The following is a 252,571-nucleotide window of genomic DNA, read 5'->3' on the forward strand; positions in this document are numbered from 1 at the left end:
TAATCAAGGGAACCAAGATTATAGCGGTAATCAAAAGAATGTAATCCAGGGACAAAGACCAGACATGGAAACAGACATACACAACAAAGAACATACAGTAACTAAAATCATACATACAAAGTAACAAAAGTAAATGAGCAACTCGGACTCCACTAAAAACTGGGGGCATGGACCAGGTGCACCGGTAGGGTAAGCGTCCTCTGCTTTTCTAGAAACACCCGCCGAGTTGCTCATAAAAAAGTCAAGTCCGAGGTAGACAAACGAGGAAAGGAAAACTATGACCCGTTGAATAAATCAGTTTTCATGGTGCTGATGGATACACCATAACGATCCACGAGTTCATGATGACGACCATAAAAATTCTGTAGTGATGACTTCAATCTTGTAGCAACATAACCCTGTTCCAAAAGCCTATTTGTTAGAGTTCTAGCGCGATACAAAAAGTGTCGACCATTTTACAACCGTTTAATAATATCTCCATTGCAGACAGTGCGTAAAGACAATAATTCAAATGGTAGGCGAATAGTGATGGACTTAAGTTTTCCGCAAAATGTATCGATTAATGCAGGAATTTCAAAAGACACTTATTTAGGCGAACCATATCATTTAGTTTACCCATCAGTAGATGATTTGTCTAAATTAATTCATAAGAAAGGACAAGGCTGCTTCATGTACAAGTTAGATTTAAGTAGGGCATACAGACAGATCCCAGTGGATCCGCATGATTTTATACTTTTAGGCCTTAGGTGGAATAATGAATTTTATATAGACACTAGATTGCCCTTCGATCTCTCGTTCGCAACAATGGCATGTCAACGAACAACAAATGCAGTTGCTTTCATTTTTAATAGCGACAATAATGAACTAATTAATTATTTGGATGATTTCGCTTCCGCTGAAGTAAAGGAATCTGAAGCGTATAAAGCATTTTCAGAACTGAGAGCTTTGTTAAAGAAGCTCGGCATACAGGAATCAGAGGACAAGGCTAAGGAGCCAAATCAAGTTTTGACATGTTTAGGTGTTTTGTTTTACTCAGTTACAATGACAACTGAAGTTACAACAGAACGCTTGATTTCGATTAAACAAGAATTGTCCGTTTAGCTCTGGAAATACTCTGCAACTAAACGTGAAATTCAGAGTGTGATAGGCAAGTTGCAGTTTGTTGCTAAATGTGTAAAAACTGGCAGTCTTTATAGCCAGGATGTTAGATATTTTAAGACAAATTCCAAATAATAGAATCACTGTGAAATTGGACAAACTTTTAAAATGGATGTTAAATGGTGGAAACAATTTTTAGACATTTATAACGGTGTTTCACTTTTAAGCGAGCCATATTTTTCCGCACCGGGGAAATATTTCAGACCTACGCTTGTTTAAATTCCTGTGGCGGAGTAAGCGGCAGATTCTGCTTCTGGAAACAATTTCCATCGTTTATTTTGGAACAAAATTTAGACATTAATTTCTTAGAGTTATTGACTATTATAGTTGCTGCCAAATTATGCGGCCATAATTGGTCGGGAAAGCGGGTACTTGTGCAGTGTGACAATATGGTTTTCACTAATGTGATTAATAATGGACCTTGTAGATCTTCATTCTTAAATCAATGCGCTAGAGAACTTTTATTTATTGCTGCGAAATATGATTTTGATATTAGAGCCAGTCACATCAGCAAGGGCCACCAGCCAAAGGGGTGACATAGGTTGAGGGTTGATACCATATGTGATACAGATTTTGACATATTCAGTATATAATGTAAATGTGATATATATATTCCTCTTAAAAAATATGCTTTATATTTACTGTAATGTAACACATGTATTGGTAATTTTCAATATGTCTCCCTTTTTTTCTTCTTTAAGTGTATAACATGGATTTAAAGTAGTTTCCTATGTTTTCCACATAATAAAAACTGAAATGAAAAATGCTTGAAAATCTACTTGAAACCTGTATTATTAGGCTGATGCCAGAGAATATGAAGCCAGTGTTGCCATAACAGTAGTACCGGTATGTTCAACATGGGCAAGAAGATAATTCACTGTAAAACTCAGTACTTTCCATTCATCTCTGACTTGTTTGTCAAAATTGTTGTTCTATTTAATGATTTTATATTTTGTTGTCTGAAGTATTGCTTTTTCACTATAAGCATACTGGATTTCACATGTACAATTTGTATGGATGATAAACTCATAAAAGTGAGGCAAAACTAATACAGCAAGCTATTTAGTGTTATAACCAGCCTTAGTGTAGATACTAGAAAATATGTCTGTTGGAATGTTATGGATTAGCCTTGTAAATGTAATATATAAAACAGTGTGTCATGTTATTACTAGAAAATATGTCTGTTGGAACGTTATGGATTAGCCTTGTAAATGTAATATATAAAACAGTGTGTCATGTTATTACTAGAAAATATGTCTGTTGGAACGTTATGGATTAGCCTTGTAAATGTAATATATAAAACAGTGTGTCATGTTATTACTAGAAAATATGTCTGTTGGAACGTTATGGATTAGCCTTGTAAATGTAATATATAATACAGTGTGTCATGTTATTTCTTTATTTTTAATGGAGTGATAATTAGCCTTGTGATTTTATTATTTTTTGTACAGAGAGCTATATTAGTGTGGATTCCCTATTTCTTTGTTATTTAGTCAACATACTATCTTACACTATGCTTACATGTGTGATAAAAGAGAAAATTTTTTTTGCAGGATTGTCAAAAGAATACGCAGTAAACAGCTCCTATAAATTACACGGAGATCTAGATGCAAAGAATATGCTGCTTTTGATGATCTTTTCAGACCAGATTATGTAACAAGACGTGACCTGTTTAAAGATACACTAGTGGATTTCAGTTGTTATTGATGGCTCATACTTAATTAAAGAGAGAGAGAAAAAAAATTATATGTGTGGTGATTGTTATACCTTTTGATATGCTATTCAAATTGTTTTGTTGTAGATATTACATAAACGGTAATGCTTCTGTTCGAAGAATTAAGAAATAATACGCATTAAACAAATTGTTTGTTTCAATTTCTTGTGAAATGTTCTTGTAATTGTTATTTTTTCAAAACTCATGATATGGTTTCATGGATTTTTTTAAAACAGTATAAATACAATCAAAATGTGATATTTAAAAAAAAAGATGAGTAATATCTCATCAAAATTATCTCCCCTTTGCTTAATGCAACAAAATTACCTCCCTTGGTCAAAACAAATTTATCTAAAGAGATCAAATGTTATTTGTTATTTTGAAATTATAGAAAAAATATATTTCCTATGAGGAAAAGTTAATCCTCCCATGGGAAAACACTTCTCATGGGGAATGTATATTTCCCATAGGAAATGTGTGATTTTTCCATGGGAACTCTAAATTTTCCCATGGGAAGAGTAATTTTCCCATTTGAAATCTGACTTAAATCCTCAGTAACTTTTATCTTGGTAGTTTTTTCATCTCTTTGCATGCCATATATGCTTAGGCTACTAAAGTACTACATGATCAAGAAAAAAAATCCTACTACACTTTTCTTTAAGCATGTCAAATTTGCCTTTTCGAAATGGCAAATTTGTCCCGCAGAGAGTTTTTGTATTAGATAGAATTAAATCCTTGTTATGACTTAACTAACCCTTTGCCTTATGGAACAATTTAAGATCTAAAACTTTTATTTCTAGTAAAACTAAACATATTTTGAATAATAAAATAACTTACGTGATTTTTTCTGTAACACCATCTTCTCAGGCAATGGCGGGATATTCTCAATAATGGGTTTAGTCTAACATATAGGTGACCGATGACTTACAATGATTTACAAACTGCATTTGCTCAGTTCGTTGAATACTTTATTGTTAATTTCATTTTTTAAATTATTTTAAAAAAAAAAGTGATAAACGTCCCTATTAAAATTGTTTTAGTTCATCTATATTGATGCAGAGAAACTACACTCAACAGCTGAACGTGTAAAATTGGAATCTTCTAATACGCACCTGTCCGAAGAAATATTGTTAGATTTATATTTAACAAATCTAGTATCTCTCTTTAAATCGTTCATCACACGAAATACTAGAACATTCAATACTAATATATATATAAAAATATATTATTATAAGTACTCAATGTTCTTAAAAGATATTTACACAGATTGTAAACTTAAACAATCCCACAGCAGACTTGTTTTAACCCTTCCAATTGAAATGGACAGGGGTACCGCGGGATCCCAACTTTTCATTTAATAGAAGAAAAATGTAGACTAACGTGTTGTAAACAGTACACAGATGTATAACATTGAAAACTTGTCAACTACTCTTAAAGGTAAATTATTCTCATTTCAGTTATGTTCAACTAAGGTATTGAAATGCAATTATAAAAAAAATACAGAAGTCACCTTTTTATACCTCCTTGTACTCTCATATTTTGCTTTACAACATAGAGTGAGGGTACTGCGGGGTACATACATATTATTCATATTTTAAATTCATTGCTACTGTGATCATTATATTAGGTTCCATTTATTTTGAAAAGTACAGATATGATTTTCACGAAAAAAGCTCTTGACTAAAGCATTGAAACAACAAAACTTCGCCATCAAAATAACCTTCTCATCCAGATACTGCTTTACGACATATAAAAGAAGGTACCGCGGGGGTGGGGGTACATTTCATATTTATTTGAAAATAAAGTTGTTCCGTGATAATTATATAAAATGTTTCGCGTACTTAAGTACATAAAATATTTTATGATCAAATTACAGTCAAGGACTTTAAGAAATATTTCAGTCGGTCTTGATCCTATATTACAATACACCAAATGATACAAAGTATTGAACTCGTAGCACGAAAACGGCAATCACATCAAGTATATGGACAGGCAACTGATCGTCACCGTCACTCATATCGTGCGTTTGATTGGTTAACACTGCGTTACGAAATATTTTTTGGGAGGATTTTTGTGGTTTTATATCCTTAAGGACAGTCAGATTATACCCTCGAAGCCGCCTTGCCTTAGCTTTGTAATGAACGATATGAAGAGTGTAACGGATATACGGAAAGTGCAATCTTTTTCAACGTTAATATTATATTGTTTAACAGTAATTTAAATAAAAGATTATTACAAATAATTGCGTTTTTCATTTCAACCCGAGACCCACATATCGTGCCCGATAATCTGCTCATTGGTTGATATAAGGGACGATACGCACGGGATCCAAAGTACATTGGTTTGCAACAATCATAATTTGGTCGGAGAAAATCGTTTTTGATCAATTTCGTATATTTAGGGTCAATATAGTTGACAAAAGTATTACCTTTTGGCCAAATATATATAGTTGTTTCTTTTGAAATTACATGATAATCATTAAAATGCAAAAAAAATTAAAATAACTAAGGATCCCCACTCCTGTCGCAGCAGAAATTTTAATTGGAAATGACCAAGGAGTGCTGCCTTCAAAATCAGGTTTGCTACTAATCACGAGAATAACCTACCTTTTATTAATTTTTTTCGCAAAATTGAAACGAAATCCGTCAAGTGGTTACAGAGGAGTTGCGGAGCATGTCCTCCCACCCACTCCCGGTCGCGTATATGCGGGGAACAGAAAAAAAAACAAAACATTACAATCTATCCAAATTAAATATGAACGATAATTACGTGGGATGGGATAACCCACCGTGCACACCCCCACTCATCAACCAAAGTATGATTTTCAGGTAACTTTATACCTCCCATTTACAACGGCTTTGTCGCCATTGAAGCATTTTTGTAGTTTTTTTGTTTTTTGTTTTGGCTACTTTTTATACCTCGTTGAGGCAAAAATCTATTTTTAATTTTTTTTTATTCTACAAACTTCTTCTTTCTACAGAACGTAGTAAACTGACATATGTATGTATCATCGTGTAGCCCAATGTCTCAGCTTTACAGCAGTACCAAGAAAGTTGCGGCAACACTTAGGGTTTTGCGGTAAAATGAAAACAATGTACTCCTACCCCGCCGAAAAATCGCTTAAATTGGTATTTTCTGTTTAGTGTTATCACAATTTATACTTCTGGGTTTCTTTTGATGAATTTTGGTGATTTCCGCAGTCAGAATTTATCAAAAAATGCGAAAAATTGGATTTTCGATTTTTCAGTCAAAACTCACATAAATTTGACTCTACAAGTTATTCCTCAACTAAAACGTCTCAAACTTGGTATCATTCGATAGATAATTTAATTATTTTCTACATAAACAAACAACGAAAAACTAATTTCAAGAAAAGATTTTCAAAAAAAATGTTAAAAATATTATTCCTACCCCTAGTAAACTGGTCTAGGTATCAAACAGAATTCTTATTCACAGCATACCGACACCGTAAAATTCATATTTTAGGTATTCATAATTAAAATAATGATTTTCCCAATATATCTCATAAATTCAGGCGCTTAAATTTTCTTTTTGGGGTAGTATTTACTATAAAATCGTAAAAAGAGGAATTTTCAGAATTTCTCTTATATATCAGCCGTTATTTCCCTTTTTTTCAGAATACCGTACTTTAATCAAGCTTTTGTGTGATACAGTTCATTAATATAATGTTTTAGCTTCAAAATGAGCTCAAGTAATAAATATTTGAACTTTTTTAAGTCAAGTTAGGTGAAAAATTGCCACCCCTATCCATGAATAAAAATGCCTCAACATGAACCCAAATGTTAATCATTAATATATAAACGGTATACTATATACATGTTGGGTACTATTGTTTTAATTATCGATGTATTCAACATATATTTTCATTTCAGGGGCGTATTTTTCAGTTTCAATGTGACAATAATGAGTTTTTCATAAGAAGGGGAATTTTCAGAATTTCATATTTCCTTCCATTTCACCTATCGTTGGCATTTATTTTTTTGAAGTACCGTACTTCAAATAAGCTTTTCTATATTCAAATACAAATAAATAGTGTCTTAGCTTTGTAATAAGCCCAAGTAATACATATTTGAAATTTTCCAAGTCCAATTAGGTGAAAAATTGCCACCCCACCCATGAAAAGAATACCTAAATATAAACCGATATGTTAATTTTTAGCACATAATCGATGTAAAAAAGACATGTTGGGTACTATTGTTTTATTCAATATACCTGCTCATTTCAGGCGAGTTATTTTCAGTTTCAAGCTGAAATGATGAGTTTTCATAAAAAAAGGGAATTTTCAGATTTTAATATTTTCTTCCATTTCGCCTATAATGGGCAATGTTTTTCAAGTGCCCTACTTCAAACAAGCTTTTGTATATTCAAACACATTTAAGTAGCATCCTACCTTTCTAATGAGCCAAGGCAATGCACAATTAAACGTATTCCAGGCCATTTTGGCGAAGGAATGGTACCCCTACCCACTAAAATCTGCCCCAAAGCGAAAGAAATAATCGTTTATAGCATACACGAACATACACAAAATACTGAACCAATAGAAAAGGTTCATCTAAAATTTTGTAAAATTTTGCAATGTTTAAAATACAAAACTGTCTGTCTGGCACTTATTATGGAGATCTTCTGGTATCAATCACATTGTTGAGCAAAATTATGCTTTTATTGTCCCGAAGACGACAAAATATTAGAAAAAAGGGAAATTTAAGAATTAAACAGATTATCACGCATTTTAGCACGTAAATTGTATAATTTTTGTTTAAAATATCACAGTTTTTACCAGATTTGATTTTGTTTGCTATCATTACTTCTATACATAAAGGTTTTGAAGGAACAACTACGATGAATGATTGGGCTACATGTATCCAACACCATTTAAAAATGCAAATCTACCACATACGAATTCTGGGTTTTGTTTTTTTTAGTTGGTATTGGGGTACCATTCTTTCGTCTTTATGGCTTGGAATACGTTAAAGTATGCGATACCTTGGCTCATTAGATAGCTTAGATGCTACTAAGATGTGTTTGCATATGCAAAAGTTTGTTTGAAGAAGGCTACTTGAAAAAAATGCCAATTACCGTTGAAATGGAAGAAAATATGCAAATCCGAAAATACCCTTTCTATGAAAAACTTATTATTTTCATATTGAAACTGAAATGAGCAGGTATGTTGAATACTTCGATAATTAAAATACTAGAACACAAGATGTCTATTGTACACCGTTTATATGCTAAAAATTAACATTTTAGTTCATATTGAGGCATTTTTTATCATGTGTAGGGGTGGCAATTTTCCACATATTTGGACTTAAAAAAGTTCAAATATTTATTACGTGGGCTCGTTAGAAAGCTAGGGCACTATATAATTGTATTTGAATATACAAAATCTTGTTTGAAGTACAGTATTTGAAAGAAATTGCCAATGATATGTGAAATTGAAGAAAATATGAAATTCAGAAAATTCTCCCTTTTATGAAAAACTCATTATTATCATATTAAAACTGAAAAATACGTCCCTAAAAAGAGATTATGTTGAATACATCGATAATTAAAACAACAGTACCTAACATGTCTATTATACACCGTTTACATGCCAACATTTTAGTTCATGCTGAGGCATTTTTTTTCATGGGTGGGAGGGGGGCAATTTTCCACCTAACTTGACTTGGAATAGTTCAAATACTTATTACTTGAGCTTATTTGGAAGCTAAGACATTATATTAATGATCCGTGTCACACAGAAACGTGTTTAAACTACGGTATTCTGAAAATACAATATCGGGTGATATAGAAGAAAATTCTTAAATTCTGAAAATTCCCATTTTTCCGATCTTATAGTAATGTCACTCCCAAAAAGGAAATCTAAGGTTTTGAATTGATCAGATATGTTAGGTACATCATTATCTTAATAATGAATGACTAAAATATGAGTTCTACAATGTCAGTATGCTGTGAATGAGAATTTTGTTTGACACTGAGACCAGTTTACTAGCAGTAGGGGTGATATTGTTAATATTTTTTAAATTCCTTAATTAAAAATTAGTTTTTCGTGATCGTTTATGTAGAAAATCAAATTATCGAATGTTACCAAGTTTGAGACGTTTTATCTAAGCAATAACTTGTAGAGTCGAATTTATGTGACTTTTGACCGAAAATTCGAAAATCCCATTTTTCTCATTTTTTGATAAATTCTGACTATGAAAAACGCCAAAATTCATCAAAAGAACCCCAGAAGTATAAAAAGTGATCAAATTAAACAGAAAATACCAAAATAAGTCATTTTTACAGAAGCAATAATACTCTAGGGTTTTGACATTGAAAAATATGTTTCGGCGGGGTAGGGGTATATCTTTTTCATTTTACCACAAAACCCTAAATGTTATCCCCACTTTCTTGGTACCATTGTAAACCTGAGACATTGGGCAATACAATAATACATGTATTTGTTTAGTTTATTCACACATGCTATCCTAGGAAAGCTAAGACTCAAACAATTGAGTCACAAAAATCTGAAAAAAGAATCCGAGAATATTCTTTTGCGACAAATTGATTCGGTAATGGGAGGTATAAAGGTACCTAAAAATCACCATGAAGTTGATGAGTGGGGGGTGCACGGTGGACCCTCCCAGCCCATGGACTAGTTCTATGCCGAAGTCAATTGCAAATAACATGGTCTTAGTTATTTGCTAATATCTTTACAAAACAACTGACATTTGTGTATGAATAAGTTAAAATGAAAACAATCATTCGAAAAGACTCATTTTCACTAAAGTAACGAACTTCCGTAGTTTCATTTCTATCTGCAAAGTCGGCCTAGAAACAAGATTTTGAATTTATTTATGGTACCTGAATTGTCCACAGACCAAGGTTACTATTTGTGGTACCCAGAATTGACCATAGACCAAGGTTACTGTTGCACGCATACATATGTGGATGACGTTTTCGGTTTGTATAAATGGCACAGATTATCTCTGGGTTTTCTCTAACATCTCAATTTCTATTGGTAATAATTTCACATGAATACATTGCAGTTACAGCGACTATTCTTTTCTAGATTATGCTATTTGAGATTGCAGTTATTCCATACAGGTTTACTCCAATGCTATAGAGAGAATGTAGGTTTTGTTTCAATTTGTTGCAAGCCTTTCCGGTACATTAAAATGCTTTTAAACATCAATTAATTAGAGCTCTCGCATAGGTTACATTCGGTTTTACCGGAACGCACAGTTCTCTTAGTCTGAAATCATATTCAGTTTCTATATAAGTTTAACGACAAGACAAGTACACTTAGAAGCATTGTATTCCAAACGACATGAATGAGCTTAGTAATGTCATCTGCGAGTAGTGTTAAGTAATGTAATGTAATGTCATCTGCAAGTTGTGTTAAGTAAAGTAATGTAGTGTCATCTGCGAGTAGTATGACAGGAATTATTCAGATAGAAACAGTGTCAAGTAAAGTAATGTAGTGTCATCTACGAGTAGTATGGCAGAAATGATTCAGACAGAAACAGTGTTACTACGCTTCTATGGTGGCAAGGTTTAATTTTAGTTCTATATACATATAATTATACCTGTCATAAAAAATAAAATTAAGGCTATGATAATAAGCTCTGCAAAATTACAATAAAAACAATTCCTGATTGGATATCTATTGAAATTTCAGAAAAAAAATCGGACTTCTTCTAATTGTAATTGTTAAATGAGGGACAAAAAGAAAGACACCAGACGGGCAAATAGGTTTGAATGCCTTTTATTAACTAACTGCTTCATACATAAAGGTATTAATTCTAGTCCATTAATCGAGGTAATCCTACTATACAGCATATTCTAAAGATGAATGGCCATCAACACGTGCATCGAATTGTAATATGTACGTTACAGAAATGAAGTCATTACAAACAAATGCAATTGACTTAACATAGTATACATTTACTTGGGCCGATTTTTTTTCTGAAATCTCCGAGATTTAGTACTCAGTGAATTATAACCTGGTAACATATGTCAAAATTACTAATGTACGATTCAGATAATTTAAAATGCCTTTAGGGATGATAAATACATGTATCTACTTACTTCGATGTCCGAGGTTACAAAGCGTGTGACCGTACGATGTGATGAATTATTAAATGCCTTATAAAACCCAGGTCGATATACAGCTAAGATCATATTATAATTTTGTTATGACAGTGGTAGTTCTTAGTGGTTTTCTTTAAAATAAAAGTTAACACAATACAGTGCCATTTATTCGTTTTCTCATCGCTCATTTAAGACCAATGGATGGCCATGGGCTGACATTTTCATCCCGGTGGGTAAGGGGGTTGTTATCTCTTTGACATATTTATCATAACTATTTCTAGTTATATTTGAATCGTAGAACCATTGTAAGCTTTAAGTCCTTCGCCTCAACTGGTGTTTTTATAATGACGCATCCTGCATCGGTTTTACCATGTAGCCACTTACACAGTGAATCTAGCTTTATATGAAATTAACGTGATTACCAGGTGGAATTCACATAAAGACTCGATTCAACTATGTCACGAATTTCAATTGCTCAATCCAGGTGAAAATCAGGCGAAATTCGTGTGAAATGGTGTGAAATTATTTTGCATGTGAATATATTCCATGAGCCACATACTCCCGAGGTGACCACCTCTCCCCTTTTCGCGGAATTGTCGAGACCACATTTTTTACTTTTTATCTTTAAATAACGAATTCCAAACTTTACGGTTTCTTTACCCACTATCCTCTGCTTTACCCACTATCCTCTGCTTTACGATGTTTCCAAACATTATAAACTTTATCAATATCTAATGGTAGTTGAAGTTCAAAACTTATCCCTACCTCAAAACTAAACAATGATTTTATTCAGAAATTTATTTTTTAACCTTTAAATTGTGTTACTCGCAAAATTAAATGAATTACTAGATTGAATTGAATTACAAACAAAAGTTTGAATAAAGAAGTATTATATTACGGAATTAAAACATTCAGTTAAAGCAAAATTTTGAATAAATGGGCAACTCATTCCTGTCTCTGCTTTATGCCATGCAAATTCAGGTAATTGCGATGATTATTTTAATGATGATTTTTTTATCTAATCTGATATCTTTTTCAACTACATAGAATTAAAATAGCATTTTTTCATATATCAGGGTTTTTTTTTGCAAGTCTTTAGAATTTATTCAAGTCTTGTCATAGGATTAAGATAGCTGGAAAATAATTGTACTTACCTAACTATTTCGATTTATATTTCCAACGAACCAGTAATCTAAATGTTTGAGTTTTAAATCAATTTAACACACAGAATTTGCAGTTTTAAACATTTCAAAATACCTAAAACACTGAGGCTTCATCCCTTATGATTGTTATTTTTGTATTAATAACCAGTGGGTCGATGCCACTGCTTGTGGACCAAAGGTCCTCGAGGGTATTTTCCAAACCAGAAGTCAGACTTGTCTCTATTAAATTTATTTATCATGTTTATCAAAATTTGCAGATTTACAAATTTCAAAATACATAAAACGCTTAAACTTCATTCCTTGTATTACACATGAAAGTCCCTCTCGGTGAAGGATTTTGGTTTCCTATTTCGATAGTTTAGGTTTCGAAAGTACTTTTTGTATACACTTAATATTTGATTCTAACGCTGGTGGTGAGAGGTTTCTCCGATGATACATGTGTAGAGCATATCGAGATTCGCAATGTTTATTTTTGAAACTTACCACTATGCACCACGAATTGGAAAAGAACTACATTTTGTTATATATACGTTTCGTTTTCTCATTTATGTTTGTACTTCAATCGTTAAAAGAATGCGCTTCGCTCGTTGTTTTAGCTTGTTTTCCTGTCTGGCGACTCTTTTTTTTATTTCGTTATTAGTTAGTTCGCTCAATTCGCTAAAGTGTAAAAGGGCCTTTTTCCGAAAAAAACTTCAGACCATATATTTAGTTTTTTAATCGGACGTTGCACTTTTGGGATACAAAAAGTATATACATTGCACATGAAATTGGAACTTTTAGTGGAGTCCGAGTTGCTCCTTTGCTTTTGTTACTTTGTATGTATGATTTCAGTTACTTTATGTTCTTTGTTGTGTATGTCTGTTTTCCATGTCTGGTCTTTGTCCCTGGATTACATTCGTTTGATTACCGCTATAACTTTGGTTCCTTTCATTACTCTTGCAAGAGTTATCGTTCTTGAATTGGTTGATTTAAGATAGATATAAATGTATGGTTTTCTATGAAATACAGACCAGGATGCAGAAAGGACTACAGTGTCCTAAAATATGAATAATAAAAATAAACACACCAAAAAAAAAACAAAAAACAAAAAACGCACGGGTAAATACCATTCACGGTGTTTATTGCTAAGCTGCTAGGCTGGGTTAAATATCTCCACCATTCACGGTGTTTATTGCTAAGCTGGGTAAATATCTCTACTATTCACGGTGTTTATTGCTAGTTGGATAAATATCTCCATCATTCACGGTGTTTATTGCTAAGCTGGGTAAACATCTCCACCATTCACGGTGTTTATTGCTTTACTTTAAACAGCTTCAATACAATTTTCTTAAAAATAAATTACACCAAAAACATAAAATAAATGATGAAATTAAAAAGTTCTGGATACAATTTGGTTGCCAAAGTTACAAGTTTTCTTATCTAAAACCAGTAGAAACATTTGTAAAATCAGAACCTTAGCAAGCACAGAGCAACTGGGATGTGTGCCCCAGGTGGTGGTAATACATGCTGGGGTTGTCAGGCTATAATACGGAAAACCTGACCGCAAACCATAGTGGTGCACCGTGTTGGGAAAGATGCCACATTCCTCGCACGTTAAAAAGCCCTACTGTGGTATTGTACCAGAGTAGGAAACAAAGGGCTCCGCCACAGGAGGCTAAATTGCCCGACCCTACCCATCTCTCTCTATTCCCAGTGGCGATCAAAATTTCTCGACCCCGTTGTCCTTGTGTCCCATCCCATTTTTCATTTCATCATCATTTCATGTTCATTTTATCATCCACTTCATGTTCATCGCCTTAATATAGCTGAAATATTGCTACTCGGGCGTTAAACCCCAACAAACAAACAAAAGATGATAATGCATTCTAGCTCTCCTTATTTATAAGATATTTTAATCACGAAAAGAATTTTGAGATTTTCCACGACAATTATCACATAATTGAAGATACTTGAAAAATAAAATAAAAAATCATTAATTGCAAGTTTGTTAGTAACTTTATTAAGTTTTATTGCCTTTTTATCGATATTACGTACATACTATGTCAGACTTTCTTGTCATGTGTTTAAGTAACAGAAGGCGATAGCATCATTTTCCATGACAATGTGTCGATTATCACACAAATCGGATACAATTACTCGGAGCTAATAATTCGTATAATGCATAATTAGTATTCTTTTATTTTTCATTCACCCTGCTCGCGGAATATAACACATGGGTTTGGCTGTACTACTGCAGTTCACAGGGGTCATTCCATAGGTATATACCGGATACGAGTTCAGTCCTATGTGGAACGAAATATAGGCTATAGCGCATGCGTCTTTGGTTAAATTAAAGTCATTTTCCAGCATTTGTGACGACGCAGTGGTGTCGTCACTAGTCCAATACCAATATCCGGATGGGTGTTTTGATAATGATGTAAATACTTCTACGATGCAAGAAAAGAAATGACATATTAAAGTAAAATGATTTTGAAATTCTATTGATATATGTCAGGTGTGTCGCTAGATATTAGATCTATTGCCTAATAAGTAACAAATGATATTTTAATAGTGACTTATATAAATTTGATATTTTGGGGAAGTAATCATTTGTAACAACAATATGGGCTTGATAGACACCGGTATAACACTAATCAGAACACTAAGAAAATTCAATAAAGTTGGAAGAATAATTCTAAAATGATTTTACCATTTTTTGGTTTTGTTTTTTGTTTTGTTTTGGTTTATTTGTTTGTTTTAATTGCTATACCTATGATATTCTTAGACTAAATACACGACACGCATACGTCTCTATAAACAACATCGCCACTTGTATCATGTGTCTTCATATACAATATTAATTTCTGCATCACGTGTCTTCATAAACAATATTAACTTCTGCATCACGTGTCTTCATAAACAACATTAACTTCTGCATCACGTGTCTTCATAAACAACATTAACTTTTGCATCACGTGTCTTCATAAACAACATTAACTTTTGCATCATGCGTCACAGTAAATCAAATCCAGAATACATTTACTTGTGACAAATGAAAAATAAGTTGTCAAAATATTCTCAAACTGCCAATTCGGACAGTGGAAAGGCGATAGTTTAGATGACAAGACCTCTATGTTATACATACCATGGTTAACGTGTTTGAAGTAAGAAAATACCTCCAATATCTCAGTCTTAGATCCGAACTTTACTAAATGCGCGCACTTTCGTTGACAGTAGCTCTAAAAAATTAAAATTGTACGAGTCAATGACAGTTATTGTTTACTGATAATGGTGATTAATTACCTGATTATATTTCTACAATGTCGAATTTCTGTTCTGTATGCCCCTGCGCCAAATTAATAAGTGTTGCCAACTCGTTCTGCCTTCTTTCATTAGAAAACACAACTCAACTCTTGCAACAACAGAAGATGTGGTGTGATTAATTGCCAATGAGACAGTCATCCAACAAAATCCAAGCAACGAAACATTAAACTGGTACAGGTCACCACATGGTCTTCAATGATAGGCAAAACCCATACCATAAAGCAAACTGTTAATTAAATGCCCCAAACACACCATTGGAAGAGTAATCAAGGGAACCAAGGTTATAACAGTAATCAAAATAATGTAATCCAGGAACAAAGACCAGACATGGAAAAAGACATACACAACAAAGAACATAAAGTAACTAAAATCATACATACAAAATATCAAAAGAAAATGCGCAACTCGGACTCCGTTAAAAACTGGGAGCACAGACCAGGTACACCGATAGGGTAAGCGTCCTCTGCTTTTCTAGAAACACCCGCCGATTTGATCATTAAAAAGTCAAGTCCGGGGTAGACGAAAGAGGAAAGGAAAACTATGACACGTTTAACAAATCGGTTTTCATGGCGCAGATAGATACACCATAACGATCAACGAGTGCATGATGACGACCATAATTCTTTTCTGGTGATGACTTCAATCTTGTAACAACATAACCCTGTTCCTGAAGCCTATTTGTTAGAATTCTAGCGCGATACAAAAAGTCTGCGTGGTTTCGGCAAGTTCTGGCATAACATATGAGTTGTGATATGAACACTCCATACGCAGGAGCTGAAGGGATGTTGCCACAGAGGAAAGGAAAGGTGACAATTCTGAATGAAAAGTCATCACGTTTGTACTAAAGTTTGGTTAATAATTTTCCTTTACCATCGATTTCTAAGTGTATGTCAAGATATGAGGCTGACATCACAGTGTCTGTAGTATCTTTTATCTCAAGTTCTTTGGGGGTAGATGCGATGTATCAAATCTCCAAAATTTTTAAAGAGTAATCAAGGGAACCAAGGTTATAGCGGTAATCAAAAGAATGTAATTCAGGGACAAAGACCAGACATGGAAAACAGACAAACACAACAAAGAACATAAAGTTACTAAATTCATACATACAAAGTAACGAAAGCAAATGAGCAACTCGGACTCCACTAAAATTGGGAGCATGGACTAGGTGCACCGATAGGGTAAGCGTCCTCTGCTTTTCTAGAAACACCCGCCGAGTTGCTCATAAAAAGTCCAGGGCAGACAAACGAGGAAAGGAAAACTATGACGTCATCTATATAGCGGAAACTGAGATTAAAGGATCTAGCTAAACAGTATTCTTTCTGGAAGTGACTGCACCACCTTCCATCAATTTTTATCATTCTAGTTAATATTTTTACTTTGTAATTAACAAAAAGACAAAGATAATTTTTAATAAGAATAAACCAGAAAATAAAATAACCCCCATCTTTCTGACTTGGCAATACGAAGTTAAATTGTGTGCAAAACCGGGACTAATGACATGTGACATCTCCTTCATATCTTTGTCAAAGTCATATAGTATATGAATTATTACCTCGGCTGGATCACGTTGATATGACTGTGTGCCAATATGATAGCAGTAACTCCCATGAGGTAAAAAGTCATTTGGGCAGTTAGAGTAGTTAGGACAATCTGTTGATGAAATAAGAGATAAATGAATTAAAAACAAAACGTATCTTCTGTTAAAAAAATCCGGCTTATACATTTACGTTTGTTCAACAACATTCTTATCATATGCAATTTAAATATTTTTAGTGTCATTTCAGTGGCAACATGATGCTTCTCCTACCTGCCGACCTTCTCCTATTTGCCGATATTCTCGTACTTGCCGACCTTCTCGTACTTGCCGGCCTCTGTCTCCACTGATATTAGGCTGACTACATAGCCAACTCTCTGTTTTATAAATAACGTCCGGGCATTTAAGAGCACGCTATGATGATGATGATATCAAATGCATCTTCCACAAAGAAACCCTTTTAAACGACATCATATACACATATGAAAACATGTTAGAAATATTGACAAAAAAAATCTACTTCTAATTACCCACATTATCTGTTGATATGAATCACATGTCTACTTCTACATACATGCACTATCCATTGTCGTGGATCACATATCTAAGTCTATATACCCACTTTACCTGTTTATCTGAATCACATATCTACTTCTAAGTACCCACAATATCCGTTGATTTGAATCACACATGTACGTCTACATATATACACTATCCGTTGTCGTGTATTGCATGTCTTCGTCTACATACATACACTATCCGTTGTCGTGTATTGCATATCTTTGTCTACATACATACACTATCTGTTGATGTGGATCATACATCTACTTCTACTTACCCACCCTATCCGTTAATCTGAATCACATATGTACATCTACATATATACACTATCCGTTGTCGTGTATTGCATATCTTTGTCTACATACATACACTATCTGATGATGTGGATCATACATCTACTTCTACTTACCCACTCTATCCGTTAATCTGAATCACATATGTACATCTACATATATACACTATCCGTTGATCTGAATCACATATCTACTTCTAAATACATACACTACCCGTTCTGTGGATCACATATCTACTTTATATACATAAACTTTCTGTTGATGTGGATCACATATCTACTTCTAATTAGCTACTCTATCTGTTGATGTGGATCATATATCTACTTTATATACATACACTTTCTGTTGTTGTGGATCACATATCTACTTCTGATTACACACACTATCCGTTGATCTGAATCACATATCTACTTCTAAATACATGCACTATACGTTTTTGTGGATCACATATCTACTTTATAGCAGTGATAAGACTGCTACCACTCTCTCCAAAGAAGAGATCGTAGAAAACCATAAATCTGTGCTATCCTCTTTTGGTCTCTCTACCAAGGACGATGATTGTGATTTACCGTCTATGTACTGGATTCCTAAACTCCACAAGAATCCATACAAACAACGTTTCATAGCTGGATCAAAATGTACCACCAAACCTCTTTCAAAACTTTTAACTTCTATACTCACAACTGTCAAAGAGGGTTTGCAGTCTTACCACAACACTTGTTACTCCCGTAGTGGTATTAATTCAATGTGGATCCTTAAAAATTCGAAAGATCTTTTGGAGACAATTAGTTCAAGACTATTATTTGAATATAATAGCATGAAAACATATGATTTTTCAACACTGTATACTTATTTCCCCATACTCAGTTAAAATCCCGACTTAAAAACATTACACATCGTTGTTTTTCAAAAACAAAGATGGTACACCTAGATACAAATATATAGTTCTTGGTAGAGATTCCTCATACTTTGTAAGAAATAATTCCAAATCATATTCCAAATATACAAAGGAAGATGTTTACAAAATGCTGGAATATTTAATCAACAACACATTTGTCCAGTGTGGTGGACGTGTTTTTCAACAAATGGTCGGAATTCCAATTGGAACAAATTGTGCTCCTTTACTTGCTGACCTATTTCTTCACTCTTATGTGGCTGTCTTTATAGCTGATCTGATCAAAAAGAAAGAATATCGTCTGGCTACATCCTTCAATCTCAGTTTCCGCTATATAGATGACGTATCATCTTTAAACAATCTTAATTTCGGAGATTTGATACATCGCATCTACCCAAAAGAACTTGAGATAAAGGATACTATAGACACTGTAAGGTCAGCCTCATATCTTGACCTACACTTAGAAATCGATGGTAAAGGAAAACTATTGGTTTTGACTATGGTCGTCATCATGAACTCGTGGACCGTTATGGTGTATCCATCTGCACCATGAAAACTGATTTATTCAACGGGTCATAGTTTTCCTTTCCTCGTTTGTCTACCGCGGACTTGACTTTTTATGAGCAACTCGGCGGGTGTTTCTAGAAAAGCAGAGGACGCTTACCCTACCGGTGCACCTGGTCCATTCAGTTTTTAGTGGAGTCCGAGTTGCTCATTTGCTTTTGTTACTTTGTATGTATGATTTTAGTTACTTTATGTTCTTTGTTGTGTATGTCTGTTTTCCATGTCTGGTCTTTGTCCCTGGATTACATTCTTTTGATTACCGCTATAACCTTGTTTCCCTTGATTACTCTTATATACATACACTTTCCGTTGATGTGGATCACATATCTACTTCTGCATACCAACACTACCCGTTGTTGTGAATCACAGATCTACGTCTACGTGCCTACACTACCCGTTTGTGTGAATCATATATCTATGTCTCATACCAACACTACTCGTTGATGTGGACTACATATCTTTGTCTACGTGCCTATACTAACCGTTGTTGTGAATCATAGATCTACGTCTACTTACCTACACTACCTGTTGTTGTGAATCATAGATCTATGTCTCATACCCACACTACCCGTTGATGTGGATCACATATCTTCGTCTACTTGCCTACCCATACCGTTGTTGTGACTCACAGATCTATGTCTTCTTGTTTGCACTGTTCGTTGTTTGTAATCACAGATCTACGTCTACTTGCCTACACTAACCGTTGTTGTGAATCATAGACGTATGTCTACACACCCACACTACCTGTTGTTGTGATTCACAGATCTATGTCTATTTATCTACACAATCCGTTGTTGTGATTCACAGAAGTACGTTTACGTACCTAGACTACCCGTTGTTGTGAGTCGTTTTGTGGTACTTAATGGTATAAGTCTGGTTGTAATAGGCACACTGGTTGGTGTCGTTGTAGTATGTGTTCCGACTGGTTTTTGGTTGCAGCTATCTCCAATACAACAGCCACCGACTAGACTAAAGTCTCGTTTACCAAAAGGATGGTTGTTGGCTTGTTCAAGCTCCTGACATCTCTACGACAGAAAGTGTAATTTATTTTGTAATAAATATGATTCGAAACTGAGCTTAGAATTGGTTTCCGTGCATGCACAGTACTTCTTATACATTTCACTTACTTTTCGACCTTTCTGTTTAATCTGTGCATATTCTTGATCAGTTAATTTATTTCCTTGAAATGCATACAAGGAATAGCGCGGGCGTAAAACGTCATTATCCCTGTAAATGCCTTAGAAGTATATCCAGTTGTAACGAGCAAAAATGTCACCGCAAAACTGTTAAATTACTTAATGTCCGAGCAAAAATCATAAAATAAATACAGAACAATTAAAGTTACATCCATTTGTTAACAGTCAAACACACCAGTATTGTCTCCCTTGTACCAAACCAAATGAATGATCATTCTAACGTTAAAAACGGGAGTGACATCAGGTGTTCATAAAAGTTTTAAACAGTATTTCTGTTGATGTGGATCAACATATCTACTGTTAAATAAATTCAGATAAATTTGTTTCCTTCAACACAGAAAATTATAAAATTTACTAACCATGGCGTCCATACATCCTAGCTCAACAACATATTCGAATCGTGAGTTAAGTTTCTCGTATCCGTAGCACACCTTCGTGATAAACATGTATTACACATTATTCTTTTTTTTTTCATTCAATAGATATTTAGTTTTTAATTAGTTGTACATTTTTATGTAATAATGCTAAGCTTTTTTTCCCAACTTTTTGTAGCTTGAGCTTGTTATGTGGCAGTGTGGTGTACCATGTAGAATAAGTTTTTTTTTAACCTAAGGCTACTATAAGAAACACATTCCAGAAGGTCTTTTTTTATTTTTAGGAATTCATATCTGATTCATAACACATGTAGAAAACTTGATCACAGTATCTCTGAATCAATTCAACTGCTGTCATCAAGTTTCTATTTGAATGAAATATTGTTATAAGTATTGCTATTACTTTAGAAGAAAAATCAACTCACAGATCCGTTTCCGCACACTATGTTGTCGGAACAGAGGTTAGCACTTGATATTTCATTACATTCCAAACAGCTAACTAAAAATAATGTGAGTTTGGAGCAGGATCAAGTACTGTAGCTTAGAAATGTTGGTAATTTGCTCAGACAAAGCTTTTATTGGGTTATTTAGTGAAATTTTGATGATTTTTTACATGTATATTATGAGTATTTACCATAACCGCATAAACCGTGAACCATTTATGAAGAAGTGACATCCACTGCGTCTTTAATCTATATTCTTTACATAAATAAATCACTTGTGTATCTAAAACCGTTTTGGTCGCCCAAAATAATTATGAATCATTCATGTCTGTACATGTGGTATCCGAACTGTTTAATATTATATAGTATATACAAAAAAAGAAAAAAATCTATAACAATATCTACTTACAGCATTGTTGACACATATGAGGACAAAGACTTCTAACACATGAATAGTCACATGGGTCATGGAAAATTGTAGAGAATCTAGTACAAATATCAGCCGCTTTATCAAAGCAGAGCCCATTTAGTTCTGGTACTGAAATAAATATCCGATTAATTATTTATTGAAATGCAATTCGCACATTTCAAATGAAACAATCCACTACGCAATTTATTAAACGATTGCATATTGATTAAAATTTATTGTATAGTCAGTTCAAAGCCTCAAGAATAAAGTTTTCTTGTTTCTTGAAATTGAAAGGCAGTCTGTCGGATATGTTGTAAAAATATTTATCTATAGAGTAGCCTTCAATTTGCGGTTTACTTTTATAAGAAAATGTATATGGAAAATCAATGTTTTATATTACTATTCGGTGGACTATGAACAAGTGTATTTAGCTTTAGTACAGTTATAATTGTTAGTTCCTTATCCCCCTTTTTAATATAGTGTGGTTCAAACATTTTCGCAACAAAAAAAAACAACAGACAAACAAACAAACAAACAAACAAAACAAAACAAAACAAAACAAAAAACAACAACAACAAACTCGATCGAAACTGCTGCTACAGTTTTACTAATAACTGTGGAGGTTCCAAACACATTATAATAACCTTTCTTTCACCAAATCTAAGCCACAGCAAAGTTTGAGGTGGGAAAGAAAAACAGACATTAAAAACTATCAATGTTACCAACTGAAAGAAAAAAACACATTAAACTGTAAATAAATACGTTAAAACCAAGTATATTCCGAGACAAATGGAATAAACCATTCCCAAAGATACAACATTTATGTCAAAATTGTTAAGATATCGACTCATTTCACACCAAATATGTCGAACTGGTCATGACCTCGGTAATTTTTTCCTCATTATACGTCGTACATGTATCTGTCAAACAGTTTATAACTCCGGCAAATGTGAACTCATGACACACTATATCTGCCAAGGATATTATGAATCTGGCAAACATTGCCACATATCACAACATTCAATGACATGGCGAACATATCTGAATCCAAGCTCACGTGTTCTTATGACACCATATTTCCCAAACAGGTTATGAATCCTGACGTGGATCTTTTGAAGCCTGACCTATTTTCTTAAATTAAGTATCATATTAGTTGTCAAAGATAGTAGCTAATGTCTAAAACAATATTGTTTTGAAATTCTATGTTATAACACAATTAAGATTCGGAACTAGAGCTATCTCTCTTACAAATCGTTTTGTGTTAATTGCCCTATATAAAAATAGGGATACTAACAGGGCGTACTTTGCATGTTGGTAATAAACAAACTAACTGAAATAGACTTACAAGATACATTGACCACTGGTAACGGAACAATGTTCAGTTGCGTAGGGTTGTTATTATTACACTTATCCTTGTTACAACAACCGGCTTCAAAACTAATACCTCTTCTTTTATTACCAGTAAACTGTGCACATGTCTATATCAAATAATAAAACTAATACTTGAAATGAACATTCAGATATAAATAATGATATAAATTTACTGTAGTGCCCTCTTTTCGCAGTTTGTTTTCATCGTTACATTCTGCTGAAGAAAGGTTGTTTTAAAAATATTACAATAAGATGAATTGGATTGGATAGCAGGCTTAAAGCCTATATATGTCCTCTCCATACAAGGCAACATACAATCAGTGAACATTCAATTATGGATTACATATACATATAAAGAAGGATAACTCTACGCAAATAAAAATACGACTTTTGTTTTCTTATTCACTGTAATTATTCACTGCAATCTATTTTGAAAATATAAAAATTATTTAAAGAGTAATCAAGGAAACCAAGTTTATAGCGGTTATCAAAAGAATGTAATCCAGGGACAAAGACCAGACATGGAAAACAGACATACACAACAAAGAACATAAAGTAACTAAAATCATACATACAAAGTAACATAAGTAAATGAGCAACTCCACTAAAAACTGGGAGAATGGACCAGGTGCACCGGTAGGGTAAGCGTCCTCTGCTTTTCTAGAAACACCCGCCGAGTTGCTCATAAAAAGTCCGGGTTAGACAAACGAAGAAAGGAAAACTATGACCCGTGGAATAAATCAGTTTTCATGGTGCAGATGGATACACCATAACGATCAACGAGTTCATGATGACGACCATAAAACTTCTGTAGTGATGAATTCAATCTTCTAGCAACATAACCCTGTTCCAAAAGCCTATTTGTTAGAGTTCTAGCGCGATACAAAAAGTCTGCGCAGTTTTGGCAAGCTCTGGCATAATGTATGAGTTGTGATATGAACACTCCATACGCAGGTGCCGAAGGGATGTTGACACAGATGAAAGGAAAGTTGACAATTCTGGATAAAAAGTCATCACGTTTGTCGTAAAGTTTGGTCAATAGTTTTCCTTTACCATCGATTTGTAAGTGTAGGTCAAGATATGAGGCTGACTTTACAGTGTCTGTAGTATCCTTTATCTCAAGTTCTTTTGGGTAGATGCGATGTATCAAATCTCCGAAATTAGGATTGTTTAAAGATATAGCGGAAACTGAGATTGAAGGATCTAGCCAAACGATATTCTTTCTTTCTGATCAGATCAGCTATAAAGTCAGCCTAAAAATTGAAATAAGTTATTATTGGAAATATCGTATTTATCTCAGTTGAAAAAAATGTACGTTGGCCAAATATTTTCTTCTATGGAGTCTCCACAATTGGGACAGAATGGATCCTCAGTAGTGAAGATGCAGATGCGAATTCAGGCTGCTAGCTTCACATCTTAGCTGACAAATCAATATATTATCTTTTCTGTTACCAATGTTAAAGTACTTAGGAGCTCTATGATTGGTGTTTTTGTATTTCTATAGTTTAATTGACGAGCTACATTTATCAGTTGCTATTAGAAATAAAAAAATAAAATTTTCAGTTTTTTTCCTGAAATTGTTACTTTGTGATCTTAATGATAATATGTGAAACAGCATGGTCTAAAATTGGATTCTTGTATTCGTAGGAATAGTTGAAAAGTATTTGTACGCGTGTTCGTAGGAATCGTCGAATAATATTTGTAAACGTGGACATTATTACTTTTCATATCATTTCGAAGTAGAGTTTAGGCACTGACCATTTTTTATATTGGGGGGCTGGGATATTTTTGAAAAAAAATAATTTCACTTTGTCTAAAAATTAAAAAAAAATGGCAAGAAAAAAATAAATAAAGTTCTACAATGGTAAAAAAGTAATAATGTTGTATTATGTTTTCATGGAGAAAATAGGCAGAAAAAAATTAATCCATAGCCACATCGGCTTCTGAGAAGAAACTTTATTTTAGTAACCAAGAAATGAAAGATTAGTACGTCAATACTAGAAATGACTTGAAAAAAATCCAGATTTTGAAAATCTACTGATAAATTTTATTTTGCTATATCAAAAATAAAATGTGTGATTGAACTGAATCTTTTCACATGACCTCCTTTGATATTTATATGATATTTTCCATTTATTGTATATCGTAAGATTGACTAGCAACATAAATCTGCCATATACCAGAAGAAAATTTATAATTCATTTGCTATTAAAAAATTAAGAAGAGAAGAAAAAAAAATCAGCAATATTGAAAAACCTGGCTCCCTTCAGTTTTCACTGCCTTTATGTTAAACTTACATCATTTGTAGCACATCCCATGCGATATGCTAGTTTCAACGAACTTGTAAAAGTCTGTGCACTAAAGCAGAACTACAAAGAACAACAATAATCATACAAACATAGTCTTTATTTAATTTCTATCCGTCATTCCGGAATCTTTATTACATATTCCTAAAGTGACCTTGTATCTTAGATATTCATTAAAATCTATTTTGAGGTCAAACATAACATGTATGTTATCAGATTGAGATTGGTTTGTATCAATTTGATGAGCACTAATCTGAGATTTTCCTGTTTTCTATTTTTTTTCTTAACGTTTGTGGTTCATGTCTTTGATTGTTATTCCTGATTTCATATTTTAAGTTTTGCTTATTTACTTAATTGTTTTCACACCATTCATCTTAGAATGATATCAATATACCAATGATATAAACGATGGTATTACAAACCTCGCCTACATTGGGACATATTTTAAATGATGTGCACGTAGTTGGATCGTCAATATCGACACAATCATAGCATTGCAACGCTGTAAAATAGAAATATCAAACAAAATAATCCGTTAATACATCTGCCTGATCAAAATAATCCGTTAATACATCTGCCTGATCAAAATAATCCGTTAATACATCTGCCTGATCAAAACATTGATTAAGTGACGATTTGACGTTTTTATCTCACTTTTCTAGTTGTACACCTGCCGATGTTGCATCGGATGGAATTGTCTTAATGTAAGCTCGTGGAAACAAGATGGTGTTAATGCATATACAGAATTCCACGACTTCCCCATGGTCTGTCAATATGGTTAAATGCTTAAATATCTGTTTGATTAGTAGTTTACCATCGATCTTCGGAAATGACTCACGAGCAATGAATGTTTCTAGAAAACGGAATACGCCGACCATACCGACGCATCTGGAACAAGGAATATTTCTGGAAAAACAGAGTTCACTCACCCTACCGATTCATCTGAATAATGTTACTAGAAAAAATAGTGCATTTGGTTTAGGTTGCTCATTTACTTTTTTCATAGTGGTTACTTCCAGTAGTGTTTGTTGTATCTGTTTCAGTTCTCTCTTTTTTTTGTCAATTATTATAGATGAGTCTTCTAGTGAATAATTGATGCCTGCAAGTCGTATATAGTTAAAACCACATGGAAACTTTTTTATTAATGTGATTATTAAAATTTTGTCAGTTTTGTACAAGTGTATTAAGTTATTAGACGGATAAGAATGAATTTTGACGAAATATTTGCTGAAGTTTCAATCACAGTTTATACATAAACTTTAAGCATAAATAAATAAAATACTTTTTTCGACATACCACACATTCCACACGAGTGTTTACAGAACTTAGAAAGACAAGGATCACTACATGTATCTTGTATTCTATTAATCATCATGTTACATAGTGTAGTATCAACATCTCCACAGAGTTCTGCAGTGGCTGCACCAAATATTAACAATAATACTGTAGAATAAAACATTTGAGTTCAGGAAAGAAGGATATCACCACTACGAACACATTTATTATATATATCGGCTGATGTTTGTGTTTACAGATTTCTACCCGATCTTTTATCACAAAAAATGTTTGTCCTTACAATCATCCACTATATAAAGAGTGCTAATCGTAACAAAATTAGGTTTATTGTAAAGCATTTGAACTATAAAAATAAATAAAACGCAACAATTGTATATATTTCCTATATACATATGAACTATTTAGTGATTTCATATATTTATCATTAAAAAATACCACACCTTGCAAATTTATAACCAATAAATGAATACCAAGGGAACCAAGATTCGAAGGGAAATCGAAAGAATATATAAAACCACACTTTATTTTTTTCCACTTACCTTCTTACTGTATTCATTTTTCATGTAAATGGAAGGGATTCCTTGAACCTCTGTTTAGAATTGTCTACTTTTTTCAATGTGTACCTTTATTTTCATATGTCTATTGGCCTTTCGGATTTCAATGTTATTATTTCTATTTGTTTTCTGTTTTCCTGTCGTTTCACTTAAGGTATAGCGACTTCTTTGCCAAAAATAATAATAAAAGAACTGACCTGGAGCACGCTTATTGTGTATATGAGCCATAACCCGGACAATACTGAATTGTCAATATATGCTTCACCTGTGTTTATAGATGCATTAACATGCATTAAAGTCGCATATGACCCATACACCTATTTATCAACGGGTCGTCACGTACAAAGTTACTAAACCGAAAACTTAGAAACTTTTTTCAATATTCATAACAATCGATACCATACACTTTAGCTTTGTCAGAATTTCTAGTAGATTGTTTACATAATACATGTACAAGCAGGATAACGAACACACCTGCACAAACTGTCCTTGGTTTCCATGAGGTAAGATAAACACATTATGAACTCTTTCAAAGTCTCCGTTTTAAGGTAATGTATCTCCTTCTTCTTACAGTACCATCTACTTTACTGAATCTTATTGAAAGTATATTCACAACCAGTTTAACATTAAATAATTTGATATATTTCCTTACCTATCATTTCCATTGTTTTATGTGTAATCATCTTATCTCTAATACTCTTAAATTGATATATATTGTCACCTCACAAAATGTACTACGTCCGAAATGTTTTCGTTTTAAACTTGTATTTGTATACATGTAGCTACTAAGTATAAGCACCTTTCAGGTAAAATTGTACTAACATTGTATTTGTCATGAAAAAGTAAATATTTTAGTGTTATACCTGGGCATAAATATGCAACGACGGTTGTATACATACTGTAAGTGTAACTGTAATGTTCATGGTATATTTATTTTCATCAATTTCACGATCAGTAAAAATTAAAAATCGCAAAAATAAGTACCCACGAACATGCATTTCTTTATTTATGTTTTAACAAGGGACTCAGACATTTTAAACTGATTTTTAGGTGTATTTGATGGTGTAATATTTTTTTTCTACAGTGGCCAGATTTAGAAGGGGAGGGTTGTTATCATGCCATTAACCCCGCTGCATTTATGCGCCTATCCTAAGTCAGGAATTTCTGGCCTCTGTATGTATTGTTTAATTTTCACCTTTAATTTACTTTTATGTTGTTGGAGTAAACTATTTCGCTGTTCCTGTGTATAATGTTTTTACGCGCCAGCTGCACCTTGCCCTGTGGTGAGAGGGTTTCATCATCATTCATTGGAGGACTTACCTGTCATTTTTCATCAAGATTGGATTGTTAACTCTTTGACATATCCATCATGTCTATTCTCGTTATATATTGGCGTTTAGTGTATAGTAATCTTCAACATGACACAAACTAAGATACTCGAGAAAATATTTTTGATAAACAATCGCAAAATTAAGTGCAACTATAGTATTGTACTGTGTGAGCAAAATTAGTGACAAATCAGACATACACGACATCCATTTTAATAACTATTTTAGAGGACGCATGATCCACGTCTTGAGATTGGTTCATTTCAATCTTTGCATTTAAGCACGATGACTGATACACAGGTAACGATCCACGAGTTCATGATGACGACCATAAAGCTTCTGTAGAGATGACTTCAATCTTGTAGCAACATAACCCTGTTCCAGAAGCCTAGTTGTTAGAATTCTAGCGCGATACAAAAAGTGTGCGTTGGCGAGGTCTGGCATAACGTATGAGTTGCTTTTTTTTCAAAACATAAAAAATTAATGTAGTAGTTTTATTTTTTTGATGTAATTGATGATTGAACAAGTTTACTATATACCAAAAAAAATATAATGTGTTTCTACTTCTGCTACTGTCACTTGCTTTTTAGTAAAATATTATATAAGTCAGCTAGTTACTTTGTCCTTTGAATTATTGGATGTGAAGAGGTGTTTTTAGCTTTCTCACACATTCTCCTCATCGAATGAGCAATAGCCACGTGCAGGTCCGGGTGTAAGAAGAATAGGCCTAGGGGGCTAGGGCGCTCTACCTACAGAGCAACTGGGTTGTGTGCCTCAGGAGGTGGAATGGGATACCCCTGGTGTGTTACATGCTGGGTTTGTCAGACTATAATACGGAAAACCTGACCGCAAACCATAGTGGTGGAAAAGATGCCACGTTCCTCGCACGCACATTAAAAAACCCAACTATGGTATTCTCCCGGAGTAGGATTCATAGGGCTCCGACACAGGAGGCTACATTGCCCGACTCTACCACCTCTACCTATTTCAAGTGGCAATTAATATTTGTCTACCCCATTATCCTTGTGTCCCATCCCATTTTTCATTTCATCGTCATTTCATGTTCATTTTATCATCCAGTTCATGTTCATCGCCTGAATATAGCTGAAATATTGCTTCTCGGGCGTTAAACCCCAACAAACAAACAAACTTAATGAGTAATCAAGTGAACCAAGGTTCTAGTGGTAATCAAACGAATGTAATCCATGGACAAAGACCAGACATGGAAAACAGACATATAAAAAAAAGAACATAAAGTAATTAAAATAATACATACAAAGAACTATATTTTTGTATTTAGGTGTACCATCTTTTTTGGAAAAACGATGGAAAATGCTTTTAAGTCGGATTTTAACTGAGTAAGGGGAATAGAAGTATAGAGTGTTGAAAAACCATAGTTTTTAATGATATTATATTCTGATGATAGTTTTGAACTGATGGTCTCCAGAAGATCTTTCAATTTTTTCAGGATCCACATTGATTTAATACCACAACGGTAGTAACAAGTGTTGTGGTAGGTCTGCAGACCCTCTTTGACAGCTGTGAGTATAGAAGTTAAAAGTTTTAAAAGAGGTTTAGTAGTACATTTTGCAGATCCAGCTATGTAACGTTGTTTGTATGGATTCTTGTGGAGTTTAGAAATCCAGTACATAGTCAGTAAATCACAATCATCGTCTTTGGTAGAGACCAAAAGAGGAGAGCATAGATTTATGGTTTTTCACAATCTTTTCTTTGAAGAATGTGGTAGCAGTGTAGATCTTATCACTGCTAATATTTTCTACGTCCACCTCTGATAATAAACATTGGATGTAAAACGTTTTAAAGACAAAAACATTGTTGTTTTGGGCTTTGTCTGCTGGTACAACATATTTTTCACGTATTATAGACAATGTTTTTTCTACATCGGGTTCTTTCAAAACTTATGTAGCATTAGCACTCACTGGCCAACTTAAAAAACTTTCATTCATTTCAGCATTTAAGACCTCATGGCCTTTAACCACTCTGACAGAGAACAATGTCTTCTTGTTCTCGTTTTATCTATATTCTTTCGTAATCCTCCACGGCATCCACAATACCTTTAAAGGTATAATTCCAATTTATGAAGCGTGGTTCACGGTACTTGGGACCTTTAGAAAGGGTATTACGCAGAGATTCGTTTTCGATAATGGATGAACTTCTATAAAAGTATCGATATTAGTTATTTACTTGCTGAAATGCATCTTTCAACATTTACTTGCTTCAAAATAATTTTCTTACTTTTAATAAAGAATCTATTGACGGAACTAAAATCAAGTTTATTATGACGTCCGTCTGTTTTTCTACCCTTTCAAGTTAATTGCTCAAACTATACAGGTATTTCAATCATAAGAATAATGAATTAGTGAATAATAGCCACGTTTAAAAGGTAAAAAGCTAAATACAAATGAAATATGTATAAAGCGTAAAAAATATCAATGAATATGAGCCCAAATGTTTGGCCTTACGGCCTTCATCAGGGGCAAACAGTGTTGAGGAGAAAACTTAGTTTTCGAGTCTCCTAAATTCAAGTTCTTTTTTACCTTTTAAATGTGGCTATTTTCCACTTATTCATCATTATATGTTACGTTTAATTTGAGCCATTTCACAACAGATATTATTTTTATTTTAATTATATTTGTATTGTCTTGGCAAGATGCGTCTGTAATTTCCCTACACTATATGGGTATCTAGATCATATGTTTAGACTGACTGTCAATTAATTCACAATTATTTATCTTTGATAGCTTGGATTCACAGGTTTTCACAGTTTGACTTTTCACGAGATTAATTTGTAATTATACTTGAATATATCTGTAATCCTATTTCATTTCTCTGTTATTAATTTACCTTTTCAATTTCTATTGTACATAATTTTACAGAAACGTTCCTTTTTGAAGAATTCTGTCTTATCTTTCTGTTATGCACTGCTTGAATCAGCTTGTTAATTCATTGTTGTCTCTGTGAATTCTGTGTTACATTGTCAATAGAAAAATAGCGTGATAATAAGTGAACATGCAGTCGTGAATGTTTTTGAATTGTCTTTCTTATCTCACAAAAATACAAACAATATTTTGGAACTTATGAGTGTGTTTGTAGTTTTAAGAAATAATTTACACTTTTTTTTCTATTCTGGAAACACTTATTATCCAGAGAAAGTTTTTGTTCTTATAAACGAGAATCATTTTAGTTTAATGATTTTGCATAAAACTTACACTATAAGTTTTTTTCATTGACAATGTATATGTCCAGTACGTTAATATATGACTATGCGCGGTGATATTTAATTGAGTAATCAAGAGAACCAAGAAATAAAAATATGTAAGACCAGAAAACTGACAAACACAACAAAGAACATAAAATTACCAAAATTATACATACAAAGTAACAAAAATAAATGAGCAAATCAAGAATGTGCATTAAATTAAAATATGTGGATACTATACTTCTATATAAAAATGAGCAGCATTCATATTTGCTTATATCTTGATTTATAGCAAATCTAATCATTTATTCAGAATTCTCGAGAAATTTGTCTGTGAAGATTCTTTGAATTATGATATCTTTGAAAAGATAATTACTGATAAAACTAATATGCAATATCGGAAATATTGATGACACTCAAAATTTGCTATTTTTTTTTAAATGTGTGTGTGTGTGTGTGTGTGTGTGTGTGAGAGAGAGTTCATATTTCTAGTGTTTAAGGTTTTTTTGACGTTCAGTTTATTTTATTTTCAGTTTTTTTGGTACTTTTTTTTCGTTCGATTCGCTACACTGTGTATATAAAAAGGTGTTTATTGTTACAAAAATATCCATCTTACAAATATTGCAAGTTTGGAAATTGTGATTTTTTTCAAGGAAGGAGTCAACTATAATCAGCATCATAAGTACAAATCAACTATAAAGATCTAAAACAAAATATAAATTGTGTACAAGAGGTACCTAAAAGATATCGAATTAGGATGCCCAAACTCAGCATCAAGGAGTAAAAGGATATCGAATTAGGATGCCCAAACCCATCATAGAGGAGTGAAACGATATCGAATTAGGATGCCCAAACCCAGCATTGAGTAGTAAAACGATATCGAATTAGGATGCCCAAACCCAGCATCGAGGAGTAAAACGATATCGAATTAGGATGCCCAAATCCAGCATGGAGTAGTAAAAAGATATCAAATTAGGATCGATGTCCAAACCCAGCATCGAGGAGTAAAAAGACATCGAATTAGGATACCCAAACTCAGCATTGAGGAGTTCTACCATGCGTAATATTAGGAATGAAGATAAATCCATAATGATTAAAAAGTAAGAATCCTGTTTTGAAACAACTTTTATAAGAATTAAAGAATTTTAATACTAAAACAGTGTATATGAATTTTCATCTAGATTTAACATTATCTGCCTAGAAACACTCACCAAATTGATTGTTTACGGTACTCAGAAAAGAAAGGTTGGTCATTTAACTTTTACTCGTGGTGGATGTATATGAATGTGTTGGAATATACAAAGTTGTGGGAGTATCCATATCATATTCTAAATTTGTAAAATTGTCAAAGGTTTTAACAGAAAAAGAGAGTCATGCGGTTTTTTTTTAAATTATAAATTTTACAATCGTACGTATATTTACTTTCTGGGTACATCTTTCCCGCATTTCTAAGTAAATGGCTTAACAATCATTCTTCACACTAAGACCCGGACATGAGCAACAATCATTTGAGATCGTTTCTATATGTAAATGTGATAAAAATACATAAAAATTCATGTCTTCGCTATATTTTTCAGATATAAACAATAATGCAATCAAAGATAGTCAAACTTATCAGTGTTCAATGTCACTAAGGTGCCTGTTGTATTAACCTTATTAACATAAACATACTCCTAAGAACTACTTTCAAGTTGTTTCGCGATTCGGAAAGTCTGTATACATTTTGTAATATCTCTAATATCGTTTTTGAATGAAATGTTTACTAAGAAAAGAAGTGTTACGACAATTTGATATAGGGAATTTAGTCATCCTGTATATTATATTGTTTGAGCTTTCTCTTCCGTCGATTTCTTTGATTTCTGTAATTATCTTGAGAGTTTCTAATTCTCCACAATTCAAGAAATAATTGTAACGACATGAAATTGGTACCATCTATACAACGTATGTAAAATAAAATATATAATTATGAATTTATATAACTGAATTATTGTCTTGCTTTTTTTGTTATTGTTTTATTTGTATCTTTACTTTGTGGTCGTTATCTTGAACCAGTTGAACGTTAATGTGTATCCATCTGCACCATGAGAACCGATTTGTTCACCATGTCATAATTTTCCTTTTCTCTTTGATCTATGCCGGACGTGAAATTTTATGAGCAACTCGGTTGTTGATTTTACAATATCAGAGAAAGCTTACCCTACCAGTTCTTCTGGTCCATGCTCCATTATCTTAGTGGAGCCCGGGTTGTTCTTTGTGGTGTGTGTTTATTTTCCTGTCTGTTTTTCATGGTAAGAATATATTCTGTTGATTTCCGCTCGAATCTTATGTCCCTTGATTATCAAGAAACGTTATTTACTGTACGAAATGGTTCAAATTAGAAAAAAATCATAAATAATGCATTAAAATCGAACAGTATTATTCCATCCATACCGAGTTATTATTGACTACACATTAGTATGTTCTTTTTATAATTAGTTCATTTATTCTACAGTTGTATTATACTTTCAATTGTCTTGCGATAAAGAATAATCAAGGGAACCAAGGTTATAAGGATAATCAAAAGAATGTAATCCAGGGACATAGACCAGACATGGAAAACAGACATATACAACAAAGAACATGAAATAACTTAAATCGTACATACAAAGTAACAAAAGTAATTCGGATTCCACTAAAAACTGGGAGCATGGTTCAGGTGCTAGATAAGTTGGACAATAAAGTGACATTTTTTATTACGGAACATCTTGTGTGTGTGTTCTATTTCTTTCTTTCTGTACTGTGTCCATTGGATCTCTCTTTTCATTTGTTCTTTGAGATTCAAATTTTGAATATCACTGTAACTGTGGTTATTCTTGATTTCATCATAAGTTTACAATATAATAATTGTAAACAAAAGGAAATCGAAAGCTTTCGGAAAAAATCGATCACTATGTTTTCTATAAGAATTTTCAGTCCACATTTTTAATGAATTATTTGTGATATTGGGTTCTGATTTTTTAACTTTTGCAAGGGCATACGATTTTAATTATAAAGTTTTACTTTTTGAAAAAGAAAACAGCGTTTGGTTTATTAACAAGAATAACAAATACCCTGATCATTCGATATTTTTCATCTTTGACTAATTAGTGGTGTGAATCAAACCAAGAAAAAACAGAAATTTACACTTGAAACAAAACTTGATTTTAGAAAAGAAGAAGATGAAACGAATAACATTTTTTCTTCCAAATAAGATTTGTTTTGCTAATCTGATTACGACTACAATGTATAATGTTTCATTCAAAGTTCATATTTTGTTAACAGCTTTTTATTTTTACGGATAAATTATCATCAAATACTGCCAGTCACTGTATTAATTTCCCAATTAAGACTTAATTTCCGCACAAAAATTCATATTTGTAAAGTAGAGTCAAAGCAACTTATTCGGATGAGACGAAGGTTGGCGTGTCGTCACGACATTGAAGTCTATAAATCTAGCATCTTATCGGGTGTATGTAATTCACAAAACCACACGACGGACTGTCAATCCGGAGAGGTTACTATACAGATATTAGACATAAATTGTGTTAATTATCTTAAATCATGCAATGAATCAAAATATGATATTGTGTTATGCAAAAAAGATAGAAATTCCATATTGATATAAAATTCAATTTTGAAATTGCTTAATTAAAAAAAATCAGTGGATATAATAAATCTTGACAGGTGACTTAACCCTATAGTGGGTGTAAATAAGCTGATCCTTAACTATTCACGAATATTCATATTTTCAGCAAAAAGCAATTTAAACTATGTTGCAATGCTACTATGCAAAGAGAAATACTGTCCTAGCTGGATGTTTATCTGTCCGAATTTCTTTCTTGTATTTCAGCTACTTTTGCTAATCGACAAGAGGTTAAATTGTGCAAATACAAAGAAATATTTAAAAAGTAGAAAGTTAATTTGGACCAAAAACTATTTTAATTGAAAGAAAAAAAGCTACCTGTAAAAATGTTAAATGCCTGCAAAGGAACATAGTCAGTTACATTGACTTTGTTTCTATTTTTTTTTTATATATTTTAACATTCAGTATCGTATAATACAAATGTAACAACATAAATCATCAATTTATTATTTAAGGATATAACAATTTAAACATGGAAATAAAGTGTATATTTATTGACAACAAAGACATGGTACTAAATTCCTGATGAATGTATTCTAACTATGTTATATACTTCAATGTTTATTAAAATAAATAAAACAGAAAAAGAAATGTTGATAGAAACTCATTGTTGACACACTAAAATAATTTTAAAAATTACTGGGATGTTATTAAAAAGGGAACTAGGACCATCCTCTGTTCAACAAGAAATATCCACATGGTCCATGCATGGATCTATAAGTATACAATCCAATATTAAAGAATCGAAACGCGGCAAATATAAGCTTTTTATTCTGGAACATATTTCAGTTTTTTTTTTTTATAAAAAAAAGTACTTGTTTATTACAAACTATGAGTTATTTCGCTTAAATAAAAGACAGTTATCCAAAAATTGTCTAAGTGTTGTTTTTTAATAAAAATTTTATATTTCTTCTGTTTTGGCTCTTGTGGTATCATTATGTTAACATGGTCATCACAAGAATGATTCTACAACATAACCAGTATTAAACTTTAAATCTAAAGCTCTGAAAATCGAATGTTAAAATCTCTTAACGGCCTTAATTCAAGTAGAAAAATTGATATACTGCTCTACATTAAAGTTCTAATGCTCTCCTTTGTTCTCCATGATCAAGTAAAGCATTACGGATTTCATTATTGATAAAATCATTTTATATCAAAAATACCTTAAGTACACATCATTTATAAGTCAAATTTAAAGTAAAATCTCTTATTTTCTGATCTAAGACGGAATTACGACGGGCGCTGAACCGTCTTTGAATCTAAAACTACTCACCGTTAATTGGAGTTTGACACGAACGGACCACCTTAATCAGGTAACAGGTTAATAATGAATTCTTTCTTCGTTGATTAATTACCTTGATAATGGTGTATTGGACGGAAATTCATCGATTTCTCTAATTGTCTACTGTTGTTTAATAAAAGATGAAAATAAAAATGAAATAAAAAATACTAACATGAAAGTGAATGATTAAGTAAAAGGTTGAAGAAATGACATCATTAAAGAAGTTACACATAACTTTCAAATTAAGGCAATGAATAACACAACATACTGCGAAAAAATGTCAAATGATTTAATCAAACTTTATCGGGGTAGAGATTGCATCATTAAAGTTTCATGTTTTGTGTTCAGTTTGATTTGTTTTAACCAGACTAATGTTCATAAAATCAGATCACACTGTGCTTTTTCCCCACAATGTCAAATGGTGTTTTCAGTACAGTCAAAGCTTGACGAAAATTCACAAATAAAAAAAAACATAAAGAAGGAAAGTCAATAAAGTACCAAAATATTATAACCATACAGTGAAAATAAAGAAAAAAAGTATCATACGATTTTTCTGTCAAGATTGAGAAGAATATACCATAAAACATAAAGTTTTTTTCTATAATTACACTCCAATACATGTTACAATATAAAGTTGCGACAAAACAAAACGTAACCGAAGAATTCAATTTTAAAGACGCTTTTTCTTTCTATTACTTTAAAAATGCAATAAAACCTATAATATTTTATCACTACTTTCTTTCATAATTTTTATTCCTTTTCTTTTCTCTCTTCATACTTTATCATTTCTCTAAGATTTAGAATATGAGTATGTTGTATCTCGAACTTAAAAACAAAATAATAAGAAAAAAGAGTGCAACCATCACATGGTATACAGGTTGTGTTTTTTATAAAAAAAAATTAACAAATAAAATAAGATCATCAGGCGTATGCAATATATATTTTTGTTACACGGTAGGGCGAAATAAAGATTTGTTAAATGAGAAATCATTGGTAACAAGAGCAGCCGGGAAACACAGGAACCATAACAGAAACATAGAAAAACAGAGTACGAATGTTTATCAATAGATTAACGACCAGAAATTCATTGTCTTTCTACAAACATTGGATGCTTTACATTTATAGGGGTGGGCTTAATATATATAATATTATTAACTTATATTGTTTGTGTTTACTAACATCAGCATATTGTCAAAAAAGGAAAGGAACAAGAAATGAAACTAAACAATAAAGAATGTAGGATCTATATTTATTTTAGTTTACAGTAGAATTATTTCATCTATGAAAGGAAACATTTTGGTTTATTTTTATTAATGCTTTACTGCATAAAGGAACTACATAACTCACTGAACAAAATGAAGTTTTTAAAATAGACTTATAATAAAGCATGCTCGTCGTGGTATGAAAATAGATGAGAATTCCATATACGAGGGGTAATTAAAGCTGCTGATTGTTATACACATGCATTTTACAGCCATGCACACAGCAAAATGGAAGAAAATCAGTCTACACGATGAAATGACTCCAAACTGGGCATCAAATGAAATAAAATGATTCTGAACTAGGCATTAATGTAATATTATGAGAAAAACACATTACAAATTGATTAAAAAAATATTTGCACTGATACAAAAACTTTCGCAGAACCCGTATATATCTTCCGTCTAAATGAAGAACTTGAAAAATATTTATCTTATAAATGTTTTTTTTTACTTATGAAATATTTACATAAAAACATACTTACTTTACCAGCTATTTTTAATGAAGAAGGTGGTTTCTTTAAAAAAAAAATAGAATAATACATTTACAGATTCACGACAATGTCTATAAAACCCATAAAAAACATGCGTCTTACAGACTGTTCATGTATTTATAAAAAATTTGAATTTCTCCCATAATCTGCAAGTGAACCATATATCATGAGAATAAAACTCCAAGAAGATATTTAAAAATGCGCACATTTTTTTTCTTTTCTAAGATTTGAATAATTTATCTTAAACTTTTCCAAACCTTCTTATTTTATTTGATAAATCCACAAAAAAAGCTTTGTATATATTTCCTATTACTGAATTATTTTAGCATGCACTTAAAATAGAAACCAAACACGACAAAGCACAAACACCCAGTAATAATAATGTTAACACCTTTTATTTTCATTTCTAAAAAAAACTTCTTACACTGAGAATGATGTTCCCCTTGCTATATATTAAAGATAATTCCAAGTCAGACAATATAATCCATTGATTTTTCAAGTAAACTCTCCTCAAAACTACAGAATCCCACCAAAGCATTATGATGTGTTTCACCCTTTTCTGGGTTCCAAAACTCTAAACTGAATGCATCTAATATCCTGAAAATTCAGCTAAATATTGAAGTAATTTCTAAGAAGTAATTTCAGTGTTGCGGAAAAGCTTACAAATATCTAAATGAAGTCGTGACAGTGGCCTAAGTCTTTTTATTCAAGTCTCGCATGCTACATGCAAATTTTCTACTTTTCGTGTGTTTCTACATTTGATGAAATATAGATTAATTAACCGTATCTAGAAGAAGAAGAAAAAATCGCGACAAACACACAATATTTGCGTGCAATTTTCTATAATATGGGTGCATAATTTTAATCATTATTATGTAGAAAACCTGTCAGAATGGTGTTTTGAAAATCCCTATACTGACACAAACTTACAAGATGCACGAACAATGTGCGTGTATGTGTAAATGCGTGATACACAGAGCTGTCAAAGCTTCGGTCTTATTTAAAAGCTTGTTAAGCAACTAAAATCACCTCTTTACATGAAAAATTATTGAAGGAAATTGGTAGTTGATATGAATTACAACTCTGGTACCAGAATATGCTATAAACACGGACTAAGTCGAGACTGCTTTGGCATTCGCTTTTATTTCAAAGCGTCGTATCAAATGTGTTTTGTAATTTATTTTAAAATTCGGAGAAAAGCTACGAACATTCGTGACTACCACTATTACTCTTAAAATGTGAATTAGATACATTCTATTTATACAATTAATTTATCGTTTATCTTAAAAAAAACGATTATGACAAGGAATAAAATGCGCGTAATATTTTAATTGTAAAAGTTATTTAACTCTCCCTCCTTTATCAAATGATGTATTTAACAATAAGGTTTTTATACATGGGTTTACTACAAAGAAATATTAAAAGTCGACATATCCGTTGATAGAAAGCAAATGACTTGAAAGACATTATTTTACATTGATGTTATACGCTGTATTGCAATGGTGTTGTATTAAAATTGTGTGTGTTTATTATTCGAATATACGAGTTTCATATATGATGAACATATATAGAGATTCTATATTAAACAATGCCAAATTAAATGTATTGTTATTAAATTGGTATTTTCATATTAATATTGTATAAAGTCCAAGTACAGATTACAGTCGTATTGGGTTGGGTAATCTGTATTGGCGACCTCAACCCAATACAGGTGGTCGAAAAAATACGACTGTACGAGGACTTAATGCTGGATTAATATGAAATAGACATTTTATAACACCTTTATTAACTAATGTGTTTAAATACTGTGTAAAGACACAATAAAATATTCGTATTTCGTCCACAGAATCTGTACGAAATGATCAGTTAATATTAATCTCAGCATTTTCAGTAAAAATGATCTCAACAATTCAAACTGCATTCAGCTAATACAAAAACAGTTTCATCAGTGTTTGGTCATATTTCAATGGAATTAAATAATTTGCATACTGTTTTTCTATTTGATGTGTAAATATCTAATTTTTTTTTAGTTTTTCGGGTGTTCTCTATTACTAAATCATGCTGTACATTTGGAACAGTTACTTGTGTGTATATCGTAACCTTGTCAATGAACTTCTAAATGTAGGATTTTAATATCTCTAAAAAATCTCTTTGCAAAGAAACATTTAATCTCTGTCTTTTTTGTACTTTGTTTTAAAAGTATGTATTTCGAACGTGTCAATCTTTATGGAAATATTGAAGTTTTTTTTATTTTGGTTCATTGATCAGATGCCCAAAAAGAAAGTTTTGCAACGTTTATTAAATTAGTTATTATTAAAACTGCACGAGAAATGTCTTAACTTAAAATATATTTTCTTTCTGGAGAATGAAAACGTTGAATGTCAATACAGATTTAGTATCAATGAATATTTTTTTTATTTTCAATTTTATTTAAACACATTAACCCTAGAGAGCTGTGGGACTCGTGTAGCACGGGCAATTATTTATATACCGGAAGTTGATATTCTGTATAAAAACAAAATCCATGTTTAGACAAGTAAATTCTGTATAAAGACCACTGAAATTCAAATTAAGACCAGTAAATTCCGTATAAAGACCACTGAAATTCAAATTAAGACCACTATATTCGGATAAAGACCAGTACTTTTTCTCGCAAAAAAACAACAGATGAAAGATGATTCCCTATAAAAAGCTCAGTTTCTGTTGTATTTAAACACATTAGTTAATATTAGCTCACTAGATAACGGCAAGATCGATTTGGTCATGTATAAAACAATTGATCTCCACTTTTGTTTATCCATGACAAAATTTGTGTTTGACTGAATTTGGTAGATTCTTAAAAACTGACATTTCGTTTTTCATTTCGGATATTAATGAAAACTTTCTAGAAAATTATGTTATGGAAAGATAACAGGCAGGTGTGTCTTCATAACTTGATTGTAGGGAAAATCCAAAATTCAAACATAAATTGGTGTCATGCTTTCTCCGTAATACCAAATGGTTGTTGTGCCTTTAATTGTATCTGCTTTTAAATGACTCTTGGTATTTTAGTTTCGATCGCTCTTTTATCATATTTTTCTATTATAACAAACGATGATACATACAAAAACGTTCTCAAAAAGTTAAAATAAAAAAAATATTACCAAAGCTCCATAGCCTATAATTACATCGACTTTATGACAGTGTCACAGAGCATTCCTCGCTAGATATAATTATGTCAAGATAAATCTGTTGCCACACTTACAATGAGAGGTATCTCACAGAACATCAACAATAAATCAGTGAGAAAAATAAAACAATTTCAGTTAGAAAAATACAATAGATATGTAAATAATACATCCAGATAGAACAAATTACGTGCACAATTGTATAATAATCAGAAGATAGGATTTCATGTCTCAATTGACCTTTGTTCCTAGATTCATAATAAACGCAACCTTTGACAATAGTTATATCGTCATTGTGTAGATGTCAGGGTGTTGTAGTGAGTTAAACTACTTTGCCAAATATAATTGCTTTTATATAAGTTAAAACTACAGAATTATTGCGAAGTGATATATTTTCTATGTCAATATTCCAATAAATCCGTACTCATACGAACCTGTAACTGATTCCGCCTCGGTGGTTTTGTGCAATGGTCGGGGTACATGACACAATCCATTTCCTTCTCATGTCTTCATTTAGACTTCGGGGTTCTTGAAGGGGTTTTATCAAGATTGTTTACTATAACAATGTTGTATGTTTGTCATGTTCGTTGCACTACCTAAATGAATTTTCTTCTCATGCAAGAAGTAATACCTGTAACGTTTCTAAATTAAGCAATCAAATATAGAAATAACACAAAAAATAGAAGTGTTCGGATATAAACCCCTAATGAATACCTCCGAGTTTGAATTTAAAAAAAATATCTTGGTCTTGTGGTGTTTTCGAACAAAGAGTAATCTGTCATTTGTACCAATAATAAATGTAGTATTCACAGTTCTGGTTCAGGTATAGATAAATCATTATGTTTTCTGCCTGGTTTGGTCTGCGAAGGAATTATTGACAGGTGCGAGAAACACATCCATCTCTGCTTTGACAGTTACATGATCCAATTATTGCGATGAATTATTCTTTAATTAAATAAGAACTGAATCAATTAAGATACATCGGACCGACGGAACACAATGCAATTCCGTCACCCTAATAAGCCTGTTCGGCTATTGTTGAAAAAGGAAAAGGAAAAAAAACAGGTAAATGTTGAAAAAATAGTGAGAAAATTTAAGTACACAACCAAAAACTTAAAAAGTAAATCATAGTTTCTCAATTTTTTGCATCAATTGATAAAAAGTAAGTACAAGCATTGAAAAAACGAAACAGACGACAACTGCTCAAATACAAGTGCTTTGAAGTAGATAAAGTACAAGTACTGATACTGTGTAAAAAAAAACAAGAACAGGGGACATACGGGCAAATAATGCTACAATAAGATTAGGATTACTGAGGCGGAGTTGACACACAAATCAAATTATGATATTGAACTGAGTTGAAATATTGATGGTAATCTGAAATTTCTACAGATTCATTAGTGGGTTGCACTCGGTGATAGCTTTCTTTGAAACGAATCTTATTTCAGTAAAAAGTGGTAAAAATATAAATTACGAGAATGTTAATTAAAGTAATGCATTCCATTGTACAATATTTACTTTTCTCCAGTGGCACAGAACAATGAAGAATTTTCCTAATCTTCAGAATTTATTGTCAATTTTTGCAATATTCACCGAACTCCAAATGATCATTTTCAGGAATGAGAACCAGAAAACAACAATCGCAGATAACTTTATTCATTTTTCATTTTATTTCTTTTGCAACTTAATTTTCTTAGTGTTCCCAGAGCGAAGACCCTTCTGATAGAATGTAACAACTTATTATACACATATTAGAGTTTGCGTGCTGAGTGGTCGCAATGAATGCATGCTTCAGAACTTTGGGACTTTACCTCGCGTGCCAAGAAACAGACGATCGCAAAATGTGATGGCAGCTGTCCAAATTACCATTAGAAGCGAGAGGATCGTTTGTTTTCTAATTTAGCTTGTCAAAAAGAAGGAAAATGCTAAATAATTGTCAAATGGCACAATATTTTAACTTTTGACAGACCATGTTTCTAACATTCTTTGTATAATATAATAACTTAAGACTAGACGTTGCTGTAATATAATTGTTGTTAAAGTTATCTTTTTTTTAATGTTACGAAAACATAGTCTAATGTATCAAATGAAATAGGATCAAAACTAACGGAGTAAAACGCTAATGTTCAATTATATGTTTTTGTCTGTTAAATATCTTTTAGTGTTTTAGAGTTTTTTTCCCTAAAGTTTATGATATTGTTATCATTTCCAGTCTAGAGAAAATTGCGATTAGGATCGTAAACAACACCAAAAAAAAAAAGATTAGAAAAGAAAATCAGCAAGAGAACCTACGTCCTACACTTATCCTCAATAAATTGTTTTTGAAAACATTATACTTAATGTAAACATAGAAATATTAGGGTCTTATCTATTTTTTTTCTGGGTTTTACACTGCATAGAATTATATAACATTTGTAAAATAAAAATAAGTGCACACCTCGCATCTGACGAAAGTCCAGTGGTTAATAAGGGTTGAAAATACAAAATGGGGTTTCTACATCAGTCCATGCTGTGATTAGGAAACATTTTCATCTAATATAATTCCCAGGCAGTTTCACAAAAAAATATCGCCGATAATCACACCAAACTCTGATTAAGAAGCTGTAACAGTTTTTGAAAGTTTGTTAATACAGTCATATCATCACAACAGCATCATAATGCTGGAAGTTGTTGTTATTACTATTGTATCAACAAAGTTGCGGTAACAGGGTTGTGGGATAAAATGAAAAAAAATCTATCCTTAACCCACCGAAAAATTGCTTAAATTAACATATTTTTTTTCATTTCAAAACCCCTAGAGTATTTACGCTTTAGTAAAAAATGGCTAATATGGTATTTCCTGTTTAGTATTATCACAATCAACACTTCTAAGGTTCTTTTGGTGATTTTTGGCGATTTTCGTGGTCAGAATTTATCAAAAAATACAAAAATGGGATTTCGATTTTTCCGTAAAAAAAGTCACATAAATTCGTCTATACAATTTATTGTTCAACTAAATCGTCTCAAATTTTGTCTCAGTATCAAACATTATTCTCATTCATAGCATACCGACACCTTAAAGCCCATCTTTAAGGCATTCATAATTAAGATAATGATGTACCAAACATATCTGATCAATTCAGGCGCTTAGATTTTATTTTTTGGGAACTTCAGAATTTCTATTATATCACCCTTTATTTCCTTTTTTCAGAATAACGTAGTTTAAAAAGGCTTTGTGTGATACGGTACATTAATATAGTGCCTTAGCTTTCAAATGAGCCTAAGTAATAAATATTTCAACTTATCCAAGTCAAGTTAGGTGGAAAATTGTCACCCCTATCCACGAAAAAAAATACCTCAACATAAACTAAAATGTTAATTTTTGGCAATAAACGGTGTACAATAGACATGTTGGGTTCTATTGTTTTAATCATCGATGTATCCACCATATCGTCTCATTTCAGCCGCGTATTTTTCAGTTTCAACGTGACAATATTGAGTATTAGGGTAATGTGGGTAGGGGTATCATTCTTTCTCTTTAATGTCCTGGAATACGTTAAAGTATGCATTGCTGTGGCTAATTAGAAAGCTTAGCTGCAACACAGATGTATTTGAATATGCAGGAAAAATTGCACGTTTCGTATGTTAAAAATATTTTTTACGACCAGCATTGAAATGTGTCTTTCATTGCATATTAAACCACATTGTTATATTTTTGTTCAAATATCATATACAATACATATGCCATTAATTTAAGAAGTCATATATACAACACATTTATTTATAATAACATATGTTTTCATGGGCTTTAGTCTTAAATCCCAATATATCCCATATTCGTCCCATGTGAAGACGTTCAAGTTATACAAAGAGACATTTCATTTTCTATGGATTCTTCAATTAAATTCTTGACATGGTGTCATTTTTTCTCATAATTTATCGCTGTTATTTAAAAAAAAAACAGTTCAAGATCAAATGTTCCGGCATTTCTAAATATACAGTTAGTATTATCTCATGTTTTATGATTATTTTTTATCATTTTGATTTACCTATTTTGGATGGCTTTTAACCATTCCTGCATTATTTACTTTATTTACATCATGAAACTTTGTTGAATTGAATTCCATCGCTCAAGTTTGAATTGTTTGGACACGTCCCCATTATGACTAGTGTAGGGGAGCTGCATTGTTATAGCACGACTATACCGGATTGTACTCACTTGCCTTATAACGGGTGTCGCTGGTGGAACAGGAAATACTTATTCTTCCGGGGCATCTAATGTTTCTTCTGATTATTTGGGAATTCATATTGCTAGTGTTTTATTATTTATTTATTTTTTTATGTCTTGTTTCCATATCTCCAATTTTTATTTGTAATCTATTTTATTCGGTTCGCTACAGTGTACGTAGATCGCCCGTCTTTAAAATTTTCACGTTTTGGCTCTATATTTGGATTTTTGCGAATTTCAATTGTCAGATTATTCATGCTTTGGTATTTTTGTAGATATATTCACACATGAAAAACATGTGACATACATATTATATTGAAATATTTTTTTCGGTCTATGTTTCTTTATGTAATTTATGTTTTTTTTCTGTATTTTATGATTACGTATCCCCTTCCTTTGATCATCGTGTATCGTTATGACATATACCTTTGATTTCACCTTACCTAACATATAATGTAAATAAAGACAATCTCAGTAAAAGCCACATCAAGACTCCAAAGTGATAAGACAAGGACAACTTAGAAACAACCAAGATATACCGATTGAAATTACCCCCTAACATACACCCCCAGAAGGCAGTGGCAATATTGGTACACTTGGTGCAGGAATGGAAAGTTATGAATTATACGGAAAAAACTTTCAATATAGAGAAAGATACACGAACTTCGTGATAGCTGCCGTAGAAACATTGGTGTAATAACTAGAACCTTTAAGTAGCATAACCCTGCTCTTCAACTATAATAACAATAACACAATTGTTACGCTGCTGGATGAGAAATATTAAATCAATTTGAAGGGCCGTTTTCATGTTACGAAAAATAAAGAGGAAAATGGTCGTTGATTTTTTTTTCAGCAGTGTTTCTTTTCAGTTGATTTTTAGGGAGAGATATTGAATTTATATTTGATGACGAACATCAAATCAGAAAAAAAAATGGCCCATCAAATTAACGTCTTGTGATCATTCTAAATATAAATATTTATCAGGACAAATTGCTTATTGAAATGTCTTAATTTTTTTCAACAAATTAAGATATTTCTATCCATTTCAAAAAAAGTGTTCTATTAACATGCCGATGAGAATCAAACGGAAAGCGAATAAAAGGAAAGGAAAAAGCTTTTTTAGAGCTGAATAATCGTTTATTTTAAGATTTTCTACTGTTTGTTTATTCCCTACAAAACTGATGACATCTTCGTGTCTATTCTTTCCAAGATGGTAGACTAGTTGACTGTGTTAGAATGTATGAAATCCCAAATACATTATAGAAAATTCTAACGAAGACCATGAATACTATTGACACGCTCTGGATCTAGAAGATTCTAACGAAGCCCATGAATACAATTGGCACGTTCAGGATCAAGAATATTCTAACGAAGCCCATGAATACTATTGACACGCTCAGGATCAAGTAGATTCCAACGAAGCCCAAGAATAATATTGACACGCTCAGGATCTAGAAGGTTCTAACAAAGCCCATGAATACTATTGACACGCTCAGGATCTAGAAGGTTCTAACAAAGCCCATGAATACTATTGACACGCTCAGGATCTAGAAGGTTCTAACAAAGCCCATGAATACTATTGACACGCTCAGGATCTAGAAGGTTCTAACAAAGCCCATGAATACTATTGACAAGCTCAGGATCTAGTAGATTCTAACGAAGCATATGGATACTATTGCCACGCTTAGGATATAGTAGATTCTAACGAAGTCCATGAATACTATTGACAAGCTCAGGATCTAGAAGGTTCTAACAAAGCCCATGAATGTTATTGACACGTTCAATTTCTGAATTACAGGATAGACATTTTTGTTTCATTGCATTTTGTGGTGTCTGTTACCTTGTTATGATTTAAATTAGGACTCTTGGTTCCCTTGATTAGTTTTTGCCAAACATGTAATTAGTATACGTTCTTTTTAGGACAGTTGTGGACAATGCAACGTAATGTTGTCACGATGCTTCCTGGTCACCTTTACCAGCTATACCCTTACAAATTACATCTGATACTCCTGATTGTTTGAGTCTTCATGCATGCAATTAAACATTTACACATTTTAACGAGGAAAATATTTCAGTGTTTGAGATCGAAATACCGATTGCCTCCCCTTACATTATGATGTTGGGCTATAAAAAGAGCAATGATAGTGGGATTAACTCCGTTGTTTTGATTTTGTGTATCAAAATAACAATTAGCTTGAACTCAAGACAACTTTTTTACAATGTCATGTCTGTCAAATGTTTTGACTTGAATTCCAAAATCTCAATAGTTACCTAGCTAGGACAGTGTGAAATTATTGCCCACTACGTTGATTTTATTGCCGCCAGAAGAATCGGCCGAACATTGAGCATCCACATATTGTTTGTCCAGAATTACTGGTGTATGTTCTTCATTGTTGCGTTTATCCCTTTTTTCTTTTATAAATTTGATAGCAGATTTTAATGTTTTCTTTGCCTATATTCAATCCGCCATAGTGTATATATTTTCCAGCTTGTCAATGACTTTCTCTCCAGTGCTTCACACTACCATCATGTAAGGACGTTGAAAATTACCCAAAATTTTATTCCCTTTTGAACTTTGAAGTCAATTCTTGACACAATATCATTTATTGAGGTTATATAAAGTTAAAGATCAAATGTTCCGGTGTATTTTGTTGGTATTATCCCATGTTTTATGGTGATTTTTTATGATCTTTATATAATATGTCTATTTCAGATAATTTTCAACCATTTCCACGTCCTTACTTTATTCACAGTGATGTTGATTTGAATGATATCGCCCTAGTAAGTTTTGACAGGACTTCTTTGTGACTAGTGACCAAGAGCTGCATTATTGTTACCGACTTCACTCACTTGCCGCTGGCAGAACAGGACAATCCCGGTTTTGGAAGTGCCTTTACATTTGTGTTACGTCTTGTTTTTCTTATCTTCAGCTTTTTCTGGTTCGCTACATTGTGTATGTAGATAATTTGTGTTTCCTTTTTTCGTACTTTGACCATGTATTTCGATTTTGACGTATTCGAATTGTCGTTCACGCTTCGGGATATTTGTTTGCCGATAAACAGGTAAGTTTTGAGCAAGGCAAGATTACTACTTAAAAAGATTAACGATAGCCAACAGCTAGGATAAATTTTTTCTTTGATACGCTGCATCTATCTTCGACAAGACAACTCTGTTATGTACCGGACGTGATATAACCAACTCGATGGGTTTATTAAAAAAAAAAAACGCTCACCAAATCGAACACTGTATCAAGTTCATACCTATTGTTTAGCACGTTTTTGCTTTTTTTTTCTTTTTGCGGAATATATGTGAGTTTATTTTCTTTTCAGTTTGCTGTGATTTATGTGTGCCCATAGTTTGTTCCGGCCTCCTCTTGATTTCACTAAACTCAAAGATTGCCCAAAAAGAAATCAAGGGTTGTCACGATCGGAGCGACAAATAAAGATCACTAACCATTGATAGAGACAACAAATTGCGAAAGATAAAAGTAGCATTGGCTTTAGTCTTGAATAGATACAATCCTGCTTCAAATTTATAGGAAACTGGTATGAATAAAGTTGGTGTAACAATAGTAAGCTCTTGAATATGCTGTTTTACGATAAAGTTAGTTTATATGCAAGAGTTATCGGAAGGGCACGGATACACTGTACAATGTGCGGTAAGACATGAAACATCCCAATTGTCAAAAAAAAAAAAAAGAAGAGAAATGTCGAAATTTCATACGAGTAGGAATCAATGGCAAAAACTAATGTAGGAACATTTAACAAAAAGACGGAAACAAAAAAAGAACAAAAACAAGAACAAAACAAACAAAAAACAAAACAAAACAAAAAAAACAAAAAAACAAAATAAAAAAAAATAAAAAAACGAAAAAACCACACATCATAAAGGAAAAAAAACAAGTATAAGCAGAAGCGAGCAACAAATACTCTACTAGAAACCGGTGATGAACAGAGGAACTCATGAGGATGAACAGGTCGTACTGCATGCAAAACACAAGCAATGCTAAATGCTAGAATTTATTTCCGGTAATTATAATCAATATGACAAAAGTTCTATCATAAAAGGTCGTGGTAACCACAGTAGAACTTTAAGAGCCAATACCTTTACCAATTTTATTTGAAGTGCAATGGCTTAATTTCAAGCAAACATAAAATTATAAGCTTCGTAAATACCATGTGCATGTTAGAAAGGTTGCGTGGCAAACCAACACCGTCGCACTTGCCAAAAAATGTAGGGTTTAAAATTTGTTTTTCTTCGTGAAGATTGAGGTAGAAGGTAAATGTATGGAGAAGACTTCTGTGTCTGTGTGTCCAAAATTCAAGTACGAATAGATACGATGAAGAGATAACTAAATCAAGGATGATTCAAGGATTAGATAGCATTTATATAGCACACACTGAAATTAAATGACCCACTCAACTTGCATTCGCTTTGTTGGAGTAAAATATGGAAGAATCCTATCGCAAGAGACGATAAAGATCGGCAAGTTTAGGTGCACACTTAAGCACATCGGGATGCCTATATTCCGTTGAAACACTAGTATACTGAAATGGACAAAAAGAAACTTTATACAGTTATGACTTTATCTTAGATTTTCCTTTTTCGACGGTCTGCAAATGTACGATGGAGACTTTAATACCTCACTCAAGCTACATAGGCTTATTAGGTGTCAATCATGAAGTTGTCGATCCTAGACATTTGATCTCTCATGTCCATAGTTTACAATTTCCATGTACTTCATTCCTCTCAGTTTTATTGATAGACTAGATTCTATGTATAAATATTTGATCTTTCTACGCCTGCTTATTTTGTCTGTTTTTTTTTGTCTCGTCACACTTCTTCCTTGTTTTTTGTCTTGTTACACTCCTTCCTTGTTTTTTGTCTTGTCACACTTCTTTCTAGTTTTTTTACTTAGATTTTGACTTTCTGTTTTTTATTTTTGTTTTTACTGTTTTCACACAAATTTACAAATTGTTTCTCTTTAATTGATCCCTAACACTGGGAACAATATTGACCAATCCATAAATGTCCGGATCCCTAACATTGGGAACAATATTGACCAATCCATAAATGTGACCTGGGAGTTTTATCTCTTTCCCATTCACTAAAGGTAAAACACCCAGAAAGTTAATAACCTGTTTATGTAATAAATGATTTGTAACATGATGAAGCACCAATAAATAAAAAAGAGCATAAATATAACATATAAATGCAGAACAGAGAGTTTGGTAAAATATTGTCAACCCCTTCACATAACACTGTTACAGGAGGATGTGATGGCTGTCACTAACAAATTACAATGTTGATCAGAAAGTTGTAAAATGTAATTGTGCACACTCTACAAGGACTTCAATGGAGTTTACAGCAAACCAATCTAGACATTAGTTATTTAACAAGATGACTCTTATCTTTCTATCATAACCAAACTATGCATCTTTTGTTTTTATTATATGTTAGTTCAATAATGTTTAAGTTAGCTACTCTAAATAAACGAATGGCAAAACAAGTTTTCGGATTCTCTTACAGCTGAAATGTTTGCAACACTTTACATTACATGTATATATATTTCTGTCATTAGAAAAAAACTTTCAGTTTAAATATTGATCATAGGGCCATACACCTCAGGTCATACAATGAACCTAGTGCTACTGAATGCAATGATAGAGTTCTTATCTCAATCAAAGACAAAGTTAAAAGACTTTTGAAGAGTGAGATCAACAAATTGTACAACATTTGACAACAAAACTGAAGTTCTGAAACAAGCTGTTAACGTGTATGTATTTACAGGGGCAAGAATTGTTTTTTTCTACAAAAGAAGGAAATAAATGGATATTTGAAAAAGATAAATAAGTGCTCATTATTTGTTTTTTTTTAATACATGTTATATGCCTAAATCTCATCCACTAAGTACTTTTAAAATTATGGGTCAATGAGTGACCTATATTGATCTGATTTTGAGTTGTCCTAGACAAACTTATTCTGACAAAAGTAATCTTTTCAGACTGAAAACTAAAGGTCTAGTAACATATGCTTATCTCTCAAAAACTGCAATATCACAGAATTATTTCCTATATCTGGTTTCAAGTGCAATATGTTCCACTGTAAAATAAGTATCTGACATTACATATTGATCTTATGTAAAACATTGGTAGGTAAATGTAATATTTGAAAATCATTTCAAACTGCTTTGCTAAATGTCATAACTTGATGAAATTTTCTTTAAACATTTATCATTCACAGAGATTGGGATTAGAGGGGGCCATCTATCACATTCCATTTGCAAAAATGTCTCCTGAAATTAAGAATTTCTCCCATAACAAATATTGACACATTATCAAAATTTTAAACACAATCACTGGATAAGATTGAGAACTGCATGATAACATGGATATAAATTTCAATGAAATATACATACAGAGTACAATGACATATATTACAATGTTCTATGTTATTTACAATGTCAGTATTCTATACAATGTTTACAGACTGTTCAATATGGCAATGTTGCTCTCTTTAAGAATTTTTTTTTCACTATCACAATAATATAAACAGTGTCTTTCTTTCACTGGATTGCCACTTTTGAGATGTGTGCCATTGGGTCTGGGATTATGCCCCTTGATTTCTGATGACATGGGTAAAGATCAGTGTGAACTGTCCAATCTTTAGGATCACCGTAAGACGAGTGAGATGTGGGGTATTGTACCCATGGTGATGTCTTAACAACAGGTACTGGGATACCGCCTCCAACTATTGGCTGCTTCTCACACGATCTGTAGAAATTACAAATACTAACTGTTAGACTAGTTTTAGCATGGAAACAAAGCTAAAATAACATGAAGTGTTTTACTTGTTATGTTTTGATAAAATGTACAAAGAACTTGTAAATTGAATGTTTCAGAGTAATATCTACTATAGTTAGAGATGCAGGAATGGAGTGACAATACCTGTTATTTGATTTTTTCTCCTTCACTTCTATTTTGGCACAACTTTCCATATGGCTATAAAATAGCAAAACTGATTGTGATTTATATACTGTGTCTAATCTTGCATTTGTACCATTGATAGCTAACCTTCAGTCATTTACAGTCAGATTTTACAAGAAACCATTAAACTAAACACACCATAAACATTCCCCCTTTTTTCTACCAAATCAGTACACTAAATTTACCTGTTAGGAGGTGATCTGTCCATTAAATGTATGGGAGTATGTATAACAGATGCTGGGGTAGCCCCTGTAACAGGACTACTGGTAGACAGCATCCCTCCATCAGATTTTCCTTGCTTAGGACTACAGCTCCGATCTGACCGAGGAGTCGAGTTGGGACTGGTATTTTTTAAACATTGATTCCATGAAGATCCAGGACTACTAATCACATTGCCTCGTCCGGGGCTACTGTAACTGTTCGTCAAGTGCCCATTCACATGGTCTGAATTCCGAGAGTTCTGGAGTGTTCGTGGACTAGTATTATTTTTAATCACTGAGTTATGTTGTAAGGGAATTGTCAATCCCTGGGAGTGATTCTGAGCAAGATCCGAGGTTGAACAAATCACTTTTGTCTCTTTTGATGTTAAACCCTGTGCATGAATTATCTCTGGTTTAATAATAGAAGATGATGAGTAACCATGGGTAACCATAGAATCAACACCGTTAACATAACCAGTACCACTATACATAGAAGATGACCTCAAGTCAACTGGTTCTAAAGTTCCGTTTAATCTAGATTGAAGTCGGTCACTTCCATAGTCATATGCATACTTCCTGAAATCGTTGTCTAGTCTTGTAATATCCTCACTATAGTGCACTTTTTTGGCAAGTTCTAGCCCATAACTATCACATCCAAATCCATAGCCATATTTACTAGCTGGTGTCATAAGGTCAGGATACCCATTACTATGGTAACCTAACGTATGCTGGTATTGTCTCCGATGAGAGTCAAGATAATAACCGTTAGCATAACTGTGTTTGTCAGCTTCTGTGAAGCCATATGTATCTGTATTAGGGTAAACAGCACTTGGAAACCCTGTATAGCCATGAGAACGATACACATCAGTTTCAAGTCCAAAATTATTGGGAGGATAAGGATATAAAATATCTGGCTTAAACTCTCCGCTTTCAAAGTTCCCATATTGTGGATAATTTCCATTGAAACTATTAAGTCCATTTATAATATCTCTGCATCCAGCTTTCCTTTTTCTCCCCGGAGACTGTAAATAGTCTCTGTTTTGATTTTTGGGTTTCTTTTGTTTCCCATTTTTAATTTTTGTGATCATATCATCATTTGGAAAATCAAAGCCAGAACATATATCTAAATCTAATAACGGATAAGGTAACTTAAACTCATTTCCTCTCTTGTGGAATAAGTCCTGACCTTCATCATCGCTACAATAAAACAAAACTCAGTCATATATTTACAATAATTAATAAATAATATTAACTTTCTGCAAAATCTTAATACTTCATATTTCTGTGCAAATGTGTGAACAACAATACCACTGATCACCAATCTGACGAATACTTCTTACTAAAATGTTTGTGCAAAAATTAACAGAGTTATAACACATTGGTTTTAAAAGTGAGAGACCCATAACTTGATAGTAACCCTATTTGTTTGAAATTGATGTCACACTGTAACTGGTGTGTATTGGCACATTTACCTTCATTTTACAAAAACAAAAGATACAAATAACTCTGATAGCCAATATATATACAACTCACGTTAATTGTCGATGTGTACAGATGACAAAGTCTGGTTTACTGTTTTTATAGATAACTTTACAGCTGGACTGTAACCAGATCCAGCGGAACTCTTTCGTTAACCACCGATAGGCTATTAATCCTGAACTTCCTGTCTTAATTACTAAAAATAGATACAAAATGATAGGTGGAAAATGTTATTTTGAAATTTCTAAAATGCAAATTAATTAAATACTCAACAAAGTTTTACAGAACTGTGATCAATGCAACCAAACTTTTTAAAAGCATCCATTATTGTAAAAATGATGATGATATTGACATTGTAAAGACAACCTCATAGCCTCATGTCTTCACCTACACTAATAGACTGACGGTAAAGGAAAGCTATTGACCATGTGGCAACATCCCATCAGCACCTTTGTATGGAGTTTTCACAACTCATACATTATGCCAGAACTGGCTGTAACTTCGCAGACTTTTTGTGTGGCACTAGACTTTTATAATTATGCTCCTGGAACAGGGTTATGTTGCTACAAGACTGAAGTCACCACTACAGAAGTTTTATGGTCATCATCAGAAACTTGTGGATCATTACAGTGTATACATCTGCACTATGAGAACCAATTTGTTCAATGTGTCAGTTTTCCTTTCCTCTTTTGTCTACCCTGTACTTTCTAGAAAAGCAGAGGACGCTTATCGTACCAGTACACCTGGTACATGCTCCCAGTTTTTAGTGGAGTCTGAGTTGCTTATTTACTTTTATTGCTTTGTATGTATTGTCTTGGTTATTTTATGTTCTTTGTTGTGTGTGTCTATTTTCCATGTCTGGTCTTTGTCCCTGGATTACATTCTTCTGATTTCCGCCAGAATCTTGGTTCCCTTTAAAACTACCTGTTTTTTTAAGGTGCTAACCAAAGTAAGGGTGAATAATTATGCAGTTTTTTTCTGATTTCTACCTCATTTGTTTCAAGAGATTTATCTTAAAGCAATGTCTACATGTTTAAAATGTAAGTTTTAAATGACTTACATTCCTGATGAGCAGCGGAGAAGTAGTTCAGATCGTCTGGGTGTACCAGGTCATATCCAGACTTCGTGGCAAGTTCTCGGTCTGAGAATCCAAACATCATCTTCCCTCTGTTAAATTAAGAAAACCGTCAGGACAATTTTAAACAGGACATCTACACTAGTTAAACAGAACATCTACACTAGTTAAACAGGACATCTACACTAGTTATACAGGACATCTACACTAGTTAAACAGGACATCTACACTAGTTAAACAGGACATCTACACTAGTTAAACAGGACATCTACACTAGTTAAACAGCTGAGAGATAAATACTCATTCTACACAACCAAAACAATTCTATCAGGAAGTGTTCACAATAGTGCATAATTTATTTCCTTTTACAAAAAAGTTTGACATACAGGAGAAGTTTCTGTGTGGAGTCTTCTGTTTATTTTACAAGGTTTGTAGTCTCAGAGACTTTCTCATTTCATTAGCTGTTTATTTTACAAGGTTTGTAGTCTCAGAGACTTTCTCATTTCATTAGCTGTTTATTTTACAAGGTTTGTAGTCTCAGAGACTTTCTAATTTCATTAGTTTCATGTACTTTGTTTCATTACAGGTTGACAAATTAAAAACCTTTAGATTTAAATGTGTAGAACCATGGAGAAAGTGAAAAATGGTAACAAACACTTCAAAAAAAAGAGGAAAGTTGAAGATAATGTCAGCACATTCAATTCAATATGACATGAAATACTCCTACACCAATAATAATGCTAAGTCATCCATGATAATAATACCAACGCTGAACATCAGAAGGCCAAGTCATCATTACAACTATAAATCTTCTTTATATGTCAGTAGTATATCAAACAAGGTAACTTCATCTACATCATGAAAACTTAAACTAAGGATGTAAGGTTAATTAAAATGACTTTTATCAGTATCAGTTTAAGTAAGGATTAGTTGGTAGTACCGTGGGAAAATAGTAGGAATAAGTTTTATCAATGACCACAAAATAGACAGTAAGTGGACTTTACTGGCAAGCCCTGTGAGGAATAATCATTACCAACAGCATAGGTCAGCACAAAATGGAGTGACAGGTTCCCATTGCACATTGAAAATGAGGGAGTTAGTAGACATTACTGACAAGTCCTCTACATTGTAAGGGACAATGATTACTAACAGCATAGGTGGGTACAAAGGCTTTTAATGTTTGCATATTAAGTAGCTGTCTTTGTTAAAAATCATGCAAAATCTGAAAAATGTGATACACCCCAAAAAAGGCTACATATTTTTATTTTTGTAACTAAGTTGTTTTATGGGTCTATACTATGAAATGTGTAATTATTCATACAAATCTGCCTGCTCTTAGGAGATAATCCACATTGAAAACCCAGTAGATTATAATGTATTTGAGCACCATTTATAGAGTTATCTCCCTTAATTTTGAAATTTACAGCGCATTCTATATAATTTTTATCTCCTAAGAGCATGGGTTATATGAAAAACCACATGTTAATTTCTGTTTACTATGACATTTCAAACAAAATATAAAAAATAAAAAAATATAGGCTTTTTACCCATGAATCACATTTTGCATGATCCTTAGCTGGAGTGCTACTCAAGGTGTGTGAACAAGTCCCTATGATCGGTACAAAATAAATGGCATATTCCCACTGCACAACAAAAAGGGGGAAGGGATAAGTCTTATTTTCTTAGATAAAATGTGAATGAACCATTTGTAACTAATACTAGATATGTTTCTACTATTTAATTCAATTAACAAGGATATAAATAATAAATAATATAACTAATAAGGATTGTAACATATGTTTAGAACCACCAGTAAAATAATGTCTGTCATATGTTTAGAACCACCAGTAAAAACAAATGTTAAGGACTTAAGGTTTAATTCATGGAACAGAAGTAAATACAAATCATATATTGTAATTACAGGACTTTCTACATGAGAAAAATATGGTTTTTGTACAATTTTGGAAATCATATATTTTTATTGGTTTAAATATGAACAAAAACAAATATTTCCATATTGGCCCTAAACATATGTTTCTATATGTTTTAAAAAATATGAAAAAAAAAATAGAGGCTCAAGAGAGTCTGAATCGCTCACCTTGTTAACCATTTGCTTATTTGAAAAACTTGAGGAATGAGACAGGGTAAGTTAAAATCAACTAAAATTATTCATAGCATTTTCATGACCTGAACCAGAATTTTGCTTAAGGCAACAATTTTTGATTTTTTTTCAAAAACCTGTCTTATGACCCCTAAGTTCCATTTTTAGTATAGGCAGCCACATCTATTCACGGATTAAAAATCACAACAGTCATTTTGAGCACAATACACTAAAGAACTATCATGCTTATTTTCATTCAATGATCTTAAATGGTTTTAGAGAAGAAGATTTTCAAAGTTGTACATGTGAAAAAAAAACAAAAAACAAAAAAAAAACTGTTTCAGGGGCCGTAACTGCTACATTAGTCAATGAATGGTTTTGAAAATTTCAGCGTACATCCTACTCATGATGCTTAACAATTTTACCCTATCAGAAATTTGCTAAAAGCAATGCTTTTTGAGTTATTTGCAAAAAACTGCAATCTGACCCCTATGTTCTATTTTTAGTAACAGCGGCCATGTTTTTTCATGGATCAAAAATCCCAACAATTATTTTGTGCAGAACACCCTAAGGAACAATCATGCCAAGTTTAAAACCTGTCAGTCCAGTAGTTTCAGAGGAGAAGATTTTTTAAAATTTGTCCACGACGACGACGGACATCAAGTGATGTCATAAGCTCACTTGGCCTTTGGCCAGGTGAGCTAAAAAGTTATAATTCTTTCTACGAACCAATTTTATTGGAAACATCTTAAATATTAGAAATCAAATACTGAAATATACATGTGCTTTGTGTACTTTATGTTATTGAAAAAAATTGAACCTTTTCACAAGATGAATACCAATTCTGTTGAAATTAGAGGCTGTATATCATGATGAAACATATTTCTGTCACTGGTACAAGTACACAAAGAATTTAATCCCTTCACTGTGCAGCCAAATGTAAAACACTGGAAACAGATTCTCGTCACATGATCTGATAATGTGACATGTTTAACAGCCAAGTAGGCTCTTGTCTTACCTCAAACCATAAAACATTTTCACTACATCAAGGTTAAAATATCATTTAAATATCAGATTTCACTCTCTATACAATGTAAACCACAAAAATATTGTTAAACGAGATATAAAATTATGTATCCTTGTCAGTTTATACAAAATCATCACAACATCGTTAAAAGAGACATTAAAAGTTGTATGAGTAATTTTGTTTCAGGTCCTGACTTGGAGTTTTATACAGTAATTGGATCCCCAGATCTTCTGAACAGAGAGAAGATTTTAATTTCACTTCTCCAGTACAAATCTACAAATTACCCATCACAGCTTCACAGTAATAACAAATAGTTGGCGGGTTGGCCTCAGTTACAACCATTGAAATTATCAACGTAAAACAGATAATAAAACTTGTAAGTGGGCAGGCTAAAGTGAACCTCATTCTGTTTTCCTGTTGAAATCGTGTTTCCTATATAACCTTTCTGACAGATCAGTATACAGTGTTGGCGTGCTGGTAGACCATTTGAAACACTAATGGTTAAGTTTATATCTATTGGGGTGCAGCCTATCAATCTCTGAGAATGTTGGAATCTTGCTAATGAAGTCAAAAACTAAGATTTATGTGTAAATAGATATCTGATCACATATAATGTTAACTGACTTGTTCATGTGTGGAAAGACCCTTACATTATCCTGGTATATCTAATTAAAGCAAATGACACAAAATGTTCGTCCACAAAATTTGCCTGTTGAACAATTATGTTAATTAAAATGAATTTCAAGGATCAGAGTACCTTTTTACTGACATGATAATATTGGACTGCAAATTAGACTTGATTTTTAGGATGATTTTAAGATCAATCTGTTTTATTGATAGTAATTTTGAAATATGAATTATAAATTTTAACTACTGCAGAAAGAAGATTTGAATCAGCAAATGATTTTATTTCCTTCCTATACCCTACCCACCTAAAAAAATACCAACGCACATAAAAAACAGAGAAACATTCAAACAATTGTTCAACTTCCAGCCACTAAAGGTTATCAAGTTTTAATAATGAAACTATCTGTAAAATATTGTATTCAGTGGATTCTAGGAAAATTGAGTAATATTTAATCTTATATGAAATTAAACCTTATTTGGTCAAAATACCAAAATACAGATGCAAAATGATGTATCATCTATATGGTTAGCCAATAGTCTAGATACGGTATTTAAAATGGTATCTTTCTTGACAATTCAAAATTTACACCAAAAAAATGTGACTAATATTATACCCTAGTATAAAAGGCATGTGTGACATCTTATTTCAGTTCAACTACTTTAATTGACATCAGTTAATAAAAATTGATGTCTCCCCCAAGGTATGGACATTAAATGATATTATGATATTAGTATTATGTCATTAAAACTTACTGTTTTGTAATCAATCATATTTAATTATGGTTTTACATTTTTATGCATGTTGAGTTTTACATGAATTTATTACAGTGAAGTAAGGTTATAGCAAGTACATGGCTTTCAATGTAAACATGTATCTAACCTGGACTTAAAAGTACACAAACCTTGTATGTGACCTTGTTGATGTCAAAACTTATGGTATATCAGTTAAGATTGTATCAAGATTTTAAAACAAATTTTTAATTTCAACATTTAAATATATCATATTTTCATATCAGATATTAGCAAAAGGACCTTTGATATGATTTACACACCTGTGGTGTACACACTGAATGATAAAAACACATATTGTGCTTCTACTGTTTCTATAAATTGTTTATTCTAAACTTATAAATGTTTAAATTTGAGAAACTTTATACAGAAAATTAGAACAAATTTTTTCATCTCAGTAAATATAAAATATGTAAATGAATTTAATATGATGGTATTATGATGAACAATCTGTTTTGAAGAGATTGTCCCAGAACTTTATGTTAAAATACACTTGCATATCCAAAGAAATGACACCATTCAGGACATATATACAGCATGATACAAATTCAATCTGTTGTTACTTTAACAATGGAAATGTCAGATTTTGAGTGATATTACTGCAGTTTTTTACCATATGGACTTACAATATGTTATTGGACACTATCTGCTGTTTTTTTTTTTTTTTATAGATTTACAAAGATAGCACCAGATTGGGTCATTCAAACTTTTCCTTTTCAATTTTTTTTTCTATTCATGCTCATACAGTTTAATAAATTTACACCTATTCTTATATAAATTTAATCTAATGATGTGGTTTTTTTTTGGAAAATATGACAGGAATCAAAAGATTCAAGAGACTTTAAAGTGTTACACTTTATTACACTGTGGGGAAATAGAGAATTGATACAGTGCAATGGTAACCATGGCTACCAGCATCCTATGTTAGCCAGAAGACCTGAGCATTGTTTCACAAAGCACTGAAATGACTTACTTATACACAAATCCTTAACATACCAATTTGACTTACATAAACTTTGTAAAACCATGCCCTGAATTCTAAGTTGATAAATAAAAGAGTGGGAGAATGGGTGTGAATGCGCAGGAAAATTGGTCTGTTGACTGAAAATTGTCATTTTTGGTAATTTTTTGTCATATTTTGCCAGTTGTGAGGTTCACCTGGGGCAAGACAGGGTCCAAAAAGCAATTTTCCTAAATCTTGTACTCTTTCATGGTCATTAAAGCAAAATATGGTTTATTACAGTCATAAGTGGCAGGTCAGGGTCACCAGAAGTGTCACTCATGTGAAAAAAAGAGGATTTTTTGCAATTTTTTACTACATATAGGTATATAACAGGAAGTGGTTAGTATAAGAGATTGACACTGTAGGAGAGACATCATTCTCTTATAGGGAAATAAAGGTATATGGATCAATTTTGCTGTGGAAAGAGGCTGAGAAATGAGCCCTGCTCCTGGCCACTGTTACATATAACCTCTTGTTCAGCTCTCAAGTCTGTATTTTTTATCAAACTCTGTATTAGATAATCTTATTTTAAAGCACATTCACTCTGCTTGCAGATGAAATCATATTGTGGTTCCCTAAGCTACAAATAATATTGCCAGGACCCCATAATAAAAAAAACTGCCCAGATCGTATATATATGTGGTCACTACATGGTATGGGTTAAAATTATTATTAGGGTTTTTTAAATTGTTTAACACACCTTTAAATAGCAAATTTGCCGAGCAGTGCTTACCTATTATCCATTGACATAGGAGAGAAGCTTACCAATTATCCATTGACATAGGAGAGAAGCTTACCTATTATTCATTGACATAGGAGAGAAGCTTACCTATTATTCATTGACATAGGAGAGAAGCTTACCTATTATCCATTGACATAGGAGAGAAGTCCATTTTATGCTTAGATTTGAATGTCAGCTCTCTGGACGGGAGATCAAGTAAGGACAGTGGACCAAATGGACAACATGTGGCAAACAGACCCATCTGTGGTTCCTCAGATTGTCGTGGACCTGAACTGTGAAGTAGTCGAATCCAACCATTGATTTCTAATGTCTATGAAAGAGAAAAAGGATGTTATGATTGAACAAGTCTAAATGGTTAAAATCCTGACTGGTTCTTAACTATTCAACCTTTGAAGTTTCAAATTTTGTCTATTTAACAATGCTGAAGAATGAAAAAAAAAAGACAATTTAAGATATCATTAAATCTTTCAACAACACAAATAAAGACATATAACTGTATGGCAATCTGAAGAAAAACCGTGATAAGTGAAAAAAGAGCCTGTACCTTTTCGAATCCTTCAATCCTCACAAAGGTAAAACTTACAATGAATCCTGACGTGTTATCCAGAAGACATCTGAATCGTACTGTGAAAGACCTGTGTAGGTAATGGTAATTCTCTGGAATAGACCATTGGAATCATTACTTCACTACAAATCATAACTCTATATTTAAGGACTATTTATTATTTTTGACGGAGTTATTCAATTAAACTGACTTAAGACCTAGTAATACTTTGTAAACTGCAAAGAGATTTAAGAACAAGCATTGATTGCCAAGCTTAGTCAAAAGTTATATACAATCCTTATAATCTAATTTTAAATGGATTCCAGTATTTATTATAAATTGATCAAAATATTACTGAGTTCAAGATTATCTGTATCCTGGATTGTGAACTAATTGAAGTTAAAGATGTATAAGTAACAAATTAGTTTATACAAAATAACCTACGCTGTCTACAAAAAAAAACAACAACACAAAAACATACAAATCAACCAATCTAAAGAATTATAGCAATTAACTCATACAACCAATGAGGGTCAGTTATGGCATTTGGACTGATGAGGGTCAGTTATGGCATTTGGACCAATGAGGGTCAGTTATGGGGTTTGGACCAATAAGGGTCAGTTATGGGGTTTGGACCAATGAGGGTCAGTTATGGGATTAAGACCGATGAAGGTCATTTATGGGATTTGGACCAATGAGGGTCAGTTATGGGATCTGGACCTCTACAATCTTCAGTTTATAATTCATAAAGCTAGAGGCAGTGCTTCATAGGTATCATTTGTATGCTGTATGTATCTCATATTTTGTGTCTTAATTTGGAAAAAGAAAACAACTATATTTTCATTTTTAGGTAACATCCTACCTGGCATCATAATCTCATGTAGTGTCATGCTAGATTTTTCCTGAGGCAGAGTTGAGTTCCATGTCAACTGTTTCTTAAATTCTTCCCGGTCTTCAGAGTGAATTAGTTCCATCACACTTTGATGTATAATATCAGACTGAAATAAAGAAAAAACAAAGACTTCAACATTCAGCATACAGATAATCAGATTTCTCTGGTTATAGATAATTATGAATGTATATATTTACTGCAGAATAGAAATGACCCTGGTTAAAACGGGTTCTTCTGATTTATACCGCATGGCTTATTTTTTTTTTTGCAGTTGCAAATTTTAATGATTTAGAAGTGAAAAAGGAATAAGAAAATTTTAGTGTTTCTTTTTTGGGGCGGATGCTAAGTGGTGCAATAAGTTCTTAAGGCCCCAAAAAACTATTTTGTGGAATTTTTTAGCAGTTTTAGATAAACATGTACCACTAAGTAAGCGAAACTTAGCACCCCATGGAAATTACTTGTAATACTGTATAACATGGTGTTCATGTGGCCAAGTCAATCATTATTCCATATTATACTCCTTACAATATAACAATCTACATACTGTATAAATAGAAGTATAGAAGATCACACATTTTTTTTTCTGTTGATTTTCATTTCCTACAATCGGTAGTCTACTAGTACCATTATAAACTTCTTCCCAAGTACAAATAAATAACAGTTTTTTTGAAGTCTCATTTAATTCTAATCACTGGATAAAATGATTCTTTAATTTAAGGTTCAGTTCTGATGTTTAAGTTCATCAAATAATTATAAGTCAGGCTATGAATGTCACATAACTCTCTAGTTTTATTAAAAAACCTAGAGAACGACCTGCTCGTCTTTCTCAAACGACAATGATGGTGTAATTGTATCCTTGGAGTTTAATCATGTTGTAGGTCGAAATTATGCCATCTTAAAGTTTGAAGGGTCAATCAATCAGGGAATCATAAAATAAAGCAGAACTACCACCACTAACAGGAGATAGCACTAAGGGGAGATAATTAACGTCAGAGACTTAGTAGTAATCCAACTTTACTCAAAACAAAATCCCTCTAATACCTCTAATTAATTACTATGCTTAACTTAAAATCAATGAACAACTTTCTGTTTTCTTAAATGATTTCTAGATCTTTAGGAGACAGGAACAAAGAATGAAGATCTCCGCGATGCAACTTCTTTCTCCGTCAATTATGCTATAAATAGCTTTAAAACAACAGTAATTATTGCATTAAAGTATATTAAGTTCGGCAATTAAGTTGAAATTGACTCTACAATGTATTACGTCTCAATCAAGTTATTCAGCAGGCGGAAGCACGGCGACTTGTATTCTCTCCAATACTACCATCAAGGGTACTATTAACAATTTTACGCTCTGAGATCACAGAATTAATGGGATTTAGCCTTCAGATGCTTTACACATCTTTTAAGGAAGAAATCAACTTTATGGTCCCTCTGCCTTCATTGCATCATTATAATTTACTGTCGGTATGGAAAAGACTAAATCAAACACAACATTGTCTCAATGTTCTGCCCATTTGTCGACAGATAGAGTATATATAGTTGTGCCAGGATTTAATCAACTATTAGAATTTGTAGGAGTATGTCTCCATTTCTAACAATATATATATATATATATATATATATATATATACAAGTTACATAAGAAAACCTGTTTTCATTTTAATTGGATTCTAAATCAGGAGATAATAGCTACTGGAAGACACATTACTTCCATGAAATCAAGATATTACTTAAATCAGATTTTTTTGTGTAGTTATGGGGATAATCAGCGATGTACTTTAGTAAGAGGGCACAACATATTTAGGACTTTTTTTTATAAGAGTTGTTCCCCTTACCTGATGGAAACCTAGGTACTGTTCAACTGTTCTGGCAGCAAAGAAAACTTCACCATCACACGTTACAACAAAAAGGAATCCATATAATGCCTGGAAAATGTAGAACATATACATCAATTAGACCCCTCTCTTATGTTAGATGACATTTCAGTAGAATAAAGGACCAATCAATCTGTCTGTCTGTATTTTTTTCTGATTTTTGTACTGCAAAGGAGTCTAAATTGATGGCTTTGCATTTATTTTTTTTAATTCCATGATCATAAAGTGCTTATTTATTTCTGTGGTGCACAGCTCGAGCTGTTTAAAAAATGTTTCTTTGATACATGTACCATACTATAACCAATGTTGAAATTTCAGAGAAGAGCATTGATATTTTATAGCTGACTCCCACTGAAATATTACTAGCTACAAAAATGTATTAAAATAAAACTATTCAAAACCTTACACTAACCTGTAATATACTTTCTCCCTCAGAGAAACCATTGTGTGGGAAGAAGTGTGATCTACTTATAATATGGTGATGTGATTCTAAATTATATCTGTCTGGTAATACAGCTGAAATACAGAAACAGTTACCATCTAAAAAAAAACAGACCAACACAGGAGACTATCATGATAGTTAGGTTTCCTTAACATAATAACCACATAAATCACACAAAGATTTTTATACATATTTGTGGAGGACAATCTCCTTTCAATGGCTAGTTTTTTTCTCCAAAAAGCCATCTGGATTCTGTCTTTCTAAGGAATCTTATCAGACTCTACTGTAATCTGAAGACTTCTGTTACCTATAAACCCAAGGACAAAAAGCAAAATGTGCATGTAATGCAATCTCAAAATCTTTTCTCATTGAATAAAATCAAACATCTGGTCTGTAGTGTAAAACATACCTTCAAAGGACATGCTTTTATTGCATACTGAAAGCAGGTCACACATAGAATCAGTCAGGGCAGGCTGGGGGTCAACATTAGCCCATTTTTATGCTTCATTTAATCTTAAATACACCAATTACCTTTAAAGTTTGTAAGATAAATATTTGCGTCAAATTATCTCACTGTATGGTGAAGGTTTAACTTAATACAGTGTTGAATTAAATTCAAATTAAATGAAGCCTTTAAAGTATTTTTTAATCTTAAAAGATTGATTTTAACTAGAAACTTTTTTTGCATTAGAAGTTTGATTTGGTGTCCTTCATGGGACCCTTTATTCCTGAGATATTAATTGTCCATGAGTCAACTTCATACAATCTTACAATACTTATCTTTCTTCATTAATAAAATATTTTTTAATACCTGAATTTCTTAATTGTAATAATAAAATATATATTTTAAATAACATTAGAATATCATTAGATACAATCTAAATTCAAAATTCCCCATAATAATGTAAATACAAGCAGACAATTTCCCAAAGAGTATAAGCTAAAATTACAAAGGTTTTTCTATTGTATTCACAGAACTTGCAATCCTTTTTAACACTTTTAATACTCTTCAAAGTCATTTACCAGCCCAGGAAACCTTAAAGCTATCTTTTGGCCTTACTTTACCTTATCACACCCTTGAAAGTAATACCTATATATAAAGGAGAAGCAGATTCTCTCTCTCCTGATAAATTCACACATTGATTACAATATTTCCAAACTAAAATATACTATTTCTTACTACTGTTCATGTTCATTCAAACAAGAAAGGCAATACACTAATTAAAAATTTAATTTTAAAATTTGAAGAAATAAATTCTGTTCTAAACAAATTGAAAACCATATTCACCAGCCTTTATAGCACTAACTATAGTTTTTGATAGAGAAATATAATTTTGATTTATTTTGACTACTTTTCATTAGATGTCCTTACAAAAAACTGGAGCTAGGATGAAATGGCAAATATAACATTACACAGATAATTTAAATCAATGTGCATTTAATTGACCATCACAAAGAAATTCTTGGCTCTTCTACATCTTATTGTGAGGCTCATAAGGGGGAAATTGGTTTCAGTAAAGAGTTCTATTGACATTCTTTTTTCAATCATAATTCCCATACTAAATATACAAGTTGTAAAGTTTCATCGTCATTGAGACTTTGAAATATGTTTCTTATTTTATTTATCAAAGCATGTGAATTTAGTGCTATTTATAGAACTTCACTTCTGATGGGCTATAATTAAACCAGATTTCTAATATAACATGCTTCAAACCTCTTTAGACCACACATATGGTAAAAAAAAGTGATTATCACATGACCAACATTTAGTGCAACACATAAGCTGCATCTATTAAAAAATATGAAGAACTAGTCCAATTAGAATCGATGGAAACTCCATTTAGCTCGGTGTAAAACAATGTGACATAAATGACTAGCCCATGGTAAAACAATGACAAAATAGAGTTTCCATGATTTATTTCTTAAATGAAACTCTGAGGATAGTGAGTTGACACAAAATGAGTTAGTCTTCTTCAGTATAAAATTTTAGTGTAGTGTTGAAAGAGAAATTGGCATTGTAGCTTAAGGAAAAGGGAACTGTTTTTTAGAAAACTGAAACCAAGCCTACAGCGTGGATGGCTAATCTTAAATCCAAGAATGAAGTCTTCCAAGTTGCTAATCATCAAATATTCTATGCCACTGATTTTGGCTTGCTTTCAACATCCAGAATGGCACTTAGCAAGAATCTGATTTACTGATTACCAAGAAGTGCGGGAAATGTTTTCATTTCACAAGTAACCCTCAAATTGCTAGCGATCTTTGGGTCGCTTATGATATTGACCAGGGAACCAGATTTGGAACCAGATTAAACAACTGGCAATGACGATATATACATATCAGGGGCCCTGACAATGTATATGACCTATATAGTCAATTGTAACGAGCCCATGTCTGAATCGGAAACTGGGTAATATTCAATGCTATCTGATCAATTCATCTTTTAATGTAAACTTCCCATCTTCATACCAGCAAAAAAAACACGTAGAACACATGTGTATGAAATTTAAGAGGTACATTTTGATTTAGTAATAAGCTAGAACTATGAAGCTATGATGGTAAACATGGCACCGATCAGCAGCTTAATGTGGAGTAGTAATATACAAATATGCAAATCATATACAAATGTAAAGTACTACAATTATGAGTGCAAGAAGTCGACTTGAAAAGACACAAAAAAATAATTTAATTCAAAATCATTCATTAAACAAAAATCAGGATCGTTCCCTTGGGTCCCTCCATACTTCTATAACATTATCTAGTGGCACTAAAACATTAGTTGAGAAAGTATGGATGCCAAGCACTTTAAAAATTATGATGAAACTTTATCCAATGACTGATTTGTTTTTGAAAGGTAATTAAAGGCATAAATCAAAGATAAATTTCCGCCTGTATTATAATAGACACAACAATAAGTTTCCTGTTGTTAGCTGTCGTTTTAATGGCAGCCAGATTTTGAAAAATTCTTGAAATTTAATGTGTGGCTTCACCTAAAATATTAAAAAAAAAAGTGAAAGATGAAAATGTTCTGATTTAAAACCTTCCTGTATTACAGGTTTCGATGTGTAAATAAAATCTTCATTCTCTGTAATTGTGCCATCTTATCCATTGTTTTCATTTTTTACTTTCAGAGATACCAATAATTTTCTGAAGCATCAAGCACCACAGGTGAGAAATGGTGACAGATTTTTGTTTTGTTTGTTTGTTTGTTTGTTGGGGTTTAACGTCCGAGCAGCAATATTTCAGCTATATTCAGACGATGAATATGAAATTGATGATAAAATGAACATGAAAGTGACAGATTTTTATTTGAGTAAATTTTTAGTCATATTCGTATTGTCAAAACTCCTAAGATTTATTTTTTGATAATGAACTGAAAAAAAATAAATAAATAAATAAAGCAGAAAATGTTCATTATTTCACTTTCATTTGATGATGGTTATATTTTAGAAGTATGTTTCTTAAAGTACAAATAGGTTCAAAGGCATATGCTAAAAATCTCTATATATTAAAGGCTAAAATTCCTTATCTTTATCTTCTAATAAAAAAAAATTACAACTAAATAGTATGTTTATCTTTGACATTTTTTAATTAAAGCAATCTTCTAACACTTCAAAGCAGTTATAACATTATGAAATTTCCTAATTACGAACTTCATATTTCAGCCAATCATCCGTAGAACTTGGATGAGAGCAAACTTTTGTCAAAAAGTGATAAAAATCTTTGAAATTGTCAAAGTATTTTGATTGACGATACTAAACCAAGTTCAACGAAGGTGGTAAAAGCAAATACAAATGACATCGATCATATTTTCCATGTAGTCCAAATGTTCTGACACGTTTTCAACAAATAATTAAGACAGTAACTTAGCTGAGGCCTAGAGAGCTAATATACTTTTTATTGATACCGTAATTAACAATCTTTGTTGAAGATGTGCTTGACCAACCAACCACGAAAACGCTACTCATCACGGACAACGACAAATAATTGTTTACAGCTGATGTTTATCACATTGTTGTCTAATGTCTCCCATTGAAAATAAATTTCCTGATAGAATTATGTTTACATATGAGTTGATTGAATATAACCTCAGAAGACTGTGGATATACTAGTACTATAGGGTAGAAATATCTCAACACATGGAAACTGCTCATTTGTACGCAAAACTTAATCACAAATATCAAATCAAAGTCTACAGCTTTAACATGTAAATGTACTCACTAATTGATTTAACTTGCATGTTTGGTAATATCACATTGAAACACAGCTTTAACAACATAAAAGTTATTGCAAATGTCATGTGAACTTGATACAAATACCAAGACAAGACATTTAAAAAAATTTTTTTTACATTCATCAAAGCGAATACTCTCAAATTTGTGTTCTTTCATTTGTTACATAAGCAACTTATTTAGAAGTCTACAGTCATCCCCAAAATAACAGTATCTTTCATAAAGTATTGAAACATCAACACATTTCAGTCAAAATGGAGTAAAATAAAACTCCACTGAGTATTGACAATACTGTTACTCTGACAATAAATAACACACTCTGGCCAAATCATTGACAGAGCCAAGCAGCATTTCTCTTCCTTCTTCAAACTCCCAAATCTCTTAAGATTCAATGAAAGTGTTGGTAATTAAAATATTAATTGTTTATAGTGACAGCTTTACCACTGTCTCCATTTTTAAAATTTACATATAAATTTGGTTAGTGACACTTCGAAAAACAAAAAGTAGAAAAAAAAAGAATGATTATCTGGGACATCTCTGAGGGAATTCCTACCACGTTTTATTTTTCAGCCATCAATTATCAGAATGTCTTCATGGAGGACCAGGTGTGACAAGATCTTGTACAAGTCCAACATATGGAACATCCACTATGACAAGTATTCTCACTTCATCCATCTCAGAATAATAAGATGTCATCTTTCTTTATTGATGGTCATTTAGAAAAAGTTATCTCTAATTTAGAAATGGGACGGTGAGACACAGATAATATAGGGGATGAAGATATCAGGAGAATATAAGGGTGAGACGAGGTCAAAATAGGGACTTGTGACACAAGAACAAAATAAGGGACGGTGAAACAGCCTGGTGAACATGAACAAATAAAAGATGGCAATATAGCCTAGTGAACATCAACAAAATAAAAGACAGCGAAACAGCCTGGTGAACAAGAACAAAATAAGGGAGGGCCATACAGCTTTGGGTGAACAAGAACAAAATAAGGGATGGTGATACTGCCTGGTGAGCAAGGACAAAATAAGGGACGACAATATAGCCTAGTGAACATGAACAAAATAAAAGACAGTCTTACAGCCTGGTGACACAAGAACAAAATAAGGGACAGGGATACAGCCTGGTGACACAAGAACAAAATAAGGAATGGGGATACAGCCTGGTGACACAAGAACAAAATAAGGGACGGCAATACAGCTTCGGGTGAACAAGAACAAAATAAGGGACAGAGATACAGCCTGGTGAAAAAGAACAAAATAAGGGACAGAGATACAGCCTGGTGAACAAGAACAAAATAAGGGATGGTGATACAACCTGGTGAACAAGAACAAAATAAGGGATGGTGATACAGCCTGGTAAACAAGGGCAAAATAAGGGATGGTGATACAACCTGGTGAACAGAAACAAAATAAGGGATGGTGATACAGCTTCAGGTGAAAAAGAACAAAATAAGGGACGGGATACAGCTTCGGGTGAACAAGGACAAAATAAGGGACAGTGATACAGCCTGGTGAAGAACAACAAAATAAGGAATGGTGACACAGCCTGGTGAACAAGGATAAAATAAGGCCTGATGAGATAATGAAGAAATATCAGAAATATATAGTCCTGGTAAGACAAGTTTAAAATAGGGCTGATAAGACAAGATTAAAATAGGGCTGATAAGACAAGTTTAAAATAGGGCTGATAAGACAAGTTTAAAATAGAGGGTGTTAAGACAAGAACAAAGTGGGGAAAATGATGGCACATCACACATTCCTAGAAATCATCATAAAATATCAGTTGTCATCAAGACAAAACATTTCATATTTCAGAACTTTTTTACATCTACTTCATGTGCTTTCTTAATAGAAGTTGTTGATCAATATGATATAACTTTTCCTGTTAGTTTATATATTTTTCTTTGGATAATATTATTTGAACAAATGTGTTGATGAAAACAAGAAATTAAAACAAAAACACATGAAACAATACAACACAGAATGAAGTTTTGGTTTTTGTCTGAGACTTCAACTAGTCATTAACTACAGATAAAGGTATAATAACTTTAATTACATCTAACTCAATACCTTACTACAAATGAACAGAGGTTCAATCATCTCTATAATGTATGACTTTTTCATTCCCATTCGTCCAAATCAATCCAGTGGAAAATTTGAACAAAAGCAACAATTTTATACTGTAATATAAGGATTATGATATCAACTATGTACTAAATGTCAGTGGTTTTGACAGCAATGAATCATATTATACTGGTGTCCAGTTCAGACTTATCTGATCTTAAAATCATTGGTGAAAGAAAAGGAAATTGGGAAATATAGTCAGGAATGTGAAGTTTGGGAAATACCTTAAATTGTTGGAAATATATAGAATATTACAGATGCTAGAGGTAGAGAGATTTCAATGTTACCCAAGAATTATACCATAAATATCATTTCTACTGAGTGATACAAATCAGGAATGGACTTTTTATCCAATGTTATAAAAGGCTAAAAGTACTCTACATAACGACAAAATATACTTGTACAACATTGGGTAAAGATTCATTACTGACGTCAGCAAAACAATTGTGATATTCTATTACAGATTTCAAGACAAATATATTATCATCATTTATCAATATACAATGAGAATGGATACGGAGAATATGCAAAAGAGACAACAACACCCATCTGGATGAAAAAAGTTGGATACATGTATAACTTTAATTCATATTAAAATATATTTTTTCTTCAAAATAAAGAAGTTTAGATTAACAACTACATGTCCTGAATAAGAAATGAAAATTTGTCCACAATTTGATTCAAGGTTATTTTTTTACCTTTAAATGTTTATCAGCCATAAATGATTACTTTTCCTCAGGCTAAAGCCCTCCATCCAATATCAATGGTTGGACTGTTAACAATGGCAATAATAAAAAAGTCATGTATGATGAAACTATAGGCAATACATTCTAACCCCTACATTACCACTCCTGTCAGAATCTTTACTCTAATCAGAAATCAACCCTGCTCTGTCATCTGACCTAAGGATTAATGATTAGGTAATTCATGGTTGTCACCCCCGTCCTTTGAAACAGATCAATGTTGGCCATTATTTAATATAGTGTTGAATGCTATTAAGACCAAATACAGTCTTTTCCCTTCCTCTGACATTGATAAGTTTGATTCTGGCTCAAAATTCATTCTTTAGAACCATAAGGAATAATGGTAATGATGGAGGCTGATTATTTGTAAAATAGAAATTAAATGAAAACCAATGTAATTACAAAATGGCTCAGGACAAAATGAAAAAAAATATTAAAAAAACTACAAAGAAAACTGGTCAATAGAAGAAAGATCTGATAGTTCCAACAAATTTTCACCTTAATCATTATGTAATTAAGTGAACTTTGATCAAAGCAAACTTTTCTTAAATGAAAAAAAGTGCTCCAATGGAAATCATAAAAAAAAAATCTGATGTAAAAAGATTACAGTATAACTTTGATTAGTGGCAAATGTTAGCCTTTTGACAACATCTCCAATAAAATTCATCAGAAAAGTCTGTTATAAATATTTAATTATTAGATATGTCAAACATCTGGGAAAAACTTGATTTCACCTGTAAAAAATGAGCTGAACGGTACATACTTCTAAAGAAAATCCACGTCAGCAGGGGAGACGATTATAATTATGATATAATTAATTGGAAAGCTGATTTTATTTTCATGGAAAACTGTCAATAATATGAACCCAATGGAGGCTATTCCTGTCAGATTTAAAGACCCGTCAACTGGCAACGTGTAGACAAGTTGATCCTACAGGGGATGCTGGGAAGATTTTAATTACATTTGACGGCCATTTATAGTAATGATTGTGTAAATAGTAAACATGTTATATTTTTTATTGTTTGATGACAGAAGCTGCAGATAATGTACTTCCATAACAGGAAAGTGACATTTTATTCAGTAAATTTCATTTACAATTTCTATTCAATTTTCCAGCAATAAAAGATATTGTATAAAGTTTTTTTCATTCCCTATGTATATCCAGTAAAGACTACCCAGACTTATCAACTACCATTTATTTTCAACTCCCGTAAGCTTTTTAGTATGGAACAACCAAGGTTTACGTGTTCTTTTATTGTTCAATAACTAAAATTTTAATGTGGGTAAATATGTAGCTATTTTAACATCTAAAATTGGCCTTGAGTACATAAAAAGAGGAGGGGGTGTTAGTGTAAGAAGGGTATATACATCACAATCTCAGTATACACAGCAAAACCTACAAGCCAATAAATAGTTCTCCAAACAAAACAAAAAATCACTAGCTGTTAAGTACTTTCTATCAACTACCATTTTATCATGTTTGAAAAGTAAAATACAATTTTCATTTTATCATGCCTGAAAAGTAAAACACAACTTTCATTTTATCATGCCTGAAATGAAAAACAACTTTCATTTTGTTATGCCTGAGAAGAAAAACAAGCCTTATTTCCCACTGAAGGAAAGAATGTTTAGACAGAATAGATATCAGTTAAAACATCAAGGGTACAGGGTAACAGGATTTCATCTAATTAATGATTAATTATTAATTGCAATTACTGATATCAAGATATAACTGACAGTTCAAACAAAAATTTTGGTCAGTCTCTTATTCCCCGAGGACTGGAATAATATGTTAAATCAGCCTTCTCTGATTCCATTCAGTCACTGATGTATTAATTAACAAAGAGAAAAAGTCCTTTACTAACGTTAATGCACATAAAATTGTTTAAAATGCATAAAAAATGGACAATACAGCAAAAATATATCTATCAATACTGGAAAAATTAGAACTTAATGTATTATATTTTTAAGAAAAAAATATTTTTCTCTAGATAATAAGATATTCAAGTTCCTTATCAACAGATGAACTCCTCTGATGAAGTTTTTACTTAAAAGGGCAAGAATGATTATGGAATAGACCATTTCTATCAGGGCTTATTTAAACAAGTCAGTTCAGTCATTAGTATCATGTTACACCAATGATCCTACAAAATTTCTATTTTCAAATTGTATCCAACAAAAAAATTGAATACAGTAAGCAGTAGTTTAACTTCTGGCAATGAAATATCAGGTGTGAAATCTCCCGACTAATGATTGGAATCACTAATGACCACTGATCACTTTTTAACCACAATAATTATTACAGTTGTAAAATCTACAGAACAATTGTTTTGTTGACTATCAGCTTGCATGCGACATGCGATGTGGCGTGGTACCAGTAGTGTTTTCATTGACAGAGAAGGTTCTTTATAGCCGTTATAACATCCAGACGCAACTTATATAAATGTGTTCACCATGTTGCGTGCTGGACAAATTTGTTGGCGAGAGGAATTGTCGTTTCTATGTTTCCTGAAATAGGCGTTTAAAAAGTATTTGACTGATCATGTGATATTTCCGTAAAGCCGTCACGATACATTTACTTTTTATATATGGAACATTTGGCGAAGAACTGAAAATGCTACATTGTCAAAATGGAGAGTTAAAAATACATACAAATAAGGTTAAAATGGCTATATTGCATGAGACAGGCACTTAATTTTGTATTATAACATTTTCACTTTAATGGTTAGATCAGAGTTAACTAATATGTAATTACTGACACAGTAGTATTTTTCAGATGTCAGACTTTGGCTACATTATACAACAGAACATTTGTAAATGATTTAAAGCTTAATGTATTTTTTAGTTTATTAAATGGCAATAAATGGATAACAGTCGTACTAGGAATTAAGTACACTCTGTATTTAATTATTGTGAAAAAATATAAAGCATATTTTTACTTACGGTATTTTTAACATTTATTTGGGTTTTTGGAGCTCTGATTCTTGGAACAGATCCATTCTTAGTTAAATCAGATTTACAGAGTTCATTTTGAAACTTAAAACTTAAAACTGCTTAAGAAAGAAACAATTCTGTAAGTTTGAGCACAGTGTTAAAAAATTTGCTTTATAAAAAATGTTCACTTACAAATAAGACCATTATCCTAGTATTCTCATGGTACTCTTAGATATACCCAATGTATTTCTTTACAAATTCAAAGTTTTACCCACTACAGGATTTATAAATGTACAGGTAACCAGTAAATAGTGAGGAACGCTGCTCCAAAGTTTTACCCACTACAGTATTTATGTACAGGTAACCAGTAAACAATGAGGAACCCTGCTTCACTTGTTACTTCATTATTATTACTGCTAATTTTTTACATTTATTCAAATACACACTATATGTAGTACCTACTGTTGATACCTGTACAACCAAATAAAAACACATGTACAATTTTTTGTAGTTTAACTACATAATTGAAAGACTAACACTACAAATAGGGGAAAGTGTTGAGTGCTTCAATCAATTTTGAATTGTACCATATATAGCATCTGACCTCTTCCTACTATATACATCAGAATCTAGGGTAATGAAACAATACGCTAATTCATTTACATTGGACAATAAATCACATCCGATTTCTGGATAATTTTGATTTTTGGCATTTTTTGTGTCTCACATTTCCGTTAGCAGCAAATTATCCTAATGTACTGAGACAAGTTTTCCACAGAAATGGGCAGCAAATGGAGATTGGCAATCTCTAAAACTTTTGATCATGGTTATCAATAGCATATAGATACAAGTCTATGAAAATTTCAGGCAAATTTTAAAATTTTTCTACAAGAGTAGGGTAAATTTTAAATGGTCCCACTTTGTGTGGACTTATAAAGCAGTATACTAAAAAATAAATATTCATAATGGAATAAAAAAATCACTTAACAGAATGCAGAAAATTAGATTTGTTTAAATTTCTACCATAAAACCAAAAAAATATTTCTGAAATTAAAACAGAACTAACATCTAGGTCAATTAGGTAAAATTCATCATTCTCAATATTATATTAAATCTTATTTGCCTGATATTCATAATGACAAATACTTAATTGCATATCAATACAAAATAAGACCCTGTAATTATTTGTCTGGCATATTTTACATTGCATAATGCCATCATTGTCTTTAATGGAATAAACACAGCTCTACAATGTCAGAGTGCTTCAATGCTTAAAACTAAGTGATAATTAAATTCTCCCAACTTGATGGAATATAAAATATCTGTCAGTTTACAGACAAACAGAACAATATCTTCATTTATTTCTCTTCATAAAACAAATCAGCCAAAATATGAATTAAATAAAGCAGTAAATTCTATCACCATGGGACAATGAAAGTCAAGACAAACTCAGAGTAAAACAATATTTTTTTAAACTATTAATTTTCAAGAAAATATTTTGAACAAGACGTGTAGCCGAAGTGATAGGTGTTACTGGGTCTACTGAACCTTGTGTCATAGCACCACATGGAAGGAAATCCTACAAAAATAAACATACAGATATACAGACAGAAAACTTTCTACCACGTCATAAGAAATGTTTGTTTTGCTCTCCTCCACTCTTTAGATAGTTGTCATTATAATGTTAAGCCTCAATGAATAACACAGGAGTCTTTTTGGAATTTATTAAACTCTTGCATTTTGCCCCTGTACTGCGTAAAAAAACATCAGTAAATACTTTTCGATAGTTTCAAGAGACTGGCAATAAGCTTCAACAGAGTATTTTGGGAAATTTCCAAGTTCAAAGGGGTATAACTCCCACCAAATAGGAAATCCAAGTACAACTAGATATGGTGTCCTTGCTATCTACAAACTTTCATGAAATTCAGTTGAGAAGTATCAGAGGAGTTGTAATGACAAACTGTGTGGTGGACAAATGGCCAAGTCAAAAACTATACATCTCACATTATGATCTTAGATAAATTCTTGTTTATTGAAAATGTTTTTTTTTCTATTCTGAACATTTAATATAACTTTAATGATCAAACCAATGAAAGTATTTAGAAAATTTAGAAACATCTGAAATCAAGTGTAGAAATATTAATTCTAAAATAACAACAAATTAAGTTGACATAAGGTCATTAAATCTTCATTACAGATTTCATGAAAACTGTAACTTCAATATAATAATAAACTAAAACAAATATACTCAGAATATCACAGCAGAAAACAGAGCTGGAAGGTAATAATTCTATGGAATACACAGAAATTCAACAATGTTTTAATTATATTAAATAAAAATCACCATCTGTTTTTTTATTTGCTTCAGGAAGCAATGTGTTAATCAGGCAAGGATTATTACTAATTAATTTCTTTTCCAATAAAAATATTTCATTTCCTAGAAAAAGTAAATCTTGACTTCTGTCTCTTTATAAAGGTAACAAGTATAATTTAGACTAATCACATTGAACCGACACATGTTAAAGTCATACTGCAATTCATGTACAACATTCAATGTATTTTCCACCGACTCTTGAATGCAACAATCCGATTTAGGAATTATAACGGTAAATTGATAAAGGATATAACCGTTTCTAATCCAAGTTAATATTGAATGATGACAAAAAAGGATGTTTAGGATCGAGAGGTTGGTCGAGCCGGTTAATAATCGTTCTTTCATGTCTTCTAACTACTGTAAGCCTGGCAGTATAAAAGACTTTAAACCTAATTATTTAAACACAATCAACATTCAACAGAACTTCTATACATTGGCAGTTGGCCTCAAGGTGAAATATGCAAATTTCATTAATGGACATTTTTATTCCTTCAACATATATTATTCTGAAGTTACACTGCAGGGTATATTGGGTATCTTCAGGAGCTAATCAAGATTATTCTAGTCAAGCACTTTTTACTACATTGTATTAGGTCTTCATAATAATGAATTTCCAAAATATTAGGTTTACTGATTCTTGGCTTGCCATCCAGTGGAACTACAAAAATGTAACATGGAAATTTATTTCACTGTGACTTTCAAAAATAACTTCTAAAATAAACTGATACTGACCAAAAAAGTGACCACCAAGATAAACAATTCTGTTGATGGTGAATCATTGCTAACCAAGATAAACCATTACGTTGATGGTGATATTGCTAACCAAGATAAATCATTATGTTGATGATGAATCATTGCTAACCAAGATAAATCATTCTGTTGATGAATCATGGCTAACCAAGATAAACCATTCTGTTGATGGTGAATCATTGCTAACCAAGATAAACCATTCTGTTGATGGTGAATCATTGCTAACCACGATAAACCATTCTGTTGATGGTGACATTGCTAACCAAGATAAACAATTCTGTTGATGGTGAATCATTGCTAACCAAGATAAACCATTCTGTTGATGGAGAATCATTGCTAACCACGATAAACCATTCTGTTGATGGTGAATCATTGCTAACCAAGATAAACCATTCTGTTGATGGTGAATCATTTCAATCTCTGGAGACAACAAATTGTCTGAATTTTTTAAATTCTAATAGATAGTTTTGTTAAAAAACACACTGACCCATGGAATAAACAATAGTGATTGAGATCTAGACTGAAATGATTGACTCACACCCTATATCATTGGTGTGGTCTATCTGATGAAAACTTAGAAAAAAATACCTCTTACATTTACAGGTACATTTAAACTTGACTTCAATCTAAAAGGTTTACAAATCAAATCATTTCTTCTCTCTGCCTATTTCAAGTTTAAAAAAGAAAATAAACTCTGAAATTTCCTGGATTATTTTTGTTTTGTAGTTATAATAAAGGGGAAAGCACTTTGATCTAGAGGTCTATATTTTGTGGTCTAACTACTTTCTGTAAGTTCAACCCATTTCAAACAACCAAATTACCCCAATAAACTTATCAATAAGATATTAACAATTCAAAAAATTTTAGTATTGTACAATAGTTATGATTATAAATACAGATATCTGACTATAGAATACACAGAACTGAGAAACATAACCTTACCATGAATGTTACTGTATACTGTGTTTAAATATGACAGAAAAACACAACATGAAACAAAATCTGTCAATGATGTCACCATCACCTGTATAATGTTTCCTTCAAGGAAGATTTAAGGAGACATTGACAAAGACAACACCTACGTTGGTAGAAAACTGTCGCTGAACTAGTAAACCAATGAGGAAATGTTATTGTACATACTTTATGTAATACAGAACTAATTTTTTTCAGAACTGTGTTCCAACTAATTTTGCAGACTGATAACCTTTAACCTTTTCATGAAACTGCATATGAATAACCCTAAAGCTAAGGACCAGTATTATAACAAAGCAAAAAACTTTAATAATAATTTGTATTTCAACCATCCAATACTTCCCCTTTATCTGACTAAGACACTAAGCCAGTATATGGAGCTTTAACCTAGACAATGTTTCTTCAGAACTTAACAGTGGTATTTACTTCCTGTCGGATATGAAGTGTCTTTAGAAGACAGATATAAATAATAATCAGGACGTAACAAACCCACATCTCTCTGAATATTGGGTACCACCCAAATAATAGCCCAACCATCGTACTTTCAATATTCATCGGAAATAATTAACAGTTGTTCTGATTTTGAATAGCCTACATGATGGAAAGAGAGAGTTACTTGGAGTTTTTAATGTCCTGCACAAGTTAATACACACAATTAATTCAAGCGCTTAGTGTAATTTTATCCCACTTGCAAAGTTCCCTGCCATTTTTGAATAATGGCATCTTTTAGGTTATCAATGTGATATGACAGTATGCCGGATGCTTACAGAGAAATATTTTGTACAATTTCCGTAACTTTGGAATCACATCAGAGTCGTCATAATTAGCAAACCCTATGGAATTATGGGTAATAAAAGCTTTTATCATCATTATTTTACCTGAGAAAATTGATTTTTAAGGTTTTCAGTAATGAATGGAAATTGTCCTCATGCTGAGTACAAGTCAACAACTGGAGAGAAAACATTTTATCAAAATAATAATTTATATTCAAAAATTGTTCTTAATATAATAAAAAAAATGATATCGTTAACATGCCCATAAATGATTACAAACATTAATACCTTTCTGAGACAGACAGACCATGTTCTTTTGTAAGAACTAAAACATTGAGTCATTGTAAAGGTCAAGGTCAAGAGCATGTACCCTTAACACCTTCTGCTAGACATGTTTTTTTCTCAGTTGAATGGATTATGTTAGCTCAGTTAAAAATTCTTATCTTGTACCTATAGTAACATATTCCCATAATTTCAATAGAAACTCATTGTCATCTATTTTGCTGTTAAAGGATTTACAGCCTTTGAAAATACTACCAGCAGAAAGAAATGATTAATCATGACAAAAATACAACAATGCTAGCAATTTAGTAATCACCAAATTTCTGAGACCAACTCAAGCAAAAGTTATGTAACACCTGAAAATTATCATAAAATCAACAAATATTTACTAAATAATTCATTTCCGACTTTTCTTTTTTAAAATGAAATATCATTTACCAATCAGTTTTTCTTTTCAACAGAGTAAAGTTTCCAAATCAGATTACAAAACTATGCCAAACCTACAAATTGTAATGTTATCAAACAAAAACACAATTAAAAACCCATGATACAAAAATCATTTTAATTTCTTTTTATTGGTGGGGATTTTTTTTTTTTGTACTGCGGAAGTCCTGTGAAGTCTGTGTTTGAACTGACAGTTGTAACAATAATTATATTGTAGTACAAATCGATGTATAATAGTAAATAAAGTGCTCCTCACTTGACAAGGATGATTTCCTCATTAAAACCAACTCAATTTAAATAAATTGTATTTATGCAAATAATAGTTAGGATTGTCAGTGTTTTGCAGAATATCGATCACACAACTATAACACAATGTACATTTCTACCTCCATTTGATTTTAGGAACAGAAATGTTAAAATAGTGATAAAAACGAGGAAATATAAAGAGAAATGACATGATTTACAGAACCAGCTCTCAATTAAGTTAATAGAGAATTTAATGTATAAAATAAGGATTATCAGAAAGAAGAACAATTACTAAAAAAATCTTTCAGTCAAACCAGTGAGATACCATCTATCTTACCCCCCCCCCCCCCCAAAAAAAAAAAATAAAAAATAAATCTGTGAGCCAATTCCGAATTGTGATGCACCAAAACCAAACTAGATACTGTGAAAGTAACTTATGGATACCAATTTTAGTTGATTAAGAAAGAAGCACAAGTTCATGGATCCTTGATTTCATGGTTTTGAGGTTTTCAGTATACACAGGAATGGTAACCAAATTTCATGGTCTGACTCACCCACCAAAGCCACGAAAATTGGTACCCCATGAACAATAGAACTTTCACAGAAATCAACTTATAAACTGAGTTGTCATACAGGAAGCTACTGTTACCTGAAATAAAACACTTTGATTTAGCACAACTATATAAAGCACATCTATATATATATAGTACACCTATATATATATCTTGTGTCAAAATATCAAGTAGTTACATACACAAATTGTTACTAAAATAAATGTTAAGGACATACAGACAGTCAGACAGACAAGAAAAATCAGTATATTCTTTCCTTCGGAGCAGGGGTATAAAAACATTGAACCATGTTTGACCTCATTTGGGATGCAACAGTGTAATTGTTATGTAATTGATTGCCTGGCAAAATATAAACACAAAATATGAAATGACTTGTACTAATATGGTTTACCAAATCTACATGTTAACTCTTGATTATAGAGTCAATGAAGTCAATAGTAAGTCAATTAAGGCCAGACATGGGTAGGTGATAATGGATTGGTATTGTTACATAAATAATACTCTATTATCATCAATAATAAAGCAGGAGGGTTATACTAGCTGTTCCCATGAAACAGTAAAGAGGATGATAATACTAGCTGTTACATTGGAGCAGTAGGAAGGATGATTATATTAGCTGTTCTCATGGAGCAGTACGGAGGATGATTATATTAGCTGTTCTCATGGAGCAGTACGGAGGATAATTATACTAGCTGTTCCTATGGAGCAGTACGGAGGATGAATATACTAGCTGTTCCTATGGAGCAGTACGGAGGATGATTATACTAGCTGTTCTCATGGAGCAGTACGGAGGATGATTATATTAGCTGTTCTCATGGAGCAGTACGGAGGATGACTATACTAGCTGTTCCTATGGAGCAGTACGGAGGATGAATATACTAGCTGTTCCCTTGGAGCAGTACGGAGGATGATTATACTAGCTGTTCCCTTGGAGCAGTACGGAGGATGATTATACTAGCTGTTCCTATGGAGCAGTACGAAGGATGATTATACTAGCTGTTCCTATGGAGCAGTACGGAGGATGATTATACTAGCTGTTCTCAAGGAGCAGTACGGAGGATGATTATACTAGCTGTTCCTATGGAGCAGTACGGAGGATGAATATACTAGCTGTTCCCTTGGAGCAGTACGGAGGATGATTATACTAGCTGTTCCCTTGGAGCAGTACGGAGGATGATTATACTAGCTGTTCCTATGGAGCAGTACGAAGGATAATTATACTAGCTGTTCTCATGGAGCAGTACGGAGGATGATTATACTAGCTGTTCCCTTGAAGCAGTACGGAGGATGATTATACTAGCTGTTCTCATGGAGCAGTACGGAGGATGATTATACTAGCTGTTCTCATGGAGCAGTACGGAGGATGATTATACTAGCTGTTCCCTTGGAGCAGTACGGAGGATGATTATACTAGCTGTTCCTATGGAGCAGTAGGGAGGATGATAATACTAGCTGTTACCTTGGAGCAGTAGAGAGGATGATTATACTAGCTGTTCTCATGGAGCAGTAGGGAGGATAATACTAGCTGTTCCCTTGGAGTTGTAGGGAGGATGATTATACTAGCTGTTACCTTGGAGCAGTAAAGAGGATGATAATACTAGCTGTTACCTTGGAGCAGGAACCGAAGAGGTCTTAAACTAGTTCAATTTGATTTAAACTTAGCAAGGCTAAATGGCATACTGCAATAAATGACTTAATCTTGACAATTCAGAACAGAATAACCTCAGCCATCAATAAGAAAAGTTGAATTGAATTAATAAATCTGGAATCCACACTTTTTTCAGTGTTGTTTAAGTTAAATTCCATAGTTTTGCATTTATTCATAAGAACTTCAAATATGATTATTTCCTTTGACGATAAGATCACCAAACTTCATTAAAACAAATTCTATAACTAAATCAGTGCTGTTTTAATAACAAAACATCAAGTTTGCAATTTCACGAGATTAATCGAGTCAATTGACTTAACGGTAATTCACAATCAGGTCATTACTTCCCCTGAATAAATGTGAATACGAGTCCTATGTTAACATCATCTCAGTTCATTTGTAGCAGAAAATTTCTAATAAAACTAATTAATGTTGTACAGGTAGAAGGTTTTGAGGGTCTACATGGGAACTTGAAGTCAAATCCTCTGGTTCATCTCTCAAAGAGTTAGTTTTAGCTGCTCACAGAAAGTGGAAAAACATGATCCATACAAAGATGTTCAAAGAATGAATAAATACTCATAGCAGATAGAAATGGAGGAATGGAGACAAATATACCATAAAAAACCTCAACAGACCACATTCCAAAAGCTTACAGATGGTTCTAGTAAATTACATTGATTTTTTTAACTTTTGATTTGGAGCTATACTGATTTTTATTCTAAGGACTAGAAACTCTAAAGTCTAACAGATGTCAAAATTACACAGCCTTATCAATATTTAAAAATCAGACATAAATATCATATCACTTTTAATGAAAACAATAATTACAAATTCTACCCTACCAATAAAAGTACAATTGTTTGGTTTGGTATAACCTAAGGGGACAGATTTAATATGGTATAGCTGGTTCTGATTGTTTTTCCCCAGACTTGACAGTCTGTTTTTTTTTTGATAACTGATATAACATGTTTCAAATAATAACTTAATCAAAATTCTAATTATGCTTTATGTGAAATAGATGATTATGACAATGTAATCAAATGTAATTATGACAGAAAAAGGTAAATGTATACCCCAGTGTAATCAGTCCAATCAGTTACGCATTATTATTACTGAAAATTTGGTGCAAATCAATTGTTTATAAAAATCATCAACTCATTGTCAACAAGTGTCGTTATCTACAGTGGTTAAATCCTGTTAAGCAAGGATGTGAGAAACTTGCTCACACATTAATGTAGACCCTGGAGTAAGTACACATCATCTCAAAAAGAGTTTTGTATCAAATCTTTTAATATGAGACAGGTGAAACCTGAAGAAGCACAAGTTCATTCCCTAATTAGTTAAAAAGCTACTTGCTTGATCTAACTGGATCTTGGTCCAACTTTTCACTTTATGATATGACATAATGATATCATGGAAATTTGAGAAAGTTCACCAGAATCCCTTTTTTTGCTAACTTGCAGACATTTTTTGGTCACCATAGTATATCAGCTCTTTAGTTTTTCATATTTTATCATTTTAAATTTTTGTTTACCATTCATATCAACTAAGATAAAACTGAAGTCAGATCCAGGTAAGTGTGAGCATTTATCATAATAAAAATCCAACCATGAAGATCAGCAGCAAGCTAAAGCTAAGCCAGACTTTGATCATGTAAAAATATGGCAAACAATCTAAGAAATAACTACAATCAGAAAATCTGCCCTTGAATTAGACAGTATTTAACAGCATCACTGATATGATGAATTAAGTGTTCTGTGGTGTCGAGTTTGTTGTGGATATGTGCTGTGGTCAGGCAATGTTCATATTAATTATAGCTGGTCACATGACAAGCTATAGCGAAGATGTGTGGTCATCCTGTAATAATACCGCTGACAGTCTGATTAATGGCGGTGTAAGATTTCTATAGTTATAACAAGATAATAGTATTATTAACTCAATAATAATTTTGATAACTTAGCAAATTTTGTTAATTAACTAAAAAAACCAACAAATTATGGTACAAACATCCTTGATGGTTACATTTTCTATGAAGTCAACATTTTATAATAAACATTCACAATACTCAAGTTTTAATTTGAAAAAAAAATATCTTTAAAGTCTGTTACTGATATTAGTTTTAGTTAATTCTGAAATTTTGTCAATCTAATAATTTCATGCTGTCTGAAGTTACAAACCAATTTCATCTCATTTCTACTATTGACAGTTATTGCCAATCAGAAAAGTAATGTGTTTTACATAAATCTACATTAACAATTGGAGACATTATTTTTAAATTCAGAATTGTCAACTTAATACAATCATGAGTGGCATATTTTAGTATTTCAATGTAATGTTTTTTTTTATGATTTCAAAGCAGCCATAGTCAGAGAATCAGGGTACATATGTACTGTATTACAAGTTTATTGCATTTCAATTGGGAAATATTGCACCAGTGTATTATTGCATGTTCTTGGGAAATATTGCACCAGTGTATTATTGCACGTCCTTGGGAGTACAATAAAACACTATATGAAGCATCAATGTCTATACTATTATGCCACTACCATATAAAGTCTAACTTCATTTTTGATGAAATTCGCTGTTTAAGTTATCCACTGACATCACATGTCAAGGAAACTGGGAAAATTATTGTGTAAATATTAATGTTACTTGTCTAGAAATTATCACTTTATGGTAAAATCAAAAAACTTTATTCATGTAGATTACTTTTCAACATTTCCAGAAGATAAAAACAAAATGCAAAAATAAAAGAGACTTGTAATGGAAGCTTGCTGTATCTATTGTATACAATACTGTGTAAACTGTGAAAATATATGTTATACCAGTAACTAAACACATTTGCTACCCTTCTTCAGAGTTTCAATTCCCTCAAATATAAACTGAAATATCAGAAACAAACTTTGTTTGCCAGATATGTAAAGAAAAAACAAAAGTGGGCTTCCCTCTTCAAAAACAAATTATTAGAATACCCCTATTTGTTTTTCTTTAGTTGTTGTACAACATATGAATATTGCAGCATAACTATAAACAATGTGTAATATAGAACAATAACACGACTTCATACGCTTACCTTGGAAATAAGCTTTAGTCCTAAGAAAACTGACAGCTAGTCTTAGTATAGATAGTTTATCTAACTTGGATATCACACTTTGTTCAAATGGTAATAGACTTGCTAAATGATCAAGTTCAGAATTAAGTCTTTCTCTATGACGTTTACTGGGGTTACTCTTTGGAGGGTCTTTGGATGGAGCTTTTACACTGTAAATAGAAAATTAAATTAATACTATGGGCAGTATACATTTACTGGTTCAGATAAACATGACAGTTGATTTCCACTTTGTTGGAAAATGTAAAAAATTCAATTTATTTAGCCTTTAATTTACAAAAACATTGCTGGTGACCCTTTTTTATTCAATGATGTTAAGGTTTTGCCCTATAAACAGTAAGTAGGTACTTCCCCAAATCTGAGATGGTCCACCTCCAAATATAATATCAGAAACCATTCCTGTATATGATGTTTACAGAAAAATCCTAAGTTAAGCATGGTTATGGTTATACAATAATTATGTATTGTAATATCTAATAATTGTTATCCTCCATCAAATTAGAGAGCAGGAACATTAAAACATTGTAACAAATGTCCCAAATGTTCACACATTTCTGAACAATATGACCATAAATGACTCCTTCACTAAAGAGCTCTTCAATCTCAAGTGCTATACCAACATTGCAAGGATTTGTTTAACAAAAGAGAACTTGAGAGGGGTGACAGACCACTTGAGAACTGTCAGAGAGTTTCTCTACAACGATCTGTATAACTACTTCATTATGGATAATACAGCACACAGAATATTTACGTTGGCTTTTTAAAGATTATCAGATGTTCGGCTTACAATTCATATTTTCTACCATTGCCTACTTACCTAAAACAGATTTCATTTGGATTGCAAATTTGTGAATATTAAGTAGACACTGCTACCTTAATGGACTGGCCACTTCAATCATTTTTTGAAGTAAAAACAACTAGCATGTATAGGGTACTGCCTCCAAAACTCATTTAGATAAATTATACAAATTACAAAAAAAGAGCAGCAAGAATAATTTTAAATGTAAATATTGATACCCCATCAAGATTAATGTTCAAAAAATTAGAATGGTTGAATATATATAACAGAATGAAAACTTCAATGCGATCATGATATATAGATGTATGAATGATTCAGCACCCGAATATTTGTCCGATTTTTTTCTCCAAATTGCCCTTCCATGAATACATACACATTAAGATCAGCGACATTAAGTAATCTTTATATAAATAGACCAAATTCAAATTTTGAGAAAAAAAAATATATAATAATAAATAAAAAAAAAAAATCCAAAAAAAAACAACAACAAAAAACATTTCAATACACTGGAACAATCTTGTATAACTCCCTTCCATTAGAACTAAAACAGTCAAAAAGCATTGAAAATTTTAAGAAAAAATGTAATGTCTACCAACTAAATCATCAAGTAAATAGTAACAAATTATATTGCATAATATCTTATTTATATATATATATATACTTTAGAATAATAATCATATGTATGCTTATAGATTTGTGTATTGTGGTTATTATTATTTTTTATAATCATTATTTTGTTTGTATTTGTGAAGGCCACAGGGGAGGTTAACATATTTTATTGTTAACTGTGTTACCTTCTGTTAGTTAGTTAGTTAGCATACTTTGCAAATTATGTTTGATAAAGATCTCTTCATTTTTTTCGATAAAATAACTCATAACTCATGGAGACTAAATCTAAAAGATATGAATGTTATCAAATTTATGTACTTAAGAGAAAAATATATCTAATAATATATTTTTCATAATTAATGGTTTTAAAATCATAAAAAAAACTGTCAAACTTCACTTTGTTACTATTGAAACAGACAGCATCTGCAACTAAAGCTTAAAAATATAACATCAGTAAAAATGGGAAATTCTATCTTAAGTAATTTTAATTGGTGGATAATTAATTCTTCCGGATATTAAACTGATTCTTAGTAACAGTATGACCAACTACCAACACAGCCATTTAAGTAATACAACACAGCAGGAAGAACCATTCAAACTGTTATTTTGATTGGCAAGGATGATGCACATTTCACAATATTTGATAATCTCAATGGGAGACGAAATCTTCTTTAAATTGTCCTCATGCAAGTTCATTATTTGTATAATCACAAATGTTCTGCTATGTTACAATAGCCACTGTCCAAAGGGATCATCTATCATTATTGAGAGATAAAAGAGAATGTCATACAACAAATTAACCCTAAATTATTTTGTTTCTCAAACTATTGACTCCGATTTTGGGGGCCACTTCAAAGCACTCTAGAGACCAGGAATCTTGTCACATCTGCTAACTAGACGCTTGGAGAACATTTATAAATTTCTATGAATCTCGATGTTTAAAAAGATGCTGAACTTAGGATTATACATTGAACCCTTGGGACAAACTTTAGAAATGACTACTGACAACACAATTCTATTATTTTACCAAAGAAAATCTAACTATTCTTTAAATGTTATCTTCTAACTCAACATCATCATCCAAATTCATCAACAAATAGTTAATTTTACATTAATAGCTTTCTTCAGGAAAGAGTTCTTCCATCATGGACCCGTTAACTACATTCAAAATAGTTTATTCTTACTCATTAACAAATTCAAGTGCCCAGTGCTCCTGGGGATATTTGTCTTTCTCAGGGTGTCAATCCCATTCAAACAATTGCATCAATGTTATAAAGATTTAGTTTACTTGTTAAAGTGTTGAGGCTGACTGTGACACCTTAGAAACATCTGCACCTTTAAAGGTAACTGTAACTTAAAAATCACTTGTAAAAGTAGTTGGTCAAAAGGAAAATAATGACATTCACTGATGATAATGCCCATTTAATGAAGGCTAGATGGTAGCCATTCACATATTTATCATCAAACTTTTACTATTGTGGCTGTTATTTCCATTTCTCAGCTTTTTAAGAACAACATGGACTTGAATACATAGAATATATATATATTAATACTATTCAATATTAAATAAATGATGGAGTTTCAAGTAAAAAATGCTATCTACAGAAAGAAGGTAAACAGACAGTCTGTCTTACAAGCTAAAACAAAAAAGATAGTAAACCTATAATTCAGAGTCAGCTAGGCCAGCATAAATAAGATATAACCTAACATAAGAATGTACTAGCAAGGCAAACAATTATATAATAGTATAGAATTTTTCGAAATAACATATTTTTCACCTAAATTTAATTTGGTGAAAATAAAAGATTCTGATATCAATAAGTTGTGTTGATTAAATGGAGCCTGCATTCATTAGTTTAAGTTTTAATTAGATAGTAAAATTTACAATACATAGAAAAGAGCATCAGTAATTTAGTGTTATCATTTCTCCCTCGTGTCACATCTTCTCGGCCGACGCAAGACCACATCAAAATACAGTCCCATCAAAGTCTAATTTAAAATATCATTGAGATCTTGTTAAATAGAAACCTAGTAGTCTGTAATTTCATTTGAGACCCGTCAAATTGCCCTCGGCCATGTAACTGTTGAGGAATGATCAAATACAGTATTTTATCGCCCATAGAAAACAAGACCATGTCAGAAGTGTAATTGAATTTGGGAGCATTAACGTCGAATTTGATGCCAATTTAGAATTATCAATCTTATTCAATGAGGTACAATCAACCATTGGTGTAACTTCATATCGGCATTCCGAACGACATCAATCGCACGGCAAAAATCGACAAATGTTTTGGCGAACATAAAAATATATTTGATTCTACTAGATTTGATTAAGAGCCAGTAAAACATTGTGAGATATTGTTCATTTACTAATTTGATTAAGAGAAATAGATTAACCTTATCTTTGTTGTTTGGATGTAGTATTTTATGTGTCAAGCAACACATAATTTGTGAGCCGACTTCCTCACAACATGCAATGTTATAACATGCAATACCAATTCATTCAAATATCTGTTTCCGTGTTGAACATGCAAGGCAAATGTATACTTGTGTAACTTATGAAAAGGCCTTGCATTTACTATCATTGTAACTTTTAACTTTTAAAATAGTTCAAGATGCCAAGGACTTGTACTTGAAAGTGTAACTAGAAACAAAGAACTAAGAAGCCTTCACACATGAAAATAATCATTTTCTTGTTCTACATTTACATATCATATCATGGTATGGGGAAAGAAACACCTGATATACAATTGTCTGATGTTTTAGGAGCTTGTTACATGAAACGAAAAGGCCATTTCTGGTCAATGTCATCTGCATTTGTGCAAACTCAGTAATTAATTTATATAAACAAAATATGGACATTAAAAAAAAAGGAGTAAATTTGGCATTTTTCAAAGTAAAAAATAACATTGAAATAATTGCTGAAATTATGGTAAAATAAAAAATGTATATGACACCTTTTACAATTCTTAAAAACATTTGCCCCATATTTTACATGAAAATTACATATAAAATGAAATCCTTTCCTTATCAAATTGATAACCTGGTATAAAAATGGTTCTCCTGATTTTAAATACCTTGTCAAAAAGTATGGGGCAAAAACAACCTACATAGTTCTATATATTACTCTGATAAAATCTATGACAATTTAGACTTAAAATATATCTATCATCAAAATCTACAAAAAGACAGTTTTTGTGTAAACATTTCATACAATTGTCAATGTAAAGCCGTCACAACATCATGTGCAGAAAAACTATTATCACACTTATAATTAAATTAAAATCGGCAAATCTGTTTTAATCATTACAAAACGAAGCCACACTGTATTTTAAATTGTAGAAGTAATTGATTATTAGAACTCTTCAAAGTGAAATTTGTACAATAATATTATATGACTTTGTATTAAAATATAATTTTTAAAATGAGATATGTAAGCCTTATGTATTGTGAACTGATGAAAAGGGGATGAGCTTACCCATGCAAAGAATGTGAGACAAAAATAATATTTCGTCAAGAACCTTTTGTGTAAAAGTCAACTATAAAACATTTAGATGGAGGGAAATTAAAGCATCGTAGTTTATTGGAGATCAATGCAAAATCTCAGGACTTTGCTGTGCATTATAAGATTTAATTCCATTATATACAGAAGTATACAGTATACATCTGGTTATCAACCATAGTATCTTGACAAGTTAGAACCAGAAACTTCAACAATTATATACCACAGTACATTGACAAGGAGTCAGAACCAGAAACTTCAACAATTATATACCACAGTGCATTGACAAGGAGTCAGAACCAGAAACTTCAACAATTATATACCACAGTACATTGACAAGGAGTCAGAACCAGAAACTTCAACAATTATATACCACAGTGCATTGACAAGGAGTCAGAACCTGAAACTTCAACAATTATATACCACAGTGCATTGACAAGGAGTCAGAACCAGAAACTTCAACAATTATATACCACAGTGCATTGACAAGGAGTCAGAACCAGAAACTTCAACAATTATATACCACAGTACATTGACAAGGAGTCAGAACCAGAAACTTCAACAATTATATACCACAGTGCATTGACAAGAAGTCAGAACCAGAAACTTCAACAATTATATACCACAGTACATTGACAAGGAGTCAGAACCTGAAACTTCAACAATTATAACTTGCAACAAAGATGACAAAATTTCAATAAATTCACTTTGAAAAGCAATACCGGTAAATCATTTCTTTTCATGAGCAATGAAAAAACTCAAAGAAAATAAGAAATGACAACCATCCAAAGTTTTTGCTATACAATTAAATAAAATTTTCTAAACGAATAATTAAATGCAATAAAGTTCAGATTATGATGGAGAGGTAGGGCATCTAATGTTATAGACCACCAAGGATATAACATAGGAGAAATGAATGTATACAATTCTTATTGTATACGATCAAATGTAATGTTATATAAAAATGAGCAACAATCTATCAGGTTATAATTTCTACACATCATCCATTGTTTTGGATTGTAGGGTACTCCATCTCACGGCGGTGACATCTGTCAACAGGTCCTGCTATGGCATGCTGGGAAGACAAAACAGACCTTGTTTCCTGTTGTTGAACGATTAAGTCATACATAAACTGTCAACCAGTGAACTGTAATGTGATACCAGAACATTACACCATCATATAGAGACATCAATGCAGTATAAAGAAAACTTATCAGTTCATTATAAAAAACTAAATGCAGTAGGAAGACATGTTTGTGCATATCAAAAACATCTGCTTTCACCAAAATGAAGAAGCACCTTAATTCAAAATGGATTCAAGGAAATAAAAATAAACTGCAAAAGATAAAAACGCTGAAATGAACCAAGATCATTCAAAATAATATGTAATATTTCTCAATAGAACACAGCTAAACTTTCTAAGTAGCTGAACTTATAGTATACTAGATATGTCTTTGCTAGAGTTGAACATAGATTACTGTAGATTCTTTAGTATTATAATCAGGTGCATTAACAAGATTGTACAGAGAGAATATACCTCTGTCAAATAAGGTCGAACTTGAGTCAGTTTGGATTGAAAAGTGTCCCATTACAATATAAACACATTATCAGCACCGAAATCAAACCTTGATCAAGATGTCAAATCTAGGTGGCGCTGCGTCTCTTCATCTGAGGTAGGTAAAATGGTCTTCATGAAAATAAAATCTTTACAAGTATAGACTAGGAACTGCACTGTAAGGTAGACCTGGGACAGTACGAAATGGTTTAGGTATTACTCATTGTTACTAAATATAGAATAATTTTTGTTCTCAAATTAGGCAGATTTAAACAAATTATAACAAATGCCATACCTTTATAATTAAACCAACATTATAAAGGCTGACAGTTATTAAGACATTCCTTCTGTAATTGTACCAGGTTTTAGGTTCCTTTTTTCAATGACAATTCTATGTATTCAACTCTGTCAATGTAAAACACCTGCTAGAGAGAGAACACTGGACACTGGCAGTTTTAACTCAACTTTGGATGATTTAATCACTGCACATTACCTTGTACTTAAAAAAATACATTGTATTTCATACTTTTTCATGAGTTGCTCATTCTTCACTTTTGTTACTTTGTAATGTGTTATTTTAGTAATTTGATGTTGTGTGTGTCTGTTTTCCATGTTTATCCCTGGACTACTGATTTCTGCTACAACCCTGGTTCCATTGATTACTCTTACATAATTTACAAGTAACTATTAGCTAGAGTATATTGTTTTTATCTGTTTTGATACATTCTGGAATTGGTGCACTGAAACCCTCAGGCTTCTTCCGAGTCATAACCCAACACATCTTAACTCATTTTATATTTAAAAAAAAAAAGGTTTCACATGAATCAACAATGCAAAGCACAAATTTAATTGATTTTTTCCTAAATGACTAATTCATTAAGCGAGTTAATTCAAGCCTAAAGCATATTGGAGTATAAAGGGAGACCACCAACTAGCAACCTTGATGTTAATTTCTGACATCTGACTACCACAGGGTCAAACAGGTGACAAACTACGGAGACACACCCTGTTCTCAGTACAATCTGACAGAAAGAGGAAGTCATTCAATGGATACCAACATAATCTTAAAAAATGTCCACATTTCAAAACTGTCCTTAAATGTCAGAGGCTAAGGTCAGGGTACATTTAAATGGTCAATTCTTAAATGATTTGTTATTTTAAGCATAAATTTTCTATCAATTTGTTCCATACAATATCGTTACCTGGAGGTCAGAGTAAGTCAAGTAAAGGTATAGAATTGTAAAAGCATGGCTACTTGATGTGTAAGGGCATAGCTAATTGACGTGTAGTTGTGTGGGTACCTGAAGTGTAGGTACATGGCTACTTGAAGTGTAGGGGCATGGCCACCTGAGGTGTAGGGGCATGGCTACCGAAGGTGTAAGAGCATGACTACGTGAGGTGTAGAGGCATGCCTACCTGAGGTGTCTGGGCATGGCTTCTTGAGGTGTAGGGGCATGGCTACCTGAGGTGTTGGGGCCTGGCTACCTGAGGTGAAGGGGCATCGCCACTTTAGGTGTAGGTGCATGACTACCTTAGGTGCATGGCTACCTGAATGGATGCCTACAAATTACTACTAAAACCTCATTATACTTCAATCGATCATTTCAAATTTACAAATATGGTTGCATGTTTTGTTTTTTTTTTTTGTTTTTGATCAAATAACTTTTTTTTTAATGTAGAAACCAATTATGGTTATTAAACTCTAACCAGAGCCACACAAATGTTACAAAAGTTTCCACAATTCAGCAGTCAAAACATTACACATGTAAACCTAATGTGTCTACTACTACTCCTATCAAAACATTAGAGATATTTATACCCCGTCAATCCATAGATCTCAACAACAAAACCTCCAAAACAATGGTCTGTATAGATTAGCTGATTCCCAATTGTTTTGGATCTGATCCGAGAACAACCGATGGTTACATCTGTAAGACCAGATAACATCGCCATTTTTCTATTTTCAAGCTTGTCTCCATTGTTTGGTAGAAGTTGGTGACATAATTTTTAAATGTACTGTAGGAATGGCTATAGAAACAGGATTGATTATTAATATCCAGTGGAAATAAATCACAATACATCATGATGGATAGTGGATCAGCTCGTTCTCAGATTCTTCAATACATTTCAGTATAGGAAATAGATGTTTAAAACACAAAAGTCAGCCATAGTCAAACCACATTTGATACAAAAGTCACTACATTTCTGAAAATTTGTCTTCTCAAAAATTCAGAAAAGTGAGATCATTTTATGCACAGTAAAAATCACAGAAGTCTTCACAAAATAATCTTTAAAATATTCATAATATCCATTTATTAGAAGTTTAGGAAAAAAATGATACATAAGACCCAGTACCAAAATTTGAAAGTTAGAAAGATTGCTGAATTTGAATTCTCTTCTGAACTGGAAAATATATGAACCATGACTGCACCCTATAAACACAATGATGATGATAGTAAGTCTTATATAATTATACCAACAGTTTAAAGAAAAATTTTATTGCATTAGAGAGAGCAGGGAGTCCAAAGAAATAAATAATTCAGAAATTGTCAGAGAGGTATGGCATAATGTCTTCCACCTGTCTCACTGTAATGGACCTTAATTACTGTTCTGTAATATCTTTATAACTTTGTCGTCTCCAAACTCTAACCATGCACTATATAGCGTACTATCAAATCTGCTCCAATTGACAAATGATATAAATGATGAGCAGAGGGCAGTTAGTTCAGATCCACCCCAGTGTATCTGCAAGTCACAGGATTACAGGTTTCTGGTTTCCAATCGGAACATTTTACAATGTAATACAACATAAATTACATGTATTATAAGAAGTGTAACACTCTATAGGAAGAAAGCCTGTGTTTTCTGCCCTCTATAAAACCTGAACCCCATAATATTGACGGTGATACGATGAGACGGACCAATGAAGATCTACTATAAATCTATTCACACATTGTATGGGGATACAGCAACAAATTGTAGGGCTATAAAACCACAATTAAATGGTCTCACCATCAAACCACTGAATACTAAACTTTTGATAATTGTAGCGAGTGATTTGTATGGAGTGACCAGGCATGTTGTGGGTCAACGGACAATCAGACCTCGGACTCAATCAAGTGCACTTTATGATATATAAATCAGTATGTCAGAGTATCACATACAGTTAAGACCTACATCACAGGTGCCAAGGGAAATTCCTGTTCAACAGTGAAAATAAAGATCCACTGTTTTGTAAATGTAAACACAGAATATCTGTATCCTGGGAAAATGAAACAAAACCCACAACTAGAAATGTTTTAATGTAACTTATACAGTGTCCATTTTTAAATTAGTCATTTAAATTAGTAACATATTGTAAACATGGTTGATTAGGTGTATAAAACAGTGTGTTTTGTTGACAATTCTGAATATGTCTATCAGAGAAAAAAATGTGAAGGTTTTATTATTAATTAGCTTAGTAAACCTTTAAAATGGACACCAATGAGAAACCAATTTATTCACTCAAATATGACATTAAAAATATTTAGTCTATTTGCAACATTTTAATATACTTTCAATTTTGAAGAATTAAAGAAGTCACAATCGAACCTTGAAGTATGTATATTTACCGATTACAAATGAAATTACAGTTGTAAGGATAAGACTATTTCTAAGATTATTATATGAATTTAATCTTTTACATAAAGTTGGGATATTAGATGTGAAAACCAAATTTAACTATGGTGCATTAAAAGCACATACAGCTAGACCCTAGTTTTCAAAAGTCCAGTAAGTATTGTTCTTGCTGTCATTCTGCAAGTGCCATGTGCCAGAGTGTCACTCATAAAAAATACCAAAACCTAGGGTCAACTTACAAAATGTATCATAGACAAATTGTAGCGTACACCATTCAACCGTGGTTTATGATGAAGCCATTCACAGCATTTCTCCCTGATTAAGTACCCAGTGTTCCGAGGATTGATTCCATTCAGACCAGTGTTGGTAGTCTTACAGTGTATACTGAAATATTGTGTTATATGATCCAACATCCATTGTTTTATAAAAAAAAAAAAAATACAGTGTAGCAATAAATTGTAAGCACTTGATACACAGTGTAAACTTACATTTATATGAATTTAGACACCAATAAGGTGTGGAAATAACAAAAAAAAACAAAAAAAAAACGAAGCCCAACAATTTTAGCTGTATTAGCATACCCTTACACTAAAGTGTTTTCAGGATAACTTTATTTTCACTGTTGAACAGGAATTTCCCTTGGCACCTGTGATGTAGGTCTTAACTGTATGTGATACTCTGACATACTGATTTATATATCTGAATGTTCTTGTTTATTTTTTGAAGAGACCTTTCCCAACAGTCATCTACCTATATTAATGGTAACTTATATTTAAAGTTTAAGAAACAGCTCTGATTCCTAGCTATTGTTTGTTTTACCATTCTAAACTGAGTAAAATCCATGTGGTAAAATCAAAGGAATGCTTTCACTTCCAGTTTTGATTGGAACAGTAATAACTTCTCAATATAAAAAGTAATACTACCAAGAAATATGATCAACTTATGTCACAATGTAGCCAAGCCAAAACTGTAAAAAAAAATGAAAGGTATACAATTAAAGGAAATAAACTTTTTTCCAAAAAAAAAAGAAAAAAAACTCAAGTACACAGGTAAAGGCTATACCAAACTAGAGGACATGTTATACAGATCTTTATATTCCAATGAATTCAACACAAGTTTGATAATGTCAACTCCTTATCTTAATATGAACTTCAAAAATGTTAACAAACACACTATAAATGGTATAGAGAATGGTTATATTGTATTAGGCCACCTACAAACCTGTCATAACTACAGATTCATTTTTGATTATATACATTACTCATTCAAAAGGCCATGAACATTACTACTTCTCTAATCTTTTTAATGGTTTATTCAAACTTTTTATCTAATAATCTTAATTCAAGAATTTTTCTAATGTGAGCAAAATTATGCAAAATAAATATGGTTGGTCAACAGCCTATGCAAAACTTTATCTCCAGTTAAAAGTACTTGAAACTGTAGACCCAATGTAAAGAATTGTTGTTCTGACCTCATTTGGTCCAGTAAGAATAAAAATTTCATTGGATCAAATGTCCAGTATACTTGACCATAAAATAATATTAAAATAACCTTATTCTTCTATGTGATAGAAGTATAATCTTTTGGTCTGGGGGTATTATAAAATTATGTGGAAAATTTTATGACAGTCCTGACATATAACAAATCAAAACTCCTCACTAATAAGTTCAAAAATTGTTTTGTTCAAATGTCTAAATAGTTGTTGAATTAACACAGTAAAACATACTCTGAACAGAATAATTCACACTTAAAGATCATAAGTTTTCAGTAGGTCCTTTGACATGTATATAAACAGATCGGACCATGGTAAATTGGTGAAAAATTTGTAATTTACCTACTGCATTGAGTAATTAGCATACCATACTAGGCGACTAATGGAACATGATAGCCTCTGAAACAGGAAAGGATTTCAACCCTGACAAAATTAGTAATTGTGGTTTGTTAAAATGCCTGGGAAAAGACAAAATAAAGAATTTGAAAGGAAGCAGAAATTCTGGTTCATTGGGTTTGTGTACCAACAAATAATTGTCAAAACACTGAATGAATACTTCTTTGATTCAAAAATGTGTCCATATATTAAAGTATAGCAATTCTTAAAATATGACCTGTTTGACAACAAAATTTTTAGTGAGTATTCAAGAACAATATAAAATTTAAGAAAAAATAAAAAGTTACAAATGGTCCATTGAAGTTCAGATATGAACTAATTGACTAAACATATTGACCAAATACCAACATTCCAACAATGTATTTATCTTCTACAATTTTTGTCTGTTTTGAAAAGCTCTCATACTCTGTAGAATGGCATACTTTATATCTTTTACTACTATTTAAAAACAAGAAGAAAATGGATGCAAAACAAACGATCCAATACATTATTTTTTACTCATGGACCTCATTTTTAGAGTAATTGACTCTTAATAAATACCACCTCATTGAGAAACCCCTATAAAAGCCCTGATATGCAAGATAAAACTCCACTTATAATCAATAAAACAGATAATATAGCCATTTCATGCATTACATTGAGCTAAGTGGTGTTTTTCAGTTGCCGTTTAGTGAACCGTGAAGTCAACTCCGCCCCTGTTATCGAAAATGAAAGGGAAGATGACAATGGCTTTGTAATTATAACAAATGGGAAATGATATCCATAAATTGTATAAATATTCTCCCAAAGGAGTCCAACAGGGTTTAATAATGACAATGTATAAATTGTCAAAACAAAATTTGTCTACTTATTCATTCAATACTTCACATGGTTGTTCCTGTAATCCTAGCATTATAATATGAACAAGATTATAAAGTATGTTTATCTGTATTACATATATATAAGACAGAAGCAATGTTTACATCATCTTTACTTTCCACAATAAAATATATTTTGAGATTTGTAATTTAGTATTTAATTTCTTTGTCTTATAACTATAAGTAATTTACATATTTCTTATATTTCCAGGTGTTGGAGACAAATAAATACATTTTTGATGAAATTGACTTCATTTCTGGGCCAAGGTGTCTACAAATAGCTCTTTCTTACAATGAAATCTTGGCAGTAATCATTGTAATAAGTAGATTGGATGTTGACAACCTTCAAAGCCTTCTTGTTGAGTAATTGCACCATAGATCTGTCATAAAACCTAATATAAACTGTCTTAATCATTACAGTATGTTCATTTTGAAAATTACTTTTTGTTCACACTTAATTAGCTGATCTTCTTCCTTTATGTAAAAGCTACTCAAATAAAAATGACCTTGTCTCTGTTAAAAGGGGGAGGTTCCATTAGGGGTATAAAGAAATCTGTAGTGGTTTACTTTAATTATTCAATTGTCATAATTCAAATTTCAATGTGCTACACTTTTTGTCAAATTTTGCCAAAAGACAAAATTTTCCAATTCTCCAATTTCCACCTGGAAATTAAAAAGGCCTTAGACACCACCTAGATATTACCTGCCTTCTGACAGAGGGCAAATTAGACCAACACAATACTAGGATCTATAATTATGGTCAAATTAGCCCACTTCATTGTAAAATAATAATACGTTCCAATAGACAATGTGTATTTATACCTTGATTCCATATTGTACGACAGATGGACCATCGGCACCAAGAAATCACCAACAATCAATGTCAAATTTACCCAACGACTTATAAATCTTCAATGAGAGTCACTTCTTATAATTAAAATTCTTCTTTCCTAATCTACTGGCAGACAGATATCATTTCTCCACCATATTGTTTATGCCAAAGAACAACTTGTTAACATATTGGGTTTTCTGGTCTTTGGGAAAAGACTTTGAATTAACACTAACCACAAATGGGATGTAAGGAAGGCTAACCTAAAAAGTTGTACTGACACCCGGAAAGTATGTAAGGGAGGTTAACCTAAAAAGTTGTACTGGCCCCAGGAAAAGATGTAAGGAAGGTCAACCTAAAAAGTTGCACTGACACAAGGAAAAGATGTAAGGAAGGTCAACCTAAAAAATAGCATTGGCATCAGAAACATTATGATGACTGCACCACCAATAAACAGTTTTTATTTGAATGGTAAACCTGAAATAATTTCTTCCCTTGAGTTTACTTATAACAAACTTTCTTATTATGCAACAGACACAAAATGTAGAATAAATACATTCCACATAAATTCAATACTAAAGCTATCCTTTTTTCAATTTCTTTGTCAACATATTTTGTGTGAAAGACCTGGAAAAAGATCTTTTGTAAACTGTAACAAATTTGTACAAGATAAATATTTTTGTCTATTGTTTGACCTCTATCTGGTAATCAACTCCACGTTTAATCTAATTACATTCTTGTCCCTATTGTAAAAATACACAAGCATTACTAGAAAGGAAGCCAGTCTACACTACTCCGACTACGACAGATATTCATTCCATTTAATTGAAATATCACAATGAAATATCTGATTTTATACAAATTATCTCATACATTTTAATTTTGTAGTAAAAAGTCTCAATTCAGATCTTTATCATTTTCATTAGTCCCATCGAAATCAATTTCATATCTGCACTGTCCAAACATTTGTGAATGTTTGTTAATATTTTGTTAAATTTTTGGGATATTTTTGTGGACTTGTTAACTTAATTAATATCGGTAACAATTCAAAAATCTTCCATGGCAATTTAATTTTTTCACTCCATTCAAGTTGTCTGGGTCTTGTTGTAATATTTGACTATTTGTATTGTTTATTTCATGAGATTTTTCATCATGGTAACCATATTCACTTAATTTCCAACTTAACATTTTGGTCCTTTTTCTATACAGAAAGGAGACATTATTCTCTTAATTTCCATTTTTAGTTGATGAAAAACTAGCAACACAAAAACAGCTATTACACAAAGATGTAATAATAATTACTACAAATTATAATGATATTAAAAATTAAATTGATTAAAAACAAAAAATGAATATTATGCATTTATCATTGACTTTTCTAGCTCTACCAATAATTAACCAAAATATTATTATTCTATTATAGATTTGGGCTAAACGCCCCTTTTACTTAGCTCTGCCATCCAGCACCACAAAACCTGTCTTTTGTATTGGCTCTTATCACTTGAATTATGGTAAAAGTTGATCTTTTGATCCAGGACAACATATTAATAGCATGTTATGTTAGATGAGGTGAAGTCAATGATAATTCTAGAAGACAGAAATGCCCCGAAAACATATTCTCTTGCTCTTAATTATACTACAACCATATGCCACCAATCACCTTTGGTTTTTTTTTTCATGTTCAATGGGGGAAACAAATGAAATGTGATGTTTTATGGCCTAATACAGATGAATTAATTTAGGTTATTGTGATTTCTATAGTCAATAAATTCTTGGCTCATATAATTTTATTACTATAGAAATCAACCTTTCCCATTTCACTATATGAAGCTGATTTGACTTCAAAAATACAAAGGTAAATTCACTGCAAGTTACAACTAATTAACTTTAATGGTAATTACAGAAAGAGAATGTTCAAAGTCAAACCAATCTTAAATAAACATAGCAATAATTACAGTGAACGAAGGAGGATGAAAATGCTTGATCAAGCAGAAATAAAGATAGATGTCAAAAATGTTTAAATCCGTAGAACTAGGTGGTGAATGTGGAATTTAACCATTAAACCTTATATATAAAATCTTGTTGAATCATTAAATTTAAAAATAATTGCCAACAATATAAACTGTGTACACCTTAGAAAGATAGGCAGTTTTTTTAAATTATACGTAAAATTTAATAATAAAATAAATAAATACATAAATATTATATAAATATAGATCAATTCAAAATAAATATTTATGAAAATAAAAAATTCAAACATTCTTAAACTGAAAAAAAATGGACAATCATTTTTAATCGTAATGGATTAGTTTAAATACTTCAATAAAAATTAAAGAAAATTATATACCAGAGGATCTGTGTCTTGTTTTATTTCATCTAAATACGAACAAAGACTGCCAAAGTAATTTTATGTTAGTTTGTTTTTATTCTAAAGCCTTCACAATGGAAACATAATTCACTATTAAAGACAATGATACAAATTTAAAGCAATTACGACAATTATTCTGGCAAGAGAAATTTCAAATTTCCTGTCAGTTCCTTCATCTATCAGATTCACAGAGTTGATGGCCTAAAAGTGTGTTTAACATCCGTGCCTTGGTCGCAGGGTATTCAGTGATCTCTTTAGAATGACATATTTATGTTTTATGATCCAGTGCATGCTTATAAAATAGATCATGTGTTGTTCATTTTTTGGGCTCACAAAAATACAAAAATAATTTATAACAAAATTCAATACTAGATGCAATAAGAACAAAATTGTTGTTAACTTGCATACAGGAAGAAAAAAGAAATTTTCTCTTAAAATATTTTTAAAACATTTCATTAAGAAATTCTCTGGTTTATTGCAAGGGGAAGGAAAAATTACTTATATAAAAATTGTTTGTTTGTTTGTTTTTTTTTTAATTAATAATCATAGTAATGAATATTTTTATTCTTGAGTTTTCAGTATAGTAACTGATATAAACATAATATATTTTATTTTCATTATGTTTTAAAAAAATATTATTAACAAGAAAAGGCAGATGAATTTTTTTTCATTTAAGAAATATAAAAATAAAATCTTAAGTGCAGAATTAACCACAGTCCTAACAAACTCAAAAGATGTATTTATAAAATCTAAAATAAAACACATTCAGACCAGTGCTATAAACTGTGTAACCATTCAGATTATAATCAACAGAACAAATATCCCCAGTGTTCAGACTTGAATTTTAACTTCAAATGATAATTTTATCAGATTTGAAACAGTATAAGTTACATTTAAATTCTGATTTTAAATATTACCAACCTGAATATTTGCCAAATTTAAAGGATGCACACAAAAAAAAATTGTGTCAAAAAAAATATTATACCATATAAATGCATAAAACAATTTATAAACAATTAAAGAAGCCTATGTTATCACTTACGAAATAAAAAACCAACAGAAGTCGGCGAACAAGTAAATCCTATGGCTTACCTTTTGACAGTTCGCCTCCTGCGCTTCGTGGCATACATAGTTTTTATGACCCAATCGTCAACCATTCAGACGCTATAACTTCACTCACGATTTCCGCACATCCAAAGAAGTACGACATACAACTAATTCAAACATTCCAAAAAATATTGCACTTGAGTAAAACTTATGAATGAAAACTTCCGTCTATGTAACGCTCATGATGTTAATTGTTGTTTGGGTATTCATCAGTATGTTTAAATTAATCGTTGTGATTTGACGCAGACGGAACTGACTAGTCATGCGAAGGCCGATTTCGGTCAATTTTGAAAATTACGGACTAACATTATATTAGTGTTATCGTGAAAATGCATACATTAAGAGTTAAAAACTACAACAATCATGACAATGATGTTCTGACACTCTGGACTTATTTTTCTGTCCAATTCCATGTTAACTACTTTCAGCCACGCGACCTGTCACGGAACAAATTAGCTCCTCCCACTGACATAAACTCCTCCCATTTCATCAATTACTACCAATAGAAAGTCACAGAAGTGTGAACTATATAACAGGTAAGAATTATCCAGGTGAGTCCAATCCCCTTGTTATCTGATTCAATATGGTTTTATCACCATCGGTACCTCAAATGACAAATTCTTTGACAAAAACTACAGAATACATTAATTCACTTGTAATTAATGATTTTTTGGGGATATCACAAGCAATCTATAAAAACTTCTGATTTTCTGATAATAATTTATGATACCAACTGTCATTCATTTCATAAATTTTGAAAAAAAGAAGATTAAGACTTTTGAGAACTTTAGTCAGGATTAGGGAAATTGGAGAAAAAATATATTATCTTTTGAAATATGAGGACAATAACTTATGATTGAATTACAATAATGTCTCTTAAAAAGATTTTCACTTTTTTATGAGCAAGTCTCTCAATCCAAAGCTCCATGGTAAAACATCAACAGTTCATGTAATACTACATTACATGGAGATAGCACTTCAAAATAATGCAGGAAAAAATGTGGATCAGAATGGGATCTGTACCATAAAGATTACTATGATTAAGATAACTCCTATAAATGCCATGTTAATTTTTCAAGACTCACATGTATCTATTACATGAGTTGCAGACCTACATGTGTCCCTTTATATGACTTTAAGATGAATACTGCAACACTTTACCTGAAAATTAACATGAATTTTACCTGAAGTATTTCATGTGTGATGGTGATGTGACAATAGAAAATTAATCCTGGTGTGAATCTTCAATTGAACGTTACCTCTAACTATATCAAGTAGATTACTGCAACCCGCAGCTCACATGGTCTGAAAACATTAAAAGAAATTCAAATCAAAAAAAAGTTTTTTATTCTAATTTTTTGAAAGTAAATCATAAGTTAGTAAATAAAATGTTTGTTTTCTCAGGAAAGTCTTAACAAAGTCATTAAAGTCAAAGATCTCTTTTGAAAAAATATAATTCTCAATATATCATTAATGTACTGGACATTTTAAACATATTCACTTTAATATAGAAAATCATTACACTATAATGAATCTTAAGACTTTTAAAAACACTTTTAACAGCTGATCTTACAGAATATTAGCAAGATTATAGAAAATGTAAAAAAATATATATACAACTAAACTACTGGTGATGAAACAGTAATTACAGGGTTTGATATTACAGGGTTTGATATTATTACATGTTGTCATTTAAACCAAAAAAAAGTATTCACCAATGATTTGACTTGGTGACGATTTAGGAACAATTAACTATGTCAATGTTCTATAATTATTACACAATAATTACGACACCTCTAGACAATGGTAAATCCTCTAGGCTCTCTTTCATCTATGGCAAACTTTGAACACATTGTTCTGTCAGTTTCACAGCTGGACCAATCATCTAACTGCTGTTCATTTAATTCTGGCTCTTTCTGAGGTGGAATCACCACATTATACTATAATAACATTATATATTTCATTTGGACTTTTTATACATTCTGATGTATCTGATATCAAGTGGTTTGATTTCTTACTTTAATAATAAATAACGTCACTGAAAAATCTATCATTTTAAATTTTCTTTTTTATATACATTGTACTTTTCTAAAACTCAAAGTAAATTAAACCTCTACCTGTAAATAATCCAGTCCAATCCAAAGTAACAGATTATGGAAAGCAGACATCAGAAAAATAATGAAAGTAAACATTTGCAGTGTCCAGATAATTACTGTATGGAATACATTGATAAAAAAAAATACATTATCAAACTTCATTTTTGTGCTTTATAAGAGATGGCAATAAGTAAATCAAATGAAACAAATATATCATTCAACAGGATCTTAGGAATTAATTTTAAGCTAAAACTAAATAATTTATAATTAAAAAAAATAAATAACTGCGGCTCTAAAGCATTATGAAAACCCCTAATTTTATTTTTTTTAGTTTAAAATTCCATCACTGCAAAATCCTAAATAAGAAATAAAGAAGAGACTCCTTCAATGACAAAAAAATATTTCAAAAATTTACTGAAAACTATAGTATACTTGTGTTAATGATCTAATTAGACAGGGCTCTACAATCTTACCTTAATTTTTACAAACAAATAACCTTCTAAATAACACAAGCATGGTGGTTAAGGGTAAGAGCAGGCTATACCTACAAGTGATAATACTTTCAGCATAAATGCACTTAAGCAACATCATTATTTGCCCAAATTTTGGCTAACAGTGACAGAATATGACCTTAAGTTACTCAAATGTCTTAAAGGAGTAGTTCAAGAACATTTTCATTTATATGTAAATCTAATCTGATGTCAATTCTGGCCAATGCAAGTACAATGTAGATGCACATTTAAATGCTTTATTTTTAAGACCCCAAAAAGGCTTCACTTACCATTACCTTTAATTGGCATTTATATCATAATGCTACTAGTCTTCATTTACTGGAAATTAACTTTTTCATGTTTTGAATTAATGAAAGAAGCTTCATCTGTCTTCAAGAGAAGTTTACCACAGAATACAATAGTCGTAACTTTACATTGCATGCGGTGATTCCTTGGAGACCAACTAAAACTGAAAGCTCAGACTGCATTAGATAAACACCTGACTCTCTTCTATCTACTTTATCATATCTATATATTAACTCCTCTTAAAAAATCAAAAGCTGAAGAAATTTTCACCTTATAAATATCACCCTGCTGGGCTAAATAGCTGTGAATACTTCACACATTGAAATCAAACAATTTTTTACCTGTTTTTAATTGCAACAGGTAAGAGGATCAAAGGATAAGTTTAATTAGTAGCCTGTGTGTGAGGCACAAGGCTGGTGGGTTGCCGATCGCAATCAGTAGCTAATGATCAGCGGTCAGTCTACACACCTGACCACTGCCCAATCAGATCATGTCGCTGATAACAACTCACACGGAAATCAAAGTATTACAATATTAAAGATAGTATTATAGTGACTTGAGGTCTCAAAGGAGATGACAAACAGCCTCAATAGGCTATATAGAAATTCATAATATCAAAACTTTCATTCTGGATGATTTATCAATGATAGAATCTAATAATGTTTAATATAACATATGCAGTGTGTGGGTCAGAGAAATTAAACAAGACTTCCATGACCAAATAAATAGTAACAAGTTTGTATCTAATGAAGGGAAAAATCAACAGCAGACATTGTTACAATTTTATAACATTGTATCTTAATAAATCTATAAATTACAAAAAAAGCAATTTCTTATCAAATTTCATCTGATAATACTCACGTTCACATTAATTTCTTAAAAACATCAAATTAGAAAATTATACAGTCAATATTAAATGATGCAGATAAAACAATACTCAGGATTTGAATTTTCTCATCAGAAGAGCTGGGATTGACAAACTGCTGAACTAATTACAGATATAATATTAAGGCATTGAACACATTTCAAATAATTTGAGTTGTGAACTAGTTATCATTTAAATAAAATCTTTGAAAAATTTTTGAACAAGAGTTTTTTTTTGCCCAGTTTCATCATTGCAGGATATTGATCTCAATATTTTATTACTGGTAATAATGGTTACTGATTATTTCACTTAACTCTTTAGATTTAACTCTTTCATAATAAAACAGTGTTGTCAATAAAGACACATATTTAGCATGTGAATTATGATATTTTTTATCTTTTTTTTTTTAGAACAATTCAGATTTGAGGGCTGATATTTTCTGAACATACCTCTTTAGCATCTGTTAATATTTTCCACATGATGACAAACGTACACTTCCACACACATAAAAAATATTATTAGAATTTGAATTATAATCAAATATATATATATTTTTTTCAAACTACTCCACTTTATCTCAAATCTCTGCATAGGATGACACTCTTCAGGGCACAAATAATTATTTTTCAAACACCTCAAATGACATTATTTTGTTTAATTGGATAAATCACATATTCTACACATGACTGGTAGGTGGAATTGTATTGTAATTCTGAACAGTATTTATATTTAACAATATAGAACCATTTACTACAAAAACTATTTAACAGATATACATGTACACATAGATTGTTAAACACACCAGGTATGTGGACACATATTCCTTCACAAGGTATGTGGACTCAGATGCCCCCACCACCAGGTAAGTGGACAGATACCCCAAGGTATGTGAACACAGATGCCCCATCAGGTAGGTGGATATATATGCTCCTACCAGGTATGCAAACAATGATGCACCCACCAAGTAGGTGGAAATGGATGCTCCCACCAGGTATATGGACAGGGATGCCCTACCAGGTATGTGGACAGCAATGCCCCACAAAGTATATGGACAGGGATGCCCCACAAGGTATATGGACAGGGATGCTCCCATCAGGTATTTGGACAGGGAAGCCCCCAACAGGTATGTGATCAGGGATGCTCACACCAGGTATATGGACAGGGATGCCCCACCAAGCATATGGACAAGGATGTCCCCACCAGGTATATAGACAGGGATGTCCCCATCAGGTATATGGACAGGGATGTCCCCACCAGGTATGTGGACAGGAATGTCCCCACCAGGTATATGGACAGGGATGCCCCCACCAGGTATATGGATAGGGATGCCCCCATCAAGTATGTGGACAGGAATGTCTCCACCAGGTACATGGACAGGGATGCCCCATCAGGTATATGGATAGGGATACCCCAACCAGGTATGTGGACAGGAATGCCCCCACCAGGTATGTGAACAGGGATGCCCCCATCAAGTATGTGGACAGGAATGTCCCTCCAGGTACATGGACAGGAATGTCCCCACCAGGTACATGGACAGGGATGCCCCATCAGGTATATGGACAGGGATGCCCCAACCAGGTATGTGGATAAGGATGCCCCACCAGGTATGTGGACAGAAATGTCCCCACCAGGTATATGGACAGGGATGTCCCCATCAGGTATATGGACTGGGATGCCCCAACCAGGTATATGGACAGGGATGCTCAACCAGGTATGTGGACAGGAATGTCCCCACCAGGTACATGGACAGGAATGTCCCCACCAGGTACATGGACAGGGATGCCCCATCAGGTATATGGACAGGGATGCCCCAACCAGGTATGTGGATAAGGATGCCCCATCAGGTATGTGGACAGGAATGTCCCCACAAGGTATATGGACAGGGATGTCCCCATCAGGTATATGGCCAGGGATGCCCAACCAGGTATATGGACAGGGATGCCCCAACCAGGTATGTGGACAGGAATGTCCCCATCAGGTATATGGACAGGGATGCCCCAACCAGGTATGTGGATAGGGGATGCCCCCACCAGGCAAGTGGACAGGAATGTCCCCACCAGGTATATGGACAGGGATGTCCCCATCAGGTATATGGACTGGGATGCCCCAACCAGGTATGTGGATAGGGATGCCCCACTAGGTATGTGGACAGGAATGTCCCCACCAGGTATATGGACAGGGATGCCCCATCAGGTATATGAACAGGGATGCCCCAACCAGGTATGTGGATAGGGGATGCCCCCACCAGGTATGTGGACAGGAATGTCCCCACCAGGTATATGGATAGGAATGTCCCCATCAGGTATATGGATAGGGATGCCCCAACCAGGTATATGGACAGGGATGCCCCAACCAGGTATGTGGACAGGAATGTCCCCACCAGGTACATGGACAGGAATGTCCCCACCAGGTACATGGACAGGGATGCCCCATCAGGTATATGGCCAGGGATGCCCCAACCAGGTATGTGGATAGGGATGCCCCACTAGGTATGTGGACAGGAATGTCTCCACCAGGTATATGGACAGGGATGTCCCATCAGGTATATGGACAGGGATGCCCCAACCAGGTATGTGGATAGGGGATGCCCCCACCAGGTATGTGGACAGGAATGTCCCCACCAGGTATGTGGACAGGGTTGTCCTCATCAGATATATGGCCAGGGATGCCCCAACCAGGTATGTGGATAGGGATGCCCCATCAGGTATATGGACAGGGATGCCCCAGTAGATATATGGACAGGAATGTCCTCATCAGGTATATGGACAGGGATGTCCCCATCAGGTATGTGGACAGGGATGTCCCCACCAGTTATATGGAGAAGGGTGCCCCACCAGGTATGTGGACAAGGATGTCCCCACCAGGTATATGGACAGAGATGTCCCCAGCAGGTATATGGACAGGGATACTCCCACCTATAGTATTAAACATGAATAAGTTTCCGAAAAAGTGACTGAAACTTATCATACTAAAAGATCATCCTAAATTTCAAATCAGTCCTATGAAGGATGACAAAAAGATATAGAACCCCCAAAATGATGAAAGTCGCCTTCAGATCTCTACACCAAATAATAAAAAAATTATTCCTCGAATTTAAAAGTTATGGGTAATGATACATCGTGAAACGAATGTAAGGGTAACAACAAGACTTAATGTCTTACTCAAAAATCAGAAAATAAGTTGACCTAACACAACAGTAACATGATAAATACAACAACATAATAATTAATAAAGTTCAACTGCTTAGCTCAATTATACTGTAACTAGTCAGAGTGGCTGAAATTGAAAAATCATAAATTTAACTTTCTCATGTAAATTGACAATAGGGACAGAAACATACAATACATTTATAGATTAGTTGATTGGTTGCTTGTTGTTTTACACACATTAGCAAATATCATATTATGTCAAACGAGTTTAGCAGACCCTGCTATGAACTAGTCCACTGAGCCAATTTTCAAAGGGGTGGCCAACAGAAGCATCAGCTGCAGGTAGACACATAACCCTGCTCAAACATATCATTCCAACTAAGGGCAAGCCAGTCATCACTCTCTCTCTCTATTATGTGGCTTTGTCTATCAATTTTAAAGTTTTTGGTTTTTACAATCTCCCACATATGAGGCGAGTGTTTCATTGTGAGAGGCAGTTTTATCAACTGTCAGAAAGTTCAGTGAAGTAACAATCTTAGCACCAGTGAGTTAAACATCCTGAGCTTCTCTAGAAACACTGATACTGTTAAATCATAGAGTGACTTCAGCAGAGCAAAATAAAGAACCTAATTGCACCAATAGTTAGATGAAAGCTTCCCTGATGTGTACAAATTATTTCCCATATGTTTGAATGATATAAAACTGAACAGTCATGACACTAAAATATCAAAGTGACACCAATTGTATATTTACCAAGCAAACATATTCAAATAGAAACTAAAAGCCAAACACAGCTAAGTTGTAAGGAGGGAGAAATAAAATTGTCCATTCTTTGAACAAAATGAAACTGTTATGTAGATAATACACCTTTAAAGGAAGAAGATATCATCAAGATCTCATCAATCAATTAGGTCAGTTTTTTTTGTAAATTTATAGATCTCATGTAATAACACTGGTACAGTGGGAAAAATAAAATATCACTTTATGTGATGAAATTATCAAAACATTTTTGAAGATAATACTTTCAATGAAAGTGAGTAAACAAAACTATGAATAAATGAAAATAAACTTTTCTGAAAAAAAACTTTCCAAAATGAATATAGGATAAAGAGATATTTTTATTTCTATATAATAATGATAGTAATGAAGCCCTTTAATGGAATATTCTAATTCAGTTTGGGAATGTATATCTTTAAGCTTGATGGTTTAAAAAAATCAAGAAAGTTAGGTCATAAAAATACTATTAAAATAAAGAGTAATATGTTGTTGTACTGGGTATACCCCACCACTTGTTGTTGTACTGGGTATACCCCACCATTTGTTGTTGTACTATGTATACCTCCTACATGTTGTACTAGGTATACCCCACTTGTTTTTGTACTAGGTATCACCCCACTTGTTGTTGTACAAGGTATACCCCACTTCTTGTTGTACTAGGTATAACATCACATGTTGTTGTACTAGGTATACCCCCACTTGTTGTTGTACTAGGTATCACCCCACATGTTGTACTAGGAATACCCCCACTTCTTGCTGTACTAGGTATACCCCACTTCTTGTTGTACTAGGTATACCCCACCATGTTGTTGTACTAGGAATACCCCACCACATGTTGTAATATGTATACCCCACTTCTTGTTGAACTAGGTATACCTCCACTTGTTATACTAGGTATACCCCCACATCTTGTACTAGGTGTACCCCACCACTTGTTGTACTAGGTATACCCCACATGTTGTACTAGGTGTACCCCACTTCTTAATGTACTAGGTATACCTCCACAAGTTGTACTAGGTACACCCCCACTTGTTGTTGAACTAGGTATACCCCCACATGTTGTTGTACTACGTATACCCCACATGTTGTACTAGGTATACCCCCACATGTTGTTGTACTAGGTATACCCCCACATGTTGTACTAGGTATACCCCAACTTGATGTACTAGGTATACCTCCACATGTTGTACTAGGTATACCTCCACATGTTGTACTAGGTATACCCCACTTCTTGTTGTACTAGGTATACCTCCACATGTTGTACTAGGTATACCCCAACACTTGTTGTTGAACTAGGTATACCCCCACTTGTTGTTGTACTAGGTATACCCCCACATGTTGTACTAGGTATACCACACCACTTGTTGTTGAACTAGGTATACTCCCACATGTTGTTGTATTAGGTATACCCCCACTTGTTGTACTAGGTATACCCCCACTTTTTGTAGTACTATATACACCCCCACATATTGTTGTACTAGGTACACCCCTACATGTTATTGTACTAGGTATACCCCACTTGTATATTTTTGGAGTTGTCTATGATAAATCTTTATTTTTAAACTTTCCCCTTTCCTGTTTTTCATATCACTTTATTAAAAAAACTGAGGAGGATGTGGTTAATGTATTATCTCAACTGTGTTAATGTGAATATGTCAATGTTTTCTGAAGAAAAAAAAATCATTTGTGGGATTAAATTACTTAGTATTTCATTAAAGTTAGGAGGAAAACACTATAAAAAGGGGCTCATTACCTTCCATCAATTATATTATACGCAACATACAATTGGTCAACTGGAAATACTTGAAAAGGTATTATGCATTAATAAAGTAAGACAGTTTTCAAAATTGTCTCTTCACACATCCTCTCATCTAAAACACTGTGACAATTTACAAAAGTTGGCAAGTATGGTAGAGCACCTTTATAATGTGTGTAAAACATATAAAACACAGGTGCTTCACATTAAATTCATTTTGACTAATGAGTTAAGAGTTCTACTATGATAATATCTACAAATGTGAGTCAGACCTTTGGTTCCTTCCTCAATGATAAGAGATACATGTGTGCCAGCTATTAGATGCAAAACAATTTAAAAAAAAAACTAAGATTGCATGTAAATTAAAATTAGTGTTAGCGTGAATTCCTGAAATTTGTCATGTGCGTGTAATTTACTAGTTACTGCACTCAACACAGTGTGGATTAAACACAATAAAAGTCAAACTTTTATAAGGTTTAAGAAAGCAATCGTTAGAAAATATCAATAAAATAAATCCTGATAGCATTTCTCTCACATTGTTCTAATTTTTTCTTTTTTATTCTCTCAAATCTCAAGAGAAACATTACTGGTGTAATTTGAATTGAGTGCGAATTTTATTATTTACTTTTCTTTGGATCTTTTTATAAACTTAAAACATCATTTTTCCCAAGATGACATGATGGTTGTCAACAGGCATGGATTGCAAATAGCATAGTAATGAAATAACTGAGAGTAAAACAAGCGACACCTTTGAAATTAACTATCATTTTCTAAAATCTAAACAGACGACCATAATCTTCCTTTTATTCTAATGAACAAATAAAGGATTTTGATAATCAATATTTCTTTAAAGGTTCTGAAGATGAGTTAGAAGAAATGGCAGGATACAGTTTTTTATAAATTGCCTGATTTCCATTTTGATAATGGTCGCAAAACATAGGTAAACAATTACAAAAGGAAACTCAGCGCATAGTTACGAAGAGCAGGACCATACCACGATGAATGTCGATAACAAACGCCCAGGAGATCGGGAATTGAGTATGTGAATCGGTTATTAAAGGTAATATCCTGTACATTTACAAGACAAAGATGTTTGCCAAAGAAAGCGTTTCCTTTTCAAATAAATTCACGTTGACAGCAATTTTACAGGAAGTCATGTTAATGATTGCGATGGTGGTCGTTCTCGTCAGCTGATGGAAACCTTTCATCAACCTTCATTAATCAAATCAAAGTTTCAAACCCATTGAGTCATTACTGCTTTCACAAAACTAGTTCAGTAATTAAAAAATCATTTTGGTAAACTTTTTTTCTATGGCCATTTTTCTAAGCTAGCTTTTATCAACTTGTTCATTAATAAAACACTATACATGTAAAACCATCCCTAATAAGATTTAATGATAAGTTTGTCATTTATTGTGAAAATACAATTTAATTAAATAAAAATTAAAAAAAAAAAAGAATTTCTAAAATTCATCTTTATTATTTTTGTGTAAAAAGCATCCACATTTTCAAATTTTATTTGCATGTAGTTTTTTTTGGGTATAAAAAGACTAATTTTGTTTTAAATACAAGTGACCTCCACTCAATTTAACTGGATACATAACAATTTCAAATGAAATTTTGTACATTATTTGTAATAAAATTTGAATTTCAATGAATCTAGAAACTAAACTATAATTAAAAAATAATAGATAAGACTTTTAGTTCTATGTCTTTTAATCATTTTTGATGAATGGTACAGCACAATTTTATAGTAATCCATGGATTTTAATGTACATTATGATGTATGAAAGTGTGCTATAAGTATTGATATTATAGCTTATGTACAATTTTACTCACTTTGAGCATCAATTAATCAACCTCATGATCTTCTATAAGAGAAACAGGTGTCAACAAAGTCTCTCCAATATTTATTTCTTCCATTGAATAGTCTAGAAAACAATATAGAACCTTATAGTTTTTAATCTTTTTTTCTTACATAATACATGTTACAAACATATGTATTTTGCTGAACGAGTATAGGAGTTCATTTTATACTTAAAAGATTTAATATTATACATGTATCAAGAATTTTCAAAAATGTGGACCTTTTTTAGCATCATCTTCCTTCATATCTTGAGATATACTCCAAAATGGCAGTCATATTTCCCTACCTGTTAACCCTCCAATATGAGACAGACTCCCACATTTGAGCTCCCACAAATTATTTATTGCTATAGTTCCCACGTCTTTCTTTTATGTTGTTTTTTTTAATATCTTATAGTTTTAGCACAAAATTACACCAAAAAATAGTATAAAAGTTGGGTATCTCCTATATGTACTAATTCTCCGAGGTTAACAGGCTAATTTCTTTCCTATCAATTACTAAGGACTGTTTGTTTCATTGGTGTTTTTAGTAATTTATTTTAAATGTTTCACACTAAACATTTAAGGGACACCATACATGGAAGGGAGTTTTAGCCCAGTACTTCTCTGAAATGAAATCTTTGGTAGAGTTATGCTGATTGTAATTTTTTTTCCAAAATCTTTATGCCTACACAGAAATAGAAACATCTAAATAACAATCTTAACAATTGACTTATCAGAAAATGGGATAGATAACCAATGACCAGTGATCAATCTGATTATAGTTTTGTAATAAAATGGTGGCTGATTCATTCAAAATGTCAATTCTTTAACAATCTAACCAATCAAACTTAACTTAATTTGAACTTAAAATAAAAATTGTTGCATTAACTTTTTAAAATCTTTATTCTAAAAAAATGCATATGTTAAAAAAATTGTGTCAAAACTCATATTTGTAAATATGTCAGTAAAAGGAAAAAGAAAACAATATTCCATATATTATATGAATCTATCAGGAGTCACATAAGCAAGTGGTCAGTGGGTTCTGAAGAGCAAGTGGTCAGTGGGTTCTAAAGAGCAAGTGGTCAGTGGGTCCTAAAGAGCAGTGGTCAGTGGATTCTAAAGAGCAAGTGGTCAGTGGGTTCTAAAGAGCAAGTGGTCATTGGGTTCTAAAGAGCAAGTGGTCAGTGGTTCTAAATAGCTAGTGGTCACTAAATTTTAAAAAGCAAGTGATCACTGAATTTTAAAGAGCAATTGGTCAGAAGATTCTATAGAGCAAGTGGTCAGTGGGTTCTAAATAGCTAGTGGTCACTATATTTTAAAAAGCAAGTGGTCACTGGATTCTAAAGAGCAAGTGGTCAGTGGATTCTACAGCGCAAGTGGTCACTGGATTCTATAGAACAAGTGGTCACTGAATTTTAAAGAGCAAGTGGTCAGAAAATTCTATAGAGCAAGTAGCCACTGGATTCTAAAGAGCAAATGGTCACTGGATTATAAAGAGCAAGGGTCACTGGATTTACAGATCAGCTTGATGAATGGATAATTATGGTTTACTTCATAAAAAGTAGTTATTGTACATTTGATCATAAGTAATGACGTCATAAAAGAAAATAGCATTTTGAAGTAATAACTTACAATCAACTACACACTTGCATTTTTTTGTAACTGATTGATGATCAATGACTGATAGAAAATTAGTTGCATGATTAAGTTCAGTTTTGAAACTGTGAAACAGACTATGCTATAAAAAAAACCTATAGATCACAGCATGATATGACCACAGTATGTTGAATTCTGTTCACTTCATACAAGTGTGGTTTGATACAATTAAGCATAGGGACAGTAAGTAAACATAGTAAGGACACAATAACTCATTTAAACACAATTATGCACAAAATTTGAAAATCTGTAATGGAATATTTAAAAAAAATGTCATAAACAACACATTGATCACAAACTATCAGAATCAAATTTTCAAAAAACTTTTTTTATCAATTCAAAATATACAACCTATTTTCCTACTTTTAGTCCCTATTTTTCAAAAGGGTTGGGGAAAAAACCTAAAAAAAATCTTTATCGGAAAAATCAAAAGTTATTCAGATGAGATTCAGCGGATCGAGAGAAGTAGCAGATTATATCTGTGGACAGACAAATTACTTAACGGATGGATGGATGGATGGAAGTACAGGCAGAAGGTGGGAGTGTAAGTATTAAGTAAGTAAATTCTTCATTTATAGAGGGTAACCCAATAAGAATGATTCCAATTTTTATTGGAGTCCTCTAATGTACAATAAAGAAGGTGTACAATGATAACTGTTTTGAAAATTAAAGGAAAGAGTTCAGCTTTTGATACCTAATTTGACTTGTTGGTTTGACCTAAACATCTGACACAATCCACGCAGACATCTCTTACAGATATTGGCTTTCTCATACTCTAAGGCAGTCTCTACAATATAAAGCAACTATAATTAAATCAAAGTTTGTTTTTGGCTAATAATGATTTGTAACCATCAATTACCGATAAATTACTACTATTTATTTCTAAGTTCTGGTTATACTGAATTGACTAATGAACTATGCAGGAGTCAGTTTTTAAGTTTGAAGTTTTGTATTGACTATTGTATAGAACATTTAGATGAAATGCAAGTTATTTCAAGTGTTATTATTTAAATTGGGTTAGTTGTATAATCTTAAAATCAATTTACATGTTGCATTAGATTAACAATAATTTGAATAGTATTCCTAAATGGTTTCCAATTGAAAGGGCAGTAACTCTTGTTTATTATGGAGAAAAGCCAAGTGAAATGTTTGTTCAAGAAGAGTTAGGACCTATAAATTATGATATTCACAGTAACAGACTACATAAAGTCATTAATATGTAAAGGATGATTCTTTCCAAATGTCCATACAACACAGATGTACTTATAATAACTCACCATAATAATCTACACTGAACTGACTAGACTCTGCCAATACAGCTTTATACTCTCCTTCAGGGAAATCATCACTTAAATGCTTCTTTCTCTGTTGTCTCCAGATATAGTTGGCAATATGTAGGATAACTATGATAGAAGCTGCAAATGCCTTTATTGTAAGGAATAATAATAACAAAATATGGCACACTAAACTGTGCTAGGTTAATGTGCTAGATATAGCCCCATTCTCTTCAACAGAAGTTGAAAAAAAGTTTAACAGATGGACAGACCAATAGTACATCTGAAGAACAGACAAGACGATAACAATATAGCATAAGCCCCATTCTAATAAGTGGGGTATAATCTTCTCAAAGAACAAACAATTTAGTATTATTTCAGGGTATAAATTACCATAATTAAGATCTGTTCTAGGGAAACTTCATACTGTTTTATTTGTTGCTTCCTTTATCATTATATCAATAGGTTTAAACATTGACTTTGCTGATTTAAAAAGGAGGCATTTAAGCTTTTAATCAAAGGTAAGCCAAAATGAAATAAAAGAACAGCGTTCCAATGTCCCTCGCAAAAAAAAAAGATGAGGAAAACTTTAAATTCACTGAAATTTTCTAAGTCCAAGAGCCATTACTTCCGTAAAAATCATCAACCATAACCAAAGTCAAACTTAACCTGTAACTTCTCATAGTAAGACTACATACAAAATATAAAATCAATTGGTAAAAGCACCAAAGTCTAACTTAATCTGTAACTCTTCATAATAAGGTCGCATACCAAAAACAAACTTATTTGGTAAAAGCAAAACAAAAAAAAAGTGCAGAAAACGCAGACGGAAGCCCAGCATTTCCATGTCCCCTCACAACGCATCACGTTGGACAAAAAAAAGCTTTTCCATGATGTATACCTCTACCTAATGGAAGATTTTAGAGCAATCTGTACAGACACATATATGTGATACATGTATATCATAGGAAGTTAGTCAATATACAGATTTATAAGGATACAACACCAATAATGGCAGTATCGATGTATCCTTTGGCATGTAGGGTACACATCTGAAGAGCACCATCTCTTATTTCTTGGTCTGGCAATTCCAGTGATGTATAGCCTTGGTTACAGATACACATACTTTTATTAGCAGCCAGATCACCATGGTTACAATCCAGTCTTCGCTAAAGAGGAATAAAAAACATTAAGATAAGTTATAGCATTTTTATAGAATATACAATCAACAGGACCACAATATTCTTAACATTATCCCAGCAAAAAGTAGTTACATTTTGTTCATCTTTTTTACCCATAAAGCCCATTGATGTAGCATGAGATTGTTCAAACCTATATTAGGTCAATACAAAACTCAGTGATTGTGTTCCTTGCTTTAAAAGCACCTCCAACCCTTTATTTTTTTGAAATTTTTGCTGTATTTACAACCTATTGGGAAAAACTTTTATGGGGGACAGAAATGCGTAATTTGCTAATCCAGAACTGAAAACTGATACCGAACTGACAAATATTCAATTTCATTAGGTTGCTACTTGCCAAAAAAAAACATTCCCCAGAAGTGAACAAAGTACTGGGCTGAAAAATCATGTCTCGAAGAACATTTCACTTGCTTCTTGCCTTGTTTTCAAAAAATTATGCCTGACAATTGAGAATTTTCCTCCTTTTGAGAAAAATATTTTTCAACATTTTGGGAAATGTCTCCAGGGGAAACAGCCGATATTCGGCTGCAATAAATGGGTAACAAAATCACTGAAACTTTTATATCAAGTAGCTACTACACAGACAAAAAAATCATGTCATAAAACAGTGTCTTCTAAATATTATCTTTAAAAGAAAAGCATGTAGTACTAAAAAAGGAGATCGACAGAAGTTAAATCAACATACTTCATGTAATTATCTTGAAGTAATACTTTACCAATATCTTTGAATAACTTGTTTTCTAGTTAGATACCAAAATTTGAAATAATACTGTTGTACTCAAATAGATAACCAGCCTCAGACTCAAATGTCTCCAAAAAAGACAACTACAAATAAGCCACAATACCTCAACAGTCCAATCGACATCTTCATCTTTATATTCATGTTCTTCCTCTAATTTCTCTTTATCATGTGATTTCTTTGTAGTTTTGTCATCTTTACAGGTATTAGTCATACTATCATATACCTGGACAAAATTTTCAGTGGAGTCATGAGCATGATGAGATAAATCAACATGCTAACTTTCTTACCAATTGTAGAAAAGTAGTGATTTCTGTACCTGTCTACTTTCACTTTACCATTCTTTCTTAGATGAGACACAAGGTATGTTGGTATATTTATAAGAGTTAAGGTAAAGGGTGACCCTTATAATGAACCCCTCCAGCACCATCTGTACTGATGATTTTTTAGTCTAATAAATAGCTGAATTTAACATAAAGTAATAGAGACGAAAAATAGTGGTACGACACCATACAGTAAACTCTTACCATTGAACAAGGTAATCTCTTCCCTTAGAATAAGGTAAACCCTTACCTTACTTGATTTGTCATCACTGTTTCCTTTACAATTCACAACTGGTACACACATCTCACTTTCTAGATCAAAGAAGTTACGATGGCCATGGTATTTAATGTCACATAGAACAGGAGTGCACTGTTTGAATCTGTCTTCATCACGAGATTCACATCGCCTTGGTATAGGTATATCAAATAGGAACTCTAGAAAAGACAAAAAACAAAATGTCAAAACATTATTGTAGCATTCCTGGTTTTCTATTTCTAAAGCTATCAACATAAGGGCCATGCAATGCAGGATAATAAGAAACATCACCATAACCTAATAGCACAGATTTCTTTGTTATTGCCAAGTAATGATGTTGTAAATGAATTTTCAATACAACCCTCTTTTGCCATTTTTTTCAAGTTGTAGTAACTAAGAAAAAGATAATATCATTCTCCGTGTAATGATTCTTTATAAAAATGTGGGCAGTTAATACATACATGTAAATTCATTTGACAAAACATGTGAAAGTTAAAATCTGATCAGTACAAAGTTAGACCTTGCTCTTTAACAAAAATAAATCTAAATTGTTTCTATAATTTTCAGGTGTTTACTGTGATAAAGCACTGACCATTGATGAAGTATGGAAGCCAGCTGACAGGTTTCTTCTCTACCAGGGTAGTATTAAATGTAATGTTAACATGATGAACTATGGCATCAAACTTTACTATGACACAACAGAATCCAACCATATCATGAGGGTACTACAATACACAAACTATGTCATGAGGGTACTACAATACACAAACCATGTCATGAGGGTACTACAGTACACAAACCATGTCATGAGGGTACTACAGTACACAAACCATGTCATGAGGGTACTACAGTACACAAACCATGTCATTAAGGTACTACAGTACACAAACCATGTCATTAGGGTAAAACAGTACACAAACCATGTCATTAGGGTACTACAATATACAAACCATGTCATGAGGGTACTACAGTACACAAACCATGTCATTAGGGTACTACAATACACAAACCATGTCATGAGGGTACTACAGTACACAAACCATGTCATTAGGGTACTACAATATACAAACCATGTCATGAGGGTACTACAGTACACAAACCATGTCATTAGGGTACTACAATATACAAACCATGTCATGAGGGTACTACAGTACAAAAACCATGTCATGAGGGTACTACAGTACAAAAACCATGTCATTAGGGTACTACAATACACAAACCATGTCATTAGGGTTCTACAGTACACAAACCATGTCATTAGGGTACTACAATACACAAACCATGTCATGAGGGTACTACAGTACACAAACCATGTCATTAGGGTACTACAATATACAAACCATGTCATGAGGGTACTACAGTACACAAACCATGTCATTAGGGTACTACAATATACAAACCATGTCATGAGGGTACTACAGTACAAAAACCATGTCATGAGGGTACTACAGTACAAAAACCATGTCATGAGGGTACTACAGTACACAAACCATGTCATGAGGGTACTACAGTACACAAACCATGTCATTAGGGTACTACAATATACAAACCATGTCATGAGGGTACTACAGTACAAAAACCATGTCATGAGGGTACTACAGTACACAAACCATGTCATTAGGGTTCTACAGTACACAAACCATGTCATGAGGGTACTACAGTACACAAACCATGTCATTAGGGTACTACAGTACACAAACCATGTCATTAGGGTACTACAATATACAAACCATGTCATGAGGGTACTACAGTACAAAAACCATGTCATGAGGGTACTACAGTACACAAACCATGTCATTAGGGTACTACAGTACACAAACCATGTCATGAGGGTACTACAGTACACAAACCATGTCATGAGGGTACTACAGTACACAAACCATGTCTTTAGGGTAAAACAGTACACAAACCATGTCATGAGGGTACTATGATACACAAACTGTTCAATAAAAAATATTCAATCTAAAATACGTTTCCTATACACAGATGATGCTGTCATTGTATACAATTTAACAGCTCAAAATTGGGAGAAAAATCTCCTTACTAATCAGATGGTAATAGTCCTGAATCAAAATTTCATCCCTTTTCATCTAAATGCTATCATTCTGACATGGGAGATAGACACAATCAGACAAATATTATCCAGAAATTTACAAATACTACACTCACTAAGTAAAAATATAATTGCAAAAATATATCTGTCAAGTTAGTGACTGGGAACAATACAATTCTTTTTTTCTTTCCGTAGTCAACTTCAAATTAGAATGTCAGTTATGGTGTCAGTTAAGGCGGAACTATTTTTTTGGAATACAAGAACTTCTGACCAGCACAAGTCTTATAAGTAACTGAAATATCAAATTCATTTCTGAATTATTTAAAGTATCAATTACCAGGGTAGGGTAGATGAAGTCTACCTTGATAGTAGACTGATGCAGCATCATACCACTAAATCCTCCATACAACTTCATCACCTACAAATATAAAATATTCCTTAAAGGAGCTTACAATGGTTGGGTACTTAGGTTCTAACAGATACTTTAGAATTTACAAAATTCTTACAATCGTCATCTACATACCAAAAAAAACCAGTTTAAACAACAAAAAAATAAAAGATTTTTAAATGAAAAAAAAAGAACATGAGAATGAAGTAGATATGTATACTATACTCTACTCTTTTCAACACAATTTTCATTGGAGTAGCTGAAGGGAAATAAATGCTTTGAGTGTGCTCTAACTTCCTTTGAATTTTGATCACATGTTCAACATAGAATGAGTTTCGTACAATGAAAATGTGATAATAGAACAATTCTGATGATATAAACAAAATGAAATGCCTGATACGACAACATACGTAGAACTGTTGAGGCAAGCATTGGACATAACATTCACACTTAATACAGCCCTTAATTTGGATTGTGCTTAAATGCTTGACAAGTTTCTGATCAGAATGAAAGTAAGCGGTCAAATAACTTTCAAATTTAGCAATTAGATGCGATTTATACATAAATAACAAATATAATAAACAGTGAGTAGTAGTTACAGAGAAACCTCTTACAAAAGTTTTTAAACAATATGGTCAAAATATAAATGATGTTATCCAACGAGAAGCTGATGTTATTTCAGCATAGAATTAGATTCAACAATACTGTACACCTATATAAAGCTAAATATAAGTGCCTTTAACAATTAACTGGTGCTGAGAAAACTGCACTGAAAAAGGCTGACGAATAGACCATGATTACTGTGTAATGCCATTGTTCAGGGCAGCTTGTACTCACATTACATTCCATTTTGTGTTTCTCTTCTTCAAAACAACAATGATCATCTATAATCTCTATCATGGTGTCATTAGGGGTTGAGTTCCTCACTAATACATCTGAAGTATTATACATCATTCAGGCAATTGCAACACAAATAGAACATGAATTTGTATGTGTTATCCTACTAGATATACCCCCCAATTTGTATGTGTTATCCTACTAGATATACCCCCCACCCAATTCACAGAAAGTTATCAAGACATCAACCAAAATCGGTTACATACCGGCATATCCCATCTACTGAAAGCTACATACCACATTTGGAATAAATATGTCAAGGGGAAGTCAAGGCTTTTGGGACTTTTTTTTTTTTTTTGGTGGGGGGAGAGAGAAATCCCATGAAACAGAAAGTTGATATTGGAAGCAATCAAAATCACTTAAAAAGGATGTGCCATCTACATGTATATTGAGTAACATCTCAAATTTGAAATTAAAAGATTCAAATTGAGACGAAATGTGGATGAACATTATGATGGTCAGACAAGATAATGCTAACATACCATCCACTTGTTGAGTGTATAATACCCTTGATTCAATCAGACCTTCATATACTTTACCTATAAATATATTATCTCCATTCACAGGCAACTGATAATAATTATCTTTATTCTTGTACATCTACATATGATATTAAACCTTCATATAAGATTTCATACAAATCAAAGGGTCATATAAGAAACACAAGGCTTCAATACTTCAGCAGGAAGCCGTGCTTTTGGTTCATTAGTTTCAAAGTATTACAATGCAGAAGGTCTTGACTATGACACATATACTGAGATATATGAATGTACTATAAATCCTGTAACCAACTATGCTGCTGGAGTCTGGGGACTGAAACATTTCGAATCACTTGATAGACTTCAATATAAAGCTTTGAGAACGTTTCTTGGAGTAAGAAAAACAACGCCAATTCCAGCATTCTCTGGTGAAATGGGATAGACACCGTCACATATTAGAACTCAATCCTAGGCAGTAAAGTATAAACATCCATCATACTAGAATACTGTCATGAATATTCAGGTGGGATAGACACATATCAAGAAACCACAACGATACTTGGTATAATGGTGTTAAGAAAATTATGACTGAATGTGGTCTAGAAGAACAGTTCATGGCAAATAACTCAGATGGAATCGGCAATAATTTTCTTGCAAAGTTTGTTATAGAACTTTCAATGCAGAAGTATCAAATTATGTGAAGAGAAAATGTCATGGGCATGCCAAAGCTACAAACTTATAAGGACATAAATGACGAATTTTGTGTGTAACCATATGTTAAAACAAACATGGCTAGAAAGGATAGATCACAAATAGCTCGAATTAGATGCGGAGTGTTCCCTCTGGAAATAGAAAAAGGTCGTTATAGGAGCATGCCGGCTGATAGACGACTTTGTAAAATGTGTAACTTACGCCTTATAGAGGATGAAAAACACTTTCTGTTATATTGTCTAAAGTACTCCGATGACAGCAAATCTGAATTCGCTATTTGAAGCCCAAAACCAATGTGACCATGCTACCAGATGAACAAAAACTACAACTCCTACTCAGTGTCGATACAAAAATTGTCTCCAAGTTCATCAGTGAAGTGGTTAAAAATAAGGCACAAACTATCTGCAATTGTATTTAGATTGATCTTCCTATAAAACATTTGGTTTAAAGTTAAAAATATCTTTGCTGACATTACCTTTTATATTGGAAGTGTTAAAATATTGACATTTAGCTAGTTTTGAAAAGAAAGTACATCGTAAGCCTGTGAAGGCTGGCTGACTTTTTAAGTAATGCATTGTTTTATAATATGTTCAGGTTGCACTATAATAATAAATATATATATATACAAGTTGTATTTAGAAGATGTAAAACTCACAAATTAAAATACATATTCTTCATTTACAGGGATCAAACATGAATTATATTCTTTCGGGCACAGAGCTCTACATATGATGCATTAACTTCCTATGAAGTTTCCTGTGGGTTGGATTAAAGACCAGAGATAATTTTATGAGGTCAACAAACAAAGCAGAAATTGGCAAAATTGGAAGTAAATATACAGTAAAAAAAGAATCATAACGGTAAAATCCTGATTTGAAATAGTGGAAATCTGTTAAAAATGGTAGAAAATTATCCCTGAAAAGCAGACAACAGGAAGTGGAGATATAGTGATACCCATACACATGCCCAACTTTTGGAGTGATTTAGACTACACATGATTACTAAGTACTGTAAAACATGGTCAGTTAAGCTGAAAGTTTCCTTTATGTGTGGTGTTGCCTTATCAATTTTTGTACTGCCATATTGAGTCACACATAATTCTTGCTATTTCCCAAATATCAAAATTATGTATTATACTTACAGAACACTAGAGCAGTACTGCCAACATCTGTATTAGTTACGCCGCTCTCCTGGAAACAGTATATTATAACTCAATAAATTTAGACAAATATATTGCCCCATGCAGGTCCAGGTGTCAAAAGAATAGGCCTACAGCAGCATAAACTTGTCATAAAAGGCGACTAAATAGTGCTCGGAAACCTAGCCAGGGGGCTAGGTGCTCTGCCCATAGAGCAACTGGGATGTGTGCCCCAGGGGGTGAAATGGGGTACCCCTGGTGTGTTACATGCTGGGGTTGTCAGGCTATAATATGGAAAACCTGACCGCAAACCATAGTGGTGCACCATTTTGGGAAAGATGCCACGTTCCTGACACGTTGAAGAACCCTGCTGTGGTATTCGATAGGAGTAGGAACCTCTGCACTCCGCCACAGGAGGCCAAATTGCCCAACCATACCCATCCCTTCCTTTAATCTTGTGGCAATCAAAATTTGTCGACCCTATTATCCTTGTGTCCCATCCCTTTTTTCATTTCATCATCATCATTTCATGTTCATTTTATCATCCCTTTCATGTTCATTGCCTGAATATAGCTGAAATATCACTGCTCAGGCGTTTAACTCCAACAAACAAACAAACAATAGACATATATATTAACCTTTAATTGATCCAAGTAAAATATAGAGGGATTAAATTAGTCTTCTATACATGTACAAATATAACTTATAACAAATTTTCAAAATTCAACAAGTATATTGAAAATTTATGTTAAGGTAGATCATATCTAATACTTTTAGTAGATAAATTTTCCAAATACATGTACTCTAAAATTTTACGATATAAAATATAGGTCACCTAAGTTTATTTCGAGATAATTGAGCCTAAATATAGGTGATTTTTTACAACATTTTATATAGATTCTGTAGAGATTTTTCAGTTTCGTTAACTATTAAAAAGCTGGTGGATCAAATTTCTAAAAATTTGTACAAAGAACACTTACTGTATCTAACATGATTTCACATAAATTTCAAAAAGAAAATTGTGTGTCACAGAACTTATTTTCTTGTAATATAAAAAAAAGCTTAAATTCCCATTACATTTCTATAGAACATTTTTTTGTCAGTTATCTCTCCCTTGAAAGAGGTTTTACAAAATTAATGTTTTTAATTTAACAACATATAGGTTTATGCCAAAAAATCTTTTTGAATAATCTAAAGACAACTTTCTTGCACCTTTTCAAGCACTATATGCTTATTCAAAAGTGTTACTGTCAAGTGATATATATAGATGACATTCATATTTGCCATTTATTTCAAATCTGGTGAAAACTGGTTCACTTTTTTATACTAAACAAAGAAAGGGTATTGGATTTGAAGGCTGCAAGAACAATAAAGTTATGTGGATATACTTCTCCAAACTTAAAAATTTCTAAAATGCTTCTATATAGTATGTATCATTTAGAAATTTGTTGAAGTAATCGAATCAGGTTTCTATTCCCTTGGCTCCCGATCTTTCGAGTGTTGATCCTAGTAGAACTTGACATAATTGAAGAACTTCTCCAGGATGGATGTAAATATTTAAGTCATTTATTAAAACGTTTATTGTAATTTAGTTACTGCTGATAATTAAAAATTAGTGGTTTGATATGACTTAATCCAAGAAAATTAATACCATTAAGATATACAAACGCATTTCCACATTGTTTTTAAATGTCATGAGTACCTGGATAATCAGGTGTTGTACTGCTGCTGGTGGTCTATTTTGACAGCTGCATACTTTCAATAATAATAAAACAACCCAAATCTTCATTTCTGCCTACTAAGCTCTACAAGAAATTATCAATTTGTTTATGTTTTAAGTTACAACATTGATCAAAATTTAACAAATTTAACCACATAATCTAAATCATGGGACATATCCACAATGGCTGCCTGGATCAGAAAACACTTATTTATATTGTAAAATTAGCAAGTGCAGCTTTGAAGATAGTTGATTAAAGAACTCGTTATCTTTTTTCTTTATGAATAACATATTCTGACCCCAAGTAAAACTTACTGAGCCACATCTGATTGATCAACTTATATAGTTATAATTGATAAAACAGATTTTCAATGTTTTTGGACTTTGCTACTGTTGTATTGGATTTTCTGGTGTTGCTGCTGTCGCCATATTGCCTGACCTTATTAATCATCAAAGAGAATACTTTGAATGGCATGAATTTAAGACTTAACATTCAAAATCTAAAATTCAAAATCTGTCTTATCATTTCAGGGTGTATTTTTTAACCAGCTTCTGATTCAGTAATTACTCTACAGACAATTCCATGCTAATTATCTCAGCAGGCTCAGTTGGTTCTACTTCAAGGAAATACTACTTTCTCTTCCATAAACTTGATAGTTTTCAACCTAATTTTTACAGGATTTTGCAGATGTTACAACTAAGCCTGCTTTAAAAATTTACATTAAAGGGACTAATGGATAGATATTTTTTCCAATGAACATACTATGGAATTGGCATTGCCTATTATATTGAGCACCCTGAGTTTCAACACACTTGAAATTTCATTTTACCCTTATGAGCAGCTCCTTTTTTTAGTTTTATATTTTTCGAATTCTCAATAACAGTTCTCTATGGAATGTGTGCTTATTTTACATCAATGAAGTAAACAAATGTACATCTGAGATTTTAGATGAAACTGACAATCAAGAAGAATGCTTTTCCTATTCTTGAAAAGATACATGTATGATTCGATTTGGATGAGTAATCAAGGGAACCAAGGTTCTAGTGGATATCAAAAGAATGTAATCCAGGGACAAAGACCAGACAATGGAAAACAGACATACACAACAAAAAACATAAAGTAACTAAATAGGATAATAGGATCAAAGCTATATTTTTTTTCTGAGGCGGGTTAGGATCTGAACAGCTAATTGAAAACTAAACTGTGGAGAAAGATTGTATGCACGTAACATTCAACTTTTCCCAAACATTTTATACCATTTTAATATTTGTTTTAGAAAAGACCTCAGGACTATCAGAAAAGATTTATATTTACTGAGGCATAAATTTTATTCAATTATTATTATTTTTTTTTTGTTAGGCTAATGAAAATGTTCAATTTTCTCCATGAGCACAGTCGTGCTTTCATTAATTTGCAGGACATGACTTTTTATTTTGGTTATCATATTAGGGAACCTTAAATGGCTTAATGGAAATTAAAAAACATGTCATAATCATACTTTAAGAGCCCACAACTACTGGACAGATCTACCCAACAGAACTCACCCAACTGAACATGATGCTCAGGGCCGATTTTTTTTTATGTGACAGTGGTCACTGTTGGTCTGATCAGGGGCAATTAAGGACCTAAGGCTAAGCATTACACGGATTGGTATGGCTGGTCACTCCTGTTTCTTGTTTAGTTTAGACTACTGACGTAGTGTCGTGTACTGAAACGGACGATGATAGTTGGCCATATATCATATACATAAATGAAGAAGGATTTAAATTTAATACTTTCATTGTTTTGAGAAAAAATAACATTTTACTATTTAAAATGTGTACATTTTCCACACTCTCAGGTTTGTAGTCTGCAAAGCTTATGCTATCAAAAGTCCCGAGATATCTTATATGGCGGGAAAACATCTCTCTAGACTTTTCGGGGGTACTTGAACAAATAGAAACGGCCAGAATCAATCAATAGGAACGAAACTACAATTTTATATGAAAGCGCAAACGTACTAACAACATTTCCTGTAACACTTGGAAATAAGAAACCAAACGATTTGATATTTTTTAGATATTTGAATTTCACTTTTCTTTGCTAGAAACTTACAATGAAAAACAATGCATGTCCACTGCCATTTATACAACGTCATAAATAAGACCATAAATTGTTTTAAAAGGCCATTAGTTATACATGGCAGTGAGGTTGTTTCTTTCTTTCTAGTTTTTCAATTCTCTAAAGAGTTTTTTTCGTTTTTTTTATAAAAAATAAATGTACAAATTGTACCCCTACATCTGCATGATGATTTTTTTAAACATTAAAAATGGTTGTATATATTGGAGAAATGATGATTGATTGGAGAAATGAGTTTTACTCTAAGTACCAAGATTTATTTTAAAAAATGGACAGAAAACTTCTTCAGCAGAATTGTTAAAAATGGAAAACTCTATACTTTAAACCCTTACCTTACCTCTGGATGAAAACCCCTTCAAAGAGGAACTGCAGCTTAATATTGGACTGCAAGCGTGTAACAGTTGCAGAAGATTCTAATACTCGATACAGTGTGTATTGGTGATCATTACTATTTCATATCCACCACTATGAATTAATCTGTGTGCATATTTTCATGTATACACTTAAATCATCATTTAGAATAAAAAAAAATGCAATCCACATCCAGTTAAATATACAGATTTGTCATACTCGTCTGGCATGCAGTCTATTAAAACGGTGAGTTTAGTAGTTTTTTGTGTAAGTTAAAAGGGAAAGTGTCATTTATTTAGAAGTCTATAGGCCTTCCTATCGCTTCATTCACAGTTTTAAAATCTAACACTTCATGTAATGCCTCTCGTATATTACTGTTCATTTAAAAAGATTTTACTATCTAAAATGTTGTAATGACAATCTTGGAATTGTTATACACTCTTTAGTAGATTTTTAAAAAAAAAAATCTTGTTAAGTTTCAGGTTTTCAATGTTCACAAAATCTAAAACCTTCCAGTTCGAAATTTGAAATGGAAAATCCCCAGTGTCTTTGATCTTAGTGCCCTTCAGTATTGTTGTCCTCTTAATGTGGACCTTGAACATTAGCCTCCTCGCCAATCCTTCAATCCTTCCACACTGGCTATATTGCTTTTATTTTGTCTGAATATAGACGTATTATCAAGTAGAGTTAGTAATTTGGCTGTTGTGTGTAATTCTTCATAATTAATTGGACTGTTAAGCTCATTTTGCCATATCTAGGCCACTTCATTAACGATGTGTGTTGTCATGTTTTGCGGGTTCTCACATTGTAATTTTTAATGTTGTATATTTTCTTCCACTTTCTCACAAAAAGACATATAGGATCTGCTTCCAGGCGATATAACTATATATACGTTTAGATTTGTGATAGGACAGTGGTTAGACATTCTTGATTAAATAATGTTAGTCTTTGAGAAAGGGGAGAAAGTTTACGGACATTTTCCTCTCTTTCTCAAAGACTAACATTATTTAATCAAGAATGTCTGACCACGGTCCTATCACATTTGTTAAGTAATGTCAATGTATTTTGTGCTTCAGTATCGGATAGATTTTTCCTTTAGCAATATTAGTGTGGAGAAAATTGTACGTGGGATCTCCTCCAAACTGTATCGTAAGGAAGTCATTCTTTCAGTCCCCTATTGGTAACTTTCTAATGTCTCTCTTTAACTGTTTAATTGAAAGTACTGTTTAACAATAAACGCCAGTTTATTATTGTTTACGTAATTCCTTAAACAGAGGTACATGTATATTGCTGTGTCTGCCAAAAGAATGATGTCGCCTTAATGTCAGTGTAGATCATAAATGTGCCTTCATGTCGTTATTTAACATTTTAGTTTGTTTTTTTTTATCGTTCTGTTGGTGCATTTGTTGCGTTTCTTCATATCTGATCCGTTTTTTGTAGCAGTATATAAACTTTAGATTTTTCTACCTTGTATACCACATTGCCTCATGAGAAGCTTAAGTAATTTCTACGTGATCTTATACTCACCAATGCTTTTATACAAAGCAGGGAACTAAAAGATATGCTTATTTATTTGGTAGAGAAAAGGCCTAGGCTTATTTTGTAAAAAAAAAAAACCCACTAAATTCTATATTCCATATGATAATAATAATTCCATATTCATATTTTCTTTTGGCCATTAATTACTATCGAGCCCCACTTGGTCAGACTAACAAAAAGTACTCGAATCCTGATGTTGTTCAAAAGTTCATTCAAGTTACAAGTCTATGCCATTAGGGTTACATACCTGCCAACTTTTGAAAATCACTATGGGTTTTTTTTACACGGGACAACGTGTGAACGGACATTTTCGGAACATATCTCGCAAACTGCATGATTTTTACTGTAGTAATATATGGATGAGACAACTATTATAGCATTAAAGGTTGTTTTTCAGTTGAACAACATGTGCATGTACTATAATAGATTGAAGTGTGTAAGCCCCTCCCCCTTTTTCAAACTTAATGTTGAATTACAGTCCAACACGATAACCCGGTTACATTTTTTATGTATACATATCCACTGTCAATAATAACAGTCCATAACTTTTCGGGTTTTTTTTGTATGTATTATTTTAATTACTTTATGTTTTTTTGTTGTACATGTCTGTTTTCCATGCCTGGTTTTGTTCCTGGATTACATTCTTTTGATTACTGCTAGAACCTTGGTTCCCTTGATTACTCTTACATAAAATTATAACCGATATCATATATAGGGAAATGTATGCTGGAGTAACCTTAGCATCGTTTTCACCGACATCGACGTTAGCAAATTGATTTCTTTTCGTTTTATTTCCTTTTAAATTCGTTTCGTAAATTTTGAAACGCTACTAACACCACAACCTTACCGATTTACTCGCCACTGACGATGTTTACATCGAAAATGGCGGAGATTCCACCAACTTCAAAATTCCTAACAGTTTAAAGCTTATATAACACTTTAATGGTGGCGACTTTTCTATGTCAATGGTTGCAATAATTTAAACGGCAAAAATTGTTATTGTTTGCATCAGAAAACGGTAAAAAACATGCTTGATTTTTACGATTTGTGAATTCTCAAATGTTTGCATGATCGAACTTGTCACTCGAATATTTGTTTTTATATATTTTCTTCGACGTATTTTTCTATTGTCTGTGATATAAGCTTCTTGTTTGGCGGATGAATCTTAAATAGACTAAGAAATGTTCACTGCATAACAATGCCATATTAGAACAAGGATATATATTTTTATTTAACAAAACATTTCCCGTCCGCCATGCCCCTGTACTGTAGTCAATTTCTCAAAGACTGAAGACTCAAAAGCTTAAATTAGTTGTAAGTTATAGCCATGTGAAGTTGGTATGGAACAGTTGAATCCTGAAATACTCCCAAAGATATATAAGTTATTCACCAAGTCTCAGTCTGAATGCTAGACGTTTCGTAACCTGGTCGTTTTTTACCAGGTTGATTCGTACCTCAATTGAGGCATTTCATACCTGGGTATATTTCATAGTGAGATGTTTCGCACCTGGGCAAACTCTTCCCGACAAAAGGCAAGATTGTGAAGTCATGGTCATGTTTATTAGATATATTGAACCATTTAATCAGCATTATAAGCAAATTTGAACATACACAACAAAATTTCTTAAACATTTTACATGACACATATGCAGACAATTTCCATAGCTGTTTATTTACACACATGCGTACAGAACAGAAAAACTTGAAATGTCCATCATCATTGAGGTGCACACCGTCTCTGTCGGTTATGTTACACTTCTCCATACAATTTTAAATCTCCTACCACTCACACATGTCCAAAAGTTTGTCACCGATTTCGAAAGGGGTCTATGGAATGCTCTCTGCCAGCTGTTTCCGGGTATACCAGTAAAAGGTTCTGCTGGAGCCAGGCCATCTTCAGGAAAATTCAAAAGTCAGGACTTTCAGCAGCTTATAACGCTAAGGGCAACACCTACAGGTTTCTACGCAAGTTAATGGCGTTACCATTTTTACCAAGGACAAATTCTTCCTGCTTTCAACAAATTAAAAGACAGTGCTCTAGGTCGCTTTCACACAGTTGTACGTTATGTACAAAAACGCTGGATAAACAGTACTATTTGTCCAATTTCCAGCTGGTGCATCTTTATGTTATCAGTCCGTACCAACAACGATGTGGAGGGTTGGTACAACGACCTTAACACACAAGCAGTTTTTGGCAACCCTCCATTCTACCTCTTGTGCAGACTTCTTCATAAGAAATCATCCCTGTCACCACTTCAAGTAAAGTTAGTGAGCGAGGGCAAGTTGAAGAGGTACCAACGCAAATGCACGTGATACAACCAGGGCCGCATCTTCACCTTGTGTACTCAGAGAACCAGATATCAGCCAGTACTCTGTTAAGGAGGTGCGCTTTCCTCTATGGGCCAACTGCTGATCCTGCTTCTTCATAATAGACTTGTCCATACTTATACCAGGATTTTTCAAATGAAAAATCAGGCTTTATGCCAGTATAAGTATGGTATATGGACCACCAGAACCCAGAGACCTTGACTTATACTATGCCAGTATAAGTGTGATCACCATACCAGTCATGACCTGTGAAAAAAGAAGAAAATGAGATATTGCATGACATGTATATATTTATATTTATTTATTGAAAAAAAAAACTTTCCACCATTGCCCAGCCCAGGATTGCACTCAGTCTGATTAGAATCAAACCTTTTACTTGATTTTGCTTATTAATAAACAAAAATAATTAAAAGGCTTGATTGTACAGACTGAATGCAAAAGGAGGAGGGTTATGCTTAATGCATGTAAAAGTAAAAAAAAAAATGAATTATGAATTCTGGCATGTATTAATTAATTCTGAAACTAAGTTGAGATTTCTTTAAGATAAGGTACATAAAATTATAGACCATTCACATCAAAATTAATTCTTAAATGAATTATAATTTAACACCTTTTGACATACCTTTAGATGCTATATGGAGGCATACCTTTATATTGTTTATTTGTTTATATTGACGCCATTGACATGATAATTAATCATTCACTGTTGTTAGTTATAGAATGTATTAAACAATCAACTGATACCAATACCCAAAGTAATTAGCAATTAAGACACACGCCCCAATAAACAAATTTACCGTATATTCATAAGACTGAACAATTATAATATTACTTCAATATTGAAATCATCTTTAAGCGAATTAAAAAATATCACATGAAAAATATAGCCGTGTTTACACCTCGAAAACTTGAGTACAGATAAGCCAGTACAAGGGGAAAACTTTTAAAGAGTAAATGCACCTAGATATATGAAATCTTAATGCATTTTATGTTTGAGACAACACCGGAGGTGAATATCTTTCAGATTTTTCACAACTTTGTTTATTTTGACCACTTTTGTAACTTCGAAAAAAAAATGAAATGCAACAATACCCAAATGATTTCTATTGTCTGAAAAATAAAATGCATTTTGCTTTAATATATCAGCTAACCTTTAAAAGTTTTCAAACTGCACTGGCTACGGTCATATTTTGCAAATCATTTAGATGAATCTTAAAGGTAAGAGATAATTTGACAAAAAATAACTGAAGGAGCGAACATTAACGTAGTAATCTATAAGGACCCTCTAAAAATAACAATGCTGTATGTTAAACAATAGGTATTAAACGTCTCTGTGTGATATAACCCAGGTACGAAACATCCCACTCTGAAATTTACCTAGATACGAAACGTCTCAACTGAGGTACGAAATGACCAGGTTACGAAACATCCTGCACCCTTCAGTCTTCCATTTTCAAATCGGTGTCCTTATCAACAAGATAACTCTAGTGTAAGTTGAACTCTCCATTGTATTATATAAAAATGTATATTGTCTCCCTTGTAAATCCTAACTTGTATTTAAAAGTTTCAGAACTGCTAAGTCTGATTGACATTTCACATGGTCCAACGAGAAGTCATCAGTCTTTGCCATATAAATTTCTGCAACAAGCCCGAGCTAAAAAAATTTTGATGAACTTACATGTACATGTATATAGTAATTATTGGCATGTTAGTCTAATTCTGCAAGCCCACTATCATTTTTACCAACCATGGCTATCGGCAATTTCAAAGAATGTATCATTATTTTTACGCTCAAGAAACCTTACAGATTTTGTTTTGGACAGTAGTATATCAGGTCCACAATAACTGTTTTGCAATTTTGGATATCTACCATCTCTTCTGGGAGCATATTACTGATGGCAATTTTTACAGTTACATCATGTATAATTTATTTTTAAATTGACCACTGCTCTAGATATAGCCTTAGAAATCTTCATTATAGAAGATTTCATGATAGATAATAAACTGACATGCACACATACATTTTTGCTATTTATATTTACAAAGTATCCTTAAACAATCCAGTACTATACAAATAGAGACTGGAAGTCATTATTTGGTTATATAACATACAAGGGATAAGCTCTTAGTTGGCACACTTTATTGCTTACAATTTTACAAATTTGAACGGAATGAACTGATTGATTGTATCTTTTTGTTGACAAATTTTACAGTGATTCAACATTAAACATACAGTAAACTATCTAACAAAGAAGAATCTTTCTGTTAAATATGTAAGGCAAATTGTTTTAGGGGAGATGTACATATGTACAACTGTACATGTTCATGTCATAACCATTAATTCTAGGATTTTTTTATTAGTGTATTTAATCATGGAACATATACAACTCCTCTAGGCCCTTGATTTTTAGGGGCCATTGGCGAGTGGGCCCCTGTTAATTTCTAACCCTGTACATCACACAATGCAAGGTAAGAGAAAATCAGCACTAGAATTCTGCAAGTTGGTAGCTTAATAACAAAATCAAGTATATATATTGTTGTATATGTACATGTATATTTATCTTATCCTTAAAAATTCATTTTTCTTGAATATATAATCCATCCATTTCTTCTAATGATTGATTATTTAATTTTTAGGTTAAAAGATGCCTCCTCTGGAATGGGATAAGATTATGTCTGCTAAGGCAGCTAGTCTGTCTGATGACCAAATAGAGGAGTTTTATGAGTCAATTATTGAGGTAACTTTACTTTGTCATACATACTGAATTTACATATAAGTAAGGATGAAAACGCAATATTGATGCATCATGATAATGTTGGTCATGATATGATACATTTGACTGAGGTTTGGATAAGATACAGGTCAAAATACAATTTTGTTTTCAAACAATTGATGAAATTACTATGCAAATAGTAAAGTAGGACACAGGGATCAACACTTACAGTAGTCTGGTAGTCCAATGCCACCCTAATTTTGGAGAGATATACTTGAAAAATTTGCATGGTACTCTTATGGGCTATCTCAATTTTGCCATATTTTTCATAAGATCTAAGAACAGAACTGTCAGTATTGGCTGCAGACTAACTCTTTTACCTCTGAAGTAGTCCTGTTGACCACCAAAAAAGTGTCACACCCTGCGGATATGTCTTATGAGGAAAATCCAGTAATTTAAGATCAAAGTTATACTCTAAGAATGAAACCTGGCTTCAACAAAATTCAGCATTTTTAAATCTGTTGAATATTTGTTTATTATTAAAAAAAAATATACAGGACAACATTGTGTTGTGTAAAATATTGAAATGTGTTGTATCCTCACCCTTATATCACGATATATATTGTATCGTGAGGTAGGTGTAATTGAAGAAAATATTTAGGACAACATGCGGTTGTTCTCTATCATATCAAAATGTATCGTATCCTCACCCTTTTATTATGATACAGATTGTATCATGAGGTAGGTGCATCATTACTGACCTATACAAATGAGTGATGCATTTATTATAAAAATTAGCAAATTATCAGTAGTTTCTTTGAGTCATTTCAAAAATCAGTTATCAATTCAGTGATTTTGTTAGCCTTAATTTACCTCCGAATTTCGGCTGTTTCCCCAGAGATAGTTTCCTAGTTCTGTGTATTTATTTACCAAAATCATAAAAATTCCCAATTCCCAATTAAGTACGTAAAACTCGTAGAAATTTGATTTTTTACTTTTGAAAAGCCTCTGCTTCGATGTCAGACGTGGATTGTGTTACATGCAAATACATTTTATTTGTATATATATGCCTGTTATTTGTATGGTGCTGTCGTCGTTGTCTGCATATTTTTTTCCCAATTTGGTGTAAATTTTCCCAATTGAAAAGGAGGAGAAAAAAAGTAACAAAATCACTGCAATTTACACATCAATTTTGTCCACTATTGAAGGAAACTTTTGAGTTGAAGATTCGCAAATTGATGTTGAGCCATAATATTTGGTCATGCAAAAAATTTAAGTCACAACATTAACAAATATTAGTGATGACCTAAATTTTTTGTTTAGTAAAGTGTTCTTATGAAAGTGAACATTGCTTGCTTCCAAAGATTGAAATCTTTATTAATGCTCAGAGGTTATATTTAAGTATATTGTTTAGATAGTTAACTTTTACCTGTAGTTATTAATGATACATTTAAGGTCACTTTTCTGTTTTATTTGCTAAACTTTGCTCTTCTATTCCTATAATGCTGGTTGTGTATGTTTTAGGCTAAGGTGGATGATGTAACTGACACTGGTAAGTTACAGAAGCTGTTTGATGTGACTAAGGTTATAATGAAAGCTAAGTCTGATGATGCTGAGGAGGTCATGAAAGAACTGGAAAAAGCAACTAAAGATGCTGAAACTAAAGGTAATATGGACAAGCTAAAATTAATATTTTGTGTGGAATGTTGACCCTACCTACTCAATTGTATATATTAATTGGTTAGTAGGTTAAAAATTTTATTGTTTTTTTGTCCCCTCTCTACCCTGAAGGGAACATACAAATACTGGTGTTTGTGCGTCCATCTGCCACACTTGTGGACAAAACTCCTCAATAACCACTCAAACGATTTTGTTCAAATTTTGTATGTAGTTGATCATATTGCACTGACATTTTGATTCAATAAATTTAACATGAGTTATGGCCCCCGTGCAGGTCCGGGTGTCAAAAGAATAGGCCTGCAGCAGTGCTAAGCTTGTCGTAAAAGGCGACTAAATAGTGCTCAGAAACCTAGCTGGAGGCTAGGCGCTCTGCCCACAGAGCAACTGGGATGTGTGCCCCAGGTGGTGGAATGGGGTACCCCTGGCGTGTTACATGCTGGGGTTGTCAGGCTATAATATGGAAAACCTGACCGCAAACCATAGTGGTGCACCGTGTTGGGAAAGATGCCACGTTCCTCGCACGTTAAAGAACACTGCTGGAGTATTCAATAGGAGTAGGAACCTTTGCGCTCCGCCACAGGAGGCTAAATTGCCCGACCTTACCCATCCCCCTTTTTTCCAGTGGCAATCAAAATTTGTCGACCCTATTATCCTTGTGACCCATCCTTTTTTTTTTTCATTTCATGTTTATTTTATCATCCATTTCATGTTCATTGTCTGAATATAGCTGAAATATTGCTGCTCGGACGTTAAACCCCAACAAACAAACAAACAAACAAACATGAGTTATGGGGCTTTGTTGACTTTGTACATGCTATACTATAGGAACACTTTGTGGACACCTTAGAAACACTGGGATGGATTTTGTTAAAAATTTGTAGGATTGTTAATTGTAGTTATTATATTGCACCACAATTTTGATTCATTGAATTTAACAGGAGTTATGGGACTTATTCACTAAAACTTTTTGGAGGGCACATGATAATATGTAGCAATTTGTTTTGTTTTTTGTTTTTTTTTTAATTTTGATATAAAACTGGAAACAATGCTTGTTGATATGGTAAGTCAAAGAAATAATGGTTTTTACACTTTTTACGAGTCACATTGTTTTTGATGAGTTGGTTGGAATTTGGGAAACAGAAATACAAACAGAAATACAGTTGAACCTCGATGTGTCGAACTCGGATTAGTCGAATTCTTGGATAACTCAAACTAATTACAAAATCCCAGCAAAACTCCCCTTACTATAATACAATTTTACCTCAGATGACTCGAACTCGGATGAATTGAAACCTCGGATAACTCTAGGTAATCAATCAGTCCCCACGATAGGACTTCAAGGTTAATTAACCCTGATGTCTCAAAGTTAACTAATTAGTCTGAAAACTGATTGCTTTATTACAAACCGTGATCGAAATGTGTTTAAACAACAATTAGTGTGGTATTTAAAATTAGTTTGTTGATACTCTTTATGACGTGATTTGTGTATTTAAAAGTGTGTGTGTAGTGAAAAGAAACAAATTTTATTAATTAAACATCAGAATTCACACTGGCAGTGGTATCAGATATTCTTATATTTTGATAAAAAAATTTACAAATACAGATGAATTGTAATGGTATCTGACTATTTAATGAAACATTGAATAGATGACAGTAAGTGAATTTCAACAAATACATTCGTTTCGTTAGTGAATTTGAAATTTTATCGTAAATCGTAATAATGTAGAACACATGGTTTGATGATACTCCTGATTGTGAGTCAAACAAAGCAGCATGTTATTATGAACTACGACGTTTTCGATGTAGAAAAAATAAAAAGGAAATTTCACAAAGCACTCGTTGCTGTTCAGTATTTCAAACAAAAAAGATATCTTCTGATATGAAACGAAAGACATTATGGTGTACCGTGTAAAGTGATGTACATGTACATGTTCAAGCACAACAAATGATGACCAAACTACTAGTATTTCTGGTTTATCCCTGACCTTGGATTACTCGAACCTTGGATAATTCGAACACTTTTGCATGGTCCCTTCGACTTTGATTTAATGAGGTTCGTCTGTATTTCGTATTTACTAAGTTTCACTGTGTCAACTTTTACTGCACTTGTTCTATTGTTTTTTTTTATAGTGATATACATCATGTACATGTGGATTGTTTAGTAATTATGTGCACATGGTTATTTACATAAATGCTTAAGTGTAAGTGTTTGTAAGAATCATGCAAAATGGGAATAATCAGAAACATGCATGTCAAAAACCCACCAATCACTTAAAGATACTTTCTCTATTTGAAAATAACACTTTTTAATCTGTGCATCACTTGCTTTGCCCAGAAAATTTTCAATAGAGTGTTAGAAAAATAAGATTTTTGACAGAGTTATCTGCCCTTGAAGTGTTCATTTACATTACATTTCAATGAAACTATAACTCAATGGTCCTGCATGATATAGAAAATTTTGTCTTGTTTTCCTTTATTCTGATGATGCATATAGTCAAATTACACTATCAAAATGATGGGATTTTCATACCATGTTTTGCCCACTATCTGAATCTTACAGGGACTGACGCTTAACTTCTATTTTATTAAAATTTTTAATAATAATAAAACACAAAAAACCTGTTTTTTAGCTCACCTGGCCGAAGGCTGTTGCTATCACTTGGCATCCGTCGTCACTGTTGTCGTTAAAAATTTTTCAAAACTGTTCTCCTCTGACACCACTTGACCAATTGGAACCAAATTTGGTATGAATGTTCCTTGGATATTGTGCATAGAACTGATGTGGTGATTTTTGATCCGTCGAAAAACATGTCTGCCCTTACGAAAAATAGAACATAGGGGTCAGACAATAGTTTTTCACATATATCTCCTAAACCGTCAGGTTCAGCCAAATTCTGACATAGGGTGAAAGTGTTCAGCATGATGAGATCTAATTGTGGTCAAATAATTTTCATTATATTATGTTAAGCCATGTTTGAGTTATTGCCCTTTTTTGACATTTTTTTGCTATTTTGAATGTTATTTCCTTCAAATATCTCCTCAGACACCACTTGACCAATTGGAACCAAACTTGGTATGAATGTTCCTTGGGGTATCATGCATAGAACTGATGTGGTGATTTTTGATCCGTCGAAAAACATGGCTGCCGTTTCTAAAAATAGAACATAGGGGTCAGACAATAGTTTTTCACATATATCTCCTAAACCGTCAGGTGTAGCCAAATTTTGACATTGTGTTAAAAGTGTTTAGCATAATGAGATCTATCTGTGGTCAAATTTTCATTTTGATATATTAAGTCATGTTGGAGTTATTGCCCTTTTTTGATGTTTTTTGGTATTTTGAATGTTACTTCATTCAAAATTCTTCTCCTCTGACACCACCTGACCAGTTGGAACTAAACTTGGTATGAATGTTCCTTGGGGTATCATGCATAAAACTGTTGTGGATATTTTTGATCTGTCATGGCTGCTGTTACTAAATATAGAACAAAAGGGTCAGACAATTGTTTTTCACAAGTATCTCCAAAGCCATTAGGTTTAGCAAAATTATTTCTATTGCAGAAAATGACCCTTATTATAAGGCCTTCAAAAGTCATCAGGGATCAAAGTTGTGAGGTGACTCCTGTAAGAGTTCTTGCCCTTGAAAGATGAAAAATGACAGTTTTTTTTTTTTACAGTTTTCAGCCAATATCTTTGAAACTAATAGAAAGAAACTTTCTATTGCTGAAATGATCCTTATGATAGTCCTACCAAGGTCTTCTTGAGTCAGAATTGTTGGACTACTCCTTGTTGAATTTATTGCCCCTGAAAGACAAACTTTAACCAGGTGAGCGATTCAGGCTCCTGGGAGCCTCTTGTATTGAAATTTGTGTTAGAATGCACAAGTTAAGGTTTTAAGAAGGTATGTGACTCATTATATATGTATATTTCAGATAAGAAGTCCGCAACAAAGATCAAAGATTTAGAGAAGAAAATTACAGAACTTGAGGTAAAACCATACATTACATGTAGGATACTGTGGTGTTGTTATTTTTTACCATATGTTAGAATACTGTAGTGTTCATACTTTCTACCATACACTAGGATACTGTGGCGTCGTAATTTTTTACCATTTGTTAGGATACTGTGGTGGTGTTATTTTTTGCCTTATGTTCGGATACTGTGGTGGTGTTATTTTTTACCTTATATTAGGATACTGTGGTGGTGTTATTGTTTACCATACATTAGGATACTGTGGTGTTCCTAATTTCTACCATATGTTAGGATACTGTGATGTTGTTATTTTTTACCTTATATTAGGATACTGTGGTGGTGTTATTGTTTACCATACATTAGGATACTGTGGTGGTGTTATTTTCTGCCATACGTTACATGTAAGATACTGTAATGTTGTTATTTTTACCTTACGTTAGGATATTGTGGCGTTCTTATTTTTTACCGTACGTTTGGATACTGTGGCGTTGTTATTTTCTACCATACGTTACATGTAGGATACTGTGGTGTTGTTATTTTTTACCGTACATTAGGATACTGTGGTGGTGTTATTTTTTACCATATGTTAGGATACTGTGGTGTTGTAATTTTTTACCATACGACAGGATACTGTAGTGTTATTATTTTCTACCATACGTTACATGTAGGATACTGTGGTGTTGTTATTTTGTACCTTACATTAGGATACTGTGTTGGTGTTATTGTTTTCCATACGTTACATGTAGGATACTGTGGTGTTGTTATTTTTTACCATACGTTAGGATACTGTAGTGTTATTATTTTCTACCATACGTTAGAATACTGTGTTGTTGTTATTTTTTACCATACGTTAGGATACTGTAGTGTTGTTATTGTTTACCATATGCTAGAATACTGTGGTGTTGTAATTTTTTTGTGCTGTGATTCCATGGAATATTGCTGTTATTTTCATTTAAGAAATAATTCTTGGATGCTGGGTTTTAATGTGGATAGGCACTTTATTTGTCTGATTTTACACCTTGCTGACACTCAGTGAAAAATAATGACCAATATATTGCCTATCCATGTTAAAACAAGCATAAAACCCAGCATCCAGGAATTATTTCTTTTCTAACATGATAAAAAGTCATTTTTGTCAGTGAGGCCTTCTTAGAAAACCAAATATTTGGCTCTTCCAATTATCTTACCATATTATATTTTCAATAAAGTACAATTATTTGAACTGTTTCAACAATAATATTTTAAACACATGTAAATAATTATAATAAGAAGTAAAAGTTATAATTAGAAAACGCAAATTGAACTGCATTGAACTACTATTACTGGCTATGTAGCTATATATATTTGTTTACTTGTGCAAACATCACATTTTACACCTGATTTTACATTGGATTGTCAATAGAATAGCCTAACATTTGACCAAAACATAAGATATTTCTGTATGTAATATACTAAGATCGTGATAGAATAGAAGCGTTTCTTAAAAAGTATTATTGGCATTGTTGCTTTTATAGTAAACAATTGCAATCAAGGAATACAATGAAAAATGACCCATTTATTACAATGATTGCTTAAGTGCAAGCAGGGTTTTACGCAATTTAGAGACCTCCTTTGTTATGGATAATAAAGGTGAAGATGTTAAACTTTGACCTTTGTTGAAAATTGAAGGATTTTACCAATTATAATCATAATTATATGTAGGTTTGAATTGTAAATGAATGTATTTACATTCCCCTAATAGTTTTGAAAAAAAAGTTATGTCACATATTTTTTTTTTTTTTTTACAGAAATATGGTCCAGACACTGGGGGTGCTGCAGGGGGTACAGCAAGAGTCCTTCGCGAGAATGTTAATGAGTTAGAGAGACAGAATGAAGATCTACAGGCTGAAATCAAGGATCTAAGGAAAGACCTGGCTGGAGAAAAAATGGCTGCTGAAAAGGTTCTTTACAACTTTTAATTTTAAAAAAAAATACTGTGCTTATTGTTAAATTTATATAATTATCATGACTCAAGATGAAGTTTCCCAATTATATTGTAACTTTGTTCTGTTTCAAAATGTAAACAAAATTAGAAATCATATTTTTTTCATTCTTTACAACACTTAAACACATCTTTACTGTTAAATATTCTGTTGGTTTAATCATTTTTTTAAAACCTGCAGAAAATTTATTGAAAAGTCATTAAGGAGAAAAATCTACATAATTTTGGACATAAGTTGTAGATTAGATAAAATCCTTGAACAAGCTATTATATTTAATTGAAATTTTGCATGAAATATTTCTGTTTATGCCAGGAGATAATATATATTTCTGTTTATGCCAGGAGATAATGTATATTTCTGTTTACAGTATAGTGAGAGAATAAATGAGTTGGAGAAAGAAATGAAAGATATGAGACAAGATGTAAGTATAACAGATTAATGGTCTCCATTTTATCAGAAAATAGTTATGGATATTTATTAAATCTTTAAGCTATTGTTTGTAATAGTAATGAAAAATGCACTGAGTTAAAGAACTCCTACAGTGCAGCTAATTGAGCACATTATGTAATTCCACCTGTATGAGGAAGCCACAGCTACATTTTTGTCAGAAGGTAATGACTAGAAATTTATCCTGTCTGAAGTCATTTTTGTTTTAGTCAGAGAATGTGCTTCCTATAGCAGTTATATTTTCCAGATAACACTGTTTTGATTTATTTTCTGTGTATGCAAATATTTTTTTTTCAGAATGACCAAATGAGGCAAGACATTACAGATTATAAAATGCAGCTTCAGTCTCAAACAGCAGGTCTGGCTACCAGAAGAGGAGAGGAAGCTGACTTCCGGTCTAAACTTGCCAAGAGAAACCATGAACTGGCGGAGGCTATGGAGGAACTACAGGTATTTTCTTGCATCTAAGTATTAGTCTTTGAACACAGATTTTGTATATGTATTTAATCATGCATTATAGTTCTCACATAATAGAACACTAAAGTATCTTTTTTTACATGTTATGTTCAAAGCTTTTTGAGCTAAAAGGAATTTCAGCAAAGTATCACAACCATAGCCTTTAAACATATCAACACACTAATCTGAAATAAAACCCCATTGTATAAAGATATTAAAAAACTGAGTTGAAGAAAAACTAGATTATGTCATAGCCATATAATTTACAAAGAAAGATTGGTGTATTTTTTTAGAATCTGACTGATGCTAATGAAGCATATGAGGCTCAGATTAAAGACCTACAAAGGAATCTGGATGATGCTGTGTCTCAGATGGACAGAACAACAGAGGATTATCTCAAATTAAAGGTATACATTATAAAATTTTTATTTTTTGTCAACTTATAATTGTTCCTACTGCATGATAATTTATTATCTATGGTTACTGTCATGACTAAAAAAACTAGTTTTGGCACATTACATAACATTGACTATTATTTTGCCAGATAACAGAGTAACGTCAGTTTTGAACGTCCTAACTGAACTTCCCATCTCACCCTGTCAGGTTTGCCCAATATCACCTTGCCGGGTTTGACCGTCCTAACTGAACATCCCATTTCAACCTGTCAGGTTTGACTGTCCTAACTGAACATTCCATCTCACCCTGTCGGGTTTGACTGTCCTAACTGAACATCCCATCTCACCCTGTCAGGTTTGCTGTTAAATTTTCTGTCTAGACTTTAGAACTACTGTTATGTTGGGTTTGACCGTCCTAACTGAACATTCCATCTCACCCTGTCTGGTTTGACCGTCCTGACTGAACATCCCATTTTACCCTGTCAGGTTTGACCATCCTAACTGAACATTCCATCTCGCCCTGTCGGGTTTGACAGTCCTAAATGATCGTTTCATCTCACCCTGTTGGGTTCGAATGTCCTAACTGAACATTCCATCTCACCCTGCCGGGTTTGACCGTCCAAATTGAACATTCCATCTCACCCTGTCGGGTATGACCATCCTAACTGAACATTCCATCTCACCCTGTCGGGTTTTCTGTTGAATTTTCTGTCTAGACTATAGAAATACTGTTATGGCATACATTTGTTATTGGTGCAAAACGGACATTTGATATTATGAAGAATTATCCTTAGTTTATCTATCTCTTTATCTGACAGAAAGTATTGGAGCAGAGTGATGCAGTGACAGATAAACTTAGAGAAGAAAATGACATTCTGAAGGCGCAGGTAAGTCCTATACAGAGGTTTGAGAACCAAACTAAAACAGATTTTATTCCAGTTAAGAAATGGTTCTTTCTTCTACTTTTGCTCCAAATACCTAGAAAAAATTCTTTGATAAATCTCAGGACAAAATAAAACTTGATGATTATTGTTTATTTTTATCTAAATTATTATATACACATATTAGAAATCAGGAAGTAGTAAATAATGCACGGTTTTTAATAAACTTTGTAAACATCACGTAATGTCATAATCTTTATGTCTTTGATATACAATGATAATAAATAATCTGTTTTAATTGGAGAAGTGAAGCTGATTTTGTATTTGTAGGTAGCAGATTTAAATGAGCAGGTACAGTCCAAGACAGATGCTGATGATGCCATCATGGTCGCTGTAAATAATAAGATTGAGGAATGGAGGGTAAGTCAAAGGAAGCTTTTCAAAACATATTATCTGCAAGGTGTCCATTTTATCCCAAACATTACAAAATGACCATTGAAACTAGTTTCTTCAGGCCAATTTTATTTTAATATAAATAAAGTAGCACATTTTCATTTCATGTATAAATGGACATAAGTGATGTGATTTATTGAGGTTACGTTACTGTCTGATAAAAAATGCACTAACTGTGAAATAAGGAAATTAATTTCTTTGTCTTTAATATATGACGAGATGACATCCAACTGGATTTGCTGAAATATATGCTGTATGTTGATTTTTTTGTTGTTGCAGGAAATATTAAACAAAAAAGATGAGGCAATTGTAGAGCTACAAGCCAAGAACTTTGCTTTGAATGAAAATTTGATAGCTGCTACCATGGATACAGACAAGGCCTCTGTAGCAGCTCTTGCAAAGGTCATCAAGGAAAAAGATAAAACAATTGCAGAAATGACAGAACAAATCAAGAATTATGTAGATGAGATGGAGGCTAATGCTGCATTGTTAGAAGATTTGAAAGGAGAGTTACAAAAAAGTAAGTTGATGATTGCTTATAATATGAGAATATGATCTTGTATATACAAACTTTCTTAGATCTTCTCTTTTGTAGGTAATTGTAAATTAAATATGTAATTAAAGAATTAGTTACAACAGGAAATGCAACTATTTCTTTAAGTATTTACAAGATGGGAAATACGACATTTAAAAACGTTTAATGAAACAAAATCAACAGAACCATGACAGAATTGAACTCTACAGTACTGAAGTATACCTGTTTGTATAAACTGATGGTACAGTACTGAAGTATACCTGTTTGTATAAACTGATGGTACAGTACTGAAGTATACCTGTTTGTATAAACTGATGGTACAGTACTGAAGTATACCTGTTTTATAAACTGATGGTACAGTACTGAAGTATACCTGTTTGTATAAACTGATGGTACAGTACTGAAGTATACCTGTTTTATAAACTGATGGTACATTACTGTTGACAGAAAAGATACTGAATCTAAGCAATGGAATGTATTGTCTCAAATAAGAAAAACAGTAATGTATTTAATGAAGAGATGAAACAAAATGAATTTATCTTGTTTTCCTATTGACAGCTGGTACAGGTCCAGGAGACCAGCAACAGAGAAGAATCAGAGAGCTGACGAATGAGATCAAATATCTGAAACAGAGACTGAAAGACAATGAGACAGATCTTACCAAGGTTTGTTACTTTTATCTTTGCTTTCTGAAACACCTCTGGCTGATATGAAAATTTATTTGTTGGAATAAATATTGTTCAAAATTAAGTTTATGTCAAGTGAAAAAAAGATCAATTATATACAAGTACATGTAAGTATTTTAATAAGCTGTTTTCTTTGTAATGACTGTATTCAGTGAGACAGTTGGCAATCAGTTTAAAGAACAATGACTGTATCTGTTGCTTTAATTAGTTTAGTAGAAGTACTGAAATATTTGTATATTGTTGTAGGCTGAGGATGATGCTAGAGACAAAGACAAGGAATTGATTGATGCTCTGGAAAGGATGAAGAAATATGAATCTGTAAGTTTTTATTGTGTGAATGATTTTTTAAAATTATTTCTTTGTGCTTAAATATATAACCAAATTGTTCCCTATTAGATTTTTAAACATGATACTTCTTGATATAAAAGTTCTTGTATGGGGTTTAATGATGTGTGATGTCTACATTTTTTTAATTTTTAGAAATAAATTTTATTATTAATTTTAGACTTGCAGTTCCACAAAACAGTGGTCTTGCTTGTTGGCCTGACCTGATTTTTGAAAGTTATGAATTGAAAAAGTTGTTATTTTAAATTCATTGTGTTATTTTTTTTCAGGGTGAATATGGTTTAGCAGAAGCTGTACAGGAAATAAAGGATTGTAAAGGGCAGGTCAGAATCAGGGACAGGTGAGAACTAAGGGAGATAATGCAAGATAAAATTTCATCTTAATTACATGTATAAGCATTATAATTGATTCATTCCAATAAGTCCAGTGGGATTACTTATTTTTGTTCTGTTATGGCTAAACTAAATACAATATCTAATTTACGATTGATTTTGTTGCATTATTTTGCTATTTAAAACCATATTGATTAAATATTTTTTTTTTTTGGTGTTTATTTCTGTCTTCCAGTATACTTTCTACAGTAAATAGTTTCATAATAACAGAAGAATTTTATACCATACTTCACGTAGTTATTGATATTTTTACATGCAATTATACAGGCAAATAGAAGAGCTGACACAATGTGTTAACAAGGTGGAGATGAAAATAAATGACCTTGAAGAAGAGAACGAGGACCTTAGATATAAATTGGGCCTTGACCCCAGAGAACCTATTGACCTCACAGAATACAGGGTCAACAAGGCCAAGAGGAAGGAGGAGGAGAAGGCCTTGAACTTTATACTACAGAGAGAAGTACTATAACTTTACACAGCACAATAGAAGATGATCCTATTTGTTTATACCAATTGATAACCTATTGTGAACTTGTATCAGCAAAAACAAAAAATTTTAAGGCATTCATTATTAATGATTTTTTTTAATGAAACTTTTTCCTTGTTTCTTGTGAACTCATGTGTAGGTTAGTCTTTTCAAATATTGTGGCTGCTTTGAGCTGGCAAGTAGCTGGAGATTTTAGATGTACAGATATCTAGTACATTGTATATCACTATCAAAAGTGTTCCCTATTAAATGAACAGTTATTTTGTTAGACAATAATTCAAGAACTTTGTGTCTCACAGATTGAGAAACTTGAAGATGAAAGAATAGAATTAAAGAAGAAGATGAGAAAAATGGCCCAGACTATTGGACAGAGGTGAGTTACAGTTCACTGACAATCAGTAAATTTGTTTGGTCATATGGTTTGTGAAAAATAAATTGCATTATGCAATGAATACCTTGTTTGAAGGTATTTTATACTCATGTTAGTGTAAATGTGGTCAATTTTAAAATTTATTAGTTACTTTTACAAGAACTATTTATTTATTATTTGTGGAATTTGTTTTCTTTGATGAATGCAGTTATAAAAATCTCTACAGAATTAGAGCTTTATATACTTTAAACACATTAGGTATATCTTCTCTGAATATTAGTAAAGAACTTAAAAATAGGTTCAATAAATTCATATTTATATTTTGTTGTTTTAATTAAATTGTGACTTGTAATGCAGCTTTTTGAAGGGAAATTTTAATAAATACTCCCTGAACCAAGTTCATTGCTTGTCACAACACATTGATCAAGGCAATGATGAACTACTGTACATGTTTTAATCTCAAGCAAAACTAAAAGCAGGTAATATTATAAATTGATACAAGTGTTCTGAAAGTTTTATTCAGTTGATCATATCATATTGTTATTTGAAATTTGCATGTGGATTGCTGTTTTACATGTTTGAGTATATTTTTTTATGAATATTTTGTGTCGCTAAGAAGGTATTTTTTTCATGAGCAAAATAGTCCAGATTTTTACATAAAGGTGGTAAAAATCAGCTTATTTAAGTGGTAAATGTAGAACCCATTCACATACTTATATTCAGGAAACTGTTATCAGGTCTGTCTCTAAATTTCTAGGTGCTATTTAAACTTATAATTCTCTAAATCCATAAAATTCGTCTTTAAAAAGTTTTATACTTATTAATTTTGTACAAATATTAATGTTATATTTTGTGTTGTTACAGAGCTGTAGCTTTAGGATTACCAGCTGAGGATATGATAGCTGTTATGGATTTCCAGGAGGAATTAAAGACCCAGCGTTTACAGAAAGAAGCGCCATCTATTGCCACTGCCATAAGGAAGGAAGTCGAGAAGGAAGAATCTCAGATGAAGGTAGGAGTTTTATAGAATAGGTCTCACTAACCACTTCCAGGTCAAAGGCCACCCCCTATGTAGTACCAAAAACACACTGAACCTAGACATATGCAAGTGCATTATTTGTGTGTATTATGATTAAAAGTAGTCAAAATAAAGCTAAGAATGTGTACTTTAAAATCATATATGTAATTAATTACAAAAGTGTATGAATATTGTTTACATGTGTGAGTAATTTGCCTCCATGCTGTCAGTTAGCAGAAAAGGTAAAAATGTGGATTTTCAGTATTATTTATGCAAGTAGATTTTGTGAAGAATTTCTACAATCATTGTACCATTAGCATAATGATTTTGGTTCCTTATTTTCCAAGCTTCGCAATGGTATGCAACTTTAAGATGTCATTTGTCCTGGGAATTCACAGTGAAACTTTGACAATTACCATTTTAACATGTAAAATAATGAAAACATTAGAAGTAGTTGGTGAGACCATAGGTTTGCAACCACTGGGCTTGAAACTAAAATGTAGAAAATCACAAAAAATGAACTCTGAAGTAGTTGACCTTTACTATTATGAACCTTAATTCTGCATGTTACTTTTAAAACTTTTGAGTGAGTCTACAAGGGAAGAACTCGGCTGTTGATATTTCAAAATTCTATAATTTTTCTCCATGGTAGAAAAGAAGCAAGAGGGTTGAAAAGTGAAAATTAAGAACACAAAATTAAGTTCTATTTACAAAAACAGATGATTTTGTATTTCTTTGAATTTTAGATGAAAGATTATGATGAAATGCAGAGAGAGAATTTCCGAGAAATTGACAACCTGTACAGGGAGAATGCCAAGTTCAAATCTAGGACAGACCAGTTAGAGAAAGAAAATAAAGATCTGGAACAGGGACTCAAAGAAGTTATAGAAAACCTTAAGAAGTATACACCAGGTTTGTCTAAAGTCTTAGAAATACCATGTCATTTATATACTGCACAGTTAGTCTTACTCAATTTTATACTTACATACTTTTTTTTCAATTGTAAAAGCTTATGATAATCAAGGTATGGTTTAGTTAAAACATTTTTGATAAAAAATTTTAATTCATATACGAGAGTTTTACTCTTAAAGATATTTAAGATTTCATGATTTATTACTGAATAGGTTTACAAATTTATTCATGTTATTCATCAAAGATTAAGCACAAAACACATTATTTTTTACAGAGAAAGGAGAATTGGAGATACAGATGCAGTTCCCAACCCTGGAGAAAATGTTGGCTGTAAGTCTGAACTTCACGACTCAGTAGTGATGTGGTATCTATAAGAATAGTATGAAAGTCCGTAATGTTGATATTTTATTTCAAATACTGACAGTTGCACTCTGTTCATATTGTTTCTGGTTTGCAACATAAGATACCTGTAAATATACAATACATATTCAGTGTCTTAGCATATCAGAAATATGGGTATGAGGCTAAGAAACGGAAGTTTTGCGAGGTTTTGTCAAGCGATTTACCCCCTTTTCACACCGAGTAACCCATATTTCTGATGTGCTAGGACACTGGTTTTGTATAGTGTTTATCCTGCAAATAAAAAACTATTGGTTGTAGTCTATTTTATGTAAAATCGCCTTTTTATGTGGTTTTGCAAAAAGTACCCCTATTGCACCTCTGACAACGCAGCGCGAAGTAATATTTTAGCGACAGTATGGGTATGCAAATCCATGCGAGTCTGCCAATTCATTTTAAAATAATACCTTTCGGGAGAAAATGCTTTCTGTATTTGTAACCTAAATATTTTTATAAATGTGAATGACTTTAAAAGTATTTTGAAAAATATTTTCTTTGTAATTCCATGCCGAAAAATGATTCTTATACAACACTACGGTTGCAGGTTATTTCTTTTTGTGTAATCGGCGACACATTTTTCTGAAGAAATTGTTGACAATGGGTGCTGAAATGAGTTCATAAATTTATGATTTATTTTGAACTTTATGTCATGAAAAACACATATCACAATAGTATAAATGAAAAAGGTAACTGTTTTACACCTGGATAAAAATGTCAACAAGTCTTGTCAAATGCTTTTACTGTATCATGACGTCACGAAACGAGTCATTCATGCATGGAATTTGGCGGTTGATGCATGTAAACATTAAGATTCTAGATGTTCAACATCGGCGACCAGTCCGTGTTAAATTGCGATGCAGACTCTATTTCACTGTCGGAAGACATTAGTGGATGACTGCCAGTCGTTTGCTGTGGAATGCTGAACGAGAGGGACAGACCAGCATAGGGTTACAAAATAACACAAAAATTACTCAGACACCATTTATTTATACATCAGTCTTCACATAAAAACAAGTCATGATTTCAATATTTACACTATTAATTCCGATGAGGAGAAATATTACATGCAGAAAACGTACAAAATATATGACAGATATTCTCAGCGACATCAACACGGAAGCCGCCATATTGTTTACAGTTTCCAAGGCAAAAAGTAGTTCCCACTTTATTCTAAAAATAACTGCCCAGAAAATGCGTCCTTTGCAGGATAAAGATCATGTTAACAGCAGGGGGAGCAAACATACTTTCAAGAGCGAAGGTCATGGAGTCTTTTGCATTTTGAATGAAAGGTCCATCGGAAAATGAAAAGTCCTCAATAATAGTAAATGTAAAAGTATGATAGACCAAGGACCTAGGTAGATGAAATTGCAATGTTTTGCTTCAGAAATTAAGTGTCCAGGACCTCGGACCAGCACTAATTTGAAACATACCAGTATACCATGTCATACAAAAAAAACACAAACTTGACTGATATTCCAGTGTTCAAACCTTAGATTTTATCAATGTAAGGGAGTGTGTAAATAGGTAGAGTCAGATTATGTAAGATTTTATAGTATAGCATTTAAACCAATGGATATAAAGGAAAGTTAAATGAAAATATTGACAATCTACAATATATACATACATGTACTCATACTGTATAATGAAAGGTCCTCAATTATACAAATTGTTCTTTGTATTTGTTCACATATGCATTTATTCTCATCCCTGCATGGGAAGAATTGGGATTGATTTTACATAAGATGGAGACATAACTTTTTGTAGGTCAAAACTGGTCTAAAGCTGGCATGTCAGTTAACTGCTAGTAGTCCTTAGTTTGTGCATTTATGTAATTTATATTCAATAACTTTATTTCCATTGTGACAAGGGACTCAGATCTTTTTGAACTGATTATTATGTGTGTTTAATTGTGTAATATTTTTTTCTCAGTGGCAAGATTTTAAAGTGGGAGGGTTGTTATCATGCCAAAGTACTGTAACCCCCAAAGCATTTTTGCCCCTATCCCAAGACAGGAATATCTGGCCTCTGTATGTCTTGTTTTGTTTTCACCTTAAGTTTATTTTTATGTTACTTGAGTATATGATGGAAACTCTTTCACTGTACCTGTGTATAATGATGTTCTGGGGGCCAGCTGCAGTCTGCCCTGTGGTATGAAGATTTACTCATTGTTCATTGAAGACCAATGGGTGGCCTTGGGCTGACAATTTCATCCCGGTGGGGTTGTTGTCTCTTTGACATATTCACCATACCTATTCTTGTTATATGTAATTTTGATTTACTCACCTTAAAGTCAATACCCTTCCTGGCAATTCAAATTATACTCTGAAATATCTGACTTATAAGCAAGTAAAAACGGTATGTAACCTATGTATTCTTTCTCAATATAATCGTTGTCTATGTTATATTTTCAGGCAATAGAGGCCAAGAACCTACTAGGAAATTATGATACCTCTTTGTTCCTTAAGGCACAAGTTGACAACTTACAGGGAAGGAATGAAGAGCTGAGGAATGAACTGAAACAGACTAGGCTGGAAACCAGTAAAGCTAAGCTAGAGACACAGAAAGCTATTGAAAAGGTTGCTATATTTTTTGGTTTATTTTTTTTTAATTTTTATGCACAATCAAGTTTTAACATTGCCTAGTAACTTATCAATAGACAAAATTGCTTCCCTATGCAGTTAACTTTAAGATTTTTTTTTATTTTAGTTTTTCTTATTCTGTTTAGCAAATATCTATATAATGGACAACTTCAATTCTTAAATTATATGTAAATCATGATATATGGAATTTATGTCTAAACAAAAATTTGTGTAGAATGTTTGCTTGTAAAATCCATCCAATCTCCACTGAATGTTCGTATACAATCAAAAACTATTATGACCTGAATCTGTCCCATTGAGGAACTTCAGTTTCACATTGACTGTAAGGATTATGAATTATCAGCATTATCTGATACATCAAGTCACAAAACCAGCTGTAATTCTAACCAATGATATAATATATTGACGTTAATCATGATCAGTCAAATCTCAATAATAAAGTGTTTTAGGTATTGTAGGTAAAAATATAATCAAAGTTAGCATATCCTATATATTTTCATGTTAGGTTTTTTGATCAGGGTTCAACACTAGCAGTTGTCCAGTAGTCCTGTGCCTTCCTTATTTCAGGGAGGAGAACCTTGACATTTAAATTGGTAATTCTTTGGGCCCCTTAAATTAGTTCTTAAAATTTAATTAGAAAGGAAAACAAAACAATTTGGGGGCCACTTGATTTATCTATCAAATAGTCCTATGGTCTATTTAGCAAGAAAAGTAAGTGTCAAAACCTACTGATTGGGTCAGTTTAACTTGTATCACATGTGTCAATTCAGTGATATTTGGTAAGCAGTTGCATTAGAATTACTACATCACAATTCTGAATGCATTTCATGCAGATTCCTCTGTAGTCACCATCAAATATTGAATGACAGCAACATTGTGCAATAGGACACTTTTTTAGGAGAAAACTTCATGTTGTATGTTATAAATAATTGATTTAGTCATTTTTTTACGAATTTACTTCAAACCTTTGTGACTGATTTGTAACAATAAAAGCTTGGATGGGATTGAGTTTCACAGAAATTTGTCGATGGGAAACTTTTTCGGATAAAGGAAATAGACTTTTTCTGAAGAGTGCATGAAGTATTATGAGCATGGTTGCCAAGGTTTTTTAATTTTACATGTAATGTTTGCAATTAAAAACAATAGATCATTGAGAAGGATCATTTACAGCGTTATCATTAAATTTTCAAGCTTTTTTAAAAAAAAAATTATTTTGCTCTATAAGTATAGTCAGTATGTAGTATATAAGTGTAGTCAGTATGTAGTATATAAGAATAAAACAAATCACACACTTAAGCATGATTTAACCCCCTGTGCAATGAAGCCTTGCTCTAAAGCCCAGAAGCCTGAAATGCCAAAAGATCCTTCATTTCAGATATTTTTTTAGTCAAGGTCAGAGGGTGATTCATTCCCAGATGTTGCTGTATTGTATATATATGTGTTTCTTGATTTACCTATGATTATGATGGTGTCTTTATTGTATTATTCCTGCAAATATTATTTGTGTATTTAAAACAAATACAGCATGTGGAATTTTTTCTTTGTATATTCTTTTGTTTGCTTTTCGAGATAAACAAAGTTCGTAAGTAATCTAATCAGAGATTTTCATTGATTATTGATGGTTTTGGATGGCAGGTTATTTAATTAAAATTCAAAGGGAGACAACTGCAACTGAACCATGTGTTATAACCATATGTTATTAGGTGGTGGTAATTTCAGGTTTTTCACATATTTAGAAAAAAATGTGTTATTACTGGAATTTATAAACAAATGTAATGATAATTCTTATTGTTTACTTCTTGATCTATAATGAAAATAAAAGTGGAAAAGAGAAGAATGTATTTTATATTTGGTTGCTTTCCGTTTTATTCATTTCTAGAGGAGTGTAGTTTTTGTCTTACCTGCCAGGAAAGTCTTGGAAGGTGGGACTAAAGTATTGCTTTTCCAGCATTGACGTTTGTGTTGATGTCCACGTTATAACTTAATGTTAAGTTTTCTGATTAGGTCATATTTGGTATTCAGTTGCATTAGCATCACTACATCACAATTTTGTATCTGTTCATGTATATGCTCATGCAGTCATGGTCTATTGACTTTGAAATTTATTAGTAAGATTTTAATATGAAGTTTCTGATAAGGTCAGTCTAACATGAATCACTCATTCTAGGTCAATGGTATTTTGTGCATAGCTGCATTAATATCATTACATCACCTTCCTTATCAGTTTTATGCATATTAGCTTATGCCCCCACAGTCACTATTAAATATTGAATGGCAGACACTATGTGCAAAAGGTGAGACATAAATGTATAATAACAGTTTATGATTTATATACTCTTTGAAGGCCTACCCTGTTGTATAGAAACAGATCATTCTTTGAAGGCCTCATTTTCAGATCATTTTCTCATTGTTTTATTTGATATTTTTTCAGATAGAGAAATTAGAAGCAGATTTGAAGGTGGCTGTAGAATCTGGAGGTGGTGTAGGAGGAGCCTTTCAGACGATGCCTATCCCTGATTCCATGGCAACCACAAGTGCAGAGGTCATTGCTAATCTAAATGAACATCTTGTTGTTGTTCTACAGGTAATACAAAGTAAACAATTAATGACGCATGCTGTAGATTGTCATAGTAGTGAACTTTTATGTGGTACTTTTGGTAGAAGTGAGAATAATATTTACTTTTACACATCCATTGACTACAGTACATGAAGAAAGCTTTGAAAATTAATTTTTAAGTTGTTATACTAAGGTAACAGAATTTTGTGTTTTTCAGGAACTGTCAATCAAAGAACAAGCAATGAAAGAGATGGAAAATGGCCTTGAGAATTATAAGAGAAAGTTTGCTGTGATGAGACACCAACAGGGACTTGTCTATCAGGATTATCTCAAGGAGAAAAAGGTGTAGTATTTCAGACCATTTTATAATTTTTGTAATTTTGGCCATGAAAAGGTTTGGGTTGAAATGAATACTGTTCGTTGTTTGCAATTCATTGCCTAGTTTAATATGTTCAAGCTGATGTAGGATATTCTTATTGAAAAAAAATACCTGCTGTGAATACAACAACAATTAAATGCACAAAAATATTCTATATACAATGTATGGCTATATTAAATTAACATTTGTAGTTAAGTCGTTGCTGTGAAAATGAACTGTAAACTTTGAAATACTGTGAATTATTCTCATTTGTCAGGTTTGTTCATTACTAAGACATGTATTGGTTAAATAACGTATTTCTTATTTAGACTTTTTTGTGTTTATTCCCAGGAGTGGGAGGAGGAGACACAGAAGATACGTGAGAAGTTAGCTAAGGTCGAAGGCGAAAGGGAGGAAGATAATGTTAGAGTTCAGGAGTTCGATGTAAGATATCACATTATAATTTTCACATCCTCAAAGATAGAGTAGAACTGTGTAGAATGATAGGTCAATTTTTCCATTAGACAGCTACACAATTTATGATTTTCAGGTTGCCCAAGATTTGAATATTTTTTAAAAGTCTTTAGAAACAGAATGTTTCTTGTTTTTTTTTAATCTAAGAAGTTGTTCAAAAATGAATCAGTCTGTCATTTTATCAAGCCTAAAATATCTGATAATTTATTATAATAATTATGTTTCTAATGCTATAGGTTTTTGTAGAATTCTTGAATAAATGGGTATCTGAACCTTGTAGAATGTCTAAATGGTTGCTTTTCTGTTAAACAAATTTTATATTTCAACAGAGACTGATAGACACATTGTCTAAAGATGTGCTTAACAAATTTTATATTTCAACAGAGACTGATAGACACATTGTCTAAAGATGTGTTAAACAAATTTTATATTTCAACAGAGACTGATAGACACATTGTCTAAAGATGACACAGAAGTCAGAAGGAGGCTATCAGATATGACAAGAAGAATTACCGTGTTACGTGTCAATGAGAAAGCTCTAACCAGAAGATATAACACATCTGAAGAGGTAGAAGGTCAACTTAGAAAGGTGTGTACTATAAAAAAGTATATGGAAAGAAACTTTTATTGACATATTTGCTGTAGCCATGTTGAAGAATTTTAAATATTTTTGTGAAAGTTATTTTTAATAGAATTATAAACAAATACAAGAAAATTTTTAATTCTATCCAGATTTTAGCACTAAAATGATTTTTTAACACGAGCATTTGATGAAGAACAGATGTAAGAAATATTTGTGTGTATTATAGGAGATTAATAGATATAAGAATGAGATGGCCTCAGTGGAGACAGCTGTTGCTGAGAGAATGGGATATCTACAGAGATATAAGGTAGGACAGTTGTTAGGTCAGGTTAATTAAATTTTGGTTCTCATACTTGTACTCTTTATTTGTCTCATTGAAGCTGCCCTCTTCATTCATTTAAGACAAGGTTATATCTTAGGAGTTATGATTACAGCTTCATGACCTTTCAAAAAATGTTATTTAGATAATTGTAAATTTGTATAAAAAAAACAAGATACATGTAGCAATACATCAAACAAATACATGTTGTGATAAAAGGAATGTTAAATGTGTAAAAAGAAATTAGTGCTTCGTTCAATGCAGTGATCCATTTATTGTACAAGGAAGTAGTGACAATATTTATCAAATAAAATTCATGTTTCATTTCCTGGCTACATGTCCAAAAAAGGTCTTCATGTAAATTATATTTTCTCAGGACATGGCCTCCTTTAAGATTGCCTCCCTACAGAAGGCTTTAGAAGACTCTATACCCCATTCTGAGTTAGACAGGACCAACAAGAAACTCCTAGATGTCACAGAGAAATACAGAGATAACCTGGAGAAAGGGAACTCACTGGTGTCTAAAGCTGAGGCTCTTACTGGCCTTGAGGTTTGTCTTATAGTACTGTATTTTGGTGTGTATAGTGTGCAGTTGTGTATAATGGGCAGGGTGGTTTTTCCTTTAAAAGTTGATGTAAAAAACTTTTTACCAATGTATTTATGTATTGTACACAGTGAAAATTGCGTAACTTGTTAGAACCACAAACATTTCTTGCCTTAATTTATTTGTAAATAGAAGGGACCTTTTTGTCTGTTTTGTGTATTTATTTCAATAAGAATATTGTTTTTGTTACTTTTTGTATTTATCTGTGTTGTCCGTGTTTATGTGTATTAATTTACTGTTCAGTTAAGAAATGCGTAACATAGACAATAGGTGATATTGTCAGCTTGGACATATGTTTTGATTACCTTTGAAAGGTTGTCTATTGTGAGTAATAAATTTGTGAAGATTGCTAATTCTAGAAGGAGGACTGTTTTTACTACAATCAATTAAGGGGTCTGAGAGAACAATGCAGACGGTCATCAAATAGGGGATGTATGTTAATAGTGTAGAGTATCCATTAACTATGAAGTAGAGTTCAATAAGATGCTAAAATAACGATATTTTTTTTAAACAAACTACTTTGTCCAATGGAAATATTTTAGGACTCTATGACCAATGTGTCCAAGATTTTGTTATTCAGTAATTAGATTGTTTAAACTTGTGTGTATTTTAATTACTTCTTTCAAATCGTTAACAAGTCGTATACATCATAAAGACGTAATTATATACACATCACAAAACAATTTACAATCTCCTTTGATAATATTGGTAACTAATTGTCTTGTGTCCTCGTCATGATTAATTAATCCCCTCAATAAACATGTCAATTACTTGTTAGATGTAAAATTAACAGGTAAAACCATAATCAGTGACATCTAAATACCCTTTGCAATGCCTCAATAGCCGATAGTTAATCGATACACAAAAACGAAAGTATGGCTGTTGTAAACATAATCAGCCGTGTTCTTTTGGGAAGAAATAAATTAAAACCAAATTCTGTTCTAGAAGATTTTATGGACAATCTATGCTTACAAAGGTAACAAGTCAACAAAAAACTCATGAAAAATCCATAACTATGCTTTGGCAGCTCATAAGTGGTCTCTGATTCGATGTTGACTCCCTCGAGGTGTTTAATTTTCGACTGATCTTAGGTCTGTAAAAATGTGTTGAAATGATGTATTGGTGTATTATAAGCACCCCCAGGTTCTGAAATTAGTTCCCTGGTAAAACAGTGCACACAATACATACCAAAATACGGTATCTTAGTCAAGTAATAAAAAATAGACATTAACATCTCCTAAATAAGGTATAAAATTGTCATGAATGAGTCAAAATCATTTATGGTGCTTGATAGGTATGTTGTAATTATAGGTTTCAAAATTGAATATCACAATGTAACTAGTTATTTAATTTCATCATCACAGCAAATGAGTGTCGGTGAGTTGTTATGATGTCAAAATTAAGTTGTAAAAGTTTTTTCTTTATGATTCCTTACAAATATTTTTGTTGCTTGACATTCTGCATCTACCATGGCAGAAATTCTAGTGACATTACCAGTTGTTACAGGAGAACAATGTAAGAAATGTCAGAATGTTGGTTTCCCCCCAATCAGATTTGATAGAAAATACATCACAATCCCACAAAGACAATTTTTTTATATCACTAGTTTGTATCATATCGTCCATCATGTGATGTCCTAAGTATCTTACTGTCCAAGAAGTAAATGATAAATTCACAAAATCATTAGATTAAATGAAATATACATGTATGTCTGTTCAGTTGTTTTTTTGTTAATATGATTTTACAATGATGTTAATTTTTAACAGATTTAATAATACATTTTTGTATTTACATTTTTTAGCTCACCTAGCCAAAGTCCATGTGAGCTATTGCCATCACTTGGTGTCTGTCATCATCTTCGTTAACAATTTTTTTAAACTCTTCGCCTCTGACACTACTTGACCAATTGGAACCAAACTTGGTATGAATGTTCCTTAGGGTATCCTGCAAAAAATCACATGGTGCACACTAAATAACTTGCAGGTTATTTTCAACTATGCACCATGGACATTGAGGTTATTTCAAAAAGATGCAAAAAATATAACAGCCATTCCCTATAATTTAATTTTAATATCAAAATTGAAGGAGTAAGTCATTAAAGAAGGTTGACTTCACAGTCATATTACAAAATTTGGTCTATGAGATGATGGACAATTTTTTTTACCAAAACAGAAAGCATTATTCTTCTGAAATGAAATTATTGTTCAATCATTGGTTTTTGTCATAGACCATTGAAGTTATGTATAGCCATCAGTTTTATCTTATTACAGGAGGAAGTTAAAAGATTAACAGAAGACAATGACTCATTAAGGAAAACTTTGGAGATGGAGAAAGAAAAACTCCATGCTTTAGAGGCAGCAGTGGAAGATCTTCACAAAAGAGGTAAAATTACAGACTTACAAAATAAGTAATTCAGGAAGGATCCACGAGTTACAAGGTGTTCAAGAAATCAATTAAAGTACTTCAGCAGTTCATTATTTAGTAGTGTTTGTAAGATTTTGATGCTTATGCAACCATCTTTTTCCCAACAAAAATGACAAAATAAATTTAAATCTGTATGATCAATAAGTATTGATGATATAGATTGTCCTAGAAGCTTTATGTCTGATATTTATGAGTACCTGTATTATTGTAGGTGTAACAGAAGGAAAGGATATTAAGGGTATGATATCTGATGGTGATGCTGTAACTATATCTAAGAAGATTACTACACTAGAGATGAAGGAACTGAATGAGAGACAGAGAGCTGAGCATGCTGTCAGGATGTATGAACAACAGAAGTCTATATTACATAACCTGGAGGAGAGAAATAAAGAACTAGAGGACAAGTTCTCAGAGGTAGGTCACACATAAGCTGGAGGAGAGGAATAAAGAACTAGAGGACAAGTTCTCAGAGGTAGGTCACACATAACCTGGAGGAGAGGTATAAAGAATGGGAGAACAAGTTCTCTGAGGTAGGTCACACATAACCTGAAGGAGAGGAATAAAGAATGGGAGGACAAGCTCTCAGAGGTAGGTCACACATAACCTTAAGGAGAGCAATAAAGAACTAGAGGATAAATTCTCACAGGTAGGTCACACATAACCTGGAGGAGAGGAATAAAGAACTAGAGGACAAGTTCTCAGGTCGGTCACACATAACCAGGAGGAGAGGAATAAAGAACTAGAGGACAAGTTCTCAAAGGTAGGTCACATATATCCTGGAGGACAAGTTCTCAGAGGTAGGTCACACATAACCTGGAGGAGAGAAATAAAGAGCTGGAGGACAGTTACAGACAAATCTTATTTCTCATCACCCAGAACAAAACATTGACGGTACAGATGAGTGGAAATGCCTTGACTGAACTGTGCTAGGAATGCAAGGAGAAATATCAAGAAGGGATATTGCAACACAAAAAAAAATGGAATAAAATAAACATTGAAAAAAGAAAGTTTATAATGTTCAAGTTACAAAATGCTTATTAGATTGTAAAAAAATTTAAAGTTTTGAAACCCTGAATAGTTGGGTATCGTTTCACTAATATGCTTGAAAGCTTGAGGATCACACTTTTACTATTTTCATAAAGGGTATACAATGGTGCATTTGATGCCTTTCACCATAACTGTTTTCTACTGTTACCAATTGAGGTGAGGGATTACAGCTAGAAGGTCTTTGCTCAGGTGTGAAGCATTTAATGACCTAGAACCTACAGTAGTGTCAGACATCTTTCCACCACGAAACATTAAAATCTGTTTTCCATTGTACAGTAAAGCAAATGAAAACATTTTCAATGATAAAAGCCTTATTTACACCTTTAATATATTATATCTAGAGCAGTATCACTGCTAATTATGTCTATATAACATATCTGCTATGTTTCTACAGATAACCAAGTCTAATTTAGAATTACAGAAGATTGAAAGAGAACTCAGGGATGAACTTACAAGTATGTCCTTCATATAATTCCTATTGTATATACTTTATTTTAACTGTAACATTATCATTTAGATGAACTATTCTTTGAAATTATTTGCAAAAATCTAGAAGTATTTTTTTTTTCATCCTGGTGGGGTTTCTGTCTGTTTGACTTCTTCACCATAACCATTCACTTTACATAACGACACATTTTTAATGAAGTGAATAAAAAAATACATACATATTTAGGAATTACAAACATGATATTTATCCTTAGCACAAGACTGATAGTAGATGTATTGGATTATAATTTAATAGACTCCGTAACCAAGGAAGTGAGTGATGCAGACAGGAAGAAGATCTCACAATTAGAGGAAGAAGAAATAAAACTTAAACATGAAATCTCTAAACTGAAGGTGAGAAAGTAATAAAGGTTAATGTTTAAACAAATATAGCTTCTAATGATAATTTTAAAACTTGTGCATAAGGACTAGAATATTTGCCCATATTTTAAACTTTATGAGAAAAACAAGTCAACACATTACATAAAGGTGAAATATATATGACTGCTTAATGCTGTATTATAATAGAGAAAAAAACTCATCAAAACTTTTAGTCCTTTTTGGACTGATGATGTTTTTCAATTAAGTCTGGTAGTTAACATTCGAGTAAATTAAAATGAAGAGGCTTTAGGTATTGTAATTTCAAATATTTTAATAGTTTGTTAATTTTTTGGCGACTATAAGAATAAAATAGAATAAACCATGATTGGCTATTTTCTAGGAAATTTCAGAAGTGGCAACATCTCAGGTTAAGACACTGGAGACGATTCAGTTATCTCGGGAGAAGGAGAATGCTTCTCTCAGACAACAGTTACTGGACTTTCAGATCCAGAGTGACGAAAAAACTATTATTGGTAGGTGAAAATGCTTCATTGAGGTAAATTTCACTATCCTGAAAAGAAAGAAATATGTATTTGCTATTGCACAAAGTGTAAATTTAATTTTAAGAATTCACTGCATGCATTATTCCTAGATCCTGTGCTGAGTGCACTCTTGGCTTTTAATTGCCAGTACAACTTCAGATAAAAAGCAAAAATTAAGTTCATATCACATATAGATTGATAATAGAAATACTAATAGGAAATAGAAAAGTTGCATTTGTATTATTTGGAACTTATCTTAGATGTTAGATCAAATACTCCTAATTACATGGTTTAAAGTGAAACGAGGAGATTCACGTTGGATGTACTAATAAAACAACAATTGTTATGTTTATGGTCAAATTAATTGAACCAAAGTAAATTATCAAGTTCTCTGTATTATTTTGCATATGTGTGGTTCTCTGAAAATTATGTAAATATAGCCTGGCTTTTGAGTATTAAATCGTTATTAGATAACCTAGGCCTTAATTACGTGTGGGAATCACAAACGGTTTTAAGTAAATGTGATGTTAAATATGTAATAAAACAGACATTTATTGACCAATTTTGTCAGAAAATGTAGTGATATGAATGTTTCTACTAGGGGCCAATTTTATTAAAGGTTAAAGACAAGTAGGTTCATTGAACCATATTTGTTGAGACTTCCTAATTTCTTTAGAAAATTGATCTGTAATCTTAAATGTTAGTACGTAAAAATCCCAGTAGAGACTGGTAGATGGATGGGGGTACCACAAGGTGAACGTTTTTGTCATTTGTGTACAGAGACAGTGGTTGAGGACGAATTACATTATTTATTTTTGTGTAAATGTGCAAAAGTTACTGATATCCATGATAAGTACATTATGGCATATTATAAGAATAGACCATCGAAAAAAAAAATGTATGGTCTGGTGTCATTATACAATATAACAATGCTAAAAAAATTGGCATTGTTTGTCAAAGGTCTCATGAAATTACTATAACTTACATTCAAGAATAATAAGATTCCTGCTGTCACTTCTAACATGTCAAATCCCATTGTATATAAAGTATCTAAACTCAGAAGCTATTTTTTTTTTTTTTTTTTTGATAGCACATGCTTCCTGATCATGAATAGTTTTTGAGTTGTCGATCGTGATTATGTTGGTCAATATATTGTTCATACAATGTTTGTTTATTTGTATGAAAATTTACTATTTATTTGTATGAATGTCTACCTTGTCTGTCATTGTTGTATTGTAAATGTGTTAATTATCTGCCTCTTGTTACAGTGTGATTTCTGTCATAGAGTATTAATAAAACTTAAAACTCTATACCGGTAAAAGATAAGTGCTTTCAATATTGATTTTACTTTAATTTGGTATATTTCTGTGTTAGATCTGCTCTACACTCAGAGTGTGATTTGAGTGAAACACTGTGTGACACTATGAAAAAGGAACATAATACCAGTAATAATGGAGTTTTTTTACTCACAGGTTTAGGCAATGTACATGTAGAACTTAAGGTTTATGTGGCATACTGTAAGTTACAAAACTTATTTTTATCAGGGAAGCTGCATAGACATATTGTACAGTTACAAGTAAGTGAGGGTACAGCTGTCAGGAAATATGAAGAGGTAAAAAAGAAGGTCACTAAGACTGAGGCTCTCGTCTTGCGACTGGAGCAGAAACTTGATGAAAAAAATCAGACAATATACCACAGTCGTAAGGAGGCACAGGACAAGGCTAATCACCTGAAGAAGAATTTACAGGATCTGAGACTACAGTTTGCTGGTGCTATTCCTCTGACAAGACAAGAGAAATTCTCTATGAATATGATGCAACTACAACAGGATAAGAGCAAGTTAGAAATGGAACTCAAAAAGGTGAGTATATCAATTTCAGTTTTCTGTTGTATTAATCCTGAAAATTATTTTTCTTAGCTTGCATTATGTTTTCCTAGTCTCCAGAAATAAGATTCAAGTCAGCTGAATTTTGAATACTGTGAATTTGTGTGTAGAATTTATTGATAGTCCATAACACTTCTATAATTAATTTGTACAATTGTCAATTGTATAGTGTAATGAGAAAATAGTTTGTGCTAAGTAACGAGACTATGGTATACAAATCAAAAGAAGAACAAATAGATGGAATTCATTTTCAGATTTGTAAGTATTAATTTTGCCCAATATTGCAGGTGAGAGAAGAGCGTTACCAGTTGGAGGAGAAGTTGGCCGTGTCAGAGTTACAGCAGAAGTCTTTACAGGATCTAATAGCTACAATTAAAGATGGCCGTGGTGCTGCTAAAGTCATGGAGTGGCATTCCAAGATGGATGCTGTCAGGATAGAGGAACTTAAACACAAAAGACTTAACTCTAAACTTCAACAACAGGTAAATAGGTTGTATGGTAAAGGGTTTGATTATTTTTTTGAACTGGTGATTTGAATGAGTACTTTTTATTTGATCTAAAATTTTATGTATTTCGCAGGAAGGAATGTGTTAAAACTAATTCTTAAATATGGAATCTTAAACAGATTTGAACATTCTGCATTTGACCAGTTTTATATGAATTGTCTCACGAAGAAATGTCTTAATATATTTGAAGCAATGATTGAATTGAATGTGCAATAAATAAATTACTGTCATAATGATACTTCTTTTACAGATCCAGTATTTAGAGGGAGTTGTACGATCTAATGAGGCCATGATAGCTGATTTAGAGGCTGATAATGTTCACCAAACCAAGGTTGGTAGTTTATCATAGATATATGTCTGTATACTTTGTAATAATATTAGGAGAAAAAAATTTGAGTTTCTGTGTAACATTCTTTAAATTAGTCATCAATGAGCACAGTGATATTTTATGAAGCTACATGTATGTTAAGTAAAACTCTGTCAGTCTATGATTATAAATAGAACTTAATTTTAAAGTAAAATAGTGTGGTACCATTAAATGTGGAAATCTTTTGGTGTATATGGGAAAACATGCAAGTTAATTTTGAATATTAATCTGTTTTGTTTGTGGTGTAGGACTTTGAAGAGAAGCAGTTAAGGTGGGAGCATCGTGAAGTAGAGTTAGAGAGGACAATCGGTAGATTAGAGAATCAAGCAGCAGAAATAGCAGGGGCTGCTTCTAAGGTATCATATTCTACTTTTTATTGTTTTTATGTTTTTTTTATTATCTTTTAAGGAGAAAAAGGAAATGAATACAGTGAAACATAACAAATGCACCATTGTATAAAAGTAGTAAATACAGACATCTCAATAAACACATCCTAAAGTCCGCTCTGAAAGGCCCCAATAACAATAGTAAATACAGACATCTCAATAAGTGCAAACAAACCCTGAAGTCAGCTCTGAAAGGCCACAATAACAATAGTAAATACATCCAACATAATATCAAATGTACATTTTCTAAGAGAAAAAATCCTTTTAATATAGATGAATATGTTGTAACTTAAATGAACTTATTTCTCTATTGGAGGGAGGGATAGTTCTTCTTCAGATTGTACATGTACTTGTACTTTGTACTTTGTGTTCATTATAACTTCCAGTATTTATATATATTTTAGTTTTAGGAGGCTCTAGGATCATTACCTGATTCTATGTTACCTGTATCTATTTATATTTTTAGTTTGAGCAGGCTCTAGGATCATTACCTGATTCTAAGTTACCTGTTGCTAACCAGTTAGAGGAGGCTATTTCTACAATTAAGAGTAATGTCAAGGTCATTTTAGACACTCAGGCTGAGTCTAAAGTTCTCAAAAAGGTATGTTGTTAAATGTATATCAATAGAGTTATTAAAAATTCATATTCAGAATACAAAGTCATTATCTGTATTTAACAACAAATATACCATGTATTGTATTATCTCTTATAGAGAAACCAGGACTTGGAGAAGCAGCTTAGAGAAGCAGAGCAGACCATTATAGCCAGGGATAAACTTATTGCTGAGTTACGTCTGAGGATGCCAGCCACAGCTGATAGGGATGAAATCATTGTTAGTGCTACTACTAAAGTCACAGAGGCCATGCAGAAGAAATCAGCCAGAGATACTGAATACAAGTCTGAACATTCAGTCAAGATAGCACAGTCCACTATTGCTAGTTTGCAGGTGCATGGAATTATAAAATTTGTTACTTAATGTTTGTTGAAACATCCTTGAGTATTCAAACATTTGGTGCTATGTAGCCAGTTTCTGTATTTTTCACAGTTGAATTACAATGATAATTCATTTTTACTTTTGAAATGGATGATGTCTGCAAGCCAAACATTAAGAGATTCTGTAATATATTAAAATCATGTCAGTGTGAAAAAGAACTTCTAACTAAGAAAGATAACCCAAACTCTCTCGATTTTTCAGGCTAGAATAAACCAGAAAGAAGAAACGATAGCTAAGTACCAGGAACTTCTGAACCAGGCTCGTGATGATATGATGCAGATGAACAAACGTCATGAACAAGATCTGAAGAACATGCAGGAGAAGATTCACATGAACACAGATGCTGCATTCAACAAGTTTAAAGATGCTGCTAGAGATCTTATAGCTAAGCAACACATACAGCCTGCCTCAAGTAAACAGGTAATAATCTAACCTGATTTTTAAAATGTAATTGGGAAAAAAAAAATATCCATGATATAACATCAAAATAACTAGGAGCATTAAATATGAAAATAAACCTCCAATCTTAAAGGTTAAAGGGCAATACTGTTGTAAAAATTCAAATGCAAAACCCACGTAAGGTTTATAAAACTGTCCACAACTTAAAGCATTTAAAATAACTTACACATAATTGATATTTTTTTATAGTTGGCCAAACTATCAGAGTTGGAAGATACTGTTGCTGAACAAGATAATGCTATGGCTGCCATGAGTGCTAAGATTAAACAGAAAGATGATGAAATCACCAACCTTCGACTTAAACTACAGCAAATATCTAAACAGCATGCATCTGACAAAGATACGTAAGTGTAAAATTGTTGTTAATACACAATCTCTGATATCTATTTTTAGACTCATCTAACCAACCAATTAAAGCTAAGTTGTTTTGCTTTAGACAATTGTCATCTGTTTGACAGTGATATATTTTAAGGTTCAACTTGATACTTTCTTTATGTTATAAAGTGTAGACATCGGTTGTTTTCTGAAGTTATTCTCATTAAAACTCCTTAATGAAATGTCAGGAAAGAAATTCTATTAATAAATCCAAAAACAATATAAAACATGGAGACAATATATTATAGATTGAGTGGTGAGATAAAGTCTCAGGCTGAGATGAAGGATAGAGAAGTAGATGACCACAGAAGACAGATGGACCACATGAGGAAGGAGATAGAACTCCTCAATCAGGAGGTAGAAACTCTGAAGGAACAGAATAACAGGGCTCCTACTACAACAATGAAAAACCTTGTGGATAGACTGAAAAATCAACTGGCTCTCAAAGAAAAACAACACCAGGTGAGCTTTTCACAACTGTAAAAAATATTTGTTGCATTTGTGAAAAAGTAGTTGATTTTTAAGTTTATCATTACAAAATGTTTTAAGACCTTATTTTTTTATGTGGTTACAATTTCTTCTGGTAAGATGAATAGAACTTTGGATGTTTTATTTTTCATTAATGAACAGCCTCTTTGCCTAAACATTTCATAATTTCTATGACAATAGCTGTAAAACCCATTTTCTTAAATATCATGTAATTCCTGCAGTAGGCTTTCTTTATAAACTCCAATGTTTTTTTTTCCATTATCAGATTTTCTTGCTAACCACCTTGTATGTTTCTAGGCATTAAGTAAAGCATTGACAGAGTTGAGGGCTGATATGATACAACAGGCACAGGACCAAGTCAAACACACAGCTGATGAATCAGAACAACAAGTCAATGTACAGAAAATTATAGACAAACATACAAAAGAATTCACTGTAAGTTATTTTCTCATAGTCAGTGTTTGGTAAATTATGATTAGATACAAGATGTCATTCTCACAATCTCCTGCATGAATAGTATGCTCCATTTTTACAGGCATATACGTTGTATTTTTTAGTTTTATAAATGGGGAAATAAATGGTTTGCAACCGGCAATAAGTGGGTAAATATATAAAGTAAATTAGTCATTAAACCTGCTTCTACATTGATAAACTTATAACACAGGAGCAAGTAGATGATCTCCAGACACAGGTGGATAAACTCAGGAAAGAAGTCAAGAAAAGAAAAGAAAATGAATCAACACTACAGACAGACCTAGAGGATATAAAGGAAGAAATGGGTCAGTTCATTGTTTTTGGCTTTATACAACAACTCAAATTATTAGAGGCAAATCATGGAGCAGAAATATTAAAAGCTAAAAAATGTTAAAAGGTGTCAGTATTAATTTTTGACCACAAGTAGTTTTCAAGTCAATATACATGTATTTACAACAAATTAAAAAAAAAATGCTTTACATGTATTTTGTAATATGAAAGTAAACAAGTGTATCTTTGCTTTCAGGAAGAAAGGATAGAAACTTGAACAGATACAAATCAGACAAACACAGACTGGAGAATGAGGTGGAAGAACTGGAGAAAAAAGTAGAGAGGATGAGTACCATGAAAACACAGGTAGGAAATAAGGGGTTTATTGTTGTCCCCTGCCTTTCAAAAAACAGGGGAGTCTAGAATTTGACTATCTGACCGTCTACCTCTTTGTCTATCTGAAATTGGTTTCTGGGACATAACTTATAGACTTTCATCAAACTTGCTCAGTTGAATGCTTACGAGGTAAGGAAGACACCTGTTGATTTTGGATCAGTAGGTCAAAGGTCAATATCACATGTACTTAATGGACATTTTTCTGTATGTTACAGCAGAGATGAAATGAAATGCATCATCTATGTATTTAATACAAGATTAACCATTTTTAATTTATGTCAGCATAAATATACATGTATAAAATTCCATGGGGCTTTTGCCATGATCCATCATGTTTATGATTATTTCTTTTGAAAGACTACTTTTGTCTTACATCATTACTTGACAGCTGCATGCATCTGTTTCACTACTTGAGCTTTGGTTTTAATTATTGCATAAAAATGTCTTTAGTTGGTGTCGTATTTTGCACTTTTCAAAAACTATTATATAAGCTTCATGTATTATTACACTTTGAATAAGTCTGTGTTCACAATAAGGCATGCTGTGAAAATTCTAACAAATGGTCACTGAATCAATTAAGTATTATTCAACAGAAAACAGGAGATGATGCCCGCCAGCAGGAGACGGAAGAACTACGCAGGAGAGTCAGATTATTAGAGGATGAACTGAAACGTAAACAACAGCAGCCAGAAAAACCATATGAGCGTCCTCGAGAACCAGAACCGCAACCTCCAAAGAGAGAAAAGGTCAGTCTTAATGAATTATTTAAAACTGTAGTGTATTCTCGTGCATTAATATGCCACATCAATTTTTGTTGTTGAAAAAACTGTGTTAGGGGTAACCACAGAAAAGGATTGTCTTAGCTTTATGATAGCTTTTTAAAAATATTTTTTCAAAGGCTAATATATTTTTGTTTCAAGAAAATATATATATTCTTTTTATAAACTTATAAATCTTTTAACCTAAGGTTTGACTATGTTATCAAGTTTAACAGCATTTATTGATGAAGAAAATATTGGAAGTTATTGATGAAGGTCTATACATTGATATGTTTGTTATTGTTTACAGACTGATGAAATGATAAAGTGGGAGGAGAGTAAAAAATGGCAGAAGACAGTGGAGAAGATGAAACTGAGACTAAAGGAGAAAGAAGAGGAGAATGAGAGAATATTGAAGGCTAACAAAGTTTATAAAGATCAGATGGATAGGTAAAGATACAACCATCACTACTTTTTATTCCTAATGTGCCATATCATTGGTTAGCCTCTAATTACTTTCTCTCAGGTTGTACCTGCCCTCTATAACTCTTTTCTATAGTAATGATTTTGACTCATAATCAATAGACTTACTCTTGTTTTTTTCAATTGTATTATAATTGTATATAACCACTGTTTTTTAGAGCTGAAAGAGAGAAAGATACTTTACAGAGGAGAGTATCATCTCTACAAAGAGCAGCAGCTCCAGGCAATGTTGCCCCAGTTGGTCCTTCAGGGAAACCAGATCATCAAACACAGGCACTTAAAACACAGAATTATCAACTACAGGAGGAGGTAACATATATGTTATCTACAGGCCCTTTGTTCACTTGTGATTTATTACCTCACCTGGATCATATAGCTGTAGATTTATGTTCTAGAAGGTTGTTTGGATATGTTGATAGCTGTGTATACTGGGGTACCCCCATTCCGTTGGTCAAAATAATATTCTTCCGATCGAGTTACTGATTTGACCAGATGACGCTAATATTATTTATAAAAATAAAATTCGGACATTCTACTTTCCATTTCTGTAAATTATGTTATGTGCATGTCTTTGTTTGATTATAACACCACTGACTGAAAATCAAATGTCAATCATCCGCCATTATTGTTGTCCTACCCCAAATCCGTGCATTTCCAGTTCAGAGATTAAACAAGTGTGAGGAGCCATATGGGATACAATACATTTCCACTAAATAAATAGAAATATGCTAGTATTAGATTTATTGAAGAAAAAAAAATAAAGTACTGGACAAAAATAACTTTATAAAATCTATTTTTAGTCTATTTAAAGAGAAATATTTATTTGTGAGAATTTAAACACTTCATTTTTTAATGCAAATTATTCAAAATGATGTTTATCTTATTTCAATTCTTATCCAAAAAAATCATTTTATTGAAATTGATTAAGAATTAAAATCATTTATACTATTTTAGATTACTTGAAATTGATATACTAGGTGATCTCAATCATCAGATTATTGAAATTCGCTAATTTTTAATTGATAAATATTTAAATATTCTTATATAAGTATTTCATATACCATTTTTGTGCAACTTATTTTTTATTTGAATTAATTAGAAAATTAAATCATTTATACATTTGAACAACTTTAATAAAATCAACAGCAACAAAAAAAAAAAAAACTGTAAAACAAAAAATATCCATTCTGTACTGCATTGAAGGCAGATTTCTAAGCATCAGGGTGATACTGTTTTTTTCTTCATTTTTTTATATATCTGTAAATAAAAAATATATACCAAATTAGCTTAAATTTGTTCATTGTGAAAATTTTTTAGTGTTAAATACTGCTTAACTATTAATTTCCATTGAATTTTTCTAAGCAGAATGTTTTTTAAAATGAGGGAAAATATGTTTGATATTTTAATTTGTCAAATCCCCAGAAAATGTTCTTTTTTTGTTAATCGGTCTTTCCATAGTTAATTTGTATGACAGATGACGTATTTTCGTCTCGTGATTGTTGTTTGGGAAGCTTTGCAAATGGCAGATGATATATCAATATCGATTGATTAGTTTCATGCGTATTTTCTACATTTCTAAAAGGGATTAAATACAATGGCATACAGAGGTTTTAGGTTGAGCTTAAAACTTGAAAATTACATGGAATACCAGCTGAATCTGATTTTTGTTGTTGTTTTCATGAAACAGGCCAGGTTCAGTGTCGGCAACCTCTGACCCAAGCACATGCAATCAGTTCTGTACAAAAAGGGATATTAATAATACATCAGAACTAGGTATACATTGGAAAGAGGGTACAGCAGTATACTTCATTCTGTTTAAGAAAGATTTTGAAAATTTTTTTTATTTTAAATACATGTATTTAGTGATTCTTATAAAAGTAATGAAATTAAATTTTGTTGATTTTGTATTATTACAAATTCACAATGATATGCATGTATAGAAATTTCATTAATGGATAAAGTTCATGTACACATTTTTTAACTGGAACTTTATGTTTGACAGGTGTCCAGTTTAAGAAGACAGTTGGCTATGGATAAGGACGCAGCATTTCAAGATCTGCAAACCAAGAACCAATATCTTAAACAGCAGCTGGAACAACTAGAACAGAGAGAACAAGTTATAGCTCAGAAAGCTGTCACAACTTCTGCTGTAAGGATTTTTATTGTAAAAATAGTTTTTGGTTCAATGAGTAAACTGCCATTTGACTGCAGAATATGTGTACATTTTTTGTAGGTATTTATTTCCATGGTTGGCTGGATTAAATTTTTTAGGGTGTTAAGTTTGCAGTTATACACAGTTTTCCCGTGTTGGTTATTTTTTTCAAAATTTGCTTACCATGAATTTAGCATAAATTATTCCAAAGAAAATTTACATCTTGCTCATATTACAAGATAGAAATATCAGAGAATATTAACCTGTATTTTTTTCTTCTCTCTCTCTCTGTTAACATGGCTTTGAATGTTATTTGTGTCAGATGTTATTAGCATTGGTATTTTAATCAAGGTTACCTTCTGTTCCCAGCTTCTGTTTTATTACTTTCCATGTAATCACTGTACATTTTAGGTTGATTTCATTTGTTAGTCTTTTCCCATCTTTCTTTTACAAGCACACTTATAATGGCCTTGAGCTGACCAGTCGGGTAGTTGTCTCTTTGTCATTTCTCGTTATATTATACTTATAATTATGTTATATTTTACAGGAGTTTAGTTCATCAGGAACAGTTGCAGCCAGAGAATATCAGGAGATATTTGAGAAAAACCAATCTCTACAGCGACAAATGTTAGCTCTGTCAGAGGAAAATATCGAGTTCAAGTTTGAAAATGAGCAACTGAGAAAAGATGTTCCTAGGTTGAAGGTACGTGTCTTGTGGTATACATTCTGCTAGGTTTCTTTAGATTGTATTGCCAGTTTCAAGATATTTTTAGTTTTCTTTTAAGACTCTTTTTGGTTGAATTTAATTTTTTTTGCAAATATGTTTGTTTTTAGTTTACTTGCAAATTAATTTTTTAATAGCTGTGAAAGTTGTGAACAGCTTTTCTATATTTCAGTTGGCCACTTTGGTTTCAAAAGTAAATATCAGATCACTTGTAATTATAGGCAAGGGTGAAAGATTTACAGAAATATGTAGATGCATTGAAAATAGAGAATGGTCAGCTAGGTGGTCATAATACATCACGATCTGGAGGGTCTCAAGATTCTACTACATCAAGCATCAGAAGGGTAAGTTTAGAGGAAGCCCAGCTTGAAGGTTGGAATATGTCTGTCTGTTTGTTCTCCATAGATTATCTTGTCATATAATGATGTATTTTTTATTATTTTTTATCAAATATTAAAAAACTTTTTAATCAAAAAGATTTATTTCAAAGAAGTAATTTGATTTTTTGAGTTCCTGAACCAGGAGGTAAAGCTTGGCTTTTGTAAAGATACATATATTAAAGAAATTAGTATAAAAGCCAAACACTGAGAGCAGGAAGTAAATTATTATAGCGATATTAAATATGGTATTTCTGAAAAACTTTCTGTCTGTAATGTGACCTGATGTATTGATATGATCAGAGATCACATGAGTTTTCATTTGTCACATGACAATAACTCAGAAAATTCCTATCTTTACTGCTTATTTTTTACACAAATATCAGTTTAAAAAAAAATGAATAAAGGTAACACCTTTCTCATTATTTCTGGTTATAGATTGGTGAGTCTGGTAAGAGTGCCAGAGAGTTAGAGAAGACAGTTGCTTTACTGAAGAAGGTTGTAGAGAGAGTACAAGCTGAAAATGAAGTATTGAAGAGAACAGCTGCAGGGGAAGCCAATATCAGGGTACAGACTCTTCAGGTAGAGAATGAGGGACTTAAGGTAAGATATTGTTGTGCTTTGTTATATGATAGTACTGAAAAATGGTGCTGTGTTGAATTACTGTAAATGTGGAACTGTTTGCATGAGTATAAATTTTGTGGTCAGATGTCAAAATATATTTATACTTTCTTTAAAAAAGACAAAATATTTCATGTAGAGGTTATCATGAATGCAAAAATAGCAAATATTACCCCTTCACAAAAGTTCTATATTTATTGTATGCAAATAAGGACTATATTCTGAAAAAATAGAACTGCTACTGTTATTATTTTAGTAGCTAAGAATTCCAAGTGAATGTATGATATTTTAATTGCTGTATCACGGACAAATTGGTTATCTGCTTTACTTAAGTTATAACAGACATTTGCTTAAGTATGACTTGACTTTCCAGAATTTCTATATTAGCCCAATCTTTAACATTATGGCATATCTTTAAATGTATTTATAACCTATCTTTGATTATAGGGTCAGCTTGAGGACCTGAGAAATAAAATGGGTGCTACTTTATCAGAGAGGTACACCAGCCAACAGAAGGGGACAGCTAAAATGATGACAGACTATGAGAAAATGAGAAAAGACCTAATGAAGGTAGTTTATCACGTTTGTACTGTAATAAAAGACCTAATGAAGGTGGTTTGTCACGTCTGTACTGTAATAAAAGGCCTAATGACGGGAGTTTGTCACGTCTGTACTGTAATAAAAGACCTGATGACGGGAGTTTGTCACGTCTGTACTGTAATAAAAGACCTTATGAAGGTGGTTTATCACGTCTGTACTGTAATAAAAGGCCTAATGACGGGAGTTTGTCACGTCTTTACTGTAATAAAAGACCTGATGACGGGAGTTTGTCACGTCTGTACTGTAATAAAAGACCTGATGAAGGTGGTTTTTCACGTCTGTGCTGAAATGAAAGACCTAATGAAGGGAGTTTGTCACATTTGTACTGTAATAAAAGACCTGATGAAGGTGGTTTGTCACATCTGTACTGTAGTTATTCTGTTTCAAGAACCAAAATAATTTGACAGTAATAATCCATTGTATATGACCACTGACAGTACATAACACTAGCTCTGTCTAATTTCTTACATTTGGTTGAGCTTTCAGTTTAAATTAGCGTCACTATTTGGGCCAGCATTGGGGGCAAATAGTAATAAACATGTCATATAGAAATGAAACTTCATGAAAAAATGATTAGAATTTTATTATTGAAACAATCAGTGTATTGACTAGTTTTACCCCAATTGCATCCTCATCCTTGTATTGGTTTTATTTCTTGTCAATACTCTATTATCGTCAATGCATAATTCAATATCCTTCATGAATCAGGTCAATATGGTTGTCATGGATACTGTAAATTATTTTACATTTACATAAATGTTTTTGTAACCTTTCCTTTATAAATTTAAGTGATATTTAATATCAATGATTGAATACTTCAAACCTAACTGTAGGTAATATATAGATCTTATGGAGGTATACCTAGGGTAAGGGCCACAAATCTTACAAATAATTGGAACATTTGTATTCAGCATTTGACATCAGTCTCATGTAAGCATCAAAGTCACTTGGATTGATTTCATTCTGATTCTAATGAAAGCTTGATAGACTTTGGTGAAATTGAATATGATACAAACATATCACTGATTTCAAGAGTTATGTCCCTTACCCTAGATCTACCTCCTAAGTTATTTAATCATAATAAATAAAAGTGAAGTAAAATATTTTGGGAAAATATTCATGAGACAACCATCTAAGCAGTCCTTCCTGTCTAACCTTTAATGTTGAATACAGCTTGTACAATATGATAGCTCTCACTGGTCCCCATAAAGTAAGTTTACAAAGTTGTACAATACTAATATTTGTAAGTCCAAGTGAATAACAAAACCATGGAGCAATCTTACGCAGATAAAGATTAAGAAAAGTGTTGATTAATGATTAAATCATGCTTCTTATAGGAAATAGAGACCAATGAGAAACTACGGTCAGAGATACGGAACCTTGAGTTTCAGAAGGAACAACTGAATGCTCAGTTACAGGACTCAAAGTCTATGTCAGCCCTGGACAGGACAGGTGGATCACAACAATCCATGGACACCAAGGGATGGAAAGCTTCAGTAGCTACCAGGATGTACGAGGGAAAACTTAAAGATATGGAGTCTGATCTAGCTAAAAAGGTGTTTTATAAGAATGTATAATTTAAAACTTAAAAGACTTGGAGTTAAATGTAGTTAAATTAGTATGTCACCACCATGCACAAAGGAAAAAATGAAAGATATAGAGTCAGATCTAGCTAAAATAATATTATTAGTAATGTAAAAATTAAACTAGGCAGACCAATGTATTGATTTGAAAGGAACCTACACATTACTTATCACAGGTTGTCAACTGAAACAGATGATCAGGCTAACATAAATAAACCTGTGTTTAACTGTATTGCTTGTTTACATGTAGACATAAAACTTGTGTTTAGTGATATTGTTTGCACACATGTAGACATAAAACTTGTGTTTAGCTATGTTGCTTGCACACATGTAGACATGAAACTTGAAACCAGTGTTACCTAACATATTTCATTGTTTAAAGGTTACATCTTGTTTGTGTTTTATAAATTTTAATTACAAGGCTGTGTTCATTCATTCTGGATAGCCAGTGCTCTACTGAGCAATAGCATACAATATGTTTAGTCTGCATTTATATATAGTCCTCACTCCCATTGTGACGCCCAAGATTATTAGAAAAAAATACTATGCATCAGTAAGGGCAGAAAACTTTAGTTAATCTTTCATGCTTTAATCTTTACTTAGTCAACTTGATCAGGACTTGTTCTCCAATGTGACTTGATTTTAATTAAAAACTTTTAAATGTAGCAAATTTTCTGTTTCTGCAGGATTTACATGTATATTGATATATACTCATCACCCCCTTATTTGAAAACTGATTTCTTTGTAAAAGAGCGAGGATTATTCCCAACTGTTTGTATTAGTTCTTGGTAGCCAATACTATAGTAGTCAATAATAAAACTACAAGATAGTAACACCTTAATTATATATATGTTATATGCCTTTCAGAATAAAATGTTGGCAGATACGAAGATATTATTGAAGGAGGCAGCAGAACGAGAGCAGATATTGTTACAAGAGAGAGAAGATCTCAAGCAAAAGGTATATTAGTATTTTACTTATATCAGTTTATATTAGTATTGAAGCCCGTTCTTTTTAGCAATGCTTTTTTCCTAATTTATGTACATGTGATGGAGAATAACTCAACATTTTTTTATGGATTTTATTCATATTTGATTGAAAGAGTAATCAAGGGAACCAAGATTCTAGCAGTAATCAAAAGAATGTAATCCAAGGACAAAGACCAGACATGGAAAATATACATATACAACAAAGAGCATGAAATAACCAAAAAAAATATATGTAAAATAACATAACTATATGAGCAACTCAGACTCCACCAAAACCTGTGAGCATGGACCAGGTGCACTGGTAGATAGAGGGATTGTCCTCCTGGATAAAATGTTCTTTTTTTCAGTGTTTTTTTATATGTTCAGTCCAGAGTTATGTTGTTATGGAGATAAATGCTTTTAAAAGTGAGATGAGTGTAATGTGCTTTGCACAGCTGTTACTCTGGTATTTCTGTTTCTCTTATGAGGTTTCTTCACCAACTAATATGCCAGCTCTGTATAATTAAAATGGCTTTACATCACTGTTTGAACTTTTTTTTATGCTTTTTTTTAGGTGTCTGTATTAGAAAGATTCCCTAAAGGTCAGAAAGGTGATGTCAGTAGGGATCTACAACAAGCCAGGTAAGATATGTCCTTGTGTATTGGGCTAGAGGGTAAAGGTCAGATAAATGACATCAGTAGGGGTCTGCAACTAGCCAGGTAAATATGACCTGGTGTATTCAGGGAGTAGTTAAAGGTCAGAAAGGTGACTTCAGTAGGGAACTACAAGCCATGAGAGATATCCTTGTTTTTGGAGGGGTTAAAGATCAGATAGGTGACATCAGTAGGGATTAATAACACTATGCAAGATATGTCAATGTGTATTGGTGGGGGTGAAGGTCAGAAAGATGACATCATTAGGTGTCTACAACAAGCCAAATAAGAATTCCGAGTGATCAGTAAGGAATGATAGATTATCAATTAAGTTTAGATCTTTAGTAGACCATGGGAATTATTCCTATCACAATCTCTTTTGAGTAGGACTTCTAAATCCTTAGGTGAGTTTAGATCTCTGGTAGCCCACCATCTGTTTGTGATTGGGACTTCTAAATCCTTAGGTTATCAGGTGAAGTTTGGTCTAATGTAGGCCAGGTGAGTTTTTTCACCTTCTTCTGAATTTGACTTCTATATTGCTGTTATGTGTTTTTTAAAAATGTTATATTTTTGAAACTTAAAACAGAAGAAAATACTTGTATGTTCAGTTCATCTATTTGTCTGTTATTTCCCTTATCCACTGATGATAAAAATTGGTAATAATCAATTTCTAGTACATTTTACATAGAACTATCAATAATTACTTACAGTGTTATCTTATTGTCTAGAACTATTGTTACTTTTACAGACTACAGAATGAGAGATTAGAGAATGAAAAACAGGAATTACTACACAAAATAACAGTATTGAGACAACAAGCAGGACCTGCTGCTACTGAGGTAATACAATTTTAAGTTTTTGAGAGAGAGAAAGGGAGGGAATGGCATGAAATTGCTGAAAACATTTCCACCCTGTGCAGGTCTGGGTGTTAAAAGAATAGGCCTGCAGCAGCGCTAAGCTTGTCGTAAAAGGTGACTAAATAGTGCTCAGAACCCTAGCGAGGGGCTAGGGCGCTCTCCCCACAGAGCAACTGGTATGTGTGCCCCAGGTGGTGGAATGAAATACCCCTGGTGTGTTACATGCTGGGGTTGTCAGCTATAATACGGAAAACCTGAACCCAACCATACTGGTGTACCGTGTTGGGAAAGATGCCACGTTCCTCGCACGTTAAAGACCCCTACTGTGGTATTCTCCCGGAGTAGGAACCATAGGGCTCCGCCACAGGAGGCTAAATTGCCCGACCCTACCCACCTCTCCCTATTGCCAGTGGCAATCAAAATTTGTCGACTCCATTGTCCTTATGTCCCATCCCTTTTTCATTTCATCATCATTTCATGTTCATTTTATCATCAATTTCATGTTCATCGTCTGAATATAGCTGAAATATTGCTGGTCGGGCGTTAAACCCCAACAATCAAACAAACAAACTGAAAACATTTCCAAACCTTCACAGTTTCTTAAAAGATTACTTAGAACATTTGATGGTTAACAGAGGTTGTATTTTATAGTGATTATTTCACAGGAAAATAGGTACACAACACTGGAAAAAAGGAATGTAGTAAAAAAAAACAACTCTAGATTAGTAATTTTTATATTTTTTTTTACCTTAGGTCATATTATGATAGAAGTAACAAGAAGAAGTTTCAAGTGTTTTTTTTCAGGGTTGGGTGTTTTTTTTTTAAATGAATTTCATTCTTATAATTTATATTTCTTTTCTTAATCAGTATGATACAGATGCCCAAAACAAGATAGCAGCCTATGACAGATTAATGAATGAAAATGTAGACATCAAAATGGAGCTGAAATCTGCTAAAACAGAAAAGGATAAAATGAGATTAGAAGTAGAAAGGGTAGGTTATAAGGACCATGTTAAGTGTATCTTATATTTCTGTACAGTAATTGCTAACCCCTTGCTAACAGTTGTCAGACCTATGGTATCTTACATTTGTATACAGTGATCGCTAACGCCTTGCTAACAGTTGTCAGACCGACTGCATCTTTTATTTGTGTACATTGATCGCTAACCCCTTGCTAACAGTTGTCTGACTGTTTGTAACTTATATTTGTATACAGTGATCACTAACCCCTTTCTAACAGTGGCCAGATCAACTGCATCTTATATTTGTGTACAGTGATCCTTTACCCCTTGCTTACAGTTCTCCGACCAACTACATCTTTTATTTGTGTACAGTGATTGCTCACCCCTTGCTAACACTAACCAGACCAAATGCATCTTATATTTCTGTATAGTGATCACTTACACCTTGCTAACAGTTGCCAGATTAGCTGTTTCTTATTTTTCTGCTCAATGATTTATATCCCCTTGTTAACAGTGGCCAGGTAATTACATCCTATATTTCTGCTCAATGATTTTTATCCCCTTGCTAACAGTGGCCAGGTAATTACAGCCTATATTTCTGGTCAATGATTTCTATCCCCTTGCTAACGGTGGCCAGGTAATTACAGCCTATATTTCTGCTCAATGATTTCTATCCGCTTGCTAACAGTGGCCAGGTAATTACATCTTATATTTCTGCTCAATGATTTCTATCCCCTTGCTAACAGTGGCAAGGTAATTACATCCTATATTTCTGATCAATGATTGCTATCCTTTTGCCTACAGTTTATGAAGAGATATACTTTCACTTCCAAACATATTTGAATCAATATTGTCCAATTTACATTCTTAATTAATAAAAAAATAGACCACCATGTTTATTGTCAAGGTAATCAAAGGTCAGTATAAAAGGTCATAAATGGATTTTTTAAATTCTTTAATAACCTTATGAACATACTGGAATCAACAAACTTCTTATTGTTATTCCATTTTTCTTTTGTGCATTTTGATGATTCTTTGTCGCTACACATGTGATTTAAGAGTAATCAAGGGAACCAAGGTTATAGCAGTAATCAAAGGAATGCGATCCAGTGACAAAGACCAGACATACACAACAAAGAACATAAAGTAACTTAAATCATACATACAAAGTAACAAAAGCAAATGAGCAACTCGGACTCCACTAAAAACTGGGAGCATGGACTAGGTTCACCTGTAGGGTAAGCGTCCTCTGCTTTACTAGAAACATCCACTGAGTTGCTCATAAAAAGTCAAGTCCAGGGCAGACAAACGAGGGAAGGGAAACTATGACCCATTGAATAAATCAGTTTTCACCATAACGATCCACGGGTTCATGATGACGACCATAAAACTTCTGTAGTGATCACTTTAATCTTGTAGCAACATTAGCCTGTTCTAGAAGCCTATTTGTTTGAGTTCTAGCGCAACACAAAAATTCTGGGTAGTTTCGGCAAACTGTGTTCATAACGTATGAGTTGTGATATGAACACTCCATAAGCAGGTGCTGAAGGGATGTAGCCACAGATGAAAGGAAAGTTGACAATTCTGAATGAAAAGTCATCACATTTGTCGTAAAGTTATATAGATGTCTTTTTTGCTACACATGTGATGTAAGGTATAGCTGTCAAACACTTTTTCGTTCTTTAATAAATGAATCTTCTTCTGTTTTGATGTAAACATTGTTTGTTTACTTATCAGGGTGTAAACCTTAGACAAAAGTTAACCTTGAACCTAATTTATATATTACATAATCCTGAATCAATTGTGCCTTGGTCTCATTATTTATTTAAAGTTTTATATTGCCTATTTCATCATCATGCATATATGTACCCATGCTGAACCGAAAAACTAAATAGAAAAATATTTAAATTTTTTGTATTTATTCATTTAAATATACTCTACTTTTAATTTCATGTGGAATTCTCCGTAGTAACATGAGTTATTCTATAAATTATATTCCAGATGAAGAAAGAACTACAGAATTTTGGCCCAGATTTCTTTGAGGAGATTGAAGACTTGAAATATAACTATAAACAGGCTTTAGAGAAAAACATTCTGTATGAGGAGAAAATGGCTCAGTATGGATTATCTATAGATATACCAGGTCATTGATCCACACTTAGATGTTGTGGTAATAAGTGTTAAGACAAATGTCTGTTTGTATATGTACTACAACAGGGCAGTGACTGGTAGCTATATACCATGGACATTCTTTGTTCTGAAACTAGATTTCTGCCAGTTGTCTCAAACAATTGTTATTGGATGAAAAAATAGTGCTTTGTATGTAATTATGGTTTGTGATTGAGTCATGTCAAAGGTCAAAATCTACCATTTGAAGTGTGCATCACCCTGACTGTAATAATGTTCTAAAGAGTAACAATTGGCCTTATTAAAAAATGTTAGTATCTGCTCCATACTTAGATCTGTAAGTAACTAAGTATATATTTATTAGATCAGTTGTAGGTGTTAATTGCCTTGTTAAATGTACTTTAATGTATGATGATATTCTAGTTGGCCCAGCTAGTGGTTAATCTCTGCTGTTACTTCTGGGTTACTTATCACAGACAACAAAGACATTGTAGTGACTTATTGACAGACAACAGGGACATTTTAGTGACTTATTGACAGACAACAAAGACATTGTAGTGACTTATTGACAGACAACAGGGACATTGTAGTGTTGTTACCTTTGGGTGACTTATTGACAGGCAACAGGGACATTGTAGTGTTGTTACTTCTGGGTGAATTATTGACAGACAACAGAAACATTTTAGTGACTTATTGACAGACAACAGGGACATTGTAGTGTTGCTGTTACTTCTGGGTGACTTATTGACAGACAACAGAGACATTGTAGTGTTGCCGTTACTTCTGGATGACTTATTGACAAACAACAGAGACATTGTATTGACTTATTAACAGACAACAGGGACATTGTAGTGTTGCTGTTACTTCTGGGTGACTTATTGACAGACAACAGAGACATTGTAGTGTTGCCTTTACTTCTGGGTGACTTATTGACAGACAACAGAGACATTTTAGTGTAGGATTAATTTTGTCTGTGATATTTTTGTATAGAAATTTGTACATATATTTATTTATACTTTACAAATCTACTCCATCCAGGCATTTAGTTTGTGCCATCCATTAAGATATTTAGTCCATTTTTTATAATAAAATGTGTAATTGTTTGTTTTGTTTTCATTTTGTATTACTGTGTACTATGACTTTGTTGTGTTGACCTCCTTCACTAGACAGTTAATACTGATGTTATTTTTGTGTACAAACCCTTAGAATCATCATGACAAGTATGCAAAGAAAAAATACAGAATACACAGTATTCTAATTCTAAAAGTATACACAGTTGTCAGGCTAAACTACCATGTCTATAGAAACATTCTGATATTATAAGGACACCATTTCCTGCTCTTTTAGGGAAATGAATAAATGACCAAAAAAGTGTCTGTGTATGGTAGAGTTTGATAAAAACAAAAAGCCTCATTATGATAAAAACTTGTTAGCTGTGGTATATACAATAAAAATATCCTAAACAGATGACCTAGATAATAAATGAAAACCATAAACTGGAAAAATTTCCTTTCGCCCTTCTTTCATTTTTTTTTGTTTTGCAATCAGTTTAGTTTTGTGCAGTTTTTTCTTTCACGGAGGTTCCTCAAATTGAATTATAAAATTTAACAAAAAAAATTCATGACTAATAAATTTCGTGATGTATATCGATTTTTAATCGACAACATATTTGTCCAGTGTGGTGGACGTGTTTTTCAACAAACGGTCGGCATTCCAATGGGAACAAATTGTGCTCCTTTACTTGCTGACCTATTCCTTCACTCTTATGAGGCTGACTATAGCTGATGTGATCAGAAAGAAAGAATATCGTTTGGATAGATCATTCAATCTCAGTTTCCGCTATATAGATGACGTATTATCTTTAAACAATCCTAATTTCGGGGATTTGATACATCGCATCTACCCAAAAGAACTTGAGATAAAGGATACTACAGACACTGTGAAGTCAGCCTTATATCTTGACCTACACTTAGAAATCGATGGTAAAGGAAAACTATTGACCAAACTTTACGACAAACGTGATGACTTTTCATTCAGAATTGTCAACTTTCCTTTCATCCATGGCAACATCCCTTCGGCACTTGCGTATGGAGTGTTTATATCACAACTCATACGTTATGCCAGAGCTTGCCAAAACTACGCAGACTTTTTGTATCGCACTAGAACTCTAACAAATAGGCTTCTGGAACAGGGTTATGTTGCTACAAGATTGAAGTCATCACTACAAAAGTTTTGTGGTCGTCATCATGAACTCGTGGATCGTTATGGTGTATCCATCTGCACCATGAAAACTGATTTATTCAACGGGTCATGGTTTTCCTTTCCTCGTTTGTCTACCCCGGACTTGACTTGTTATGAGCAACTCGGCGGGTGTTTCTAGAAAAGCAGAGGACGCTTACCCTACAGGTGCACCTGGTCCATGCTCCTAGTTTTTAGTGGAGGCCGAGTTGCTCATTTGCCTTTGTTGCTTTGTATGTATGATTTAAGTTACTTTATGTTCTTTGTTGTGTATGTCTGTTTTCCATGTCTGGTCTTTGTCCCTGGATTAGATTCTTTTGATTACCGCTATAACCTTCGTATCCTTGATTACTCTTACATTGGTGATAAATCTACCATGATCAATTTCTTGGTTTATAGTATAAATATCTGTACTCCTGAAATTTTTAGTTAATGTTTAGTTGTTGGTATCATTTGGTGTTGGACATTGTTTTGTTTGAAGGTTGATACCAAGTATCCACAAGATTTTTGAAATAGAACGAAGAGGTCAAACAGCAGCAGTTTTATTAAGCAAATTACTTCAAAATGAAAGCTAATATTAAATCTCTGACAGGATCAAACTGTTCACAAAGACCTGATCATTCTACTCGCCAACTTTTTAAAAAAATATTTTGAATACATATATTGCAATGTTCCAGATATTTACCGTTTTTTAGGAGGATTACCTTAAAACTATTATACAGCAGAAAGAAAATGAAAATACAAACGAATAAAATAATTTAATACAATCTGCCAGCGACCTATAATTGATTTTAATTACAGGTCTATGAATCTGCCTTTTTGTAAAGGTTCAGCTGCATCTAAAACTATAGGAGTTATGCCCATTTCAATCAGGGACCCCATTTACATAATACTGACTAGTAATATAAAGTCCTTGTTCCAATGAACAGTAAGATGAGTGTAAATGAGAAATAAATATATGTAGTGCTCTCCTTATTCTTATTTAGTTTCAAGTATGCACCACTGGCATTGAGGTAATTTTAAATTGACCGACAAATATAACAGTCATTCCTTATAATTTAATTTCAGTATCAAAACACCAAAAAGGGCGATGATGTCACGTTCACATAGCAAAATAAAGGACAGAAATTCATATCCAATCAAAAAGCGTGTTACTTCTGAAATATAAGCTGAAACGCTCTGGAAAGTTTGCATACTTCGCTGACTTTATAATACATCCTTTACTTCTGTTGTTAATGCACATGTACATTTTTAGTTATTTTAGATTTAAATAAATATACAAGCAAGGGAAATATTATTTGTTAACTCTTCCTTTGATATATTACGGAGGTCCACATTCAGTTTTTTTATTTGTGCAATATTTCAATCTAACATTGGGAGGACCTCAAAACGATACATATATTTTGCTGTAAACTATGCATTTACTTTGCCCTTCCTTTGTGTGTGTGTGTGTGCGAAAAAAATCCCATACTCATAAATGAATGTACCCCAAATATTGGGGAAAGAAGCAATATATCACGTGCAATATATTGTAACGGGAGAGCATGATTTGACTGACAAAATTTTACTCCGCTACCGAAGATCGAACCCTAGGCCGCTCGGTGACAAGCCAGCGACAAACCGATTCACCTAAAGAATTAATCCTTTACATCGAAGGTAGGCCTTCCTACCACAATATTGAGAAGTATGTACAGTATACAACTGGTTCAAAACATTTCCGTCCATTATTTCTTTTAAATAATGAGGAAAATATTGACAATTCACTCAAATTCAGTTAAAGTGCGCCACAGCCAATTTTCGTAGTCACAAGCTATTTTCAAAGACAATAAGCTATTTCATGATATAGCTTTGGGTTATGTAAAAACATAGTTTACGGGACATTGATCCGGTTCACTGAAACAAAAACGATAAATATCTAAGACTCAACGGACAAAAACCCAATGTCACAAATTAGGGTTCCCCTAAAGAAATACATAGAAAAATATAAAATACTCCAAATGAAGAACGCCCATTATGTTTTCTAGGGAGAAAAAAATGGCTTGAAAACATAATTTTTGACACTCTTATTTCTGACCCCACCTCCTCATTATACAGACTTGTTGCCATCATTTTGGATATTGGTTTCCACAGACTCTTTAAACCAGTTTGTGTGAAAAGTCAAGATGAAGAAAAACGATCATTTCTTCCACTACCGTTTGTCAACAAATGTATAGATGCAATTAATTTGGCTAACATCCTCCATCACAAAAACGTTACCAACAAAGTTCCCCCATATTTCAAATACAAATCCATACCAATTATTTCATATTCCTATACTTCACCCATTGCATCCAAAATTTTCAATTATAAAAGGCTATTGCAGAACCTCGAGATTGAGGACTTCAATGCTAAACCACCTGACTGTTCTTGCAAAAGCTCTCCATTCAAATATGGTCCTTCTGGTCACGTCGTTACGGGAGATTTCACCACTATCGAAAATGAATCTCTACGCCTTGGTTCCCTTGATTACTCTTTAACAGTTATTTTTACATCGAAAACGATTTTAAAAAAATTCCACAAAATACAGATGCCCCATGAAACACAGTGAATTACGTTACAATTTTCCTGAAGCTGTAATGCAAATGTAACTGACACGTACGGTAAGTCTATGTGAGAAGAAAATACCATGTAATTATACACAAGATAAAAGTGAATGATTCACGCGTAAAGGATAATGTTTTTTATTGAAAAAAATACATGATTTTTATCTTTGTTCCAAATGTGCATTTAATTGTGAATTACGTTACGGTGTCTCTTGCATCTGTTAATGGTGGTAGCAAACTTTCCATATTCTTGCTTATACACACATCAATGTCAGTCATAAATGACGCTTAAACAGATTTTTCAGGTGCTATATATTTTTTCACATTCTTGGTCAAGTACAAATCCGTGAATTACGTTACAGTGAATTTCTTTTAAACTGATAAAAAACACTGTTCTCGGAACAAATTAACTATAAATCATTATCAGTGACATCGCCTATCATACGGACATCTTTAGAAGGGAAGTTGTGACACGGGAACAATTTTTGGGCATTCCTGAAGTAAACATTCCCTCTAGTCGTAAGTGTCCTTATATTATGTTAAGTGCAATTATTTAGATATTATTGATTTCCAGTTTAATTTAATTTAGAAACGGAGAAAACATGTATTGGTAAGATGTTATGACAAGGTATATTGCTATGTATGATATATAAATTAAGCATTAGTATATATTACGGTGTAACGCAATTCACTACAATGTAACGTAATTCATAAACTGTGTATTTAGATTACAGAAAATTGTTTTACGTGACAACTTGTCCTGAGAAACATTGAATTAATGCTAAACAAAGATAGGAATAACTTTCGAAAAACAAAAGCCATCCAAAAACTATTTAATCATTGCAAGAATTTAAGTAATCACAAAAAGATATGTATGCTTCTTCGTGAAATGACATAGGTAAATTATTTTTGTTTTGTTTATTCAAATCACTTGAAAACAAGGAATATATATTGAACTCAAGCATCACTACAATACAATATTTGATAATGCACCTTTAAGGATATACCAACGATCAATTTGAACTCCTCGGCTATATAGATGACGTATTATCTTTAAACAATACTAGTATCGGGGATTTGAAACATCGCATCTTCCCCAATGAACTTGAGATAAAGGATACCACAGACACTGTGAAGTCTGCCTCATATCTTGACCTACACGTAGAGATCGATGGTAAATGAAAACTACTGACCAAGTTTTACGAGAAACGTGATGACTTTTCATTCGGAATTGTCAACTTTCCTTTCATCTGTGGCAACATCCCTTCAGCCTGCGTATGCAGTTTTCATATCACAACTTATACGTTATGCCAGAGCTTACCGTAACTACGCAGACTTTGTATCGCGCTAGAATTCTTGCAATTAGGCTTCTGAAACAGGGTTATGTTGCTACAAGATTGAAGTCATCACTACAGAAGTTTTATGGTCGTCATCATGAACTCGTGGATCGTTATGGTGGACCCATCTACACCATGAAATCTGATTTGTTCAACGTATCATAGTTTTCCTTTCCTCTTTCGTCTGCCCCGAATTCGACTTTTTATGAGCAGCTGGACGGATGTTTCTGGAAAAGCAAAGGAAGCTTATCCTACCGGTGCACCTGGTCCATGCTCCCAGTTTTTAGCGGAGCCCGAGTTGCTCATTTACTTTTGTTACTTTGTATGTATTATCTTAGTTACTTTATGTTCTTTGTTGCGTTTGTCTGTTTTGGGTGTCTGATCTTTGCCCCTGGATTACATTCTTTTAATTTCCGCTAGAATCTTGGTTTCCTTGATTACTTTTTCAAGTGACGTTACAATATCAGCTAAGAGTTGTTTATGTGAATTACGTTACATTTAATTTAGACATTATAATTATTTCTAGTAGAAGATTACTCGTTGGTCAAACATCTTATGTTTTGAAAGTATACCAGACGTATTTGTTATAATATGTTAAACAATTGATCGAACCAATTGTACCTCTATCGTTTCATTACATGCCACTGAAGACTTCGATATTTCTTCATGTGGCGTATATAAAAATGACAAATTTAACAGATATTACATATATTTTTTTAAAAATAAGATTAAAGCATGAGAAAGCCATGGAATATATATTACACTGTTATAAGTGAATTACGTAACAAAGTCGGTCATTACCGTTAAGCCAATTTTTAACATTCCAATTGAATTTGAATGCACAATTGTTTTCTATGTAACACCTAAAAGATGTATGAATGTAAATATGTTGCTAAATCATCTTCATCTTTTGCTAATTATGTTTCCAAAGAATAATAAAGATAACTTTTTTTCAATTTCATTTTTTTTTATTTTTTATTAGATGTTATAAAATATAGAGTATCTTTTAAAAAAAATAACAATTTTTGAACAAATATTTGTTGCGTGTTGTGAATTTATCGTTGATCTATCGAATGATAACATTTGAAGTGCAGTTTTGATTAATTGTATGATGAAACTATCATTATTGAACATGGGTGTTAAGAAATAACGTAATTCACTACCAAAATACACTGGGCATGTTCAAAATTTCGTACAGGTCATAAATCAACCCGTCAAGGTCTATCTTATTCGTTTACTTGCAATTCAAACTTTGTTTTATTGAAATTAAAGCATTTGAGTTGTTTTAGGGTTCAAAATGTCTGGCCGCTTTCCTGTTCCTATTGGGTCGCTTTAACTGAATTTGAATGAAATATTCTTATGCAGATGTATGTGTACGTCCTCGGTATTGACTTTAGATGAACCTTAAGTGTTCCTTTAAACATGATATTGCACTCACAGAACAGTTACATTTCTATAATATTGATTGAAATAATTAAAAGGAGTGACTTTGCGTTTTTTTAATTTCAAAGTAGATTATTAACAAGTTACTGTTATCACTTCTAGTCTTTCTTTGTTTTATTATGACACAATAAAAGTTTGATGACCTAGGTACTGCATGCTGCACTTCATGCTGTGTTTTCTAACCAATACTATTAGTGATTATTCTTGTGTGGTCGGGTGTTGTAGAAGTGTTGATAGGTTTTAAATTAATTCATATTTCCCATTGTGTTGTTTGCTGATGATGCAGTTACGTATATGAAAATGTTTAACCTAAAGTGTCTCCCTGAAGGAATATGTTTTTACGAGTTTCCAATTAATCTTATCGAAGTAAAACAGAACAACAGCAAAAGAAGTCAAATCAAGTAATATTTTTAAGTCGATACATCATTAAAACAAATAACACCAACTCTGTTGCCCTTTTAATATCGACATTACATACATAGCATCATATGACTTAGAAAAATTTAAGAGAAATAAGAACACGTACATAGACATACATGAGTAAAACAGACATAAGCTAAAAGGCACGGCATACAAATACAAGCAAACTAAAAATGAAAAGCATTTATACAGGTTAAAATAAAGTACGTAAATAACAAAAACATGAATGATTCACATGGTATGCCTTCGAGTCTAAAAGATATGTGCTATCTGCAAAAACTGCATTTACATACACCCTCCCATCTTGTAATGTGTCTCTTAAAATGCTCCAAAGACATCCCTTCCCTGAATTCATGTGGTATATTGTTCCATAATGTCGGGACAGTATACCTAAAAGAATGTAAGCCATATCTGGTGGCTCTAACCCTTGGTTGTTCTAGACTACCTGGAAGAAGATTTGTGAGTTAACAAACCAGATACTTCAATTCTTACAGCTGTCAAACTATGTTTTCAGTCTTACCACACTTGTTACTCCCGTAAAGGTAATGTTTCAATATTGATATTGAAAAATTCAAAAGATCTGTAAACCCTCATAATTCCTATATCATAATCGAAATGTTGTAGCATCAAGACCTATTATTTTTTAATGCTTTATTCTACTTTTCAGTAAAAATCCCGACTCAAAAGCATTATACATCGTTGTTACCCCACAAAAGATAGAACACCTTGATTTAAATACATAGTACACTTGCTACAAATCCTCCATATACTTTGAAAAAAAACCTATTCCAAGTTATCTTTTTAATAAACCGAAGATGTCAAAGTATTGGATATTTTGTTATCGACAACATATTTGTCCAGTGTGGTGGACGTGTTTTTAAACAGCCACTTTATATATAAGGGTCTGAAAAATTCCCAACGATGTTAGAACTGTCAAATTTGCGGAGCAAATTTTTGGTCGTTCCCTCCGCGGGACTCGAACTCATATAGATGACCCATCAGCACCTGAGTATGGAGTTTTCATATCACAACTCATAGGTTATGCCAGAGCTTGCCGTAACTACGCAAACTTTTTGTATCGCGCTAGACTTCTTACATCTTACAATCAGGCTTCTGGAACAGGGTTATGTTGCTACAAGATTGATGTCATCACTACAGAAGTTTTATGGTCGTCATCATGAACTCGTGGATCGTTATGATGTATCCATCAACACCATGAAATCTGATTTATTCAACGGGTCATAGTTTTCCTTTCCTCGTTTGTCTACCCCAGACTTGACTTGTTATGAGCAACTCGGCGGGTGTTTCTAGAAAAGCAGAGGACGCTTACCCTACCTGGTCCATGCTCCCAGTTTTTAGTGGAGTCCGAGTTGCTCATTCACTTTTTTTGACTTTATATGCATTATTTTAATTTCTTCAAGTTCTTTGTTGTGTTTGTCTGTTTTCCATGTCTGGTCTTTGTCCCTGGATTACATTTTTTTTATTCCCACTAGAACTTTGGATCCATTGATTACTCTTTCAATATATATATGATCTGTATTTTTGTATTTAATAACCACTGGTTCGCTGCAACTGCTTGTGGACCAAAGGTCTCCGAAAGTATTCACCAACCTAGTTGACAGACTTCTATGACCCGAATTATATCATGTATCTTTTTTTTTGAATTTGCAGTGTTACAAATTTCAGAATCCGTAAAGCACTGAGGCTTCATTATTTGTACTGCACATGGTAGAATCTTTTGGTGATGGATTTGGTTTCCTATTTCGATAGTTTTGATTTTGAGTGCTTGTATATAGTATTTTTTTAATTAGATATTCCTACGTATTTGATTCTAGTGCTGCTGATGAGAGGTTACTCCTTGATATACACGTGAACAGTATATCAAAATTATCAATATACATATGATTGGCATTTTTGTATTCCAGCACCTGCGTATGGAGGTTTCATATCACAACTCATGCGTTATGCCAGAGCTAGCCGAAGCTACGCTTACCTTTTGTACTGTGCTATAGTAGTCTCAAAATGAGAGTTCTACACCACCCCAATCTTAAGCACAAATCGTGCATAGAACCCCAACCCCAAAATTAAAAATGCAAACGCACCATGTCCCAATGACTGACTGTAATGGTAGAAACAAATATGGCTTTCGTATCAAATGCTAGAAACACCTTAGAAGGAAGTGTGCCCCAGATTGATACGAATAAAGAGATATCATCCGAGAGTAGTAAAATGGATCACTTCGAAGATTTCTTTCAGGAGTTGGAAGAAGAAGATAGTACCCCAACTCCCCAAAAGAAGCAGCAATGCTCTAGCTACCCTCTGATGATATCTTTGAATGGAAGGGTCTACATATGTCAAAACTGTGGGATGAAAGAAATACACGAACGCTTAGAGAATGACCCCACCGAAGAACCTAAGGACAGAAAAGGAAGAAGTGGCAATTCTGCAGGAGTAAACCGGGAAAAGATGGACTCTGCTGGAGACACAGCAAACAACCGCCTCAGCAGGAGGAAGAGTAAGGAACCCCAGTCGGAGGGAAAATCGTGGTGAAAACCACTATGAAAGAACACAGGCAAATCGCGAAGACAGTTGGCCCGAAAGGGAATAGCAGATTCAACAAGGAACAAGAAGAAATTGGCGAAATTCATCGAGGAGAAAACCGTCCAAAAATTTACCCGCGGAGAGGTTTTTACTAGGAAAAAGCTTAAGACCATTGCTAAGAGGCATGCATCACCAATTACTCTCGAAAGAGGAGATATGAGTTAATTGAGCTTGTGAAACGGCATATCGAATATACTCCTATGGAAGATGAAATCCATGTGACTGATCGGCGCGAAGTATTGGGAGGGGTATTTGGTACAGTTATCATTGAACCTATTCAGCAGCACGATTTGCTGTTATTTTTCCAAGTCAGTCGAAACACCATTCTAGCACAATCAAAGATTCACTCGCCAAAAAGAAGGGATTGAAGGTACATCTATTGTTGAGAGTACAGTTAGTCAGATCAAACCCCGCAACAACCGGGGAGAATACCTACGTATCTCCCTCCTTAAGATTATACCAGATTACAATCACCCAATCAACAGACCTCGATTTCGAAATTGCGATCATGGCAGAGAAGATTAAGGAAGTGGATGGACTTTTGGAAAGATCGTGCAGCTAGAAATCCACTTGAACAAATTAAAACCTCTCGCGGGCAGCTCATTCATTCCAACCCCATCGGCACTGGCCAAAAAGAAGGCCATCGTAAAATGATATATGAAAATGAGGTGGATAGTGATGGAGTTTCCAGTATCGCTAAATGCCATTGACAAATTTGAGAGGCGAAATGAGAATATTAACATTAACGTTTTTGGCTTCGATGGAGTAAGGACAGATGAAGATGGGGAGGAAGAAGATCTCCAAATATACTCCCTGCGAATATCCAAGTATACCGGCGCGCAGCACGCAGATCTCCTGTTTTTGACCAGAGATGACAAACAGCACTACTGCTGGATTAAGAGTTTGTCCCGCCTTTTGACCTCTCAGGTGACTGGTCATAATGGAGAAGCATATTTTTGCCGCAGCTGCCAGTGTCACCTCACCAGGCAGGATATTTTTGGACGAGCACAAGGAGTATTGGCGCCAGAAGAAACCGGTCAAAATCAAAATGCCGGAAGAAGGAACTTTTATTAGCTTCCGAAACCACCAAAGCTAGATGAGTGTGCCGTTCATAATTTATGCAGACCAGAATTCGAATGCTTTACGGAAAAGATGGACACTTGCCAGCCCAATCCCTCCAAAGCTTACACGAAATCTTATCAGCTGCTCAAGCCTTCCGGATTCTGCTACGGTATAAAATATTCCACGGTGACTACAAAGATTCAGTCGTTTATTGCAGAGAAGATGCAGCCGAGAAATTCTTGGAGTGTATGGAACAGGAAATCCGGGGAATCGCTAAAATTTATGCCTAGAAGATCGATATGGTGATGACTGGCGAAAATAAGAAGAATTTGGCGGTCAGCACACCCTGCCACATTTGTGGTGATACTTTGGGAGGGGACCACGATAATCTAACGGGAAAATATCGAGGTGCAGCACACATTCAGTGTAATTTAGTGTTCAAGCTTCCCAAATTTGTTCCCATTGTGTTTCATAATCTGAGCGGGTACGATGCCCATCTGTTTGTAAAGGAGCTAGGATTCGGGGCAGGCAAGATTAACGTTATTCCGAACAACGATGAGAAATATATCAGCTTCTCCTAGAAGGTTGGTGGTATCGAGATGAGATTCATCGACTCCAACCGTTTTCTACTCGCCTCTCTCGAAACCTTGGCGAAGAATCTTCCCAAGGATAAATTCAAGGCAACGCAGCAGTGTTTCGAAGACCGCACGGAACTGATGATTAGGAAGGAGTCTATCCCTACGATTATATAGATGACCCCGCCTAGCTGGATAAAAACACAGCTACCACCCAAGGAGGCGTTTCAAGCCAAGAGACCAAGCCAAATCTGACGCCGAAAAAGATTCCTCTTTCAACTCGTTCTTTGGAAAAGCCATGGAGAATATTCGCAAGAGAGTCAATGTTCAGCTGGTAAGCACTAATAAACAAGCCCTAAAACTGGTAGCAAAGCCCAACTTTGATCGCCAGGTCGTATTCAACGAGAATCTGGCAGCCGTTCACATGAAAAAGACCAAGCTAAAATTCGACAAGCGGGTCTACCTGGAAGCAGGCATCCTTGACATTTCAAAGCTCTTGATGTAAAAATTCCACTATAGTTTCATCAGGGAGAAGAATGGAGATAACGCCCGGCTGCTGTTTACCGATACCGATAGTTTAGCCAACGAAATCCAAACCGAATATTTTTACAAGGATATTACCCCACACGTCCAGGAAAACTTTGATACTTCGAACTATCCAGCCTACCACCCTTCCGGAATTCCGACCGACAAGAAAATTATCAGAATGTTCAAGGACGAATTAGGTAAAAAAAAAGTATGACCGTGGGGCTCCGATCAATATTATATGCTTACACAATAGATGACGGCAAATCCACCAGAAAAGCAAAAGGAGTCACTAAGGCCGTCATCAAGAGAAATATCACCTTCGACGAATACAAGCGCTGCCTCGAAACATAACAGAAGGTCTACAAATCTATGAATATTTTCAGAAGTTAACACCATCTTATCCACACCAAGGAAATTTACAAAGTCGCCCTTTCGGTCAAAGATACCAAGCGACACATTCTCCCCGACGGAATTAGCACCCTTGCTCATGGACATTACAATATTGAAAAGACAGATTAAAAGAATGGGTCATAGTTGTAAACACAATGATGAAGATTTTTGCATCAGGAGTATCATTAGGCTTGATATTCATAGTGGTGATTTACCTTAGATATTACAAATGGGTCTGAAATACTTCCAGCGGTATCCGTCAATCAGATATATATATATATGAAATGCGCGTTCGAGATATCTATGATACCATTTTCCCAAAGACCTTTGTAAAAGATGGACTTGCGATCTAATAGTGGTAGATTTGCGAAACATGATGTACATTCGCATGTTAGACACATCACGATTGGAGGACATTGTCGACGCTTTACTCCAGTTTGAATATGTCGAATATGAATTTATGGAGGAGATCATAGCCGAACGTCTTACAGAACCAATATACCAACGCAGTATCTGACGCGTATTTTCATTGGTCACATTTTCATTGCTAATGACTACTTTGAAAAACTGAACATATCGCAAATATTACAACTAACTGAGGATCACACGGAAGAGGAAATAGTATGGTATGGAAAAGATGTCATGAATGAGATAATCCAGCTGAAACATAGTGTAAATGATGATGATGATGATAATGATGTAATCAATCCTCAGTGGGTGTCTGGAGAGCAATAAATAAATGAGCAGCATACGGGTGCACAATTTAGTCCTTCCCAACAAACCGTTGTCGAACAGAGAGTTGGAGAGCCGTCACAACCCTGTGGATTCCCGATTTTAGAGGAATGTTCAAGCGAGATTCCCACCCACCCCACACCCCGTCGAATGTGGCATCTTAAATCACGATGATAGCGATGGTCCTGGCATCCATTGGACGTGTTGGCACAAGCGTGGTCCTGTTAAAATTTACTTTGACTCTTACGGATTGTCACCTCCCACGGAAATGGTGGATTATCTGCGGCTGGAAATTCGATACAACACGGATGAATTACAGCAGCGTGGGACGGTGGTGTGTTGACACTTTTGCCTGTTCGTGCTAAAATTGCTGGCGGAGGGGTGGTCGTTCGAGAACGCTGTATTCTCGCTATATAAATAAATGGACAAATGTGGATCGAGCTCGAGAAAATGCTTGTCACTGTGGCGGATGCAGCAAGATCTCAATATGAATCGCATCACTAGTCTGGCTCATACCCAGGACGGCTAGGACGCTGTAACAAAGCGATGGGTCAACCGAGAGTTGAAAGATAGTATGAAATATATTGATGAGTTGGAGGTTGAGTGTAAACAGATACAGGAGACAAATACGAAAGGAGTATGATTCATCAATCAATGAACTCACCAAAAAGGTGGTGGCCGTAGACAAGAGTCAGAATGTGTCTCAACCAACGGAAGTATAATGAATGGAGACGGACATGCAAAAATGGCGTGTACTGAATCTTCCTCTCCCGCAAATTGACAACGACCCATCACCAATACCCTTTACGATCGTCTACAGTCGAATTTGGATGCCTTGAGGTTTTTTGTCAAACTGAAGCATTATCGGAATGTTCAAGTAGCAATCTTTCCGGTCCCGCAACACCTCCTTGACTCCACCCTGAATTCGCCTGCGGAGAATTTTCTCTATGTGAAATGTGTCTTGGGTAGTCTTCTGAAGTTCCTGCTCATAGAAGGATCCCTGAATTTCCTCCCCATTAAAATCTTTCAGACGATAGTTGGGCAGTTGGGTGGCAAGAACTTGAGACATCTCGAAAAGTTCCTCCATCCATCGGGGCATATAACCCTTTTCAAAAGTGCCTTTCTTTTTGGTAATTCGAACTTTATTACCCACGCTAAATCGCGGCGACTGCATGGGTGGAACATCTTTGTAAAGATTCCAGTATACTTTGGCTTCATGCTCCTTTTGGCTGGCGGTTAAAGGAGTCATCTTGGTGGAATTATGTTCGGTAGAATTGTACTGGTGAACCAACTCCGGTAGAGTAGTTAGGTAGGTGCGGGTGGAATTGGCTGAGAAATACTTGAACACTTCATGGAAGGCATCTCGTACCGTATCCCCTTTCTTGTCCTCATCGATGATGCTCAGGAGAAATTTGTATCCTTTGTTATCTCGGGAGAAGGCACTCTTATCTACCAGATCGGCAGCCCAGGGTTTGTCCACTCCACCTACAATGACTCGCCGCCGCTCGAATTTACACCGGGCGGGTTTGTTCCGCAAGTTGGTCCGACCAGAGAAATATTTTTGGAACACCCATTCCAAATCGAACTTTGGTGCCAAAAAGAGGTTTGACGATGTTATGGTCGGCGCGTTCACGCATGGTGGGATTGGGAATGGCATCGAGCGAGGCTAGCAGAGCTTTGTCGCAGATGGAATTTCAGGCAGCTGTATCCTTATGCTTGGAATAGCAAAGATCATGGTGATATGCTACTTGATCCACTCGATTAATTGGGCATCGACCAAACCTTAGGGGAACCATTGGTGTTCAACCGCTTCTGAAGTTTGGTGCCAGGGCCCGTGAAATTATGGCCCGGAAGATGCATTTTGATGGGTAAATTATTGATGAGGTTGTTCATGATCCCGGCGCCTGCAGTTGACACAAATTGTACTTTTCTAGCGCTACACAAGGCACACAACCCAGCCCGCCGCCGTCGACCGTTGGAAGTTGTGACCTCGAAACGGCTTTCCCTTTCCGTATTTCTCTTGCAATGTAGGTAATACATCGTTGATTTATTTAAAGGTGGTTAAATAAAAGGACATCTGCGACATTTCCTACAATGATACAACGCTCTCCAGGAAAAAAACACTTTCCCCTTCCCCAACCGTCGACCCGAGGAGTCATCATTGAACAATCAGATTGCGGTAAAACGACCCTGCTCAATAATCTTCTTTTGCGTGATGGATGGTTCACCAACCAATCTACCAACTGTGGCAGCGAGCGCTGGAGAAAGGATTTTCGAAAAAAGACATTCGCGAACCTCTCTCCATCAAAGAAAAGCGTCCTCACTCGTTGATCCGGAGAGCTTGATTCCGCTCGCAAAAATTTGATGGTATTCGACGACCTGATGCTGAGCAAGTGTGAGGATTACAATAAGTTGACTGTTTTTACATGTGCCAAAACTACTTCAAACTGCCTCGACAATCCATTTGTGAGAATGCTAACTTGATCTGCCTCTTTCAGCAAGATGCTAAAAACCTCGACAACATCCGGCGCGATCACTGTAACGATCTTACTACTGAACAATTTGAAGATGGATGTGATTTCGACGTATAGAACTCTGGCTGTCAGTATGGATCTATAGAACATCCTCCACAACCCCAATGTTCCGCCAAGACGATCCGTGCCACCAGTGCACACACCCATGCCACCCTGGTGTAGACCTATGCCTCAGACACTTGAATATTGCAAACAAAAAGGTAATTAACCCTAGCATAAGGATAACGCGTCTGAATCTTCCACGGGATACCTGAGAGCGTTTCACTGAACGCTAAGGTCGTTCGATTCAACGCTTAGGAGCGTAAAAACCAACGCTTAGGGGCGTTCAAACCAACGCTTAAGGGCGTTTGAACCAACGGTTAGAGGCGTTCACCAGCATTCGGCCTTTTTCAAGATTACCTACCCTAATCAGCGTGAGGCGCTTGCCAGAGAGTTGCAAGACACTTAGCGGAATATTCAAACCAACAATATGCAGCATCGCCTCGACAACATTGGTCTCAGCCGGGATCTATCCCAGGTGTTCAAATCTGTGGTTGAGGCTCAGCGCGAGCAACTTCACAAATCACCTAAAAGAAACAACGGTGCGCTATAAATATCCAGCGCTATAAATAAATACACTGAGTCTAGCATCCTTACAATCACCGAACGGTTAACCTTCGACAAAAGTCTTCAGAAGTATCAGCTTCACGAATACGAACCTCAATCGGGCGCCCAACTGAATAACCCTGGCTCAAAAATACGAATCAACATCGAAACCCAAGGTTTGTTCCTTTACCCTGCCGAGAGTTATCTCTCCGTGGAAGGTCAACTACTCAAGAATAATGGTACGGCATATGCCGATGCCGATCTTGTCTTCATTGTTCACAATGGAATCTTGTACCTCTTCAGGAGTATCAGTTACAGACTTTCCGGACAGCAGATGGAATATGTTAACGATCCAGGCGTTTCACAACCATGGTGGGTATGCTAACGTACCTCGACGATTTATCCAAATCCCAGGGTCTCAACCAACTGTGAATGAAGGATTCTTCAGCTGCCGCAGAGGCTGAGAACACTGGGTGTATTATCATCAAGCCCACCAACAAGGGGTCGTTTTCGTTTACTATTCCCCTGAAACATATTTCGGAATTTACAGATAATTACGACAAAATAGTCTATGGGCCCAGACGCGAGCTCTCACTTGTCCGCGACTCAGACGCTAATGCAATACTAAGAGATGCCGTCGTCAAACTGAATAAAATCTCGTTGTTTGTTTCCCACGTCACCTCTCAGACTAAAATAAGAATCGAATGTACAAAATCATCCAACAACGTTCCAAGATCAACTGTGGTTTTTGCATGAGACAGTACGATTCCATAGCCGTTCCCCAAGCCTCACAGTTTAACTGGCGCTTAGCTGCCAAGAGTGGTTTCGAAATGCCTCGATACATCATCGTTGCTTTCAAAACCGACAAAAACAATGACCAAACCCATAATATCGCCGTATCCGACCATTGTCGATTGCGGAGCATTCACGTCACCCTCAACGCAGACCCTTACCCTGCAGTCGATTATTATGCAGATATTATCCACAATAAGGTCGCCAGAGTATTCAAGGAAGCCTCCGACTTCAGAAAGAAATTCTACAACATGGACACTCTCCTTAGTAATAGTGACATAAATCCCTCTGACTTTATCGACTTGTACACTCTGTTTGTGATTGATGTAAGTCATCATTCCGAGCGTCTCAAGAAATCAACGGTGGATATCCAGATCCGGGCCGAATTCGCTCGCAGTGTTCCAGCCAACACCCAGTCATTAGCACTTGTGATCTCCGACAGGATTCTCCAGTTCGAATCCGACGGTCAGAAGATGAACGTCGTGTTCTAGCTATTAATAAATGACAATACACTTTTGCAGCGAATCGCTAATAAAACAGACCCCAAGCTGGGGTTCTTATTCATAGTATCCGGGAACCATAGCCAAATTCTTACCCGCTTCAATCCCCACTACAACTCAATGAATCAAAGACCTATGAGATGGCATCGATGAATCTGGAAACTTATTACTCCATCTCCAACATTCATACCGGAAACAATTCTTTTTTCTGCTCCCCCGACGATGGTACTGACTGGTTTCCCATCACACTGAGGACAGGTTCCTATGGCATCAAAGATATCAACGACGAGATCCAGTGGCAGCGACGACTCAACAGACACAAAGCCAAGATCATTATCGACCCCAATCGGACGACCCTAAGAGCAACATTGACCCTCGACAGGCAATACCAATTAGATTTCAACGTTGCAAATAGCCTTAGTACCGTCTTGTGATTTGAACGGAAAATTTACACCTTCGATAAGGCCACCGACGGTTATACAGAAGGGGAAGACATTGTGAATATCATCAGCATCAATAGCATACTGGTAAAAAGCGATATCATCCATGGAAGCTATGTGAATGGAGCTCAGCAATCCACCATCTACAGTTTCTTTCCAGGCGTCGATCCTGGTATGAAGATCATTCAAACTCCCAAAATCTGGTGTACCTACCCGCGACCCCGAAAACCATCAATCGCATGTGCCTTTATCTCACCGATCAGGACGGTATCCCCATCGATCTTCGCGGCACCTCACCATTCGCTTTCATCTTCACTAAATATAAGTAAAATGACTTATTACGAATACGGTTTGAACTTGACGAAAGGTCAAGCTGATAAACTACAGCGAGCTGCCAAGAAAGGTTGTCCGGTTTAGCCCACTCTAACCTGAAAGGAAAGCACAAGATGTTACTCACCTCCCGACAGGTTCAAAAGATTTCCAAACTTCTTCAGAAAGGTTCTGGTGGTATGAATCTGGAGATGAGTGCCGCTCAGTTGAAGAAAAATATGACGAAGGAAGGTGGTTTCTTCCCCTGCTGGCCGGCCTGGCTTCTACCGCACTTCCAATCTTGGCAAAACCGTGTTGCCAGCTTTTGGTGTTGGTGCATTCAGCGGTTTTGGGAGTGCTGTCGTTTTCAAGGCCATAGGTTCGGGTTTGTACTTGAAACGGGGTGGTTGCGTTTGCACAGTTAAATTTAATTGGAATGGTCGTTTTAACGGCGCTATCCAAACGCATCTGCAGGAAACGTAAGAAGCACTACGCATATCGAGAACTTACTGATTCCAGATTGAAGTACAAGTAAGCAAGGCCCTAAAAGATGACATCATCGATGAGACAGAATTCTCAGACATTGTAAAATGTCTAAGTTTCTACTAATCTCACATCGTAATACTATTTTCCCGCTATAAAAAGTCTCACGCCGTAATACTATTTTTTCCCGCTATAAAAAGTCTCACGCCGTCATACTATTTTCCCGCTGTAAAAACTTTGATACCAGAAGATCTATACTCTTAGAAGGACTGAGATATTCATGTAAGTCACCATTCAAGTTCAATACATATTTCATATAACAGATCGAGATGATCACTACAATCATTGCTGCATAATCAAAGTAAGACAACGTCACAAAGGCAGTGTGCAACGCCTCAAAATGGTAACGTCTTAGAGCCCGCAAATCTATCGCTCAGAAAATACTCTCACTGCGCATGCGCCGTAAAAAATGTCTCATCTCTCCGCTCGAGGCGATGAGGACAAAAAATATTTCCCAACCCAGCTGTTCTTTGCTGGATTGGGATTTTTTTTTTTTGCAAACCACCCCACCCCGATGTTTTTGCCTATTACTTCCGCACAAGATTGTAAGAAAAGTACTCCTGCTTTTGTCTTTTTACTAACTTTGTAACCTGTACTTCTCACGTAAGCTCCTTCAAAGGGTTTCTTTTCGCTGTTCAGACCACTGAAGGCCCACACCTTTGTTTCTTCTCGTTCTCTGTTCTTAAAGGTAAGGATCCTACTCCTCCCAAACTTTTCATCTACTTCTACTATTTCCAGGATTTTTTAAATTACGCCAGTTGGGAGTTGCTTCTATTTCAGACTTTCCTGGTTCTGGTCCTTGACCTTTTCCTCAAAGACATTATCGTTGATAAAATCGTTGTCAACACGTTTTGGACTTCTCAACTCATATATTTTTTGAAAGAAAGCCATGTCTTTTTTTACCCTTGCACCCAATGGGACATGGTGCGGTTGCATTTTTTAATTTTAGGGTTAGTGTCCTATGCAGGATTTGTGCTTTAAATTTGGGGGTGGTGTAGAACTCTCATTTTGAGACTACTTGCTAGATTTCTTACAACTATTGTTCCTGGAACAAGGTTATGTTGCTGCAAGATTGAAGTCATCATTACAACAGTAAAATGGTCGTCATCATGGACTAGTGTATCGTTATGGTGTATCCATCTGCACAATGAGGGCTGAATTGTTCACCGTGTCATAATTGTCCTTACCTCCATCTTCCCCAGATTTGACTTTTTACGAGCAACTCAGCAAGTCTTTTTAGAAAAGCAGAGGACGCTTACCCTACCGGTTGACCTGGTCCATGTGGAGTCCGGGTTGCTCATCTGTTTTTAAAAGTCAAATCCTGGTTCCCTTGATTTAACAATAAACATTTCATATTTAAATTTGAACTTTTTCTGCTTTCCCCCAATATTACACATGGGTAAGCAGACAAACGTTTACAAAGCTGTATGATCTTTTCTGTTGTTCAAAAGGGTTTGTTAAGTACCATTCTGTGTAAGAATCAGGCAATGGGTGGCACATCATATTCCTCCATTTGGTCTGTTTTGCCACAAATATATTCAATTAATCTAGAAAACAACTGAAAAGCTATTTAAATTTATCCTGAAGCATATGTGACGTAAATATTTTTTGACTGCTATATAAGGAAAAAGTGCGGGAAATTTTTCCAGCCATTTTTCAACAGTGCATTTCAATTAAATTTGACCGATCGATAGCTTAAAAAGGCAAGCTTTACATACACTTTGATGGTTATTTCTGGAGGTTATCGGATATAAATACTTGGTTAATGCAATAAAATCTCGGTGTTTTTTCCTTCGTGTGTCACACCTTAAACACATTTTGCCTGATTCTTAGATATCTCTTTTAGTACTCTAAAACAAGATAATCATGCTAGAATTAATAATTAAAATGCATTTCTCAATATTGTTAAGTCTCAAATGAAATGATGTCTTACTAAATAAAACAATTTGTTTTTCTAAGTATTTCATATACAATGACATTGTTAATCGGCACTTGTTTTGTCAAGAACGTTCTGTAAGAGAAGACCTTATTCTAAACTATGGAGACTAATTAGAAGATGGCGTCAGTGTTATATATACTACTTATTCTCATTATTAACTCATACAGTTCCTCTGTTATCAAGTATGTATCGATAAAACAAGACAACTACGACGATATCTTTCTAAACGACGACTACGTACCATTGTTACACGCGTCTTTGGTGGAATGTGTATTTGAGTGTGTTTCCATGGTAACGTGCATGTCTGTTTCATACCATGGGACAACTAAGACATGTCGTCGCTTGTCTATCGCTTACACTACCGACCCGATGGACGTGGGTAGTTACAGTACAGGGTGGAGCTATCACCTTATTTTGGAAGGTAAAATCATACAATGATGCCTCTATCACCGTAATTTCATGGTACTTTAAAGAGGAACACGCCCTGGGGGATCTGGAATATTTTGGCACTAAAACATAATTAGATTTCTTCAAATTTGATATGTTTGTACTTTTAACATTACTTTTTTGTTGACTTCCAAAATCAAGTTTATTGACTTCATTTTGACGTTTCACAATGTAAATACATTTTCAAAGAAATATTTTGGTAGTGACAAAAGTTTCAACGGAAAAACTGTCCATGAAAGTTTCTTATCTTTTGATACGTGGAATCAAATGTCATTTTTGATAAAGTAACAAAAGAAGTGGAAAGGAGGGGGTTCCACATGATACAAGACGAAGTTCTCATAATGGTAATCAATTCGAATTTAACCTTGGACATTACAAGCACTAAGAGCCCGATTTCAACCTGGCAGTTAATTGTAATGCCAAGGTGATATAAAGCGATGATCTTTTCTACTTTTGTATCTTTAACTACATTAAATGTTTATAGCTCGCATCTTAAAGTTTTGTTAAATTATGAAGAAAAATAAATTATAGTTGATTAAACCTGTAAAAGGCATTATTATTTTTAAAAAAAATATCAATATATTCTACTTCGTCCTCCTACATGTTACACTTGCCTCATATTATTTTGAACACAGTATGTATTCTTTTTTTCTAAAGTTTCTAGCCATCATCAGATTATTGAAACATGGATTGTAACTCGGATAAGGATTCACACTCTTATTGTGACCGTGAAGAACAGAAAACAATACCCATAGTACATATGCATTATTGCAAATTAATACATTCCCTACAGTCTATACCATGTATTGGCAAAACTGGTCAAATATTGTGTCCTAGAGATCTAGAACCACTAGTAACATAACAAATCTTCATTATGGGCTTCTATGGTGAATATTGCCGGTGCCGTACATTAGGGTGTTTATCGCCAATGTCAAGGGAAATAGACTATCCAGAACTTTTATTCTGGTGCAACAAGAAATTAATACTCTTCAGTCTTCTCTTGCAATCACGTGTATATATTTCAACCCCTTTACACTTAATATTGCTTTTGATTATGTTTTGTCTACGCTGTACTGATTTTAAAATGTGGAAAGAAAAAGCCTCTTAAAATTCCTCCTAAATCGTACGTTGTGACCCTTTCGCTCTTTTTTAGATAGATGTCCTAGACAAATTGGCTATGTGTTTAGTAAAGCGTTCAACAGCTGTTATAAACTTCATGACTACAACTCCACCTTTACGATCTCACAGTACAACATGATGTGTAACACGGATAATGGAGAACTCATGAAAATTGACAGTGAACCAAAGTTTCAGCATATCATTAACTTTCTAGGTACATTGTAATTAAATACTATTTTCATGTTTATTATATTTTATCAGAATTATCACTTTTTTACTGGACGTAACCTTACGTATTGCTGAAGGACCCACAAATGTGATTCTGTAGTTCAAATGTCACTTTTAAATTGGTATTTGTGTTGAGTATGTAAGTCTCGTCACGTTACTCTGTGGTTTTATGAGAATGGGTCCTCGTCTACCATTCAAATGCATGGCGATTCGTCATAAAAATTTCATTGAGTTCAATATAAAAAGTATAATATCTTTTTTTTATAACAATACTGATAAAAAATGACAAACATCTAGTTCTACGGTATAAAAATGCGAAAGAAAGCATAAAATAGAAGATTTTGCATTGTGATGCAGGTTTCCCGGAAGTAAACAATAAAATACAGATCGGCCGTCGGTTTTCAATGCGCTGAACATCGGAAATTCCGGAAAGGAAACTGAATCTAGAACGAGACTTGCAAACCCTCTAATATGCAGCACCACCAAGGTTATATATATTTTTTCAATCAGTTCAAGACTATTATCTGAATATAATGGCATTAAAACCTATGATTTTTCAACACTGTATACTTCTATTCCCCATGCTCAGTTAGGGTCCCGACATTATACATCGTTGTTTTTCCAAAAAAGATGGTACACCTAGATACAAATATATAGTTCGTGGTAGAGATTCCTCATACTTTGTAAGAAATAATTCCAAATCATCTTCCAAATATACAAAGGAAGATGTTTACAAAATGCTGGAATTTTTAATCGACAACATATTTGTCCAGTGTGGTGGACGTGTTTTTCAACAAACGGTCGGCATTCCAATTGGAACAAATTGTGCTCCTTTACTTGCTGACCTATTTCTTCACTCTTATGAAGCTGACTTTATAGCTGATTTGATCAGAAAGAAGGAATATCGTTTGGCTAGATCATTCAATCTCAGTTTCCGCTATATAGATGACGTATTATCTTTAAACAATCCTAATTTCGCGGGTTTGATACATCGCATGTACCCAAAAGAACTTGAGATAAAGGATACTACAGACACTGTGAAGTCAGCCTCATATCTTGACCTACACTTAGAAATCGATGGTAAAGGAAAATTATTGACCAAACTTTACGACAAACGTGATGACTTTCATTCAGAATTGTCAACTTTCCTTTCATCTGTGGCAACATCCCTTCGGCTCCTGCATATGTAGTGTTCACATATGTGTTCATATCACAACTCATACGTTATGCCAGAGCTTGCCGAAACTACGCAGACTTTTTGTATCGCACTAGAACTCTAACAAATAGGCTTCTGGAACAGGTTTATGTTGCTACAAGATTGAAGTCATCACTTCAGAAGTTTTATGGTGTCATCATGAACTCGTGGATTGTTATGATGTATCCATCAGCACCATGAAAATTGATTCAACGGGTCATAGTTTGCCTTTCCTCGTTTGTCTACCCCGAACGTGACTTTTTATGAGCAACTCGGTGGGTGTTTCTAGAAAAGCAGAGGACGCTTACCCTACCGGTGCACCTGGTCCATGCTTCAGTTTTTAGTGGAGTCCGAGTTGCTCATTTACTTTTGTGACTTTGTGTGTATGATTTGGGTTAATCTGTGTTCTTTGTTGTGTATGTCTGTTTTCAATGTCTGGTCTTTGTCCCTGAATGTCATTCTTTTGATTACCGCTACAACCTTGGTTCCCTTGATTACTCTTTCAAATTCAATATAACCTTTAAGGCTGCATTAGCTGCCATTTTCTTAAATTTCTGTTTCAGTTGTAATATGCCTTAACTTTGAATTATTTCTACTAAATTTTACTTTTCCTGTATAATTTCATTTGATATCCACAAATAAAATGCATAAAATACATGAAATAGATGTCCATAAATTTATATTGTCTTGCAAGACAAAAAAAAGAACCTAGATTAATTCGTATGCATGTGACTTCTTATTACCTTAATCCGCGCATGTGCTGTCAGGGTCGCTTCTTTAATAACAAATCTGATTGCAAAGCGAAAGTGGTTATTCAACAGCAAGGAAGACCGTCGAACTCAAGCCGTAAAGGAAAAAAAGTTCGTATATAACGCAAGTATCCTTTTGAAATTTATACGTATTGTGATAAAATGTTGCCCAAATATGGTCATTTTTTAAAAAACTAATCAAGAAACAGATGAGGTGAAATGAAAACAAGACACGTGCTTACCTGTGTATCCGTTGTTGTTATTTTTTTTTACCAAAGTTAATGTTTTTTAACCCAGGTGAATGTCCTGTCGGCAATCTTCGGAAGTATTGGCGAAAAATAATTAGATCAGAGCTATCGATCTTCTCTGATTAAAAAACGTCGTTTTCACAATATTATGTAGGTATTATCGACATTTATTGCTTCAATTACATTACTACAAATGTATTTCATTCAATCAGCAAATTTCAGTAGAATCAAAACTGAACAATTGACAGCTAATGCAGCTTTAACTAAAACATATATGCTACTAATATTAGAAAGGTGAATTTATTCTTATATACATTTTAGGTATATCGCCTAGGTTATTGGTTTCGTTTTTCGCCAGTGTATAGGGCTAGTTCAGATCTAAGTCTTATGCCTGATTTTTCCATTTTATCTTTATTCGTTTTTGAACTGTCAGTTTTTTAAATACTTTAACAATGTTCTTCTACCAAATTAAAGGGCAGTTTACCAGCTTTGGTTCCTCCTTCATTACCATCCAGGGACGACACAAAGTAACGGAGACCGAATGGTATTACAACGACGGGTCAGTCATTACATTCTTCACGTGGGCGCAAGGCCAACCGGATGTTACCAAATATCAATCATTTGAAACCCTGGCTCTGAGTGTGAGAGATGACTTTCTGATGCATGACACGTGGAGTGGGCATAAGGGACCATTTCTCTGTGAAAAACTTATTTAAACACCTACTGATATATACTGACTGCGGTCTTTTGCCAGTTTGGTAATCCTAATTAGGAGTTGAGCCATGAATAACTCCAATTAACGTGTCTTCAACATCAAATCACAAATATTACGAAATAATAATTAAGGACCAAGCCATAAAGATGTAATCTTTGGAAGCCTATACCGCGATAAACTAATCATATCATTTAACATAATCATAAAAGCGGTAACATGCTGTACAGTATTGTGTCCTCAAAGAAAATAAACAAAGAGTTCTACATTAGTATTATTTTAATAATGCCTTTTCGAAATCATTTTTGGCAATAGCCTAAAAATACCACGAGTCACTCTTAAAATGCCACAAATAGAAATTAATATTGGATAATGTGTCAAAGACCATACAGTAAAAAATCCACCTAGAGCAGACTATGCTTTCAACGAATTGTAAGAAATCTATTTTTAACGACATATATTTTTGTATAGAATTTCAGCATTATAATTGTTTTTAACTGCAATGTACTCATCGACCTTATTCTTCAGTTTTCCAATCAGAATCAGGCAAAATGTGTATAAGGTGCGGCACATGAAGAAAAAATACACAGATATTTAATTGCATCGTTTAAGTATTTATACCTCATAATCTCAAGAAATTACTGTCAAAGTCTTTGTAAAGTTTGCGATTTTAAGATATTGATACGTCAAATTTAGTTGAATTGCACTATGGAAAAATGGCGGGGAAATTTTCCCGAATTTTTCCTGATATAAGCAGTCAAAAAATATCTACGTCACCTATGCTTCAGGATAAATTTAAATAGCTTAATATTGTTTTCTTGATGTATATGAATATGTTTGAGGCAAAAAAGACCGAATTGAAAATTATGATGTGCCACCCCTTGCCTGATTTTTACTAAGAATGGCGTGTTTTTTTTTTTGCCCTGATTCTAGTCTACAGAACCTGAGACAAAACAAAATCATTTTACGTACGTTAGGAAATGACGAAAATAGAAACCTATGACTAGGCTCCATGAAAACGCGATTGCCTTTGCATTTTATTCTGTCAAATATTCCAGACATGGTTAAACTAGAGCTTGGTAAAGTAACATAGATGCAAATTAACAGAAACAAAATCGGTTTATATAGTCTGTATCATTAACTCAGAAATTGGGAATACCTTTAATTTCATAGAATATAACGCAAAACTAGAAACCCATGAATATACCGGCTATAAGCAGAAGGTAAATGAAAGTTTTTGGTCTGTGATTTCCTATTGCACTGAGTAGATAAAACAATAATGTAATCAGACTCCTGCTGTCTTTTCACTGTGTGTCAACAATATATGTATTATGTCTTAAGATAACGCCCAAAATTCTATGTTTCATATCTTCATGAAATATTTGCCCAAGTACGTCTTACCAGAAGATATTCAAGTACTACAGATACAAACCGATATTGTTCTTTCTTATTTAATTTTTGAGAGTTTCAAATCACTTGTACCTTATGAAGCTGACTTGTTAATTCTCAAGACTCTTTGAAAATCTAGGTTGCTATCAGAATATGAACAACTTAAAAACGTTTATTTTCCAACCCGATATACTAGCACATGCGTGGTTCTAGTCATACTGTCTCGACGAGTTCATGATTGACCTCTCTTTGGATTTAACTTTGGATTTAAAGGATATTACAGACACTGTGAAGTCAGCCTCATATCTTGACCTACACTTAGAAATCGATGGTAAAGGAAAATTATTGACCAAACTTTACGACAAACGTGACGACTTTTCATTCAGAATTGTCAACTTTCCTTTCATCTGTGGCAACATCCCTTCGGCTCCTGCGTATGGAGTGTTCATATCACAACTCATACGTTATGCCAGAGCTTGCCGTAACTACGCAGACTTTTTGTATCGCGCTAGAACTCTAACAAATAGACTTCTGGAACAGGGTTATGTTGCTACAAGATTGAAGTCATCACTACAGAAGTTTTATGGTCGTCATCATGAACTCGTGGATCGTTATGGTGTATCCACCAACACCATGAAATCTGATTTATTCAACGGGTCATAGTTTTCCTTTCCTCGTTTCTCTACCCCGAACTTGACTTTTTATGAGCAACTCGGCGGGTGTTTCTAGAAAAGCAGAGGACGCTTACCCTACCTGGTCCATGCTCCCAGTTTTTAGTGGAGTCCGAGTTGCTCATTTACTTTTGTTACTTTGTATGTATGATTTTAGTTACTTTATGTTCTTTGTTGTGAATGTCTGTTTTCCATGTCTGGTCGTTGTACCTGGATTACATTCTTTTGATTACCGCTACAACCTTGGTTCCCTTGATTACTCTTTGGATTTAACAAGTACGGAAGGTGACCTTTGGGGATTTTAGTCACCTTAACTTGATAATTAATGTGAACTTATGAGGAGTTCTTGTCATACTTCAGGTTCAAAGTTGAAGCTAAATAGGTCAAAAGCCCTTTTATAGTTCTTTTATATTTCATGATGATATTTTTAATTAAGACAACTTTTAATAAGTTCAGTGAATGATAACATGTGCAAATACATTGAAAACGATTCCACTAAAATAAATGGCATTCTGCTTAATACATCTATAATACCATTGTGAAAGGAAAAAGTGTATATAAGTAACAGTGTACAAAGGAAAATTGCAACATATATGTTCATATGTTTGAAAACATATGAAAACATATGTTAAGGACCAGTATAGTAAACATATGTTTTTGTGATATAAAAATACATGAAGTCATGTGTTAACAGAAATCATATGAAAGCCATACCATTTACTTAAGAAGTCATACTGAAAACATATAAATAACCATATGATTTTTATTTAATTGTTTTTAATTGTGGTTCTAAACATATGAAAAACATTTGATAAACATGTTTTCCAAGTGTTTTCAAAACATATGAAAATTATGTTACCATTTTTCCTGCTTAGGATAACTGTAGAAAATTTCAGCTGTTTCCTTGTTAATTTACATTAGATTGTTATAACATGCATCTTATGGATTTATTTACATAAGTAAAATAAATAATATAATTCTCTGCCATAAACCACTGTTTTTGAATCTAACAATTGCTCTCATTTTCGTTTTCATCACGTACTTACACATTCGAAAAACTGAAATTAAGCATTTATAATGCGGTTGACATCTGCTACTCAGTGTTAATGTCTGCACAATGTAGATCACGATATGTAGAAGAACCTGAGTCTGTTGTACTCGGCTATTCTCATTATTCTATTGGCACCTCTTATAAATACCTTCAATCTGTCATTCCTCCTCACATGAAATATTTCACTAAGATAAAGATAGTCCCCGTGTCTCATTGATTGACAGGTTCGTATGTCCAGTTTAGTTATGTGTACACATACTGCAACTGGTCCTCTCTTCCCTGGTTTCAATGATAAACCAAGTTCTACTTTCAAAATCCCTGTCATAGGAAGGCGGATAGAATTTCGTTTTTTATTCGTGATAAATCTGCTAGAACTGTTACTTTGAGATTGCCACTTTAACTGGACTTCTGTCTTATTAACCATCGCTGATCTAACATCAAGGTTAAATTTCCCAACTTCGGATTGCGTAGCACATGTTACTAATGTGAAAGTAATCATGGAAATGTTCATTATAGTGGCTAGTTGACTTAAGTACATTATGATATCATCTAAAAAAAACAGAATATTTAAAATATATGACGATATGTATTCGTATAACTAATGTTTGATTACGATTTATATCGTTGTCTTCCTCGACCACAAGACAATAAAACAAGAGTGAAACAAAATGAAGATAGATCCTTTGAATTCAGTTTTCGATGATCTGACAGTTTAAAATGTTATGTTGAAGCACAATCATCATTTTTCAAGAAGCCATGCTTTAATAATGTTTTTATTTATTTGTGTTTATATTCAGACCCTCTGTTTTCTTGTCTTTATTCATTCAAAAACAAATTAATCAAATAAAAACCAAAACAGAAATATTTTGAGTTTCCTCATCTATTTTTTTTTAAATTGACATATTCCACAAATATGTACAATGAAGTACGATATTCACCACCTTTACGAAACATACTTCATCAATTACTTTAAACAAAATCAACGAAGGTTGGCAGAGTACACAGCTTCAATATCACAATCGAGCACTCTATAAATATATCATCCAAGTAGACAATATAATGATATAAATAAAAAAAAAAACATCAACAAAATCGGGACATTATTATTGTTTTACTATGCAGAATTGCTGCAAATAGCTGTAAATATGCGAACTCAAATTGTGTAAACTCTTGATTGACTTTCTGAGCTATGTCTTCCAACTCTTACCTGTTTCCCACGTGTTAGCTATGGTTTAAGTATGATTATAATAAATCATTACAAAATATCTTATGGAAATCCTATAGCTATTTTTGGATACACAAAGGTTTCTTTTATGTTCATTTATCATTGATTGTTGACAGTTTACACATGTGTCATACTTTAGTACATGTATAAATATTTCCCTGCACGCATAGTGCTAATAGCTCTGCAAAAACATGTGGGTTGCGTAGAAATTATAAAAGTGTGTACAATTCTACACGCGTTGAGGTCATGCATTTTTTCTGCAGCAGTATATATACCAAATTTGGCATCTCTAAAATGTTTTTCAGCTTCAATTGCATGTTACAAACAAAACGTTTGTAGCCTTAACAACAATTTGCTTACAATTTTTGAAATTATAAGCTATGACCAATTTCTAATGTATTTTGGCATTACTTATAGTCCTAAATTAATAACTTCACACTGGTTTGTTTTTATTTACCACTATCGGGTGCGCTTTCACAAATAAAAAGAGATTTACGTTGAAATATCGATGCTTATATATTACCAAATCCCATGCATTCCACGTGACTCCATTTCAATAAATAGATATGAAAATCTAAATGATTAAAATATTTACCAGGTCTAAATCGACAGTCAAAAGGAAACTGCCTAGTACAAAGAAAAATTAAACATCCTTTTTAAGCCTAGAACGTTCGCATAAAAGATTCGAATATTTTTTTTCACAAAGCAACAGAAAATATACTTTCATAAATCTGAAGATGATAGTAGTAAAATATAAGAGTTTATCAAAAACTTACAATAACCCTACAATGCTGCAATGTAATGTATTGATTAGTGTAATGTTGATTTCTAAGCAGATCATATGATTATTATGGTTATTATGTTTGAATACAGCTTTCATCATCGAATTGCGACGAGTGCATACATATATATTTATGGATTGTTTTATATTGTATTTCAAAAATACATATATGTTTCATTTCTCTTAATATATATCTCAAATATGAAAATGTGAATTAAAATGAATATATTTTGTTTTGTTTTGAGCTTTGTTTATTGTATTTAAACTTTTTTTTTCACTTCCATCGTATTGTTCTCATTTTAAGTTATGCGGGTTAAAAAAAACGTACTTTAATTTTTAATGTCGTACCCGTTTGAAGTTCTTTAAAAATAATGTGAAATAAAGTGTTAAATTGCTAAAGCTTGGAGATTTATAGTAGTTTTTATTTTTCCTTTAATATAATTTTTATATCAAGTTAATGTCGTTGTAAACACATGTTACATTATGCATTTTTATCGTTCCATTTAGTTGTCAGTCGGTAGCCATTTTAATTTTTCATATACTGATGGAACAAAAAAAAACCTGTGCATTCCTCCTTTTCAATTCACAAGCAACAAAACTTCCAGTGCGCAAAAAAATCCTTGCAATTGCAGGTATTTACTTGATTTTTAACAATGCCAACGTAATTTGGTAGATAGTTTATCGGCCAAAAGCTCTAGTTACTAAGATTCAAAAAAACACTTTTTACCTAAAAGATAAAAAAGGCAATTTCTGTGGAAAATTTTTAGCGTAAACTCTTCGTAATATGATCAAATGGTTTCGTCGGAAGCCCTAATCACAATTTGAGAGTGAAAATTGTACGCTATTGTTTCAAGATCAGATTTGTAAATTCATTTTTCGCACCATGTATCTTTTTTGACGAGAGAGATTTTTTCCCGATTCCTAATCATGAATATTTAGGGAATGAGAATGAAAACACTGATAAAATACAGAAAGTAAAGCTTCACTATTTAACTCAAAAATGTGCATATTTTATTTATTCCATTAGTATATTTAACTAGATTGGAATATTTAAGATATATAAAAATTAACGATATAAGTCACATTAAATATCATACGGACGTCTCAAAAGTAACGGCTCTATTCATTACACAGCTCTATCGCAATCACAATTTGAGAGTATCAGAAAGGTCAAGAGGAGTATTGGCTATATGGTCAATTATTTCAGAATTTAAATGAGGCACACATACTAAAAACCGACTAGTTGTGAGATACAAAACAGACCAGTTGTGAGATACAAACATACTAGTTGTCAGAAACAAAACAGACCAGTTGTGAGACACAAAACAGACTAGTTGTCAGAAACAAAACAGACCAGTTGTGAGACACAAAACATACTAGTTGTCAGAAACAAAACAGACCAGTTGTGAGACACAAAACAGACTAGTTGTCAGACACAAAACATACTAGTTGTCAGAAACAAAACAGACTAGTTGTCAGAAACAAAACAGACTAGTTGTCAGACACAAAACATACTAGTTGTCAGAAACAAAACATACTAGTTGTCAGACACAAAACATACTAGTTGTCAGAAACAAAACATACTAGTTGTCAGACACAAAACAGACCAGTTGTCAGACACAAAACATACTAGTTGTCAGAAACAAAACATACTAGTTGTCAGACACAAAACAGACTGGTTGTGAGATATAAAACAGACCAGTTGTGAGACACAAAACAGACTAGTTGTCAGAAACAAAACATACTAGTTGTCAGAAACAAAACAGACTGGTTGTCAGAAACAAAACAGACTAGTTGTCAGAAACAAAACATACTAGTTGTCAGAAACAAAACAGACCAGTTGTGAGACACAAAACAGACTAGTTGTCAGAAACAAAACAGACCAGTTGTCAGACACAAAACAGACTAGTTGTCAGACACAAAACAGACTAGTTGTCAGAAACAAAACAGACCAGTTGTGAGACACAAAACAGACTAGTTGTCAGAAACAAAACAGACCAGTTGTCAGACACAAAACATACTAGTTGTCAGAAACAAAACAGACTAGTTGTCAGAAACAAAACAGACCAGTTGTGAGACACAAAACAGACTGGTTGTCAGAAACAAAACAGACTAGTTGTCAGACACAAAACAGACTAGTTGTCAGAAACAAAACAGACCAGTTGTCAGACACAAAACAGACTAGTTGTCAGAAACAAAACAGACTAGTTGTGAGACACAAAACAGACTAGTTGTCAGAAACAAAACATACTAGTTGTCAGACACAAAACAGACCAGTTGTCAGACACAAAACAGACTAGTTGTCAGAAACAAAACATACTAGTTGTCAGACACAAAACATACTAGTTGTCAGAAACAAAACATACTAGTTGTCAGACACAAAACAGACTGGTTGTCAGAAACAAAACAGACCAGTTGTCAGATACAATACCATAGGAGGGTGTATCAGGAATATCACCAACAGGAAAATCAAAATGATTTCATTTCTTGTACAAATTTTGGTATGAAGGTTGCAATTTTCTTATATAATATCTTCATCAAGAAAAGCTGTAAGACAACTATTATTGTTAGACCTAGCTGGCTTCTTTTGGGTTGATATCTTGATCATAGTTTTCAAAGTTAGGATAATTCATGGCCAATTAAGATATCATTAAGATATTTGAAAGTAATGTTAAATTCATGAAACCGATCATGTTTTGAAAGATATTTAAAGAGTTTAGCAATGAACTACAATTCAAAACGGTAGAGTAACAAATCAGCCATAAAAGGAACACAATTAGAACACAATTATTCCCCATTGGAATACCAACAACTTGTCTGTATAAAGGATTTCCAACTTGAATATTAGGGTTAGTAAATTAAGTAAATCAAAGAATTGATAATATTAAAATATGTCCAATTGATGAATTTATCCCGTCTTCAATCACTGCAAAGATTAGTCATTTCAAAGATTAATCGGAGTCTATGCTAATCAGTGAAATTATGTATTAATGTATACATATATACAAAAAAAGATCATTTGTTTGGTATATTGCATCGTTAAAACAATAAGAAAACACGCAGGTACTACAACTGAGATGCCCCGTTAGTCATAAGGTGTGTTCTATTAATCACTAGAACTAACATTGTCAAACAACTCAATCGCATCGATAGTCTCGTAGTAGCGTACCCAACTCGATTCGATTCTGATCGCGTTACAACAGTTAAAGACTTAATAGCCTCTGCTTTTCCGCTAAACACGTAGTATTATAGTGATGAGATGATGACTGCTTGTCTCAGTGTCAGAACAATGTCTGAAAGGTGTGACTGCGGGTTTGTGAGCTATCTAAAGCACGATAAAGATCCAGTGTCAGACTAGTGCGAAGCAGGTGTATTTGATTGCTCTTTTCTCGTCCTCTCATTCATGAAATATTTGCAATGTTACATCAATCCACAATCTATCAATCTACCTCTTAATTTCCCTGGATCGCATATTTTCTTCAAGAAACAGTCAACAGACCGTAAAACAAATGTAAATACCTTGTTAAAAAAGTTGGAAACCACCATAAAGGTCCCTACTTGGTACAGGAATGTAAGACCAGGTTGTACAGCGCGCTAATTCAATAAGTCACACTGCGCTAAACCTCACGCTTCCGTTACGGTTTGATTATTTCCGGTTTATTTCAAGACAAACGGGCATGCACAGCATAGTAGAAGGTATGAACACATCTTTTGTTATTTCTAATGTTAACTTTTTGCAACTGAAATGAAGTTTAAGATAAGATAAAATTCCTGCTGAAGACTGTATAAAATTGTATTAATTTCCATCCTGTTAAAATATCTTTTTTTTTATTATCAAGGTCGACAATTACAAAAAGATTTTGTCTGAAATCATGTTCGGGCGAAGGCAGTCCGAGGTCAAAGCCGAGAAAACTAAACGGCAAAATGATAACAGACGAAAAACAGGTCACAGAACGCAAGGGACTGAACGATACAAACGAAACAACACGAACCTAATTACAACCAATGTGAACGCAGGTGCCTCGTAAAGGTGCAATACAAATAAAGGTTTAAAAGCATATGGATTTCTAATGTTTACTTACAAATGTTTGCTTCACATAAGTGACATATACCAGCTTGTAGCAAAAGACTCATTAATAAATCATTTTTCAATGTGTGTTCTTTATTGGTCTTTCTAGCTGAATGATCAAGTTCTCTTTCTAGTTTAGGATTAGGATTTTCCTTGATAACTAGCTAGATTAACTCTATTTACATTTTTAAACACCAAAATTACACATTCCTTAATTGTGCAGATACGTTAGGGACTTGTCTACAATAATATTTACACGAACAAAAACGTTTTTGTTAGGCTATAACAATCATTTCTACAAGATATCATAGAATGCGTTGAACAAATCAGTTTACGGAAACATTGTAACGATCCACGAGTTTTCGATTAAAAACTTTATCGATTTATTTTATCAATGTATATAAGTTCTATTTTTGTTGTAATCTTTATTCTAGAATTGCATATGTTCTTTATTGGTCCTCCTTAAATAGGTTTAAAAGTTTTTCCTAGAGATAAAAATACCTTGTCGATAGGTGACAATATAATAACAGCCTAATAATAGTTCAACAGTGTCCTTTTACTGGGTCATTCGTTTTGGTTGGCGTTAATTCTCGTTTATTTAGTATTTGGTTTCGTTTGACTAGAGGTTTACTCAGTTGTTTATCAAGTAAAACAAGTGTCAATATCATGAGAGAATGGTATGGTTTTGATCTAAATAATTGTTTATATCTTATAAGATAAATGTTTGTATACCAACATTACATAGACAGTGTTTAAATGATGTTGTAGAGAGACATATGAGCATGTGTCTTATTTTTTTAGCGAAATGTGCAAGTCCAGGTATTCTTCAGGGTACAATCGGGATCCTTCATAGTATAGACAGAAATGGTGGTCATTTTCATTTTTCATTCAATGTGTTTGATACAGTTTGAATTTTATAAAGACAACATGATACACATTTATTCTGTTTCGGTTTCTGTTGTTTGCCAAATCTGATGCATGCCTACTTCTTAAGTTGTGGTTTTTGTACGAATCATGTAGGGGCGAATCCAGACACTTTGAATAGGGGGTTACCAGTCGATGTTCCTCAGAAAAGGGGCGTTGTTAGGTTTTTTGTCACATTTTTTATATCAAATTATTTTATGGGTCTATATGATGAAATATATAATTATTCGTTAAAATATGTATGCTCCTAGGAGATAATCCACGTTCAAAATCCAACATTTTCTACTGTATTTTAGTGTCATTACAGAATTATTTCCCTTAATTTTGAACTCTACAGTACATTATATTTTTATGGCCAAAAAAAAGGGGGCTATATGGAAAGCCACATGTTAATTTCTGTTTACTATAACATTTAAAACAAAATATAAAAAATAAAAGTATGTAGGCTTTCCAACCGTAAATCACATTTTGCATGATTCTTATCTGGAGTGCTACTTAATTGTAATTGTCTGATAGTATCGACATAGTACTATCACTCTGCAATTTTATTGAACATTGTATCGCAGACAAAAAACAATAAGCCTATAATATCTGTATAAGAATGATTCTGAAATAGAGTTTCTCATCCAGTTACATTATGTTTTTTTTTCTCTATGTTGATGCACTGAAAGTTTTGTTGCTGTTTAAACTAATCAATATAATCGGTACGTGAACATGTATACTATATCAATGAAATTGGACTTTGGACTATTGTAGTAAGAAACGGTTGACTGGTAGTAAATCTGACCCCATGAACTCTTTATTGGCTATTAATTGATCCAAACAAAATGTCTTTAAAAGATACTTCTAGTCTTCTTGAGGAGAGCAGACGAGTATTGAATGAACAGTCCGATGAATATCTCACTTCTGGTCTTCTTGAGGAGAGCAGACGAGTATTGAATGAACAGTCCGATGAATATCTCACTTCTGGTCTTCTTGAGGAGAGCAGACGAGTATTGAATGAACAGTCCGATGAATATCTCACTTCTGGTCTTCTTGAGGAGAGCAGACGAGTATTGAATGAACAGTCCGATGAATATCTCACTTCTGGTCTTCTTGAGGAGAGCAGACGAGTATTGAATGAACAGTCCGATGAATATCTCACTTCTGGTCTTCTTGACGAGAGCAGACGAATAGTTACGGGAATGGACAAAAAATGGAGAATGTTAATAAATGGATGAAAAACATGGATCAAAGAATGAAAACAATGGAAGAAAAGATAGAAAAACGACTTGACAATCTCAGTCAGGATATAATGTCAGTCACCAATAGAGTAAAAAGACTAGAAGATAAAACTGGCGGGTATGAAAAGAAGATTTCGGAATGTGGGGCAAGCTGTACGGTTATTAGTAATTTGTTTGATGAGATAAACGCGGGAGTTAAAACCAACACACGCAATATTATAAACCAAGATGCAAGAATAAAAGTTCTTGAAAACCAGCCAATAATGGAGCCTGTGATTCAACCAGTTACTGAAAGTGAGGAGATCAAGACCATGAAAGCCGAACTGCTAGATCTTAAGTGCAGGTCGATGAAGAACAATTTAATCTTCACTGAATTGCACAGAACGCGTGAAGAAGATACAGAAGGTCTGCTAAGATGCTTCCTCCAAAAAAAAGCTCGGCATTAACTACAAAATTGAGTTCGGTAACGTCCACCGTATTAAGACCAATGATAACTACAGACAGGCACCGATAGTAGCACGTTTCCTTTATTATCGAGATTTAGAATACGTACTTCGTGTTTCACACAGGCTAAAAGGAAAACCGTACGGTATAAAAGAGCAGTTTCCTCCAGAAATCGAAATGAAAAGGAGAAAGTTGTATCCGGCGATGAAAGAGGCTAGACGACAGAAGAGCTAAGTAAAAATGGTCCGAGATAGGCTGTTTATAGACAATGAACTATACATTTCATAAAATGTAAATGAACAAGTAGCGACTGATAACAACTCCAACGAACAACGCTACTCGCCACAACGCCGACAATCCGATACTAGCCCGCCTAGCAAACGGCAAAGACACGGTCCGTCTCCTCCATCTTACAACCGAGGCCCAGACTAAGGGGTTGGTGCAAGAGGACTACATATATGTGATAGCGGAAGTTTAAAGAAAATAAAACTATGTTTATAAATGTTTGTGGTATAAAGCAAATACTTGTTTGTCCAGATTTTATTGAATTCATACTTAAATGTGATGTTTGTATTTTTGACAAAACTAGATGATATTGATTCATTGACCATACCAAAAAATTATCAGTATTTTTCAAAGATATGAAAGCGGTGTAAAAAATCTGGCGATATTGTAATAATATATAAATCAGAATTACATAAATACTTACACTTTTATAAGACCGAATGCGTATTTGTCCAATGAGTTAAGTTCTCAAACGACATCGTTTGTAAAAATATAGATACTCTTCTAGGTTGTGTTTATAAATCCCCTGAAAACTCAAAATACGTCTGTAAAGACTCTTTCGATGATATTGAAGCAGAAATAATACATTTGAAAAACAGAAACGATCTGAATTGTTTGATACCATTACCCCTGATGAAAATATTGTTGATACACTAAATTTGGATTGTGATGTTGATGTTATGTCTTATATATATGATAATGAAAATCTGTCTTTTTACAAAATACCACTTCAAAGCAGTGAGTGTTGCTGTAATGTAAATAATTATGGTCATAAGTTAATTTAGTTCTGCCAAAGAAATAATGTTTATATGTAATGGCAGGTTATGCAAAGATAAAGGTATTAGGGAAAGAACATATAACTAGTGTAATTGATTATCTTTTGTCATCGTCAGGTACTGTACCATTTATCACAGAATTCAGGGTAGACGATTTCAGCTCATTTATTTCAGATGTACACTGTCTTTTACATGTTGAAATTCAATGCTCAGCTGTTTATAACACTGATAAAAGTGATTGTGATCGCAAAAATGAAAGGATTGTTAAATGGGACGAAAAGAAGCGATCAGATTTTGTTAATAACGTAAGGAATGATCATTAAAGCATGTTAGATGAATTAAAAGTAGAGCTTGATAATTTAGAATCAATTGGGAAGCATTCTGTAAATTGAAGTAAAATTAATAACATAGTTGAGAGAATAAGTAATTATTTTCAGACTATAGCTGTACAAACTTTTGGTAAAAATAGAAGTAAAACAATCCGGGAAGATAAGGACAAAAATCAACCTTGGTTTAATGATAAATGTAAAGAGAGGAGGAAGAAATTCCACAAAGCCAGGAAGCGATATAGTTTCTTAAAAAATTGGAAAACAGAAAACTATTGAAAAAGACAAGCAAGAATAAAAAGGTGAAATGATTAAAAGCGTATGATACCTTTCAGAATAAAATTGGAAATAATTTACAAAAAGCAAACAATTCCGACCCAAAGTCTTTTTGGAAAATATTAAACAGCATAGACAAAAAAGGAAAAGACAAAAGTGATATTTCTGTAGGTACATTGTACGATTTTTTCATAGAACTAAATGAGAAAGAAAACATAGATGAAAATGAAACTTTTGATTTTGAGAATTTTGTTAACAACTTACCAAGTGAATTGAACGAATTACTTAATGGTCCAATCACTGAGGACGAAATAGTTAAAAAAAATATTAGAAATCTGAAAAATGGCAAAGCCTGTGGAGTTGATGATATTCTTAATAAATATCTTTAAAACACTGTCCTGGAGCTAAAGCCTGTATACTTGAAAATTTTTAATTTAGTACTCGATACAGATATTGTACCAGAACTTTGGTCACAAGGAATTATTGTACCTATTTATAAGAACAACGGTTTGGTTCCGGATCCAAATAACTATAGAGGAATTACACTAAATTCATGCTTAGGGAAAACCTTCTCATCCAATTTGAATGAAATACTGACTAAGTTTTCTGATGAGATTGAGCTCTTATCTGAATCACAGACTGGATTTCGAAAGGGTTATTCTACTGTTGACAACACATTTGTGTTACACTCCCGTTTAGCTATACATTTGTCAAAAGGTAAACTATTTTGCACATTTGTTGACTTTAAAAAAAATATCTGACACAGTCTGGAGAGATGGTCTGTGGCTAAAAGTTAACAAATCCAATGTAACAGGTAAAATATTTTCAGTTATTTTCAATATGTATCAGAATATTAAGTCTTGTATTAGGCATCAAGGTAAACTCTCTGCATTTTTTTACTGTGGAGTTGGTGTAAGAAAAGGAGAAAACTTGTCACCTTTTTTGTTCTCAATTATTTTGAATGATCTAGAAGTCTTTTTGCAAGACAATTAAGTACAAAATCTAGATTTGATAGAAAGTTCATGCTCAGAAATGTTTGATGTATATGTCAAAATATTCGTGATGCTTTATGCAGATGATACAATTGTGATGCGAGAAACAAAGGAAGCTATACAAAAATTGGATGTGTTTGCTAATTACTGTAAAGAATGGAAATTACAAGTCAGTACTGAAAAGACAAAAGTTGTTGTCTTCAGTAAAAGAAAGTGTAAACAACATTTTCAATTTCAAATATGTAACAAAAATATAGAAATAGTAGAGTCGTGTACATATCTAGGCACGGTTTTCAATTACAATGGCAGTTTCATTATTGCAAGAAAGCGTTTAATAGATCAAACCCAAAAAGTTCTTTTTGCTCTCTATAGGAAACTTAGAAACATTCCACTGCCAATAGATTTACAGTTGATGTTATTTGGTACTTTGATATCACCAATAATGTTATATTCCTCTGAGGTCTGGGGTTTTGAAAATAAGCAAAACATTGAAAAGGTGCATCTCATTTTGTATAAATATCCTTAAGCTGAGAACCAGCACTCCAAATTTTATGGTTTATGGAGAGTTAGGTAGAATTCCACTTGAAATATTTGTTAAAGTAAGAATTGTTAGCTTTTGGGCAAGAACTATGCAAAAAGAACAAACACTGTCAAATCTAATGCTTCGGCTTATGGTAAAAGTGCATGACAATAATCCAACTAAATTTAGGTTAGTTAATTATATTAAGTCTATCTTGGGTCTTAGTTACTTATGGAACGAAACGTTAAAGTATATATTAACTGGCTTAGGGTCGCAGTTAAACAGACATTATGTCATGTATTCTATCAATCTTGGTTTTCACAAATGGACAACACATCTCGTGGTGAATTCTATTCACTTTTAAACATGAATTCAGAATTTAATCATATCTTCTTAGATTGTCCCCAACAGAACGTAATCATTTGACGAAATTAAGATGTCCCAATAGAAACTGGGATGTGGTCTGGAGTCCCACTGAGTCAAAGAATATGTAATCTTTGTAAAGAAGGGGTGGGAGATGAATTTCACATATTCTTCCAGTGTAATAATCCAACGGTTAAGTATTTAAGATCTTGTTACGTCCCAGATTACTACTCAAAGCAACCGAATATGAGTAAATTTGGTGGGTTATGACTATCTGCAATGTTCAATTATACAAAAAAATGTGTGCTTTTTTACAAAAATCGCTTATATCATATGAAAGTGAATGTGTTAAAATATAAATGTGAGTATGTTTGTATTCACATATTTCATGATATTGACTGTTCTGTGTATTGTGTCTGTGTATTTGTCTTATTTACATGTATGTACATGTTTGTATTTGTTTTTTGTTTGTTTTTTTTTTTTTTTGTTTTTGTTGTTGTCCTCTTGTACACCTACTGTGTCTGAGGCTATCAATAAAATCTTGTCATGTCTATAAATGTAATCAGTACGTGAACATGTATACCATATGTCAATTATTAATGCTTTGGAGTGGCAACTATTATCACTGGCCAAACTAAACGTGTTCCAAAAGATTTACATAAGATTAAAGGCCAGTCGGGGAATCGAGGTCGTTATGTTTGTCATAGTTATTTTATTTGAAAGTGTTTTTTTTTTTTAATTTCGTGAAGGTCGGTAGAAGAGGCATATTTGAGTGCGTGTATCATCATTCGAACAGAGGATTGTGCGAACATGATATGAGAAATAATGATACCATATTTGAGTACAAAATTGAGTTACTTCTCCTTACATGTGATGTCAAACGTTTCACAATAGATAATTCAGATGCAATTGTTTGACATGATCAACAAATATAATACAGAATTCAGCCATATTGTTTTACATAGTATTCTTTAGGAAATGGAACACATTGATGGATAACCGTTTTTAATAAGCTTACTGTTAACATCGATTATTGATTTTACGCACTAGTTATTTTCGTTTTGGGGTTTTCCACGACACGAGTTTTAATAAATTCAATCTATATTTGTTCTCTTTATCTTCCTGGTATACCTGAAGTAAGTTACTATAACTGGACTCACAAATGGAAAGCAGGTACATATGAGAATGCAGAACAAAACTAATGATCAGAATTGCAAATTTACCTACAATGCAAATGCAATAGGAACTTGTTTAAACAAACCTAAACATACATCGTTTAAAGACTTGTCAGCAAGGTTCCAGTCCTTTCAAGGTTGTAATTTCTGTGGCGATATCGAGGAAACTGCAAAGGCAGGATTCTTTCATACAGGTATTTATTTAGAACTTAATACATGTACTGCACGTTTCATGTTATTATCATACTGATTCGAATTGTTTGCCTTTTTGGACTTTAGTTTGCATACTACAGTTTGTTTGGTCTATTTATGAGGTCATAAACAATCCATTGGGAATAATGTGGAAATATGTATAAGGGTTTTATTGTATGAAAGACACGGATAAGAAAGAAAGGCTTATCTGTATAAAAAGGACCAGGAACTGGAAAAATCCAGAATGTCTTCCTTAATACAAAGGTCCAGATTTTAGCCGTTGATTATCAACAATGTCAGATAACTCTCACAATTGATACAGACATATTCATCTTTGCAATAAATAATACCCACCGATTTACTTTCAGACTGAAACTAATTTCAATTATGAAAATCATATAAATCTTTGCATTTCAAGGTGTTTATATTTAAGAAACCAATACTTTAGATAGTCATCACTATTTGTAGACTCACTTAAAAACTCGAGTACATTTAAATACAATTCAGTTCTATTTAGGGATTTATCCTGAAGAGAAACAAAAAGTTAAAAATACATCTTTTATTAAGTATTTAATCGAATGACATAATCTACAGGGCGCCGACTGGGACTCTTGTGGTTTTGTACTCAAAATTCAATTTTGTACAGACAAAAGTGAATTTTGTTCAACAAAATGTGTTCAGATTAAAAAAAAACTATAACGTACTACAACTTTTCAATTTTGTGTCATGAGAGTCAATTTTGTGAGACAAAATTCAATTTTGTGAAACAAAATTGAATTTTTCACAAAAGTCAATTTTGTATGCAAATTAGTTTACAGAATCCTTTGGATGGATATGAAAATAAATTCTCTCATCACGATTTTGTCAGAAGGTTTCTCATTAGATATAGTAACCGCGGGTCTCGCAGACGCAGGTTATTATTACTTCGAGCAAGGACCTATCATATGGGTGATGAGCTATTCTGCAAAAGTGAGTAATAAAGTATTACTTTTTGCAGAATAGCGCATCTACCATATGATATTTCCTTGCTCGAAGAAATCGGAAACCTGCGAGACCTGCGGTTATCATATCCAATGAGAGGCCTTCTTACAAAAATCGTAATGAGAGGGAATTCATTTGCATATCCAAAGGATTCTGTAAACTAATTTGCATACAAATTTGACTTTTGTGACACAATGTTCAATTTGAATTTTGTGACACAGAATTGACTTTTGTGACACAAAATTGAATTTTGTCTAAAAATGAATTTCGTCATTACAAAATGAAGTGATTATAAAACAGGACGGTGTAACATAAAATTGATTTTGATTACAAAAAGATCAAGTCCCATTCGGCGCCCCGTATAATCTACATCGGGTAATTTAAATGTAAATCGATTTTTTATTCTAATATAACTAGATTAATAGTGCAATTTTGCGTTTGTTGTTTAGGTTTAAATCTCAAGTAACACTGACATTAACAGAACCCCGTTTCACTGATTAGGTACATTTGTACCAAGTCAAAGTAAATGATGTAGGCAATTACGAGGAGTAATAGAAAAGCAATTTCTAGTATTTTCGAACAAAAATAAATATTTTTAAGGACTTGCAAAGTTGAAGGCGATAACTCATTTTTTTGAAACATTGCATTAAACCTTCTTTTGCAAATGGGAAATCCTTTTGTGTATGTTTAATCTATCTATATTAAGTTCTGTCTCCCTTTACCTAACGAACCTATAGTAAATATTATTTAAAAAATGCACTGTATGTGAATATCATCAATTGTGAATTTGTTTTGTTTACTATAGGTAGTACTGACATTGTACAGTGTTTCTTCTGTGGTTTAAAGCTTCGGAACTGGAATTGTGCCGACAACCCATGGGTTGAACATGCCCGACATGGCAAAAATTGTGCTTACCTTAATAGTTTTAAAGGCAATGATTTCGCCAAATCTATTTTACAGGTACTATTGCTACCAATTCTATATGTTTAGTATTCGTAGTATCTGTACAACCGACAGTTTCACATGTTATAAAAGTCAAAGTAAAATCAATGACATCACACGTTAGCACACAATTCATACAATTAGTAGAAATAAAACAATTAGACCATTTCAACTTAGCAAAAACGAACATTTAGAGACAACGCACGAAAATTTGATAACTGAATAACAAAACATATTGCGATTCACACAAGATTTAGCCCTATAAATGAGCGCATTCTATTCGGAAACATTACGCAGGACCAACCGTCACCTGTTTCTACTTCTTTACATCCTAATATAAGGTTGGTGCCCTCGACTTTTCTAGAATAATCATGTATACTTCCTGGTCTTGTCCAATGATAATTTTACATGGAAAAGAGAATATACTCCGTCCTCATACTATTGATTAACACATCTCAAACTGACCGAGTTCTTAGTGTGAGTCAAGAAACCCCGTATCTTTAGTCCTATGTAAACGCAGATGAAATATCAATATAGTATGTACTATGTACGGAATATCACAGAGCACGACAAGACATTGCTAATTGTTACATCTGTTACTGTAGATTTTATTACTTTTGTTGTCGGGGCCTTTCACAGTTTACTTTAAGGTATGTTTACACTTATTGAACACTTTTTTGTGTTACAAGTGTACTTGTCTAACATCCACTTTCTCATTTCCGTAAGTAAAATTTCGTGCGTTTTTATTTATATTTCTTCGGTAAAACATTAATGTAAACATGATTTTATTATCCCACAGATTAAAGAAAATGACATAGAAACAGATGGTAATCATGGTAAGAATCATAAGTTTACATTGAATAGTAATCAGTAGTCTTGTAATCAATATGTTGTGTGCCTCTTTTGATTAAAACACATTTTTTAATATACAAAACAAGCACTGCATAATTTTTATTACCATTGATAAAAAGTTTCTACAAGTCTTTCAAATTATTACTAAAGTCAATGTCACAAGTTTCCTAAAATCCGATGGCGTTGAACCTCGGAAGTCATGAGATATTGTAATTATTTTAAAAAAACCGCTGATGGTAATTTGTTCTTTCTGTATTTCCAAAAAGATTTACCATTTACTACGTGATCAGCGCTTTCATCACTACTAGAACTACATATCCACACAATACTGATTATTAAAAATTTCAATTTCAATTTCTATTTCTTTTTCTTTTTTATTGTTTGGTTTCATTTTGTTTTAATTTTGTAATCTTGACAATCTATTTCTAGTTTTAAGCGTATCCAACCACGTGGAATCCATATATGGATATCAAAGGCATTAATAAAATATAATTCAAACTTCTGTATATGTATTTGAATTTTTCTTTGACAATCAATCATGTAAAATATAATTTCAATTTTATACTGGAAAAACGTGCAATGTATTTATACGAAATAATCAATTTGATACATTTTAATATTCATCCGTCAGATCTCTTTCGCGGTGGAAGTACTTTCAATGCGTTATCAACCGGAAGTCGTTTTGATTGACATCAGATAGTTTTAAGTCTAAGGAGTCACGTGACTTCCGAGTAAAAATGACAGTCTAACGCAGCAATGCAATAAGGGATCGAATATTTCTATCAGTGAAAACTTGAAAGAATAGACAATAACTTAAAAGTCGTACCCTCTACCGATAAATCTATTAAGGGCAGCCGATAAACCTACAGGAATTATTTTGAAAGAATTTGCTTTAAAGACTATATTTTCGTTAAAAAACTAGATGGGCAATACCAATTTTAATTTAAAACCTGCAAGTGCTATTATATGCGATTTTCACAACTCCACAAATAATGCATTATTTTTTTTTAAACATTTTTACTTGGCTGTGCGTCGGTCTATGATATTCTGGTAGAAAAATGCCGATCTCAAAGCGATGCTTTCTAGAATGTGCATTGCATCGATGAGAATGAAATATTATATCACTAATGTAACAGCAGTTAGTGTAAAAGGATAAAAATATAGAAAGTAAAGGCCAACCGTTTCTTCATGCAGTTTATCTTTACCATATTACAGCTCTCTACAGCGATGACCTGATATTTACGACAGCAGCCATGGCGTTGATTACAATGGGTTGTTACAAAAGCAAGGAGATAAAAGAAGCAATAAGAATATTTGTTCAGAGAAACAGTACGTATAGATGACGTCCCATATATAATACGTGCATAGCGGCTTGAACCAGTGGATTATACTTGAAATGTTGGGTGTATTGAACTGAAAGATTAAACCATATTTCGCCTTTAAAGGGCAATAACTGTAGTAAGGAGTCGACCTACAACGTCTGTAGGCCTTATCATAAGGATCATTTCATCAACTTAAGGTTTTTTTATCTATTATAGTTTTTAAGATATTGGCTAAAAAAACTGCAAAAAGTCATTTTCGCGTTCCGATGACAATAAATCTAACAATGTCAGATACAGGAATTCAGGGACGGAAGGGTGCAATGAGCAATGACAGACCGAAGAAGGGACACGCACGTGTACACTTCATTTCAACCATTTTATGAAAGAAAACGAGGGGACGGGCGACCGGCGCGCCGGATCTGGATCTGCCTCGATAGTTTACTTTTATTATATTTCAATATTTTAAATTTCCTTTTAGAATCGACGTATTACCGGATTGACTACCCACCTAAAGTTACACTTTCTAGCCACAATAAATTAACCCATTTGACACTAGTCAAGGCGGCTATGTCATAGAGAATTCACTACGGTTTTCTTGAAATATGTCCTATATTCGAAGTCCTTACGCAGGTCCGGCTATAAGTTAATATTTTCGATAGAACTCATTTTGTCTATAATTTGAAATCGTCGTGATACCGTGTTACTACGTTCACCGACATTCATTTTATTTCTTTTGAAATCTAATTTTTGGCCCTGTGTTTTTTATTATCGGACGATTTATTACTTTGTGATATCAAGTTCAAGATCAATTTCAACAAATAATTTATGAATGACGCCCCTTTTTTGTGTTTGTTTGGTGCCTTGATCTAATTTTGTCGATTTCAGATGTTTGTCCAGTCTATTGTTAAGCTGTGCTTGTAGCATGATACTTGGTTAGAAATGAATGATGTTTTCCTAAATGTGTCTTCGTGTCGTTATTTCACTTTCTATTTTATTTTGAAGGATTGTCATCGTTCTGTTACCGTGGATTTTATCACTTTTGTTGTCGAGGCTTTTCAGAGCTTACTTGAAGGTGTGTTTACACTTTTTGAAGACCTTTGGTTATCTGTAATTATTTACTATTTTTACAAAAGTTATACGATCTTACCTTTGGTGCATTTCCCCATGTCTTTTCCTTTTTCTTTTGCTATTCAAAAAAGAGGATATCGATATGTTCCATCGAAAGCCTTCCTCTTGACATAACCCAACTCATAAAAGTTATAAAGGCAGAGTAAGGTAAAGTCCTTAAATCCAGGGGCTTTATAGAAGATATATCAGTACCTTTATAACAAGCGATTATGATTATTTAGGCTGTCAAACGACATACGGGTTGATCATCATTTTCAGTGGTGTCTTTAAATTGTACTTACAGGAAAAATCGAGTTTACAGCTGTAGAAATAGCAACGGTGATTCATAACGAACTGAAACAATAACGCTATGATGTGGTGAGTATATATACGGTATATTAAACAGTAGACAAAGGCATCAGCATTTACTTGAAATCATTCAATGCTACATTTGTATCGTTAATAATTTAGACGCATAAAGTCTGAACAAAAGATACGCCTATCAATTAAAAAGTGATTAAGAGGATGCCAACCAACACCAAGCAGTGGGCGGCACATGACAAATTTTGTTTTCAAAACATTTTCACCCATTTCGTATCTCATATGTATCCTTTCTCAAAGTTGAATGTTGATTTTGGATTAACTGCAACTATTTAAAGAGAAATAAATTACAAAGAAAGCATTGAAATTCATTGAAAAAGGGAGATAACTATTTAATTTAAGCAAAATTTGGTTGCTTTATTAGGGAACTTTACAATTCATTTTTCTTAGCGAGCCATTATTGAATCAAAAACAAACTTTATACTTTTTGACATACATATGGTATAAACATTACATTGGAACAAACAATTCTATGGGATGAAATTTACTCTGTGCCACTCATATCATATGATCTATCTGATTTTAACATGGACAGCCTCTTAATTAATTCGTAAATTATCATTATGAAACTCAAAATGACTTTTGTGTATTAAAATGTCTTTGAATGGTCTGAGCAGCTTTAATAAATGAAGGGAAAAAATGAATCCGTTTCTATTAACTACAAAAATATGCAAGACAACACAACATCTGCACATTTGGTTAACTTACAATACTTCAACATTACAATTATACATCAGCAAAAAAAAATGTTGTGTCAATACTTTAAGATATGACAAAAATGTGATTAATTGTGATAAGTATTTGTTTTTCTTTTGCAGAATTGCATAATGATAACAAATTTCATCGCTAACTGACTCAGCTCCCGCAAATGAGGTTTAACTTGGAAGTGGCGAACCGCTCATAAATATACACACATCCATATGTATATTGCCATGAAAAATACTTGACTTTAGGCTGTGATAGGGATATATATAATGTATCTATATACTTGTTTATCTTGAACGTATGTAGTATGAAATGATGTATAATTTACTTTCATGGTGTAGTGTAATGAGAATTAACTTTGTTGATTAAATTTTTTCTTTAATTGTATTTCACAGAAAGGTAAATAAACAATTTGTAATCACTGATAACACCAATAGTCACAATGAAGCCGTGTGGAGAGTAATGCCCTTACAAACATTTTTTATCCATGATTGCAACAAGTCGGACATCAAAATTGTCAACCACTGTAACATCTATTAATCATGAATGGACGATCATTTGATTCTTAGGGTGCATGACTTATTAGTGGGGACAGAATATTTACTTTTTGAAATTTTGCGGGTTAGAAGATTCATTTTCAACCACATCGGGTCAAGTTTATTCAGATCCATTTCACTATATGAAGATTGATCTAGACCAAGGTCAGAATAACTTTTCGAGGGCAGAACATTTATTTCCAAAAACTGCCACCCCCTCCCCCTTAATCAAATGATTGTTCCCTTATGTTTTTATGTTTTCTATTTCCGCGTCAATTGTTTTATGACATCATTTCCTTTCTCTTAGAATAGCGGCCAAACACACGAAACTCTTTTTTTCATCAAGAAAATGAAAGGTCAGTGACAGTTAACTCGACCTTGATTTTCTAATTCTGCATACTATCAAAATTATATAAATAAAAACATATTAACATAATACCACTTTGTCAAGATTTCTTATAAGAAACCCTTGCCTTCAGGAAGTTTTTGATTAAGAAAAAAAAGCCTTTTATAGGGCATAATATCTTGACAAATAGGGTAATATATGGGAATTTCATGTATTGATTGGTAAATTATTAGGGTTACAATCAATCATCAAGACGTGACTGATATATGCGTGATACTAGATACTTTTGAATGGCCCACCTGATCAGAACAGTCTTTTTATCCATCTCAAGGTAATGGCTCAAAACTGGACTCTTGAATCCTTTTGTACTATTGTCAATTGTCATAAGAATCATTTAATTAATTAAAAGTTTCCTAGTTTCAAGTTATGTGATAAAACCCTTGTAGTTACTATCGGACTTTCAATAACCACTCTATTGTAACTGAAGAAGCCATCATACAACTTTTAAGGAAACTTGTATCCTATGGTAAAGTGATTAATGGTGTAAAAAAAAAACCATATGGATCAGACGATGCTTTTTGGTCTACATTAGCTACTGTTACCTTTTTATTGGGCAATAGACCATTCTGTATTTAATTCTGTGCTTTTTAGAACAAGCACTTTAACCTCCCAATCAACTCTTCCAAATCAAGAACGATAACTCAGAGCTAATTTCGTGTAGAATCTTTATATAGATTCTATCTCAAAAGCGCAACCGAATAAAAAAAGTAAAAGAAATAAAACTAAACTTAGTGAGTTTTTGACGAATCGCCTTCAGTCTGATTTTTAGGAAGACTGTTACTTAAGTGTTAACTTCCATTTATTACATGTCATTCGCTGAAAACCACACTAATCAGCATTTCGATCTTTCAAGGGCAATAACTTCAATACAGATAGATAGATAGTTTCAATCGATTAAATATCATTACAAACAATACAATTTGCATAAATACACATAAATAAATGACAGGATAAATCAGTGATATATATAGTGTATATAACAACACCATGATGAAAAATTACATTTAACATTCAAAAGTAAGAACAAAGTGACTAAAAGTATGATTTGTTGATATCTAATCCGGATAACCCATGAAAGCCACATGGCTTATTTCAAATTAGGACCCTTTGTGTCTATATTTTACTAATTAAGATAAAAAGTAAAAATCTTATAAGATTGATGTAGCAACTTTTTATGGGCAACTCGACGGGTGTTTCTAAACAAGCAGAGGACGCTTACCCTACCGGTGCACCTGGTCCATGTTCCCAGTTTTAGTGGATTCCGAGTTGCTCATTTGCTTTTGTTACTTCGTATGTATTATTTTGGTTACTTTATGTTCTTTGTTGTGTATGTCTGTTTTCCATGTCTGGTCTTTGTCCCTGGATTACATTCTTTTGATTACCGCTAGAACCTTGGTTCCCTTGATTATTCTTTTACACACAGAATCAGGAGGAACGTGCATGATCAAAAAGGCATGAGGGCTGACACTAGTGTTTTTCTAGAATTTTCTGATATCTGTATAAGATCTTCAGTCGTGCATTATTTTTTTTAAAAACATTATTGACAATGATTTCCCCCATAGAAATTTGTCAATATTAATTCAGAAATATTTCACTGTATTTTGTGAAGAAATAGTGTGATAATTGCAGACACTTTCAATGTATCGATTTTTTGTAAGTTTACGTTTTGTCCCAAAGTGAATACACCCTGTTTAACCCAAATGTAGAGACAGTTTGTATTAGTCATTGGCTGCAAGACTGCAGTTCTTTTGTGACCTTATATATATAATGACTTTCGCTGAGCTCTTCAAGCCGAAGAATGAAGGTCACATTTATTTCTCAGTATCTCTTGTAGTTTTGATATATATACATGTATGTAGAAATTGACGAGTTGACCCCTTGGGTCTGATAAAAAATGGCAACAATGTCAATGTCTTAAGCTTCATTTGAATGATTGACAAAATACTTAAAGCAAATAGCCTAAGGATGCTGGTGACCAAATTTAGTAATAATCCAGTTTGAGAGGAGATTTTCAAAGAAGTTAAAGATGACAGACGATGATGACGGACGCTAAGTGGTGACAAAAACACACATGGACCTTTGGTTCAGGTGAGCTAACTATAAAAAAGGAACAAGTTTGTTTTTAGAAAATATTCAGTATTTTATCCTCTTATCTTTGCACAAATATTTATGAAATTCATTGTACGACTCAAGGTTTTCTTTATCGAGTGAAGAGAGAAAAAAATCACGATTAAATTTTTAGCTCACCTGGCTCAAAGGGCCGTGTGTGCTATTGCCATCACTTGGGGTCCGTCCTCGTCCGTTATCGTCGTTCACAATTTCAAAACTCCTCTCCTACTAAATAACCAATTAAAACCAAACTTGGTATGAATATTCCTGATGAAAATTGGTATGATTGTACTTTATGTAAGAGCTTCATGAATTTTTATAAAAAAAAAAAAAAAAAAAAAAAAAAAAAAAAAAAAAAAAAAAAAAAAAAAAAATAGCCGCTTTTACAAAAATAGAATATGGAATATAGGTCATCGAGATTACAGAAATAATATGGGGAAAAAGGCCTATTCCAGACAAAACATATGGCAGTAATAAAGCATTGTTCAAAAGAAAGGGATTTTATAGGAAATACATTAAGGGGACGCTTGAAGGGCTGGGAAAATATATATACAATACAGGTACGTTGTCGAAAATTATTGAAGATATGTGATGAGGCGACGGAACGGGTCCAAGTCGAATACACATGTCTTCAATAATTTAATATAATATAATATCCCCTGAGGAGCCCCGATCGTTAAACCCGAAGAAAAAAAATTAATACGCAAAGCTGTTTGAAGAAAAAAAGCAATGTATCAAAATTTATTTAATTCCAAGAGACAAATAAGTAAAATGAACAAGAAATACAAATATTTTGAATGTTGTAAAGTCGATTTTAAGAACATTAAAGTTTTGAATTTCGCGAGGAAGGTGGAAGCTGACTTGTTTCTGTTTGGTTTATGGCAGTAGAGTTCAGGGGTGAAATTTGTGCACTAGTTTTTTTGGGATTTGAAATATTTGTTTGAGGTTTTTGAAGAAGAGGAGGCATTTGTATGGGCAGATCTATAATGTAGTGTTCCTCTGATTCATTATCTTGAGGTTTAGGCAGTAATAAATCCAAGACCATTACAGTTTCCTGGTCATTTGTCTCTTCAAGAGTTTTATCATATTGTAATGCTTCAATTTCTTTAAGTGGGGACCAGTTTATGTTAAATTGTGACGGACGCTCTGGCTCCGAGTCCGACATGACTGAAATGACAGGGGAAATCGTCTGCAAACTGATAATGAATCAAATCTGAACGAGATTTGGGATTTGCCATATATATGACGGTGAAAAAAATACAAACAAAATCATTGCTTGGTTTACATGAAATCTTTTATTTCATTCAGGTGAAAACGAAACAAAACAGCAAAAAAAAAAAAAAAAAAAAATTAACCGGATACGCAATCGCAATTTGTTTATATCGTATCTATGGTGGCGGCCATGATTAATTTACGCATACCAGAAAAAAGTAGTTCCGCCGATCACGTGAGTGGGAGGAGCCAGAAGGTCGATAACCTGCTAATGCACGGATACAGCAAAAAAATTAACCGTACACCTTTATTCGTTTAACAAAAAACCTCATTGCAGGATAAATATGAGTAATGTAATATTTTCCTTGTATGTAAAGATATCTGTAATTTATCTGGAAGATAAAAAGGTTTAATATTCTTATTCAAATAACAGATGCAGTTGTCCTATAATTTTTTTTCCCCTTTGTCTGCCTGTCCGTCTATCTGTCCTTACATCGAAATTTTTCGTGAGCTACATATGATGTTGAACAAAAATTACAATGTATATTTATGTTTTATTTATGATAAATTAGCATTCATTTTGTAAACTTATTTTTGTAGAAACTTTATTTCTCTCAATTGAGACATGGATATTTAAAATTTTAGCCATGTGAGATTCCCTTATCTCACCTACGGGTGAGACAACGTTGTTTATATCTTGTCCATGTTGGTTTTATTTATAACAGTTTTCTCTGTAACTTACTTGTCACGGTAACTTGTGCCATATCATGAAATATTTGTGCGTCAACAACTTTCTGTTTGTCGACTCGGTTTATAATATAACCATTGGAGTTTTGGCGTAAAGTTAATGGTCCCAGACACACACAGATTTCTTGTTTATTTCTTTGAACTTAAAGTATTGTTTGGTCAATTGAGAGTGTTATCCCAATGAATTGTTCCAATTGACAAGAGCCTTTCTATTAATAACATGATGAAGATATTAAACTAAATAATAACCGTCATTTACGTTAACATTATGACAAAACCGATCAGGGTTTGGTAATCTGTAACACAAGTTTACATCTGAATAATGTTAAAGACAATTCAATAAACATGTTAATATTGAGGAGTACATTATGTCCAAAATGAAAGGCCGGTAATGATTTTTAACATTGGCCTTCAACACGGCACAAAACACAGATCATTAATACCAAACTTGAAATAAACTGCATATAAACGATTGAAGGAAGGTAATTTTGAAAGCAGATGGATCGAACAGCCCTAGCGGTACATTTTACTAGCAAGGTCAAATGAGTGTGCCTATGTCACTAAACAAGACATAAAATGTTTACTAGTATCAACTCTGTAGTATTCACGGTTATTTCAATAGACTATCACTTTACCAAGGGTCAAAAGTCACATGTACGATGAATTTGCAATATCGAAATACTGAACATTTGATCAATTTACATAATGAATCATTAATCTGCTTTCGTTTTCTAAATAATAATCAAAAACTGATTAAAACCTAAAAAAATGACGCTTTCAAGAACCACAAATCCAACAAGGGTCAACAAACTTTTCTGAAATTACACCAAAAATAGATATTGAAATACTTTTGTGTAATTTTTTTTCAGTTTTTTTTATCTCCGTTGTAACAGAAGACTCGGACTTTTTTAATTGCTTTTAGATGTGTGTTATTGTGTTTTACTTTTACCACAGAGGCCATATTTGAAACGGGGAATGTTGTGATCACGGCAAAGTACCTTAACTCCGTCGCATTTTTTGCGCTTGTCCTAAGTCAGCAATTTCTTACCTCTGTATGTCTTTTTTCGTGTTTACCTGTAGTATATTTTATATTACTCGAGTATATAGGGAAAACTCCTTCGCTGTACCTGTGTATAATGATGTTTTGGGGCCAGCTGCAGCCTGGACTGTGGTTTTAGGGTTTTCTTGACGTTCAACCAATGACCAATGTGTGATTCGGGCTGACATTTTCATCCAGGGTTGTTGTCTCTGGCATATTCACCTTACCTATTCTTGTTATATTAAAATACTGAACATTTTATCAGTCGGTTGCATAAGTCATCAATCTGCGTTCGTCTTTTAAATAATAGGCAAAAACTGGCAAAAAAGAAAAAAACTAGTAAAAAAGGGCAGTAACTCCAAAATAAGAAAATCGATTACTTTGACTTGATCTCTTTGAGCCAAAGAGCCTAGGACGTCGCAACAGCGGTCATGTTTTTTGATAAGGGGCCGAGTATTATTGTCATCAAGAATTATCGAATTTGGTTCATTGGTTTCAGAGGAGAAGATTTGTAAAGAAAACGTACGGACAACGACGACGACCACGACCGACGGACGCCAAGTGAGGAGAAAAGCTTACACGGCCTTTTGGGACAGGTGAGCTAAAAATACGTCATACACACTGACTTAGATATCCAGCTCTTATTTCCTTTAGGTGCATTCGGATCTGACAAACAGATTGATGATTGGTTTTCGTAGTATTTACAAGCTAATTTCCTTTTTTCCTGTGTTTATTATATTCATCTTGAACTTGTCAATGACGCGTCTACCGCGCACAGTTCAGTACTTATTTGAAAGTTAGTGCCTTCTTTGTTTAACTTGTTTTTTTTTATTGTATTAATTTATTCTTGTCATTTTCAGTTTTGACTACTGATATTACCTATTTCAGGTGTCAATTTTAAGCTGCCTGTTTGTATTGTAAAATATATCGGATATGATTAATTAAAATGTAAGTGGGAGGTACCTGGCTAAACCCACCATTGCCATCGGAAATGCCTGCACCAAGTCAGGACCATAGAGGCAGTGTTTCCAATGTTCCGGTTTGTCATTTGATATTGTTACACTGTATACAGATTTCCCTTTTTAGTATTCATTTTGACTATTACCTAGGGTTTATCAGTTTGATATTTTTTTCATTATTCTTAATTTGTTTTCAGAACAATTGTCTTTTAGTTTTTCGTTCCGTACTTACTAATATTAACGTTCTACTAAAAAATGTAAAAAAGGGTATTTATGATTAAAATAACTGAAGTAACTTAATCTGCAGATAAATTCATTTTCTAATATCACAAATTAACAATTTTCAATATTACAACATATGTGATATTTTATAATATTACCTAATAAGGAATAAGTAGAAAATGTGTAGTATTTAGATTTTACTTACTTGCTACATTTCATTTTTTTTTACCTTTTTTCATATAATTGTTTATCTATTGTTATAAAATGAAGCTCTGGAAATCGACCTGGTTTTGAAACTAATAATAATTTGTTTCCGGATTCAATTTGGTTTATTTTATTAAAATGCCATCTTTAAAGCTCCTTATGTACAAGGACAAGGTCGTTGAGAAAAATAAAGTAACCTTTATAAATGGTATTAAAACAATTAAGATGTCACATCAAACAAGACCAGGCAGTCTGTTTTTATAATGAAACTAATAAGTCAAATGAAGGACGTATTCAGTGTGACAGGATATGTAGTCAAGTGTATAACCCCCAAAGTCGCCAACGTAGCCCAATAAAATCTTGCAGCTCTATGATGCTGTTTAAAGAGATGACATTTCAGGATACACCGTGGATGCAGTCATTGGTCTCTGACGAACGATATATATAGGTCTGAATATGTTCTAAGTCACTAAACCGTGTGGTAAAAATCACAATATTTTTTTTGGTATAACCGATATCCTTCATCAGCATTAAAATTAAAACTCGTAACACTAATTGTTGACTATTATGTATGAGTAATCAAAGGAACCAAGGTTATAGTAGTAACCAAAAGAATGTAATCCAGGGACAAAGATCAGACATGGAAAACAGACATACACAACAAAGAACATAAAGTAACTAAAATCATACATACAAAGTAACAAAAACAAATAAGCAACTCGGACTCCAATAAAAACTGGACCAGGTACACCGGTAGGGTAAGGGTCCTCTGCTTTTCTAGAAACACTCACCGAGTTGCTCATAAAAGGTAAACAAAAAATAGGTAAAATTGTATTTACTTAGTTTCACAATCACATGAGACAGTGTAAATCCGGCTTTATTAAATTTATCACATAAATAAAAGTATATTATATATTATAAGTACATATTAAACATCCTGAATTCTTTTTCTTTTTCTCACAGAAAAACAACAAGATTTTTACTAACATGCCCACAGTGTCCTGATTAGATTTATAAGACTGAAACATACTTCATGTGCTATTTTGAGTCAAATAATTTCTTGTACATGTAACTTCTATAAGTTATTTTCTAGGGAAAGCGACTCTTTTCACTGTTTTCATGTATCAGTAGTAACACAATTATTCTAAGTTAAAGGGTCTTTTTCAAAACATTTTCACGCTTCAAAATGTTTGTGACTTTTATTAATTGAACGTTTTCACCAAACATAGCAGACAGTTCTTCACCGGTGAATACTATAACTACTATAACAAATCTGATTTTTTTTGTTTGAAATCAACAAAATTTTATTATTACTTGGAGGTTACAGACCACCAATTCAACCAATGAGCATTTGGAACGTACGCAAAAATAGTCCTACGCAGAAATTACCCCTGTTCCTCATAGTGCTGTGAAAAAAGTTCTCATCTTATTTAAAAAATTTAAACAGTTTCTGAAAGGAAAAACATTTCTGTACATTTTATAGGTGCATTTTGCTTCTTGTGATGTGAAGCCTAATCTCCATAATGATTTTTAAAAAAATATACCCCTATCTTGTGAAAACACTGGGATTTCCCATGCTATTTATAGACCCTTCACTTCCGGTGACCAGTACTGCACTGCAAGTCTGCTAACCCCACATGCCATTCTGAGGATTGTGAGCTGACATATGTAGAATCATGCTGATATATAGTCATCTGCAGGTTAAAGTTAAGGTAAAGTCCAGAGAAGCTATTGAATATTGTGAAATTAGCATAGAAGCCTATGGGAAGTGGAATTTGTGGTTTTTAGCCTGTAATGTGTTTTAATTTTGTTATTAATGTGGGCGATTTTACACTCATTATTCCGTTACCAAGTGGAGAAGTAATAAAGTAGGGGTCTACCCTCAACTCAGCACCAATTAATTCCTTTTTTTTCATTAATTTCATGGGCTGTCACTATCATGCTTGAGTGTAGTACTTCCTTGGAACTTTAAATATTGCCGATCAAACATCGTTTGATTATTTCCCAAAATTCAAGACCATTAATAGCGGACAAATTTTCTTGAATTTTATCATATCATGATCGCGGACTTTATTTACTTTTGCAGGAGTAAACTTCAAATGCAAATTATGTTTGTTCTTATTCCTGTATTTGTTTTTGAACAACACAATTGTTGAATGATTGTTGGTGGTTAACATTGAATTCAGAATAAAATAATCAATACTAATTAGATACAAATTCTATAAAAAAAACTTTTGCTATAATTAGGTCAAGTAATTATCCATGTATATATATGATATAATAATGTATAACAGAAATTGACTATTTTTAGAAATGAAAATTCCGTTTCTATATTAAGAAAAAACTTCACAATCGGCGATATTTAAAGGAGTTTCAAGATCACACAATCGCACAGTCATACATAGAAATCATGCTTGGGATAGGGTTGGTAACAGGGAAACATACGAATAATGGGATTGGTGATAACTTTGGGATATGTCTAAAGAAAGCAATTCATCATGAATACACATCTAATAGTGCCAGAATACGATCGTATGATAGTGGCTGGACCAGGACGTCACCAAGACCAGTTCATTTGGCTGAGGCAGGGTTCTACTTTACAGGTATGAAAATAAAAGTTCTATTCTTCCTTTTGCCAGTGAAAGTTGAAAAAAAAACTGTCTTCCTTAAAATTGTTTCTATAGATTTCAGATAAAAGTATTCACATTAACTATTTGACTTCCACTCTATTTGGGGTTGAAATAGCTTCAATTTTTTAATTCCTATTCTTCAATAAAAAAAATCCGTTGTCCCGGATCCTGTTTAGACTTGTCAAAATTACCAGTAAATGTACCATTTTTCTTGAGTTATTTTTAGTTTATGTATTTCTTTAAAAATCTAAAAATATCACAGATCGTCCTATCTATTTCAACACACTGACTACGTTGTAGGTACGGGGGACGTTGTGCAGTGTTACTATTGTGGACTGAAACTCCGTCGGTGGGATGTGTATGATAATCCATGGATAGAGCATGCACGGCACGGGAAAGATTGTCCTCATGTACTTAATGTCAAAGGAAAACAATTCTACAAGGAAGTACACAATGACGTAAGTTGGGAACTTACCCAGGTATATTTGATTCAGAGAAAAGTTCAGAAAATTACGAGCCTTGTTTATAAACATGCAATCGATCAATTCAAAGTACATGTCCGTCTCAATCCATGCATGTATAGCAATACACTATACGAAACTGTTCATCGATGAAACATAAAACAATTAAGAATAACGAGATAATAAGGAGACTAATTAAAAGAAGATAAAAAAATGGCTGAAAAATCTTATAGTTTTGCATTTTAACCATTTTGATACAAAAAAGCCACGCATTGATAGGAACAATTCGGTTTATGTTCGGAAAACGTCTAACTGGTCATATTAATAAGAAATCACAGCTTAAAAAACCACATTTTAATTAGTAAGTAATAAATATGCTATTTTTGGTAGGAGAGTAAAATAACTGCGGGGAAAATAATTAGAATAAGACCTGTCAATTGTTCCATTCAGGCACTGCATTAAATTTGAAAATAAGCCAGTGGTCATCGTTTATTGGATAAAGACCAGGGGCAATTTTTTTTTTATCAATCTCTGTCTTTTAAAATATTTCGTGATTTTCGATAAAAATTAAACAAATAAAAACGTGTATTATTCCACAGTAATGGTATGGATATGTACGAATTTTCACTAATTATTTTCTCGCTTTATTTTCTTACAGATAGAACCAGATGGCTCTTATTGTAAGTTACATTATATACAACCCATACTTTTTGTACTTAAATTATTTCGGTTACACACCTAAAATACAACAGTTAATCGTCGACATTAGTATCGAGTATAATTTACAATCTAGAGTACTACAGTACTGAATCCTTTAGATGAATTCATTCCGATAATGATAATTAGCAAGTTTATGTACAAGATAAAGGGACGGTAATCCCTATATATTGTGCGAAATAATTTTATGTGGAATAAAAAACTATAAATAGTTCGAGGAAACTTTCAAATGGAATGCAAAATAAAAGGGCACCGTAGCACGGAGCCTACATATGTAGATACTCTATAAAATATGAATTGAACTTTTAACGCAGACCGGCATCATGTGTTGTAAGAACATAACGGTGCATTATCAATAAAGTTAAATTTGATTTGAGCACAAATAGACAAACCCTAAAATCATATTATCTTATTTGGTCCTGAAAATAAACTGGTTCAAATCAACATAGATATTGCATTTGTCGATGTTCACACATGCATCTCATGGAATCTTAGTGCAAAATGGAGCAATTATGTATTTATTTCTGCGGATTAACAAAAAATACTTGATTTAATTACATTTTACTTTGAAGGAGACATTGGCCACATGGGTTGATAACTTAAATATTCAAAACATAAAAATCTATTGTACCAAGACCATTTTTGATAAAATATTCGTATCGAAAACAACTTGTAAAACTCTAAATATATCTTGAGAAATTATTGGAAATTGCATAAAACGATACTTTGTGGTGTCATGTTGACCCTTAAATGTTGAAACTCCACATATTATCATGTTTATCATATTAACTTAAAAATAACATTTTTTTCATCCATCTTATAGCAATGACGCGGAATATATATACAGACGACCTGATTTTCACTACAGCAGCACGGGCACTCCAGACCATGAACTGTTACACCAATCAACAAATAAAAAACGCCATAAGACATTTTGTGTCAAAGAAAGGTAATGATAGAAAATAAGTTATTATGTCATATAATACTGACCATTAGTCATTTTATTGATTTATAGCGAGCGTCGTGAAGCGGTGTGAGCTTTACGGTTATTACGTGTACTTTCTAAATTTCCCTTAAGGTTCCCCAATATACCAACGAAAAAAAAAGCCATGTCCCGGAAGTAACAAAAAGTGACTGTCCTTACCGAGAAAATTCATCATTTCCTTCAATCAAACAAATAAAAAAATATAGGTTAAGATTACGTTTCAGTAAAAATAAATTCATCTTTTCTGATAGTTTTCAAGTCTTTTTTTCTAATTTGCATTACTTATTTAAAGAAGTGAATACAATGTTTATAAAAACTTCGGGAAACACGTGGATGTACGTACGTGTGTCTCCGCTGTGCCGCTGTTGCTGTTGTCAAGAACCTAACCCGCCTCGGAAAAAAATATAACTCCGATTATATTATCAAAATCGCAACATAGCTTTTGTAAGATAGGAAAGGCAATCATTTTCTTGTTTGGAATTTGCAGCTGTCGGCTAAATTTTGTTTACGTCACATGTAAAATATTCCCACCATCCGTTTCAGATTGAAACTGAAATGGATTTTGCTAGAGATGCCCTTAATGAATAAAAAATGTAAAGTATTGCGAAGTGCTGTAAAGTTATTGACCATTTTGAGAGCGAGGGAAAAGAGGGTATAGGGTTGGACTTTTTTTGGGGGGGGGGCGGGGGAATGTTCAAGTTATTCATTTATTGAAAAAAAAACTACCCCATTAGTTAACAAGACAGATTTTCAAATAGACATGTTGATTTTGCTTGCTGCTTAAATATAAATAAAAATATTGCACTTGCAAAGCAAAAATTTTCATCCGGGTCGACCCCCCCTCTTTGTAATGTCCTTTATTATTTTTACGAGTCTCGCACAGACGGTACATATATGGTAAAGCTCACGGTGCTCGTTGATTTAGGCAATGCCTACCCCCATATTAATTTTTGCTGTCGTGTTATGGAATAATAAGGTAGTTTTTGTTAATTTTTATGGTTTTCATTCTATCTCTTACAATGTATATGTAGTAAAATAAAATTCACCGAATTGTGATATATTGTTAATTGCCGCTAGAGGAAGATTGCTTTTAAAATGGGGTCACTGACCCCTACCTTTCTGTGGAAGGGACCAAAAGGGGTATGATAGCGTTTATTTAAAATTGATGTAGAAAGTGTATTTCTAAAAAGAATATGACGCTTTTTTGTTTCTTTCAAATTCAGTGTTAAAAATATTTAACAGATTTAAAATAGCATCTAGCTTTTTCAGTTCATAGGGAGCCAAAGTTGGGCCACCCCCTAAATATCAACTTTTTTATTTCGGGCCCGATTTTTGAATATTTTTTTCCCATTGGATTCCTGGTGAAATTCCATGCCTGCATTGTTCGTTCATTATTAGAATATTTTGCAGCGTTTTTGAATAACAGAGGGCCAAAGGGGGACAAAACGTCATTTTTGTAGGACTGTATTTTTTCTTGTTTTCATCTGATTTTCATGATTTTCTTTGTTAATTGTTTCTTTTTATAAGGGATTTTAGAAGTATGCATTGCAAATTTAGTCTACCATTAACTGCATTTGAAAGTGATCTATAAAAGAAGAATATTTTACTTAACCGAATCTCAAACTATTGTGCCGTAATGTATCAAAATCAGTAGTTGTGTCCATAATGAACTGTAAGTCCTGATGTTTAAGTGTGTCAAAAACAACACTTTATATGGTTGCAGTTATCTCATGCTGCGTTAGGTGAAGCTTTTTATTAGTCAAATGTACTAAACAAAATCATTGTACAATTATCCAAACAGATATTTAGCTTTTATTAAATACATAAATACCAATCTTATAAACAAAAAAAGTAAAACTGCATTGTAAAAAGACCATAATTTTTACCTGAAGCAATTTTTCAGCTGCACGATTTCGGAAATTCAACATTTTCCTCAATTGTATGGCGCTCACGTCGTCCGTAGATACTTGATTTTCGGGCGATAACTTAAAAATTATCGTTATCAAATTTCATTTAAAAAGGTTCCAAACCACATAAGGAAGATCGGCATTGATGTTGGGGGTTATGGCCCAACCGTTTTAGAATTGGGAGCCAAAAGGGACCAAATTCATAGAATTTAACTATATAACTTAAGTTAAAACATATGACCGTCTATGATATCGTTTCACAATATTATATTCTACCAAAGGAAGACTTAATTTTGGGTGTTAAGACTTGAAGATTTTATAAGTTGGGAACCAACAAAGGGACAGAAACAAGTATTCTTTTTCTGATTTCTGGATGGTGACTTGAAATTGTACCACAAAAATCCATACCCCTAAAAGAAGGTTGGGCTTAATTTGGAGGTTTCGGCTGGGACCATTTAGGAACAAGGGGCCAAAATGTGGCCACTCTCGTTCTGGTCGAATTCTAATCCTATGTCAAATGTCTAATCGTAATCAAATTCAAAGTTGTATCAAGCTGAATGGTGTGTCCGTACTTGCCCGAACTGTTCAGGGTTTCATCGTCTGCGGTCGTATCAAGTAGCTTCCTTGAAGCATTTTATTGGAAATATGTGAAGAAAACAATAAAAATGAATTTCGAACTGTAATATTTTGGTAAAAAAATAATAACCCTGTTCAGCAACTTAGCATATGTATATTAAATGAAATATAAGAAGAAAAATGTTGATCTAGTTTATTGGAAGGAGTGCCGATGTCTGTTTTGAAGATTAGTGATGTTTATTTTCAGGAAGTATAGAGTTCTCAGCCGAAGATCTCGCTCTGATTTTGTGCCAAATGTCACCTAGTTGAAAAAGTCTGAACCCATTCAGATTGTAACAGAAGTGACCGAGGGAGAACTCTTCCTTGGCAAGATCCTCTCAGGCAAGGGAAGACTCCGCGAGGTACGGAGAAGATTGTGTTCATACTAGAATCATAAGAACGGTGTGACTAATTTGACGTAATTCTGACTTATTAGAATATAAATTATAACAATAAATTTGATGGTTTGTTAAAACATAGAATATCAAGCAAATAATAATTTGCTTCGTATTGTTTTTTATGCCCCTGCGACAAGCTGTTAGGGCGTATCAATTTACCCTTGTCCGTCCGTCCGTCCAGATTACATATGATCATGGCTTGTCCGGCTATCTCCTTGTACAGTTTTTGAACTACATGTAAAATATTTTACAGGATATTTTTACACATGATGAAGGTGTGCAGGGTCGAAGGATTTTGATTTTCATGAAATATTACGGAAATTGGTGACAGTTAGATTTAGTCATTTTCATCAGAAATAGGACTATATGGCTTGGTCGGCTATCTGCTCCTGTAGTTTTGAACTACATCTAAATATTTTTGCAGGATGTTTCTACACATAATGATGGTGTACAAGGTCATAGGATCTTGAGTTTTGTGGAATATTACAGAACTGGGTGATAGTTGGACTTTAAAAAAAAATTGCCAGAAATATACCCCAAGCAACAAAGTTAGGAATTTATTATTGGGGGTATTAACATTTTTTATGTGTCTGGCAGCTAGTCCATCAGTCCTCTTTTTCTCATCCCAAGTATTTTTGCAGTGCTTATCCTAACATACCAAATATTTACTGCATCAACCAACAGTACATAACCTTTCTGAATCTGCAAAACATGTCTATATACAAAAATAAACATGTTCTTAATTTTGCAAATCTAGCGAGCGGGGGCATCATTTGTGTCTTACAGACACATTTGATTTATTAAAAAATCACTATATGTACAGTACTAACAAATGATGCGGGGGGCTCCTGTGACAAACAAGGCTTCTAGGTTTTTTGTTTTTGTTTTTTTATTTTGCTTATAATTAGCTCTAATGAAATACCTCGATCATAGCATACACCGTAGAGACCACCATAACTCTTAAAGATATTACCTAAACATTTAAAATAATATCTTAAAAAACTTGTCGGCCGAGGGCATGAAATCCTTAACAGACACTTTTTTTTATAAATGTTGCACAATGTACGATGGTGCATTTGTTGCATTTCACCATGATATGTGTTCCTTTTTTTATTATGTGGGGGATATGTGATCACTGCCAGGATAGTTTTGTACCATTCGTTTAATGAAAAAGTACAATGCCAGGAAAATTAAAATGAGGGGGAGTCTGATAGCGAAACCACGAAGAACATGAAAAAAGGATAACACAGGAAGAAAAACACAATAAATTAGGGACAGTAAAACAAATAGCACATATCCCAGTGAACGCTTGGATAATAAATGATGTGTCACTGCAGGATGAAAAGTTTCTTCTTGCCAGACATCCACCGTGTTGATCATTGAAGTCTGGTGATAGACGAGTAATATATATGACAGATGGGGCTGTTTTTTTACTTTTTACGTGTAATTTCGACCAAGGATAATTACTTCCTATCCTATGACCCCAAATATTGGTGGCGGCCAACTTGTAGAGTCATTTTAAAGGTTCTATCCTTCTGCTGATTTGTTGTTTTTGTGCAATGCGACCACGTTATTCAAATAGTGTTTGTAGTGGTGATACCATTAATAGCTTGTAAACAGTTGTTTTATAGAGTTAAAATACGAGTTTAATGAAACATTCACGACAGCAATGTAAAGTTTTAAATCGGAAAATCTTCCAATAACAAATTTATACACTTAGTCTAGCATAGTAAATCATAATAATACACAGAAAAATAAAATGAAAGGTAAGTCCGAAGTTTTTCGATTTGCACGATTGTAATTCAAAATCACTTGATTACCTTTCCTGTTTAATAGAACAACAAAAAAATCAAATGCTACTTCCGTTGTCTTATCCGCGCATGTTAAAGCTCGAGTTAGTCAAAAAAGCATCTGATAATTTTAAAGACTTTTACAAGTGATTCCAAGTAACATGGAAGTATCGATTTGTAAGTTCTGAATGAAACTAATTCAAAAATAGACCAACACTACTTCCATGTCCTCCAAATACTTCCAAGTACTTCCACGTAATTTCCAAGAATTTCCAAATGAATTCCGAATCAAAATTAGTAGTTACTTTGAAGTTCTACGCACGGGGAACTTCTAGATAAGAAGTCTAGCTAAAATATAACTCATAATCAAAGTTCTTTTTTTTTTTACAAATGTAAAGTCATATTATCTTGCGATCAGCAACCCAAATCTCTGAGCCGTAGGTTAGGATGGGAGCTATCATAGATTAATAAAGTTTTAATAATTTTTGTACAGATATATTATCTGAAGATGGAATATTCTAGAAAACCTAATCGTATTTCCCAAGTTAGATCTGCTAGTCAAAAGAGATTACGAAAGAAATTTTTCTTTGTTTAAAAAAAATGCACCATACCGGTGGATAAGGTCAGGAACATTTGAATTGATTTGTTGTATCTTGAAATAGTTTTACCTGGTTCTAATAATGACAGTGATTTTACCAGATTTGTGAACATTCATAAAGATGTTATCGTTGCAAGGTTTTGGACATTATCTAACACGTGCAGAGGTATTGAAAAATCGTATTTCATAACAATGCTCGTCACGGAGACTCCATATAGCAATGGTGGCAACTGCCAAATATGTTATGGAACAATCGACAATTTTTATGGGCACGCATGCTGCAGTTGTGTTCATTTTATGATAACTTCAAATGAATGTTTTTATGTTCGAATTTATATTGGTAAATAAATATATGTCATTAATAGAATTCTCAATGCGATGTGTACTGGTATTTCTATCTAGATATCACGAAAAAGGACCGTAATATATATTATATTTAAAAATAGTGGTGCTTCTACAAATAATGAAAAACAGAATATGTATATTTTATCTTTTTCAAAACACACTGTTCATAGAAAAATGAACTTGGAATAAAATGACAAATCAACAATAATAAAAAAGTTCAATGGAAATAAAAATAAAAACTAACTAATGAGATCGAAACAATCCTTTAAAAACGTTTTCTTGTACAATTGTACAATCGTAGAAATGGCTGACATCATTACAAAAAAAGGTAGCCGATGACCCCAATCAGGAACTGCATTTTAGCTCCTGGCAACAGATCTGCAAAAGGGTGTTTAAATGCTCTCAGCATTCGCTTGACATAAAACTGCAAATTTCAGGCATGTAGCATCATATGCTGGGCAATCGAAAAAGACATGTTCAAGGTCCTCCCACACCTCAGCGTCACAAAAATCGCATAAATCGTTTTCGGACATATTCACTCTTTATACATTTTCAGTGGAAAACTACTATTTGTATGCAATTCAAGGAATGATTTATTTCTAGTGTCCGTTCCGAACAAAGAATTTATAGAGGCTTGACTTAAATCACCCGAAGAGAAACCATTCGGATTGAAATCACGTATGGTGTCTAAAATACAGCTATGGTATCTCCAAAAATGTTCATTCGAGTTAGTCATTTCATTATAGACTTGCCTACATAGTCTATTTTCTGTAAGTTGAAATAAATGGTTAAAATAAGAAAGTCATTGTCTGTCTACGAAAGTAGACAGAGGTTCCTATCGTAATTCTAGTAACATAGCAGATTTAGATATGTCATGATTCGTGCAGAAAATAACTTTAGAAGCTTTATATTGATAACTATTCAGCAAATCTTTACTAGCCTACGACAGTTTCATTCAGACTGGGCGCGCGTGATTAAGCGATGGTCTGACGACAAGTTCCATAGAGGATTTCCAATGTTTAAGCGAGTGAAGTCAACGTGCTTTTCTAAAACGCGGACCATGTAGTTTATCAGCTTTTTCTTTCACAAAGGTGCAGAGGTGGTTAAATTTTAGAGACCGATTTATTATGTAGCCTAT

General features: G+C 33.2%; 9 protein-coding genes and 1 long non-coding RNA gene across 13 annotated transcripts; 6 read left to right on the forward strand and 4 right to left on the reverse strand.

The window, feature by feature from the left end:
* Positions 1-14,109: 14,109 nt before the first annotated feature.
* On the reverse strand, positions 14,110-27,996 carry LOC148615371 (uncharacterized). Of its 2 annotated transcripts, none has more exons than XM_088590291.1 (12): positions 27,881-27,996; positions 26,675-26,821; positions 25,801-25,880; positions 25,370-25,441; positions 23,047-23,179; positions 21,702-21,830; positions 21,275-21,348; positions 20,835-20,906; positions 20,103-20,304; positions 16,985-17,082; positions 15,254-15,347; positions 14,110-14,555 (listed from the first exon to the last, which is right to left on the reverse strand). In XM_088590291.1, exons 1-12 carry the CDS (start codon positions 27,909-27,911, stop codon positions 14,317-14,319), a joined length of 1,371 nt encoding a protein of 456 aa, XP_088446417.1. In that variant the 5' UTR covers positions 27,912-27,996; the 3' UTR covers positions 14,110-14,316. The 2 variants fall into 2 exon arrangements, with proteins under 2 accessions (XP_088446417.1, XP_088446418.1); XM_088590292.1 differs by lacking the exon at positions 27,881-27,996 and adding an exon at positions 27,426-27,471.
* A 22,975-nt stretch (positions 27,997-50,971) lies between these two features.
* Positions 50,972-104,389, reverse strand: LOC148615372 (uncharacterized). 2 transcript variants are annotated; one of them, XM_088590285.1, is made up of 11 exons: positions 103,956-104,388; positions 86,803-86,990; positions 65,601-65,704; positions 65,150-65,239; positions 63,282-63,417; positions 62,459-62,532; positions 61,995-62,185; positions 55,572-55,678; positions 54,566-54,707; positions 53,018-54,229; positions 50,972-52,619 (listed from the first exon to the last, which is right to left on the reverse strand). In XM_088590285.1, exons 1-11 carry the CDS (start codon positions 104,018-104,020, stop codon positions 52,412-52,414), a joined length of 2,517 nt encoding a protein of 838 aa, XP_088446411.1. In that variant the 5' UTR covers positions 104,021-104,388; the 3' UTR covers positions 50,972-52,411. The 2 variants fall into 2 exon arrangements, with proteins under 2 accessions (XP_088446411.1, XP_088446413.1); XM_088590287.1 differs by lacking the exon at positions 86,803-86,990 and having other exon boundaries at positions 103,956-104,389.
* An 839-nt stretch (positions 104,390-105,228) lies between these two features.
* On the reverse strand, positions 105,229-129,999 carry LOC148615373 (uncharacterized). 2 transcript variants are annotated; one of them, XM_088590294.1, is made up of 15 exons: positions 129,916-129,999; positions 128,074-128,176; positions 126,375-126,423; positions 123,984-124,081; positions 123,096-123,176; positions 121,298-121,430; positions 120,700-120,884; positions 120,233-120,352; positions 119,190-119,357; positions 118,192-118,339; positions 117,609-117,701; positions 115,250-115,341; positions 106,540-111,004; positions 105,765-105,910; positions 105,229-105,275 (listed from the first exon to the last, which is right to left on the reverse strand). In XM_088590294.1, exons 2-12 carry the CDS (start codon positions 128,158-128,160, stop codon positions 115,262-115,264), a joined length of 1,242 nt encoding a protein of 413 aa, XP_088446420.1. In that variant the 5' UTR covers positions 128,161-128,176; positions 129,916-129,999; the 3' UTR covers positions 105,229-105,275; positions 105,765-105,910; positions 106,540-111,004; positions 115,250-115,261. The 2 variants fall into 2 exon arrangements, with proteins under 2 accessions (XP_088446420.1, XP_088446419.1); XM_088590293.1 differs by having other exon boundaries at positions 105,765-111,004; positions 129,900-129,968.
* A 2,970-nt stretch (positions 130,000-132,969) lies between these two features.
* On the forward strand, positions 132,970-185,436 carry LOC148615374 (centrosomal protein of 290 kDa-like). Its single transcript, XM_088590284.1, has 57 exons — positions 132,970-133,118; positions 137,066-137,166; positions 138,667-138,808; positions 142,754-142,809; positions 144,581-144,733; positions 145,143-145,196; positions 145,520-145,672; positions 145,972-146,085; positions 146,892-146,960; positions 147,285-147,374; positions 147,687-147,927; positions 148,501-148,607; positions 148,875-148,946; positions 149,243-149,313; positions 149,633-149,825; positions 150,152-150,225; positions 151,087-151,234; positions 151,987-152,152; positions 152,427-152,482; positions 154,963-155,127; positions 157,583-157,735; positions 157,926-158,051; positions 158,418-158,510; positions 158,980-159,129; positions 159,350-159,430; positions 159,819-159,992; positions 162,317-162,428; positions 162,682-162,884; positions 163,912-163,972; positions 164,260-164,357; positions 164,725-164,857; positions 166,411-166,727; positions 167,039-167,233; positions 167,508-167,588; positions 167,873-167,980; positions 168,477-168,611; positions 168,723-168,956; positions 169,206-169,424; positions 169,653-169,807; positions 170,087-170,300; positions 170,625-170,762; positions 170,992-171,106; positions 171,328-171,437; positions 172,061-172,213; positions 172,536-172,675; positions 172,867-173,017; positions 174,711-174,857; positions 175,408-175,563; positions 175,806-175,928; positions 176,400-176,564; positions 177,030-177,152; positions 178,520-178,738; positions 179,633-179,725; positions 180,308-180,375; positions 181,136-181,226; positions 182,112-182,237; positions 184,208-185,436. Exons 2-57 carry the CDS (start codon positions 137,074-137,076, stop codon positions 184,355-184,357), a joined length of 7,527 nt encoding a protein of 2,508 aa, XP_088446410.1. The 5' UTR covers positions 132,970-133,118; positions 137,066-137,073; the 3' UTR covers positions 184,358-185,436.
* A 13,619-nt stretch (positions 185,437-199,055) lies between these two features.
* Positions 199,056-199,898, reverse strand: LOC148615375 (uncharacterized). The gene has a single exon (XM_088590498.1). The coding sequence runs from the start codon at positions 199,896-199,898 to the stop codon at positions 199,056-199,058; it is 843 nt and encodes a 280-aa protein (XP_088446624.1).
* Positions 199,899-202,112: 2,214 nt separating this feature from the next.
* On the forward strand, positions 202,113-202,643 carry LOC148615376 (uncharacterized). The gene has a single exon (XM_088590499.1). The coding sequence runs from the start codon at positions 202,113-202,115 to the stop codon at positions 202,641-202,643; it is 531 nt and encodes a 176-aa protein (XP_088446625.1).
* A 3,286-nt stretch (positions 202,644-205,929) lies between these two features.
* LOC148615377 (uncharacterized) lies at positions 205,930-210,847 on the forward strand. The gene is made up of 3 exons (XM_088590298.1): positions 205,930-206,304; positions 207,484-207,663; positions 210,344-210,847. The coding sequence occupies exons 1-3, from the start codon at positions 206,001-206,003 to the stop codon at positions 210,583-210,585; spliced, it is 726 nt and encodes a 241-aa protein (XP_088446424.1). The 5' UTR covers positions 205,930-206,000; the 3' UTR covers positions 210,586-210,847.
* Positions 210,848-219,235: 8,388 nt separating this feature from the next.
* Positions 219,236-219,852, forward strand: LOC148615378 (uncharacterized). The gene is made up of 2 exons (XR_015923876.1): positions 219,236-219,394; positions 219,538-219,852. It is a non-coding gene; the product is annotated as an uncharacterized LOC148615378 (long non-coding RNA).
* Positions 219,853-226,997: 7,145 nt separating this feature from the next.
* Positions 226,998-233,923, forward strand: LOC148615379 (E3 ubiquitin-protein ligase XIAP-like). The gene is made up of 6 exons (XM_088590300.1): positions 226,998-227,265; positions 229,050-229,204; positions 229,986-230,022; positions 231,254-231,367; positions 232,772-232,845; positions 233,667-233,923. The coding sequence occupies exons 1-5, from the start codon at positions 227,076-227,078 to the stop codon at positions 232,831-232,833; spliced, it is 558 nt and encodes a 185-aa protein (XP_088446426.1). The 5' UTR covers positions 226,998-227,075; the 3' UTR covers positions 232,834-232,845; positions 233,667-233,923.
* A 9,453-nt stretch (positions 233,924-243,376) lies between these two features.
* LOC148615380 (baculoviral IAP repeat-containing protein 7-A-like) lies at positions 243,377-248,801 on the forward strand. Its single transcript, XM_088590299.1, has 5 exons — positions 243,377-243,590; positions 243,918-244,075; positions 244,737-244,758; positions 245,619-245,744; positions 248,511-248,801. Exons 1-5 carry the CDS (start codon positions 243,398-243,400, stop codon positions 248,570-248,572), a joined length of 561 nt encoding a protein of 186 aa, XP_088446425.1. The 5' UTR covers positions 243,377-243,397; the 3' UTR covers positions 248,573-248,801.
* Positions 248,802-252,571: the final 3,770 nt, after the last annotated feature.

The sequence above is a fragment of the Perna viridis genome, chromosome 6 (assembly GCF_037379345.1).
Source record: "Perna viridis isolate PV_CMFRI_1.1 ecotype Kerala chromosome 6, ASM3737934v1, whole genome shotgun sequence".
NCBI classification, from domain to species: Eukaryota; Metazoa; Mollusca; class Bivalvia; order Mytilida; family Mytilidae; genus Perna; species Perna viridis.

Coding starts and splice junctions, on each gene's coding strand:
- LOC148615377 (XM_088590298.1), top strand. CDS start 206,001: ATGGCGTCAGTGTTATATATACTACTTATTCTCATTATTAACTCATAC. Junction 206,305..207,483: donor CTATCACCTTATTTTGGAAG/GTAAAATCATAC, acceptor GCTCTTTTTTAG/ATAGATGTCCTAGACAAATT. Junction 207,664..210,343: donor GCATATCATTAACTTTCTAG/GTACATTGTAAT, acceptor ACCAAATTAAAG/GGCAGTTTACCAGCTTTGGT.
- LOC148615380 (XM_088590299.1), top strand. CDS start 243,398: ATGCTTGGGATAGGGTTGGTAACAGGGAAACATACGAATAATGGGATT. Junction 244,759..245,618: donor AGAACCAGATGGCTCTTATT/GTAAGTTACATT, acceptor TCCATCTTATAG/CAATGACGCGGAATATATAT. Junction 245,745..248,510: donor ACATTTTGTGTCAAAGAAAG/GTAATGATAGAA, acceptor GTTTATTTTCAG/GAAGTATAGAGTTCTCAGCC.
- LOC148615374 (XM_088590284.1), top strand. CDS start 137,074: ATGCCTCCTCTGGAATGGGATAAGATTATGTCTGCTAAGGCAGCTAGT. Junction 147,928..148,500: donor GAAAGGAGAGTTACAAAAAA/GTAAGTTGATGA, acceptor TCCTATTGACAG/CTGGTACAGGTCCAGGAGAC. Junction 158,052..158,417: donor ATTATCTCAAGGAGAAAAAG/GTGTAGTATTTC, acceptor GTTTATTCCCAG/GAGTGGGAGGAGGAGACACA.
- LOC148615376 (XM_088590499.1), top strand. CDS start 202,113: ATGAGACAGTACGATTCCATAGCCGTTCCCCAAGCCTCACAGTTTAAC.
- LOC148615372 (XM_088590285.1), bottom strand. CDS start 104,020: ATGGTTGACGATTGGGTCATAAAAACTATGTATGCCACGAAGCGCAGG. Junction 65,240..65,600: donor AGGGAGAAAGTATATTACAG/GTTAGTGTAAGG, acceptor TACATTTTCCAG/GCATTATATGGATTCCTTTT. Junction 54,708..55,571: donor CTCCGCTGCTCATCAGGAAT/GTAAGTCATTTA, acceptor ATCTATTTTTAG/TAATTAAGACAGGAAGTTCA.
- LOC148615373 (XM_088590294.1), bottom strand. CDS start 128,160: ATGAAGATTTGGGTTGTTTTATTATTATTGAAAGTATGCAGCTGTCAA. Junction 124,082..126,374: donor CAGTACTGCTCTAGTGTTCT/GTAAGTATAATA, acceptor ATAATACTTCAG/ATGTATTAGTGAGGAACTCA. Junction 120,353..120,699: donor GTGATGACAAATCAAGTAAG/GTAAGGGTTTAC, acceptor AATTTTGTCCAG/GTATATGATAGTATGACTAA.
- LOC148615379 (XM_088590300.1), top strand. CDS start 227,076: ATGAGAATGCAGAACAAAACTAATGATCAGAATTGCAAATTTACCTAC. Junction 227,266..229,049: donor GGCAGGATTCTTTCATACAG/GTATTTATTTAG, acceptor TGTTTACTATAG/GTAGTACTGACATTGTACAG. Junction 229,205..229,985: donor TCGCCAAATCTATTTTACAG/GTACTATTGCTA, acceptor ATTATCCCACAG/ATTAAAGAAAATGACATAGA.
- LOC148615371 (XM_088590291.1), bottom strand. CDS start 27,911: ATGATTACACATAAAACAATGGAAATGATAG. Junction 25,442..25,800: donor TATGTCCCAATGTAGGCGAG/GTTTGTAATACC, acceptor TGTTCTTTGTAG/TTCTGCTTTAGTGCACAGAC. Junction 20,305..20,834: donor TAGGATGTATGGACGCCATG/GTTAGTAAATTT, acceptor TTTCTGTCGTAG/AGATGTCAGGAGCTTGAACA.
- LOC148615375 (XM_088590498.1), bottom strand. CDS start 199,898: ATGCCATTCCCAATCCCACCATGCGTGAACGCGCCGACCATAACATCG.